The 285,681-nt window shown below is 45.4% G+C and overlaps 4 protein-coding genes across 33 annotated transcripts; 2 read left to right on the forward strand and 2 right to left on the reverse strand.

Moving 5' to 3' along the window:
* Nucleotides 1-5,971: 5,971 nt before the first annotated feature.
* SLC1A7 (solute carrier family 1 member 7) lies at nt 5,972-84,202 on the forward strand. Of its 5 annotated transcripts, none has more exons than XM_044770814.2 (11): nt 5,972-6,195; nt 44,090-44,169; nt 62,474-62,689; nt 71,631-71,673; nt 73,910-74,132; nt 77,933-78,032; nt 78,773-79,006; nt 80,829-81,023; nt 81,776-81,910; nt 82,337-82,439; nt 83,065-84,202. In XM_044770814.2, the coding sequence occupies exons 1-11, from the start codon at nt 6,193-6,195 to the stop codon at nt 83,281-83,283; spliced, it is 1,551 nt and encodes a 516-aa protein (XP_044626749.2). In that variant the 5' UTR covers nt 5,972-6,192; the 3' UTR covers nt 83,284-84,202. The 5 variants fall into 5 exon arrangements, with proteins under 5 accessions (XP_044626749.2, XP_044626748.2, XP_070365994.1 ...); XM_044770813.2 differs by lacking the exon at nt 5,972-6,195 and adding an exon at nt 37,202-37,519; XM_070509892.1 differs by lacking the exon at nt 5,972-6,195 and adding an exon at nt 37,885-37,903.
* A 1,623-nt stretch (nt 84,203-85,825) lies between these two features.
* On the reverse strand, nt 85,826-108,093 carry PODN (podocan). 5 transcript variants are annotated; one of them, XR_011503388.1, is made up of 12 exons: nt 107,622-107,760; nt 100,921-101,278; nt 99,558-99,651; nt 98,245-98,309; nt 96,526-96,635; nt 95,223-95,379; nt 94,814-94,929; nt 93,604-94,261; nt 90,373-90,521; nt 89,192-89,411; nt 86,644-86,689; nt 85,826-86,105 (listed from the first exon to the last, which is right to left on the reverse strand). XR_011503388.1 is itself a non-coding variant. In XM_070509896.1 (11 exons), the coding sequence occupies exons 2-10, from the start codon at nt 101,230-101,232 to the stop codon at nt 89,219-89,221; spliced, it is 1,854 nt and encodes a 617-aa protein (XP_070365997.1). In that variant the 5' UTR covers nt 101,233-101,278; nt 108,069-108,093; the 3' UTR covers nt 85,826-86,689; nt 89,192-89,218. The 5 variants fall into 5 exon arrangements, 4 of the variants coding, with proteins under 4 accessions (XP_070365997.1, XP_014699802.1, XP_044626743.1 ...); XM_070509896.1 differs by lacking the exon at nt 107,622-107,760 and adding an exon at nt 108,069-108,093 and having other exon boundaries at nt 85,826-86,689; XM_014844316.3 differs by lacking the exon at nt 86,644-86,689.
* Nucleotides 108,094-116,985: 8,892 nt separating this feature from the next.
* On the reverse strand, nt 116,986-241,684 carry SCP2 (sterol carrier protein 2). 2 transcript variants are annotated; one of them, XM_014844313.3, is made up of 16 exons: nt 241,438-241,684; nt 235,403-235,460; nt 231,594-231,665; nt 229,525-229,656; nt 227,712-227,776; nt 203,749-203,875; nt 186,957-187,020; nt 175,444-175,530; nt 174,123-174,273; nt 172,833-172,980; nt 165,393-165,500; nt 146,713-146,866; nt 137,090-137,192; nt 129,179-129,308; nt 121,009-121,088; nt 116,986-118,013 (listed from the first exon to the last, which is right to left on the reverse strand). In XM_014844313.3, the coding sequence occupies exons 1-16, from the start codon at nt 241,504-241,506 to the stop codon at nt 117,918-117,920; spliced, it is 1,644 nt and encodes a 547-aa protein (XP_014699799.3). In that variant the 5' UTR covers nt 241,507-241,684; the 3' UTR covers nt 116,986-117,917. The 2 variants fall into 2 exon arrangements, with proteins under 2 accessions (XP_014699799.3, XP_070365998.1); XM_070509897.1 differs by lacking the exons at nt 165,393-165,500; nt 172,833-172,980; nt 174,123-174,273; ... (6 more) ...; nt 235,403-235,460; nt 241,438-241,684 and adding an exon at nt 156,289-156,378.
* Nucleotides 241,685-260,004: 18,320 nt separating this feature from the next.
* On the forward strand, nt 260,005-284,090 carry ECHDC2 (enoyl-CoA hydratase domain containing 2). Of its 21 annotated transcripts, none has more exons than XM_070509898.1 (11): nt 260,106-260,349; nt 268,246-268,328; nt 268,397-268,484; nt 271,400-271,486; nt 272,244-272,291; nt 272,557-272,649; nt 274,124-274,180; nt 274,396-274,583; nt 281,086-281,136; nt 282,569-282,616; nt 283,162-284,090. In XM_070509898.1, the coding sequence occupies exons 1-11, from the start codon at nt 260,217-260,219 to the stop codon at nt 283,231-283,233; spliced, it is 948 nt and encodes a 315-aa protein (XP_070365999.1). In that variant the 5' UTR covers nt 260,106-260,216; the 3' UTR covers nt 283,234-284,090. The 21 variants fall into 21 exon arrangements, with proteins under 21 accessions (XP_014699794.1, XP_014699793.1, XP_070366010.1 ...); XM_070509900.1 differs by having other exon boundaries at nt 260,108-260,349; nt 283,033-284,090; XM_070509899.1 differs by having other exon boundaries at nt 260,110-260,349; nt 268,261-268,328.
* Nucleotides 284,091-285,681: the final 1,591 nt, after the last annotated feature.

Raw genomic sequence — 285,681 nt, forward strand, 5'->3', positions numbered from 1 at the left:
TCTTTTTACATTGACAAATCTAGGAGATTTGAAAGCTTTCTCCACACACATTTCTCTCTCAGTCCCTAGATTTGGGAAGTTCTCTGGTATTATGTCATTGAGCACACTTTCTGCTACATTTTCCTCTTCCACGGCCTCAGGAATTCCAATAATTCTTAAGTTGCATTTTCTCATTGAGCCAGATATTTCTTGGAGATTTCTTCAGTTTTTTTAATTCTTAGTTCTCTTTCTTCCTCTGTCTGGAGCCTTTCAGCCTGTCTATCTTCAGTTATGCTAATTTGCTCCTCTGTGGTGTCTACACGGGCATTCAGGGAATGCATATTCTGTTTTATCTGATCCATTGTATTTTTCATCTCTAGCATTTCTGATTGATTCTTCTTTATAGTTTCAATCTCTTTTGTGAAGTAACTCCAGAACTCATTGACTTGTTTCTCTATATTTCCCTTTACCTCATTGAGTTTTTTGATGATAGCTACTCTGAATTCATTGTCACTTAGTTTACCTATTTCCAAGTCCTCAGGACATAATTGTGTGTTTTTATTGTTTTCCTTTTGGACTGGAGCTTTTATAAATTGCTGGGGGAGGAGCAGTTTTTGTGCATGATGCTATTATTCAGTTGCAGTTACAGCCTGTCACCACTAGATGGGGGTCGAGAGCCACACGTTCTGAGCCATCCACCTTCAGCTGCGATGGTGGCACTCAGCGGGGGTTGGGGGAGGAGGGGCACTTTCTCTTGTAGGCTGACCTGGATTCCGTTCAGCTCTTGCTCTCTGGTCTCCCGGGGCCCTAGCTTGCTGGGGTCCCCCCACGGGAAAGCTTTCCCTTGTTAGAGGGTTTCCACTGCACCGTCTGTGGGAGTCCTGGACGATCCCTGGACATGCAGCCCTCCCCCGCTCCTTCCCGCACCTGTGGCAGCGGTCCCAGTCTCTAGGGGAGGGAGAGAAGCTCTCTCCTACCCTGTTCCAGCTCCTCCAAGGGCGGCTCCAGCCTCTCTGCCGTCCATCGTTTGGCTGCTGTGGGTCTCTGATGATTTCTGTTATTAGGTTTTTTTTTTTGGTTGGAAAGTAGTTGGTCCTTTTGGTTGTAGTTTGGATGGGAGAGCGTCCCGGGTGAGTTCACTCTGCCAGGTCGCTGGTGTCACCCCTCAATGGAACAGAATTGAGACCCCAGAAATAAAACCACACATCTATGGACAGCTGATCTTTGGCAAAGGAGCCAAGAACATATAATGAAGAAAGGAATATCTCTTCAATAAATGGTGTTGGGAAAACTGGACAGCCACCTATGAAAGAATGAAAGTAGATCATTATCTTACACCATACACAAAAGTTAACTCAAAATGGATTAAAGACTTGAATCTAAGACCTTAAATCATGAAAGGGGTAGCATGCTCTTTGACATTAGTCTTAGCAGTATCATTTTGAATACACATCTCCTCAGGCAAGGGAAACAAAAGAAAAAATAAACAAATGGGACTACATCAAACTAAAAAGCTTCTGCAAGCCAAAGGAAACCAGGAACAAAACGAAAAGACAACCCACCAACTGGGAGAAAATATTTGCAAATCATGTATCCCACAAGGGATTAATTTCCGAAATATATGAAGAACTCATACAACTCAACAACAACAACAACAAAAACAACCCAATTAAAAAATGGGCAAATGATATGAATAGACATTTTTCCAAAGAAGATGTACAGATGGCCAACAGGCACATGAAAAGATGTTCAACTTCATTAATTATTAGGGAAATGCAAATCAAAACTATAAAGAGATTTCACCTTATACCCATCAGAATGGCTGTAACTAACAAGAAAAGAAATAAATGTTGGATAGAATGTGGAGGAAAGGGAACCCTCGTACACTGCTGGTGGGAATGCAAACTGATGCAGCCGCTACAGAAAACAGTATGGAGAGTTCCCAAAGAATTAAAAATAGACATACCATATGATCCAGCTGTCCTACTACTGGGTATTTATCCAAAGAACATTAAATCAACAATTCAAAGAGATTTATGCACCCTTATGTTCATTGCAGCATTATTCACAATAGCCAAGACATCGAAGCAATCCAAGTGCCCATCAGTGGATGAAAGGATAAAAAAGATGTGGTATACATATACAACGGAATATAACTCAGCCATAAAAAAGACAAAAATCGTGTCATTTGCAATAACATAGATGGAACTTCAGGGTATTATGCTAAGTGAAATAAGCCAGACAGAGAGAGAGAGAAACACCATATGATTTCACTCATATGTGGAAGATAAACAAACATATGGACGAAGAGAACAGAACAGTGGTTACCAGTGGGGAAGGGCAGGGGGAGAGCAAAAGGGGTAAAGAGGCATATATGTATGGTAACAGATGAAAACTAGACTGTTGGTGGAGTACACGATGCAGTCGACACAGAAACTGCTATATAATAATGTACCCCTGAAATTTACACAATGTTATAAGCCAATATGACCTCAATAAAATAATTTTTTTAAAAAACTTTAAAAGCTGTAAAGAAAAACCTTCTGACCTCGAACCAATGAAACTTTCTTTGCACCTAAGGAGCAAATCCAAGGCAGTAATTCAAATAAATGTAGAAAGGTTAATCTAATCTGTTCTAAACCACAAATGTGGCAAAATAATAATATTAGTAATGATAATAATGAGGGCTAACATGTACTGTGTTTGCTAGCTGCCAGCACTTTGAGTCTTCTTAAAACCCCAGATTTGGGAATGAAGGTCAAGCTCCTCAGCCTGGCACCCCTTTATAATCTTGTTCCTAATTTCTTCTCTAATCTAGTTATTATCCATCCCATGAGTGAACTCAAGTCTTTCCCAACACGTTATGTTGTTATACCTCTTCCTGTGTTCTGACTTAGTCCTATTCATTCTTTAAACTTGATCCTAACTTCACCTCCCAGGGAGACACCTTCCTTGCCCTTGATGGAACAATCTGGCTGAAGCCCCACACTTCCCGTCCCGGGCTCCCATGGAATGCACCCCACGCCCAGCATTTCCATATGCTTTGTCACTGTTGATTCTTTTTTTGTCCTCCTCACCAGGTTCAATGCCTGGCACAGAGTAGAAGCTTGACAACTATCAGCTTGCGTGAATGAATCAGAGTTAGCTGGAAAGCAGATTTAGGAAGAATCCTAGGCCCTGGGCCGGTGGTTCTCAGCCCTGACTGAGCCCAGAATCACCTGGGTTGCTTATTAAAAATATAAGTGCTTGAAGGGGCTGGCCCGGTGGCGCCGCGGTTAAATTGGCACATTCCACTTCGGTGGCCTGGGGGTCGCCAGTTCGGATCCCAGGTGCGGACATCGCACCGCTTGGCAAGCCATGCTGTGGTAGGCGTCCCACATATAAAGTAGAGGAAGACGGGCACAGATGTTAGCTCAGACCAATCTTCCTCAGCAAAAAGAGGAGGATTGGCAGCAGTTAGCTCAGGGCTAATCTTCCTCAAAAAGAAAAATACATATATATGTATATATATATAAATGCCTGAGCCCTCTTTTGGAAATTCTGATTCAATAGATCTTCTGTGGGGGCTGACAGTCTATACTTCACAAGCCCTACTAAGGAATTCTCATGTATAATCTGGTTCAGATCACTGTTCTACACCTTTGCTATTCAAAGTGTAGTCGGGAGAGCAGAATGACCTGAGAGCTTGTTAGAAACACAGACTCTCAGGCACCAGCCTAGATCTGCTGAAACACAGTCTGCATTGTAACAAGATCCCCGGTGAATCACAGGTACATTGAGAAACCCTGGTCTCTTCCGCTGGACCAGTACCACCTACCTCACACTAACAACAGTCACCTGTCAATGATATGTGTGCGTTTGTCACTTTCTAATTTACAAAGCACATTTCAAAGGGTAAAAGGAAAAGCAACCAAAAATTATTGACTGCAGCTTCTGCTGTGTGCCGTCCGTGTGTTATCTCCTTTAACCCTCACAACAATCCTTGAGATAGGCAGGGGTCACAGGAGGTTTTCCCAAACTCCTAGAGTTTGACCAGTGAAATCTATCTGGGATGGGTTCTCAAATCAGGTATATGTAAAGACACCCTACGAGGCCGGAGCAAGCTTGTGACTGTCACTAAATTCACATGGTTAACATGTACCTTCCTGAAGGGTCATCACCTTGTTCACATTCCTTTTGGCCCAGAGATCCCAAGATTCTTTGGTTCGATGTCAGAATGCCACTTAGAGCCAATCTGTTACCGTATTTTTGAGGACTCGCCAGATGGGGTGCAACCAAGACCTCTCTGTGACCCACCTAATGCCAGGTAATCAGAATTTCTATCTCCCTCAGGGCTTTAATCAGCTGAACTGAGGGGCAGTCCTGAACCGTGATCTAGAGGTCACCCACATTGTACTCCAGAGGCTCCCCCATAATCTGAAATAATGCAATATGAGATACTAATAAAGCCTGACTTTATGTGTACAACTGTAAAATAATGTGACTCTCCCGAATTTTAAGACATTAGTCAGGATACACAATTTCCAAGCTGGCTATCCGGGCAAACTGTGGACGGTGTTCACATTCTCGCCGCACGGTGGCGCCACGATAGCCGGTTAACAGAAGTCCTTGCCGGGTCGTGTTAGTCCTGTCTGAACCGGGCTGTGGTTTACAGCGCCAGGGTTTCTTCTAGTAATTGTGATGGCTTTTATTTCGTTTTTGTGTTTTAAAATCTCTTTAAGTGCCTTATAATAATGTCATCCAAACACTCCCTAAGCGGTGGCGCTACTGAGAGTGCAGAAAACACTGCGGAGCATCAGTGACGATGGGAGGAGGTGAGACGCGATGGACCCGTGATGGGCTCCGCGGTTCAGGGAGCAGAGAGCGCTCCGTGAAATACTGAGAATACTGGGAATACAGAAGGGAAAAGTATGCGCAGAGGCTATGGATTGAGGTCTCCCTAGAATGCATTCCCTGAGAAACAGTCCCAAGGGAACGGGAGCACTGAATGATGGGCACTTTGATTCCTGCCCTGGGCGGAAAGGGTTTGTTTATCCTGCTTCTCAGCCCCATGCTGGGAGATCTCTCATGACCAGACTGCGGCTTAGCTGCTGTTTTGTTTTGCAGTTAGGCCCATGGATCATGGAGTGAGACAATCTGGATTTGAATCCTGCTCCCACCACTTCCCAGTAGTGTGATGTTGGGCAAGTCATTAACTCTCTGCATCTTATTTCCTTTTCTATAAAACAGGCACATAATGGTGCCCAGCTTGTAGGGTTGTTGTGTGAGAGCTAAATGGAGACAATCTATTAGGGGCTTAGCACAGTGCCTGGGACAGAGTAAGTGCTCGTTAAACGTTAGCAGTGGGGGCTAGCCCAGTGTCGCAGCAGTTAAGTTCGCACATTCCACTTCGGGGGCCTGCGGTTCGAGGGTTCGGATCCCAGGTGTGGACATGGCATTGCTTGGCAAACCATGCTGTGGTAGGTGTCCCACATAGAAAGTAGAGGAAGATGGGCACGGATATTAGCTCAGGGCCAGTCTTCCTCAGCAAAGAAAAGAGGAAGATTGGCAGCAGATGTTAGCTCAGGGCTAATCTTCCTCAAAAACAATAAAAAACAAAAAACGTTAGCCCTCATTCTCCTCAGCATCACCGTTTTCCCAGCTCAGGGCTGTGCAGGACCCCCAGGAGACGGAGAGTTTCCATCACCGAGAGAATTCTTTCTCCTTCGTCTCTCTAAATATCTGACATGTAACTGACTGTGCTCATCCCAGAAAATCAGTATATTATTCGATTCTTTGCCAATCTCATTTTGAAATCCTTGGGAAAACTTCTGGGTTTTCCTGAAATCATGGGAAAGTCTATTATAGGTCTGTGAATCAAGGCTGGCAAGATGTGGGCAGAGTCTTCAAGGATCTGTCTCTCCCATTTGCCCTGTCTACCCCTCCTTTTCTGGGCTTCTTTCACCGCCTCCTCACATCCCTGGAGCCTTCACAAGGACCTGCTGCCCGAGACACAGACAGAACGTGACACAGCACCCCGTGAGCCAGGCCCAGAGTTCTCCCCACACGCCCATCGAATCTCGGAGAGCCGGCCCCGTCAGAGACTGCTTCACTCCCCCTCCTCTGGAGGACCTCTTGTAGTCTTTGGGGAATGAGTAGGGATGAGTAAAAGGATGATAAAGGCCAGAAGGGGATTCCAGGGACATTTCTCCCTCTCCTCGGAGTGACATTTAAATGGTAAGATTGAGGGGGGCCGATTCTGAGGGCAGGGGGTGGAGGTTGGTTCTGAAGGGGACGCTCTGGCCTGGGGTGGCTGGGCAGGCCCAGGAGAGGGAGTGGGGGTGGCTCCTTAGAGCTTCATCTCTCCGGGGATCAGAGCCTTTTCCCCTCTCCCCATAGATCTCCTGCAAGGTGTTAGCTACCAAATTGCATTTTTTAAACAATCCATTAATTCACTTCTCCATTAAACACACGTGCGCGCGCACACACACACACACACACACACACACACACACACACACACGGAGGGGCATATAAACAAGGGAGGGGCCTGAGGGAGAACTGCTGGGGTGAAAGGAGGCACAGGCGATGTAAGCCGTCCAGGGCTCTGGGATTCAGAGGTACTGGCGTGGATCATGCTCTGGAAAGGGCCCTGGAGACCTGGGCAGTTGCCCTTAACTCAGTAACTAACTTGCTGTGTGACCTTGAGCAAGTCACTTCTTTCAGCCTCAGTTTGGAAAGTGAGGGGATCTGACAGCAGGATCTTTCCGATCCCCGGAGGTCGGGGCTTGTTTTTTTCAATCTTTTGATGCAGGAAATTGAGTGGAAGCTAACTCTTGGTTAATAGCTCGTTACTGTCATTCGTCTTACAATGCTCTTTTCTGGTTTTGTTTCCCTCCCTCATCACTGATCCCCACGCCTCTTCACTCCTCTCATGGGCATTCATTCTAATGCCTCTGATGTGGGTCTGTCAATAGGCATGTCTCCTTATGAAATATGTTCTCTTGTTTGGTGCATGCTTGTGTTTTTCTTCTGTCCACAGTATTGTGACACGTGCTCTCTGCCTCTTATGTTTTTGCCCGGCACCGTTTTGAAGACTCATGCATGTTGCTGTGGGTGCATGCCGTCCATCCTGGCTGCCGTCGGAGTTCTGTGGTCGTATCTGTCACAGTTTACTTATCCAGTCTTCTGGTAGTAGACGCTTTCAGCACCTCCGCTCTCTGATACCACAGACAGCACCACGATGGGCAGCCTCCTGCACCCCTCCTGATACACCTGTAAGAGAACTCCTCTGGGGTATAACCCAAGAACAGGATTGCTGGGGCAGAGGGTGCAAGCAAAGTCGAGATCATAGTCCGAATTTTAGAGCTGAAAAAACAACGCTTAGATTACATGAATAGAAATTGGGGATCTAGGATTCTTTTCCAGAATTTCTGCCTCCAGATTCTGGGCTGGCTCCAAGGTGCCTCTATAAATAACTAAATCTGGTCCATTCAGAGCAACAACTAGTTTCCCTGTTATGTGGTCTCAGTAGTGAACTCAGATAAACTGACTGGTTGTCTAGACACCATGGCATTAGCTATTAAGGGCGTCCTCGCCACGCTGGGTGTGTCGCCCTGAGCCTGCGGCTGAGGAACCCTTGCTTCTTGAATTACCACAACCTCTCGCATGTTACAGCAGAAAGCAATTAATAGCTCCCACGTGTTTTGTCTTAATTCTCCTAACAACGCTGTCAGGCAGGGGCAAATATCATTTCCATTTCAAGTGAAGGAAACTGAGGTTCGGCGTCGTTTAGCTGTAAGGTGACAGGTCTGAGACCCAAACCCGGCCTCTGAGCCCAAGTCTAGTGTGATCTCCACTCCGCAGAGCTGGAAGCCTAAAACAAGCCTGCCCACACGGCCAGACATTTGGATGAGATCGTGAAAGCTCAGAACTTTGAGCCAGTTGTTTACAAGATCTGTCTGCAGATGTTTGGCATTTAGCTCCAACCAGGAGAGACCCCAGCTGACACACAGAAGGGACAGGGACATGGCACTAGGGAGAGCTTCTCGCACGGGCGATTGCAGAGCTGCAGGTTTCCAGGCTGTGTCAGCTGGTGGCAGCAAGGTGCTGTAACCTGTACCAAGAAGGGGACAATCTGGTTTCCTCTCCTAGTCCTCTCCCCAGACAGTGAGAAATGTCAGTCATGGCAAAAGAGAAACAAATGTCCTCTGCTTTTGAAGCTTTCCCTGACAAATTTATTGTATTCCATTTCATTCGGCTTGCAAAGCCATGCACTTTGAAAAATGTAGTTCCATGTGACGAACATTTACTATCTGCTCTGTGCCGGGCACGGTGCCCAGCTCCGGGGTTTTAAATGATTAAGTTCATGAGCCACGTGGTGCTGAGCAAGGTACCCCTGTGAGCCAATGGCGATATGATAGTACCTGCTGCATGAGGCGGTTGTAGGCTGTCACACGCTCAGCACAGGGTAAACACACGACGAGTGGTATTGGTGGTATTACTCAACGTGCTAAACGAGGAAGGTGTAAATATGCCATGTTAGGGAGCCCTGCAGAGGGAACAGCGAGCGGTCTCTGGAGAGAGCAGTGGGGGCTGGAGTAAGCTCTACTGAGTGGAGAGAGGATATTTAGCTGGTCTGAGATGACACTGAGCTGTGGGATAAGTTCACTGGGGAGGAGCATGTGTGAAATGATGCTGTTCCTGCCCTCTGTGAATTGTCCTTACCATGTGCTTCTTTCCCCCCTCCATTGCGTGTATGGATCTTTCTCCAGGCACTGCCAACCTGGGCACGTGCTTATCTGCTTCCAACACGGTCTTTCCCCCAGACTCTGAGCTCCCAAGGCCGGAGCCATGTGGTCAGCCCTTAGTACAGGGTCATACAGAAGGTCAGTCCTCATTAGAGATTTGTTAGGTGAATGAAAACCACAGAGGCATAAGACAGCCTGGACTGTGCTAGTAGTGGTGAGGAGTTCTGCACAGCTGGCATGTTGAGGGATCACAGCTGGGAGTCAGCAGGGGTTAGGCTGTCAGGGCCCTGTGTGATGGGCTGGGGATTTATTTCTCTGGATGGCTCAGACTAAGGTGGCCGCAGTAAGAGAGATGAAATGCAGGAGTAGAAGTCACTAGGTGGATTAATGGGGGTGACGAGTTAGGGAAGAAGTCGGGGATGGCACTCTGCTGTATCCTGGACTGCTTACTGCTCTTGGATAATTTGCCATGTCTGCCAAGAGGCAACAAATATTCATTCAAACAGGGCCCCCGACATGCTGCTGTGGTTCATTGGTTCCCATCTTGACTCCCTGGCATGGAAGGTACTTATATTAGTCAAGGTTCTCCAGAAAAACAGAACCAACGGGTGTGTGTGTGTGTGTGTGTGTGTGTGTGTGTGTGGAGAGAGAGAGAGAGAGATTTGTTTTACAGAATTGGCTCACGTGATTATGGAAGTGCAGGTCCAAAATCTGCAGGGGCGGCCAGTAGGCTAGAGACCCAGGCAGGAGGGGCAGTCCAAGTCCCAAGGCCGTCTGCTGGTAGAATTCCTTCTTGTTCAGGGGGAGGTTGGTCTTTGTTCTGATCAGGCCTTCAACTTATTAGGTGAAGCCCACTCACATTGTGGAGGGCAATCTGCTTTACTCAAAGTCCACCGGTTTGAATGCTAATCTCATCCAAAAACATCCTCACAAAAACATTCAGAATAATGTTTGACCCAATATCTGGGCCCAGCCAAGTTGATGGTTAATTAAATTAACCATCCTGGTACTCTCAGAATTCAGCCGCGTTCCTGACTTGGGCAGTCCGTCCACCGTGGACTTCCCCTCTACCCTCTCGCTGTCTCCCTTTCTCTTAGTTACTTTCATGCTCCAACAGGGTCACTTTGGGGAAAATTTCGGGCGACTGGCTCTGGCCCTGTTTTGCCCACATAGTGGCCATGACATATCTATAAGGAAGCAATTTCCATTGTCCTGCCTTCAAGTTTGATGATCTTTTCTTTTGCCTGCTCAAATCTGCCTTTGAATTCCCTCTAGTGAATTTTTTGTTTCATTTATTGTACTTTTTAGCTCCAGAATTTCCTTTGAGGTTTTCTCTCTCTTCATTGATATTTCCATTTCATATATCATTTTCTTGACTTTCTCCACATCTTCCTTTAGTTCTTTGAGCATCTTTAAGACAGTTGTCTAGAAGTCTTTGTCCAGGGCCAGCCCCGGTGGCCTAGTGGTTAAATTCGGCGTGCTCGGCTTCAGTGGCCGGGGTTCAGATCCTGGGCACAGACCTGCTCCACTCATCTGTCAGTGGCCATGCTGTGGCAGCAGCTCACACAGAAAAAGAGGAAGACTGGCAGTGGATGTTAGTTCAGGGCAAATCTTCCTCAGCAAAACAAAAAAAGTCTTTGTCTAGTCTATTCATAGTGAGATCTTTTTCAGGAACAGTTTCTGTTGATTTTTCTCCCTTTTGAATGGGCCATACTCTCCTGTTTCTTTGTACACCTTGTGATTTTTGTTTGCAAACTAAACATTTGAATCTAATAATGTGGTAACTCTGGAAATCAGATGCTCCCCCATCCCCGGGGTTTGTTGTTCTTTGTTACTGTTTTTGGTTTGGGGATTGTTGTAGACTGTCTTCGTGCTAAAGATCAGCCTGAGGTGTAAATTAAAAGTCTTAGGTCACTTTCTAATTTTTCCCAAATACGCAGTTGTTTTTGAACGTCTTAGTCTTTAATGACTGTCTCCCAAAAAAGAAAATAGAGAATAATGAAGGGAGGGAGAAGGGCAGCAGCCTTTTACATCCCTTGGAAATCACTTCCCTGTCCTGCATGGGTGGGGCTGGCAACCGTGGGAGGAGGCACAGCGACAGTGGCGGCCACCTCTTCGTCTGCACCTCTGTGATCAGAAGCAGCAATCAGCAATCAGAGCACAGATCCCTGATCTCTGGAGGGTGGGATCCTTTCTGCACACCCTGGCTCCTGCCAGCTCTGTGTAAGCGGCTCCAGGAACACATACATGCACAGCTGTCTGCCATATGTCTGGGGATGGGGGATGGGCAGCTGCTACTGTGCTACAAGCTGAAATTTGCGTCAAAATAAACTGCAATTTACTATCCAAGCCTTCCCTTGGAAGTTGCAAGCCTTGAACAGACTCCAGAGTTCCAAACAGTTCCGTCGGACAGATTCTGCCGGCGCTTTGTCTAGGTGGGGAGACAGATTCCTGGAGCTTCCTACGGCACTGTCTTCCCAGAGCCCCCTCTTGTGTTTAGTCTTAAAGGATTGTTTGGTTTGCTAGGTAGACTGAGAAGAGAGGGCATCCAGGTGGTGGGAATAGCATGTGCAAAGACTCAGGCAAGAAAGGGTATGAGTGTGCTAGGGAAATGACAAGAATTTCAGTATGGATGGGGCAGGAGAAAGAGGAAGAAAGGGAGGGAAAATAAAGAGAGACGGAGACGAGGAGAACAGTCTTTGGCTTTTGTGGTGAATAAATTCTCATGGCAGAATTCTTGCTGATGTGCAAATTCAAAATTTTATTCAAAGCATAGAATAAGCAGCGATCAACCAAGGGCCTGCATCTGAAGTGTTCAGTAAATCTCATTTGTCTGGCTTGTCTAAACACAGCTATAAAAAGAGCGAAACAGCTTGAAAAGGATGTTTTGAATTTTTTTTTTTTTTTTTTAAAGGGCAAAGTCAGGAGAATCTTTTGCTGTTTTCAGGGAAATTCTCTTCTTCATGCTTTGGTGCCTGCCACCTTGCAGAGTTAATGGGAGCGGAGGCTCCTGTGGTCCCAGCATCTCCCGGGGACAACAGCCTCTTGGAGCCTCGTCTGCGGCTTCTTCCTGCTGGCCACTGTGTCCAGAGCTTTCTCCCCAGGAGCCACCCAACCGCCTGTTCATCCACAATCTACACAACCAGGAGAATCAAGGAATCCCACAGGGGTGGGAAGTACAAGAGCAGTGTGCATTCAATTTTATGAGCAATAAATAATAAGGAAACAAGCTCCTATTGGACATTTAGTTCAACAACACCCCAGGATGGGTGTAGCCCCACAGCCGGCACCATCCAACTTCTGCCCATTTTGTGTAGCACTCAAGACTCTTCACAACAATGTTTGTGAGATTATAACAAGCCATCTGCGTGTTTAAGGAGCAGTAAGGTCTGTTCGGTGAGGGAGATATTTGAGGGCATTCAGACTTGCTGACTGAGTCAATCAGGAGGTTCAATTAACTATAAAACTCCATTCTCCAAAGAATTCAGAATACCCAAGAGTTCATTGGAATCTTCCTAAGAGTAAGTCTTCTGGACTTACTCCTCTGAACTTAATCTAAGAACTCGGAGCTGCAGCAACACACATCACCTTGACCTGGAGAGCTATTAATTCCCTTGACCATAATTTATTTAGCATCTATTATGCACCATGCATTTCAGTGGTTGTAGTGGTTCAGCTTCACAGCAGTGGTCATAACCAAGGGGTAGGAGACCCCATGCACTCAGGTGAGCAGAATGGAGAGACCACTGTACGACTAAAGAAAGACCACCCAAATGAGAACAAACAGGGGCCACTGATTCAGAGCTTGCTACAGCAAGGGAGTCAGCCACCAACATTTGCGTTTGGTAGAGATTCAAAGGCAGGCAAGGGAGCAGGAAAGCTTTATAGTGGAAAAAAAAGGGAGAGTTCGGCGGTGTGCTCTGACTAAAGGCTCTTGGTAAAGGGAAGCTGGAAACAGCTGACTAGACGCAGGGCATCTTTATGTGATTGGTTTGGGGAGCATATTCGGCTTTCTCTGGCTGGTCCTGAGTTGGACGTGGGAGCAAAGAATAGGAAAGCTTACCGTCGTTGAGCAAGTCTGAGCATTCTGGGCTGATTACCGCAGATATTGTGGTTTTGCCTCCCAAGCTGGTTGCTGCAGAGGCTGTGGGTCAGAGGTCAATTGTTGCATATGGTCTGGCCATTGTCCATTTGTATATTCAGTCTCTAAGTACACACACTTCTTTGATTTTCATTTTTGTTCAGACTATCTAAGACAATAATCAAACAGCACACAAGCTGGAGGCAAAACTGGGTTAGGAAGTGAAGAGGGGAGTTCAGCATAGTGATGGGCAGACAGCAGACATTGGGCGAGTCATGGTTCTAATACTGAGGCTGGGAGACAAGTCTAGGACTTCAGACTTCTAGTATAGCTCATCCGCAGTTCACTTCAGTTCCTTCCATTCATTCAACAAATATTTCTATTTGTTACTGTTGCATTAAAGTAGTCTCCTGTTTCTTCAATTAGATCTTTCCCCAATAACCATCATCTGTTCTGACGTTTCAGCTTAGTCTCCCTCCCCCGCCCCATTGCTGAATCCTCTTAAATGGGTTGTGATGGACTGAATGGTGGCCCCTCCAAAAGATATGTCCACACCCTAATGCCTGGGATCTGTAAATGTGGCTTTATTTGGTCAAAGGCTCTTCACAGATGTAATTAAGTTAAGGATCTTGAGACGAGGGGATCATCCTTGATTATCTGGGTGGGCCCTAAATCCAATGACAAGTGACCTTATAAGAGTGGGTCAGAGGGAGACCACACAGACACAGAGGAGAAAGCCATGTGAAGGTGGAGGCAGAGATTCCAGTGATGCAGCCACAAACCAAGGAATGCCAAGGATTGCGGGCCGTTACCAGGAGCTTGGAGAGAGGCAGAGAGTGCATTCTCTCCTAGAGCCTCTGGAGGAAGCGTGGCCCTGCTGACACTTTGCTTTAGGACTTCTGGCCTCCAGGATTGTGAGAGAAGAAGTTTATGGGGGGTTTTTTGTTTTTGCTGAGGAAGATTAGCCCTGAGCTAACATCTGTGCCAGTCTTCCTCTATTTTGTATGTGGGATGCCACCACAGGATGGCTGACGAGTGGAGTAGGTGTGCGCTCACGATGCGAACCGGCAAACCCGGGCCACCGAAGCAGAGTGCACTGAACATAACCCCTCCACCACGGGGCCGGCCTAAATTTCTGTGGTTTTACTCCACCAAGTTTGTGGTAATTTATTACGACAGCCGCAGGAAACGAATACCATCACCCATAGGAAGAAATTACTTTTGTTCAGGTCAAATAATTGTGTGATTTTGAATACACTGTTTCTATAAACATTGTTAAAACCACCTAAAATTTTTTTCAAAAGAAACAAAAAAAATACCCATGATCCTCACCAGGCATATTGATTATTTCTATTTCTTCACATTCTCTTCCAGTCATTATCCTTATGAGTATTGCAAAACTAGTATTTGCAATTCTCCATTTTCATTCAACTTTAGAATGGCGACATCGTCCCATGTGGCTTCATTATCTTCACCATTGTATTTGTGGTAGTATTTCATAGAGGAGGACTGCGAGCATTAATTCCTCCATCATTCTTCTGTTGTTGGGGATCCAGGCTATTTTGTTACAGATAATGTTGCAATGAAAAATAATAGCGACAATAACCACCGTTTGTAGTGGGCCTATGGTGCCCCAAGCTGAGACACTTCAGCTTGTATGGTTTTGTCTAAGCCTCTCAATCAATAATTCTTAAAAGCAAGAAAGAGTTTGTTGGAGGGGGAGATGGGCAATACAGATGAAGAAAATGGGGCTTGGAGAGGGGACTCAGCATGCCCCAACAGCTCATAAAGCTAGGAAGCAGGGCAGCCTATCTGACTCCAAAACCCACACTTTGTCATCAAGTCATACTGCGTCCCAAAAGTTAACGCAGATACAACTTTTAGTTTGTATCATATCTTCAAACTACATTCCCAGGAGTGAGATGACAAAGTCAGGGGTTAAATGCTTACCATGTCCTGAAAACATACTGTCATACCACCTGGGCTGGTTATTTTCCATTGCACCAGCCAACTGCGTCCGCTTTCCGTCCTTCTCTGTCCTGCTCTGTGACCCAAGAGGCCAAACCTTGTGGATGGATCACCCAAGTGCCTTGTCCTCTGGCTTCCGGTTGGGCAGGGGGGAGAGTGGGTGGGACTTCTTACTCTGCCTGGCCTGCAGTTTGGACAGTGACTGTGAGCCACCTCCTCTGACCCATAGCTGATGGCTTCAGTCTTCTCAGGTTCCAGTGGTGGTTCTTTCCTGCCCCTCCCCCTTCAGGCCTATGGGTAGGACTGGCTGCCCTGGTCCCAGAGAGCTTCACCATCCCAGGGTGACTCCCTTAACTCCACCCACTGCTCCCTAAACACCCTCGTTCTCTCCCTTGAGTTAACCTTCTGAGCACACCATCTCCTTTATGCCTGCAGAACGGTTGTACTATTCTCAAGTTTTCACAGCAGTGAAGGATCCCGTCAAGGCCTGAGATCTGGAAGTACAAGACAGAGTTGCCAGGCAGGTGTGAGATCCCTACAGAAGTAGACCTTTCTGGAGTTTCCTGTCCGGTCCTCCAGCCATGACTTCTGCATGTGGAGTAGGCTTGGCTTCCACGTGACTCTGTCATCCTTCCACAGGTGGACACCTCATCTAGGTAGGGCAACAGTCTCCCGGGAATTTGGAATTGGGACCCAGAGATGGCCATTCCTCTTGATGGGGCTGAAGCCAAGAGGTCAGATACCGCTGGGTCTGGGACAATGGCCCACCGTGGCCTGTTGGAGGAAAATGATCTGGTCTTTTCAGAAAGAGAGAGAGAAGAGTGAAGGAGATGCAGAGAGAGAAACTGGCATGAGAGAGGAGATGGCTCTGGAGGGATGGAGAAGTAATCTGCACGCCTGACTTTTCAGTTCTTGGTTCTAGACTTTTGCGAAGCCCAAGTGGCCTTGACTCCAGGTTCTCTGAGGGACCTCCATTTCCTTCTCATAAATGCCCCCCTTTGTTTAACCTAGTTTGAAAGTATTTCCATATAACCAAATTTTTTCTGGTGGAGGCCCCTTCACCACATGGCACAGCAGCTCCACTTTGCCTCCTGGGGAAAGCCCCATCCAAGGACCCCATGACAGGTGAGCGGGTGTGGGGCCAGATCAGCTCCTGTTCCAGGAGCCCTGTGGTGCTCACAGCTAGAAGGTTCAGGGACGCCGGGACATCACGGTGCTGTCTGGTCCTGAGCAGCTGGTGCCTGTGCAGCAGCTTACTGTCTGGGGTGTGGAGGGAGGGGGAGGCCGCTTGTAATAAGGGCCCAGCAGAGGGTACCAAAGGCCTAACCACCGTGCGCACTCTTTGTCTGAAGCTCATAACCAGTCAGGCATGCAAAGATGTTATTCCCAAGGGTATTTATTCCAGCATTGTACATAATGGCAAAAAATTAGAAACATACCAAATTTCCAACTATGAGGGCTTAATCAACTAAATTGTGGAACAATTATGGAACAATCACAGAACAGCCACATAATGTACTATAAAACAGCCACTAAAAAAGACCTGGGGGAAAACTTGGTTATTCATATGAAAAATGTTCAAAGTATATTAAATTAATAAGTAATGTGTACAATAGTTAAAAGATGGGAGCAACCCAAGTGTCCATTGACAGATGAATAGATGTGCAAAATGTGATATATACATACAATGGAATATTATTCAGCCTTAAAAAAGGGAAGATATTCTGACACATGCTACGACACAGATGAACCTTGAGGATATTATGCTGAGTGAAATTTAAACAAAAGGACAAATATTATATGCTTTCCCTTACATGAGGTATCTAGAGTAGCCAAATTCACAGAGATGGAAGGTAAAATGGTGGTCGCCAGGTGCTAGGGGAGGGGAAGCGGAGAGTTAGCGTTTGATGAGCACAGAGTTTCAGTCAGGAATGATGGAGGAGCTCTGAAGGTGGATGGTGGGGGTCGTCACACAACAATGTGCTTGTACTTAATGCCACGGAACTGTATGTTTGATGATGGTTTAAACGGTAAATTTTACGTCACACATATTTTAGCACAAGGGAAAAAAAGGAAAAAGCAATATGTGTGCTTTTGCAAAAAAATATTTAGACATAGAAAAGTGCTTGGGAGTCTGAACTAAAAAGCTCTTCCTGGGTTTGGACTACGGAATATTTTTGTTTTTCTTACTTTTCAGCAGTGAATGTGTACTACTTGCAGCAGTTTCTTTTTGAGTTGAAAAAAGGAGACAAGCAGGATGGGCACAAGCTGACGTGGCCTGTCCACGGTGGGGGGGAGGGGCGCAGGGCGGGGTGCACTCCCACCTGCGTGGGTCACGGGGTCGTGTTTGTTATGGGGCAGACATTGATTACCCCTGGTCGGCTCCCCACCCTCTGGCCATAGCACCCAGACCCAGCCTTCCACCCTTTACACGTGTGGACCTTCAGGCAGACCCAAGTCCATGGAGAACCACAGACGCTGTGAAAAGAGTTTCCAGATCACTCACGAATCTCATCACTACTTACACTTTTCTATCCTTTGGCTCATGTGGTACCCTGTCTCTCCCTTCTTCACCAGGACAGCATCTATTCATCAATAAGACTTAGCTCAGCTGACACCTCCTCCAGGAAGCCTTCCCTGACCCACCAGGCTGTGCCTGCAGCTCCTTCTCACCCTGCAGTCTCCAGAGTCCCCTCTGTGTGCCACATGCCACACATACCATGAGCTCCTTGAGGCAGTGTCACGCCTCTGCAGCTCTGCCCCCTCTGTGCCAAGCCTGGTGCCCAGCCCAGGTAGGGGCTTGGATTAGTTGAGCTGAGCAGGGCCCATCTGTCCCCAGAGGTGAAGCTGGTTTCCTGACAGAGGTCATCTGGTGCTAGCCGCTGGGTGCACAGCTCAAGTTCCAACTCCATTTTGAAAAGGATGGCAAATAATTTCTATTTTCCTAAAACAAAAGGGCACGATAAATCATAAATCTAGGTGGGGTTTCTTGGGGTCTTATTTCTTTATTTGAGCATGATAATGCTAGAGCAGAAAGGTCCTGATGGAGGCTGTGCTCCCGCAAGGAAATAAAGTTGTGGATGGAGGAGGCACACGAGCATGGGAGTCAGAAGGCCTGTGGGGTGAGGGGCAGGGATGGGGGGTAATCCTAAGGGCGTGACTTCGCTTCTCTGTGACTCAAGTTCCTCATTAAATTGCGGTGATAATCCCTGTAGCCTTTGACCAACATCTCCCCACTTCTCCCACTCCTTAACCCCTGGCAACCACCATTCTACTCTCTGTTTCTGAGTTCAACGTTTTTAGGTCCCACATATAAGTGAGATCATACAGTATGTGTCATTCTCAGTCTGACTGACTTCACTTAGCAGAACGCCCTCAAGGTCTGTCCATGTTGTCGCAAGTGGCAGGATTTCATCCTTTTGTGGCTGAGTAGTATCCCACTGTGTATAAATACACCTTCTTTCTCCACTCATCCATCGATGGGCGCCGAGGTCGCGTCCATGTCTCAGCTGTTGTGAACACGCTGCAGTGAACACAGGCTGCAGATATCTCTTCAAGACAGAGACTGCACCTTCTTCGGGTGTATTTAAGTTTTTAAAGCTCTCTGGGATATTTAAATTGTGTTGGCTCTATTTTTCCCGCCTGCCTCTGCAAGGCTGCAGGCCTTATTTGGACTCTCCAGAAACCCTGGTGAGGGAAAGAGGGAAAAGTTAGTTTGATCAAACGTGTTCAACTTCGGGATCTCTGCTGGATCCCATGAGCCTAGCCTAGCAACATGGGAATACTTTAAAATTGGGAATTCTTTCAAATTGCATTTTGTGTTGGGTTTTCATCACAAAACTTTTCCAGACTCCAGGTCTTTGTATCTCATGGACTCAGTTTCACCATTTAAAATCTAAATTCAATAAGATAATTATCATTCTGAACTGGCTCGATTCCATTTTCAGCCTTTATTGAAAATATCCCAAGTGGATCATTGATCCTTTCTAAGAGGAAAAGTAACTTTGTTAGCAAGTGACTTATGCCCACGTGTATCCTGTATTTGAATTTTATTTGTCAGTGTTTCCCACCTGGACTTGGGCTCAAGAGTGGGAAACCCGTCATACAGCCACACAGCAAGTTATCTTGTAATTAATTAACCCATTGACTTACTTACAGACCCTGGTGATACCGAAAGCTGATGATAATGGATAATGCCTCTATTGCTATAGTCTTTCAATGTTTCTTATGCTTATGCCACATGCAGGCATCGTTCTAGATGCTGGAGATACAGCAGGGAACAAATATTACAAAATGTAACCCCACTGGCTCCTCACTAAAAAAACTTTACAAAATCTTTCCAGAAGTTGGGGCCCGTAGATTCTCCTACTTGAAAAAACAGAAGGGGAGGAAGGAAGGAAAGGTAGTGCCAGAGTACAGTGGAATAAGTGCGGAGTAAGACTTGGAAGGCTTTGGATTTATTTTGAGCTTCCTAGCTGTGTGACCTTGGGGAAGTCACTTGACGTCTCTCTGCCTCCATTTCCTCATCTGTAAAATAGGGATAATGAAGATATTTAATAGAATTGTTGTGAGGATTAAATTAATTAAGACATGGGAAATGCTTAGAATAATGCCTGGCGCATGTTGAATATCAAAGAAATATTAGCTATTTATTGTGGTTGCAGATATTATCAGCCCTGAGTAGGTCACTTAACCTCTCAGCTTCTGTTTTTTTCCCCTGTAAAACAGGGGCTAACGTTCTATCTCCTCGTGGATAAGGTTGAAGTGAGATGAAGTAGGTGAAAGCACTTTGTAAACTGGGGTTTCAACGTGGACTCACAGCCGTCAGCTGTTGAGGAGCCCAGGGAGAGGAGGGTCACGAGGCGGAAGTGGGCAGAGAGTCACGAGGACTGCGAGCGGGGCCAGAGGCAACACTTGGTGCCAGCGATTGTGGTCACGCAGATGTTTCCAATGAAGCCACAAATCCAGGTTTTTATGTAAGATCTCTAGTTTTCAACTGTTGGCAATTAAGTCAGATTTTTGTAAAACACTTTGAGAGCCAATCAAAACAAGGTGCAGGCCGCGATTTGTGACCTGTTATAAACTCTTACAACTGTTACTTCATAAACCAAGAAGGGGGAAACTGTGAAGACAGCTGATGCAACGACTAAACTGAAGAGCCAAGAAACAACTAACGTTAATTGGGTGCCATGTGTTGTGCACCTTGTAGCATTTGATTCTCCCAGCAGCCCCAAGAGACAGGCATTAGCATCCCCAGTCTGCCGATGAGGAAACCGAGGCCCAGAGACGCCTAAGGACCCAGAACTGGTGAGCAGCTGATGGGGTTGGATGCCATGTCTCTGCGACTTCCAAACCCAATCTTTTCACTCTGATGATGTGGCAAGATTTACAGCACGGTATCAGCTGAGCCCACAGGCCCCTCGACTTCACTGCAAACTAAAATGCCAAGCGCTGGGCAGAGGCAGTGGGCACAGCCTTCAGACTTGTTGCCCTGCCCTGCTCCGCTTCACCATAGGGGAAACCTAAACGAAGACCACTACAGTTAACTGTGTTTCATCATTCGGCGCCAGAATTCGTCCTTGCCTAAAAGAGGGTCTTGGGCCTTAGGGTATCATTCAGTGAGGCTTCTGGATCTGGACTAAGCAGCCTGAAGAGAAAGGAGAGGATGTCAGTCTCCAGATCAAAAAGGGTCCTGGAACCAGTCCCAAAAGCAAGGTACAAAAATGCAGCAAGGTCTATACACTAACAGGCTTTACGTTAATAATCCAAAGCATAAGTCTCTACGTTGCTGTGGTTTAGACCAGTGGCTCCTGTCACCCTCAACCCAATGCCGGGTCCCACCTCCAAATGATTACATCAAAACCCGGGGATTTGATGGGGCTTCGGTAAGTTTTAAAAGCTCCCTGGCAACTGACTAAGCGTTGGTGATCTAGTGTGTTCTAAGGGAACCCAGGAGATACTTTGTTCATTCAACAGCTATTTCTTGAGCATCTACTATATGCCAGACACAACATTAGTGCTGGAAACAGAGTGGGCAATAGAAAGGCAATGTCCTTACCTTAGTCTAGTGGCCGGAGAAAGAAAAGCAGACACAATAAATAACATCATTTTAGGTATAATAATAATTGTTATAAAGAAAAATAAAACAGGTTAAAGGCATAGAGAGTGATCAAGGAACAGGTTATTTTACTGAGGACTTATTTATTTTTTTAAGTTAAGATTTATCTTTGAGTAGGTAATACATTCACATGTTTTTAAGAAGTCAAAACGATAAAAATAGATACCCTGAGAAGACCTGCTCCAGCCTCTGACCCTGTCTATTCCATTTCTGGCCCAGTCAGTCTCAGAATATGACCTCCTCATTGGCAATCTGGGAACTTGATAGAAATGCACAGTTCTGGGCTCCAACCCAGACCCTTCAGTCGGAAGCTCTGGGAGCGAGAGCCGCATCCGTGTTTGAACCAGCCCTCTGGGTGGTGCCGGTCCACGCTGAAGTTTGAGAACTGCTGCTCTAGTTTCGTAAACCAACATCTCTCTCTGTTTGTTCTGTATCCTTCCAGTGTCTCTTCTGTAAATACTGGTAGCACAAATATTCATCCTTGTTTTGTCCCTTCACACACAATTACTATTCTGCACCTCAGTTTTATTACTTAATATATGTTAGAGATCTTTCCGTTTAAGTACAAAGTTCATTATTTTCTGTACATTCCTATTAGTTGTCTGGATGTACCATAGAGTGTTTAACCAACTCACACCTAATGATTGGAGGTTATTTCTGTATTTTGTCATCACTATTTGCTGTTACCCAATTGATAACCTTACAAGTCATTTCACATTTGTGCAAGTCAGAGGATGAATTCCTAGAAAATGGGGTGTAGGATCAAAAGTGAATGAATTGGGAAATTTCATAGATGGTGTTTGCTGTTCATACAGGATTTTTGCCAATTTTTTTAAGTAAAAAATTGTAGCCTAGTGTAGTTTCAATCTATATTTCTCTTATTTCTAATGAAATTGACCATCTTTGAATATGTTTAAGGGCTGTCTAACTGTGAACTGCCCATTTGTGTCTTTTGACCATTTTTTTTCTATAAGATTGATGGTCTTTTCCTCATCTGCTTCCAGAAGCTTTTGATACGTTCAGGGGATTAATCCTTTGTGATATGAGTTGCAAATAATTTTTCCCAGCTTGTCACTTACCTTTTGACTTTGCTTATGGAACGTTTTACTTTAATTTTTAAATGTGTTTTCTACCTAAAATTTAGTTCTTGAAAATCTGAATTTAGTAACTTATCCAAAATTGATTACAAGGTTCACCAGGGCCTATTGGAAGCAAATGACCAAGCTTGGATGCAGACAACTGATACAAAACAAAAAGTTAGGTTTTTGTCCACGATATTTGTGTACAAACATTTCTGTAGTATCTACTCTGTGTCAGGGACAAATAAAGTGGTTTGCTTTTTCAAGCTGTATTTTTTTCCTACAATTTTTCATTGCAAATATATATCACTATATATACTTATATATAATGGATTAAATATTTTCCCACGGATGGGGCCAGGGATGCGTTTTTATCCCCACAAAGAACAAATTATTGTGAGAACCAAGCACTGAGCTGCAAGTGAAATTCTGGAATGCAGCCCATTTGTAGGCTCATAAGTGGCCTGGTACTCTTTGCGTCTGCAGTCGTCGCTGAGCTCTGTGATGGCAGGGACCGGGTCCCCTACGGCGCTCACCAAATACTTCTAAGAACAACTTACTAATTGATCAGTTGTGGAGAAGGTGGCCTGAGTGCAACACGTCTTTAAGTGTCCACACCTGTGCACATGCTGCTCTCAGTCTGGAGTCCTTCTAAGTACCTATTCTCAGAAGTCCGAGCCTTAGCCAGCTGCCCGGGGCAGGGCCCCTAGCTGGGGGCCTTGTGACTTCTGGGCCACAGCCCCTCTGCACTGTGGTCCTGGAAGGGATCATCTCAGCAGGTGAAAAGTGCACACTTGCCAGCTACGGCCGGAGCCCAGGCATGGGCCTTGAGTCCAGAGTCCATCCCTGTCTGAGCCAGCTCAGTGCCTTTGGCTGGGAAGCCCCCAGGACCATGAAACCCACTATGAGCTCAAGATAATCTTTCTCTCTTTGAAGTTTCTAAAAGGAGACAAAGGAAGAAAGAAAATAAACTAATATTTACATTTTACATATTTGTTCTTTAAAATCACCCCAGTGAGGTTGGGGTTGCCATGAATCCCCATTGGCAACCTGAGAAACTGAGGCCCAGAAAGAAGAGGGACTTGTTTATGGTCACATAATTAATAGGGAGCTGGTCTAGAATAATAACAATAACAGTAACAGCAATAGCTAACGATTATCGAAAGCTTACTCCAGGCCAGAAATTGCCAAGCTGCACTAAGGATGTACACGTTGGATGCGGTGTGGTAAAGTCTGTGTGGCCACAGGAGGGAAAGAGAACAAGTTTTGAACGGGAGAAATTTATTATGCTCACAGATCCTGGAGGAGGTCATGCATGCCAAGGGCAGGGCCACGGGGAAAGCACCTGGGTCAGGCAGGAGACAGAACAGAGCGAGGGAAGGTCTGCGCCAGAGCCTTTACTGGGGTTTCTGCAGGAAAGACAAGCCAGGGCAGGGTAAACAGTTTGGATAATTCTGGTGGGTTTGGGGCTATAGAGGTGGCTCTAGGTGTCTGGTACCTGGCCCTGGGATGACTTAGGGCAGGGGAAAAATTGGCTTGGTGTGTGAGAGTTAGATAAGGAGGTGATTGATAGGGTAGAGACTGGGGATTGGCTAGTTTGCATATGAAAGGCGTCCTCATGGGCAGGTTGTTATTATCTTTAGGGATTAGCCAGCCCTGGGAGGGGCAGTCTCTTCCTGGGTCTGTAAAGCCCCCAAATTGTAGAGCATCAAGAATATAAGAAAATAGGGCTGGCCCGGTGGCGCAGCGGTTAATGCTTCAGCGGCCCGGGGTTCACCAGTTCGGATCCCAGGTGCGGACATGGCACCGCTTGGCAAGCCATGCTGTGATAGGCGTCCCACATATAAAGTAGAGGAAGATAGGCATGGATGTTAGCTCAGGACCAGTCTTCCTCAGCAAAAAGAGGAGGATTGGCAGCAGATGTCAGCTCAGGGCTAATCTTCCTCAAAAAAAGCCCCACAAAAAACCAAAACCAAAACAAAACGAAAAAAAGAATACAAGAAAATATAGTTAATGTAATTGGTCCTGTGATGAATGAATGCCAAATAGACAAATACAAAATCTAAGAAAACACGATTAGAACATGTGCATTTTGTGTGTAGTGCTATTTAATACTCACGCTTGCCCTCTAAACAGGAAACTGTTATTAGCCCCACTAGTTACTGATGAGGAAACTGGGTTCTTGAGAAGTTAAGTGACTTGCCCACTGTCACCCAGCTGGTAGGAAGGTGGAGCAGGATTTACACCTACGTTCCTGTCACTTCTGGGCCCACTGTGCCACCTTGATGTCCCCCTGCACCAAGTACCAGGGCTCAGAAGGGAGTGGAAGGAAAGATGGCCACACCTGCCTCCCCCTGCCGGTGCCTGCTCTCCTGGCCGCTCCACATGGATCAAAAACTCTTCTCTAAAGAAGCCAGGTTCTCTGGTTTCTCCTTCAGACAGGAAGATGAGAAGGACTGGGGTCCAAATCCTGGCTCTGCTACTTACCAGCTGAGTGTCCACTGAAAAGTCCATTTATTTAGGCCTGAGTGTTCTCATTTGTAAAATAATGCTGACGGGTTTGTTGTATGGACTGGATAAAATCATGTATGCCAAGGACTCAGCACGGAACTCGTGCTGAATAAGGGTGTTGGTGAATTGGCTGAGACCAAGGCCTGCATCCACGCTGGGGGAGGTTATTTCTCTCAGGGTGCAGATGTCTCCTCTCCTAGCCCAAGAAAGTTATTCAGCATCTACCGGTGAGGAGGAGGAGGCACTCTCGCCCTAGGTGTGTGCGGGATGATGTCTGGGTAGGGAGGTCTCACTCCGCTTTGCCCGACCAGTCCAGCTGCTTCAGAGTCTGTTAAAATATGGCTGCACATGCATTTCCGTTGTATCCAGGGTGGACTGCAGGAGAAGCTGGCAGTGGCTTCGGCTTCCGTGCTTTCCCGTCCACATGTGTGGAGATAGTGTGCCTTAGAAAAGAATCCAGAACCCAAACGTTTCACGTTCCTCCAGGACCTACACCTGCTTCCATCTGCACTCTCAGGTCTCCTAGGGCTGTGTGGCTTCAGAAGTCAGAACCTTCTTTCTCTGTTCTTTGCTTCCTTATACCAAACAACAGATGATTTGAATAACCTGTTAAAAATTGTTCGTGTTCCCTGGCATCCCCAGGGAAAGATGCTGCCCACTCAGTTAGGATGTCCTTAGACGCTGCCCACTCAGTTAGGACGTCCCTAGATGAACATAAGGATGGGAGCCTGGCCAGCAGGCAGGGGGCTGTGCAAAGAGGCTAACCGTGTTTGTAGGTACATTTATTACCTCACCAGAGCAAATCTTCCAAGTGTGCAGTCCCTGGACTTTCTCCCTGAAAGCTGTCAATGTCAGACAAATAGAATTTAAGGCAAAAAATATTGCTAGAGATGAGGAGGGTCAGTACAAAACGATAATATGATCAAACCACAAGGAAAACTTGTATGAAATTTAGCAACACAGACTTAAAATATATATATTAGAAATCAAAAGGAGGACAAGGAGAAAAAGACAAATCCACTGTCACAGTGGTAGGGCCTCAACTAGCAACTGATAGATGAAATAGATGCAAAAATAAGTACAGATAGAGGAGATTCGAACTAATGCATTCTCAAGTTTGATTTCATGGATATACATATAACACTGCACACATAATCTGCAGAATATGCATTCTTTCAAAGCACGTCTGGAACATTTATGAAAATTGAACATTTACCAGGTCATAAAGCAAATCTCTGCAAACCTCAAAGGATTACTATCATATGTCCTCATTCTCCGCCCACAGTAGGGTTATTAGACGTCAATAACAAGTTTTTTCAACAAATGGTGCTGGAACAATTGTATATCCACACACAAAAAGATGAATTTAGACCCTTAATTCACACCACACACAAAAATTAATTCAAAATGGATCATAGACCATAATTTAAGAGCTAAAACTATAACACTTTTAGAAGAAGACGTAGGAGAAAATATTCTTGACCTTGGATTAGGGAAGGAGTTCTTAAATGTGACACTAAAAGCATGATCCATAAAAGAAAAAAGTGATGAATCAGACAATAAAAAAATTTTTGTACTTTAAAAGTCGCTATTAAGAAAATGAAAAGATAAGCCACAGTCTGGGAGAAAATATTTGCAAATCATAATTCTGGTAAAGGTCTTGTATCCAGAATACATAAAACTTTTACAACTCAAGAAGACAGACAACGTAATTTTTTAAACAGACAAAAGATTTGAATAGACATTTCACCAAAGAAGATCTATGAATAACTGACAAGCACATTAAACGATGCTCAACATCGTCATTGGGAAAATGCAAATTAAAACCACAAGGAGACATCGCTTCATGCCCATTAGGATGGCTGTAATCAAAAAGACAGACAGTAAAAACTATGGGAAAGCATGTGAAGAAACTGGAACCCTCATACTTTGCTGACAGGAACGTAAAATGGTGCATTCACTTCGGAAAACAGCCTGGCAGTCTCTTAAAAAGTTGAGCATAAATTTATGTTTAACAACCTAGTAATCCAGCTCATAGATATCTGCTCGAGATAAGCAAAAACATGCGTGCACAGAAAGACTTGTAAGTGAAAGTTCACAGCAACAGTACTCAAAAAAGCCAAAAAGTGGAAACAAAACAAACGTCCATCAACTGGTGAGTGGGAAAAACAAAAAGTGCTGTATCCACACGACGGAACACCGTCCATCAATAAGAGGAATGAACTACTGATGTGTGCTATGGACATGGAGGAACGTCAAAAATATTGAGCTAAGTGAAAGAAGTCAAATAACAAAAAAAGACCATATGGCATATGATCCATTTCTATAAAATGTCCAGAAAAGGCAAGTCTGTGGAGATGGGAAGCAGATTGGTGTTCGCCTGAGCATGGAGGTGGGAGCGGGGATTGACTAAAAATGGGCATGAGGGGTCTTTTGGGGATGAGGGAAATGTTCCAAAATAGGATTGTGGTGATGATTGCACAACTCGGTAAATTTACTAAAAACATTGAACTGTATGCCTAAAATGGGTGAATCATGTGGTACATAATTTATACCTAAATAAAGCTTTTTTAAAAAATAACAAAAAGTTAAGTAGGTGGGCCGGCCTGGTGGTGCAGTGGTTAAGTGCGCATGTTCTGCTTCGGTGGCCTGGGGTTCGCCAGTTCGGATCCCAGGTGTGGACCTACCCACTGCTTGTCAAGCCATGCTGTGGCAGGCGTCCCACATATAAAGTGGAGGAAGATGGGCACAGATGTTAGCTCAGGGCAGTCTTCCTCAGCAAAAAGAGGAGGATTGGTGGCAGATGTTAGCTCAGGGCTAATCTTCCTCAAAAAAACACCAAAATTTAATTTCAGTCATTAGGGAAATGCAAATATACACCCAAATGTAATACTATTTCACACCCACCATATTGGCAGGAGTTAAAAATCAATACCAAATGTTGGGGAGCACGTGGAGCAATGGGAACGTTCATACGTTGTGGATGAGTGTATCAACTGATAAAAGTAACTTGCAAAACAAGACTGAGTAAAGTCGAACATCTGCATGACCTATGACCTAGTAATTCCATTGCTATGTGTGTGACCTAGGGAGAGTGGCACATGTGCGCTTGTAGTCAAGAATGTTTATAGCAGCATTGCTCATAATAGTCAACAACTGGAAAAAGCACAAATGTCCACCAACAATACATGATAAGTCAATAATATTCATTCATACCAAGGAATGCTGCATAGCAGAAAAAAACAAACTACGGCTACACTGAATGACATTGAATCTCAAGAGCATGACATTGAGCGAAAAAAAATGAAACGCGGTTCAATGTACATAAGTTCAAAAATAGGCAAGTCTAAATAATATATTCAAACCTATGAAGGAAAGCAATGGAATGAAAAAACATAAAATTTGGGAGAGAGGTCACTTTTGGGAGACGAGAAAAGAAATAAAATGAAAACTCCTCTTTTAAACAATCAGCACACGAGATGGCTAAGACCTATGTTCCTAGTTGCGGCATCCTTAGATTTTAGTGACCATAGCTTGGGGCCAAAGGAAACACACCAGCTCTCTGCTAGAGTGAAATTGCCCTGACCCGTACCCCCTCCTAAGAGTTTGGATGCTGTCAGGAGCCAGGGAGCCAAGCCAGCCCTACTGACCCCAACAGGACCTCAACCCTGACCTTGACCTCTTGACTCTTGAGTTAATAGCTAAAGGTTCTGAGCACCATTACCCATATTGTTGTCCTCAAGTGCCACATTCACCATCAACCAATCAATCAATTAACAAGCCCTGGACTTAACAATGAGAAAAGATGAGATGTAATTGCAGATCAGAGCCAGCTCACTTCTGCCCTCAGGTAAGTCCCTTTCCCTTGCTGTCATCTCCTCCCTCCTCTGTAAACATCACTGGGTCTGGATCAGAGTTCCTTGACCCTTTTGAACACATACTCTCTTCGGAGGAACAGAAATGTTCACACTCCCCAGAGACTCGGGCGTGGACCTTACAGGGAAACGTTCTCCTCTCCCCCAACCCTGGGAATTCTCTTGGCTGCTGGGGTTATAAGTAGAAACAGCACCTCTAGCCAAGAAGGTTTTGTTGAGCTTTACTCTGTGGTTCATAGAGTAAAAGAAGAGGGGATTTCTGTTTATTTTCCAAAAATAAAATGATGATATTGAGTGTGCTTTTTAAAGCAGGACCTCCCTCAGAGCCTCTGCCATGCCCCTCAAGGGGTGGCACTGCTCGTCCCGCTCCCAGAGCCGAGAATCACTTAATCCACTGACCAGCCTGTGGCTGTGCCCAGCTCTGGTGCCTGCCCTGGGTGTCTGAGAAGGCCCAGCAGGGGAGGTTAGAGAGCTGCTCCCCTGAGCTCCTCCTCTGCCCCTGTGGAGGCTCATTCCCGGCCGAGATTCTTGGGGATCACTGCCGCTCCTTCCTTAGCTGGGCTCGGAGTAGCCAGCGGTCTGCACCGTTTCTTCTTGTGGGACAAGCCCCCCCCCCCCCGCAGTTCTACGGAGGGGAAATCATCCAAACACAGGCATGCGTGATGACGTGGAGGGACCTGTTGGTCATGGGCTGTCCTGACAGCCAGTTCTCAGCAGGATTTTCCTCAGTGTTACCCAGATGAGAGTTTTGAGGGGTCACCGCCTCATCCCCAGATCTGGGGGTCGGTGGGCACTATGAGAGAGAGGGTCTGGAAAAGACCGTTGAGGGCCTAGAGCCCAGGGCTCTCCTCCCCTCAGCCCCCTCCCATCCGTTGCTTGGCTCCTTTCTGCTCCAGGCCCCCAAGACGTTGCCTAGCTTTCGTTTGTTTTTCCCTGGGCACAAGGAGTTTACTGCCTCCAGAGGCAGCCATTCCATCTTTAAATATTTACAGTTGTCAGATTCCAAAATGCTGAGGAGTTAGGCACTAGAAATAGTAATGCGATGGGAAGGAGGAAGGTCGAAGAGCTTTTGAATAAATTGCCCTGTTTGCTTTCTTAATTGGGGTCTCTATATCTTGCAACCATTTGTTGAGCAGTTAGCACATGCCAACATCTGTATTAATTACTTTTCATGTAAGATGCTATTTAAACTTCCACAAACCCTATGAATTAGGAATAATTAATATCCTCATATCATAAATAGAGATTCAGAGCAGGGAGGCAACACGCCTAAAAGCCCCTGGTTAGTGGTGGGCCTGGAATTTAAATCCGGGTCTGTCCGACACCAGGGCCCGTGCTCCCCCCACCCAGGCTTGCCTATCTCGCTGCCTTATCATAGGCTCCAGAGGTAAGGAGTCATCTCTGAGGTGAGAAAGCTAAGGCTCAGGGAGTCAAATGACTTCCCCGAGAGCATTCTGCAGCGTCGGAACAAGAACCTAAATCTTGGCCCTTCTCCTGACTTGTTCACTTCTGCCCAGAGCCTCAAGGGCCTCGGCCCACTCTCATCTCGGCTTTTTCCAGAAACCAAGGCTGAGTCCATTCCCTGTTCAATTCCTTAATCTGATTCCCTAACATCTGTGGTCCCAACTGCCCAAGTCAGTCTTTCCCCAGTCACTGGCACTGCGGCTCTGCAGACAGCTATCCTGCATCCCCTGTCTGGCATCCCGCAGGCAGCAACCACTGACCTCAGCACCTTCCCAAAGGAAACGAGCGCCTGGCAGCCAGAGGCAGCAGGGAGCGAGAGCGCAGACACAGGTGGTACAAGAAGTGGTAATGGCGGTGGGGGGGGGGGGGGCGGTTGCTCCAGAAAAGGGTCCACACAGTTACTGCCGTGCAGGTTAGGGGATAGGAGCAAATTCTGCACATAAAGGAGACAGGCTACGAAATAACAACCAGTGGCAGAATGACCCTTTGAGGAGTGTTTCTGGGTTTAGGGAGGGCTGAGTAGGGAGGGGAAGGCCCCTGACTTGGCACCCGGTTTCCAGGTGGCCTTGCCCAGGCTTCTTTCCCTCTCAGGCCCTCAGACAGTGGACCAGAATGTCTCCAGGGCTCCCTGTGGATTCTCACCTTGCCAAGAGTCAAGTGACCAGGATAATGTACTAAATATTCTGCTGTGTCTGTCCAGTGTACCCACTTTTCTAACTGCTACTACACACAGCTACAGGGTTACCACAGAAGCAGCAATTGTAAACAATGTGACCTTGCCCTCTGCCCCTCCTGGTCACAGGTGATTGGTCCAAGATGGGCCACTCAGAAGCTTCCCTGGGATTTTGGACTTGGAGTGAAACAGAGCTGCTGGTAACCATGTTTCCTCTGCGTCGACCAGGAGCAGTAGCAGAAATACTCCAGTTCTCCACTGGAGAAAGAAGAATGTGGCACAGATGTCACCACCAAACTGTGAGCTCCATGAGAGCAGAGACTGTTGTCTCTTCCTGTTTATTGCTGTGTCTCTAGAATATGCCTGGCATGTAGTAATAATGGTAATATGGGAATGTGTATATAGTGCTTACTACCATCAGACAACTGGCCCAAGTGCTTCACACGTGTAATTCATTTAATCCACAAAAGAACCCTATTAGAACATTATTGTCCCCATATTCCATATGAGAAAACTGAGACACAGAGTAACTTGCCTAAAGTCACACCAAGTGTTGGTCTAGGAGCCAGGATTCAAACACAAGCCTGGTTCAGTCTGTGCCCCCAGTTGCTATCCTCCACCACCTCTTAGCAAACACACGTTGAATGGAGACTGCATGAGCGGATCAGGCACGCAGAAAGGAGAGCTGGCGAGAGGGAGAATTCTGTTAACAGTCAAGCACCTCGCTCAGCGGTCTTTGCAGCTCAAGCCTACTCTTGTCCTTGATTCTGTGAAAGCCTCACCATCCAGGCTCATGAACAGGACTGGTTTCACGGGCATCAGAAGAGTGCCATGCTTGGTTTAACGCTCTGCTGTCACTACCTCTAAATTCTTAATAATTTTACCTTTGAGCTTGTGTTTTGTAAGCAAAGTCCGAGAGGACAACGGAGTATGCATGTGAGCAGAGAAGAAATATAAGGGTCCACGTGTTGCTTTTCACTCCATCCGCAGACAGTGTGTAGGATGCCCCATGGGCTCAGCACTCTGGTAAACTGGCGATGCACGGGAATTCAGCAAGACTCAGAGCGAGTGCAAGGAGAGCATGTTATGCCTACAACTGTGTAAGCAGAGGCGCTGACAGCCCTGGGAAACCATGCTTTCCTCGAACCAGAACCTGCTTCCAACACACAAAGGAGACAATGGCATTCTAAGAAACAGGCATGACCACTGACCCTCATATCCTTTCTTATTGATGTAACTTCCCTGCAGTAGCCAACTCCTTATACTGAACACGATAGAGAAGAAAAACGAAAGTCAGGTCCGCCCAGGGTTCCTTTTCTTTCCAGTCCTTCCTTGCTCCTAGTAAGCCAAAGGGAGAGAACGCACTGGTAGAAAGTGAATGTGTCTAGAAGTGAAATAGAGACGGTTGAATTAGTTCCGTACAGCATTTCCTCTGTTCTGGTTAAGAACAAAATCCATATACACATAGGAGCTACTAAATGCAAATTGTGTCATTTTGGTGATTCTGCATACAAGTTAAATGCTCTTCTATTTGCATTTAAAACTGGCATTGCAGGGGCCAGCTGGTGGCCGAGTGGTTAAGCTCGCATGCTCTGCTTCGGTGGCCTGGGGTTTCGCTGGTTCGGATCCTGGGCGTGCACATGGCACCGCTCATCAGGCCATGCTGAGGCAGCGTCCCACGTGCCACAACTAGAAGGACCCACAACTAAAAATACACAACTATGTACCGGGGGGCTTTAGGGAGAAAAAGGAAAAATAAAGTCTTTAAAAAAAACCAAACTGGCATTGCAAATATAAAGACGAATGGGAAAATTCATGCTAATAATTTAAATTTTTAATGTTTATTTACTTAAGAATGACATTAAGGAGCAAATAAAAAACACCATGATAAGATGAGAAAGAGACTGTGGAAGAAAGAAAAAAGCTTCAGATGTTAGTACCTTTAATGCACTTTTTTTCCTGCTTTTTGAACAAAAAGCCCCACATGTTCATTTTGCAGTAAGCCCCACACATTATTGTAGTCAGCTTTGCTTATAAATTCCCTTTTTACCTAAGCCAGCTTGATTTAATTTTCTGTTATTTGCTAACAAGAGTCCTAACTAACTTGGAAACGTAATTTGAACTTGCTGGGGGTTTTAACTTTATACTTTGCTCTAACTACTATATTCCAATAGGTGGAAGTGTGATGCACGTAAAGAACACAGGCTTTTATAGATGCAGAAACGAGGGTCAGAGAGGTTCACTAATTTGGGCAAAGTCACACAGCTTCCAAGGGAACGATCTGAAATTTGAATTCGGCTCATTGTGACTCTAGAAAGTCCAATAGAACTTTCTGTGATCACAGAAATGTTCTGTCACTGCGCTGTTCAATATGGTAGCCACTAGCCACGTGTGGCTACTGAGCTTTTGAAATGTGGCTAGGGCAACTAAAGAACTGAACTTTAAACTCTATTAATTTTCATTTAGTGTGCCTAGTGCCCCCGTACTGGACTGCACAGATCCAGAACTTGAGCCCCTACCCTGTCCCCGGGACGTTTGACTGATTCAGTGAGTGCTGAGGGAGGGGGCTGAGTTGCTCCCTGGCTCCCTCTGCTGGGTGGCTCTTTGACGGAGCCCAGCGCATAGTAGGTGCTCAACCAATAACAGCTACGTGGTTTCCTGGGTGATCAGGCCCAATTTCTGCTTATGAAAAATCCAGACAGGAGGGGCTGGAAGGGGAAGGAGGAAAGCGACATGAGAGGCCCTGCCTCCTGAGTCGCTTGGCCCCATCCTCCGAGCAAAGCCGGGCAGGCCCAGCCTGGGCGGGGTCAGCACGGCCCCTCAGGCAGCCCGCAGGAATCCCCAGCGCGTGGGCTAGCCGTCCACGTGCACAGAGAGCCTTCGGGGGGGAGGGCCCCGTCGGGAGGAGATGAAGGCGCCTCTGGTGTGTCTCTGGAAAGCAGCCAGCAAACCCGGAGCCGTTGTCACCATGAGGCCCGCTGGGAGCTCAGACAGCTTAACCTACACTCATTCGGTACAGGGTGGAGGGCCAGGCCCCAGGCCAGCCGCCACCCCCGCCCCCGATCCGCGGTGGTTCCCGGATCCAGCTCGCACCCTCCAGCCAGGGCTCCTCCTTCTTTCGGCACAGGCCTCCTCTTATCTCTCCCTCGACCAGCACCCCCTGCCCTGGGTTAACTCCAGGCCTAGTCAGGTCTCTGACTAAGTGACGCCTCCTCCAGGAAGCCTTCCTACCCACTTCCCCCGGCTGAGTGGGGTCCTTTGCGGTCCTGGAGAAGCACGGATCCTCAGCAGGCAAACCGCCCCCGCTGCGCGCAGGTCCAGCCCCCAGCCGCCGCGTGAGAGACAAGCGGGCGCCGCCCGCCCGTGCGCTTTGTGACTCGGGGCTGCTTTCACGACGCCGCTTCTCTTCTCTGCCCATAGCATCTTAGTCTGGGCGGCTCAAGTCTCTCAAGAAGCATCTCCGGGGCTTTCTGCTGCCCATCCGTTTCAGCTGCTCTGGAGGGAAACTCCTTGCTCCTTGGGGTCCCAGTAGGTCCCCCAGTATATTCTCCAGCTTTGAGGATGATCCCCCAAGGTGTTTTCGAATGACATGGTAACAGAGACTTAATCTTAGTCGCATAGATTTTTTTATTTCCTTGTCAGAGCCACTTAAAAGGGGCCTGGGGTTAATCCCAGGTGTTGACGGAGGAAGGGCCTGAGTTAGCGGGAGGAGAATGGGGGCTGCTGTGTCTGGGGCAGTCAGGGAAGATGCGCGTTTGCCTGTGACTTCAGAGACAGAGGGAAGGACATTCTAGGCAGAGGAAATAGCATGGGCACAGCACGGAGGCCGGATGCAGGGCACAGCGCCAAGGAAGCTCAAGGTGTGATGAGCAGAGGCAGAGAGCTGGAGGGGTGCGCCGAGGAGCTGGAGAGCTGGGGAGTGAACAAACCTCAGACACTCCCCTAAGGAGAAGGGACTTCATCCTGGAGGCTGGAGTCTTCCAAAGTATGTTCCCCAAATACAGAGCGATGGGCTGGGGTTCTGTACCCCTACCTGGAGACTTCCTCCAACACACGTTAGTACTGTAAAGGCTCTGCTAAGGCTGATGGTAACCACTGCGAGTGTCAGCAAGGCACCAGACAACGCGAGAAGCACCTGGCATGCATCACCATATTTGAGCCACATCACAACCCATGACCTAGGGTCTGTTGCATTATTCCTATTTTACAGAGAGGTTAAGAAATTTGCCCAAAGTGACACAGCTAGTAAATGGTAGAACTAAGATCTGAACTTGAGCAGTCTGACTTCGAGGTGTCCTGGAGTAAAGAACCTGCTTGACTTTGTTTCATCCAGCATTTCCCAACTCGTTTTTAATTTAAAAAATCTTTTTGCATATCTGGTAACATTTTAAGCCAATTGATTCCATAGGCAAAGGGGAGCTATGAAAGGGTTCTTATCCAGGAGCCTTTCTATTTAATTTGCAAATATCCTTAGTAAGTTCATTATCAGTCACTTAATCCTTTAGTGTGAATCAGCCCTTTCTTAGAGCCCCTCAATTTCCTTATAAGCTCGCTGGGGGCAAGTACTATGTCACCCCATTGCTGTGTCCCCAGTACTCAGGAGGGGTGACATGAGATGGTGCTCTAAGCACATTTGCTTGTGAATGAGTTGTAACTTCCCCTGTTGAAGACAGTGGGAGCAATGGAAAGAAAGGTCTAGAGTCTGGGAGGCAGGTGGTGGTGGTGTCGGGTGGGAGGGTAGAGGCAGGAACCATGTGGGGAATCAGAGTCTTGGGGGTGAAGTGGAAAGGAAGACTCATCCACTTCACAGCTGAAGGCCAGGCCTGGGCATCGATGGAACCCCAAATCCAGATGTCCACCCAGAATGTTTTCTCTTCCAGACAGTAACTGAACCACACGGTTAATCGGAAAACGAGGCGCTTGTTGGGGTTGAAAGTGTATCAGGAAATTCTCACTTTTAAGAGTTGGAGCTGGAGGGAGGGAAAAGAACCCTCAGACTTGTACCCACATATCCACCTCCCCGTCACCCCCACAGCTGCTGGCAGAGAGTGGGGGCTGCAGAAGTTTGGCCTGTTAAACCGAGCGGTCCTTACAAAGCATCCAGCCTGCTCCTCTGGTTCTGAGGAGGCCGAGACCAGGCCGGGGGAGGGCAAGGTCACGGAGCTGGTAAAGTTGGGACTGGAATCCAAGGGTCCCCGGCACCCCAGCCCCCTCTGCCTGGACCCCGAGCAGTTCCCTGGCTCCGTCTTCTCCATCCTCAGCCCCGTCCCCTGTGTCAGGGAAGGCAGCCCAGTGCACACTTCACCCCCACTCCCACCACAGACCCGGCTCCCTGCTGCCGCCTGACTGTAGTGAGAATACAGGCTCCCGGTGAAACAGAAGAGTTAATTCCCTCTGGCTTTAAAGGGCACAAGGAACAGCAAAAAGAAATCCTTTCTCTAAAAACACCAGATGTAGATGATGACCCTAACAGCCCTCTCCCCGTTCAGCCTGCTACAGTTCACTGCCATTTTCCCAGATGCTCTCTGGATGGCGTGTTGCACCAGCCCTGATGAAGTAGATGCTAGTACTATGTCTGTTTTATGGATGAGGAAACTGAGGTACAGTGCACTTAAATGGCTTTTCCCAGGGTCACACAGCTATTAAGTGGCAGAGCAGGGACTTGAATGTAGGTCTCCTGGGCTCTGTCATCTTTAAAAATAATAGGCTTGGGGCCAGCCCCGTGGCCAAGTTGTTAAGTTCATGCGCTCCCCTGCGGTGGTCCAGGATTTTGCCGGTTCGCATCTTGGGCGCGGACATGGCACCGCTCATCAGGCCACGCTGAGGTGGCGTCCACATGCCACAACCAGAAGGACCTGCAACTAAGAATATACAACTATGTACCAGGGGGGATTTGGGGAGATAAAGCAGGAAAAAAAAAAAAAAAAAGATTGGCAACAGTTGTTAGTTCAGGTGCAATCTTTAAAAAAAATTTTTTAAAAAATAATAGGCTTGAGATCCTACGGGGTCACCAGTGTCAGGCTTAAAGCAGCCATGAATGACGCATGTCACTGTCGGGGCAGAGCCCGAGTTTGAACTTAGGCCCACTGGACTCAAATCCTACCTTCCCCACAACACTGCTGGGCACCTCTGAACCCCTCCACCTGTTCCTGTGGGGGACACCAAACCCACGCAGGCTGAATGCCACTCTGCTACTTGCTGGCTCTGTGACCACGGCCAGGGCACTTGCCTCCTGGGGTCTCAGTCTCCCTTTCAGGAAAATGAAGGTGGAATCCTAGGGTTGTTGGGGTGCTTCCCTATGTTCGCAGAGGCAAAGCAATGAGAGCAGGCCTGGCACTCAGCACAAGCTCGTTACTCAACCTCTCTTTGCCTCAGTTTCGTCATCTGTAAAATGGTACATACAGCACTTACTTCTTGGGACTGGTGTTAGGATTAAATGTGCTAGTACAAGTAATGTGCCTCTAGACCAGCACCTGGTGCATGTAAATGCTGAATTAATGTTAGCAATTGCTGGTGTCTTCTTGCCTTGCCTTCAATTCTTTCTGGAATGAAGTGGGGGTAAAAATCAAGCGAATGTCCCTCTTGTGCCTCCCACCGGTCCTTTGTCCCCTCCCGTGTTTAAGAGGAGCACTTGGCTTTGAGGTCTGAACCCCGAGACCACGTGGCCTGCTCTAATTTCCCAGGCCCTAATCTGCTCCCGGCTCCTAATGATGTGGTTGGTAATAGGATTGCGGCTTCCCTCTGGGGCAGCCACACAGGCCGTTGCTGTGGGGCTAGCGACTGGGCTTAGCAACCCTGACCACCTGCCCGCTGAGGAGCCGGAGCCCCCAGCCGGGACCCCGTGCCCCTGGCTGGCCCCTCGTGCATGGAATGGTGCCGTGCCCTGTGCCAGCGGGCTGGGCTCATCATGGTGCCGGGGGCCATCCTGGCCCGAGGGCGAGACGTGTGCAAGCGGAACGGACTGCTCATCTTGTCTGTGTTATCTGTCACCGTGGGCTGCCTCCTCGGCTTCTTCCTGAGGACCCGGCGCCTCTCACCACAGGTCAGCCACCCGGGGCATCACGGGGCCCCATCCAGGAGGGGTGTGTGGTCTGAGAGACCTGGAAGTCACGTTCCCACTCCATGGCTCCCTGATGACATGACAGCGGGGGAGTCACTGCCTCTCTGGGTCCCAGTTTCTCATCTGTAATATGGGTGTGACAGATACGTTGAGGGACTAGAGTGAGGTCCAATAAAATGGCTGGGAAGTGGTTACAAATCCGCATCACCAGGTGAAGGAGAGGCAAGGATGCCTCGTTAGAATAACCACAGGGCTCAGAGCTGGGGGAGGGAAGAACGAGTCCCGGAAGAATGCGAAGCAGGCGTTGAGGACACCTTCTAAAGCAGATCATGTGAATTGAGACCAGAACGGGTATTCTAGGCGGAGGTAACAGCGAGAGCGAGGCGCCGGGGCATGAAAGATTCGGGGGGGTGGGGAGCAAGCTATTCACGGCAGCTGGAATGTACACTGTGAGGCAGGGTCTAGAGATCATGGGCCGTCAGGCCTCTAGGTCCCATCACCATGCATGGACTTGGGGCGCCCACGAGAAAGGGAGGGATACAGTCAGATCTGAGGTTGGAGAGATCCCGCTGGTGCTGCGTGGAGGATGAACCAGTGAGGGGGCCCAGGGAGGGAGCTGCAGGCGCAAGACATGACAGGGGCACGTACAAGGCAGATAGGAGAATTGTTTCCCAAAGAGGGACCTTCAGGACGTGGTGTCTGATTGGATGTGGCCTTGGGGGACAGGGAGGCAAGGCAGGCCCTAGGGTTCAGGCCTGTGTAACTGCTGGGCGCAGGTGCCTCGCCAGGGGAGGGGTCCCTTTCCCTCTCAGCACCCGCCTCCCACAGGAGACGGGGGGACACTCACATGGTGCTAAAGGAAAATTATTCTGACACGTGCTGACACGGTAAGGAAGACTTTTTTCAGGATTGTTGTGACGGGTGTCAAGACTATGGCCACAGGGGAGAGAGATCAGGCTCAACTCCGAATACGACAGAGGCAGCTGGGGATTTACAGCCAATGAGCATGGCCGGGGGCGAAGGGATAGGAAATTACTAGGAGGAGACCTCAAGGGGAGGATTCTTCCTAAACCCACCTACCAGGATTCTCACTAAACTGACTTAGCAGGATTTTTGCTACAACTGGGCTGGGCAGGCCAGAGACAAGGCCCAAGGATGAGGCCTAGTGAAAAAGCGGGCTCTGAGTAGCCTGTCTAAAGTTTGGTCAAGGAGGGAGTCTCGTCAACAGGCTCCTGGAAGATCCTCGATTTCACGAAATTCCTCTTGGTGCAGTTCACTGATATCTAACATCTCCACAGCTGGCACTCAAGGCCTCAGCTTTTGTCTTCCATTAACAGGAGAACACCTCTCCCGAGCCCAGAGCCCCTCTCAGTTATTGAGGGACAGGCTCAGGCTGTGAAAGCGGAGGAAGCCTGAACTGTGGCTCTACCAGTAAATGGCTGTGTGGCCCTAGGCAAAATCCTATCTGGCTTCTGGCCTTAGTTTCCTTACCTGTAAAATGGAGTGAGGACACCATACGTCTGAGGACACCATACATCTGCTAGAATTCTCATGAGGAGTAAGCAAGGATTCACCAGCACCAGGTGTGCAGTGGGAGCTTCCTGAACGTGACTTCCCTCCTCCCTCCCTTAGCCTCCTGTCCAAGTCCCATCTACCTCACCAACCGTCTCGTGTTCCATATCTTAGGAACATTCTGCCAGACCTGCCCACATCTGAGATAATCCTCGCTCCTGCATGTACCCCATGCCCAGCCCTCGGCTGTCCTGCTTCAGAGCTGTCTGTGAGGGTGTCCGTTCCTCCCCTCAGACTTTGACTTGCTGAAGATCATCCGCACTTTCTTGAACCCAAATGTGAGCCCAGCCCAGTGCCTGTCAAGAGAGAACCCTCACTACTTGCTGAATTAAACTGACGATGGCACAAACAATCTGCAATCTACTTTCTCTAATTTTCCTCAGCAAAAAAAAATATTTTTTCTGCAGGAAGATGATTTTGCGAAAACAAATTGGAATGCCTATTATCAAAAGCCAAACTCATCTGGGGCCTCCTTTGCCAAAGCTGCCTTCCCATCTGTTTGGAAATGCAAGTATGTTCCGGTCTGGATTAACCTGCCAGATAAACTGAAGGAAGGATGTGAGTCTCAGACCAATTATTTGGCAGGAATTGGCTTTCTTGGCATCTTACTTTGAAATCCAGGAGTTGTTTGTTTGATCTCTGCCTGTGACTCAGAAACCGAACCCTTCTTATTTTGTAAGCTTATGCAACTGGCAAAAATCATAAACAATTTGCAAAATGGGACAATGTCCCATTTGTGACAAAAATTTACAAAATCACAAGATTTTATCCTTGGAAATGAGTTTCTCATGTAAAAATAGAGGTCACTTTGCGAGCTCCCGTTAAACCATAGTGAATTTACAATTGCATCCCTCCTCCTTTCCTTCCTGGAATTCCACTAAAGTTACAGTAAGGGAATTTTTAAAGATGTGAACTCCCAAGAACAAAGAGACTTATCAAAGGAGGCGGTTGAGAAAAGGAAGTTGAGGGACGACAAACAACTAGGCAGGATGGGAAGTGGATAGAGTTGAATGATCTCACTTAGCAGAGCGCAGAACGCTTAAACCTTGTGTCTGTGGAAGTAGATGCCCTGTCGGCTTGTCTTGGAGAATTCCAGAAGGGCTCTGGGTCTGGAATGCAGGTGCTGCAGGCAGGGGGGCTGGGGGCTGACGTCAGGGGCACTGGCTGGAATTCTGTAACAGGAGCAGTTAGACCCCTCGGTCCCTCTCGGTCCTTGTGATCAGGGAGCTCCTCGTCCACCTTCTCTCCCCACTGCCCGGCCCAGGGAACCAGAGGAGGTGACTCAGGGATATTAGGCTCACCTGTGTGTGTCAGGGCGGGAGGTGGTGAGGCGTCAAATGAATTCTGGCATCCGCGTTCTGATTGTGGGGTCCCCATAAGACTGCTGTCAGCTGGGAATAGGCCCAGCCCCGCCCCCAGTCAGAGGTAGGGAGAGACCCCTCTCAGGGAAGCCTCGAGGATCCCAACTTCTGCAAAGGAGACTCCCCCCCATCCCACCCTACCCCTGTGAGAGCCAGATCACCATCCTTCCTCCAGGAGCCATTGGTCGACAAGTTCCGCTCACACACGTGGAAGTTTAGCACCTCACATTTGACGTGAGCAGAAAGCCGAAGTCAAAGCTTCCTACGTGAAGGACAGAGACGAAACAAACAGAAAAGAGGGTCTCCAGCGAAGCGGAGACAGTGCAGAGAGGAGACGAAAACTTCCAATGTTTTTTTTCTTTTTTTTAAAGATTGGCACCTGAGCTAACATCTGTTGCCAATCTTCTTTTTTTTTCTTTTTTTCCTTCTTTTCTCCAAAGTCCCCCGGTACATAGTTGTATATTTTAGTTGCGGGTCCTTCCAGTTGTGGCATGTGGGATGCCACCTCAGCATGGCCTGACGAGCGGTGCCACGTCTGCCCCCAGGATCCAAACCGGTGAAACCCTGGGCCGCCGAAGCAGAGCGCACAAACTTAATCACTCAGCCACAGGGCCAGCCCCACAATCTTCTTTAAGTTCTTTGGAGAGATGAGAGAAGAGAGAGTGACCACAAGACAGAGTGGGATGCAAAAAGAAGGAACAATCTGAGAACAAGAAAGAGCTTCTGGAAATTAAAAATAAATGAGCCGAGATAAAAATGTCAATAGCTAGGGTCAAGTTGCAAAAATCTCTCAAAAACTGAAACGAAAAGAGATGAAAGGAGAAAAAGAAAATATAAGAAAATTAGAATGCCCCAAATCCAACTTTCTGGTTAGAGTTTTAGAGAGAGCTAACAGAAAAAATGGAGAGAAAAATTTCACAGAGAATACAAGAAAGTTTCTCAGAAGTGAAAGGTATGCACAGCATGATTAATTTTAAAAAAGAAAGAAGAATATCTCATACCATGGTACACCACCATGAAAATCACAGAAAACTGGAGGTAAACAGATGATCCTTAAATGGTTCTGAGGGAATAAAACAGGTCTTATGTAAAGAATAGGAAGTAAGAATGGCTCCAAACATCTTAAACAACACTGGCATCTAGAAGACAAAGAGGAAATACCTTTGAAATTTGGAAGGAAAATTCTTCTACACAAACAATCTTATATATGGCCAGACTATTATCACACATAAGGGTAGAATAAAGGCATTTTTACTCATGTAAAGACTCATTTTTACCCATTCACCCTTACTGAGGAAGCTGCTAAAGGAGATGTTCCAGCAAAACAAGGAAGTAAACTAAGAAGAGAGGGGATCCAGGAAAGAGGGGATCCCATACAGGAGAAAGTTCCAGAATGACAGTGAAGAAGAAACCCATGACAACCAATCTGTCCAAACTGGAACAGGAAGATGGAGAGCTCTTGGACTGAGGTCCCAGGAGCGTAAAAAGGGACTGATGGGGACCAGCCCCGTGGCATAGTGGTTAAGTTCAAGCTCCGCTTCAGTGGCCTGGGTTCACAGGGTCAGATCCCAGATGCAGACCTACACCACTTGTCAGCCATGCTGTGGCAGCCACCCATGTATAAAATGGAGGAAGACTGGCACAGATATTAACTCAGGGTGAATATTCCTCAGCAAAAAAAACCCACAAACTAATGTGCTTAAGTATATAGAAAATACTGTTAGGCATTTAAAAATAGATAACACATTTGGAAGAAATTAATGAGTTCACAGAAAACAGGGCAAATGATTAACTATTAATTTCAGGAAAAAAAAATGAAAGTTGTACAAGAAAGGAGACATGGTTGTAGCATATTACTTGGCTCGATAGTCAACAATATTTTATGATCAAAATATTGTAAACCTTGACTATTAATTTAACCAAAAATTGAGAAAATGATGAAATGGTAGGAGGAAAAGGCAGTAGGAACTAAGTCCTCATCTGTCGTGTCAGGGAAGTAAACAGACGTCAAAAAGATACATCTAGAAATAGTATTTTAACCATATTATTTAGAAATAACAACGCAAAGGGAAACAGCTAGAGGAGGTCACTGTTGGGAAGTGGGAGCTGGGAGAGACGGGAGAGGAAGGGCCGCGTTTTTATCATTACGGTGCCATTCAAATTACAGAACAGACACGTGGATTAAAATTAATTGAAAACACGTAGCCACGATGAGTATATTTTTTAAAGCAGATTTTCTAGTGCGTGGAAACGGTGGTAGAGGGGACCAGGAGGCCTGGCTCCGTCCCTCACTGTTGCGCATCCTGTGCAGGTCACCTCCCTCGCCGGCTCACCTTCCTCAGCTATAAAATGAGTTGGCTGGACTAGCAGATCTTTAAAACCCCCTTCTCAGCACCAAAATTCTATGATTTGTGGCTTTTCAAAGCATTAGACCATTAATCAAGTATTATGTTTAGCTTTGGTTTAAAAAAAAAAGATAGTTGCAAGTCCAAAACTTGAAATTGGACAGCGTTCAGAAGTCCGGGTACCAGCCTCACCCACAGCCTCGCTCTGAGGAAAGTCGCCTCAGGCCAGGGTTGCCAGACATAGCAAAATTGAATCAAACTGAATTTGAAAATTCTAAAACAGCACACCCAGTTAAATTCGAATTTCAGATAAACAAAGGCTTTTTAGTATAAGTAAAGAACAGATATTTGTTCTTTATCTGAAGTACAGATTTAGGTAGTCTTAGTGGTCCCTTCCGTTCGGCTGTCAGGTTCCGGGCATGGGAGCGTCACCCTGGAGGTAGCTGGTTGGTGAAGGAATTGACCCCTAATCCAGGGCCCCGTGGATAGGTGGGGCCGGCAGCCTATGAGGAAGCCGACTTAAGAACTCTGCCCACTAGGGGCTCTTTACCCTGAGCACTGTCTCGTCACCCCAATCCCGTCCTCTCTCCTCGTTTTAAACGTGAGACCTGCGCGGGATGGGTGGTGGTAAGGACCTGAGAAGGTGCGCAGGGAGGGGCGCTAGAGCCTGGACCCGATGCCGAAGGGACCTGACTCAGGATGCCATGGGCTGTTTCTGAGTCGTCTCCTCCTTAGCTAGGCTGAACCCGGTGCAGGCACCGTGCCTCGTTCAACTTTGGGTACCAGTATGGTGCCCAGCACAGCATTGGTTGGATGAATGTGTGAATATCACGCCACCCCGCCCTCCCTCCACCCACCGTCCGCTACAGGAGAGAGGTTCATACCAGGGATAGGCGGCTAAATAGTGCAGAGGCAGGGGAGCTGTGTTTACCCTGATTACTGAACACTTATTCAGGTGCTCTGCCATCTGCTTTACGGGTATCCTTTCATTTAAGCCTCCCACGACCCTGTGAAGTGCTTATTACCCTCGTGTTACAGATGACGAAAACTCAGAGACGTTGAGTAACTTGGTTAAGGCCACACAGCTGGTTATAGGGGGGCAAGATAAGGACTCAAGTCTATTTGGCTCCAAAGGCAGAGCTTTCTCCACGGCCTCTGCTGCCCATGTGCTAGACAGGAGAGTGGGGATGAAACAGTGCTTGAAGATGGTAAAGAAGTAGGCGACTATGATGTCTGCACCGCTGCTGTAACCCCAGCTCTCGCTGTGTTTTCAGGAAATTAGTTACTTCCAGTTTCCTGGAGAGCTCTTGATGAGGATGTTGAAGATGCTGATCCTACCGCTGGTGGTCTCCAGGTGAGGAGCAGGGTGTGTGTGGGGGGAGGTCTGGGGCGGGGAGCAGGCAGCAGATCCCAGAGGTGCCCTGCTCCCGCTGCGGGTGGCTGCACCGCAGCTGCAGGCCCTGGGAGCAGTGTGATTGTGGGGCCTTCATGGTAGGCTGTGGCCCAGGCTGCTGGAGGCTGGGTCATTCAGTGGCACCAGTTATTTCAATGGACTTGAACTCGTGATTTGGAGTCATAGGACGTGACCGGAATCTCAGGTAGCTCGGAGCCAGGGAGTTCTGGGGTCGCTTCCCAGATGAGGGGCTCTTTATGGTGAATGCAGCACGGCACAGGGCGAAGATGACTACGGAGACACCCATGAGATGATGTCCTAGCTCAGCTGTGTGCTGCACTTGCTGTGTAGCGTTGCACAGGTCATCAAACTCCTGTGAGCCTCAGTTTCCTCATGTGCAAAATGAGAATAATAACACCTACTCCAAAAGGTTGTTGGGAGGACTATATGAGGCTATCTGTTTGCACTTGCTAAACGTTCAGAGGGGGGCCAGCCCAGTGGAATAGTGGTTAAGTTCTCACGCTTTGCTTCAGTGGCCTGGGGATCGTGTGTTCAGATCCTGGGCACAGACCTACATACCGCTCACCAAGCTGTGCTGTGGTGGCATCCCACACACAAAATAGAGGAAGATTGGCACAGATGTTAGCTCAGCAACAATCTTCCTCAAGCAAAAAGAGGAAGATTGGCAACAGATGTTAGCTCAAGGCCACTCTTCCTCACCAAAAAAAAAAAAAAAAAAAAAATCGAGAAATTCTTAAAAAAACACATTCAGAGGGCTGGATCACAGGGTGTGAGGAAGGATGGTGGGAGATGAATTTGGGGGGGGTGGGTTCTTGCTCAATCATGAAAGACCTTAAATGCCAGACTAAAGAATTCGGATTTTACCCACCAAGGTGAGGGCCATGGGAAATCATTGGAGACCCCTGGTCCCTACCACGGGAGTGCTGGGTGACCTTGGGCAAGCCCCTGCCCCTCTCCTGGGCTCCGGTTTTCTGATGTGCAGTGAGCTGGCTGCCCCGGCTGGTGTAGAAGAGACTTTGCTCTGAGGCCAGGGTTGGAATCCTCACCTCCAGGACTTCTCTGCAGGGGGAAGTGGACAAGCCTCAGTCCTGGGCTGGGAGGGCTCTGTCCCCTGGGGCAGGGTCAGCAGCCTGCCGGCCTCCCTGCTGCTGGGGAGCGAGCAAGCGGAGACAGGGGGAGGGTGAGTCCCTGCCCGCAGGAGACCGTCAAGCAGTTCAGCTTCTCTCAGGATGTAGGTCTCTCAGGACCGCGCCTTCAGGGCTCTGCTGAATGCCCCTCTCCCCCCGAGCTTTCCCTGACTCCCCAGCCCACTCCCATGTGCTGTTGTCTCCTCTTTATGCCTCTTTTGAGTCATTCCCCCAGTCGGTGACCTGGCCAAGGTCACCAGGAGCCTCCATGTTGCTGATTCCAAAGGGCTCTCTCGGGTCTTGCCCGCGTTACCTCTCCACGGTGGGCCCTCTGTCCCCCTGGAAATACTCGTCCCTGTGGCCTCACACTCCCCTGGCTTTGGCCTGCTCTCTGCCCCTCCACCCCCGTTTCTCTCCCCCGTCAACCTCCAGGAGTGGCAGTTCCTCGGGCGTTTCTCCTCTGTGCTCATGGCTTCAGTGTCCTGCCATGAGCCCCGCGCTCCCATGCACAGATCTCCCTGCCAGCCCTCTCCTCTGAGCGCCACGCTGCAACCACCTATTTGACATCGTCTCCTCTTGACGTCTCACAAGCTTTTCAAATTCAGCGTAACTGACTTGAGATTTCACCCAGCACAGCGGTCTCCTCTCCCGTCTGCTGCTCGTCAGCAAACGGCAGCTCAGTCTACCCGGTCCTTCAAGCCTCCTCGCTTGTTCCCTTCTGCCCATAGCCAGTCCACCGGCAACTCCAGCTGATTCTTCTCCTAATAGAACCCAGCTTCATCCCCACCACACAGGTCCAGACTCCACGTTATCCTCACCGGCCTCCTGGCTTCGGTTCGTCTTCCCCTCCCAGCCATTCTCCAGAATGATCTTGTGAAAAGCTGACTGGGCCATGCCATTCGTGTACCTAAAACCCTTCAGTGGCTTCCGTGGCATTTAGAATAAACCCTCGCTTCCTCAGCTGATCTAGGAGGCCTTGCATGATGGCCCGCTGCCTGCGCCCACCTCCTCTCATGCCTCACTCACTCCAGTCCCACTGGACTCTTAGTTTCCTAAGCAGATCAAAGCCTCCCCAACCTCAGGGTCTCCACGCATGCTGTTCCTTCTGCCTGGAAGGCCCTTCTCCAGCACTTTACACCTCTCCCTCCTTGTCTTCCTTTAGATCTCAACTTCCTTATTGCCTCCTTGGAAAGGCCCTCCCCGCCCGTCCCCTTCACCCCTTCACTCTCCCTCACTGTGCCCTGTTCCTTTTCCCACCCAGCACTCGCTGTACATTGTTATCCACCATGTATTCAATTGTCGACCTGATGCTTTCCCTTCCTCTGGGCCGGAAACTCTAAAGGCAGAGACAGTCTGGACCTAGCCAAGCGCCTGGCACACAGCAGGTACTCACTAATACTCGGCAAGTGGATCGATGAATGAGTTCAGCAACCACGCACTGTGCTTTCTGGGTGCTTGGCCTGTGCTGGGCACTGCAGATACAGAGATGGATGAGGTTCTGCCCCCGAGGAGCTCGGAGGCCGTGAGGGAGACTGACGAGAAAACAGACAATTACACGACACTAAGTCAATGTGTTGATGGAGGAAGTACAGGACTCTTCTTTTTCCGTTTTTTGCAGATTTATCGCGATATAAAGCATAGGACGGGTGTTAGGCAGCTTGATCATCCTTTACAGTTGACCATCCTTCCTGCCTGAGCGTCACCTCTTACTCAGAACAGAAACACTTCAAAGGCCCTTGTGTGGACCCTAGAGTCAGACGGACCTGGGTTCCCATCCTGGCCCGTTGCCTGGCTGTGTGACCTCGGGCACGTCATTTAACGTAAAAAAAGTCCTGGAGTCAGAGAGTCAGGGGCTCAGATCCAAACCTGCTTCCACCACAAATTATCATGTGATCATGGGCAGGGCGCCCTCCCCCTGGGCCTCGGTTTAGCCGGCTTGCCTGGGGATTGGGGGACCCGTCCAGCTCTCCAAGTCCTGGCTCTCAAAGGCCTGGTCTGTCTCCACCGGACTAAAGTGCTTTCTCTCGGCAGGAGACGGAATGTGGTGTCAACTTGAGAAAAGCCAGCGTGTGCTCACGCATCTCCTTTGTTTATTGTATGGTTTGGGCTGGCGCAGAGCAACCGTGTCACTGAAAAGTGGAAGTGCTTTAAAATTTTCCTGCCAAGGGAGAATCAAACCTTCTTTGGGGGAAATGACACACTGTGAGCCCCAAACCCCTCTGCCCCTGACCCCTCCTTCCTTTCACTTCAGCTGGTCTATAAGCCACCCATCCATCCATCGACCACAGTGCCCTGAGCTCTTGCTCCTGGCCAGCCCAGGGCTGGGCGTCGCCTTCCTCAAGGAGCAACCACTCTGGTGTGCGGGTCGTCGCACAGGGCAGAGCAAAATCACCAATGCTGCTTTGAAAATTCAGATGTCAGACCTCGCCTGGGCTGACCGGCCCTGAACTGCCAAGGGGTCCAAGCAGGGGTTTGTTTTAAAAGCTCCACAAGTGTTCTAATGGTTTAAAAACCCCTGATGTCTCAGGATCAGGCCTTCTTGGGGGACAGCTAACGAGCCCGGCATGAGGGCTGCTGCTCTTCAGGCCCAGGGGTTCCACAAGGTAACCCCAGGAGACGGGGGTTCTGCAGCGTCATTGCTCCAGGCGCTGGGGGGATGCACATTAAGGCGTATTTGTTTCCAGTTCCAATAACCTGCACGTCTGGGCCCCAAAGCCCAGCACCCCTGGCTCTAAGTGCTGCCACCTCTTTTCCAGGAGAACCTGCCACCCCTTCCCTATGCTACACCCCGGGAATCAGGCTGGTCACCTCATTAGTCCCTGAGCATGCCACGTACTTTTCTGCCTGCACGCCTTTGCTCGTGCTGTTTCCCCTTCCGCGAATGCCCTTAAGAGCTTCTGTCTGCGAAATCCTCCCAGCTCTTCATTGGGCGATGGCTGTTGATGATGACCTGTCTCCTGATGCTGTTTGTCAGCATTGCAAGTTAAATGAATTCGCTCTCACAGCTGGCATACCACATTATGGGGTACAGACACCTTTTTTATACAGTGATGATGTAGAAAGAAATTAGCATTCCTATCTGGACTAGCCACTCATGTCACTGAACAAGAAGTGCCCCTGCTGAGGGGTGGGACCAGTAGTCCCGACCCCTCCATGGAGAAGGGCCGTGTGCATCCCTGTGTTTTATGTGAGATACTGGGAGGGGTCAGGTTCATTTTCCCCCTTGTTGTTCACACTAACCTCTTCCTGGTGGTCGGCGTAACAGATGTTTACAGGAGACGGAAATCCAGTAGACAAATAAAGAGAGATGATGAGATGGAAAGAGGTGTGGGTGGTGATGAGGCGGGGGGTTGACACAAGGGACGAAGAGATGTGTGCCTGCCTTGGAGGGTCTCACCGTCTGGCAGGGAGACAGTCACAGGGACACTTTGTGCCAGAGAAAGGAGGCCCAGTGGGGGGGAGGTAGGGCCAGCTGGCCTGGTTTGGAGCCCAGCTCAGTCGCTCTTCCCACAACCTGGCATCTTCCAGCTTTTGGGCCTCTTTTCTCTAGAATCCAGTCCAAACCAGCACCTCACCTGAGCCCCTCCTGAGACAGGCACGCTACAGTCCGGTGGTGGCTTCATAAGTCACAAGGAGGGAGATGCACAGGCAGCACAGGTGGCCGTGGCTGAGAATCTGCAAGGGGCTCCAGCAGAGGAACAGAGACTTTGGAATCACTAGCTGTGCAAATTTAACCTCATCTCTTAGCACCTGAGCCTCAGTGACCTTATCTGTAAAGTGGGGAGAACAGCCACCTCCCTTGCAGGGTTATTCTGGGACTGAAATAAGAGAATGCACTTGCAGCCCCAGCGAGCTCCGGACACAGCATGGATGCCACCTGTTTCTCTAAGCTCTTGAAGCTTCACCAGGCTTCTCCAAGGCCCAGGTGAGACGTCCCGTGAAACCTCCATTCTGTTTCTGCTCTCGGCAGGCAGCCCCTTCAGGTGGCCTCTTCCTTCTTCATGCTGTTCCTTAGCACCTGCAGCTTACTTGTCACTTCCTCCAGAAGGTCTCCCTGGACTCAGGCACACTTGAGCGCCCCTTCGACACTGGGACACAGCTGCGTGTAGCTCCTCCGCCTGAGTCCTCAACATCTGTTCACGGCGGCCTTCGCGGGGCAGGGTGTCTCTGCAGAACACCTGTCACCTGTGCCCAGAGCCTTCCCCTGCCGTGACTGTCAGAGCCCCCTGGTTTTCCAGGAATTCCTGGTGCTTACTGCCTCTCGCTTTCCTCGGCCCCCACGTTCCTACAGTCAGTCACGAGGCGCAGCCTTGGCCAGTTTCCTTTCACGCACACAGCCCTTGCTTCAAGTGACTTCACTGACAGTTGGGAGCGAGAGCTCAGGTGAAGAGCTCAGGTGGGGATGGCCCTGAGATGTGTAAGCCCTCAGCCAGCTCTGGTCCTCTCTCTCTCTGTGTTAGTTATCTATCGCTGTGTAACAGATTACCACAAACTTAGTGACAACACAACACCCATTTATCACCCACCAGTTTCTGTCGGTCAGGGGCCCAGGCGTGGCGTAATTGGATCCTCTGCTCGGGGTCACTCGAGGCTGCAATCGAAGTGTCAGCTGGGCCTTGTCCTCATCTGAAGATGTGGCCAGGGAAGAATCCACGTCCAAGCTCCTTCCGCTTGTTGGCAGAAGCTGTTTCCTGTGGCTGTTGGTCTGAGGGCCCAGCTTCTTGATGGCTATTAGACATTAGGACCCTCAGGTCCTCGAGGCCACCTGCAGTTCCCTGCCTTCTGGCCCTCTCCACAGGCGGTTCCCAGCATGGCTCTTTGCTTCGTGAAGGCCAGGAGGAGGCTCCCTCACTCTACAGTCTTTTGAGACAAATTCTTATGTACCATAATCATGGGAGTGACAGCCGATTGCCTTTGCCATATTCTGTCAGGAGCAAGTCACAGGTCCCACCACCACCCAGGGAAGGGGATTACACAAGGGTGTGGATAATTGGGGTCACCTCAGGGTGTGTCCCCTCTTTCTCTCTGTCTGCCCACCTTCCTTCTCTCTCCTACTCCAAGACCAGCCGGAAATCCCATCCTCCTTCTCTTGCCCGATCACCTCCGCTCATGCCCTGCTCCTGGAGTGGGGCGGCATGGATGTGCTTCTCCACTTCTGGTCCCAGTGGCTTAGCAAGGAGTTTCTTCTGAAACTGAGTTTCTTCCCTTACCGTACAAAGAATGCTGAAGAATATGAATTTCCCTCTCTCTTCCACAGGGTCTGGTACTTAGTAGGTGCCTAATAAATGCTTATTAAATGAATAAAGAGAAGTGGAAGGACAGCTGAAGCAAAATTCAGGGAGATTTCATGACCAGCATTTGAACTGACCCTTGGAGGATGGTTAGGAGTTGTCTTTTAAAGATGTTTTTTTACTTTAAAAAATTACATGAGCAAATGGCAAATGTTTTGGATAACAGAAAAAAAATCCTCCTATCGTCCCACCCCTCTAATCCTGCCACTGTTATCTTTTTTCCTGTAAATGTTTGTCCTTTTCATTCTTGGTAGTGAGTTCACCAGGCCCCGGGTGTGGTCCTTGACTGATTCAGAAACTCAACCTCGTCTGAGCCCTGAGCTGTCAGGCCTGTCCTCTGATGCTGGCAGGAGGTGACCAAGTAAACCCAGTGCCAATTTATTCCTTCTCAGAGAGGAATACAGTTGCCAAGGAGGACAGAAGCACACCGCCTCTGGCCAGAGCATTTCTCCCGTAGGCTCACCACTTGGGGAACCCACTGATTAAACCTGTCTGCTTGCAGGACGTCTAATTATTTAATTGTATAACCAGTGTGACTCCAGGTTTGCCATTTTCAGTTAATTTCTGGGGCCCCACCTGGTGGAGTCCCAGCATATGTGTACGTAAGTGAATTCAATTACAAATGCTGTGAAAAAGAGAGAAAAACAATTCAAAGGAGGCAAGAGTTTCCCCCATTCAAAGAGCTGTGCCCAAGTGAACATGCCGCAGGAGAGGTGGTCCTACTTTGCATAAGCCGGGCTCGGTGCCCCCTCTAGAAGCAGGAGCATCCCTGTGGCAACTGTGATTCCAGGCCATGAAGACAAACTGTGGGTTCTTTCCATCACGGCCTTTAAGTGTATGCCCACTGCCTCAGCTGGTGTTCCCCTAAAGAAGCAGCAGCCCATCCCAACTGTCTGGAGTGGGCTTACGTGAAACTGTACCTCCTGAACTTTATGGGCAGCTTAAGGGGTCTTCAAGGGCAAATTTAATTATACTTGGTTTTTGCTTTATGCGCTGACCTGAGAACTGAATATGCTCAGTATGGTCCTACTCCTCTGTACAAGCAGGAAGCCAGTGTCCTCCTCTCGAGGGCTGCACCCCGTGGGCTGACGTCAGCTTATTTCATTCAGTGGAAGCTTCTGGTCACTTCGAGAAAGAGAACTGAAACGTCTGATCTTACCACTAGCCCTGCCACCCTGGTTCCATCCACATGGCGTCGCTGTTGAGCACAGGTCCTGCGTGGTCTGGTTCAGCCTGCACCCAGCCCCTTGCAGGTGCATCTCCCTGCTCTAGCCGCAGGGCTGCCCCGCCCGGGCTCCTAGATCCCAGCGCATCAGGATCCTGCTCCCTCGTTGCTCCTCCAAGCACCGCAGTCATGCCCTGAGCTTGGCTCCTGGGGTGGAGCCCTGAGTCCCTTTTCTCTCTTGGTGTCTTAGCTCTGGGGGCCTTTAATGCTAACACCTTGGTCATGGGCACCCGGGTACACCTGAGCCTAACTTCAAATCTCAGGGAGCCAGGGGTTGGGGTCTTAGTCTCTTTTCTCTCATAAGAGCCCCTGAGCCCCTCATGCACGTTGATGTGCCTTTCCATAATCTGCAGTCTTAAGGCCTCAGGGAGGGGCTCTTCCCTCAAACCACAAAGTCCCTCCCTCCCCCTGGACAGCGATGCCTTCTTACCTTACAGTTGCCATTCGAAAAATTCTTCTAAAAACAAAATCAGCTGCGAGGAGAATTACTCTCTCTGCTTATGAACATAGACGGCTCAGACAAAATTTAGAAAATTCTGCCTCACGTTTACACTGGTGTAGGAGTTAATAGTCTGCTGGTTAGGACCTGTTGCAGCGTTGTCACGTCCTGGAACCAGGGCCCACTCCCGTGGGGGGTGCTGTGATGGCTGCTGAGTGGTCCGCACTCTCGGCTTGCTTCTCTGTGCTCCACTGCTGACTGATGCTCGTTACACCTTCTTTCATTAGAAAAGTCAGGCCTTTGGGGCCCGGAGCCTTCCTTTCCCATTTTTTCCCAGTAACACCACTTGTTGCTACTCTGATCCCTTTTAATTTATGGTTTAACCCAAAGAGTATTGGCAGCTTTCTGTTCCTTTAAGTTCCTGGAAGATCCCTTACTGTCACTTCCTCAAAAATAAGTGTCTGCTTCTCTTCTGTTTTCCATGCACCGTGATGTCATAAGACTTGTCCACGCTGCGCCCTCATCTTCCCCATCCTGTTCCACTTTTCCACTCGGGCAGGCGCTGAGCTTGCAGAACGCTTTTCCTGTCCTAGACACTTGGGATGCTCTGGCACCCTGTTGGGGCGTCACTGTGTCCCAGGACTCTGGATTGAGCTCAAGTTCTGTTGTTTACCACACTCTCAGCCTCAGCCATAAGACGGACACAGCGCCATCTGCAAACGTGCAAAACAGTTCCCAGCAGATGCTTTTTTTTTGGTGGCCCGTTATGGCCCCACTGAGGCAGGAGTTTGCTTCTAACCTGAGGAAGTCATCTGAGCCTTGTTTTCACACACCCTAGAAGAGAGTGACACTAGGAACCAGGGCTGGGTCAAGCCAGCATCTGGATCTAGCTCGTCCTCCAATTCTCCACTCGCTTTTTGCCAAACCCTCCTCTCCCCTCATTCTTCAACTTCATAAACCAGGCATCGTTCAAGGAAAACTGAATCCATGTGTTTGTGATTCACTGATGCTGAACATGGCAGAATGTTCTGTAAGTTCCACCGCACAGCAGAGAAACCCGTGTGTGTGTGGGTTTGTGTGTGAATGCGTGGTATGTCTTTACATGTGTGTCTGGTATGTGTGTGTGTGCATGCATATGTGGGCTTATGTATGTACTGTGTTCCTTTCTATTTCTTGTAAGAATTTTAAACTGACTTTTCTTAGAATCAGGAAATCACGTTTGGCCAAAGAAACCCAACACTCCCTTCTCCCCCTTCCTGAGGAACTCTAGTTTGGCAGAAAACTCCCAAACACCCACGTCCTAACTTATTGGAGATGGTCCTGGGCCAGGCAGCCATCCGAGTCTGGTTTGGGGGCAAGTGTGCAGGGCAGCTGCCCGGGCTGCCCAGGGCAGACAGCACGGGAGGGAGGCAGGAGGTGCACAGCCTGTGCTGAGGGACTCTGCCCCTCAAGCCGGGGTGCACCCGTTCTTTGCAGAGCTCCGTTGGCCTCTCTCATGGGGGCCCTGGGATCTGACTTTGGCCCTCTTGCCCAGTCAGCTGACCGCCTTACTCATCAAGAGGGAAAACATGGCCCAGCTGTGGGGTGCGGGTGGGGTCAGACCGTCAGCCTGGGGACTCGGAATAATGGCCCCGTTTTATCACCCATCACAGACTCCTTGCTCTTTCCCCCTTCCAGTTAGAGAATTCCTACTCCTCCCTCAAGGATCCCTTCAGCTGTCACCTCCTCTGGAAAGCTCCCCCTGATCTCAGGCTGGGCCAGACCCTGCTCTGGCCTCTCCCGATCCCAGCCGTGACCCAGGGTTTTGCGGGTCAGGCTGTAGGTCCCTCCACCCACTAGGTGGAGCTTCTCGAGGACCAGAAACCCACCTCATTCATGTCTGGGACCCAGAGCAAGTGTTCACCATGGGGCAGGCTGGGAACATATCTGCATCTGGGGACATGGGTGAGGTTTTGAAAAATCACCTGCTGCCTTTCCCTGTGGAGACCACAGCACTGGAGAGGAGCTCATTCGGCCCAGGAGAGCCTCCCCAGGCAGGCCCCGCCTGGTCCTTGGGGGGCAGGAGCCAGGCGCCCTGCTGTGGAGGGCAGGGAGGCAGGACACCTGTGCCCCGTCGACTCTGTGCAGGCCTTGCCTTCCTGCTGGAGCAGGGCTCCTAACCATGGCCTGGTGGGACTGTCGTAACCAGCCACAACAGGCATCCCGAAGACGGCAGTCCTGAGGTAGAGGCGACAGACCACACCTGCAGAGCAGAGTGACAGTCATCCATGGGGACACTCTGGCTCCCTCACACCTGACATTCTTTGCCTCGTGGGAAGGAAAGAGGTAGGAGTTCAGCTCACGTGGAGTCTGGAGCTGGACTGGACTCCTATACAACGGGATCGCAGCCTTTGCGGTGGAACGCGCTCAGACCGTGAGCTCTCTGGGGGCTGCAGCTGCGGCTGCTTCAGCGTTTGCTTTCGAGTCAGGTCTAGCTTGTTATTTGCAAGTCCCAGTGAAGCGCGGTCCCAGTGCCCAGGGTCTGGGAAGGAGGGGCCATCAGAGGGCAGTTGGGGAGGCCAGGGCAGCAGTTCCCGCCAGGCCCACACCTGTCTCCATGCCGAACTCCCCTCCCACCCTGCCTCCTGCACTGTGAGCCTGCACTCTCTCCCCACCTCCCCCCATGGAATCTAAAGTGGAACCAAAGAGGTTTGGTCTGTGTAGCTCCAGAGGGCAGGTCTGGCCCAGTGTGGGGACCGCTCTTCCCTTGGGGTGGATTTCATTCTGGCACCAGGAAGGACTTTCTAATAAGCATAGCTAGCCCACGACGGAGGGGCTGACTCAGAAGGTAGTGAGTTCTCTGTCCTCTGAGGTGTGCAAGCAGAAGCAGTAGAGGAATTTCTGCCCTTGGGAGGGGATGCTGGGACCAGATGACCCATACTTTATCAAGTGGGAGTCTGGGCATCCTGCCTCAGGTCTTAGAAGGAGTTGGCTCGAGGATGGGGGTGTGGCAGAGCCATGTGGGAACTGTAATTCAGTGCTAACGTGGCACTTGCTGTCAGCTGCTTGGCCTGTCGTCCGCTTAGGAGAAAGAAGAAAGCCATGATGCTTGGAAGGGCTGAGGGGACTGCCGTGGTCCCCAGATACCGCCTTCCAGCTGCCTGTTGGGTGGACTCCGTGCAGCTGCATCCTGGGGTCAGCCTGGGAGAGCCTCCCCGGCTGGGAGAGCCTCGCCTCCTTGGCGAGGTTAGCCAAGGCCAGAGCCCAGGGACTTGGCCATGGGGCTCGGGGCTCCTTCCTGTCTCTAGCATCCCAGTGCCAGGATGTTGTGGCCATGGATGTGGTCATGCTGGTAGAGCAGGGTTCCAGTCACTTGTGCACGTGTGACTTTAGCAGGTTGCTCACTCACCTCCAGTGGTGGGAGTTCACTGCTTCTCAAGGTGCTCCCTTCCAGGGCGGGGCAGCGCTGTTTGCTGGATAGTCGTTCCTGGGGCGGAGCTGAGATCTGCTTCCCTAAGGCTTTCCCATCAGCCCCAGCGTTCCCCAGGTCTGCTCTGCTCCTGGCTCCACAGCCCGGGGCCTGCATCTCTGTCGCCTGCCGCCTGCCCCAGCTGCCCTCTGTGGGACATGTACCGCCCTCCCCTGTCCCTTTCCCAGTGGGTCTCAGCGTCAGGGCAGGTCCTTGGCCCCCTTGACAAGTTCTCCAGGCTTCCGGCCCACAGCTGAGGGCCCCTCAGCCCTTAGGCAGCCGCATTCCCCAGGTGACTCACGGAGCTGGCCGCAAGCGAACCCCAGAGGCCCCTTCCCATGTGCTGCCGCCACGGCTCAGCCATCCACCCAAACCCCCCCGCCCAGAGTTTGTGTTTTCTGAGCTGTTGATGCCAAGTATGGCCCAACACGTGTCCATGTTCAGTTACATCTTGTCAGAATTGGCCCGTGGTCCCAGCCTGCTGAGTCCCAGCTCCCTCATCCAGCCCATTAGCTGTTCCTCCCAGCTTCCTGTCCTCCACAAACCTGACCCACATGCTGTCAGTGGCCTTGGCCAAGCCATTGATGAAAATGACCAGAAAGGAGAGACTGAAAGCAGAGCCCTGAGGTCCACCTCCAGAGACCCTCTCAGCTTCTCTTCACTCAGAAGAGGGCACTGTCCGCAATAGTCACTCCCAAAAGTTCCCAGCTGTTCCCAAGAGTTCTGGTGCCAACTGCCTCAATGTCACACAGACACACAGTGCTCATATCATTCCCCTAAACCTGACGAGGGGACCAAAGCTGGTCCTGGTGACTTGTTCTCAGGGAACCCACGGTGGGTGCTCATGGTCATCAGAGCTCACAAGACATCCTTTTAGCAATCTAGAATTCCACCACACACACAGCAGCAAACCTGCACCCAGGCTAGGCCAGGCTCTGGGCTCTGAGGACCCAGAACTGAGCCAGATTCAGCCCGTTCCTGGAGGAGCTCACAGTCTGCCGGGGCAGGCGGTCACAGACTGGGGCACCACCAGATGATGCCGTCACAGAGCAAATGCTAACAGTTGGAATGTATTGGATACTTGTTATGTGCCAAGCACTGTTCTAAACTGACTTAACCCTCACAATAAACCATCATTATCCCCATTTTATCCTGCAGTGGAAACTGAGGCACACAGAGGCTCAGGAGCTTGCCTGAGGGCTCCCAGCAAGGGATGGCTGCACACAGGAGCGAATGGGAGCTGCCTAGCCTGCCTGGAGGCTCAGGGAGGCCCTCTAGAGGGAGGTGGTGCCACGTGGAGACTTGAGAAATGAGCAGCAGCAGGAGGAGAGGGCAGCAGGGAGGGTGGGGGCAGGGGCTGGGTTCCTGCGGTATTCACTGTTCCCCAGGCCCTTGTTCCTGCCAGGGTGCGTGTGCCAGAACAGGGCTGGGCCTGGGGATTTAGGAGCGAGTTATGGGCAGATGCCCTGTAACAGGCCGGGAAGCACAGCGAGCCCTGGGGAGGTGGGCGAGGTGGCTGGTCAGGGAAGGCTTCCCGGAGGAAGTGATGTCTAAGCTGACTGTGGAAATGTGTCAGGTTGGGGAGGTGTGTGGGGGGTGGGGGGACAGAGAGTTTCAGGCTGAAGGAACAGCCAGTGCATGGTGGCTCAAGGAGCAGCAGGGAGAGCAGGTGGCTGGAGCCACGCAGGTGAGGAGGAGGGGTGGGACCGAAGGCCGTGATGCGTGTGGACAGTTCCTGAGGGTGATGGGATCCGCCAAGGACTTCAGACAGTTTGAGAAGCCTGTCCACCCTGCACGGTGAGGTGTGCAGGCAGCAGGGGGCTCCTCCCAAGGTTAGATGGGGTCACGAGCACCACCTCAGGCCCAGGGGTTGGTGTGAGGACCAGGTGAGGGTCAGCAAGTGCCGTTTTCTCCCTCCGTGAGGAGCTGGCAGCTGCTGCCTCCCTTCCCCCACCCCTGCAAGGGGAGCAATTACCAGATTGAAGGGAACTGGGCCCTGGAGCCCAGCCAACTTCCAATCCCCGAAATCTCTCGAACCACAATCCCTGGGCTGTGGGGGGTGGCCAGATGGCTTGGGAGGGAGTCCCAGACCTCTGGGCTTCCTGAGACTCGTCCCCAGGGCTCTCGAGGATTTCGGGGGCTCCTAGGAACACCCAGCCATGCTGGGAGTCGGGGAGGCCAGGTTGCCTATTTCCCCCTCACCGTAAATCAGTCAGAAGGGACCTCTGACATCATCCTCATGGAACCTCCCACTCAATCTGGAAGCCTTGATCCAGCATTGCAACAGGTGGCCATCCAGGCTCCACTTGGATACCTCTAGAGACAGGGAGCTCACCACCACAAATCTGAAGGCTGTAACCATGGGGCAGGTCATGAACTCTAAGAGCTGGACTAAAGAGGCATTACATGGGCTGAATCACATTGCAATCACAGCCAAAACCGGAAGACCTTTTTCTCCTACAGGGGTTAACCCAGGTCTGTACCACGGAGAGGCACTGTGGGAGACGGGGAAACCCCCGGGGTTTTGGATCAGAAACCCACCGTTCCAGTCTTGACTCTACAACTTACTGGTTGGGGGCTCGGTCTATCGTCTCCACCCCTGAGCTTTATTTTCCTTATCTGTACCTCCACTGCGCAGCCAGTAAGGTCGTCACTGGTCATGTGACTGAAGGTGACTGTTGAACCCTTAAAAGGTGCCTAGTGCAACTGAGGGACTGAACCTTTTTAAAAAATTAATTTAACTTAAAATTTTAAAACCTGAAGCAGTTTTTATAAACATTTGTATATTGATTACACATTGAAATAATATTTCAGATATACTAGGTTAAATAATTATCAAAACTAATTTCACCAAAAATGGATTTCACCTGTTTCTTTTGACTTGGTTTACTGTGACTCCTAGAAAATTTACAGTGACGGATGTGGCCCACATTACAACTCCAGGTCAGCAGCGTTGACTCAGAACGTTAAGGCTCAAACGAGGTGGATGTTCGGGCATTTGGGACAGTTAAGCTCCAGACAATTACGGTTTCCGTGGCTGCTGGGTACACAAGAGGTTGTATTTTCCATCATACAAGCAGGACATGCTCATTCTAGAAATAATAGAGGATGTGGAAAAACATTAAAAACAAAACGAGAATTACCCATAACCCATCACCCAAAGACAGCTACTGTGAGACTTTGTAGAGTTTTTCTCTGCACGTCCACATGACCTAATACTCCCCACAAACTGCTCTGCCTGGGCTTAGAGGTTTTCAGAGAGGTCACGTGAACAGCGTGGCCCGAAATTCTCAACCTTGAGGAGCCGCCACCAGCTACATAGCAGGACCTCGAACCCTGCTTCCTGTTGCTGTGCGTTTGCCGGCGGGGGACCTTGTCTCACGTGGAATCTGGGCCCCCACATGCTCAGCTCCCATCCTGCTTGGCCTCTGCCTTCGCCGCGGTCACCCTGGCACTGCGGGCGGCAGCCTGGAGAGGAGGGTCTGCTCTGGGCTGTTGCCAGCAGTTCCCTCCCCGCCTGCTCCCGCCTGCGCTGCTCGCCTCTCTTCAGCGTAGGAAACCCTTCCATCTGCGAGGGGAGCAGCTTCCAGAGCAGAACTGCTTGGGTCGCAGGCGAAGGAATTCTTCCTGCTTTATCCATCACTCTCTCCCTCCCAGAGCCCCTAGGGCAGGGGCCCCCTCTTGTCATATCTGGAACATGCGCTCCCTCCCTCCAACATCCTGTCTGCCCCTGAGGTGGCACCACCCCCATGTTAGGCTTCTTCTTGCTCAGGGTGGCCTTCTGAGGGGCCCTTTGCCCCCTTCTGATCTGATTTTCATCTGCACCCCTCTCCTGCACAGTTGCCCAAGCACATCTGTGTATGTCTGGACCGCAGGCCCGGAGAGGGGTCTCTTCACAGGAGCTCCAGGGCCCCTGCAGAGCCTCAACTATCTGGTACCTTGCTTCTCCATGTAGCATTAAATAGGAACATCTCTCCAGTGACACCGTCACTTCTAACTCCATTGCGTGGATGTGCCGTAATTTTTTTTTTTTGAGGAAGAGTCTCCCTGAGCTAACATCTGTTGCCAATCTCCCTCTTTTTGCTTGAGAAGATTCGCCCTGAGCTAACATCTGTGCCAAGCTTCCTCTATTTTGTATGTGTGTTGCCACCACAGCATGGCCGCCAAGTGGTTCAGGTCTGCACCCAGGAACCAAACCTGGGCCCCCGAAGCAGAATGCACCAAACTTAACCACTAGACCACAGGGCCAGCCCCAGGATGTGCTGTAACTTTTCATCTAATCTGCATTGATGATTTCTTAAATCGGTCCCAGGTTTTTGCTCTTAAAAAAATGATCCTCCTTTTTACTTTGGTATTCTCAAATCTTAGTTCTTCCTTCTCAGACATCCAGCAAATTCTGCTGGATGAGCTGTGCTGGACCCCTCTCTCCCCTGTGTCCCGCTTGGCCTGGCACTCATGGCCTCCCTCACTGCTGAGTTCTGTCTGCCTTTTCTGCCTCACATATCGCTGTGCCTCAAATATGACCTAAGCCCTGGCCACATTAAACAAGTGTCCCCACACTTTCCAGCCTCTCAGCCTCCCTGTTGGCTTCTGCTCTCCCACTGCCTGGCACACCTGCCACATCTCCAAATCCTCCTCAATCTCCAAGGACCAACTCCAAGGACCCCCTCCTCCAGGAAGCCCTTCCTGACTCTCCTAGCCACTAACGATCCCTCCCTCCTCTGAATAAAGGCAGCATGTCCTTATCCCCTCTCTTATGCTACTGATGCATCCACCTTGTCCACTGGCTACTTGAGTCCACTTGTCTCAAGTGTCCATGTCTGTCTCCTCCCCGCTGGCCCACCAGACCAGAAGCTACTTGAGGCTGGGGACTGATTCTGATTTCCTTCTGTGGGCACAGGGCATGGCACAGAGTGGGAGTGCCCTGAAGGTTTGAATAGCTACAGGCATGAAAGAGGACAGGCCTGGAGTTGGGGCCTGAGTTCTGGTCCAGGTGGCCACCAGCTTTCTGTGTGACCTCAGGCAGGTCCTCCTCTCCGGGCCATGGCCTCCCTGTGGCCTGAGGTAGTTGGACTTGGCCCTGGGGGAGTCTGGGGTGGTCAGAGGACTGTTCAGTCCCAGGCTGACGTGCTGGCCCTGGTCTGGGGATGATCCCTCTCGGGGACAGTGACTGCAGGGCGCCCCCATTTCCCTTGGCCGCACAATCTCATTATGAGCCCTTCAGGATTGGTGTCTGAGACCCACTCTAAGCCCGTCACTAACATATGGCGTCCTGGCAGACAAGGATGAATGGAGTTTGTAAGCACTGACTCATTCATTCATTCATTCACTCCTTCATTCAGCAAACTGCTACCAAGCTGACCTCAGCAGGGCCCTGCGCCTGGCTCAGCAGACCCAGCACTGAATCAGACCCAGGCCCAGCCCTGGAGACGCTTCTAGTAAACAATCAGCAGCTCAGTGTGGTGGGGCCGAGACAGTGGGCAGCACGGGGGTTATGGGAGCCCAGAGACGGGGCTTCACCCTGCCTGATGGTCAGGGAAGTCTTCCTAGAGGAGAGGCCCCTTAAACTGTGACTTAACAGAAGAGCGAGCCTTCGCTACAGCCAGCAGGAAAGAGCTGCTCGCGGGCAGCCGTTCCAGCCTGTGTGAGGGTGGGGGAGGCTCCGGAGCTCGGCTCTGATGCTGAGGTGGCCTGTCTGCACCCTGACGATAAGAGGAACGGGACCAGACGGGAGGATTATCCGCTCTTGTTTACATGATTAAAACCAGACAAATACTTCCATTATCTGAAAGAATGAAAGAGCTTTGGGGAAAAATCCTTTTGGCAGCAAAGCACAAGCATCTCCTTAACTAGTCTCCCACTCCCCTCCCCCCACCCCACCCTCTACCCCACGAGGAGAGGAGCTCCAAGCTGACCTGCACAGGTGGGCAGGGGGGAGAGGACCCAAGAGGAGAGAGACCCACAAGCCCCCTCAACACAACCTCCCTCGAAGGGGAGTCTGGGCCCAGGTACTAACCCATGATGGCCACAGGGTGGCACCTCTCGGGGAAAAGCTAACCATGGCCCCATTTTATAGATGGGGCTCCTGAGGCCCAAAGGTGGGGGAGGTCACATAGCCAGTGAGCAGAGCTAGGACTAGGAGCCAGGTCACCAGCTCCCAGCCCAGGATGCCAGCTCACTCACTCTCCCTCATGGGTTCAGTCAGCAAGCCTGCAGGAGCCAGCTGCTTGGTGGCAGCACCAAGAGTTCACACTGGGCACTGGGGACCCACAGAGAAGTCAGAACTGCCCCTCTTCCCACATGTCCTCAATCTGATGAGAGAGACAGACAGGTAAACAGACAGTGACAACCAGGGTCATGACAGAGGACGCTGGGGGCTGTGGGAGCCCCAGAAGGGGCTCCTAACTCGGGGAGAGGCAGGTAGTCCACACAGATTTCACCAAAGAAGTGACACTAAGTCTAACCTAGTAGGTAGGAGTTAGGACACCAAACAGGAAACAGCACATGGAAAGGTCTAGAGGCGTGAAAGCCTTGGCTAGTGACCCTGGGCATGGGGGAGAGAGCAGAGCAGAAAGAGGGTGGGCGGAGTTGCAAGGCCTGGATTACTGGGGGGATCCCATGCCTGCACATTCCCCAGAGCACTGTGAGGGTGCTGGGCAGAGCCGGAGCAGGGCCTGCCCCACCCACAGACCCTGACCCACTTCGTTCTCCCAGCTTGATGTCCGGCCTCGCCTCCCTGGATGCCAAGACCTCCAGCCGCCTGGGCATCCTCACCGTGGCATACTACCTGTGGACCACCTTCGTGGCAGTCATTGTGGGCATCATCATGGTCTCCGTCATCCACCCGGGCGGGGCGGCCCAGAAGGAGATTACAGAGCAGACTGGGAAGCCCATCATGAGCTCAGCTGATGCCCTGCTGGACCTCATCCGGTAACCCTCGCCACTGACACCCTGCTGGGGAACACTGTGCCCGGGCTGGGGCCACCGCTCCCAGGCCCAGCCCCGCAATGCGACCAGAGGCAGGATAGGCAAGGGGGTGGGGCACTCCACGTCTGCTCTCCATCACTCGTGGTAACAAGGGGGGCCGCCACCGAGGCCCTGCAAAGGTTGTCTCTGCTCCCTCAGCCATGTGCTCCCCGCTGGGCCCACATCCACCATCTGCCACGGTCAGGCTGGGGGCACGTGGAGGGCAGGACAGGGTCAGCTCCTCTGGGAGCCCAGCACCAGCACGCACGCGGCCTGGCCCGGAGCAGGTGTCAGTGAGCGCCAGTCACAGACTGAACTTGCTCCCGCGCAGCAGCCCCTGGGGTGGAAGGCCAGCAGTCACTGGTTCCCCCACTGCCTTTCCTTATTGGTCCCCTTTTTACAGACGAGGGAATAAGGCTCAAAAAGAGGATGTGACGCAGGTCGTAGAGCCAGGATTCAACCCGGGCCTGTCTGACTCCGTGGGCTGTGCTGTTCACCTTGTGATGCCCCTGCCTGCGCCATGCGGGCTCTGCTACCCCCCAGGAAAGTGCCGCAGGCCCGGTGATGCACCCACATCTGACTCCCCTCCCCTGACTCCCTACAGGCCCCTCTCCTCTTGTCCCTCATTCACCGCTTCACCAACGCCAGCCCTGTGCCGGCACCCAAGGCTGGCCCTGGTCCTGAAGGAGAGAAAGAGTTGAGAGTGACAATGTGGCGGTGGGCCTGCAATGGAGCAGGCAGGGGCTGTGGGTTGGGGCGATGGATAGGGTCAGAGGAGGCAAAGCTGCCATAGTTAGAGGATGGAATGAGTGGGAGGGCAGGGGAGGTTGGGAGGGCCTTCCTGGTGAAGGGAACAGCTATGCAAAGGCCCTGAGCTGAGAGGGAGCAGTGTGGGGAGAAATTACAGTCCATCAGTGTGACTGGGGCATGAGGTGTGGGGGGCAGTGGACAGTCGTTGCTGGAGAAATTGGACCATGAAGAGCATTGTGACCCAGGGCAAACATTGTGTTTTATCCCAAAGGCCACAGGAAATGGGTTGTAAACACAGCCATGGCATGATCCCATTCAGAAGGCTCTCTCTGGCTGCCGGAGCGGTGGTGGGTTGGGACGGGGGTGTGGTAGGAGGGGAAGACAGGCAGGGGCTGGGCCAGGGTGGTGGCCGTGGGCATGGGGCAGTGGGTACGCTGCAGGGCTGCTCAGGAGGTGGAATCAGCAGGGGACGGGCAAGGTGGAAGGGCGGGTGGAGGAGGTGGTGGTGCTGGTTGTGACAGCACGAAGGTTTCTGGCCTGAGCACCCGAGTGGATGGTGGTGTGGTCACTGAGCCAGAGGACGGTGCTGGAGTGAGTGCAGACATCCCGGGGGAGGTGTCAGCTGGTGATTGGCTAGTGCATCTGAATCTTGTGGGAGAGTCTGAGCTAGAGATCAGCGGGTAGGGACGTTAGGTCATCCCTGGTGGCCGAGGGGTCTCCCGGGACAGTGGGGGGAGAGCAGGGCTGGACAGAGCCCAGGGAAGCAGCATGTTGGAAAGGGTTCATTGGGCTCAAAGGGATACCCCATTAAACTTGCTCTGTGAACTCCTTCTAGTCCCTCCCATTTTCTGGCCAATTTCAGGTCTAAGAAATTTAGTCCGGTCTAATATTAAGACTCCAGACAGATCCAATTTAAAACAAATCCTGTCCTAGTCTTTTGCATCCGATTCAAACTTGGAAACCTGAGTGGCAAGCAAACCATAGGTGGCTTTCTCCTTCTGGCTGTGCCTGTGCCCCTGTTGCTGGCACTGGGTTGGAGCAGTGGAGAGAGCAGAGCAAGTGGCTGGAAAGTCTCCTTTCACTGGTGGTGGAGGGAGCGGGTTAGGCACTCCTGGGTCGTATGTCTTTGGGGGTGCTTTTGTGGGTTCTTTGGGGCCCCTCCTGTCACTGGGGTCTCTCACCTGTTTACTCTCTTGACTCGGGAGATCCCTGCTCCATCTGGCTGCTTACAACACCCTCCTCGGGCCGGAGTTCTGGTCGGCTCCTCGGCTGGAGTCACCTCACCCCCCTGGGTGACTCTCTTAGGCAGGGTCCCTTCTGCAAGGGCCACATCCGGCCTGTGGGAAGCATACAGGTCCCTGGTGGAAGTGCAGGCGTTTTCCAGGGTCTGTGGGCACGAGTTAGGCACCAGCTCCTACACCCCTCAAATGCTAGGGGGCCCAGCTGAGATCACCAAATAGTTCTCTTGGCTTAGAGTTGGGGAGAAGCACCCCCGTCCTCCCCTGTGGGAATGGGTGCCCAGCACAGTCTCTCTCTCTTTCTCTCAAGAAACTCTCACCTTCTGGATCAGTTAGTTATTGCTGTGTAACAAACCAACCCAAGACTTAGTAGCTTAAAACTACATCTGTGCGTCAATAGGTCAGCTGGAAGCTTCTGCTGATTGGGACTGAGCTCAGCTGAGCTCGCTCGTGTGCCTGTGGGTCGCTGGTCGCTCAGCTGGGGAACAGGATGATCTTGGCTGAGATCGTTCAGCTGTGCTACTTGTGGTCTTGTCCTCCAGCAGGCCAGTCTGGATATTTCACGGTAGTGACAGGATTCCAAGAGGGAGCTAGCCTGGTCAGGTTCTTACAATGAAGGTATCGGAGCGAGAGAGGAAATAGAAACATACGAGTGTTTTTTCAAGTCTCTGCTTTTGTCAAGTCAGCTAACATCCTGTTGGCCGAAGCCAGTCAGGTGGCCAAGCCCAGACTCGGAGTGGAAGGGGACGATGGCATCACAAGGCAAAGAGTGTCCGTTAATTGGGACCGTCAATGCAATCAATCCACGGCTCCCTCCATTTTCCCGGTTCTCTTTTATCCTTTGAGATGTGTGATGAACTAAGGATGCAAGAACACTTGCAACTCTGTTCCTCTTGCATGGTTCTCACCCACAGGGTCTAGAGCGAGAAAGAGAGGTCCGGGCAGGGCCTGTTGTACCCACACTTACTCGCCTAGTGATAGCCAATACCGTGATGTTGAGTATTTTCTGCACACTGACTCTCTCCAATTTTGTTTCCAGCCTGGAACCCTCTTACCTGCACTCCAGATTCTGACGTTCCATTGTGTAAAGGCATCTTGAAAGTGACATGTCCAAAGCTAAGCTCTTGGTTTGTCCCACAGATCTGCCCCTCCCTCAGTCCTGCCCGCCTGGGTTCCATGTCTCTCCTTCTCTCATATCCTGATCCAATTCGTCAGCAAATTCTGTCAGCTCTTCCATCAAAATAATATCCCAAACCTCGTTCCTTCCGTCCCCCTCTGCCACTCCCGTCATGGCCTAGCCCAGCATTGCCTCTTCCTCGTGGTCACGCTGCTTCCTCTCGGCTTCCCTGCAGTCTCTTCTCCCACGGCAGCCACAGGGATCCTGTCAAAACCCTGTTCACGGCCCATCACTGCTGACAAAATCCACAGCGTTTGCTAGAGCTACCGCCCTTCACCATCCCCCCGGCACACACATCCGCTTCTGCCCTCCGCTCCAGCTCTCCCTCCTCCCGCTCCAGTCACTCTGGCCTCCGCGCCACTCCTCCACATGTCCTTAGGGTCCCGTCTTGGTGCCCTGCCCCCATCGCTGCCTCTGTCTGGATGGCCCTTCCTGCAGAACGCACGTGGCTCCTTCCCGTTCTCCATTCACACCTCGGCTCTGTGCCCCCAGCCTCTGTCACTCTCTCCTCATAGCCTTACCACTACCTGCCATTACCACGTCCACGTCCGTCTTTGTTTCTTATTGTGACTTCCTCACCGGGATCAAATATGCTCCAGGAAGGCTGGTCCTTTAAAAATCTGTTCCCTGCTGTCTCCTGGAGGCTAGAACAGCACCCGGCACAGAGGAGGGGCTCAGTGTTTGCTGAACACAGACGTGGGACACGGGGTCATCAGTGGAGTGGGGTCTGAAGCCATGAGAGGTGGACAGGCAGAGGTGCAGTGCAGGGCCCGGGGAAGCCTTGGCCCACAGCCACACGGCAGGGCTGCGTGGAGCGTTGGAGCAGGGGCAAGCCAGGGGCCAGGAGGAGAACCAGGAGGGCACATGTCCTGGGAGCCAAGGAAAGAGGAATTTCGAGAAGCTTCCTTTCTAAGGTCCATTATTTCTCAGATTTGGTGACTATGATTCATCATTTCTCGGATTCTGTGATTCAGAACAGCCTTCGCCTGTGGTGAGAGGAGTCAGTGCTCGGGGAGCGGGGAGCCCCCACCCTCCCCACCATGGGCTCCCCTGCTGAGGGGCTGAGGGCTCTGGATCAGCCACACGTGTCCGAGTCAAATGTTCCAGGAGCCGTTCCTGCTCTCGGTTGCTTTTCACGTGGTGAAAGTCGATCCTTTTGGTTTGAGGCTTTTCCCTGGCGGCTCTCACCCCGAGGCGAGCTGTTTTGCACAGCTGGGTGGCTGGACACCACTGTCCCCGTTTCTTAGTCAGGGAGTGGGGCTGCAGACAGAGATCACATGCTTCCTGGGACAGGGAGCCAGAACATTGGAGATGTGAGGTCTCGTCACAGCTCTGCCACTAAGTCACTGGGTGGCCCTGGGCAGCCCGCCCCCTTCTCCAGGCCTCAGTTTCCCCAGTGGCTTTTGAGATCCCTTCCAGCTTAGAGGTTCTGAAACACAAAGGCCCACAAACCAGTAAGGAGGCTGCAGGGCATGAGCAGAAGTTTCTGGAAGGGGGGTCTGGGAGATGAGGTTGGGAGGACCGTGCAGAGCCCGGCCTTGAAGACCTGGAATCCAGCCTGGGAAGGTGGCTGCTGTGCTTTAGGAACAGGAAGTCTGTGAGTTTGGGAAGGATGGACTGGAGTAGGGTGGGGTGGACAGGGTGTGACTGGAGGCAAGGGGATGCCCTGGGAGGGGGTACGGGCACTTCCGTTCCATTCAGCCCACTTTTATTAAGCACTTGCTCTGGGCAGAGGCCCCGTGCTGGGACCTGGTGGGGGGAGGCAAATCTAAGTCCCTGCACGAGGCTGTCCCCCATCTTAGGACAGACAGACGGGAAGAGTACCCTGGACAGCCCCTCTCTGAGCCCCCTTCTAGCTCAGACTTCTGAGAGACCGTGCAGAAGAAAGTGAGGACACCAGGGGCCCTGCTCTGGCCCAGAGTGGGCGCCTACCAAGTGCTGATACTGAACCAGAACAAGGAGGGCAGGGAATGAGGCACTGGGGCGGGGGGGCAAATGAAAAGTCAGAAAGATGTGGGGCCAACGGGTGGGGGAAAGAGGCCCACAGCACGCCTCAGGGGTGGGAACATGACAGGCGTCCATTTCTCAAAGGTGATTCCAGGGGAACACAACAGGCCACGTCCCTGGACGACTCGCCAAGACATGGGTTCATTTCCCAGGGCTCCACTGGGGTTCCACAAAACTGGCGTCTGCTCAGAGTGCAGCCTCACAGGAAAAGCCCAAGCCAGAGCTGGCCCCTCCCTTGTTTCCAATCTTATTAAAACACCAGAGCGATTAGGCAATGACTTGGCTCTATTTATAGATCCCAGTTACCCTCCCGGGGATTGCATGAAGCTCTGGGGAGCTGTGCTCGGAAAGGAACAATTCCCACCTTTGAGACCTGGGTTGGGGACATGGGGTTAGGGTGAGTTTGGAAGTCACAGTGGGCTCTTACGAATACTAAGTGAGGAGAGGAGCCGGTGAGTGGTGGTCTTGCCCTGAGAAGTGCAGGGAGGCCCAGGGCAGAGTGCACTGGTACTTGATGGGTGTGCTGTTAATGTCTCCCAGGCTTGTTATGTCTGCATTTTATGTAACTGCCATCAGGAGCACAGGTCTCATGGGGCAAAGAGGAAGGCTTCCCATGGGTGTTCAAAGCCCAAAGAAGATGTTGTACATTTTCCCATTTAATAATCAAAAGTATAATTCCTGGGGCCAGCTCCATGGCCGAATGGTTAAGTTTGGTGCACTCCACTTTGGCGGCCCAGGTTCAGTTCCCCGGCTTGGACCTACACCACTGGTCCATGGCCATGCTGTGGTGGTGCCCCACATACAAAATAGAGGAAGATTGGCACAGATGTTAGCTCAGGGAAAATCTTCCTCAGGAAAAAAAAAAAAAAAAAGAGTGTAATTCTTTGTTAAAATCTATAGGATAAGTTCATTATTATTAGTATGAGCCCAGGTATTAGTCAGGAATTTCTTTTGGCTGCCAGTTAAGAGAAACTGGAAGCAGCAGAGGCTTAAATAGGTAAGGCTTGCATTTTCTCCCAAACAGACCGTTCAGAGGTGGGCAGCTCGTGGTTAGCAGGATCCTCTACTCCCTCTACCATGCTTAGCACTTGGCTTTTATCATCAGTCTGTCTCATGGTTCAACAAAGTTGCTGAAGCTCTTGTTACTACATCTGTGTTCCAGCAGAAAAAAGAAAGTTGGAGGAAAGCACTAAAGGGTCCTGGCTGAGTGGGCACCTTTTCAAGAGTTTTCCAGGAGCTCCTGGCAGCTCTCACTCACATGTCATCAGCCACCCCTTTGGCAAAAGAGGCTGGGAAGTGGGGGTTGATTGTGGGGCCTTGATGGTCCCCGTAACATCCCAGGTCTTCTGTTAGAAAGGATGGAGAAGAGAATGAGGACGTTCCATTCAACTGCCGTCCTTGCCACAGCACACATTTTAAAGTATTCTAATTTTAAAGGAAGTTGTAAAGAAGTATACATACTGGGTGTAAGTTCCATTCGGTTACGACCTTTTGAATGTTCTTAGTTTCTGCTCAGGATGAAGCAGCCTTCCCTGTATGTTTCATTAGAAAACTGCCTTGTAAGCCCCTCCACCCTCCTGGGGCTGTGCCCAGAGAAGATTTCTAAGCTCTTAGCCATTGGTGCCGTGTGGGCCTCCTCCCTTGTGGTCCTGAGCACCCGAGGCCGCTAGAGCGTTGTGTTCTGGCGGGCTGTGCGCGGCGCACCCCCAGCGCTAACTTTGGCTTTGGGGCTGTGGGTCTGCAGGATGTCAAAAGCCTTTGCAGGCAGCTACTGTTCTGGTGGCAGAACTCTGCTTATAGCTCGTTGAAAAAAAGCCTCATTTGAGCTTCTGGGACCTCAGCTTCTGACTCCTGCTGCTTCTGTCCCTTGTGACAAAGCTGAAATTAGGAGGAAAAGCCATGACCATTCTTTCCCAGTCTTCTGGCTCATTTTCCTCCTGCCACACACTTACACTGACCCTGTATTTTAGTAGCAGCGAAAAAATTACAGATTCTGCTTTCCAACAGCGGCTACTGGGGTATAAATTTGAGAAGTAACGTGCACTCATATTCACATATATAACTCCATGGTGTGTGAGCTGAGTCTTGAAAGAGGAGAAGAGATTTGCCAAGAACAAGAGTAGGTGGGAAGCATGGTCCAGACACAGGAGGCAGCGTGAGAGTGGGCACGTGGCCTGTTCCAGGAAGTACAAGCACGGCATGAAACCTTTATTAGCATCTGTGATTTAGGACAGATTCCTAGAAGTGGATCCTAGAGACAAAGATATAACGCCTTTAAGACCCTCCATATGAATTGAAAATTACTTTTCAGAATGTTGCTGCCAGATCCATGTGAGGGTGCCCATGTCACCAAACCTCCTCAGGATCATGTATTGTTATTTACAAAAATTTTTACCAGTTTGATAGATGAAAATGTCTCTAATTTATTGATGAAGTTGAACTTTTTTGAAAAGCTTTTTTGGCTAGTTACATTTCCTCTTTCGCAAAGTGAAGTGCCCAGTCCTGACTGTCAGTCATTTTCTGTTGGGGTATTAACGTTTTTGCGGTCCATTTATTTATGCAGCAAATATTTACTGAGGGCCTTTTATGTGCCAGGCGCTCTTCCAGGTACAAGGACTCAGCAGAGAACAAAGCGGAGATCGGTGCCCTCCAGGGAGCCGATCTGATGAGGGGCACAGACAGTGAGCACGGCGACAAGGACAAGATTTGTAAAAGCTCTTCGGAGATTTAGGATGATAACACTTTGTCATATGGCTTCCCCAGTTTGTCATTTGTTTTATAATTTTATTTGTATTTTAGTCTGTCTTAGAGAGCCTCTCAATTTTTTTAGCTTTTTGTTTTGGCATGATTTTAGGTTCACAGCGAAGTTGCAGAGATGGTACAGGCAGTTCCCATGCACCGTTCGCCCAGCCTTCCCCGACATTAGCAGCTTACATAACTGCGGCACGTTTGTCAACTAAGAAATTAAATTAGTACAGCACTATTAACTAAATGACAGACTTTATTTGGATTTTACCAATTTTTCGACTAATGTCCTTTTTTTCTGTCCTAGAATCCAATCCAGGATACCACGTTGCGCTTAGAAAACTAATCTGAATGTAGCAAAATCTGTGATTCTTTATTGCCCATTTGGTTCTTAGAGAGTCCTTCCATATCCTGAGAGCTGATAAAACATTAACCCATCCTTCCTTCTAGCTTTTTACAGTTTCATTTTTAAAGTTATTTATTTCTCTAAACCATCTGGAATTTATTTTGGTGCAAAGGGTAAATAAGGATCCAACTTCTATGAAAGGCCGAGTCCCGTCTTCAGGGAGGCCAGTCTGGGGGAGGCAGATGCGTGACCAGTGACGCACTGCAGCGTGCTGGAGTTGGGTGACCCACAGGGGTGGGCCAAGGCGTCGGCCTGGAGCAGACAGAGAAGACTTGGCCTCTGATTGATTGGAGTAGGAGCTAGCCAGAGGAGCAGGAAGGGCATTCCAGGCAGAAGGAACAGTGTGGATGAAGGCCTGGATGCTGGAAAAGTATGCATCGCTTTTAGGGAACCGTATGCAATTAGTGTTGGAGCTTTACATCTGGGGAGTGGGGGTGGCCAGAGGTGGGAAGAGGTGAGATGGAAGAGGGAGGGGGAGCTGAGCCATGGAAGGCCTCGACTGCCAAGGGAGGATTTAAGATGACCCCAAGGGCCCTCCTGGCCTGGGCTCTGGAATTCTTCAATTCCTGACTCTCTTCCCAGGAACATGTTCCCAGCCAACCTGGTGGAAGCCACATTCAAACAGGTGAGTGGGTCCCTGGGCGATGGAGGGGAGGGCAGCCGGGGGGGGGGGGGGGGGCCTGGGCCCAGCTGAGAAGTGACAGGCTTCCCCAGCAAGTCTCCCTGTCTCCTGGGGGCGGGATGCTAGAGGGCGGAGAGGCACGGGGACTTAGATCCTTAGAGCCTCCCATGGCCACACCCCTGCCCTGGGCTCCAGCTTTTCACAAGAAAAACATGAGGGTGGAGGGAAGCCTCTGCTCTAGGGTTAGCCGTGCTCACGCACAGGCCTCACTCAGCCCTCGATAACCTGCCCTCAGGGAGGGTCAGAAGGATTAAAGGGTTTACCCAAGGTTAGACCACTAGTAAATGTTAGTGCAAGCAGGTAAACCCAGGCCTGTCTGCTTCTAACCCTATTTTCTCTTCCTTGTTAAAATAGTCCTTTTTTCCCCTAGTAGTAATAATAATAACTTTCACTATAAAATATTAGGAAAATACTAAAAACTATAAGGCAGAAAATAAAAATCCTCTCTCGTTCTGGCACCTATCAGTAGACGTAGGAGTCGGTATGCTTCTAGTATTTTTTTTCCTCTGCATAAATATGTTTTCAAAAATAAAAGTAGGATCATAGTGCATATACAGTGTGCATTCTGCGCTTTTCTTCTCTCCTGTTATATCATGAGCATTCTCCCCAGTTATTAAGTGTTTCTTAAAAATACAATATTTGTGGTGCCATAATAGCCTGTTGTAAGGCTGGGCTGTAATTTACTTACACATTTCCCCTTTTGGTGGTCCTTTAGGTTGTTTTCAAAGTTTTGTCCTTTTAGAAATTACAGTACACATCCTTGTGTACCAATGTTTGTCTGCACTTCTAATAATTTCTAATTCTCTTCCCCTTCTAAAATGTCGGCTGGTTGGTTGACTCAATCCGGCAAGCATTTCCTGAACCCCTTCCCTGTGCTGGGCCCTGCATTGGGTCTAGGGACACAAAGGAGATGGCTGAGGATTGGAGAGGGGGCTCCAAAATAAGGAGCAGTGAAACCTTGAGCTAATCAGTATATCTTTCCTAACCTCCTGGGTCTTCATCTGTGAAATGAGGCAGATGGTGAAGGGCCCTCAATGCTAAACGAGGGAGTTTGAATTGTGTTCCAACAGTGATGGAAATTATTGAAGGTGTGAGAGAAAGAGAGAACATCGCTCTACCTCATACCTACCTGGAATGCCCTTTTTCTTTTGGCAAACTCCTACCCATCCTTCAAGACCCAAATCAAATGTCCCCTTCTTTGTGAAGCTGTCTGACTCTCAGACAGAGTAAGTCACTTCCTCCCTAAGACTCTAAGAGCAGAAATCATGTCTGGTTCATTTTTCTATCCCTGACACTCAGCACAGAGTGTTCAACACTGGAATGATGAGGATGGTGGCGGCGGTGGTGGCGGTGGTGATAACAGCAATAATGGTTACGTGAGGCTGACTGTATGCCAGGCCCTGTTGTAAGCCCTTTACATACATTGTTCTCATTTCCTCTAATGAGCTAGGTACTATTATGACCCTCATTTGACAGGTAAGGAAACTGAAGCACAGAAACTTTAGGTCCCATATATTTCTTTAGTGGTCTCCCCCACCCCCACCCCGACCCACCCAAGGCTTATCTTTTTGGGTAATAAGTGGTGTTGGGAGGATAGGGGAGTCCCTTGTTTGGGCTCCTAGTACCTGTGGAATGAGAGAGAAAGACCCAGGAATGCCCTGGGGGCAGAGGAGGAAAGGTAAGCTGCTCAGTGGCTCAATTCTTCCCAACTGGGGCCTCATCTCACCAAGAAGGCTTGGGGCAAGCTGAGCTTTTTAAATAGAAGGTTCAAGGTTCCATGAGCGAAAGGCAGGCCTGGCTGGCTTTTCAGTGGATGGATAAGGGATGGTTGGAAGGGAAAGATGGGTGAATGGAAAATTACCCGGGCGGGTGAGGAGATGGACAGACGGCTAGAGAGGGACCCAGCTGGGTGTAATGATGCGTAGAAGGAAGAAGAGGGAAGAAGGGATGGAGTGAGGCGTGGCTGGGTAGTGTGTAGAGGGATGAAGGAATCTCAGTTTTCTTTTTAGTAAAATATTGATAATAATCTCTGTCCTGCCTACCTCACAGGGGTGTTGTCAATCAAATATTTCATGAGAGGATACAAATGCGCTTCCAAGATGTTTTAATTGTTGTTGTTGTTGATATTAATAACAACACTTGGCCCTGACTCATTCCCGGTTGGGGTGTCGCCCACCAGTACCGCACCAAGACCACCGCCGTTATCAAGTCCCCCAAGATGGCATCGGAGGAGGCCCCTGCTCGGCGGATCCTCATCTATGGGGTCCAGGAAGAGAATGGCTCTCATGTGCAGAACTTCGCCCTGGACCTGACCCCGCCGCCCGAGGTCGTTTACAAGTCAGAGCCTGGCACCAGCGATGGCATGAACGTGCTGGGCATCGTCATCTTCTCAGCCACCATGGGTACGTGCTGCCCACCCCTCGAGCGGTGCCCTGGAGCCACTCCCTCCCTGCAACCCCGCATCCAGTATCCGCATAACCTGGGACCCTCCCGTCTTGCAGGCGTTCCTTCCTTTCCTCTCCAACAGAGTGGCTCAAGGCCCATTCCACTGCTGACGTGTCTCCAGCCCTCCCCCAAGCTGGTGCTGGAATTCCCCATCCCTGGGTGCTAGTTTGCCTCCAGGAGTGTCTGCCCTCCCTTAAGGGAGACCCTGCCTCCGCCTTCTCCGGTATCTCCCAGCAGCCTGCTCCTGAACTTTTTCCTGAGGTCTGGGGATACCGGTGGGCAGGACGGGGGAGGATGAGGAAGGGGAAAGATCTAAGAACTATCAGCTGTCACTATTTATTTCGACCCTTGCTCCTCCATCCCCAGTCACAGGGGCCGCACGTGGTCCCTCTCTCCTCAGACCTGTCTGTGCTGTCTCTGGGCCACAGTTGCTCCCTGACCACTCCCTTCTCTTTGCTGCTCTTCTCTGGGTCCCCCAGGCCCCAGCCACTGACTCTTCGCCGTGAAGCTGGTGAAGTTCAACTTGCACAGGCCCCTTCTGAGGCCTGTATCTTTTTTTAATTTCGTATTCTTTTTCCTAAAGAGGGCCCCAAACTGTCTAAGCTTCAGATCCCACAAAACCTCTGGATATGCCTCTGCTTGCAGTGTCCCCACCAACGCCAACACACATGCAATATCATTTTCCTTCTTGGGGACAACCCCTAACCCATCCAGAACAATCTAGCTTGTCAGGCTCAATCTTGTCCTTCTAGGCCATGCCAGGGATCATTATGAGTCTTCTTCCAAAATTGGCATCCATCTTCCCTATCGCCCCAGCCGAGGGCCTGGGAGGTCTTCTTCCGCTCCCTGACTTCTCCACAGGGTTCTCTTCCAAGGGAGAAGCCTCACCATCCTCCGGGTTGCTCGTGCACGAAATCCAGGGGTGGCTTTCTCCCTGCGCCCCCTGCCTCAGCCCGCCTCCAGGTCCCATCAGGTCTGCCTCTGAAATGCCCCTCCAGTCCCTGCGCCTCCCTCAGCCCACTGCCAACAGCGTGGCCTAAGGCTGCGGTCATCTCTTGCCTGGTTTCTGCAAAAGTTGCCTAAGGAGTCCCCTGTCCTGGAGTGTCCACCTTGCAGGGTCACGACGTTGCTGCATAAAGTGTCCAGAGGCTCCACACTGCACTGAGAAGGGGCCCAAACAGCGCACACGGCCTGCAGGCCTCTGCGCCACCGGGTCCCACTCACTCCCCCAGCCATGCCGCCACTGCGAGGGCCTCGCTGAGGACCCTCCCTCTTCCCACAGCCTGGTGGCTCCTGCCCCTTCCTCTCCCCTGCACCTTTCTCATCCTTGGGGGAGTCTCTGTGTAAGCAGCACACCTTCAGGAGAGGCTTCCCAAGGCCCTAGACTGGTCAGGTGCCCTGTGTTGCTCCTTAAACATTTGACCCTATTGCAGTTGCATGATTGTGTAATTGTTGAATGTCTGCGTGGCAGCTGGTATAAGCTCCGTGCAGGCAGAGACGGGCCTGGCTTGTCCTCCACTCCTCCCTGCAGCCCACCAGCGACTGGCGAGAGCAGGCTCTGAGTGGAATCTGTTGGAGAAACGGGTGGATGGATGCAGGGGCGGTGATGGATAATGGAGCTCTTATCATCTTGGCCAAAAGGGCAGGTGTTCAGGGGCCAGGACCTCAGTGACTGAGTGTGTGACAAGCCAGTGTTGGGAAGCGCCCTCAGCACATCTGACAGTCCCCAATTCTGGACACTCTTCCTCCTCCCCAGCCATGGCCTCTCTCTTAGGGGTGGGAACATATGGAAAGGGTGTCTCTTGGCAGAGCAAACGAAACCCTGGAGACCCTTCGACTACATTCACCAAGTGTTTGCTGAACACGTGTAACTGTCCGTTTATCAGTGTTTAGTTGTGTATGTGAACCCAGGTCAGTGGGCGCCCACATCTGGTTGTGCCTGGCTTGTGTGTGTCCCATTCTTTCTGTACCTGCATCTGTGCGAACCCACATCAGGGTGTGCCCACATCTGTAGTGCCTGTGTCGGTGTGTGCCCATGTCTGAGTTTGAGCAAGCACAGTTGCACAGCTCCTCCAAATGGGGCTTTCTTTGGTCCTCTCAACCTAGCCTCCTTTCCCATCTCCTCCCTGATGTTGGGCTGGGGCTGATGCTAAGGCCTTCTTGGCCTTGCCTGTTGGAGGAAGGCCACTGCCCCACCCTGAGTCCCATGCACACTAGTGCCCAGCAAGCCAGAGCCCTTTTGTGCTGCCAGGGAAATCTAAGTGGAGCCTGATGAGGAATAGCCTGGGGAGGGACAGAGCTGGCAGGGACCCGGGTGTGAGCTCAGCCAGGCTTCCACAGGCCAGCTGGGCTGGGCTAGGCCCTGTGTCACCTCCAACTCAGGCCTGTCCTGCCAACCCCAGCAGGGCCCCCACCTCATCCCGTCACTGTGTGGTAACTGTTGCATGGACGGGGTGGGCTCAGGGCTTCTGGGGCAGGAGAAGCCCCTCTCTGGAGTCCCACAGGCCAGGGGCCAAGCCTTGGCTTACCCTCCCTGGCTGGGTCAGCAGACAACCTCTGAGTGCAGTTACAGGAAGCTGCACGAGGGCAGCTACAGCCTGTGGGTTGGGTTTTTTTCTTTTTTCTTTTTTCTTTTTTTTGCTGAGGAAGATTCTCTCTGAGCTAACATCTGTGCCCATCCTTCCTCTATTTTTTGTATGTGGGTCACCACCACAGCATGGCTTGACAAGTGGTATAGGTCCACACCCAAAATCCGAATCTGCGAACTCAGGCCACCAGAGTAGAGCACATCAGACTCAACCACTGTGCCACGGGGCCGGCCTCACAGTGTGTGTTTTACTCTCCACTTTTGGGTCGTCAGAAGGGAGAGCAGTCACTCGTCACTGTTTCAGGAGTGGTCTGGCGTGCCCACTTGTCTGGAGCTCACCCGTGGGACAGTAGTACATACGTGAACGCCTCCCACGTGGGGGTCCCAGAGCCCCAATGGGAGAATAACAGGGCTTCGGGAAAGGCTTTGTCACTCACTCATTTGTTCATTCATTCATTCAATGATCACTGTTGAGCCCCTACCAGGTGCCACCTAAGGTCACTCCAGCCCTCATGGAGCTGACCTTCTATCAGAGGAGACAGAAAAAACAGCTGGAAAATAAAAGTTACAAGTTGTAATAAGTGATATTAAGGGATCAGAGAGGAGACAGAGAAGAATAAACGGGGAGTTTGCCAAGGGGAGTGGGGCTGGGCCTCCAGGCCACGTGGAGAGCTGGGCAGCAATGTTTGAGGCATTGGGACTACATGGGCAAAGCCCCTGAGGCTGTGAGGAGCTTGACTATTGCAGAAACAGGATGAAGGCCATGACGCTGGGGCATAGTGAGGAAGGGAAGAGCAGGGCCGGAGGGAGGTGGGAGGTGTAGACGGGTCAGATCCAGCAAGGCCTGAAGCAGTGGGGAGCTCGGTGACAGTCCAGGTGTTTGGGTAGCTAGTGTTTGTCTTAAGAAGATGACACTTGCTGCTGTGGAGAAGGGAGAAGAGGAAGAGATGGGGGTCCTGTTGTGCTCACTGCCCTGGTCCCATGGTGGAGGTGAGGAGAGGACAGGAGAGAGTGGAGGGGAGGCAGCGGTGCATCAAAGGCTGCTATCCGTGTGCCTGCAGGGCTGTCCCTGCCTTGCCACCAGCGTGTGTCGGCACGTGTGGGCACTGAGGATGCCTGAGCCTCGGTCTGCGGCATCTATGACATGCTCATATGTCCCTGCCCCCACAGGCATCATGCTGGGCCGCATGGGTGACAGTGGGGCCCCCCTGGTCAGCTTCTGCCAGTGCCTCAATGAGTCCGTCATGAAGATTGTGGCGGTGGCTGTGTGGTAAGCCTTGTGGGCCGTGGGGGTGTCCTCTTTTACCCCACCCTACCCCTTTCCAGCCCTGCCCTGGGCAGATAGAGGGACACCATGGTCCCAGCCTCTGCCCTCCTAGGAGTGAACAGAAAGTTACACAGGAGGCTCAGACCTGCCCTGGGGCCCTCAGAGCTGCCCGTGGTCCCCTGGGTCCCCCGGCCCTAACCAGGCCTAGTGTCAGCCTGGGCCTGCCACTTCTCGCCTGGTCAGGCCCTCTGGAGGAGCTACGAGCAAAGCCTGGCTCTGCCCTCCTGGCCCAGTTTCCCCATCACATGGAGCCTTATCGGCTCAGCTTTTGGAGGAAAAAGAACACTGCAAGTGAGAATCAGCTGCCGCTCCTTGGTTCAGAGTTCAGACCCTAGGAATCTTCTAGTCCGACCTTGCACAGTTCAGATGGGGAAATGCAGAGGCCTGCCCAAGGTCATGCACAGAGGCTGTGGCATTGCTGGGCTGAAACGTGGGTCTATGGAGGGTGGGGGCACTCCTCCAAGGCCTGGATGGGAAGGCAGAGGAGCAGAGGCTGTGCAGAGTTGGGCTGGGGGACGGTAGTGGTATTCCTGCTGCCATGCGCGGGGCACCTTGGTACACAGTCTCTTTCTGTCCGCACGGGAGCTCTGGGAGGCTCAGGGATCAGGCCAGGCAGTGAGGCAGTCGGTGCCCGGCTGCCTGGGACCCTTGCCTGCCTGGCACTGAGCCGGCTGCCCCCCCAGGTACTTCCCCTTTGGCATTGTATTCCTCATCGCTGGCAAGATCCTGGAGATGGACGACCCCACGGCTGTCAGAAAGAAGCTGGGCTTCTATGCGGTCACCGTGGTGTGCGGCCTGGTGGTCCACGGCCTCTTCATCCTGCCCACGCTCTACTTCTTGATCACCAAAAAGAACCCCATCGTCTTCATCCGGGGCATCCTCCAGGCCCTGCTCATCGCACTGGCCACCTCCTCCAGGTAGCCATGGGCAACGGGCAGGACAGGGGAGGTGGCAGCGGCTGACCTCTGTCAATCTGTCCAGCCATCATTTGTCCGTAGCCATAGAAGCACAGAGTGTCAGTCCCTGCCTCACAAACGGGGCAGCGATGGTAACGAGACCAATATTTGAAATGTAATGCTTGAGGCCCCACCTGCCCGGATGGCAGAAAGCCTTTGTTGAGGCCTTCCCTTCCCCGACTGCCCATCCCGACAGTACGCTCGATCCACGTGGGGGTCGGCTCCCACACGTCAGGGCCAGGGACAGCTGAAGAGTGATGACCCTCAACTGCTGTCACCTTTCGCTGCCACTTCCATTGGAGTCAGGGCTGCACTGTTTAGGGTCTTTGCCTGTCTACTGTCGCTGGGACGTCCTGGCTGGATGCCCCGTCACAACCTGGGCATTGTCGCGAGCCCGTGGGGATTTGAACCTTGGTTCCATCGCCCACTAGCTGTGTGACTAGCAAGCCACTTGAGCTCCCTGGACATAAATTTCCTCATATACAGACTGGGGACCACTGTGGCCTCTGCCTCAGAGGGCTGCTGTGGCGGAAGGCCAGTCTGGGCTGAACAAAGTGGTACCTGCCTCAGGATCCCTGAACCGAGTGCCAACGAGCCCATGAGTTCGAGTCGTGCAACCCAGGCTGTCGATGGGCCGAGAGAGGATGTGGTCACTTCCTCTCGGAGCATCGAGCCTGTGAGGAAAGGGTGGCCCTCCCCACAGTGAGTGTCTCAGCTCCACATGGAGGAAGTCGCCCAAGCTCTCCAGTGCCAAAGCCTGGCTCTTCCCTCCAACCCTCTGCCTTCTCTTCCCTGGGCCTCAGCTTCCCAATCTGTAAGATGGGCGTGGGGCCCCCACAGACCTCCTTCCCTGGCAGCCAGCGACCCCACCCTGACAGCAGAAGCCCCTCGTGCAGGACTCAAGAGGAGCGGAGCCCCAGGGAGGAAAAGCCCTGGAGCCAGGAACCTCCGCCAGGGTGGGGGCCAGGAGCTGGAGAGGAAAGAGGGAGTCCCACGTGACTGCCCCCGGCCACAGGCTGAGCAGGAGCCATGGCCTCGGGCCCAGCAAGTCTAGGCGCCTCGGAGGCCCCGGCATGTGGGGGGCGCACCCCAGGCAGCAACCTGAGGGAGACGAAGGGCTCGGGAGCCACAGCAACCTGAGCCTTCATCCCCGCACTGCCTCCAGGCACTCCAGGAGACAACACAGTGACCAAACGGTAGCAGCTCAGTGACAGAGGGCTTGCGACTTGCAGACGCTTTAGCGCTTACCCCGTTGGGTTCTCCGACAGCCCTGTGGTCTAGGCGCTGTTGGGGCGAGGAAACTGAGGCGCACACAGGGGAGGAAGCTGGCAGGGCTGCCTGGTGAGCGGGAGGCTGGAATGGGAACTGCGAGCCAGCCCCGGAGCCTGCCGGTAGCCCCTTCATCCACCCCGGCCAGCGCGGTGTGACCGGGCAGCCCCTCTGGCCCTCTGGGCTTTTGTTTCTTCGTCTGTAAAATGGACTCAAACCCTCCCGCACGGGAAGCTGTGGGGATCAGATGAGAGCGTGACACAGAGCCCAGCACAGTGCGTGGGAACTCGCTTCCAGCCTCTGTGCTGGGCTCTGCGGGCCTGGGTGGGGCTGGCTTGGCCACTGATCCCGCACCCCCGGAGGGTGCCACTCACGACCATTATCAAAGCCCCTTTGGCCTGTTCTCCTTGTGATGGGCCAGCTGCCCAGGGCCGGGGCGAGCTTCCTGTCCAGCCCAGAGGCCCTGGCCATCGGGATGAGGGTGGCGGGCAGACACTGGCCCCTCTGCCCACAGCTCAGCCACACTGCCCATCACCTTCAAGTGCCTGCTGGAGAACAACCACATCGACCGGCGCATTGCCCGCTTTGTGCTGCCCGTGGGCGCCACCATCAACATGGATGGCACCGCACTCTACGAGGCTGTGGCGGCCATCTTCATTGCCCAGGTCAACAACTATGAGCTTGACTTTGGCCAGATCATCACCATCAGGTGCTCTCCTGACACCCCACGCCCAATATGGATTGTGGGGGGCGGGTGCTGGAAGAACCTTCAGGATTCTCGAGCTCCCAAATCTGATGGGGTCTTTGAGGCCCAGAGAGGGTGAGGGGCTCATTCTAGGCCACACAGCAAGTCGGTGCAGGGGCTGGGACGTGTCCTGACCCCAGTGACTCAGGGCATGGGACTCCTTCCCCAGCGCTGCCCTGCTGAGAGGGGGCTCCAAGCAGGCTGGGAAGCTGAAGCCCCAAGGAGGGCCTGCATTCCAGACACACAGGGCCGGGAGGGCGCTGTACGTGGGCACAGGGGAGCAGAGGACAGGGGCAGGATGAGGGACAGCCGAGGAGCCGCTGATGTGGCTGGAGCTGAGGAAAGGGTGCCGGGGTGAGAGGCAGAGGCCGGCTGAGGGCATGAGTCTGACCCTGGGGACCAGGCCCCAGAGGGAGTATGGGCAGAGGTGTGCCAGTGACGATCAGAATCTCTGGGCGTGGCAGCAGGTGTGGACACAGGGTTTTCCACACACTTCTCAGGAGGTTCTGCTGAGGCCAGGGTTGGGGGCCCATGGCACCACAGGACCTTGAGCAGGGACGTGCCCCACCACCCTGAGAACTCCCTGGGGTGGCATTCCTAACAACCACTGCTCCATGCGGCAGTCCCCAGAGGCCTGGCGTTCTGGCCTCCTTGGATCCGGGGCAACGAGCCCTGCCCCTCGTGCTCCTCCTTTCCTCTTCCTGCCCCTCCTGCAGCATCACAGCCACCGCGGCCAGCATCGGGGCAGCTGGCATCCCCCAGGCTGGGCTGGTCACCATGGTCATCGTGCTCACCTCCGTGGGACTCCCCACCGACGACATCAACCTCATCATCGCTGTCGACTGGGCTCTGTGAGTGGGGTTCGCCCCCACCTCCACCCCGCAGGCGGCAGGCACTGGGGGCAGGCAGGGGAGCAGCAGTGGTTGGCACAGTGGGGGTGCTCACTCGTCAATACCAGCCTGGTAGCATAATTTGTGGGGCCTAGTTTTCAAAAGTGAAAGTGGAGGATCCCTTGCTCAAAAATTGTCAGGAATTTCAGGAGGGTGAGAGCAGAGCATTAGAGCCAGCCCGGGCCTCCTAAGCACAGGCCCTGTGCCACTGCGGTCACACACCCACGAAGCCCGCCTGCATCAACTGCTTCAGCAGCGCCAAGCGGGGTGGGCTTGAGCAGACCCAGCAGGTGCCCTGCATGGGCTCCACCTGGCAGCTGTCCCACGCTGTCCCTTCCAGCCCCCCTTAGTCCGGCGCCCACGCTCACCAACCCCTCGGCTCCCTAGGGACCGCTTCCGCACCATGATTAACGTGCTGGGTGACGCGCTGGCCGCGGGGATCATGGCCCACATCTGCCGGAAGGACTTTGCTCAGGACGCGGGCACTGAGGTGAGAGCAGTGCCTCCCTCCCAGCCCGGCACCCCAAGGGCCTGGCAGGGTGGAGCAGGGTCGGGGGGCAGGGCACCAGATCTGCAGGGATGGCCCAGCGGGGCAGCTCTCAGCCCGTGCCTCTGTGCCTCGGGGCCTTGGTCTCCTGGTCAGGTCCAGGGTGACTGATTCCCCTGCCAGCCGGTTGTGGCTGGCCCAGGCACAGGAGGCGCAGTGAGGAACAAAGCAAGAGAAGCGAGCCTGCACCTGCCGTGGGTACTGTCGGTGCTGCTGGCAACAATGTGCATATCTGGACGTCGGCCCAGGCCGCACGGTCCTCAGGGCTGCTTCAGGAAACACGGCGAGCAGGCTGCCCCACCCCATGAGGACGCTGAGGCCAGGCAGGGGAGCCACCAAGTCCTTCACTGGACCCTGTGGGTCAGGTCCCTTTCTCTACTAGGATAGTCTTGAGGGAGGCAGGACAGCTTGGAACTGGAGCCCAGAGAGGCCCTGTCACCTATCAAGGTCCCACAACATGTCTGTAGGAAAACCAATCACGTGCTTCCCAGCCCTTTGCTCATTCAGTCCTCCCTGGTGTCTAACCACAGTCCCTCCTGCTGCTACCAAGGCCTGTTTCCCTCCCCAGAAACTGCCGCCCTGTGAGACCCAGCCGGTGAGCCTCCAGGAGATCGTGGCGGCACAGCAGAACGGCTGTGTGAAGAGTGTGGCTGAGGCCTCGGAGCTGACCCTGGGCCCCGCCTGTCCCCACCACGTCCCCGTCCAGGTGGAACAGGATGAGGAGCCAGCTGCCACCAGTCTGGACCACTGCACCATCGAGATCAGTGAGCTCGAGACGAACGTCTGAGCCTGCAGAGCTGGTGGGGCCAACGCGGCTCCAGGGTTAAGGGCCGAGGGCGGGACCTCAAGTCACTACTTTCCTGAGCAGTGACAGGGGCCAGGCACACATGTCCTTCCCACCCTGGGGAGGCAAGAGTCAGCCCCACTGGAAGGAAAATGGAGTCAGAGCAGGGAAACGGATGTGGGAGCCCCAGCCGGAGAGTGATGGGCCCGCATGGTCCAGGCCCGGCTGTGCCGTGTCCTCTGGTTGGCTTGTGAGGACGGCACGCAGGGGTTACGGTCCGCGCTTGCTGCATCGCAGAGTGGAGGCTCTGAGAGCTACAAACACTCGCCCCAGGTCTCAGGGCAAGTATTGTCAGGGCCAGAACTCTAACCCAAGTCTTTTGAGCCTGGCCACTCCCTCCTGGAGGACAGGGGGCCTGCAGGGCCAGATGCTGAAAGACTGCCCCTCTCCAGGAGGCCTGCAGTCACTGCTTTCCGTTTCTGAAGACATAACATCCTGATTCTTCCCCAGCTGTGTCCTGGCCCGGGCCGGCCCCCACCCTGCCCTGCAACACGTGGCCTCAGACCAACAGCTCTCCCCAAGGACAGGTCCAGCCCTAAGGCAGGACCCGCTGCCTTCCACGTGCCACAGCTGGCCAGCCTCCCCTCCCACCAGTTCTCTCGACAGCCCATCGCTGTGGAGGCAGGGGTGTCTTCATCGGAGCTGCAGGGCCCTTAGAAACATCGGGGCCAGCCTCCCATGGGATGGTGGGTCAGCCGGGACCCAGGAGGCAGGCTCGCCTGGGACACTGTGGTCAAGCTGCCCATGTGGCCCTGGGGTCAGCACTCCCCAAAAGCCTGTGGGATGAAGTGGAGTTAGATATCTGTTCCTTCCTGTGTTTGCAAATTCAGTGATAACTAAATAAAGGTATTTTGTTTTTTAAGACTTGTGGGCTTAGTGACCATACTCTGGCCAGCATTTCTTTACTGGGCTAAGAAAGGCTGTTACAGGGCAGACTGGCCTTCTGGGCAGCCAGAGTATGCATAGGCCTGTCCAGGTGGCCAGAATATAAACAAGATCGCTCGTGTAACAAGAATGTAAACAGGTCTGTCTGGGCTGAAAGTGTGGGGACAGGCCTGTCTGAGCTGTCACTTGCAAGAGGCAGAGAGCAAACGGGCCTGCCAAGGGGCCTGTCTCAACAGCCACGGTGGGGACAGACTGCTCTGCCCTAGCCTGGGCCCCGTTCTGCAGGTAGGGCCCTGAGGTCAGTCCCCTGAAAAGGAACTTCCTCAGCCAGTCTGCTCTCTTTGGTGAATGCTTTGCGTTAAGAAGGGGACATTTCCAGACTGTCCCCCTCTTTCTCTTCAGCCCCAGGCTGCCTCCAGGAGTCTCGCAGGGGACCTGGAAAGGCCACACAGCTCGTGCTATATGCACTTTGGGGAGGAGAGATGCACCATGGGTTTGTACCATGGAGCCTGTGAAGACATTAAAGACAGGGGAGAGGATGGACCTCCCCAGGTCGCTCAGAAAATCGGGAGGGCCTCTGCCTCCCAGCCCCTACTCCTCAACTACTGCCCATCCTCCTCCCAGGGCTGTAGTCTGAGGAGTCCAGGAAGGGCCCTGACCCCAGGATCTCCCTCCCACCGCAGAGCCAGGGGCTGAGGCTCCACCATGGGAGCATCCTTCCTTCTTAAGACCTAATCAGCCAGGACAGGTCAGATGAAAAGCTATCAGTCACTCCCACCATCAGGTAAGGGCTTACTCGCCCCTTTCCTGTGTCACGTCCCTGAGGCCTTTGAGCATGGAGTCTGCCCCACCACAAGGCAGGAATCTGCTCTACTAGGCTTGACAGGAGCATGCCCACAAGCCTCCAGCAGCAGGGGCGCCACGACTTCCTGGCCATCCCATCCACTGTGGGGCAGCCCTGCCTGCCAGAGGCTCTCCTTTGCTCTGAGCTGGGTGCTGGCCCCTGGTCCCAGCTCTGGCCCTGTTGGGGTGGTAGGCACACTGGGCACGTCTGTCTTCTCTTTCTAGGACAGGCCTGCAGACACCTGGGCCCCCAAGTCGGCTCTGCTCCAGCTCCCAGGCTTGCCTCTCGTGCCCTTCCCACCCTGGCTGTCCTCTATGGGACAGACTCCATGGGTAATGCCCACTCAGTGCACAGGTGCCCCTACAGGTGAGCCCTGAGCAGCCTGAAGCTGGCAGCCCCTTTGCTTGGATGTTCAGCCTCTGGGAGTGCAGGATGAGCTCACAGGCCCGGGCTGGCAGTCCCAGCCTGACCTGCTGACCCCCACCTAGTGGATGGGCCACACACGTCTCCAGGCCTGCATAGCTGCAAATAAACCCGTGTCACTGGGCCTCTGCCCGTGGGACTGCTTTGTGGGCCCCGAGAACTGAACTTTGCGCCGACTCCTGCTGGTCTGGACAGGCACGAGGTGCCTGTATCCCGCCCACCCCAGCCGGGCACCCGCCTGGCGCCTGGCAGGAAGCACACACAGACGCGGCCACGGGCTGCCAGACGGGGTAATGCTTTTATATTAGCTTTTCTGTAACAAGAAAAATCAGCTTTGAAGTTTTTATCATTTTATTTTTCTTAAAAAAGAATAAAAAAACAAAGGCACCCAGAAGTTCCCGCAGGCCCAGAGAGTGGAAGAGGCATCCCCTGGTGCGGCTGGGCCTTCCTCCTTGCCCAGCCAGCCCCGCCTCACTCATACCACCCAAAGCCCACAGCCGCCCCGGAGACTCTGCGGCGGCCTCAGGGGGGCTTGCCCGGGGCATGGCAGGGAGTGGCTGGCTCAGAAGCTGGGGGTAGGGCGGACGGGCCAGGGCAGCAGTCCAGAAGGTTCCTGTCCCGAAAGAGAGAGAAAGGAACAAAAGCCACCTTTTGTGAGTTCCAGGGGGCGCAGGCACCTGGCCACAGAAAGCCCAGAGATAACTCTGTGTCTTCTCCGGGGGATGGACGGACAGCCAGACAGACAGACAGGCAGATAGCTAGCTGTTCTGGTCAGTTCTGGCTGGGGCAAGAGCTGTCGGTGGCATAGGCCTTGTAGGGCTCTTTGCATGTGACTTGTGTGTGTGTGCGTGTGTATATGTGTGTGCTCGAGCACCCGCGTACATGTGTGTCCACAGGGGAGGAGCAGGTGCCCATGTGTGCCAGGGTGGGGTCCGACCCTTCTCGTGTCTGTGTGACTCAGAGGGCATGATGGCAGTGGTGGGCTTGGGGCGACGTGCAGCTGCTGTGTGTGTTGTGGTGTCTGCGTGTGTCTGGCTGTGGAACGCGCTGCAGGGAGGGCTGAGGATGGGAGGCTGTGGATTCAGCTGTATCGGGGGCCCTGTGGGTGCAGTGCTGGGTGTGTCTGTGAGCATGGCACAGTGGGCGCTCACAGGGCACAGGCACGTGCTGCAGAACGGGGTCCAGCGGTCCATCATCCTGTAGAACACATGGGAGAGTCAGGGGAGGCCAGGGCCGACCCCAACCCGCCGACCAGCCTGGGGGAAGTGGATTAGAGCTGGGGGGCCCACCTGAGGGGACTCTGGAAGGACCAGGTGATGGCAGGCAGAAAGGGGAGTTGCCCCTGGGAGCCCAGAGCCAGTGGGCTGCCCTCTGGGAGGTGCTTGTGGAAATGTGGCCAGGCCAGGTGTGAACTGGAGGGCCTCTCCTGGGGCCTCGCTCAACTGACCTGACCGTGGCCAATGTCCTCCAGAGGGGACAGACTCTCTCCCAACCCAGGACTCTACAGCTCTCCTCGTGAGGGCCACAGCATCCTCACTGAACAGCCAGTCACTCGTGACACTGACCCCTGGCTCTGCCTGAGACAACGCCTCGAAAGAAGGGGCTCTACCATCTTACCCCAGGCCCCCAGAGTAGAGGAGGGTGACCCTGAGCGTGGCCTCTGGGCTGCCCTCCACACTCGGCTAGCTGTCCCCATGCACATTCTTCTCTATCATCAGCTGGACCCCTCTCCCCAACTCCCTCTCCACCTACCCACCCCATCCTCAACCCCCTTCAGGATCCTCTCTGCCCCAGGCCCTACTTCAATTCAACATCCTAACATTGGCCCCTCCCACGGCCACCAGCTCTGTGACCTGGCTCTGTAACCCCAGCTCGGTCAGCTTACTCGGACATCCCCTCTTCCCACACCTCTCCTCCTGGCTACTTGCCACCACCGTGCCCACTCTCCAACGTCCCCTTCCAGTGGTCCTGCCCACCGACTCCTTCTGTCTGCACCTCCTTCCCTTCCAAGCCGGACCCCCGGGATCCACCACTGCAGCCATTCTCTTGCCAATACACTCAATTTCCTTGTTCCTTGCTCTCCTGTCCCACACACCTGGCCAAAAGCCCAGCCATGGATAGATCCAATTGTCCATCTTCTCCACACCCACCCTGGTCTGCTGAGCACCCCTGCTGCACTGAGGAAACAGAAGGCTGAAGGTATCGGGCTTACATGACTTCATGTCCAGCCACCAAGCCACTAACCTGCCTGTGACTGCAGCCACTCTGTCCTCCGTCCCTCCTGCCACAGTGGAGGGAGCACTCACCCTCCTGCCAAAGCCAGTCCCTCCTACTGTTTCCACCGGGATCCTACACGCGGCTCTCCTCTCTTACACCTTAGCTCCTCCCTCCACACTGGCCCCTCCCCATCGGCGTCCACACCAGGATGCCTTAAAAAGGGCATGACGTGAACCAAGCCCTGTCTGAACTTCACGCCCCCTTCCTGCTCTTACCCTCTCTCATCTCTCCACAGCCAAACTTCTTGACAGAGTTGTCTATGCTCCCTAGATCCACTCGCCCCTGAGGCTGCTCCCAGGAGGTCACAGATGACCTCTGTGTGGATAAATCCAGTCAGCCCTTGGCAGTGCTCAGCTCTACCCACCTCTCAGCAGCATTGAAACAGCTGGTTCTCCCCCTTCCGGGGAAGCCTGTGCATGGATGTGTACCCCTGTGTGCACGGGGCCTCTGTGCATGGGGATGTGTGCATGTATGTACTCGCATGCACACAAGTGTGCACATGCTCTGCATCTGTGAATGCAGCACGGAGTGTGTGCACATGTGCAGTGGTTTCTGTGAGTGCATGCTTTGTGTGCGCATGGTTAGGCATGTATGGGAGAGCACGGGTACATGTGTGTTGGTGCACTCATGTGCGTGTGCAGGTGCTTGTGGTGCATGTATGTGTAAACACCCTCTGTCCTCTGCTGTCGGCAGCTTTCCTCCCTCCCTCCTGACTGCTGCATCTCACCCCCTCTGCAGGCTCCCTGTGGCCCGGCCATGCCGGAGTACTCATTCCCCCTGGGAGGGCTCACCCAGCCTCCTGTGGCCTCAGGGGCTGTTTCAAGGCTGATAATGCCTGGATATCCATCTCCAGCCCAGACCTCACTCCTGACCTCTAGACCCATGCATCCAGCCCACCTCTGGCCAGTTCCCCAAGAAGCCTCCAGGCCCCTCAAACTCAACATTGCCCCACCGAAGCTGCTCCTCTTGGTATTATCATCCAGCTGGAACTCCAGGCTGGAGCTTGGCCTGTCTTCCCCTCACTCCATGTCCCACAGGGCTACTCAGACCCTCAAGTCTGCCCCGGAGCCCTCTCAGGCCCGTCTGTTCATCTGCACCCTCACTGTCGGCCCCTGTCACCTCTGGCCTAGATCACAGCAGCAGCCTCCCCCCGGCCCACACCCATCCCCCACTTCCACCATCCCAGCCATTGTGCATGTCCCGGCACAGCACTATCACCCTGGAGAGAGTCCCGGGGCATGGGCCAGCCTCCCGCAGGCTTGCTGTCACAGCCAACCTCTCACTAGGACCTGGCACATCCCAAGTGCTCCTAATAGGTTTGCAAAATGAACGATGCAACAGGGGACAGAGGGTGACCTAAACCAGGGTCAGGGACTGGAAACTGGTGAGGAGAGGTGAGTGCGCCCCACACAGACCACCTACCTATGTCAGATCCAGTTCACCCTGTCACTATCGCCTTTTTTCTTCCTCCTCATCCTTATCCTCCTCGTCCTCCTCATCCTCTTCCTCTTCCTCCTTCAACCGGCCCCGGTCCTTGGAAACGTCACCAAACTCAAAGTTGCCTTCTATGTCCAAGACCTGCAGGTGCTTCAGCCTCCGGAAGGCGCTCTCCACCACAGAGCCCACGGCCAGCTTGTTAAACCTGTGCGGCCACCCACGTGGGGTCAATGCCAGGAGCCCAGCCCTCAGAGTCCCCACATGTACCCACCCCAGAAGGTAAAGGGGAGGGAATGGGCATTCCAGGAAGATGGCACAGCAAGCGTCAAAGGCAGGGGCTGAGTGGCACAGCATCTCCTGGAGAGTCCGAGCCGTCCGGTGTGGCCGCAGCATGGGAGGCAAGGCTGACCCTGGGCCTCCCATCCACACAGGGAGGGGAAGGCCTCCCTCTGCATACCGTCTCACCACCATCTGGGAGTGGCGCACACGACTGCTCTGAGCCCGCCCTCTGGCATTAACCCTGAGGCCTGAGGCTCCTGGGCTGCCAGCCAGGAGTCACCTTGGTGCCTGGTGCAGAGTGGCAGGCAGGCAAGGCCAGGACCGAGCTGGGCCAGGGACACTCTTGGGTTGTGGGAAGGCAGAGGCCGGGCTCGGATCTCAGGCCCCCTCAACATTCTGTACCTCAGTCCCTTGCAGGAGCCGCGGCACAGCTCACACTCCATCCCAATGTTGCCCAACCCGGGCCTTCTAGGCCATGAAGCCCCAGGGAGCATGCATTCTGCCTCTCCCTGATCTGTCTCCTCTCTGATTTGAGCGGGCAGGAGGTGGGGATGTTGGAAAGAACCACCTGGAAGCTCCTCATCTCCTCAGGGAGCAAGAGACAAACCCCCAGAGCCCAGTGAGGGACTGAACATCTGCTGTCCTGGGTCTGAGTCCCAGGCCCAGTCCAGCCAGCTGTGGACACAGCAGTCACTTGTGCTCTCTGGGCCTCGGCCTTCCCAGCTGTAAACTGGGAAGATGCTCTGTGGGGTCCCTTCCTGCCATGGTAACTTCAATAATGCCCATGTGTGCCACTTGGCTTTGAACGCTGACCTCTACCAGCCAGCTGTTCCCCTGTGCCTCTCAGATCCCGCTAGAGCCGCGGTGGGCCCCAGGCGCCCTCCTACCTGAGAAAGACGCCCTTGAGGTTGGGTGTGGAGTCGAAGGCGTTGGCGGGCACGGAGCTGATCTTGTTGTTCTGCAGGTACAAGTACTCGAGCGACTCGGGGAGCCCCCCGGGGACGTCTGTGAGCTGATTCCCAGCGATGTCCAGCAGCTGCAGGGGTGAGCAGGGACGTCAAAGCACTTCACAGCTTACAAAGCCCCGGCCAAGCCCAGCCTATCTAAATCTCACGATAACCCTGGGAGGCGGGGTCTACAACTATCCCCATTTTCCAGATGGGGAAACAGAGGCTCAGAGGTCTGTCCAAGGCCACACAGCCTGCACAAGGCTGGAACTCGGTGTGCCTGACTCCAAACCCTTGTTCTAATTTGTGTATGTCCTACCCAGCTCCTTCTGCGTTCCTACAGAAATTCACAGCCAAGACGTCTGGGTGTCACAGTCCTTCCTCCACACCTGTCACCCCCATCAGATTAAAGGCCCCAGAAGGGCAGGGGCCCTTCGCCCCACTGGCCCTGAATGAGCAGAGGGGTGAGGAGCCGCATGGGTGGGGCTGCTCATTTGTGGACCTCAGGGGCCATGTGGGCAGGGGCCAGGAGCAAGGGTGCCAGGCCCACAGTGACCCTGGCATGGCAGCCGCCCCAGGCTGGTCAGTCTCAGGGTCATCACATGTCTAGAGTCCAGGAGGCAGGCAGCCAGAGAAATGGGGTTGGGATTCCCAGGGAGGAGAACAAACCTGCTGTGGGCAGGAGACCTGGACTCGCGTGGCCCTGCTCACTGCCCCTCAGGCCATCAGCACACCCTCACGCCAACATACACCTGTGCAGCCACAGTGGGACTCCGCCATCTCTAAGCTCCCTTCCTTACCCCAAAAGCTGGGGATCACCGTCAGGAAACTGGGGGACGTGAATCCAGAGAGCCAGGCAGGTGGCGTCAAGAATCAAGGGGAACACAAGCTTCACGCACCTTGGGGAGCCTCCCCATCACTTCCCCTAGACAGTGGGGCTCCCTGCTCCCCACTGTGTCCCCTCCACACAGCTCCAGCACATTCTCATTCATTCCAAACTTTCTCAGTGCCCACAGGTGGCAGGGACATGGAATCCACTGAGATGCTGCCTCCACCCTCAGGAAGCCAGGCTGGCAGGGGAGATGAACACCAGATCTGACAATGACAGCTGGTGGAATGGGGCTACGATGACGAAGCTCCGGCGGGGGAGGGGGCCAACCCAGCCTCAGGTCAGGGGAGCGGACAGCAGTCAGCACAGGTGGGGGCTCTAAAGCAGCAGGAGCCGCTGCCTGTAGAAAGATCCAGCAGTGAGAGGAAGAACTCCCTCCACCACCAGACACCCCATCCCTGACTGAACTCATGCAGGCCCAGGAAGATGTCTAAGCTGCCCATCACTGGTGGCTTCTCTGAGGAGGTAACACCATTGCTGAGTCCTAAGTAAAAGCCCCAGGATGGTGGTGAACCTCCTCCGCCTGTCTTATTCCCCACTTGGTCCTCAGTTCTAGAACTGTGTCTGGCACAGGGCGGGGGCTCAGTACAGGCTTGTGGAATGAATGAGTGGCAGGTGTCAACAGAGTGGAGAAGGTCCTGCCAGCAGAGGGGCTGGTATGAGCAAAGCCTGGTGCATCTGGGAAACAGAAGCCCAGCTGGGAGCAGGAGCAGAGCAGGCCTTGGAGGCCGTGGCAAGGATTCTGGTCTGGGTTCTAAGGGCAATGGGGAGCCACGGGAGGGTTCTGGGCAGGAGCGTAAGGTGAGCATGTGTTTTTCAAGACACCCTCCAACTGCATAAGGAGTACAGGAGTGGAGAGCGCCTAGGAAGCTGGGATCCAGGCAAGAAATAGGGGTGACTTGGCTTGGGGAGATGGACAGTCGGCATGGAGAGATGCAGACAGATTGAGAGATGCGATGGTAGAATGGGCAGGTTTAGGAACAACGGGCCTTGCGGGGTAGACAGCTCGAGAAAGGGATGTCAAGGGCAGTGTCCAGATGTCCTGAGGGCACCTGGGTGGATGTCGTCCCCTTCAGCAAGTTAGGAAACGCAGCAGGAGGAGCAGGTGTGGAGGAGAGGACAGTGGGGCTGGAGTCCCTGGAGCACAGGTCCCTGAGGTATACCCACGAGGGGTGGGCACGGGGCTTGGACCCTGGTGTCTGGCACCAGGCAGGGCTTCTGGGTGAGGAGAGACCCAGCTAACAGCTGACGGCTGCTCCTGCAGGGCCAGCTGCCTCCCGGATTCCCACAGGCTCCACCCTCAGTGCTCTGCCCGCATCCCCCACCCTCACCCTGCCCTGCTCTGGGCCTCTCCTCTGCACTCCACTCAGACATCCCATCCTGACAGCTGCCCCCACAAGCATGTACTGTGAGCCCACCATGCCAGGGCCCTGGGGCCAGCGGTGAACACAACTTTCCAAAATGCCTGCCCTCCTTCTATGGGAAGAGGGGGCTGCACACAAGCAGATGACCTAATGCCCCAGGGAGGAGAGTTATGAAGAAAAACCAAGCAGAGGCAGGTGACATCTGAGCAGAGCCCTGAGAAGGTGGGAGGAGCAAGCCCTGAGAATATCTGGGGAGACGGGCCTGGTAGGGAGCATCCCTGACCTCACAGCTCAGCCGTGGCCCCCAGGTTTCTCTATCAAAGTGCCCTTTCAGTCCCTCACTGAGTTGGGAGGTCTCACTTGTAAGCAAAGAGGCTAGATTCCTATGGCCAGGTATCCCACCTGACTCTGCCTGTGGCCGCATCAACCACACTCTGACCAGCCCCTAGATGCCTCCTCCACAGGCTGCTGAGGGTGGCTGCCTCCCCTCCCCTCCCCAAGCCCAGCCTTCTCCAGGCACCTACTCCTGTGCTTGCAGGTGGGTGAGCTCAACTCACTCATGCCACCTGAACTGCCCTTGAGCCCCAGTCCTCCTGAACCGTGGGCCCCACTACCTGCAGCCATGACCTCCCCGTATCCCCACAGCCCTCCTCAAGCCTGTACCTGCATGTGTGAGCTTGGCCTGGTCACACCAACTGTACTCTGCCCCTCACTCCTGTACCCTGGCACGCCAGCCATACCCTCTGCACGGCCCAGGCCCTCCTCCCCTAAGGCCCAGCCTCCCCAGCGGATACCTCCCTCAGGGTCCAACTCTCCTGCCCACCCCTCACCCGGGCCCAGTAGATGGGTGGGCTCAGGGTAGCCACACCAGCAGCGCGCCCCCACGGGCATGGCCCTGCCTCCGCCCCTCCCGCTTACCTGCAGCCCGGCCAGGTCAGCCCAGGCGCGGGGCCCCAGGGCCCGGCTGCGCAGCCGGTTGCCGGTGAGGTAGAGCTCCCGCAGCTGGGCCATGCCGGCCAGCGCCCCGCGCGCCAGGGCAGCCAGCTCATTGCGCTTGACCTTCAGCACGTGCACGTTGCGCGGCAGCCCCGGCGGCAGCGTGTGCAGCCGGTTGCCGGACAGGTCCAGCGAGCGCAGCAGACGCAGCTTGCGGAAGGCGTCGCGGTGCATCTGCGGGCTGGTGATGCGGTTGTAGCTGAGGTTGAGCTCCTCCAGGAAGTAGGTGGTGGCGAAGTCGTCGCGGCCGATGCCGGTGATCTGATTGTGCAGAATCATGAGGGTGCGCACGCGGCGGGGCAGGCCGCTGGGCACGCGCTCCAGCGCGTTGTTGTACAGGTGCACCGTGTGCAGCCGCTTGAGGCCCTGGAAGGCCCGCGGGTGGATACCGTGTGCGTGCAGCTGGTTGCTGTGCAGCAGCAGGTACTCCAGGCTGCGGATGGGGGTCAGTACGTCCGCGTCCACGCTCTGAATGGCGTTTTTCTCCAGGTGCAGCAGCACCAGGCTGCGCGGCAGCCCCGCTGGCACCCGCGACAGGTTGTTGCTGGACAGATCCAGGTACTCCAGGCTGGAGAGCTTCCTAGGGGGCGCGGGGGTTAAGGCCGTTGGCAGGAGCCCACCTGGCGCTCATTTCCACCATTATTCCCAAGGGAGGTGGCAGGGGCACTGCCTCTAATTCATCCCAGCTCTGCCACTAACTGACTGGGGGACCTCGACCCTCTCCAAGCCTCTAATTGGGTTGATTCAATGATATATTGGTGTAGGAAAGAGCTAGCATGGTTTCTGACACCTAGGGATTCATTTGAGACCAGTTGTTTAACTAAGGCCTTTTGAGGCTACTGTTGGTCCTAAAAAATGAAAATATATTTGCCTTCAACAAGAATGCTTAAATTTCTATTTTGTACCAAGAATTCTGTTTTGTACACTAGAAGTTTGGCAGACCTTCCCTATACATAGCACTTATTCTTGGGGACAGAAATGCCAGCAGAGACACAATCCTCCAAGTTCCTTCTCCAGAGAAGCTGACCAGGGCCAGGCTGGCGAGGGATATGTGCAAGGAGGCCTGCTGGGTGGGCCCTGAGGGGAGCATCCCAGGTGCCGTGCTCACCCTGCGGGCCAGGTGGGGGCTCACCAGAAGGTCTCGTTGTCCAGGCCCTCGTCTGTCAGATAGTTGTTCTGCAGGTACAGCTCACGCAGGCTGCTCAGCTCACTGAAGGCACCTGGTGGGATCTTCTCCAGCTTGTTGTTCTGGAAGGTGGGACGGTAGGGAGGGGAGCATGAGGGACAGCCAAGGGCAGGGGCAGAGCCTGGGGATGAGGTCTGGGGGAGCCTGGGGCAGGGGCCCAGGCCTGGAGCACTCTGGGTGTGGGTCTGATGGCCAGGTGCCCAGGCTTCTGCCTGCTTCTCCGCAGCAGACGCTGTGCCCTCCAGCATGTGCCCCAGGCCTCCCAGCCTCACCATGGTGCCCACGTGGGCCTGGGCTCTTCCCCCACTGAGGGTCCCTGCTGTTTGGGAGCCCCTTCTTGCTCTCTCCCTCCCACCTTGAGATGCAGCTTGTAGAGGGCAGGCGGCAGGTGCTTGGGCACATGGCGCAAGAAGTTGCTGGACAGAATAAGGATCTCGACGTTGCTGGAGCCGTTGAACATGTTGTCCGGCAGCCCGGCGTCCGCCAGCTTGTTGTTGTGCAGGTACACAGACCTGGGGAACGAGGTGCAGGTCTTCACCCACCCAAGCCACCTCCCACCCACCCCCGCACCAGCTCACCTGGTGAGTCTTTAAACCTTGCTCAGGTTGGGCCTGGGGCCCAGGAAGCCCTGGTCCCATTTGAAGAAACTCAGACCTGCCTAATCCAGTCCCTGATAGCAGCCGAGGGGACCAAGGACCCACCAGAGGTTGCCCCACAAGTCAGTGGCAGAAATAGAATTTCCTGACCCCCAGCCCGTGCTCCTCCATATCCTCCAAGGTCCCCAGTCATTCCCTGACTGTTGCAGCCTGTAGTCCCTGCCTGTCAACCCCACACAGCCGGCGCTGAGTTCTGTGGGACTTCCTGAAGATGGGGACTGTCCCTGCCGCCTCTTTGTCCCCGCTGCTCAGCACAGGGCATGGCTCAGAGGAGGTGACCCCTCATTCATTCAGCAAATATGTACTGAGTGCCCTCCATTCTAGGACTGCTCTAGCCTCTGAAGATATGGCGGTGGACACACCAACAAGGCCCTGCCCTCAGGGAGCTGACATCCTAGAGGAAGAGAAGACAGGAACGAGAGAAATCCATTGAAGATAGAGCTCATTCTTGCTGTATGGCCTCTCTTGGGCCTTAGCCTTCTCATCTGTGGGATGGGACCATGCACAGTGACCCTGGCTCCCCAGGGAGGGTGGAGAGAATTGAGAGAGGTGACAGATTCAGGGACAGAAGTGGCGCCAGAGCCCCCCGCACCACCCTGCCCCGCTCAGCCACCTGTGCTGTGGGGTGGCACTCCTCCCAGAGCGGCTCTCAGTGAGGGACTGGTCTGCCTGTTGGAAGATGCTTCCTTCCCCCAGGGGCTGGGGAGGGGGCAAACGCCCTCACCCAGCTCCCCACAGTTCCGCAGACATCGCCTTCTGTCCTTGCTCCCTGGACTGATTCTTCCTCATCTTTTAGGTCTCAGCCTTCAGATCCAGTGAGCCTGAAGCCCCTGGGTGTCCCTCACCACAGCTGTGAACAAGGGGCTTTGAGCCCGCACTACACAGCACGCCCCTCCTCCAGGGCACGTCTGGGTCCTCTCTGCCTTGCTCAGGGCCGGCAGTCTCTGCCTCAGCTCCTCCCCCTTCCCCAACCTGAGCCCAGGGCCCCCTCTGACCTCTGACCTCAAGTTTGGCTTCTGGCCAAAGGTGAGCCCATAGATCTTGGTGAGATAGTTGGCAGCGAAGTCCACACTGATCAGGGTGTTTGGCAGGAATCGGGGTGCCAAGGTCAGCTGGAAAGGGAAGAGTTGGGGCAGAAAGGCCCATGGAGGGGCAGAGGCCAGCTCAGGGCCCCCCTGCCTGCTGCTCACCTGGGCCCCTTCAACTTTTCTCCCCCTGGAGCCAGAGCCATCTGTCTAAAACGGAAACCCATCCACTGCCCTGGTTACACAGAAACAGAACCTCTACGGCTCCCCCACAACCCTGAGCATGGCATGCAAAGTCCTCTGGCCTGTCCCCTGCCCGGCCCGTCCTCCTGGTCTCTCCCCTCATTGCTCCCCCACACGGCCTCTGTCTGGCCACAGTGAGCACCACGCTTCTTCAGACACAGCCCACAGAGTCCACCCTTCATTCATTCAACGGGAGCCACTGAGTCTACAACATTCCAGGCACGGTTCCAGGAGCTCTCTGGGCATGTCCTGGGGAACGAGGCAGAGAAGTTCCTGCCCCCCAAAAGCTCACATCCTTGTGGAGAAGACAATGAACAAGGACAGTATCCGACAGTGATCACTGTGATGCAGGGGACTCAGACAGGCTGAGACAGAGAGTGACGGGTCAGGCGCTCAGGGAACAGGTGACACTGCAGGTCACCTGCAGTGACCTTCACAGATGATGGCCCCATAAATGCCATCTGAGGGGACAGCATCCTTGGCAGCAGGAACAGCGAGTGCAGGCCCTGTGCTGGGAGTGTGAGGGCCGGAGTGGAGTGGGAGCGAGCGAGTGGGGAGATGAGTTAAGAGAGGCAGGCACCCTAGACCATGGGCCTTGGGGGCCACAGAGAAGTGTGGCTCTCATTCTGGGTGGAAGGTGAAGGCGTGAGAGGGTTTTAAGTGGGCCGAAGGGATATAAGGGTAGAAGTGATTTTTAAAGGTCACCCTGGATGCTCCGAGGAGAAGGGGCAGCAAAGGAGGAGGCAGAGGCGTCCGGGTGGGGGACGGCGGACCTGCGCGGGGGAGCTGAGGCCTGCCGTGAGACTGGATGTGGTGAGTGAGGCACTCCCAGATCTGGGCGCAGACCAGTGGGGCTGCAGGTCGTTGGAGACCTTCCATCAGACATCCAGGGCAGACGTCGAGGAGGCAGCAGATCTTTGAGTCTCGAAGGGCTGGAGACTGCCCCTGGATGTGGCCGTGATGGCCTTGATGTGGATGGGCGTTAAAGCTTGGGGGGGGCGGTGTGGCCCTTGAGAGAGTTCAGCAAGAAGGGCTGGGACAGAGCCCTGGGGCACACCAGTATTTTGAGGTTGAACGCCTTGTGCCTTTTCTCACACTGTCCCTTCCACTGCAGTGCCCTCCCCCTCGGGGCCCCTGCCTGAAATCCTGCTACCCTTCATGGCCCTGCTCAAATGCCACCTCCTCCAGGAAGCCCTAAAGTGCCCCCTCCCTGTGGGGACGAGCTCTCTTTCTCTTATACTCCTGAAGGCCGTGGCCTCTGTCCTCATTATCTGACCACTCTGATGCCCTGGGTTCCAGTGAAGGGTCTGGGTCTGTCCTCCCAGGGCCATGTCTGAGTAGTAATGGGGACCCAGCAGCCAGCCCAGCAGAAGCCCTGGTGAAAGCTCCCTGAGCTCAGTCCCCGACATTGGGGGCTGGGGCAGCACAGCCCCACCCTGCCGTGGGCCCTCACCTTGTTATTGGCCAGGTACAGGTAATTGAGGTTGGTCAGATGCTCAAACGCCTCCTCTGGGAGCCCTTCAAAGGACAGGCATCGGTCAGAGCCCTGGATGAAGGAGACGCTACAGGGGAGCACACCAGCTCTGACCCCCATGCCGCCCCACTTGCCAGGACTGGGAGGGCACACCCTGTGACAAGAGCCACTCCGATCCCTTCCTAGCCAGTCCCCTCAGGCCTGCCTGGGCCCCCAGCCTTCCCCTTGCTCACAGGGGCCCAAGCTCAGAGGGGCAGCTGGGATGTGTTTGCTGAGAGATGACTGATCCTGCACCTGCTCAGGGCCGCCTGGGCAGGAATGGGTCCCCACAAGACAGCCATGGGGCAGAGGCCCCAGCCTGACCCTTCCCTGCCAGGAAGGAGTACTCACCTCAGGGGCAGCCCCAGAGGGCCAGAGACCCTCTTTATACCTGGCCCCCCGGCAGGACAGGCCTGTGGCCCCTGAGCCTCCCCACCACCTAGCCCACCCCTGCTCCATCTGGCAGATGTAGCGTCAGGACGTGACTGTCACTGGGAGCTGAGCCAGGCTGGCCCTTCTCCAGTCCTGAGGCTCCCAGACCCTCAGATGCTGGGACTTGCCCAAGTATCTAACGAGAGGGAACAGTTACGTAAACTGGGCAGTGTCCCTCCACGGGACACTCTGCCGCCACTGTGTGCAATGAGGGCCACCCAGAGTTCTCAGCAACAAGAGAAACGCTGCTGAGCGGTTAGAAACAAAGCACTTGCTATAGTGATAATATCCATATCCAATATCTAAGTTCAGCTACGAACCAGAAGACACAGAAGAAAAAGACTGGGTTGGGTGTGGTGGTGGCTGTCCAGTTGTATACACTTACTAGAACTCATCAAACTGGGCGAATCTTATGGTATACAAATTATACCTCAATGAAGCTGCTTTTCAAAAGAATGGAAAGAAATATACCCAAATGTCAGTAGGGATGAACTCCAAGTGGCAGAATTATGAGTGGGTTTTTTCTTCCCCATTTTATTTTCTATATTTCCAGATTTTCTATTATAATCATAAATTATTTTCATCATTAGAAAAAATAACTTTTTAAAATTTGAGGACTCTGATCCTAAAGGCCTTTGCGAGCTGAAGAGTCTGTGACAAGGTGTCTGAGCCCCTCCCCGCCCCGCCCCAGGCCTCAGGCCCCCCTGCCAGCCCAGCCCTCCTCTTTTCCGCATCCCAGGGTCTGCAGGGTGGGGCTCCCCCAGGGGCACCCGGGGCCCCGCCTAGCATCCCGTCCTGTCCTGGGCTCCGGGGCCCCTCACCTCGGGAAGTCAGACGGTTGTTCTGGAGGTTCAGCGTCTCCAGCCGGTGCAGCCGGGAGAGCTCCTCGGGGTAGATCTGCTCCAGCTGGTTGTTCTGTGGGGTGGGGAGGCGGCGTGGGGGAGGGGAGGTGCACAGGGCTCCTGCCCCACGAGAGCCCCACCCCACCCTCAGCCCCAGTCCCGGGAGCTGGTCCCTCTGTTGGGCACCACCCTTGGGATTCTCTCCCCTGGTGGGCAGAGCCTGGGTGCTGGCTCTGAGCCAGGTCTGGATCTGTGCGCTGGAGGCACAGCAGTGACCACAACAGACGTGAGGGTCCTGCCTTCTAGGAGCCCCCCACCACAGAAACACACCCACAGGCATCTGGGCAGTTAACCCGTGGAGGGCCATCTCCCCTCCAGACCTGTTCCCTGCGTGTTCCCACTTGGTGACAGGCGTCCCCACACCACCCTCCCCACTCCCCTTGGGATGCTTTAAAAACCTGCGTCAGGTGCCGCCTCCTCCAGAAGCCTTCCTGGATCGGGGGCTGGATTAGGAGGTGCTCCAGGCCTCATAGCACTAGTCCTCCTATCTCTATCTGTTCTCTCTACCAGGTTGTCTCTGCCTCCCCCACAGACTGTGAGGCCTCAAGGGCAGGGCATGTCTGAATCCTCCCACGTGCCTGGCACCCCACCCAGGCCAGGGGTTAGGGCAGGTACTCTGGAGATGCTTTATGAACAGCTGATGAGCAAATGAAACAAGTGCTGTCTTGAGCTTGTCCTTTTCCCTCATAGGCTCCCCCGGACTTGGGTTCCCACCACTGCCAGCCCAGACCCATAGGGCTGTGTGACCATGGGCGGGTCCCTTTCCTCCACTGGGCCTGACCTCCCCTGGAAATGGGTGTAGCAGCCCCTCCCCTCCCCCAGGGCTACTGGGCCTGGACAGCATGAGGGTGATGGCGGGTGCACCTGTGCTCCCAGAGCCCCCCATCTGGAAAGCCGTGTCTGCTTCCTGAGGTTCCCAAATCTAGCCTGTGCCTCAGCTGGGGAGAGCCCCCGAGCCCTGTATTGGGGTCACTTTGCTCCTCCTCTCCTGGCCTGTGATGGTGTCTGAGGCCCTGACTGTCCACTCGGAGGGTACACTGCTGGGCTGTGTCATTTTCAGACGGGACCTGACTCCACCCACGGCCTCGGCCCAGACGCCTCCGAGGGAAAGGGAGCGGGTGACAGGACCCGGGGCTCTGTGACGGACACCGGGGGTGCACCTGCCGGGGCCAGACCCCGCAGCTGACCTGCATTTGGGGTAAGCAGCCATGAGTACGGGGGCTCCTGGGCTGGGACCACGAGCGCACGGGCAGCCCCAGCGACCGTCGCGCAGCCGCCTCACCTGCAGGGACAGGTGGTTGGTGTGCTCCGGCAGGTCCCCGGGGAACTCGCGCAGGTCGATGCCGCCACAGTCCACAACACCCTCCTGGGAGCAGGCGCAGTCCCGGGGGCAGTCGATGGTGGCTGGGCCGGGCCCCGGCTCCTCGGGGCTCAGGACCAGCACCGGCTCCTCCTCCGCGAACTCGTTCTCTTCAGGGCTCCGGCTGTGGGCGTCACTTCGTCCAAACACGGGGGCCCTCACTGCCAGCCCAGGGCCCAGCTGCAGCTGCGGGGGCAGCAGCAGCAGGAGCAGCAGTGCCCTGCTCCGCGCCATGGTGCCTGAGGGCCGAGGCAGCCCGCCTTCGCGCCGGCGACCTCACCTGTCAGGCACAGTGAGACAAGGCTGGGGCTCACGAAAGCCAGAGTGGGCCCCTGGCACAAGGCAGAGCCCATTCTGACCCTGTCTTCAGCACTACCTGCTCTGCTGAGCCATCCTTCCCTTGCGCCACCCCGTCAGGGCTGCCCCCCCTGGAGCAGGGGTGGGGTAAGCTGAAGCCCTATCTGCAGGCAGGTCTGCGGAACCTCCCACAGCCCTTACCAGGCCCTGCCCCCAGGAATCTGTGCCCCACTTCACAGAAGGGAAAGCTGAGGCCCAGGAAGAACTGTGACTGGCAAGTCTTGGCCTGGACGTTGCTGAGCTCCCGCTGCCTGGAGACAGGCAGTGCTGTGAGCAGCCACAGGCCATGGCGGGCCAGCACCAGCAGGGTGCGTCCCAGCTCTTCAGCTCGTCATTCCAGGATCTTCAGCACTTGGCCTGCCTCTCTTCCAACTCCCCCAGCCCCCTGCCCCAGTTATATGGGTCTGTTTAGTGGTTTCTCACTCGAGGCCTTTGCACATGCTGTTCCTTCTCCCTGGAATGCCCTCCCTCTCTCTTGTGCAATCAGCAGCTTCTCTAACAACCAACTCCAGCGTTGCGTCCCCTGGGAAGACTCAGATGCCCCAGGGCCCTCCGTCACTATGTTCCCCCAGGGCTTGGCATGGGTTGGGTTGGGTTGGGAATACGTGAAGGTGTCGTTCTCCCACATGGGGCTGTGAGCCACTCTCTGTGTCTGGCATCAGTGAATGGAGCTGCTGCCACCCCAGGCCCTCCCAAGTCACCCTCCTGGTGTTCACACCCTCAGCTGCCCTCGCCAGGCCCTGCTGTGTTCACATGACCCCTGCCACCTGCAGGAGACCACTCCCTAGCATGGTCCCTGGGGCAGTAGAGACAGGAGTTATGGGGGTGGCCTCAGGCCATTGAGGAAGATGCTGGAGTTCCATCATCCCACAGCCCATGGGCCTAGCTTGGCTCAGGCTGGTCCCTGGAGTTCTCTTTACAGGGACTCACTTAGAAAATGTCTCTGTGGGCGATAACTTGTGACAGGCAATAGGTCAGGTGCACTGACTCTGGAGTCCCATAGACCCCTGTTTGAGTCCTCCTCCACCACTTAGTGGCTCTGACCTCGCTGAGCCTCAGTTTCCTCATCTTACAACACAGATAATATGTCTAAACTCAGCTTCTGTGAAGAGCCAGCAAGATGACAGATGCAAAGCACCTGGTGCCTGTTAGGTGATGAACTGCCACTGTCACTGCTGCCGCCATCAGGAACGCAGGTGCCCAGCCAGGGGCCAGGCCTGGCACACCCGCTCCTCAGTCTGAGCCTCTCCCTCCATTACATTGGGGACAAAACCTGCAGAGCCCTTAGCAGGGTCTCACAAGACGCGGGGCCTGGGAGGCTGGGTAAACCGGGAGCCCGACGATGGCACTGAGGTCTGGTTAGGCAGGCAGCTCTGGCTTCCAGCTGTGTGGCTTTGGGCAAGTTTTGTGACCTTCTAAACCTCAGCTTCCTCACCTGTCCCTGGGGTGGTAACAGAGCCGTCCTAACGGGGAGACTGAGAGTCGGTGGGATGAACGTACTGCACACAGTAAGTGCTCAATAAGTGTCAGCTCCTCCTAATCTCTGATTGGTGGGCATTGCTCATGTCCCAGCCACAGCCCTGCCCGCTCCAGACCCCCTGCTTCTTCCCCCGCCCTTGACTGGATCCTGCTGTGCTTTTCGCTCCAGCCCCAGGCTCGCCTCCTCCCAGGAGCTGTGTAGACTCCAGCCTCCTGTGGATGTCTGCTGTGGCATTTCACACCACTTTGCTTTGCTCCTTGGCTCAGCCAGCTCTCCGAGGTGAGGCCCCAACTGCCCCTGGCCCTGTGCTGGGCACAGGGGGATACCGGTGAGGTGGGTAAGATCCCTGCCGTCAGTCTGGAGGGGCCGGCAGACCCCAGTACAGTAAGCTCTGCCCCCAGACTGGGTGAGCCCTGTAAAAGGGGTCCCGAGGAGCACGGGGCCCCAAAGGGAAAGGGGAAAGCAGAGGGGAGAGAAGAGGGCCAGCAGTCAGGCTGGCTTGACCCTATAGGTCTGCAGGCCTAAGCAGCCTGGGGCCCCAGGCACCGGCCTGGCAGAGCACCAGGGAGCCCAGCACACAAACGGCTCTGGCTCCAGGGAGCCGTGAGCAGCAGTGGGTGATGGAGCCTGCAGCCTGGCCCTAAGCCCCCTACCCTGCCGCCCCCCATCCACTGACCAAGTGGGCAATAAACCCTCAGCCAGTCTATGGCACATTATGACCCCCCAGGCAGCTCAGCAGCCTGCAGCCCCTGGGGCCTCCAGCGTTAGACCAGAGTCCCTGCCCCACCTTCTGTCTGACCCCTCCCAGATCGGGACTCTGGGAGGCGGAGTGTAGGCCCAGGCCCAGGCCCAGGCCCCAAATTCAGGGCAGGAGGCCAGGGAGAAGGGTCCTCCCCGCATATCCTGTGCACTCACTGCCTGGCTGTTTTTTCTCCCTCACCTTCAGTTTTGTATCTGTAAAGATCTGTAAACTGTATCTGTAAAAATAATTTATATTAACATTATAAACCATATTGAAAATGTCATCATTGCCACTTTATAGATGAAGCAGCTGAGGCCCTCGTGGGCCTGGCCAATCCCTCTTAACAGCTGTGAAGCAGCAAAGCCGAGCTCCCGGCTCAGGCTTAACCACAATGCTGTGGGGCCCACCCCAGGGCCAAGCACAGCCGGACACTGAGGACCCAACAGACCACCAGGGCTCCTGCCCTTAAGAAGCTCACACCTGCACTGTCCAATGCGGTGGCCACACGTGGCTACTGAACACTTGCAATGTGGCTAGTCTAAACTGAGAGGTGCTGTAAGTGTAAACTGTAGTGTGCGTGGATTTTAAAGACTTTGTACCAAAAAGAATGTAAAATATCTTATTAATATTAATCTCATAAAACCTCATTTTTATATTGATTACATGATAATATTTTGAATATATTGAGTTAAATAAATTATTAACGTTAATTTTACCTGTTTTGTTATACATTTTTAATGTGGCTTCTAGAAAATTTTCCATTATATATGTGGCTTGCCTTTGTGGCTCACATTATATTTCTATTGGAGAGCGCTGGTCTATATATTATGTGTAAATTGAGTATTATAATCCCAGTGTCATCAGAGGTGTGATGGAGGGAAGCTAGTCCAGAGGGGCCCAGAGGAGGCCTAACCTTGCCTGGGGCCAAGAAGGCTTCCCAGAAGAAGTGATGCTTTATCTAGCCAGGAAGGATGAGGATCAGGCAAAAGAGAAAGAGTGATACAAGCAAGAGATTCTGCATGTGCAAAGGCCCTGGAGCAAGGGAGCCCATGTCGCGACCTCTACAAAGCTCACTAGAGTGTCTGGTGGGGGTTGGGGACTGAGAGTGATGCAAGTGGGTAGTGGCCGCAAGTCCAGGCCAAGAAGGGACTTGAAAACCAGGTTAGGGAGAGTGACCCTTACCTTAGGGGAGATGAGGAACTGTCGAAGAGCAGGAGTGTGGAATAGGCAGGTTTATGGATGGACCAGTGGGAGCTCTCAGAGGCTGTGCAATGGTGCGGGCAAGGGCTAAGAGGCCTGGTCGGGGCAGAGGAGGTGGTGCTGGGCTGCAGGGTTGGAGAGGAGGAGGTGGATCCAGGAAAGGGAGGAAGAACAGACAAGGCTTGGAGAGTGGTGGCCCCAGTGCCACGTCCCTCTTTTCCCAGCTTGCCCAGCCCCCTCAGGATCCTGGGCAGCTCCGGCTCCTCCATCTAGTTGCTGTGTGACCTTGGCCACATCACTGACCCATCTGAGTCTCAATTTATTTGTTCTTCTAAGAATGTTGAGCAAGATAAGCACCCGAGTCCCCTTCTCTGTGCCCAGCCATGTGTGTGGAAGAACGGAGGAGAGAGCAGACCCCTGGTCTCTGGAAGGCCCGAAAGTGAGGACAGCAAATGCTGGGCCAGAGGAGCAGCTCTGTGTGCAGTGAGCTCTTCCTCACGTGGAGAGCTTTAGTGAGGGAAGTACAACCCTGACTGCTGTGTGAGCCTGGACGAGTCACTTCACTGCTCTGAGCCTCTGTTCACTAGTCCAAGCAATGGAGATGGGAGCTCCTCACGATGATAAAGCGAAATGGCGTGCCTCACTGATGCTGCCAGCCAGCACATGTGACATACACGGGGTTACTGTTATTCAGGCAGTACCCGGGACCCACTGCCTCCTGGCCCCCACGCCAGGGAACCAAACCTCAAGGCCCTGAAGGGCTTTCGGCAGGACTAGAAGGAAGGAAGGGAGACTCAAATCAGGAGGCTGATCTTCAGCCCCCAGCACTTCCCTCCTCCTCCACTCAAATTCAGTAAAAATCTGCTAATCACCTGCTCCATGCTGCGCCCCGAACAGCTGCACGTTACTGACTCTAACAGAAATCTCAAGACGAGAGTCAGTCTCCCATTCTGCAGAGGAGGAAACTCAGGCGCGAAGGGGCTCCCACTGCTGCCCATCCCCGGCCAACTCCTCCCCAGACGCCTCTGCTCCTCGAGCTGCTGCTGCCCCTTGGCTGGGTTCGGGAGTTCCTTGTGCTCCCACAGCACCCCTGGCCCACTGCACCCTTCAAGGCGCAGCGGAGCCTTCCCTGACTCCCCAGGCAAGGACTGGGTGCTCAGGAAATGAAGGGATGAACTTGTGAACGGCAGAGTTGGAAAAGATCTGCAACATTATCTGGTCAGACTCCCTCAGTTTGCAGATTAGCATTGAAGGGTGAGGCCAGCACTAGAATTTGTGTCTTCTGACTCTTACCCAGAGCCTTGAGCTGGTCTTGAAGGCTGAGTAGGAGTTCTCCAGGTGGACCAAGGGGAGGAAAGGCACTCCAGGCAGAGAGAGGGCATGAGCAAAGGCACAGTGTGAGGATGAAGGAAGCAAGAGGTGTGTTTAAGGGAGGGCAACCAGGGGATGCAAGTCCAAGTCCCCAAGGGCATTAGCTACTACCCTAAGGAGTTGATGATAAGGAGCCATTGAGGGTTCCAGGCAGATCATGGTTAGAGCTCTTATATATGACTCTACCAGACTCTTATATATGACTCTCTAAAGGTGCCACAGTCAATCACGCCCTCCCCAAGATTCAGACAGAAGAGACAAAGTATGCTCCCACAAGATCTCATGAAAACACTCATGTGAATCTGACATTTCTTAACTTGCACTCTAGGCTAGAGTACTGGGCCCTGAGCCCTAAAAGGGGACAAGACCACCCAGGGGCTCTCCTGGTTCACACCAGCGGTGCCTCTTCTAGCCGGGTGGACCATAGCTTCCCTTTGCCTGGCCGGCCCGGAGTCCAAGGGCAGCACTCGGGGTGCGTGGGCCTGGATAGTGCCGTGATGCACTCCAGGAGCCGGGCGCGCATCCCTCTGCGCCTCCCGGACGGAACGGTCCGCGCCGCACGCACGCTGGTGCCTGCTCCTCTCCTGCAGTTCCAGCTGCACCTGCCTCCCACCCCCCGCCCCCTAGCCCCGGAGGCCGCCAGGAGCTTGCCGCCGCCGCCACCTCCTCTTCCACCTGACGGCGCATCAGGTATTCCGACGCCACGATCTGGTTCCCCGCCCCAGGCTGGGCTGGCGGTTCAGGGACCTGCACCCTGGGGCTTCCGCCGCATTAGCGGGAAGGCGACGACCTCGCAGCCCCCACTGCCGCCCCTTCCCCAGTTCAGCTGTCCCAGCGGGGAGGCAGCCGCGTAGACAGATAGACGGACACCTGGCCGCCAGCTGAGAGCTCTGGCCCAGTGTGCGCGGCGCTGGGCCGGGGAGCCGAGCCCCGAGCGGGTTGGGCGGTGGACGCGCGGGCCCCGCCTCACCTGTCCGCGCGCCCCGCGGCAAAGCTCTGCCTCTCTCTTGGCCACAGTTTCTCTGTCCGCAAAGAGGTCGAAGGGCGGACTAGCTGGGGAGAGCTGACGTGGAAAGACACGGGCATTCTCTGCGCCCGGGCTCCAAGTACAGGGATCCACGCGCCTCCCCAGTTCCACCTGCCCCCCACATTCCCTGTCGCCCGCCCGCGTCCTTCCACTCCCCCCTCCCATCCGCCCTCAGATTCTTTCCAGATGTGCGCAGCGGGAGGGGCCCGGGGGCTGGAACCAGCCTCCGGCCAGAGAGGAGAAAAGGCCCCTGCCGGTCCCGATCGCCTGGGGGCCGCACCCCCGAGGGAGAGCCCTGCGGCCGCGCCCCCGGGGCAGGGCTGCGACTGAGGGGGCGCCCGGCGGCGGCCCTGCCCCTGGCGGCTGCGGGGGACCCCGGCACCAGGCGGGGAGGTCCGAGTCCGCCGCCCAGCTCGCCCGGCCCCCCGGCCGCCCGCTCCCGGTACCTGCTGCGCCCCGTGCCGCGCCCGCCGGCCGCCCGCGCTCTCCCGAGTCTCGGCTGCGCTCCGCGGGCGCGGGCTCCTTCCATTCAAGTCGAGCCGTGCGCTCGGCGACGCAAGTTTTGTTGTGGGTTTTCTCCTCCCCGCCTCTCCCCCGCCCCCGCCCCGCGTGCATCGGCTGGACGGCGGCCTCCGGACACAGGCGGCGGGTCCCCAGGCGCGGGGCGGCGAGGGCCTGCCCCCTCCCCGCGTTGGACTTGGCCAGGCCCCACTTCCCGGGAGGCAGAGCCGCCGCACCGACCCTCTCCCCGTCTCCGCCCTGGCGGGCCCGCCGTACCACGCCTCCCCCCGCACCCCCACCCCAGGAGGCCGCGAAGGCGGGCGGTCTAGCCCGCAACGCTTCCTAGTTCCCAGCCTTCCGCTGTGGAACTGCACCCCTGGCGGCCCCAGCACCTGAGAGGAGGGCGCGGGAGACGGCCCCTTCGACCAAACGCCTCTGAGCTCAGCGTCTTCCTCATGACAGAGGGTTTTGCATCCGCTCCAGACACGAGTACCTTTCCGTTCACCCTCCCACCCTGGGGTCCCAGGCTGTGGCTAACAGGGCCGCCAGCCAGGACCCTGCGGGGCCCCTTCCCGGAAAAGTTCCCCGCCTTCCCCACTCCCCTATCCCCACGTAGGCTCTGGGCCCACAGCCTGGTGAGCCTTGAAGGGCAGTAAATTAGGCTGGGAATAGGGTGCATGCGGACCCCAGTCGCAGGGGGACAAGGGGGCTGAGCAGTGAGCCCTCGCTGCCCGCTATGGCTCCCAGGAGCTGAAACCGTTTCCAAGTAAAGGAGCATTAACTACCAGCAGCTGAAGCAACACTGGTTGGCGCCAGGGGCTTTGGCGGCCGGGCACAGTGGGGCTGGGTTTAGGTGGTACTTGGCACCTCCACTGCTGCACAAGGCTCTCCCCCATACCTGCTCAGCCACAGCCACCTCACCTGGCTGCCCTCCCGCTGGGGAGGGAGAAGGAGAAATAACTCAAACTTGGGACCACTTGCTCAACCTCAATTGCCAAGGCCCTGAATGAATGAATGGCTTATGTGAGGGCTGCAGGCCTTCACTCGCTTCTGCTGCCGCATCCTGATTGTACCACATGCCTTACTCCCTAATCTTCACAACCCTACAAGAGAACTGCTGCCCCATTCACAGGTGAGGAGACAGCCTGAGAAAGGACGGGTGGTCCAGCAACTGAGCAAAACGGCCACGCTGACCCTTCCCCACAGCCCAAGTCCTCTTCCTGGTGGAAAGAGGCAGGGGTGTGGAGCAGGCAAGTGCAGAGCCTGAATTTGAACCCAGGACTGTTTCCATTACATCAATAACTCAAGAACTTAGCAAGAATGGGAACGGGAAATATTTTGCCTTCTTTGGTCTCAGATTCCAGTTCTCTGTGAGCTCCAACTTATGAGAGTTGCTATGATTCACAGGACTGGACAGGGGCCAACACAGAGATGCATCCCTGTCTCCTCAACATGGAGCCCAGATTCGAGGGGAGCTAGAACAAGTCTACTGGCTTGAATACCCATGAGCTAAAGAAAATCTTCTAGAAGGACAATGAGAGCCATACTCAGCACATACTGAGTGCCTACTAAGTGCCAGGCACCATGTTAAATCCTTACACATCTTAATCGAGCCTGTGGGGAAGGTTCTCTGCTCCCTGTCACTGCTGGGGCCAGCCACAGGGCAATGCCTGTCCCCAGAGACACAGGCTGTTCTTCGGAATGCCACACCAGTGCCCACACGTGCTCTGCAGCTGCCCCGTGCTGCAGACACAAGCTCAAGTCACCTGTGTGAAGTACACTAAGGAGGAAGGTCTTGGAGCGTCACTGGTGGGAAATGGAGGCAATCCTGGTGCTCTAGAAGCAAATCCTCTAACTTTCAGAAGGGCTGCAAAAGCTGAGTTGAGTTTGAAATTGAGGTTTCCTGAATCTAGTTGGGCTGCTTCGGCTCCTTCCTGCTGCCCCTCAATTTTAGCTCCTGTTTAGTATTACTGTAGTGATGGTGTCAAGTACAAGCTCTGGACTGAGCCTTAGGGTCAAACAGAGAGAGAAATCGTACAAAGAACAATGACGGAAACGACGGAAAAACTACAGGCCAAGTCAGGCACAGAAAAAGTCTCCAGGCTCCTGCAACATCCCACACAAGCTCTTTATTGGTGGACTTTTCTGGCTGTATATTATGTTGTTCATCTCTTTCCCCCTCTGCATTGTAAACCCTCCAGGGCAAGCATCTCATCTCATCTTCTAGAAGGTCCCTTTCTAGCCCTAAAATACCATCATTGTAGTAGGCAGAAGGAACCCCCAAAGACACCCATCCCTAATCCTTAGAGCCTGTGAATATGTTAAATTACCTGGCAAGAGGGACTGTGCAGACATAATTAAGGCTGTGGACCTTAAAATAGGCAGAGTACCCTGACTTACCCAGGTGGGCCCAATCATCCGAGCTCTTAAAACTGAGAACGTTCTCTGCTGGAGGTAGGAAAGACGAGGCAGAATGGGAGGCAGGTTTGCAACGTGAGGACTCAACTAACTTTAAAGATGAAAGGAAGGCAGGCAGTCTCTAGAAGCTGAGAACAGCTTCTACTGTGGGATCGGTCCACCAGCAGCATGGGACTGACGCATCTTGAGTGAGCACGGAAGCAGGTTCTCCCCCAGGGCATCTGGAGAGGAGCCCAGGGCAGCCCACACCTTGACTCTGGCCTCATGAGACCTGGAGGAGAGGAGCCAGGTGAACCCACCCAGCCTTCCGAGCTAGAGAACTGTGAGAGAATACGTTTGTCGAGTTAAGCCACTAAGTTTGTGGTAATATGTTATGGCAGCGATAGAAGATGAATACAAACATTAATAACTATAACCAGTCCATGATACAACCGTTCCAACTCCCAGAGTCGTCTCCTACGCTGCAGCTACCATTCTGTGGATTTAAGCTGAATGAAAAATGGACTTAAAAAAGACAAAAATAAACGAAAAACTCAAGTTGCTTTCACACTATGAAAACTACAAACTTTTGAATACTCATTTCTTTCTGTTTCTTCCAAAGATATATAGTAAGTCATGGAACAAGTCAGGGTATAAACAAGTAATATAATAAAGATATCGTCTTCTTTTTGACACATAGGAGAAAAAAATTTTTGATAAATGGCAAAAGGAGAAATCTTCAAAAGAGTGGCTTTCCATGAAATATTTTGTGCCATTCAGCTGCTCTGAGCCACTGTTAAGGTCCATCTTCCTGGTGAAATGCCCAGTTTCATCAGCTTGGTTTAGGGACCCTGTGGTCGGAGCTTCCAGGCCACTCATGACCAATATTTATTGTCAGGAAGTTCAACTGTTTTTCAGCCTGAAATTTCCCTTTCTGTATTTCTTCCCATTACTTCTAATAACTAAGCCAAATAATCCCTCTTTTTGGTCTTTCCGTCTCTCAAATATTGGTGCACTCTTATCACACCCTATCCTTTGTATCATTTTGCCACACTGAAGGCTCCTTTCAGCCTGCCTAAATCAACCTTTGTCTTATACTGCTGTATGTTCATGTCTAAACTTCTTTTCCATATATTTCACATAATGAGGTGTCTAATCTTAAATAAAGTGTTCTGCGCACTAGAGAAAAGCCTCCTTATTCTAAAAGGTGAATTATACAATAACTTGCAAAGAAAAAGAAAATTTACCACTGTTTGGTAGTTGGTTAGAAAACTGTAGAACTTACTGCTTCTCTGCCTGCAATTTAAATAAACAGCAGACTACGATGTATTTCCCCCAATTTTACATAAAACTTCATGGCCACAAATTCAGTAACTAAAAGTTCAAGTGCCTACCATATGCTGCTGAAAACAGCACTATGAATATTTACAAATTATTTATATGACTGTTAATAGAACAAATAGTCTAAATGGCCATTATTTTTTGCAATGGGTTTTGGATATGATACATTAAAAAAAAATTTTCTCCAAGAATCTGGCTAAAATTCCATACCAGATTAAACTTCCTGCCAGATGGAATCAGACGCCACATTTCTTAAGGGCCAGAAATCTGGCCCAATATTCTCTGTTCTTACCAAGAACTAAAGAGCTGTTTGTTTGCAGCAGTCTCCAGAAAATATTAAAACTGAACCTTTCCAGTAGATTTTGTAACTCTATTGAGAAAAACTTTAAAATTTGGCCAGATGGGGCTGTGGTTTCTGATAGCACATAAATCTTTCAGGGCCCTCATTAGCTGTTTAGTACTATATCCTAAATTCCTTAATTCATATCAGTGTGGTCTCTAAACAAACTTGATCCCGCTGAGTAATTTATCCAGTAATTTACAATCTGGCTGATTACCTTTTTTTTCTAGTCAATAATATCAAGCAACTTCTGTGTTCAAAAACCAACTATGCCATAGAACTGTAATCTTTGGCTGAAATGCAAATCTTCTGAAAGTCAAACTAAATAATTCTATATCCATTCACTAAGATACAGATACTAATAAATTTTAAGGATTCGTGAGGAAAACGTAAGCAAGCAGACAGTCCATAAAAAATGCAAATTGTCCCCAATCCTTAAACTAGCAGATTATATGAACTCAAAGGATTGTCACAAAATACTTCAATAAATAAATTCCTTCATGCTAAAAGAAGTTTCTCAAGTAGCATTAGGCACCATCTATTGAGTCTAGTCTGTGGCTTGAGATTTTAAACTGCAGCTGCTGCTGATCCTCACAACCAGCAAGGCGGGCGGGCATTACTCTTCCCTTTTTACAACGAGAGCTCAAGGTCCCAAAGCTGTTTGAGCGCCAGAGCTAGGACTAAAACCCACATCTGATGGGCCCCAAGTTTTCCCACTACACCAGGCTGCTCTAAATGTCTTATTTTCTGAAACGGCTGAAGTTTCACAAGATAAACCTGTTAATTATAGGATTTAATTTCATTTTTTCCCCCTAAATATGTGAGGAAAACAGGAGTTATATGTGATTGAACCTTTTACAAGATATTTTACAACTTAAAAAGAATTTTAATGATCATTGTCTAATCCTCATTTGTTCGAGAAACCTTTACTGATGCTTATTCTGGTAGACATTGTATTAATACTAGAGACACAGAGATGAATAACAGAGTTTCTACCCTCAAGGTGTTCACAGTCTAATGAGGCTATCAAAAAAAATTAACAGTGTGCCCCTTTTACAGAAGAAGAAACTAAAGGCTGGCAAAGCTTAAATGCCTGACCCTAACTTAGTTTCCAGAAGGCAGAAAGGACATGATCCTAGAGTCTTCTGATTACACTTCAGCGACTCCCCCGCCCCCACCTCCACACTCAACTTCTAATCATGCTCCCCATTGTTGTTTATCTTCATATTCAATAACGATGTAGAAATCTGAGTTTGAATTCATCTGGACAAGTAAAGCAACAAGACTAATGATTTTAACGCACACAGAACCCACTAGGCCACTGTTTTTAAAAACATGTAATAAAACCACAAATAAACTGACTTTTCCCATTACTTTAGGCTGCTTCAATCTTAAATTGAAAGACTTCCGAGAAGCTGCAAATACTTTCAAAGAAAGAACAGGATAAGTCAGGTTAAAGGAGAAATTTTTTTTTTAAGATTTTATTAAAGAAAAAAAGATATTTTTTTATTTTTCCTTCTTCTGCCCAAAGCCCCCCCAGTACATAGCTGTATGTTCCAGCTGTGAGTGCCTCTGGTTGTGGCATGTGGGACGCCGCCTCAGCATGGCCTGATGAGCCGTGGTACATCCTGGCCCAGGATCTGAACTGGTGAAACCCTGGGCTGCCAAGCGGAGTGCACAAACTTAACCACTTGGCCATGGGGCCGGCCCCTAAAGGAGAATTTTTAATGTTCTCTTTCATCATCAGGGCAACAGAAGGTCATTGTAATAGAGAATGCATTTCTGTGACGAGGTTCGTATCCTCAGAAATGCCCCTGTGGATATAAAATTGTATTCAGCTTATCTCATTCATTCACTTAATGACAGTAAGCCAAGACTGTGCTGCAAGTCAAAATGTGTGTGTGAGAGGCAGTTCCTGCCCTTAAGGGGCTCTCTGTTGGTGGGAGAGGGAAACAAATTACTACAAAGGAATGATTAGCTCTATTTGTGGCAAACAGGGACAGCTTCCTGAAAGCTAAGGCATGAAGGATGAAAAAGAATTCGCCAAGTGGATGGGGGGCCGGGGGCAGGGGGGAATGGTGAAAGTGGGCACAGAGAACAGCATGTGCAAGATGACCTAACTCTGAACTAAAAGCATTAGCTAATGTGCTTGCTCTGTTAATCACTTGGAAACTGAACAAATCACTACCAAATGGAACTTTCCTGTTATTATTCATAGCTCTTTATGAAACCAATTCCATCTAGCTTTTGTCCCTACTACGCCACTGAAACCGATTTTGTAGTGATCACCAGTGACTTCCGTGTTGCCAAATTTAATCCAGTAGACACTTTCAGTCATCATCCTACTTGCCCTCACAGTCGCATAGGACACAGTTGACCATTCTCACTTTTTGGCTATATTCTCAAGAAACGTCTCTCCACCTCTCTAACCCCTCTTCCTCATCCCCTTTGTCAGCTACTCCTCCTCTACCTGATCTCTAAAACCTGAAGTTCCTCAAGGCTCACTCCAGCCCTCCCTCCTCCCTCCATTCCTGTAGCTTTAAATACCACCCACATGCCCATGACTTCTGAATGTGCATCTCCAAGCTAACCTCACCTCTGAGCTCCAAACTTGTAAATCCAACTGCCTCCTTGACAGCTCCACTTGCAAATCTCTCAGGCATTTCAAAATTAACAAGCTCGAAAGTGGAGGTTACTGGGGCCGGCCCAGTGGCAGAGTGGTCAGGTTCGTGCACTCCACTTTGGCAGCCCAGGGTTCACAGGTTCGGATCCCAGGCGCAGATGTACACACTGCTCATGAAGCCATGCTGTGGCAGCATCCCATATAGAAAATAGAGGAAGACTGGCACAGATGTTAGCTCAGCAAAATCTTCCTCAAGCAAAAAGAGGAAGACTGGCAACAGATGTTAGCCCAGGGACAATCTTCCTCAGCAAAAAAAAAGTAGAGCTTATTATTTCAACCACTCTCCCTAAAACCTGCTTGTCCCCTCTTCATTACAGTTATGACCCACCGTTCACCTGGAAGTCATTCTTGGCCCTACCTCCAGTCACCAAGTTCTGTCAGCTCTACTCTGCCTACTTTTCCACATCTACCTCTGCCACCAACACCCTAGTTCAGGACACCATCTTCTTGCACCCAGACATCCACTCTCCAGCCCACTCTACCCCCAGTACCTTCTCTACACAGCAGCTACAGCGATAGTGTAAATCATTTCATTCCCCTGCTTACAGCCCTTCTGTGATGGTCATCAGTTCTTTCACAATATTTCAACTCCATTCTCTCCTTCTGACCCAGGGTAAGATTCTGAAATTGGACAGGGCAGGTGACTTTCTTTGGACAATGAAATGGGCGAAAAAGTGATATGTATCACCTCCTGGATGCAAACTTTAAGACCCAATGTGTACTTCACCTTTTTCTCTTCCTCTGCCGTGATGATTACAATGCTCTAGACAGTAGCTGCTCCATTAGCCTGGGTTCTAAACCTAGGATATGATGGCCAAGTGGATATGCAGCATGAGTGAGAAATAAACATATGGAAAAGCTACACCTTCAACAGACCCCAAATGCCTTACCATAATGATTCCAATATCTGACTAGAGTGATTCCAAAATTCCAATAGAACTGGCTCCTGTGTATCTATCCAACCTCCTCTTGGGCCCCTTTCCAGATTTTCATGCAATGTTCTTTCCATGGTTCATACTTCAACCTTTAGATCTCAGCTTAAATATTACCTCCTCAGAGATGTCTCCCTTAACCACTTTCTCAAAGAAGGCCCCTCACTGTGATTCTCCATCACAGCACCCTGACCATTTCCTGCACGGCACATCACAGTCTGTCGTAATCACTCCTCTCTCTGATGGTCTCTCCTACTAGACAGTAAGCACCACGGATGGAAGGGCTCACCACTATCTCCAGTGCCTAGCATTATACCCTCAATATAGTACCCGATATATGGCAGGCACTCAATAAATACTCGTTAAATGAATGAACAAATGAGAAGAGACTCAAAAAATGGAACATAAGAAACCATTACAGACATCATATCACACATCACACAGGCAAGAGGTGGTGGCCGCAGTGGGGATAGTACTGAGTGATTATGATGTACCTACCACTTATTTAGGCACCTTAACTATAGTATCTCTCCCATATACCTATGGTATATTGGGTATAGATTCCCAATAACCCTAGGAGGTCGATATTAATATCACCACTTTATAGATGAGGCAACTGAGGCTCAGCCTGATCAAGTTACTGGCAAAAGCAGTAACAGCAGCAATTTTAACCCAGAACTTTTAAGCTCTTTCTCCAAACCATAACGCTTTCCCTAGAAATTAAACTGCTACTGTATTTCATCACTAAGTAATATTCTATTATACGTTTAAATTGCACTTATGTATGAGTACATTTCTACCCAAGAACCAGTTTCTGTTTTTCTTTTTTATTTGTTTTTGTTTTTTAGGCTCATCCTAAAGCCTATTTCAGGTATCTCTTGTTATCTGGGACAAGTGAAGGCAGAATGATGCAGCCAACCCAAACGACAGATAAATCAGACATTTTGCTGGAACTTTTTTCTTATAGTCTTTTTCTTCTCAGAGTAAGCAGCTACTATGATGAAGAAGTAGATCTGTGTTCTGATTTCATTTTATGGGATTTGAGATCAACTTATAGTGGCTTAATTTACTGTCTTGCCCCATCACCAGATGCTGTTCTGCTGGTCACAGAACATGAAAACCTGAATGGTCTAGGAGATCTGACCCACGGTCCTGATCTGATTAGCACAGGCTCCAAACATCGAAACACACGAATGAAGCCATCGAGCTTTTCCCCCTGACCACCTTAGGATGATGTATTATGTTAACGACAGAAAGCTGGCGCTGAGATAGCTCCCAAACAGCTCTGTGGGCTCTTAGCAGACTCACAGGATTATCAGAGCAGAAGGGACCTTAGAGACACCTACGTAAATCCCCTCTTTTAACAGGTTAGCAAACAGGCCCAGGTGGACAGTTATTTATTTGCCTAAGAGAAGCAAGACTCCTGGCTCCCAGTCAAGAGTGCTTCCCACTCTAACGCTCTGCAGCTCCCTAACCAAGAACTAGGGCTATGTCGGGGTCACCAGCAGACAACATCTAGATGACACAGAGTGTCTAGATAAATCCCCCAGTGTTTCTCCTACTCTCCAGCATTCAGAAAACCCCGACCAAAAAGAACACACACATAAAAACAAAAGCAATCTGGAAGAGCTATTTTAATTTTCTATTAAACATTCTTCCAAAAGCATTATTTTTACCCTATATCTTACTGGGTTATAAGAAACAACATTAGCATTAGAAAAACTAGGAAGAAAGATAAAATTAAATGTGGAAATCAAACTAAACTTACGTGAAAAAAGATGATTATAAGAAAGGATTGATAGCTTTATAAATTTAATTAAATTGAGATTATAATTTGAAAACTGTGCATCTCAAACTTCATTTGTTCAGTTATTTTTACCAACAGCATTTCATGACTCTAATACATTGATTTTTCAAGAAGGACAGTCATTTAAAAATATTTTTATTTTAAAAATAGGCCTGTGTTCAGCTATAGATTTTTTCCCCCAAGCTCTCATCATATTTCTTATTTTGATCTGAGCAGAAAATACCATTTTGATGGCATGAAATGAAAAATTTAAAAGCTTGTTTAAAAAAAAAAAATCCCGGTACAGAATTTTAAAAACTACTAATGGAGAATAGATTAAGGTCATTAAGTGTACAACACTAATTACTGGCCAGCTACTGGTATTCTATTTCTTCCGTAGTTATCCCAAGGAAAACTTAAATGGAATCTTCAGCAGAATAATCCTTAAATATACTTTATAAGCAAAACGAGAGCTTTGTTTACATAGTTTTTGGATTTTGCTGTTCTTAATTTTATTCTGAAACTTAATTTTACCCCAAACCATAATTACCATATTAACTTTGTAATGCACAGTTGTATGCAATTCAGCAATGCAGTAGTACACCATTAGGCTCTATTCACCTAGAGCTTAGGAAAAGTAGAATTGGTCACACCCATTTAAAAACAAATCTCACGCTATTTGCCAATGTGTAGTTTCAGTCTAAGTTCTGACAAGGAAATGTATGGATGTCTTGATTTTCAAAGGTAGGCAAAGGGAGTTCTTCACAGCTTAGCTTTGCCTGGCTGAAGCTGAAGATTTTGTAACTTCATAGCCAGACCCATGTTGCCAGTGATTTTCAATTTGCCTTGAAAGAAGGCCTGTGAGTAAGAAGAAAGAAAATTTATTATTTGGTGGTTTTTTTTTTTTTTTTTGAGATTGCTGATATTTCTAGACTATCCAGCCCTGAGATCATTTATTTATCCTGGTCTCTCAAACTTTCTTCAAAATATGAAACTTGGCTTTCCAGAACAGATTTAGAATCAGATTCCCCAAAAGGAGGAATTTGTAAAAACCCTGCTTTACAAAACAGAGCAATCAAAACGCACATCCTTCCCAAATGTCTTCTCTTAGAAAGCCTGCCTTTACCCACTTTCCTCAAAGGGGGTACATTTTCCAAATATTAGGCAAAGTGCGTTCATACTAGGTTGATTTTGTTTAAAAATCAATCCATGTGGATCAGGAATACAAACTGAAATTTTCAGCAGTCTGCTGGGAGAAAAAGCACACGCATAACACAGAAACTCTTGGGATTCTATGTCACCAGTTTTTTTAGGTCTACATGATTAAGGATTTGTCCCTGCAGAGGGAGGCAAGGAGGCCTGCTGAGACTGAGGTGCTTATGTTAATCTTTGGCCCAGTGAGAAGAATCAAGCCGATCCGAAGCACAGAGCCACAGTCTGTTCCGTTTACCAACTGCCTGGGATTAGATCACATGCTGCTTGCTAAATTTATCATGTAACAAAATCCTGGGAGAACTTCAGAGAGATGGTGAAACTGGGAACACAGCATGATTTCCCTGCTATAATCTAAGTCTTTTAACTCAATTCTTAAATTAAGGAAGGGCGAGATGAAAAAAGTTTCTGGCAGTCTTAGCTTTTTAAACAAAAATGTTAAGTTAGGAGCCCTCTGCCTCATCCACGGGAATGCTCGGAGCTAGGCTTTTTCTACACCTTCTCATAAGGGTGACTAATTCCTTTTTTTCCCCTCCTCTGTCTGGACAAACTAAATATTTCCTTTCTATATGGCACACAGCCTTCTGTCTGATGATTTAAAGGTCAGGTGTCTCAGAACACAATATATTTAACATATGTCCTTTAAAGATATGGACCAATAGCACCTAGAAGAGAAACTCACCGTCTTTCCCTTTTTTAAATTAAAAGAGAAAATGACTTTTTATTTACTAATTATTATAGCGAGAACATGAATCTTCATCCTTCAGAGAATCCAAACATGAGGATCATTAATCTGGTCCCTAGGTGTTCTTCATGTGTGCTTTACACTGGAGGGCGCAATGCTTTGTTTCAACTGTAGCCAAACACTGAAACGATAACTTCACCGCATTTAATGGTTCCCAGTCAAATCCTCTACTGAGCATCAGGGAAGGCCATTAGCACATTAACAGAAAGGTCTGCCATTTTTACCTTTAATTCCTTTGGGTGCTAACAGGTGTTCAAGAAAAATGAGCTGACACTTCACTCCGCCAAATGGGCAGTAGACAGATAAACTGAGAGAATGAGGGGAGCTGATGTGTGATGTCTGATCACCCTGCCAAGGAGGTGAATGGAGTGGACCGAGGAGCAGTGGGTGGGAAAGAGAAGGACAGCCAACTCCTACGCTGGTGGCCTCTGTTTGGTCCAGACTTTTGGAGCAGGCTCAGTAGGTGGAAATGTCAGTGCCAATGGTCTGTATTCAGTTGAAATGTCACAGATGCAAGTCTCTCACGTGTCAAAGTATCAACTGAAATATGCTTAGTTGCTTAGAAAAAGCATTTTAAAAAGGAATATGAGTGCAAGTCAGATTTAGTTGTTGTATCCAATCTTTCAAATTACCAGGGACCAGAGGAATAAGACCTGAAACAATTCAGGCTGAGGAAACATAAAAAATAAGGTTACAGGCGGCTGGCCCCATGACCGAGTGGTTAAAGTTCCGCGCACTCTGCTTCGGCAGCCTGGGTTTGCAGGTTCAGATCCTCAGTGTGCACCTTCTCCACTCATCAGCCATGCTGTGGAGGCATCCCACATATAAACTAAAGGAAGATTGGCACAGATATTAGCTCGGGGCTAATCTTCCTCAAGCAAAAAAAAAAAAGGAGAACTGGCAACAGATGTTAGCTCAGGGCAAATCTTCCTCAAAAAAAAAAAGTAAATAAGATTATAATGGAAAGAAGTACCTTAGTTTCTTGTTATCTCTAGGTAATGAAAGCTCAATATATCAAGTCTGTTCAACACTGTGCGACTAAAGAGTATAAGATGACCCTTGACAATTTGGGGACCAGGAAAGTCTATATAAGGCATAAATACATTTTAGACAAATACAGTTTAGTCCAGCAACTGCTTACTGAAAACCTAAAAATGTCAGGCATCATACTAAGTTCTGGAGACATGAAGACAAATAAGACATAGTTTGTTCCTTTGAGACACAATCTAATGGGGAAGAGAGAGGCAGATTATGACTAATACAATGTGACAAGTGCTAAGCTAGCAGTCCAGTAAGTGGCCCAGAAAAGGGACTGGTTACAGCTCCCAACAACTTGGAAGGAAGTCTTTGGAGGTAACATCTGAGCTAATTTCGAAAGACATGGAGTTTGTCAGGGAAGGACGGTTCAGGCAAAAAGCACCAGCAAAGACCTGGAATGTAAAAGGTCTTACCTTTGTTCACATGGCCCCTCCATCTGCCTGGCTCTGACTCTCCATCTGGGCACCGGTAACTCCTGGGCACCCTATGACTCAGCTCCAGGGCCGCTTCCTCTGACGACCCAGGAAGACCTGGCTGCTCCTTCCCCCACCCTCCCTGATCACAAGCCAGGTGTGGCACCTCAGACATTTGGCTGCACTTACTCTTTTACAGATCTCTGTTGTACCAAACTGTGGATGACCTGAGCATGGGAGCTATTTCTTATTCATCTGGGTATTTCCAGCACACAGAACAGTGGCGCACAGTTTGCTCCACAAATGTCTGTCATTTCTTAGGTGAACACTGAAGTTTTGTGGGTTTGACCACTTCGCACTTTATGGTATGAGGCTGAGGCAAGAGATGAAGTGGAAAAGCCAAAAGACCCACCTACTAGAAAGATACAAGTTCCATCATACTTACCGACTGAGGATTCATTTTACCCGTCATTAAAGCCAGTAAGTCCGAGTCGGCCATTGTGATTGTGCAGTCGGCCTTCTTATCTAGAACAGAGATACGGAGGAGAAGGAAGGAGCACAGGGGAGTGTTCAGTGTCATGTATACATTTGAGTCAAAAGCCACTGACTGTCAGAATCACACGTAGTGCTGGAGCAGTGTGGGGAAACGGGTGTGCACACACCCCTCCATGTGTGCAGCCTGGTAAAATGTGGTGTAACTCACAAGCAACCTTGATATTTCACAAGAGGGAATTGATTAAATTATAGTATTCATATAATGGGATACAATCCAGCCATTAGATGATGTGGATCTACATTTACTGACCTGAAAAAATGTTCATGTCATACTGTTCAGGATATTGTTATTTAAGTTCATGATACTGTCAGAAAACAAACTGTGAGCATGCTACCATTTTTGCTTAAAAACGGATATTCAATTATATATACAAAAAACACCTGCAAACTTAGACACCAATATATTAATAATAGTTATGTGGCACACAGACTCTAAGGTGGTGCCCATGACCCCTGCCTCCTGGTATTCGTGCCTTTGTATGATCCCCTTCCCTCGAGTGTAGGCAGGACCTGTGACTTGCTTCTAGCCAATAGAATGTGGCAAAGGAGATGGGCTGCCAGTCCTGTGGTTCTGCTACACTATATCAGGCTCTAGCTTGCTGGCAGACTCACTCTCACTCTCCTGTTGGCCTCGAATAAGCTAGCTGCTATGCTGTGACCTGCATATGGAAAGGCCACGTGGCAGGGTACCAGCCTTTAGGAGCTGAGCACAGACTATGGCCTACAGCCAATAAAAAACTAAAGCTATCATTCTTATAGCTGCAATGAAATGAATTCTGCCAGCAACCTGAGTAAACTTGGACACAGACCCTTCCCCAGTCAAGCTGCCAGATGAGAACCCAGCCTTGGCCAACACCTTAACTGGAGCCTGTGAGACCTTGTGCAGAGAACCCAGCTAAGCTGTCCTCAGCCAACTTACCATGGAAACTGTGAGGTAACAAATGTGTGCATTGTTTTAAGCCACTGACTTTGTGGTCATTTGTTATGCAGAAAAGAAAATGAATACAGTTCTCTAGATCAGGGGTTAACACACATTTACTGTAAAGGATCAGACACTAAATATTTCAGGCTTTGTGGGCCACTAGGTCTCCATTGCATCTAGTCAGCTTTGCCTCTGTAGTGCAAAAGCTGCCACAGATAATACATAAACAAATGAGTGCGGCTGTGTTCCAACAAAACTATTTTCAAAATAGGTAGTACAGAGGGAGAAGATATTTGCAATTCATATATCTGACAAAGAACTTGTATCCAGAATATATAAAAAACTCCTGGGGCCAGCCCCATGGCCGAGTAGGTAAGTTCGCGCACTCTGCTTCAGCAGCCCAGGGCTTTACCACTTCGAATCCTGGGTGCAGACATGGCACTGCTCATCAAGCCATGCTGAGGCGACGTCACACATGCCACAACTAGAAGGACCCACAACTAAAAAAATACAACTATGTACCGGGGAGCTTTGGGAGAAAAAGGAAAAAAAGTTTTAAAAATCTTAAAAAAAAAAACTCCTATTGCTCAATTAGAAAAGGTTAGATAATCCAATACAAAAATGGGCAAAGAAACAGGCGCTATACAAAAGAGGATCTCCAAAGGGCCAAAAAAAGCACATGAAACAGTATTCAACTTCATTAGTCATCAGGAAAATGCAAATTAAACGCACAGATGAGATACTACTACTACCCATTAGAATGAGTGGCTAGAAAAAAAGATACTTAGTGCTAGTTAGGATGAGGAGCAACTGAAAGGTCAGTACCTTGCTGGAGGAACTGTAAAATGGTACAGCCACTTTAGAAAACAGTCTGGAAATTTCTTATAAAGTTAAACATACATATGCCATATGACCTAGCAATGCCACTCTTAGGTGTTTACTCAAGAGAAATGAAAACACATGTCCACACAAAAACCTGTATGTCTATGTTGATAGTGGCTTTATTCAAACGCCAAAAGCTGGAAAAACTCAAATGCGCCTCAACTGGTAAATAGATAAACTACTCAGCAACAAAAAGAAACAAACTACTGATGATACATGCAACAACATGAATGAATCTCTGTGACCGAGGCAAGCTTACAAAGCTACATCTCGTCTGATTCCACGTAAATGACATTCTGGAAAGGTAAACTACAGGGACAGAAATCAGACTCGTGGCTGCAGAGCCTGAGGATGAGAGAAGAGGACACTTTTTTCGGGTGAAGGAAATATTCTATATCTTGATTTCTGGTGGTGGTTATACAACTATATGCATTTGTCTAAATTCACATAATTGTACATCTAAAAAGGGTAGATTTTATCGTGTGTAAATTATACCTCAATCAACCTGCCAAAAAAGAAAAACCTGACAGTTCCAAGTACTGTCAAAAATGTGAAGTGAATGAAACTCTCATGCAATGTGGAAGGGAATGTAAAATAGTATATCCACATCAAAAAACTGGCTATCCTGTACCTGACGACCAAGTATTTCTACTCCTGGTTATATGTGTAATGGAAATGAGTACCTATGTCCACTAAAAGACACATATGAGAATGGTGATAGAAGCTTTATTCATAAGGCCCCAAAATGGAAACACTGCAAAGATACATCAACCATAGAACGAAGAAATAAATTCTGTGGCATTCACATGGTAAAAATGAATTACTGCTACATGCAACAAAATTAATGAATCTTACAATGCTGAGCAAAAGAAGGCAGACTTACAAGAGTAAATATTGTATGGTTCCATTTATATGAATTTCCAAAATGAATAAAATCAGTCTATGGTGGTGGAATTCAGAACAGTGTTTCCTTTGGGAGTGGAGAGTGATGGGAGGGACATGCGGAAGGCTTCTAGAATGCTGGCAACATTCTGCATCTTGACCTGGGAGACATATTCATTTGTAAACACTGATCAAGCTGTACACTTCAGATTTTGCCCTTTATTACACACTAGACTTCAACAAAAACTTTCCACAAAACAAAATAACCAGGTGAGTTGAATTTGGCCCATGGGCGACAGTTTGTTGCCCGTGATGTAAGTGGTGGAGAGTAATTTTTTCATTTTGTTTCTCTATCTTTTCTAATTTTTTTTTACACTGAGTATATATTACCTATATAATACAAAGTTTTAAAATATTAATTTTAATATCATAAAAGTCTAATGAAAAAAGACTGTAGAACAAAGACTCCAATATCTCATTGCTAAATCAGCCATGTCCACCTTGGACAAATGAGAGGTTTAAAGTGCAAAAGGAAAAATTCACCAAGAAATTGAATTTTTCAGCAGTCAGTGTTTTAGGCAATCAGTATAACACAGTTCTCTAACAGTTGGCGCCTCTTCAAATTAAAGCTGGCCTCTCCCCGAAACCAAGTCACCCTCTATCTCACTATTCTCTTTTATTTCTCTTCATTGCAATTATCTGAAACTACCTTATTTGTATACATGTTTTCTGTCTGGATTTGTCCACTAGAATGAAAACTTCACAGGGGAGGGCCCTTGTCAGTTTTGTTCACTGTTAGATCCCAAAGTCCTTGAAAAGTGCTGGACACATAAAAGGCAATCATTAAGTGCCTAGTGAATAAATAAGTAGATTATACAGAGTTCAGAAGATTATCAAATTAAGACCCAATAGCTAATCAGATAATCTGTGCCTTAATAGAAGAGATATGGGTTGCTATGGCCTGAATGTCTGTGTCCCCCCAAAACTCATATGTTAAATCCTAATGACAGATGTGATGGTATTAGTAGGTGAGCCTTTGGGAGGTCCTAAGGATGGAGCCCTAATGAATGGGATTAGTGCCTTATAAAAGTAGCTCCAGAGAGAACTCTAGCCCCTTCCACCATGTGGGCCCACAGCAAGGAGGCACTGACTCTGAACCTGGAGGAGGGCCCTCATCGAAGGTGACCACGCTGGCACCTTGGCCTTGGACGCCAAGCCTCCAGAACTGTGGGAAATGAACTTCTGTTGTTTATAAGCTACTTGTTCTGCAGCACTTTGTTACAGCAATTTGAATGGACTAGTGGCTAAGTCGTTAAAGCATCATCAGCACCTGGTGAACCCCAGATCTTTCTCAATTTCCCAAGTCCTTTTGAGGAGTCTCACACAAGTCTAATGTGTTCTAGCAAAACTAATGTTTTATACATGGGTTAGGGAGAAAGCAAGGGTTTACTGAGCACTAACTATGCATAAGTGCTTTACATACCTTATCTTATTTACTCCCCACAACAGCTCCATGGATAGAAGTTCTTCTCACCACTGTCTAGATGAGACCCCTGGACTCAGGGAAGGTATACACCTAGTAAGCGACAGAGCCCAGGTCCTGAACCCAGCTTGGGTGTCTCCAAAGGCTATGCTCTTGGGGATGGGAGACTCTGAGGCTTTCTATATCATGTTCCCCACAAAGGGGCAGGGTTGAGAACTCAAGTAAGTGCCGAGAGGGCAGAATAAAGGACTGAAAGAATCATGTGTCATGTTAGATTAATCAAAGTTGGCTTCCTGGAGACATGATATGTGAGTCGTTTCAAAGGAGAGGAGGGAGTGGCAGAATTCATGGAGAAAGGCACCGAGGCAGGAGGAAAAGATGATGGAAAACACAAAATCTAAAAATCCTTAATATAGCCATCTACACAATCATTACCAAACTCTCAGAAAATAAGCACATGAAACACATTTAAGTAAATCTTACTTCCCTAACAGTAAGTAAACCTCTCAACGCTATGTACATGCCAAAAGAAGTAGCAATTCTCTTTAAGATGCCAGTTCAAACTAGGACAGGTTATTAATGCTTTAACATAGCTGATCTCTAACAAATGGTCATTTGTTGGCTGATGTAAAAGGAGCTGGCAATTTTCAGGGGTTGCTTTTACTGGGTAAGTCCATATTTCAGTGCCATTCCTGGCTGCCAACAAGTGTCAGTTTCAGCAGAAATTTCCCTGTCCCAGGCTAAAATCCCTTCAGGCCCGGGATGGGGCACCAACGTGGGGAGAACTCACGGCCAGAGTCCATATGCAGAGAACAAGGTTTTTCTGAAATTATGCAAGAACATTATCTTTCATGACAAACAAACACCAGTAACAAAACAGAAGAAATTTTTTTTTTTAAAAATCACCTTAACATCTGCCCAGGCATATAGGAATATAATTCTGAAGTAACTATTAACCTCAGTCACTAAAAAATTAGCACTATTTCCCAAAAGTTCTTTTTATTTCTAAAAGCTAAAATCGAGATGAAACATTTAGTTTTTCTTCCTACCCCACATTAGAGTGGCAGCTCACAGAATGCAAACATATAGTTATTTTTCTGCCCACTCATTTTGAGGGCAAAAAAAAAAAGACTATATAAAATTCAGGAACTTTCTCTAACAATGCCATGCTGCCTGCGCCAGATGTGCTTACTACCCCTCAGCCTTCCCTTCATTAATCTCTAGTTGATTCCTTATTCAACAGCATATAACACTGCTCTTAACATTTTCTCCTGTCTCCAAGCTCTAGACTCTATTCCAGGAGCTCTGCCAATCTCCTCCCTCCCTGAAAATGCCCCTGAATGTTTATCTACCCTCTCAGAGAAGGAAGCGTCACCCCTCCTTCCTCAGGCTCACCCTCCTTCCACCTGCGCTCCTATGTCACCCTCTTCTCCAGGACCTCCCTCCATAACGTATCAGGAATGAAACTCTACCATCTTTGACGGACTTCCTTCTCCTGCACAGCTTCCAGATCCCATCAAGTTCACCCCAAATACCCCTGGCAGCTATCATGTAGCAGCATCCTTTTTGCTCACTGCCAGCACTCAGGTTATCCTTTCTGCTCACTTAGACAGGAGCAGCATCCACCCCGCTACTGCCCTCTCTGCCTCTGATTTCTGCCTTCTAATTCATCGGGTCTGACGCACCAGCCTCATCCTCGAAAACACAGCTCTGACTTTCACTCTTCTACTTAAAAAGCTTTAACAGACTAATTATGTATCAGATCACTTTCAAAGTTCATAGCATGGTATTTTAAGCCGTCCAAAAAGCTAGTTCCCATCCATGATATTTCTCAATTGCACCAGTCTTTTCCCTACAAGAGAAATGTAACATACAATGTAGCTACCAGTTACTGAATGCTTACTAAGCATCATTCATTCATTCTGCTGTTCATTTTCCAATTATCTATTTTACTGAAGACCTGCCATGTATCAGGTATTAGAGTAGGCAGTGGGAATGCAGCAGAAAACCTAACAGGCAAAAAGCTCTGCCTTCATGCAGCTTACAGTTCAAGTGGGGGAGATGGACAATACGCAAATAAATAAAATTCATATGGCATATCAGATGGTGATAAGTGCTACAAATAAAAATAAGGCAGAAAACGACAATAGGAAACGGTAATGGGGGTGTGATTTGAAAAGTGGGGTTAGAGAAGGGCTAACTTAGAAGATGACACTTGAGCAAAGATCCAAAGGAAATGAGGGAACAAGCCACGAGGATATCTAAGTGAAGGCAATTTCAGGCAGGACAGAGTAGAAAGCCCCTGAACTGGGACTACCTCACATTTCAGCAATAGCAAAGAGGCCAGTATGACTGGAGCAAAGTGAGGGAGAGTGTGGTAAGACAGAGAAAACGGGGACCAGATCATGCTGTGCCATTGTAAGAACTCTGAGCTGAAAGCCACTAGATGGTTTTAAGCAGAGGAGTGTCACAATCTGACAAGTTTTAAAATGATCACTCCAGGGGCTGGCCTGGTGGCACAGCAGTTAAGTTCGCACGTTCTGCTTCAGTGGCCCAGGGTCTGCCGGTTCAGATCCCGGGTGCGGACACCGCACCGCTTGTCAAGCCATGCTGTGGTAGGCGTCCCACAGAGAAAGATGGGCACGGATGTTAGCTCAGGACCAGGCTTTCTCAGCAAAAAAGAGGAGAATTGACAGCAGATGTTAGCTCCGGGCTGCTCTTCCTCAAAAAAAAAAAAAAAAAAAAGATCACTCTAACTGGTGTGTGGAGAAGGACCTGTAGGGGGCAAGGATAGAAACAGGGAGAGCAGGCAAACAAATGACAGAGGCTTAGAACAAGATGGTAGTAGAAGAGGACAGAGTTTGCTGGTGGATTAGACTGTGGAGTGGAGAAAAAGAGGAGCCAATGATGACCTCAAGGGTTTGGGTCTGAGGAACTGGTAGGACAGAAGAGCGATCTACTGAGATGCAGAAGACAGTGGAGGAGGACGTAATTAAAGGGGAGTGGGAGGAAGATCAGGAGTTCAGTGTTCGCCATATAGCTTCGGGATACCTATTAGTATCCAAGTACACTTGTCAATTAAACAGCTGGATATGCACCTCAGAGTTCAGCGGCTAAGTCCATGCTGAAGATATCTGGGAGCCATCAGTGTAGAGATGGTGTTAAAAGCATGAGACTAGATGAGATCCCCAGGGAGTGAATGTAGATAGAGCTGAGCCCTGGAGCACTGCAATGTTTAGAAATTTGAAGATGAGGAGAAAACAGAAGAGATGCCAAGAAGGAACACCCAGAAGGTAAGGGGAAAGCCTGGAAGTGTAATATCTTTAAGGCGAGGAATTAACCATTGAATTTAGCAACACGATGATCAATAGTGACCTTGACAAGAATAGTTTTAGGACAGTAATGACGACAAAAGCTTCTGGAGTGGGTTCAAGAAAGACTGGGATGAGAGGGAGTGGAGATAGTGAATATAGACAGGTCTTTTGAGGGCATGTACTTACACACTGGACTATGTGCTCTACAGGTTAACTAAGAGATAATTCTCTTAATCCTTGCATCAACTCTATGAAACATGCACCATTTCTTATTCCCATTTACAGATGAGAAAACTGAGGCTCAAAGAAGTTAAATAATTTGTTCAAGGCCAGAATCTGTGAGTGGCAGGGCCAGGACCCCAACCCAAATTTGTCTAATTCCAAAGCCTAAGATTGGTGACTCTGCGATGAAGCCTCCTAACCTTTGGGAGGAGGCAGCTGTGAACTATTCCTGTTCCCAAGGAGTCACTAATTCTTTAACAAGGTCCTATACTTCTAAAGCCACCCCTCTTGGGGAACCCCACCCATTTTCCTCTGTGAGCTTGTCAGTGCTCCCATAAGGGAAGTCACTACTGACCTGAGTTAGGAAGCACTGATCCTTTGCCGTTCTTCACATCCACCACCCAGGTGGCTTCTTTACCCCCGGGGCCATCCTTCACCTTGAAGGCAAAAATACCACCGATTTTCTTCACAAATTGTTCCCCTTCCTGGAAAGAAAAATAACATTTGGAGCTATATTAAGTTCTTTTCTCTGGCTTTTTCCCCAAATTAAATGTTTAAATAGATACATGACGTGAGCAGCTGGGCCAGCAAGCAGTCCCCAAGCTCCCTTAGGATCTTTTACCCAGAAAAGTCTGAAAGGCAACCAGGCAACAACTCCCTCATCCGCCAAATTTTTTGTTAAAAATGGCTTTCTGGATACAACTGGTGGAAGGAAAGGGAGGTTGGAGGGTGGCACGGCAGCACTGTCTACTGAAATAGCCTGCATTTGTCTCAGTAATTTCTGAAAGATTCTCTCTGAATGTAGGAACCCCCACTCCCTCTTTATTTTTGCAGGTCAATTCCTTTAAATATATTTTTGTTTTGCTACAATCAGAACTTAAAGATAAGTGGTTCTGAGATCAAAATCTTTTTCTGATCAACCCATTTTCTGGATTAGTATAAAGAATTATATAAGAATATACCATCCACACCACTTACTTTTGGATGTTGGGAAATGAAGCTGGAAAGACCATCTCAGAGCCACATCTCAGTAGGCTGGTTTCCCTTCTCCCTCCCTCTCCCCCTCATTCCCACTCTGTTTCATCTTTCCTTACTGAAATATTTATTGATTGAAACAATAGTTCGCACCAGACATTGTTCTAGGCACTGAAATATGGAAGCAGGAGTTAGAAGAGTCAATGATAATACACTATGATCACCAGGACAACGCACTGGGAAAAGGGAAGCACAGGGGACTGGAGGAGCACAAACGAGCAGCTAAGCTAAGTCAGCTGGCAGGGTGAATAACGAAAGCATGACAACAAATTCACACACCTTTTTAAAAAATGTAAACCAAAAACAACATAATAATTTTATTGCAGTTATTTTTCTTTAGAGAAGAAACACATTTTACTGTGGGAAAAACAGAAAATATTGATAAGCAAAAAGAAGAAAACATCCATAATTTCACCACTCAAAGAAAGTAATATTTTGAGATAAATCCCCTCCGCCTTTTTTCTCTGTGTATATTTTTTAAATGAGGTCACATTGTATACACTGTTTTGTAGTCCACTTTTCTGTTTGATACAATTATTCTCATTACTGTGTTAAGTACACTTCTACATAATTTTAAATGACCACATATAGCCTTAGTTGTAGAAGTGTACTATACTTTATTTAACCAATATTCTGTTGCCTGATCTTTAGGTTAGTTCTAACTGCTGGTCTTCTAACAATGCTGTGAATAATAACATTCTTACATCTAACTACTTTTACATAGCCTCATTTATTTAAGGTTAAATCCCCAGAATTAAACTTCGCTAATAACACTGAATCGGCAACCAGCATAGGTTTGAATTCCTGTTCTGCCACGTACTTATACACCCCTGAGCAAGTTACCAAACCTCTCTGAATCTCAGTTTTCTTATGTGTGAAATGCAGACAATAACAGCAGCTACCCTCATAGAGTTGTACTGTATTTAAATACCCACAAAGCACAGACTAATTGCTCAATAAATGTTAGCGTTTCTTTGTTATTCCACTCGATCTGTCTGCTACTCCTATGCCAATATAACTTTATGTTGTACTTTACTCTTTGCTACAGTAAGTCCCCATCATAATTCCCCTCTTCCAAATATTCTCGGCTATTCTCAGATTTGTTTTGGACATTTTTTTCCTCTAGATCTCACATTATAATCATTTAGTTTTTTTCCCCAAAAATGCTGTTGAATTTATATGGGGTTACAAAAAATATGTGGATCCGTCTGGGACAGAAGTAATATGTTTACAATATTAAGTTCCCCCATTCATAAATATGGTATATCTTCCAAGTTTTCTTTGATGTCCCTTGGCAATATTTTGTCATTTTCTTCCCACGCAGGCTTTTGCACATTTCTGACCAAGTTTATTCTGAGATATTTTATATTTTATATTGCTCTTATTAATAATATATTTTTTCATTATATTTTACGACTGGATTATTGCAAATATGTAGAAAATATATTAATCTTTGTATATTTATTTGGGAACTGACTACCTTTTAAGTTCTCATAATTTCCTTTTTTTTTTTTTTTCCTGCTTTACTTCCCCAAACCCCCCCTGTACACAGTTGTATATCTTAGTTGGCAGTCCTTCTAGTTGTGGGATGTGGGACACCGCCTCAACATGGCCTAAGGAGCGGTGCCATGTCCGCGCCCAGGATCTGAACCCTGGGCCGCCACAGCGGAGCACGCGAACTTAACCACCCCGCCATGGAGCCAGCCCCCTCATAATTTCTAATAGTTTTTATTTCCTACCTTCTTTATTTCAGCCTTACATCCTCAATAATTTATATCCAAGATTCTTCTTCTTTTTGGTATCATAATATTCTTTTTTTTTTTTTTGAGGAAGATTAGCCATGAGCTAACTACCACCAATTCTCCTCTTTTTGCTGAGGAAGACTGGCCCTGAGCTAACATCCATGCCCACCTTCCTCTACTTTATATGTGGGACGTCTGCTACAGCATGGCTTGATAAGCAGTATGTAGGTCTACACCCGGAATCTGAACTGGCGAACCCAGGGCCACCAAAGTAGGATGTGCAAACTTCACCACTGCGCCACCGGGCTGGCCCCCATAATATTCATTTATTTTTAACAAAGATTTAAGTGTTTACTATGTCCAGGCACTGTGATAAGTACCTGAAATACCCAAATAATTATTATCCCCGAGGAACTTGCATAAACTGACATCAGATACTAACCTGTTTCTATGTATGCAGAGACCCTGGCCTAAGTTCTTTCTTCATTTTGTTTTGTTTTGTTTGTTTTATAACAGTTTTATTGAGATATTTACATGCCATAAAATTTATCCTTTTAAAATATATAATTCAGAGGTATTTTAGTACACTCAGAGTTACGCAACCAATACCACTAATTTTAGAACATTCTCATCACCCCAAAAAGAAATCCATAGCCATCAGCAGTCACCCTTCCCATTCTCTCCTCCTGCTAGTCCCTGGCAACCATTAATCTACTTTCTGTCTCCGTGGATCTGCTTATTCTGGACATTTCATATAAATGGAATCGTAAAATAGTTGGTCTTTTGTGACTGGCTTCTTTCATTTAACACAATGTTTTTAAGGTTCATCCATGTTGAAGCATGTGAGACTAATTCATTCCTTTTTATGGACAAATAATATTCCACGTATGGATGTAGCACATTTTGTTTAGCCATGTATCAGTTGACGGTTGTTTCCCCTTCTTAGCTATTATGAATAATACTGCCATAGACATTTGTGTACAAATTTTTATACGGTCACAGGCTCTAATTTCTCTTAGGTATATGTTTAGAAGTGAAATTCCTGGGCCATAAGGTGATGTTTAACTTTTTGAGGAACTACCAAACTGTTTTCTAAAGTGGCTGCACCACGTTACAATCCTAGCAGCAATGAATGAAGGTTCCAATTTCTCCACATCCTCACCAACACTTTTGTTTGTCTTTTTGAGTTTAGTCATCCTAGTGGGTGTGTCAATCTTTTTCTCATACATAGATAACATACCTGAACCTATCTAGAACCAACCATGGGTCTTAGGACTCCAAAGAAGCTATTCTAAAAATATTTACTCTAGGCCTACCTATCCCAACAGTCATGGAGGCATTTCTTACCTGGGGGTGTCCTGAAACCAACTACCAATATTTTCTAGTTAAATCAAGAAACCAAAATGATCGTCAGATTTTTAAAGTGAAAGAGAAATTACCTTATTTTGGCTTCCCTTAAAAGATCTCACTCAAACTATTTTAAGATAACTTTAGGAAAAATTCTTAAAAACAATCATAATCTTTTGAGGGCTATAAAGTTTTCAAGCGCTTTTATATATATTATTCCTTTAATCTTCATAAAATCTTGTAAGTAGTTGGACAGGTATTAATATTAGCTCACTGAGCAGGAAAAACAACTTCAGACTACTCTCTATCCTGCTGCTAAGCAGTTCATCCATCAGAATCCATCCAACACTAACATAATCCAGCTAACACTCTCTGATGTGAATTTCTTAAACAGCTCCTCAAAGCCTACCGGATGAAGTCTGTCTTTACATATCATTCAAGATTTTTCATGATCTCAAGTCTACTTATCTGTTCTTATCTTCAGCCACTTTTTCATCCACCTCAGGCTTCATGTACTAACAATATGATCCTTTTGAGTTCCATGAACATATACGTCTCCATGCCCTTGCTCATGCTATGTCCCGGATCACTCACCTCCTCCTATTCTCTATTCCCACCCCAACCTCATCAATTCAACTCACAGCTCACATGCTAATTCTTCTGGGAAGGCTTTTCTGTCTCTACTGGACACTGTGATGGCCCTTTGCACATGCACGCGTTTCTTGTTAAAGAAGTTATTTTTTTCTGATGAAATTTTTCCATGTCAATCTTTCCACTCAACTTCATGTTCCTTGAGGGGCAAGGACATATGGCTAGTAAGTAGTACAACAAGAACTCCGTCTCAGGTTGGTTAACTTCAAATCAATGCCCCTTCCATTTGACTACACCATACTGCACAGTAGGTTACATCACTACTTCCAGACTTGAGCCTCTGAAAGCAGTTTCTGCCACCATAAAAGAATTAAAAGAAAGCTCAAAGTCTTCTCCACTCCCTCAAGGTTCTGCGGAGACAAACTAGAAGACTGGGTTAATAATGCTGGTGTGCTGGGCCACCTAAGAGCCAGGATTCCTCCAGGGCCAGTGGCCCATGCATGACTCCTTCCAGGTGCCTCCAGGCCATCTGCTTGCACAGTGCCTCAGGAAAGGGGCTATGGCCGACACCAACAAGTTACAGCAGGAAAATATGAGCAAACATTTAGCAATTCTACCTGCATACTTGGAGAGAAAATCCTCCCGCCTCCTTAAGACAAACGTAGATTAATTCTGCACTTGCTGTTACTTTTGAGAACCAACTGATCCTCTTATAAAATCACATCCTTTTAAAATATTTTCAATTGAAGAGGGGTGAGAGAGGGTAAGGAAATGGACAAGGAGGAGAGAATTAAAAGGAGAAAGAAAATACACACTTGTTGCGAAACTGGAGATCATTAACACTAAGCAAGTTCTAAGTGCCTCCTTGCGTGAAGAAAAGTACTTCTTTCTGAATATGCAAGAGGTCAAGGAGTAGATGCTGTCGTACACTTAATAGGAACAAAAAATTAAGACAGAATTCAAAGAAGGGCAATGGGGTATTGCTAACAAAGACGAGGTGGAAATAAAATCTCTTGCTAGGTTTCCTTTGCTAATGCAGAAAATGCATGAATTGACAAAAGATTCCAAGACTTTCACTTTCTAGTCGTGCAAACTTTTGGGAAACTAACAATCGTGGCAAGAAGAAAAGAAATAAGGGAACAAGGTCCATGCAAGTGAGGTTACAGAGGAAGGAGAAAGAATTAAAATGGGAGCAAGAAGAATACATCTGTAAAGCTGAAAGACAACTGTGAAATACAAATAGCATTGCTTTGTTAATCCCGATAATGAAGCATTAAATGACGACATATAGCCATACCAGATACTCTCCAGACTGATTATTTTTATTTGATTTTTTTTAATAGAATGAAGTGGAGAAAAATGGGGCAACTTGGCAGAAGCGACTAGCCTATGAGTTGTTCTGCAAGCAAATGTTGGTGGCATCAAAAATAAAATAAAATTTTCAAGCTGACGTCTTATAGAGTCCAACTTCATTTTAGTGGACAGTTGTAATGAAAGAAATTTAAAAAACAATAATGAGATATTTTTTCCTACTAGATTGGCAAACAATTTTTTAAAACCAGCCAACATAGCACTGGAGAAGGTGTGATGAAAAAAGTCACTCAAGAATTGATGCTAAGTTTGTAAATTAGTACCCTCTTTTTGGTGGATAGTTTGGCAATAAATATCAAAATGCAAAACATACACATCCAACGACCCAACAATATCCTCTTTTAATTGCTTATGCCAAGGTGATCATGGCATAAAGTACTTAAAGATGAGTACAAAAGGAAATTTATTATACTTCTATTGTACTTGCCAAATTTAAATACAACCTGATGTTCATCATAGGAGGCTAGCTAAATAGGTTATGATACATACATTCAAATGTATACCATGTGGTCATTAAAACTTATGGTAAGGATTTACACTTATGAGCATGGAACATTCTGTCAAGAGAAAAAAGCAGGCTATAAAACAACAGGTAGTCCCACACAGGTGTAGCCCAAGATGGAGCAGGACAGGTATGCAGCTCCCGGGCCAGTGCCTGCCTGCCCGGAACTGTCGACCTTGGCCCTCTCTACCTCAAGAAGGTTGTTGACCATTATGAAAATCTTAGAAATGCAGGGTCCTTTGTCAAGAGACATCAGTCACGTTAGCTGTTTTCCCACGCACAGAGCAATCACCTTAGATGTTAAGCAGTCCTTTGTGCTACAACACGGGACTTACAAGACCTGCACAATGTCTGCCTTTCACACTGCGGCTCTAACACGACTGAAACGCACAGCTTAAATGTTCTGAATCCTTTCCCTTATTTCAGCCCTCTTTGATCAGCTTAATAGACGTGTGACCAGAACTGCGTGACAGTGGCTGTAACTGTGCCTTGTTGGTCTTCAAATTAAAATCAATAATGAAATCCCAAGATGCCTTTAGGTTTGAAACAATGAAGTAAATATTTAGTTTTGCCGACGAGAATAACTCTCTGTTTGGAGAAAGAGTTACTGTTACATTGCCTTAGTATGATTATTATCTATCAAGAACTAATTATTGTACATAAAAATAGATCTGCATATACATATAATTTTTAAAACTCAACATGTAATGTATGATCCTAGTTATGTAAAACTGTACATTCATATTACACAGAGAGATATCTGAAAGAATGTCAACCACTGTTAACAATTTAGTGAACTCTAAGTAATGGAATTTCAGGAGATTTATTTTGTTGTTGTTGTGTTTTGTTTTGTTTTTTGAGGAAGATTAGCCCTGAGCTAACTACTGCCAATCCTCCTCTTTTTGCTGAGGGAGACTGGCCCTGAGCTAACATCCATGCCCATCTTCCTCTACTTTATATGCGGGACGCCTGCCATAGCATGGCATTTGCCAAGCGGTGCCATGTCCGCACCCGGGATCCAAAATGGCGAACCCCGGGCTGCTGAGAAGGGAAACGTGCGAACTTAAGCCCTGTGCCACCGGGCAGGCCCCATTTTTTCTTTTTTTATATGTCTCTGTACAGTGTGAATTGTTTTTAAATTAGCATCGTTTTTACCACAAGAAAAAACAAATTAAAAACTACTTTGAAAAAAATCAAGCACAAAAGATTTCCTTTTAAAAGGAGTTTTGATATTAGGTAACTTTAAAGGCCCACTTTAAATATCATTCTTTCGAATGGTTCTAAGTAAGATCTTTTTAATTCAGAAGGAGACTGCACCAAAATAAATTAGAATCCCTTTACATAAATGAACTTTGTCCATAATTATCATCTCTTTGACAAAGAGAGTCAGAGAAAAGAGTGATAAGCGTTAATCTTTCCTCTGAAGTTACGATTTTAACAGCATTTTACTATAGTTCTTTATGTAACTCAAATCTGGAGATTTCTACATTTCTGAAATGCACTCTTACCAGACTTACAGGAAGCCGTAACAGACACGCAGAAATCTAAAATACACTTAATACCTGACAATACAATGTACATTTTCAACTTGTGCCACTTCATGGCAACATCTGAAATCTGTATCTGCTTCCTCTAGCCTAGGGTCCTCCTGGTAGCGTTTTACGTAAATACTACTTACCTCTTCAAGCTTCTTCTCAATCTCCTTAAAGACAAGATTGGCCTTAAATCCATCGACTGCAGAGCTGGTTGGTGCAGCCTCAATTTGATGAGTTCCAAAATAACTGGGGAAAGAAAAGAATTAACTACAATCCACGGAGTCATACAGGGACTAGGTTTTTCAACATTTATACAGCAGTAATTTTCAAAAGCCCTAACAACAGAGACATTGTGACTTGTACCCAAAGGAAATTGTTATTAACCCATAAAACAATTAAGCTTTTCTTCTCATTTTTCAACAAATATCCAATGCTCACCAGGTGCTGGGCATTGTCCTTGAAAATATGGTAAACCAAAGAACCTACCCTCACGAAGCTACTCCAGGGTGGGGGGAATGCACAAGAAAAGAAATAAAGAAGATAGTTACTATGAAGAAAATAAGGCAGGTTAAGGGGATATAGAGAAAGTATATTTATGTGTGTTGGGTGTTCTATGTTAGAAAGCCTGGCAAGATAGCCCTCTCTGAGGAGGTGATATTTAAATTAGGTCTTGAATTATGCAAATGAGCCAGACCTGTAAAGATTTAGGTGGGGAAGCCAGTTCTGTGCTTCCAGTATAAAGAACTTGAGGTAGAAAGAGCTTAAGGAGACCAGTACGGCTGGAGCAGGGCAGAGGAGAAGGTTCTAAGGTCACAGAAACACGCAGGGCAAGATAATGAGGGGCTTATAGGTCACGGTTAGGAGTCTGGGTTTCATTTTAAGTACAAGAAGAACCGTAGGGTATAAGCTGGAAAGTAGCATGGTTCAATTTACTTGTTTTGGAAAATAAATCTGCCTGCCAGCTGGGAAATGGGCTGTGAGGAGGCAAGTGGGGAGGCAGGGAGACCAGTGAAGAGGCTCCTGCAGGAGTCCAGGCAGGAGATGATGGTGATTAGAACAGAGTTATAAGAAGTAGGGAGTAAGCAGAGGTTGGACTTGAGATTTATTTTTTACCTATGATATAAGATATGAATTTAACAATGATCTGCCTATTGGTTGATTGACACTTAGGGAACAACCATACATAAATGGCCTAATGTAGCAGAAGGAACACAGTCTTCACAGTCACAAAGGCCTGGTTTGGAATCCCAAGGGCTTCCTCCACTCGCTAGCTACATGATTCTGAGCAAGCTACTTCACCTCTGCACACCTCTGGTGGGGAGGCAGGGAAGAAGGTAAAGAGTGGCAATGACTTTGCATAATTACGTGGAATTCTGTGTGTAAGGCACTTAGCAGAGACCCTGGTCCATGGTAAAAAATGACAACCATGACTGCTAAGCGCTCCAGAGCCTTAAGTATTAGATACAGACAGAAACTCGAGGGGCCTGAGGAAGATGAGAGCACCTTAGCATGTTAAGTAATTCCTCTGACATACCACAAGCATGCTGGTGATGGCTGGGACCAAGAGTGGAGCAACAGCGGAAGAATATATCTGAAGGAGTCGAGCACACAGCAGCTGCTCAGTGAGCATTTCTTTCTTTTTTCCTTCCCCTTCCCCCTTCTCTTCTTTCTTTCCCTATCCTCTCTCCTTCCTTCTGTGTCTTTTTTTCTTTCTCCCTTCCTGTCCCATTTCTCCTTTCCCTTTTTTCTATCATTTCATAAACACTTAATAAGTGCTTGCTGCATAACCAGCATTGTTGGAGGAACTGAGAGTATGACGGTAAACAAGTCAGACCCAGTCCCTGTCCTCATCGAGTTTACATTCTTCCAGTGGAGGAGGAGAAGAAGGAAACAGACAAAATCACTGTACGTATTAGAAAGCAAACAGAAAGAGGAAGGTACTTTAGGTAGGGCAGTCAAGGGATGATGTCTCTGAGCAGGTAAATTTAAGCTAAGACCCAGTTAAAGGAAGAAAAGGAGATGGTCATTCAAAGAGAAAATTGCAAAGATCCTGAGAAAAGAGCCTGGTATGTTAAAAGAAAGTAAAACAAAACCAGCGTCAATAGAGTACAATAAGTTGGGGGACAGTGACAAGAAATGAAACCGGAGAACTGTGCAGGGACCAGATCCTGCAGGCCAAAGTAGGGAATCTGGGAAGCCACAGAAGTGATTAAATAGGGAGGGGAAGTAGTTTGATTTGTGATAATTCTTACAACAGTGTGCAGAATGAAGTGGGGGCAGGCAGTGCAAGAATGGAGCGGAGGCGCTCCTGAGGAGGCTGCCGAGCAGTCCAGGTAAGAAGCGATGATGGTCGGGACTAGTCTGCCTGTGGAGAGGGAGGAAAGGAAGTGGATTCAAAACACATTTTGGAGATAGAATCCATCGGCCTTACTGCTGGGAATGCGGGAGATCTAAGGGGAGGTGAAAGGGCAAGGATGAGTCAGGCATTTGGCCCGAATAACTGAGGGAATGGTAGTGCCATTTATTGATAAAAGGAAGAACCTAGTTGGAGCAGAGAGGACCAAAGCTCCGTTTTAGGGACATTAAGGATGAGATGTTTGTGAGACAAGAATGCAGTTGGATATGAGCGTCTGGAGCTCAGAGAGGTTTGGGCTGGAGATAAAATGGGGGTAATCATCAGCATAATCAAAGTATTTGAATCCATGAGAACTGACAAGCTCACCTTGAGGGGACGAAAGAGAAAGAAAAGAGCCTAGGACAACACCCTATGGAACTCCTTATTTAGAGGTCTGCGAGAGAAGGGGAAGCAGCAGCCAGTGATGCAAGAGGAAAATCAGTAGAGAATGATGTTACAGAAACTGAGAAGGAGAAAGAAGCCAGGAAAGAGGAGTAAATTACATCAAATGCTGCCAAAGGTCAAGTACCTGCTGGGTTTGGAAACATGGTAAGTAAGGTGACTTTGACAAAAGCAATTATACGGAAGTGCTGGAAAGTAGAAGTCAGACAACAGTGAATTAGGGAGTGAAAAGGAGAAGAAAATAGAGACAAGAGTCGCTCTTCTGAGACACTGCTTTTACGGGAACAGTGAAATGGAGTGGTCTCTGGAGGGGAGTGTGATATCAAGGAAAGTTTGTTTTTGTTTTAAGATAAACACATAGGAGCATGCTTGCCTGATGATGGTGATGAACTGGGGAAAGGAGAGAGGAGAGAAGTCATGAGAAGGCGACAACAGGAGATGAGACGAGATCTAGCGGCCTGTGATAGGAAGAGGAGGAGACTGAAGGAAAGAAAGAGGATCAGATGGGTACAATTCTAGATAGGTCTATAGGTCTCAGCATGGAAAATGAGGGAGTTTAAATCTAATGGCTTCTATTTTTTCAACAACGTATAAGGCAAAGTGATCGGCTGAGACTGAGGGTAAAAGGGTGGGTATGAAAGTCTAAAAAGTCGAAAAGTGAGCCTACCAGAAGAATCATATTAATATCACAAACAAGGAACGGAACCTAAGCTTTCGCCATGCTGAAATCTGCGCAGTTCTCGGAGCACGGCATGCTCCTTCACGCTTCCATGCCTTTACCATTGCTGCTCCCTGTGTTTGGAGACCTCTGTCTCAGCAAACTCCACTTTACCCTTCAAGATCCAGGCCAGGAAATTCCTTCTCTGTGAAACCCTATGAAATGCCAGATTCTCAAGAACAGATACCATATCTTTTTTAAAAAAATAATCTGTATATCCCCAATTCTTGGCACACAATAGGTATTCAGAAAATAGTGATTGAATGGAACTGAAATTACATTGAATTCTCCCTTACCCAAGTCTTAATTTTTTCCTGTTCTATTTAGAGCTGAATTATCCATGGTATACCATACCATCTTCTCAGAAAAAAGTCTGCATAAGTGACCTAAAATCAAGTGGCCACAACTAGCCCTCCACAAGCCAATTTCATCTAATTAACGGTCCAGCTTTTCAGCTTTTAATCATCACTGGGCCCTTCTCCAAGCTTGCTACTTCTTAATCACTTATGATAAAACAATAACTGATACTAGCAGCACTTTTCAGTGTACAAAGTCCTCGATATTTTATGGGCAGAGTTCAGACAAGTTCCCACAGGTCACAGATATCTATCTTGCTTGTTTTGAAAAGCTCATCAAGATAATGATTACCCAACTTTTCATCTAGATTAGAAAAAAGTTAATACAGTGGTCCCTCCTCATCTGAAGTTTGTTACCTGCGGTCAACCCCTGTCTGAAAATATTAAATGGATAATTCTAAAAAGAAACAATTCGTAAATTTTAAATTGCTGCACCATTCTGACTAGTGTGATGAAATCTCACACCAGCCCTCTACCCCAGCTGGGACATGAATCATCCCTTTGTCCAGTGTATCCATGCTGTATACACTACCCGCCCTTAGTCACTTAGCAGCCATCTTGGTTATCAGGTCGATTGTTACAGTATTGCAGTGCTTATCCTCAAGTAAGCCTTATTTTACTTTTCTTTCTTTTTTTTTTGAGGAAGATTAGCCCTGAGCTAACATCTGCTGCCAATCCTCCTCTTTTTGCTGAGGAAGACTGGCCCGGAGCTAACATCCGTGCCCATCTTCCTTTATTTTATATGTGGGACGCCTACCACAGAATGGCTTGCCAAGCAGTGGCATGTCCGCACCTGGGATCTGAACCGGTGAAACCCTGGGCCGCCAAAGTGGAACGTGTGCACTTAACCGCTGCGCCACCGGGCTGGCCTCTGATATATTTATTGATGTTTATTTATTTAGATATATATCTATTAATAGATAAATAGGTAGATAGATATGGATATATTTAAAAATGGGGGAGAAGAGGAACTCTTACAGCAGAATGCCACTTAAATATAAGGAATGATGAAGTTAGAAAAAAATCGTTGATGGATGCTAAAATGAATGGATAATGGGTAAAACTCTGATGAAGAACAGGATATTTACATAATCTCAAAGCATTTCACACAAATTACTTATAACTACAAAGAAAAAACAGTAACTTTTCAGAGGAAAATACGGCAGCTATCACTTTCATCAGATGATCAAAGCTAAGCATCACCAACATGGGACAACCAACGTGTGCCTCCAGACACGATGCACTACGACACAACATCACTTCAGTGGTATTCCTGCAAAAAAAGTATAACCTGAATCTAATTATGAGGAAACAACAATGCAAACTGAGGGACATTCCACTCTTAAAGAATGTACTTGTACTCTTCAAAAAAGTCAAGCCAGGGCCGTCAGGTGGCACAGTAGTTAAGGTCGTGCGCTCCACTTTGGCAGCCCAGGGTTCGCCAGTTTGGATCCTAGGAATAGACCTGCACATCATCTATCAAGCCGTGATGTGGCAACACCCTACGTAGAACTAGAATGACTTACAACTAGGATACACAACTATGTAGTGGCATTTTGGGGACAAAGAAAAAAAAAAGAGAAAGATTGGCAACAGATGTTAGCTCAGGGCCAATCTTCCTCACCAAAAAAGCATACCTTTAAAAAAAAAAAGTCAAAGTAAAGAAATACAAAGAAAGGCTGAGTGACTATTTCAGATTAAAGGAAACTAAAGAGCCATTAACAGCTACATGCATTCAGGATCCTGGATTGGATTCTGGACAAGGAGAAAAAACAAAGCTTATAGTATCTTTACAAAGATTTTTTTGGGACAATTGTCATACTGTGAATATGTCCTTTGGTTAGGTAATAGTATCGTATAAGAGTTAAATTTTCTTACTTTGATAACTATACTGTGGTTAAGTAAGAGAATGTCCTTGTTTTTAGAAAGCACACTGAAATACTCAGGGATAAAGGAACATTAATGTCTCTAACTTTCTCTCAAATATTTCAGAAAAAAAAATATATATATATATACACGCAGAGAAAAAATGATAAAGCAAATGGAGCAAAATGTAAACAACTGGTAAATCTGAGTACAAGGTATATAGGAGTTCCTTGTACTATTCTTGTACTTTTTTCCTGTATGTTTGAAATTATGTCAAAAAAAGGATTTTAATTAAAATAGAAATCTAGAAAATGAAAAAGCTAATCACCTACAATCCCAACACTCCAGAAAGCTTCCTATGTTCATTTTTCCATATTGCTTTTTCTAGTCCTCATTTATGAGCAGGCACACAGTTGTAATCATTACATGGATAGAATTTTTACTTTTAACTTTTAATTTCTTATATCACTCAGGGTTTTCACCTGTTGAGTTAAAATTTTAAGCTAACTTAAATAATTTTCCATTAAAAAACAAACTGGAACAATCCAAATACGCCTCAACCAAGGAATGCATAAACAAACTGTGGTACATCCATACAATGGAATACCTCTCAGCAGTAAAATGAAACAAACCACTGATACACACAGTAACACAGATGAATCTCAAATGCATTATGCTACGTGAAAGAAGCCAAACTCAAAGGCTTTTTTATTCTATTTACATGATATTGTGGAAAGACAAAACTACAGGGCAGAAAACAGATCGGTGGTTGCCAGGGGCTGGAGGGTATGGGAAAGGGTTGACGACAGAGGTGAACAAGGAAATGTGGGGGTGACGGAACTGTTCTGTATCTTGATTATGGTGGTAGTCATATGACTGCATATGTTTGCCAAAACTTGTAGAACTACGCACTGAAAGGGTGACTTTTACTGTATGTAAATGACACCTTAATTAAAAAATGGAAAAAACAAAACAAGTTGGGTTTTAAAGATAGGTTTCATTTAACGGATTATAGAATGCAAATCTATCGTCAGTCTATCATAAAAGCTCTTCATTTACATAAAATGAATAGGATGTTATAATACAAAGTCAATACTCACATTCAAAACTAGTCTAAATTAAAGAAAAGTTTAACTGTAAACTAAATGCAACTGGTCGCAGCTCTTAAATATGACTGCTCCTCTTCCTTTTCACTGGCCCTGTTGCAGCACTTAACATTTCTTATCCACACTACTCTCTGCTGCCCAGGGATTCCTGGCCTCTGGTCTCTCCACCATTCAACTAGAAAATATACCAGACTGATCTATCCAAAGTGCAATATAACCACATGATCTTTTGCTAAAATTCATATTCTGTAGGATAGCTCCAAACTCCTGAGCACAGCTTTTCAAAACCATGATCCAATCTCCTGTTACAGCTGCATCTCCTGACCCCGACACACTACTGACTCTGCCTCTCTCCCCAGGCACACGCAAAATAACCCACCTCCACCCACACAGCACAACCACTCATCAAACCTCCATGTATTTTCAACTCTCTGTACCCAGGTACAGGCCTAGAATGCCCCTCCCTCTACTCTTTTGCCGGGCAATTCTAGCCATCCTAGTTCAAATTTACCTTCTTCATTATAATATCTTCCCGTAGACTTCCACAGCATTTTGAAAAAACTATGTCTGCCTTCCCCACATACTCAGAGGACCATACTTGGGGGCCTAAGCATCAAGCACTTGCTCCATGAAAGTCAGCTAAACGAGAAACTTAGCAAATCAGATCATGTGCAATGTGTACCTTAAAATTACTTTGTTTAAAACCAAACCACAACCTCATTTTAAACTATATTTGTACCATCAGAGTTAGAATTACTTTCTCAATTTTGGCCTTTGGAGTGAGTTATGTTCTATCACTAAAACTATCAATAATATCTTTAATATTTCAAGCCAATTTCTTTTCAGTCATTAATATATCATCTGGATTTTTTCATGCCTCTGTCTTCCCAGAAATATCAACCGTAGCTATTGTGAACATTCTATCAATTATTCAGTCTCTTGAAAATAAAACAACTATGAGAATTCCTTGTTTAAAAGACAATTTATTGCCCAAAGTTCATAACCTTCTCTTCTGAGAAAACGAGACAGCTACACTAATATGCTGACTCTGGTAGCGCTCTACAGTTTGGCTTTACTGAGAGTTTTCAACTCCAAATACAAACTGGTGCAACTCCAGAGGACAGCCCAGAACCAATGCATCAGATTTAGGAGAAAACTTAAAATTCAACATCTTTTTATTTGATTCGATTCAATAAACATTTACTACGAGAGAAATCTTCAGAGAGGCGGGGGTAAGTAAGTCATAGCCTTAGGCCTCAACGATTTCATATAGTAAACAGAATAAAAAACAAGCTGGACAACAGCACGGAGGACCTTGAGGTTATCATGAAAGAAGTCAGACAGATAAAGCCAAATACCACCTGTATGATCTCACTCATGTGGAAGATAAAGACAGCAACAACAAACAAACACATAGATGCAGAGACTAGATCGGTGGTTGCCACAGAGGAAGGGAGGACTGAGGTGGGTGAAAGGAGTAAAAGGGCACATGTGTATGGTGACAGACAGTAATTAGTCCTTGGGTGGTGAATGTGAGGTAGTCTACACAGAAATCAAAATATAATGAAGTACATCTGAAATTTATATAATGTTATAAACTTATGTTACCTCAAGTGAAAAAAAATAAAATAAAGAGAATAAAAAACAAGCTAGATACACTACAAGTAAACCAAACTTGGATAGGGACCCAAAAGGTACAAAGTGCTGTTGATATTTAAAGGGAGATGGTGCCTGAGCTGGGCCTTAAAAGAAAGATAGAATTTTCACAACAGAAATGATATTCCAGGCAGAAAAAGAAGAGTGAAAATAAGAGACTCAAGAGCTTGTGACACATAAGAATATAGTAAATTCTGTAAAAGAAATGTGTTGCATACCCTTTGTGGAAACAAAGTGTGAATAAATAATTACCAAACATTTCAGGAGAAAAAAGGGAGCCAATCAGTGTTGAAAGGTGCAGCGGAGGTTCAAGAGAATAAGGACGGAAAACAAAGACGAGGACACTCCATAACTTCATAATCAGGTTACCGCCGGCCCGACCTGACCTCAGTGGTGAGGTCAGAAACTAGACTGTAAGTATGTCAGCACGGAAAAACAAAGGTGGCTCAACATAAAAGGCTCATCACGAAAGAATAATTAAGGTGAGAAGAAAAATAGATTTGTTAGAATACGGAAGACTGGAATATGTTTGGAAGGGAGGCAACGTAAGGCAAGCATGGAAAGATTGAAAAGGGAATATACATAATATTGGGAACAAAGTTACAGAATGGGGCGGGGGCACAAAAAGCATGCAAAGAGGAAGGCCAAGCCTGGGAAAGGAAGGACTTTCCCTCTAGGAAGGAGGAGCACTTCTCTGAGATGAGCTAGGAAGTCGAGGGATCCTGAAATTTTGGGAAAAGAAGGTGCTCAGAGATTTGAGGAGCACAGGCATGTGACAGGCACAGGGAGGAAAGCAGCAAGACGAACACGAAGGATCCTAGCAGCGGGGAGGGCTGAGATGGATTCAGAGACATACATGTGCAGAAATCCAATCAGCATATCTGATGACTTTCTCCAAACAACCTCAGAGGCCTGGCAGGCTACGGGGAGAAAGCAAATTGCGGGAAGGGAAACCAAAAAGCAACTTGCCTAAATGACAATTACTCAGGCTGGCAGGGCTGAGACAAGGACCCAGCCAGCTTGGACTTCCAGTTCAGCAAGCTCTTTTGACTACGCTGCCTCCTTATTGAACAAAATGTTCCTAAGGCTGGTTAAGTTTAAAAGCTAATGGGCAGTTTTAAAGTTTTAAAGGCATGCTATTAAAGCAATGTAAGGAGATACCTATTCTTTGAGTACAACAAAATTAGTACTTTTTACACGTACAACGTCATCAGCTGTGAAAAGTCAGGAGGATTCATTGCCAGACAAACCCCAGAACGCCACTTACCTGGCAGCTTCAGGAAAACCCATCCTGTAGAGCGTGACAACTGCAGCTCCTCCAATGCCTAAATTATGCTGCAGAGCAACCTTTGCACCAGGAACTTGCCTTTTTCCGGCTTCCCCTCTCAGCTGCCAGCAGAGTTCAGCGCACTGAGCCAGACCTAACAAATCGAACACAGAGCAGTCAGATTCTGCTGGCTGGAGAAAGCCCCAGCCAGCTTCTCCAGGCAGCAAAGGGCTAATGTTTAATGGTGACTTTTAATTAAGCTGAGACAACATTTGCCTAAATAATAATTTCTCTTAAAAGCACTGACGGTTTTTACTGCTAGTTTTCCCCCCCAAAGTAATCTTTGTATTTAGACAGTATCCAGGCTTAAGAAATTCCCCGCACTCTTTAAATCTATCCACCCTGTCATTTTCTGGCCATGTTGCAAGAGAAAACAGTGAATAGACAGTTCTCTGCCCCAGGCAAAATGGCATAAAAAGAACTAATTTTACCATGTTTAATGTATCAAAAGAATCTAAGAGTTGGGAGTTTTCTTGCCCTAAAAAATTTAGCTGGTATGGAGAATTTTCCTATTCTTTTCTCTAAATAGTTCCCAACAAGAATGAATTGTTTTCCAGAGCTATTCACAAGAATAGCTCTGGATTCACAAGCGTATCAATTTGACCCCTGGATAAGAAAATCAAAGATTCTTAGAGCTGGAAAGAACTTTATGATGTAAACGCCGAGAAACTATAACATTAAGTCATTTGTGAAGGGTCACAAAGCAGGCTAATTCCAGAGCTGAGATTAGAACCCATGCCTCCTGATCTGCATTTGCGTGCTTTCCACCAGACCGGCTATTCAAGTACAGCTGAGTCAACAATGCTGCATCAGGAGAGACTGGTTTCACGTCCTGGAGGTAGAGCCCCACAGGGCTGCCTACAATGCTTGTTCTCCCGACCACACTCCCAATTCCAACTTCCCATTCCTCAGCACCTGTGGCATTTTCCTGTCTAAACCCCAAACTCCTCAAGAAATTTAACTGCCACTTCCTATTTCCAAGCAGTGTCTATATATTTACAGAATATAGATCTTAAACACTGTTTCAAAATAGGTAATGATTTTTTGATTTGTGAGCATTTTGAATATTAAGGAGGAATCTCGAAGTGAATGATTCCACTAATATATCCAAACTCTGGGGCAATCAATTTTACTAGAAACCTGCCATATAAAAAGCTTAAACAGGGGCCAGCCTGGCGGTGTAGTGGTTAAGTTCACGCACTCTGCTTTGGCGGCCCAGAGTTCGCCAGTTTGGAATCTGGTTTGGATCCCAGGTGTGGACCCAAACACCACTCAAGCCATGCTATGGCAGCGTCCCGCATACAAAATAGAGGAAGATTGACAACAGATGTTAGCTCAGGGCCAATCTTCCTCACCAAGAAAAAAAAGCTTAAACATTCAGTGAATATGTAAGACCAAAACAAAGTATTCCAACTGGTCTTTATATACACATGGGTGTGGAAATACTGCTACTTTTCTTCACAAAAGAATAAATATACATAGTTTACGAATATTTGAGAAAATATTCAACATCACCTTGATCAAATCAAACAGAAAGGTATCATTTTTAACCAATGAAATTGGTAAAGATATTTAAAAATGGGACTAATCAAAGCTGGGGAGGGGCTGGCCCGGTGGGACAGTGGTTAAGTTCGCGCATTCCACTTCTCAGTGGCCCGGGGTTCGCCGGTTCGGATCCTGGGTGCGGACACAGCACCGCTTGGCATGCCATGCTGTGGTAGGTGTCCCACATATAAAGTGGAGGAAGATGGGCATGGATGTTAGGTCAGGGCCAGTCTTCCTCAGCAAAAAGAGGAGGACTGGCAGTAGTTAGCTCAGGGCTAATCTTCCTCAAAAAAAAGAAAAAAAAAAGCGGGGGAGACTATGGAGAGACAGCCACCTCAACATAGTACTGGTGAAAGTTCAAACTGGTACAACCTTTTCTGGAAGGCAATGTATAAAATCATAAAGAGCCTTTAAAATGCCTTAAAAACCATTCTGCAGAAATAATCAAGCAAAGGCAAAGTTTTACACACAAGACTATCTGTTCATCACATTGTTATAAGAGTGAAAAACTAGACAATCTAGAAGTAAAATAACTGAGGAATGTTTATATAAATTATGAGCTATCCATATGACAAAGTACTTTGTTCCTATTTAAAATGATGTTTATAAAGTTCTCAACAATTTAGGAAAATGCTTATGATATAATCTTAGTAAAAAATGCAAGGAAGCAATTAGATATTCATCTACCCATCCATCCAACAAATATTTACTGAATGCCTGTTATGTGCCAGACACTGTGCAAGGCTCAGAAGATCCATCAATAAAAAAGACAGGCATGGTCTCTTCCCTTGTAAAGCTGACAGTCTGAGATATAAAGATACAGGCATTCACAATACGGTCTGATAATGCTATCAAAGGATTAGCACAAGTGCTACAAGCACACAGAGGACTATCTAGGACAGCTTGGCAGGTCAAGGAATGATTCCCAGATGAATGGAGATCTCAGTTGAGGTCCTATGAATAAAGAGGAGCTAGCCAAGCAAAAAAGAGGAATTCTAAGAATGCTTCAAGAACTGAGATGAGCATGTGCAAAGAAGGAACATGGCCTACTTAAGGAATAGAAAGTGAAGTGAGCGAGGCTAGAGAGTGCTCAAGACAGCCAATATGAGAGTGGGAGTGGGGCGGGTAGGGAGAGACGGGGAGAGAACATGAAGGAATACTGGAAGCACTTCCGGATTCTGCAGTCATTTCGATCACACCACACGACTGACACTGCAGAAGATGTGGTACGCTGCAGTAATCTCTACCCTAACTCATACGTGGCAAAAAAGGAAGAAGAGAGGGAGGGAATAAAGATCCATATTATCAACTTATTTTCTTGACATTTATTTGCTTTTGACAGAAGATGGGTGTCAGTGGGAAAACATACTGATTATTTGAGCTTTCTGGCTGTCTACTTTTGAAATAAACTGGTGTTTTTTGTATTTCTAGAATTTAGATCTGTGGAGAATGAAAGTCAAAAGTTGGCCTCAGAAATCCACTTGGCAAAGAAGTTTCATAACAGCAGACAGTCAATGAAAGCATAAACTACTTGAGCAAATTTTTTTACAAAACTTCCCTTTCTTGGATAACTTCTGGCACTGAATTGAAAACCATATTTTTCCTATGCTTGGAAAAAAATAAACTATCAAACATGAATATCATATACTTATAAATTGTAGATGGACATAGGAATGGGCATCCTGTCAATGAGTATATTCAAACAGTAATGCCCTTTTATAGTCTCTTATGAAGGGAAAAAAATTTTTTAACCTGATTACTTCATTTTACTGATATCTTGCTGCAAAAATTGCCTAACAAGATAGTCCATCTTTTTATATAAGAATCATTAGCCTAGCACTCAGCTACATAGGTACATAGTCTGGTTGCTACTAAAAATAAACCATTCGAACATGGACCAAACACTCCACTAAGAACTAATGATACAAAGAATTCACAGTGTAATATAAAGTGCTAATAAAGATAAATATTAAGTGGTATGGAAAACCACAGAATGGAAAAACTACAGAGGATAATATTTTGAGATATTACCCGCGGTCTTTTCTTCCTCTGCTTCCTTGAACCTGTAACTCTTCCTATACCATTGAGACAGCCAAGTGCAAAAAAGTCATAATTTAGCTTTAGTTTCAAATTACTAAAGGCCTTAGTATAAACAACACAAAAAAAGCATGGTTTTCTATTATTGGAGGCTGGCTTTTTGAGAAAGAAAAAGTTTGCAGAGTTTCAAAGGGCAAAAAGGTTTAATGGATTCAGCATATACTGAAGGATACATATTTACATAAGAGTAGTTTTTCCCTCTAAAAGCTATAAAGTTATCAACCTAGAATGCTACCAAATGTAAAATATCTTTCGAAAACAAAAGTAACACAAAGACATTTTCAGACATACAAAGCTGAAAAAATTCATCTCCACACGGCAACACCCGCACCCTAAGAAATGCTGAAGTCCTTTAGGCAGAAGGACAAGGATAGCACATGGAAACACAGATTTACACAAAGGAATGAAGAGTACTGGAAGTGGTAATTACCTGCGTTAATAAGGTTTCTTCCTTATTTTTTTAAATCTCTTTAGAAGAACACCAATTATTTAAGCAAAAAATAATAATTTCCTGTGGGGTTTATAACATATGTAAAAGAAAAATTCACAACAGCATTATAAGGCCTGGACAGGAGAAATGTAAGTATACTATTGTAAGGTTCTTTTACTATTAGTGAAAGGGTGTAATATCATTTGAAGATAGACTATGATAAGATAAAGATAAAATGATCCATACTTTGTGCTATATACAAAAATTAACTCAAAATGGATCACAGATCTAAATGGAAAACTTAAGGTATAAAACATCTAGGAGAAAAAACAGAAAAAGATCTTTGTGACCCTGAGTTAGACAAAGATTTCTTAGATATAATACCAGTACCATGCTGTTTTGGTTACTACGGCTTTGTAGTATATTTTGAAATCAGGGAGTGTGATACCTCCAGCTTTGTTCCTTTTTCTCAGGAATCCTTTGGCTGTTCGGGGTCTTTTGTTGTTCTATATAAATTTTAGGTTTCTTTGTTCTATTTCTGTGAAAAATATTGTTGGAACTTGGTTAGGGATTGCGTTGAATCTATAGATTGCTTTAGGAAGTATGGACATTTTAATATGCTTATTAAATTAATTGCTTTAGGAAGTATGGACATTATAATAATTATTATATTATTATAATATAATAATAATTATATATTATTATTATATAACGTCTTTATATAGACGTTCATATAAAGATTTATATATTATAAATTATACACAATAACCAAGACTTGGAAGCAACCTCGGTGCCCATCAAGGGACAAATGGATAAAGAAGATGTGGTATTTATACACGATGGACTACTACTCAGCCATAAGAAATGATGAAATCCGGCCATTTGTGACAACATGGATGGACCTTAGGGTATTATGCTAAGTGAAATAAGTCAGAGGGAGAAAGTCAAATACCATATGATCTCACTCAAGTAGAAGATAAAAACAACGACGAACAAACACATAGCATTGGAGATTGGACTGGCGGTTACCACAGGGGAAGAGGTAGGAGGGAAGGCAAAAGGGGTGATTAGGCTCACATATGAGTGGATGGACTATGATTAGTTTTCGGGTGGTGAACATGATGTAATCTACACAGAATTCGAAATGTATTATGATATACATCTGAAAGTAAACAAATAAATGAAAAAAATGGACTTTGATCCATACTTTGTGCTATATACAAAAATTAACTCAAAATGGATCACAGATCTAAATGGAAAACTTAAGGTATAAAACATCTAGGAGAAAAAACAGAAAAAGATCTTTGTGACCCTGAGTTAGACAAAGATTTCTTAGATATAATACCAGGAGTAAACCCATAAAAGAACAAACTGATAAATGAGACAAAATAAAAAACTCTGCTCTTCAAAAGACACTACTAAGGAATGCAAAGTCACAGACTGGGAGAAAATCTTTGCAAAACTATGTATATGATAAAGAACTCATATACGGAATATATAAAGAACTCTCAAAAGTCAACAAAATGAAAAACCCAATCTTGCCCCCCAAATGGACAAAAGATCTGAATGGACACTTCTCGGAAGAAGATATACAGATGCAAGTAAGCACATGAAATGATGCAAACATCAATAGCCATTAGGAAAACGCAAATTAAAACCACAGGGAGATGCCACTGCACACTGATTAGCACAGCTCAAATTTAAAACACTGACCATACTAAGCGCTGAGGAGGATGCAAGAGAACTAGGACCCTCAGGTGCTGCTGGTGGGAATGCAAAACGGTACAAGCACTTTGGAAATCAGTTTGACAGTTTCTTAAAAGCTAAAAACACACCTAGCACATGATCTAGTCACTCCACTCTTCGGTATTTACTCAAGAGCAAACATAATAGACGTTCATATAAAGATTTATATATGAATGTTCACAATAGCTTTATTTGTAAAAGCCAAAAACTGGCATCAACCCAAATGTCCATCAACAATAAACTGTGATACATCCATACAATGGAATACTACTAAGCAATAAAAAGGAATGAACCCTCGATACATGCAATAACATGGATGAATCTCAAGCAGCCAAAAAGAAAGAGTATATACTGTAAGATTCTATTTATATAAAATTCTAGAAAATGCAAACCAATCTATAGTGACAGAAAGCAGATCAGTGATTGCTTTGGGATGAGGGGAGGGGAGTAGGGGAAGGGAGGGATTACAAAGAACCACATACGAAGACACTTTTTGGGTTGATGGATATATTCACTGTCTTGACTATGGTGATGGTTTCACAGGTGTATATATATGTCAAAACATTAAAGTGTACATTTTAAATATGTGCAGTTGATTATATGTTAATTTTACCTTAATAAAACTGTTAAAATAATAAAATAAAATGTGGGGTATACACACATGATCTTCCTTCTCTCTATTCTTTCCACTTGGCAAGAGCAATAAAAGCCAGTGCCTGCTCCTCGCTATCTCTACCTGGCAACAGTATGAAGAGTAAACACCCTCTCATGGGCTCCATTTCTCCTGCTACTGGAGAGTGTTCATTAAAGTCTAATGATAAGTCATACCTCTCCTCACATCACAGTGGTAAAAATGCAAAATTCTGGGCAATGGGAATGAGGACGGGTGGTCTGTAGGATATGACGAGAAGTGAAATAGATGCTTTAATAAAAAGCTATTGAGCCCTTACTGACTTTTTCAGAGTCAATATTGGATTGAGATCTCGCCAGTCAACGTCTTAGGTTGTATTTCTTTTGGTGACCCTTTTAGAGTAGAAGAGCCAAGCCATGATTTGAGTATACTAGGTCCTCTGGTTAACATCCCATTTACTCTCATTTCTTTTTCATCCAAATCCTTAAACCCTAAGTTTAAAAAACATAAACAAAAATCACATGATAGAATAATACATGTACCATTAAAAACATAAAGAACTATGAATCACTATGTTGTACACCTGAAACTAATACAATATTGTATGTCAACTATACTTCAATAAAAAGAAAATCAAGAACTATATGAGGGGCCAGCCCAGTGGCGCAGCGGTTAAGTTTGCACGTTCCGCTTCTCGGTGGCCCGGGGTTTGCCAGTTCAGATCCCAGGTGTGGACATGGCACCGCTGGGCAAGCCATGCTGTGGTAGGCGTCCCACATATAAAGTAGAGAAAGATGGGCATGGATGTTAGCTCAGGGCCAGCCTTCCTCAGCAAAAAGAGGAGGATTGGCAGTAGTTAGCTCAGGGCTAATCTTCCTCAAAAAAAAACAAAAACAAAACTATATGAATTCAGGAAAAATAATTACATCCCATTGGGGGCTCAGAGCTTCTTAGAATTAGGAAGGATCCCTAGGCCCTCACAGACGGGCAGTTCCCTGACAACGTTCCCATCAGGTTGCTCCTTGTATTTCTTGTGCGTGGTCTGTGACAGGGGAGGCATGCTCTCAGGAGGCAACCTATGCCATCTTGAGAAGCCCTGTTAGAAAGTTCTTTTCTGTATCAGCCCCAAATCTACTTCCCATAAATTCTTCCCAATGATCCTAATTCTTACCACACTAAACAAGTTTATTCCCTCTGCCCCATATCACCTTTCAGATTTTAAAGGAGCACTTAATTCATTCAACTATGCCCTTTATATGTGCAAAGTCTTGGGCTGGGCACTGTTTAGGGTACAGAGAGAGACGAAATATGGATCCTGCCCTCACAGGCTCTTAGTCAAATAGGGGAGATTTTTAAAAGGCCATAAATAATTATAATACATACTACAAAGCATAAATGTCAAAAGAGAAGTACTGACAAAGTATAGCAAGAGTTCAGAAAACGGAAATACTAATTTAATCCATGAAAGGATCAAGAAATCAGGCTCTATCTAAAATAGGTAACACTTGAGAGGGATTTTGAAGATGGGCATTTCTACTGAGGAAAGGGCTTTGAAATAGAATGTAGTGGTTAAGAGCTTGAACTCTAGAAATAGACTGCCTGGGTTTGAATCGTAGCTTTGCTACTCTCTAGCTTGGTGGCAAGTCACTTTGTACCTCTATTTTCCTCTTTTATAAAATATAAAAATAGAGATGAGAATTAAATGCATTTACGCCTGAAGAATACGTATAACAGTACCCAGCACTTAGTGCTGTATAAGTATCTGCTGCTGTTATTGAGAAAACAGCAAAGACAAGAGTTTGTAGAGGTGAGAAGGCATTAAACACATCTGCTAAACAAATAGTCCAGTTTAGTTTAAACATGCTTCCTATTTCTGTATCTCCTCCTCCAAAACCCAACTAGATGTAAGTGCCGGCACAGAAGCTGGGATGTGGTGGGTATTCACTCAATCTTCAGCTGTCATTCCCCCTTCCCCTTTTCTTCCCTTCATAGTTCTGGTGTGTGCTTTGCCTAAGGCACTTAAATCTGCCTTGCATTATAATTATTTGTGTTATTACAGTATCTTCCTCGTGCATGCTTCCAGAGGGCAATGGTTATCTTGTGTATCCTAGTCCCAAACCTGGCTGTGCATGAGAGCTCTTAGGGGAACTTTAGAAAATATATAAACTGTTAGGATCAACCAGACCGAGGAATCAGAATTTCCAAGGGCAGGGCAGGAATACTTAAATGAAAAGCTACAGCAGATTCTGAACCAGTCCATTAGTAGACTCCACACTGAGAAATCAGTTACCTACAGCACCTAATGATAAGGTGAGCACACAGCAAGCATTTGTTGAACTTTCATGGACTGAAAAATGAAAGATCAGGATCTAAAACTACGTTGAAGCCATACTGGAAGGGCACTAAATGAAGGCTGAATTGGTACAAAAGGCAAAACTAAATAACCAACTTTCAACTTCAAAGTAACAATCCCTTGTCAGGAGCTTTATCTCAAAGGCACTTTCATGCCCTTTCAGCCTATCACAGACATTAATATGCATTTTCAAAAATCAGAGATAGCTAAGAATAAGCTAAAGTCAAATTTACTTCTTCATTTTAAACAAGTGTTCAGTAAGTGTTGCACAATATATGTGAAAGCACTTTAAAAATGGGAATAAAATATTATATTATTATTTGGACATTAATTTGTTTTTGTCATATGACCATTGCAAAGTAAACAACAACAAAAACCTCAGGTTTAATGTGATTTTTCTAATTAGAAAATCCAAAAGGAATTCATGTTTTTAAACTGACAGTAAACAAAAGAATATTCGATTCAAATGCTTAAGTTTATCTTTTCCTTCTATTACAGGTACTGTCATGGCAGCTAAAAGCTTTTTTTCACTCAGATCTGAAAAAGTTAAAATCAGAAACCAATATCATAGAACTTTAATTTTAAAGCAAATTCTCCAATACTGAGTTCCCACCAAAGTAGCACTATCTCACAATTAAACTAACACCATTTATAAAAGAGAAGCTTAAATCCTCCCCACCCCATGTTAATTCAGTATGTTTTGGAAGCACTTACTTGATCATTTTCTGATTCTCTTAGACTCCCACTGCAGTTTGTTATCCAAGTTACCAGGGCAAAAATATTTAAACTACTCAGAGCTGTCATTCTGATATATTTTCCAGGAGCTGGAATTCTTTCTTGGGCTATGGCTAATAGTCATGTGTCAGATTTACTTGAAGTATATCCAAATCCTCAACATGTAGCAAGTAAACACTTACTCTTCAATAATTCCTCATCCTTATTCAGACTACCAATCAGGCCATCAAGATTTTTAAGTCTTTCCCCCCAAATGCTATACCACCACTAAATACTATCCTTCAAAGACTGAAGATAAGAGGAGAATTTTACCAACAGTGTAGACTCAAATATTGGAAAGGGTTTTCAAAGGATACCGCAGAAGGTGTGAGTCTCTCCTCGAAGTATTTGAAAACTGGGTAAATTCTACCCTCCTGATGGGTTTTAGATTAGCTTTTTAGTCCACAAAGGAAAGAAGTGGATGACCTGCTAAGACTAGCAAAATTGTTTACACTTGATAAAAAAAAAAAAAATTCAATGTTGACAAGATTGTAGAAAAAGAAGCACTCTCATATTCTGTTGTTGGGAATACACATTGATATAATCATTTTTGAAGAAAAGTTGGCAAAATCCACCAATTTAACATACTTACTATCCTTTAAATACACTATATCCTAGTGATATTGTGAGTTCACTGTTTGGAATTTATCCTACGAGTATACTTGAAAAAGTATGCAACGACACAAGGATGCTTACTGTAGCACTGTATGTAACAAACTGGACACCTATATGTCTATAAATTTCTTACAATGGGAATACTACGCAGGCATTAAAAAGGATAAATAACATCTACAAGTGACAATATAGAAAGATTTTTTAAGATATAAGTTAAAAAAGCAGTCTACAATGGGATAAATATACACATATACACATATACATACAGAAAGATTGAATAAACACACATATACATATTTTTGGCCTATTTTGCATAGGCATAACAATTTTTGGAAAAATCCAAAAGAAATATTAAAAGGAGTTGACTCTGAGAAATAGAACTAAAGGTAAAGAGGAAGAGAAAGACTTGTTAAATGTTAAAATTTGTCATCCAGTTCTAATATTAAAAAGCATATAGTAACTCTTTAGAGAACTATTTCGCAGTTTCTTATAAAGTTAAACATACAGCTGCCCTATGACCTAGCAATTTCACTGTGAGTTATTAACCCAAGAGAAAAGCAAAAAGTATGTCCACAAACAAACTTGTACAAAAATGTTTACAGTATCCTTATTATTATAATACCTGCAAAGAGGAAAAAATTCAAATGTCTATCAACAGGAAAATGGATAAATAAACTGGTATATGTAAACAAACAGTATTCCTACTATTTAGCAATAAAAAAAGAATGAACTACTGATACAAAAAAATTAGATGAATCTTACATTCTACTGAGTGAAAGAAACCAGACACAAAAGTGTACATATACACACTGTATGACTCCATTTATATGAAGTTCGAGGATCAGAAAAACTGATCCACAATGTAGAAGTCAAAAAGTCTTATCCTAGTTGAGGGGGCTAGAGAGCAGGAGAGAGGGGCTTGAGGGGAGTCCAGGGATTTTCCGGAAACGGACCAACGGAACTTTCTGGGGTAATGGGAATGTTCTGTATCTTGCTTTAGCTAGAAGTTACATGATGTATACAATTATCAAAACCAATCATCCATTTAAAGCTTACAATTCAATGGTTTTTAGTATATTCACAGATAAGTGCAACCATCACCACAACCAACTTTAGAACATATTCATTACCTCAAAAAGAAATCCCATATTCTTTAGCCATCACTCTTCTATCTCACCCAGTTCCAAACTACTAGTAATCGACTTTGTTTCTACAGATTTGTCTATTCTGAACATTCCATATAAATGGAATCATATAATACGTGGTCTTTTGTGACGGCCTTATTTCACTTGGCAAAATGTTTTCAAAGTTCATCTATGTTCCACCACGTGTCAGTACCTCATTTCTTTATGGTCGAAGAATATGCCACTGTATGAATATACCACGTTTTGTTTATCCATTCAACAGCTGATGACAGACAGCTGGGTTGTTTCCACCTTTTGGCTATTACGAATAGTGCTGCTAAAAACAACTGTGTTTTTGTGAGAACAGTGCATTTTATTGCATGCAAATTATACTTCAATTTTCAGAAAGACTATGGATATGAAAAAATCATATAGTTCCTACAAAGCATGTTTTCTGAGTGTTTCAGTGGATGGCAGAACAAAAATATTTCAGAATGGCAAACAAGTCAATTATAGTAAAAACATGTTCTTTCAGAGAAGAAAAAAGTTATGTGTCAATAAAAACAACTAACTGAAATTACATATGCATCTGATGCAACAGAAGCTTCCTATACGAGAGCAACAAAGCTGTCTAAAAGAATTTAAATCACTGTCTCAAGCGCAAACTGTAACCCTTTAAGCCTTCAAGGACCATACCACAGAAAAGTTTATCATCACCCCAACTCCTCCGTGGCCCGTTAGCAACACAATCAACATTGAAGTATGACCTAACTCTTTTGAGGGATAAAGGAAACAGTTTAGTCTATTTACCAAAGGCAGAAAAATAGTTTAAAAATAATGTCTGGGTAGCACTGGGCACAATATTTACTACAGATATTGATGCCTTGAGGCTGTCATACTAGAAGGAAAATTATTTTCTTTACAAATTAAAGAATATTCTTCTGAAATGGTTATAAATTGTTTTTCATGCTGTGATACAAACAAGGGCTTTATTACTAGCAACTAGCTCCATTGCGGCTTCCTTTTGTAGTAATAGTGAAAGGAGAATACTAGCAATTATTGTTTTCCTACTCTGTTTTGGGGACTCTGCTCTGTGCTTTACGTAAACATATTTCTCATTTAATCCACGGAACAGCCCTACAAGGTGGCTACCATGTTTTATTCCCATTTTACAGACTGAAAAACTAGGATCAACAAAACTATATATTGCAAAGAGTGACCAGGCTAAGATCAAATCTAAGACTTCATTCAAACAGAACACACACCTGCAGTTGAGGTACAGCCCCTCCATATTCCTTTCCATTCACAGCCACTATTCCTAAAAGCTTATCAACACTATTGTTGCCACTTTCTCAGTTCTAATTCTTCCGAAATTCCCATGTACTTCCATGCAAAACATTTCACTAAAATTGCTCCAAGACTGCCAATGACTTGATAATAGCCAAATTGAAAGGACGCTTTCCACTCTTTATCGATCTAACTTTTCTGCCCCAATCTCTTACTTTTGAAACACTCTCCTTCCTTGGATAACTGACCATTTCCTCTCAATATTTTTATATGTCTCTTCTTCTCCACCTCCACCTTTAATTTTTATATGTCCTAGGGTTTTACCCTTGATCTTTGTGCTAGATTTGCTAGCATGGTATTCCACATAGTATTTCTCTGATTAAGCAGCTTATTTAACAGCCTCAATGAATAAAACACAGGAATGGACTCCTGCTTACAGCATTCATTGGACTTACCATGTATGTATTCTATCACCGTGAAGCAGTTGGTCTGATAGAATAATGTAAAGGTCTTTTGAAGACTCTATAATGGTGCTAGCAATACTTTGCTGGGCTGGGGAAATATTCTCCAAAGTGTGGAACACACTCTCAATCAATGATGCTGTTTTTCAATAGCCAGGATACACAAATCTCCTGGGAATCAAGGATAAAAAAGAGAGTGGTTCCTCTCACCATTATCCATAATAATCCACTAGCAAAATTTTTACTTGCCAATCTAGAAGTCATAGATACAACAATGGTTCCACTGAACTGGAAGCAAGCAGAGACTGCCACCTGGCCACTTTGGGCTCCACATGACACTGAACGAACACGTTAAGAAGGGTTTTAAGTGACTGAGGTGATTGACTTGATTATCATGAGAATATTGGGTTGTTACTACATAATGAGGACAAAAAGGATTAGCCTGGAACTCAAAAGATGCTATGGGGTTCATCTTAGTACTCCCATGTCTTATAGTAACTTTAGTAAAAGTCTTTGCTAACTTTTACTACAACAACTGAAAGCAGCAGGACTGCTAAGGGCATAGACTATTCAGGAATGAAGGTTGAGTCACACCACCAGGTAAGAAACTATGAATGAGGTGCTTACTAAGGGCAAAAGGAATATGGAATGGGTAGTGGACAAAAGAAATTATAAATACCAGCTATAAACTACCTAAAAGGTACAGAAATAAGGACTTCAATTGTGAGTGAATATAACAGAAAAAGGACTGAATAGTTTAATAGGACTATCTTCCTTGCTTTGACATTAATATATTTGTATATATTAAACAAGTTATTTTTGTTTTCCTCTCTCCCATTACCTAACATCTAACATAAACTTACATTAATAGAGATTAACTTTTTTCTAAATTTACACTATTTTTTAGAGCAGTTTTAGGTTCACAGCCAAATATAGCGGAAAGTACAAAGATTTCCCATATACTCCCTGCCCCACACATACGCATAGCTTCCCCCACTATCAATGTCATGTCCCGGAGTGGTACATTTGTTAGAAATGATGAACCTACACTGACATATCATTATTATCCAAAGTTCATAGTTTACATTAGAGTTTGCTCTTGGAGTTGTATACATTTGACAAATGTGTATGACATGTAGCCACCATTACAGTATGACCCAGAACAGTTTCACTGCCTTAAAAATCCTCTGTGCTCTACCTATTTACCCCTCCTTCTCCCCTAATCTCTGATCTTTTCACTGTTTCCATAGTTTTCCCTTTTCCAGAATGTCATACGTTGGAATTATACATTATGTAGCCTTTCCAGATTGGCTCCTTTCACTAAGTAATATGAATTTAAGTTTCCCCCATGTCTTTGCATCACTTGACAGCTAGGGAGGTTGTTTTGCGCTGAAAAGTATTTCGTTGTCTGGATGTACCACCATTTATTTATCCATCCACCTACATGAAAGACATTTTGGTTGCCTCTGACTTTTGGCAATTATAAAGAAAGTTGCTATAAACATCCAGGTGCAGGTTTTTGTGCGGATATAAGTCTTCAAGTCACTTGGGTAAATGCCAAGAAGTACAGCTGCCAGATTGTATGGTAGGAGGATGTTTCATTCTATAAGAAACCGACAACATTTGACATTTGGTTGGTCCAGTGCAATCATTCTGGATTTTGGACATTCTAATAGGTAGGTAGTGGTATTTCATTGTTGTTTTAGTTTACAATTACCTAATGACAAATAATGTTGAGGATCTTTCCACATGCTTATTTGTCATCTGTACATTTTCTTTGGTGAGGTGTCTGTTTGGGTCTTTTGCCATTTTTTAATCAGGTTGTTCATTTTTTTTATTGTTTACTTTTAAGAGTTCTTTGTACATTTTAGATAACAGTCCTTTAGTAGATGTGTCTTTCACAAATATTTTCTCCCAGTCTGTGGCTTGTCTTCTCATTCTCTTGAACTTTTGTCTTTTTTATCCCTCTATCTCTCCATTACATATTTCCTTCTTTTGTGTTAAATAGGTATTTTCTAGTGTACCATTTTAATTCTTTGTCATTTCTTTTCCTATGTATTTTCTAGTTATTTTCTTAGTGGTTGCTCTAGGAATTAGAATTAACACCTTAACTTATAGCAATCTAGTTTGGAATAATACTGACAATTTCAATAGTATGCAAAAAAATTTCCTCCTATAAATGTGTTCCCCCCCCTTCCTTTCTGTTTTTATTGTCATACAAATTATATCCGTATGCACTGCATGCCCATCAACTCAGATTATTGCTTTAGGCAGGTGTATTTTAAATCAGATAGGAGAGGGGAAAACTAACAAAAAATATACTGTCTTTTATATTTATCAATGTAGTTATATTTACCAGCACTATTAATTTCTTCATATGCTCTTTATTGCACTGTCTAGTGCTCTTTTATTTCAGTCTGAATGACTCTCTGTATAGAATTTCTTGTAGGGGAGGTCTGCTAGCGATAAATCGTCTCAGCTTTTATCTGGGAATGTCTTAATTTCTCCTTCATTTTTTAAGGATAGTTTTGCTGCATACAGAATTCCTGGTTGGCAGTTTCTTTCTTCACACGAACGACCTCAATGGTTTCTGAAGAGCAATCAGCTGGTAAGTCTTACTGAGGATCCCTTGTACACGAGGAGTCGCTTCTTCGTTGTTGCTCTCAGTATTCTCTTTGTCTTTTCTTCCAACAGTTTGCTTATGACGTGTCTAGGTGTAGATCTCTTTGAGGTATTCCTCCTTAAAGTTTGTTGTACTTCTTGAATATGTATTTTTATGTTCTTTCCTCAAGTTTAAGGAGTTATCAGCCATTATTTCTTCAAAGATGCCCCTTTCTCTCCTCTCCTTCTGGGACTATCATTATGTATATATTGTTACTCTTGCTGGTGTCCCACAGGTCTCTGAGGCTCTGTTCATTTTTCTTCATTTTTTTTTTTTGCTCTAACTCAGACTGGATAATCTCAATTGACTTATCATAAAGTTCACTGATTTTTTTCTTCTGCCTGTTCAAATCTGGTGTTGAGCCCCTCTAGTGAATTATTCGTTTCAGCTACGATTCTTCTCAACTCCAGAACGTATTTGGTTCTTTTCTCTAATTTCCATCTAGTAATTGATATTCCCTATTTGGTGAAACATTGTTATACTTTCCTTTAAGTCTTCATATTTGGCTTCCTTCAGTTCTTTGAACATACTTAAATAGCTGATTTAAAGTCTTTGTCTAGTAAATCCAATGTTTGGGCTACTTCAGTTTCTACTGACTGCTTTTTTTCCTGTGTGGGCCATACCTTCTTGTTTCCTTGAATGTCTCCTAGTTTTTTGTTGAAAACTGGACATTTTCAATGATATAATGTGGCAACTCTAGAAATCAGTTTCTCCCCCTTTCCCGGACTTGTTTTTTGTTGTTGTTGTTGTCGATCTAGTGACTTTTCCAAACTAATTCTTTGTCACAATTGGCCACTGAGTTTTCTTCTCAGTTAGCTTAGTGGTCAGCTAATCACTAGACAGAGATTTCCTTAAATGCCTGGAACTAATAAACCTCCCAGTCTTTGCTGAGGTTCTGTGTGTGCGCTGGGGCACTCAGCCAGGCCGTTTACAACTCCACTGTAGCCTTTACTTTCTGCTTGTGCACAGCCCCAAGGTTAGGCAGACTAAGAGCTTAGGAACTTCTCGGTCTTTCTTGAGCATGCACACGGCCTTGGGCATGTGCACAGCCTTATGTATGTACTTGGTGTTCTAGATTTCCAGGAATATGTCAGATCTTTTCAAAGCCCCCAGTGAACACCTCATTCCTCAGCTCTTTCTTTTAAGTTTTTTGGCAGCTATGTTGTTGAACAGTTGTTGCTGACTGTTCTTGACAAAAGACTCTGAGGAAAATACTGTTTACACTGGGAAAGTTCTCAGTTAGGTTATGTAAAGACAAGTCTTTTGAGTAAAGTTTACCAGGGAACAACCAGACAGGTCAAATAATGACTATTTTCTGAGAAAGGGGCTTTGAAAGAGCTCCAACTCCATTCTGACTCCTCCATTGCCAGCAAGGCTGCTAGTTTTCACCATGATTGCTGGCTGTTGGTTTTCAAGACTACCATGGAGCTGGAGAAAACAGGGTGGTGTTAGAGCAAGCCAAAATGCCACAAAGCCTGCTGTACTTAGAGAGACTCAGCTGTTTGTTTATTGTTTTTAATAAATATTCTCCCAGACTACTGTAAACCTTTGGTTAATTTCCAAAGTTCTGAAAAAAGTTGATCTTGACAATTTTTGCAAATGTTTTTGGTACTTCTATAGAGAAGAACATCTTCAGATGTTGTTATTCTTGCCACTCCCAAGGACACCACTCTCATTCCCCTCATTTTTAGATTCCTTTGAAAGATATTAGATTTGTTTAAAGCAATAATAATAATAGTATATTGTGGGGTTTATAAAACATTTATAAGTACACATATTACAATAATAGCACAAAGGATAGAAGAAGGTACATGGAAATATGCTGTTGTAAAAATCTCTGTTTGAAGGTAGTTTGTGGTGAATTAAAGATGCATGTTGTAAATCCTACAGCAAAGACTAAAAAATAAGAAAAAGAAATAATTCAATAGAAGAGAGAAAATAAAATACTAAAAAATACCCAATTAATGAAATGATAGCATGAAGAAAAGAACCAAAGAACAGACAAGATAGAAAACAAATAACAAGGTGGCACATTATACTGCAATTATCTGTGTGTGTGTATCTGTCTACCTATCTCTCTCTCTCTGTCTATCTATGTACGTCTATTTTCTCTACTAGATTATGATCTTACTAAATTTGAGTGATAAATGGAAATAAACCAAAGCTAATTCCTGTAATGAATACACTATTAATTCTAACTTCTCTATTTTGGAATTTGTGCGAATTTATAAATTTTAAAATTTATAAAATTTAAATTTTATACATATTTAATTTAAATATAAATTTTACCAAATTAATACATAATATGGAAAAAATACAAAACTCTCCTATCTACATAAAAATAAATCCCAGAATTTCAGTGCTAAGTTATTTTAGAAACTGCTTTGTACAATTTCTTCATTTTACAATTAAGGAAACTTTGAGTCAAAGTGATTAATTGGCTAATTGATAATTAATTAAAATAGTCACATGGCTAGTCAGAAGCAGAGTAAAATTTGTATTTCATAACTTCTACTCCACTTCTCTCAAGAGAAAAAAATTCCATGCAACACCAACCACATATAAAACCATATATAAATAATGTGTTCATTTCAAATGATTCTTATCTAGCTGGTCTAGCAAGATCTCTATTTGGAAACACCTTGTTAGTTGAGTTATATACCTATCTGAAAATAACCAAACTTTTAAAAATATATATTGTTGAATTTAGAGTTTCAACTAATTCAAATTCTCATCAATGAATCAAGATTATTTAAGTGTACTATACTTAAAGGAAAATCAAAATGGCGCTGACTACCAAGTTCAGAGAATACAATCTTTCCTTCAAATCAATGACTATTATCATTCATGCTTTTTATGTAACAAAACATTTATGAAATTTGCGTTTAACATTACCTGTAGCTCCTAGTGGGTGTCCCTTGGAAATCAACCCACCGCTAGGATTTATGACCCACTTTCCTCCATAAGTATTATCGCCTCTATCAACCAGTTTTCCACCTTGTCCTACAGAAGGAAAAATAATATCACAAATCTTAAAAATAACGTTTTTCTCTATCTTCCATATAGCCAAGAATTTCTTGGCGCAAACAGTTCTTAACAGCTCAAACTAAATTGATACAAACTGCCACAAATCAAATTGATACAAGCACTTCTAAAAGACAGGCAATAAATACTGAGTAATAAAGACTCATATTTGCAGAACATTTCCTGCATGAAACAAAGATCCTATTAGTTCCAAAGAGCTCTCTGGCTTCTAAAATTGCTACAAATATAATAGAGATCAGAGAACCAGAAGAAAAGAACTGAAAGGGATACAATAACTAAAATAATTATATCAGCTTTAAAAATTTGTAATTTTGCCAAAATGTATTCATTTCCATTTTCAACTGTACTGTTATACGCTATATAAATACTCTTAATAAATGGTGGGGGGGGGGAGGATGGAAGAAGGACAGGTGGGAAAAAAAAGCACTTTCATAAAATGAAGGGAAGTGGCTGAAAATACTGTTGAGCCATAAATGTAAGCTTAAAAGAAAATAAGTGTGGGGCCAGCCCTGGGGCCGAGTGGTTAAGTTCGTGCACTCTGCTTCAGCGGCCGAGGGTTTCGCCAGGTCAGATCCTGGGAGCGGACATGGCATGACTCATCAAGCCATGCTGAGGCAGCATCCCACATAGCAGAACTAGAAGGACCTACAACTAGAATATACAACTGTGTACTGGGGGGCTTTGGGGAGAAGAAGAAGAAAAAGAAAGAAAGAAAAAAGAAGAAGATTGGCAACACATTAGCTCAGGTGCCAATCTTAAAAAAAAAGAAGAAAAAAAGTGCATCACACGCTTGGCAGCTTCAACATTCCTCTCAATTCCCTGGTTATTCCTCCAGGTGGTTAAGATGTAAATAAAAATACATGCTTTGTATATTCTTTCAGGCGATATTTCTGATAATGAGAGAGAGAATCTCCAAATAATGGCAATAATGTTGGTGATGCCGTCAGAGGCAGCTAACAGCTTTTAAGCACTCACTCTGTGTCAGGCCTTGTTCTAATTATTTTACGTATATTTACATAATTTAATCCTCAACCCTATGAAGTAGGTACTATCATTCTCAATTTACACATGGGGAAGCAGACATATAGATGTTAAATAACTAGCCCAAGGTAACAGCAGAGGCTCTAAAATTAATACTCATACATTTTACTGCCTTTGAAACCAAAGAGTTTCTCTTTTGGTAAAATGAAACACACCAATCACAGAATTTTAGATGACTAACACTTCTAATTTGACTTTAAATCTAGGTTGTAGATTAAAAACCATCCATTGAGGCTATTAACAAGACAAGAAATAAGAAGTGTTGGAGAGGATGTGGAGAAAAGGGAACCCTCATACACTACTGGTGGGAATGCAAACTGGTGCAGTCACTGTGGAAAACATTATGGAGATTTCTCAAAAAATTAAAAATAGAAATACCATATGATCCAGTTATTCCACTACTGGGTATTTATCCAAAGAATATGAAGTCAACAATTCAAAAAGATTTATGCACCCCTATGTTCACCGCAGCCTTATTCACAATAGCCAAGACATGGAAGCGACCCAAGTGCACATCAATGGATAAATGGATAAAGAAGAGGTGGTTTATATATACAATGGAACACTACTCAGCCATAAAAAAGACAAAATTGTGCTATTTGAGAGAACATGGATAGACCTTGAGGGTATTATGTTAAGCAAAGTAAGTAAGTCAGACAGAGAAAGACAAATACCATATCATTTCACTCATATATGGAAGATAAACAAACATAGATAAGGAGAACAGATTCGTGATTACTAGAGGAAAAGGGGGTGGCGGAGGGTGAAAGGGGTAAAGTGGCACATGCATACGGTGACGGATAATAACTAGACTATTCGTCTAGTAATAATGCAGTCTACACAGAAACTGAAATATAGTAATGTACACCCGAAATTTACACAATGTTAAAAGCCAATAAGACCTCAATAAAATTTAAAAAATAAAGTAGAAAAAAAAAAACTTCCATTGAGGCATTTTTTTAAATTTTTTGGTGTGTTTCTGACATAGCCCCTGACACGAGGTTCTCACCATAACAGTACTCTACCTGCTATTACTGCTCTCAAAACTGCTAAAATTGTTACTGTACCAAGTAATAGACTGAACACAAACCAACGCCAAGAAGTAAACAGCTTACTGCACGATTTTCTCCATAATATATACAATCCTATAAAATATCAAAAGATTCCACAGTGGGGCTGGCCCAGTGGCATAGTGGTTAAGTTTGCGTGCTCTACTTTGGAGGCCCAGGGCTCATGGGTTAGGATCCTGGGCGTGGACCTACACACTGCTCATCTAGCCATGCTATGGTGGCATCCTACATACAAAATAGAGGAAGACTGGCATAGATGTTAGCTCAGGGACAATCTTCCTCAAGCATAAAGAGGAAGACTGGCAACAGATGTTAGCTCAGGGACAATCTTCCTCACCAAAAAAAAAAAGATTCCCCAGGGATGTTATCTTAAACTCATCAACTAAAGATGATCCAGAGATAAAAGTACTGTAAATGACCATTCTCAAATACCACAGATACAAAAATAAATGTGAACACTTTTAGAAAGTAATTATTATGCGTATTGTTTGCCCAAAACTGCCCCGGGAAACAGGGGGCACCACAGTGAATGAAACACAAATATCCCTGGTTCTCATGGAGTTTAATTTATTGGGGAGAGAAGCGTGAGGAAGAGACAGACAATAAGTAAGATAAGTAAAATATATAATATGTGATGAGTGGTGATAAGTGCCATGGAAAAAAGAAAGCAGGAAAGAGGAGATAGGAAGTGCTGGGACAAGGAAGACAGAGGTGAGGAGTTTTTTTTTAAACAAAGTAACTGGAGAAGGCTTCCACTGAGAAGGTGACACTTGGTCAAAGACCTGAAGGGAGTGAGGGAGTGAATCACATGGATATTTGGAACAAAGACCCTGAGCCAGGAGCAAGGCAAGAGTGTTTGAAGAAGGAGGCCAATGTGGTTGCAGGGAAGTAAAAGAGGCAGAGAGAAGAAGGAGAAGGGAGAGGCAGGAGAGTGGGGAGTAAAGAGGACAGATCACATCTCGCTTTTAATGCAACTGAGGTGAACAGAGGAATGACACTGATCTGCTGTATGCTTTCAACAAGACCATTAAAACTTCAGTATAGAGAACAGACTATAAGGAGAAGGCAGAAGCAGGGGGACCAGTTATGAGACTACTACAATAACGTAAGTGAGAACTGATGTGGATCAAGGCTGCCCCAGGGAGAGAAGCCCAAGGCATCCTGGCCTACATGCTGATCTACATGACCTGATACATATCTAAAGTTATACGACCACACAATAACCAGACCCACCTGCACTGATACCATTTTAATGACTTTTTACATCATCTTCCTTTGTCTAGTAAAAATAAGTCACATACCCATGCCTTACAAATTTAGCCCTAACCCTCAACACATTGCAGCTCTTCACTGCCCATGGGTCCTGTCCCCATGCTGCAGGCCTTCACTGCCCAGGGGTCCTGTCCCCATGCTATTCTCTGAATAAAACAGCACTACTGCCAGACCCTGTGAGTCCAAGAAGTCTTTCTTTTGACTCCTCGGCTCACTGAGCCCACATCAAGAATGATTATGGTCTGGACTAGGCTGGTAGTAACAAAAAATGGTAAGATGTGGTCATATTCTGGATCTATTTTGAAGGTAGAGTCCACAGCCAACAGGACTTACAGATGGATTCAATGGGGCCTGTGAGAAAAAGAGAGGAATCAGGAATAATCATACAGCTTCCAGTTTGAGTAAGTAGAGAATGGGGAAGGTTGAGGAAGGGGGAAGTTTGGGAAATATCAGGAGTTCAATTTGGACTTAGATTGGAGATGATAACGAGACATCCAAAAATAAACAAACAAACTGGAAAGTAGGGCAGGGCAGCTGGATATATGAATCTAGAGATGAGGGAAGCAATTTAAGCTAAGGATATAAATCTGAAGTTAATCACCATATACGTGATATTTAAAACCTTGAGAATGGGTTCCAGTTCTGCTAAGGCAGTATACATTCAATACAGCTCCTCTTTCCAACTGAAAACACTGGATAAAACACAAAAAACAACTACCCGAGGACTCTGAAAAGTAAACACAAGCAGGGGGACTATGGAGGGATCTAAAGCTTAAAGAAGTCACTGCACAAAGCTGTACTTTGAACAACTTCAGCCAACAAATTTGACAAATGAAATGGACAAATCCTTTGGAAAAGATAACTTACCAAAATTGATACACACAGGACGAAACAAAATCTGAACAGCCCTATATCTATTAGCAAATTTTAATTTATCAAAAACTTTCCCCAGGGACTGGCCACATGGCCAAGTGTTTAAGTTAAGTGTGCTCCGCCTTGGCAGCCCGGGGTTTCGCCGGTTCAGATCCAGGGCATGGACATGGCACCGCTCGTCGGGCCATGTTGAGGTAGCATCCCACATGCCACAACTAGAAGGACCCACAACTAAAATATACAACTATGTACTGGGGGGGATTTGGGGAGAAAAAGAGCAATAAAAAAAGAAAAAAGAAGATTGACAACAGTTGTTAGCTCAGGTGCCAATCTTTAAAAAAAAATTAAAAAAAAAAACTTTCCCCAAAAGAAAATTTAAAGCCACTTGGTTACACTGGTAAATTTTATGAAACAGTCAAGGAAGAACTAACACTAATCTTACACAAACTTTTTCAGAAAATAGAGAATGAATGACCACTGCCCAATTTGTTTTATGAGACCAGTATAACTCTAATGCCAAAACCAGGAAAAGAAAACTACAGATAAATATCTGTCATGAATATATAAGCAAAAATCATTAACAAAATGTTAGCAAACTGAAGCTAGCAATATATTAAAAGGATAATATATCATGACCAAGTAGGGTTAATCCCAGAAATACAGGTTGGTTTAATATTCAAAAGCAATCAATGTAATTCACCATGTCAACAGAATAAAGGAAAAAATCCATATGATCATTTTAATACATGTAGAAGAATTTTTAAAAATTCAACCCTCCTTGATAACAACAACAACAAAAAAACCTCTCAGCAAACTAGAAATACTAGGGAACTTTCTCAACATGATAAATGGCATCAACAAAAAACCTGCAGCTAATGTTATACTTCATTAAATTTTTATTTAATTAGGGGATTAAACTGCATCCCCTGAGATCAGGAACAAGGTAATGATGCCCACTTTCACTGCTTCTATTCATTATGGTGCTAGAGCTCACAGTCAATGCAATAAGGCAAAAAATAATAAAGAACAAGAAATCAGAAAGAAAGAGGTAAAAGTGTCATTGGCAGATGATATGACTTTATACAGAAAATCTCTAATACTCTGCAAAACTACTACTAGAATTACTAAATGAATTTAGCAAAGCCACAGGATACAATCTTTTTAATCAGCTGTATTCTTATATACTATCAGCAAGAAATTGCAAAATGAAGGTAAAAAAAATTTATGCCAAAAAACACAAAATATCTAGGAACAAACCTAACAAAAGACACCTAAGACTTATACTGAAAACTACAAAATTCTGAAAGAAGTTAAAGGAGAGCTAAATAAATGGAAACAAATACTATCTAATGAAACAGAAGACTGAATATTGTTAAGATGACAATTCTCTCTAAATGGATCTATAGATTCAATGAAATCCCAATGAAAATTCCAGCATATGTTTTTAATTGACAAACTAATTTTAATATGTATATGAAGATGCAAAAAAATCTAAAATAACCAAAATGGTTGTTAAAAAGAACAAAGTTAGAGAACTTATCCTATCCGATTTCAAGGCTTTCTATACACCATAGTACAGTATAGTGTAATACAGTATAAGTACAGTAGCCAAGATAATTTGGTATTGGTGAAAAGAGAAACATGCAGATCAATGGAACAGAACAGAGTACAATGGACCCTCACATATATGGACAACTGATTTTTGAGAAAGGTGCCAAGGCAATTCAATGGGGAGAGAAAAGTCTTTTCAACAAATGGTACTGGATATGCGTATGGAAAAAAAAGATTAGTATCAATCTTTATCTTACACCATACACAAAACTGACTCAAAATGGATCACATACTTACATGTAAAACCTAAAATTATAAATCTCCTAGAATAAAAATAGAAGTAAATCTTTATGACATTGGGGTAGGCAGAAGTTTCTTAGAATACAAAAAGCATGAACTATAAAAAATTGATAATTTCTACTTCATCAAAATTTTAAAAGTTTGTTTTTCAAATGACACTATTAATAAAACAAAAAGGCAAGCCACAGACTGGGAGAAAATGTTCACAGTATACACATATAAGACAAATTACAAAGTACCCAGAAAATACATATATAAATTTTTACAACATAATAAAGGAGACAAGTGACCCAATAATCAAAGGGCAAAAGATCTGAACAGACACTTCACAAAAGAAGATATATGAATGACCAATAAGCACATGAAAAGATGCTCAACGTCATTAGTCATAAGGGATGTACAAATTAAAACTAAAATAAGACACCACTATACACTCTTTTGAATGGCTGAAATTTTAAAACCTGTCTATATCAAATGTTGGTGAGGACGTGAAGCAACTAAAATCTCATACACTGCTGGTTGTAACGGAAAATGGGACTTCAGAAATGGAAAAAAAGTCCTCCAGGTCCCACTGGCTTTTTTTTTTTTAAAGATTGGTACCTGAGCTAACATTCGTTGCCAATCTTTTTTTTCCCTTCTCTTTCTCCCCAAAGCCCCCAGTACATAGCTGTATATTCTAGTTGGAGGTCCTTCTGGTTGTGCTGTGTGGGACACCACTTCAGCGTGGCCTGATGAGTGGTGCCATGTCTGTGCCCAGCATCCAAACCAGTGAAACCCCAGGCTGCCAAATCTGAGCGTGCAAACTTAACGACTCAGCCATGGGGTGGCCCCCCATCAACTAGTTTTTACATTTTCCTTTCTGCAAGTCTTTATCAAACACAACTTAAAACAGTTAGAATTACATACGTAATTTTTTATCACTTTTTTTCACTTAACAGTATAAGTACCCCTGATTTACATAGTATGAATTATTTGTATACTCTGTTATCTCAGTATTAGTACTGCTCAAGACCACATGTTCTAAAATGTCCAGTATCAAGATACCTTGTATAGTCACTTTGCACAGCATGGCAGAGCCAACACAGAGGGAAAGGCAATTAGTGAATTCTTTTGTTTAATGGTGAAAATGAAATTTTCTCAGTGAAATTTAGTAAATTAATCTGCATCTCATCAAAAATATTACCTTCTGGACAGAGTCCCAGTGCTTCATAAGTAATGAGTTCATTGGTAGAAAAGCAATCGTGAAGTTCTATTACATCAATATCACTTGGTCTCAGGCCAGATTTCTCATAGCACTTTCTGGCAGCTTCTTTACTCATATCAAAGCCAACCTAAAACCAAAACCGCAAATAAATAAATTAAGGGCATCAAAACTGGGATTTTCATATAGAGGTTATAAGAGTTTAATATGTATAACCTTAACAGCTGAGAATTGACCACACATATTGAAAACTCAGTTGATTCCATATTACACAGAAAGTTCAAATAAAAAATATTCAGGAGAATGTACGTATTAAATTTTGTACTATGAAGGACAGAATTTTAAATAAGACACATAAAAAGGATTTACAATTCCTAAGGCCATATCTTATGCTAAGTCACTAAAACTTTATCAAACCACAATGTTTAGTTGTGGTAAACAGGCTGAAGAGATTTATCAACAGATCATTATGATTCAGATACACTGAAAAATATGGGGGAATTTCTACATGAAAATAGATCTTCTTTTAGAAGACCATATAGGAGTCAAACCATTTTTCCAAAATCCATGTTCTTAATACCCCTTTGGTCTCAGATAATAACACGCAAACTCAACTTTTCTCCGAAGAATAAAACTGTGGTGTAATGCAAAATGTACTATAATCAGAAAACCTGAGTATAAGTTCCACCTCTACCACACCCTCGCTTTGTGATCTTGGGCACGTTATAGGGGCATTTTCAAATTCAAAGCATCGTTGTAAAATCATTTTGTAAACTGTAATTTACCATATGCTTGTTTATATATGTGTGTATATGTATATATACATATTTTTATATATATGCATGTTATCTTCAAATATTCAACTAACTCTAAGTCTGAATTCTCATATTTTTTACTTCCTCCATTTTGTACTCAATCTTCAATCAAGATTTTTAAAGTGCTACGGGTCAAGAAAGTTCTCTGACAACATCCTTGTTTTTCCCTTAACTCTGTAAGACTGAGGTTCTGGGCTTATTTGGTTAATTCAAAATAATTTTTTAAAAATAGCATGTCTAGTTAGTTAAAAGTGCACGCATGGCTCTAGGCTAAGAAGCATTATATTCCCATCAGTTATTTTCTCTTAACAGATTCTTAAGGAGGGGTTATAACATTAAATTTTCTAGACCAATATTTTTAAAGCAAATAACTTCCAGAGCTGATGACAATATGTCATCTTGAAATTTTTAAACAGAAATCCCTCAACTGATTAATAAAACAGAAACTCAGACACACCGTTTTAATAATGCTTTTTTCTTCAAATGAGCTTGGCAAATCAGTCACCATCTCTTGCGCCAGAATTTCCACAGCTTTGGATTGCAGGCCGTACTTCTGCACAAACGCTTCACTAGCCAAAACTGCCGCTGCAGCACCGTTGGAAGAGGGACTAAGAGGAGGGAAAAAGAATCATTTACACCGGGTCCACCTCAATCCAAGGACTTCAGACGAGGAGTTCTTTCTATGTGGGAAGAAAGGCTGAGTATGCTTGCTGGTCATTGGACTGTCTTCTCTGTGATATCTACAGTTAAAAATTATACATGCTTCCCACCTGAGGACTGACCTTCTATCAAGAACTTAAGCACTGTCAGTCACTGCTCGGTCTTTAGGAGTCTCTCCAAAAAAGTCCTTATTACAACGAATCCCACATTTGCCTCTGCATAAAGGCAGATGCATAAAACATCTTCTAGTGACTTCTGAAGAGCCCACAAGGTTATTCTATCCAGTACAATAAAGACTCTGCTATAGGCCTAAACTGGCTCCAACTTTGCTATCTCCCAAATAATCAGTCTTGGCATCCTTTTGGAAGCTGAGAAAGGATGGAACAGGAGATATCAGAAAGTCCGTGGTTTGGTTAAGACTCTTGAGATCTCCTCAAAATAGATCTTTTCCTTAGGGCAAGCTGTGACGGAAGGTGGTAAACACAAGAAGCCTTCCATGAGTTCAGCTGGACTTTTATTAATGGGAAGACCCTCATATTGCAACAGATAAAAGTTGACCCTACTTATTCAACTGCATCCCAGCCAGCATCTCCAGGGCACAGCCAGGTGATCACTAGGCACAGGCAGGGGCTATGCAGTACTAACTCAGTTTTCTAGGAGACAGATATTGTCAAGCAATTTTCAAGATGCAACTATCATCATTATTAGAGCTATAATTTTTTTCTTCTTGTACATTTACTCTTAGCTACTATGAGTAAAATTTCCTACAGTAGAAGTACACAGCAGAGAAAACAAAACGCTTAAGGAAAAAACCTTTGGACTCCACTGGCCTCCTAAGCCACATTTAAATGAATAAACACAATTAAAACAAAATAGGTAGAAGTCATGAGAGAAGGAAATATAATATAATTTTCTAGAGAAATTAGAGACAGTCTGTCTCTAAGCAGGAATAGGAAATAGAGTATTCATCCAGAGTGCGGACTACACTGGTAGAAGTTCTATAAAAGCAGATACAGATACAGATATACCCAGATACAGAGCCTACAGTTACCCAAAGAGGGTCAGGGAGAGGGAGCAGCTACTTCTCTCTAGTAGATATTAAAATGTGTTGTTCTTACCAACACTGTAAGATCGTCAAAAAATCAAAAACTTTTCGAGATGTCATCACATCGTCTAAACTGTATTCCTCTTGGAACTGGGAATACCTAAATACAAAATAAGTAGTTACAGAATGTGAGGTAGCAGTTACAATTTTTGTTGAAGATGTTCTGGTCAAGAAGTTAAAGGGAGAATAATATGTAAATTTTTTTCACAACCAAAAGACTTTTATGAACAGTTTCAATCTTTAATAAATAAGTCATTTGAATTGAATTTTTTTTAAAATCCTAACTCCAAAATACCATATGTTGTATAATAAAAAATTTGTCTGATCTTTGTCCTAGGTTCCTGGCATGGAGCTTCTAAAACCCTTGGAATTTCCTGAGTGACAGAAGTGTCTTTGTTATGCTAACAAGGTGACTCACGATGGGCCCTTTGTTGTGTGTGTGTGTGTGTGTTGGGGGGGGTGGGGGGGGCGGGTAAGGGAGAAGAGGTAGGGGGCTGGTCACCAGAAAGACCAACCACATGAATACAGGGTTGGGACTTTTGAGCCAGTCTGACCCCTCGGGAGAAGAGGGGGGCTGAAGACTGAGTTCAGTCATGTGGCCAATGACCTAACTGAGTATTCCTGCATGACGAAACCCCAGTAAAAACTGTGGACACTGAAACTTGGTGCAGCTTCCTGGCTGGTGAGCACCTCCATATGCCAGGAGGGTGATGTGCTCTGACTCCATGGGGAAAGGGCATGGAAGCTCTGCATTAGGAACCCTCCCAGACCTCGCCCTATGTCCTCTTCATTTGGCTGTTCCTCAATTGTTATCCTTTATAATAACACTGTAATCATAAATATAGCCGTTCCTGAGTTCTGTGAGTCATTCTAATGAATTATCAAACTGGAAAGAGTCATGGGAACTTTTGAATTTATAGCCAGTTAGTCAGAAGTGCAGGTGACCTGGGGAGCCTACTTGCAGCTAGCATCGGAAGTGAGAGCAGCCTTGTGGAGGACTAAGTCCTTAATTTGGGGATCTGTATTAACTCCAGGTGGATAGTGCCAGAATTGAATTTCAGTACATCCAGTTGGTGTCAGACTAGTTGGAGGTTAAACTAGAATATCTCTTTTTCCCCCTGGAAAATTATAAAATACTAGTTCCTTAAAAGCAAAATTAAATGAATTGCAATTTAGGCAACTTTTGTGGTGAGGATATTATGCAACTACATTTAATGAAGGCTAATGGAGTTCTTAAATAAATGTACAAAACCTGCAATAAATTATCTATATTCTTCAAAAGACATTTCCTTGCTGACCAATGCAAAGAAGAGACTTATTTTTATGCCCCTTTGGCTCCTCTAACAATATAATCAGATGGTTTCAGAAATTGCTCTGGAGAAAATAGCAACTAACAATAGACACCACAAGGGAGTGTCTAGAAGGAAACTTCAAGTGGTGTGGAAATTAGTAAGCAATTCAAATGTTTGGAAATAAAGCCCACGTAACTTATATCTGCACACTAGCATCTGCACCTTTGCTTCTAAAGTTAACTTTGACCATCACCAAGTTTCAAAACACACTTTATTTGTGCCAGATCCTGTGCTAGGCACTGGGGACATGGACCCAGTCTTCAAGGAATTCTTCAAGGAATTTTGTCTGAATCCATGGCAAACAAATACACCATTCTAATACAATATGGTAAATGCCATGATAGAAATGTTATACAGGGTGTCATGGGAGCACACAGGATGCACATCAAACCCAGATACCAGAGGGAGCTTCCTCTCTGAGGTTACACAAATAAGAGTAAGTAGGAGATAGATAATTCTGGCAAAAGGATCAGCATATGCAAAGCCTCTTGAAGTGAAATAGTTCATTTAAGCTAGGGCATGAAGTTTGGGAGGGAATATGGAGGCAAGGTGAAGAAAATGGAGCAGGAGAAATGAATAAGGATCAGATCATGAAAGGCAAGTATATGGTGTTTACATTTTATACTGAAAACAAACAGGAACCACAAAAGGATAGTAAGCTGGAGAGTGGCATGATCAGATTTGTATTTCAGGAAGAAGGCTGTGGTATGGAAAAGGGATGATAAAAAAGCATTACCAAAAGCAAATAAACCAACTAAGAGATTAGGGCAATAATTAAGGCAAGAAATGACAAGAGCCTAAAGTAGTGAATTGGAAGTGAAAGATGCAGAGAAGGGATGAATTCAAAAGATAGTAAGGAGATACAATCACTAGGATTCTGTTCATCCCCAACTTGTTCACAACTCTATGGGACACTGAGGAAGAAGGCAGAGTCAAGAAGGACTTCGAGCTTCCTATCTTGGATAATTAGGTATATGTTGATGTCATTCACAAGATGGAGAATGCTGAAGGAAAAACAAGGTTCAGGGGAAATGATAAATTCTGTATAGACATGTTGACTCTGAGGCATCTGGTGGGATATCTAAGTGGAAACAACTAGAAGAAAGTTATAGATACAGGTCTGAAGGCTCAAGTGGCATGAGCTACCCCTAATCCTATACTACTTATCACAGATTCTCACTACTTTGAATTCTTATAATTTGTGGGGATACAGTTGAGAATAGTTTCTTAATTCCACCTTCTTAGAAATATGTAACAGGGTCTCTCTAATGACTGGTCAGCAAACACATAATTCTCTTTCTTCACTAAACAAGCAAAACGTAGTGCAAGAAGTTAGCATCTAAAATCTATGAGCCAACTTAGAAGGCTATTCTTGGCTGTTTCAAAAAGTTTTAAGTGATGAAGCTGACATCCAGAAATAACATTTGCCCACTCAACATAATTGAGAACTAATAATATGTAATGGAAGATACATAGGGGCAAGAAACTTATCTGTCTTATTCACTGCTGTATCACTAGCAGCTAAAGCAGTGTCTTGCACATAATAGGCTACTGAATACATATTTATTGAATGAACGCAGTATCTTTAGAAGAATGTTTAATGAGTGGATAAATGAATGCCTGGTTAGGTATGGAGTTAAGTAAGAGAAAAACTTGGAAGCTTCAATACTTTGGGGAAAGTCAAGAGCTGCTCTTTGGTGGCAGGCCCAGTGGCTTAGCAGTTAAATCTGCGCGCTCTGCTTTGGTGGCCTGGGATTCACAGGTTTGGATCCTGGGCAGGGACCCACATGCCGTTTATCAAGCCATGCTGTGGCAGGTGTCACACATATAAAATAGAGGAAGATGGGCACAGATGTTAACTCTGGGTCACTGTTCCTCAGCAAAAAGAGGAGCACTGGTGGCCGATGTTAGCACACATCTAATCTTCCTCAAAAAACAGAAACAAGAGTGACATTAGCAACATGGTAGCATGAGCTCATGCGGGAATCTCTCTCTCTTCCAAATTACAACCAAAAAGAGCAACTGCTTTCCAACCAAAAAAAAAAAATCCTAATAAGAGACATCGTCAAAGACCCACAGCAGCCAAATGACAGAGGGCAGAGAGGCGGGAGCCACCCTTGCAGGAGCTGGAATGGGGTGAGAGAGAAATTCGCTTCCTCCCCTAGAGACTGGGATCGCTACCGCGGGTGAGGGAAGGAGCGGGGAAGGGGCCGTGCGTCCGGGGATTGTCCAGGACTCCCACAGACCTGTGCAGTGGAAACCCTCTAATGGGGGAAAGCTTTCACATGGGGGACCCCATGAAGCCAGGGCCCCGGGAGACGAGAGAGCAAGAGCTGACCCAAATCCAGGTCGGCGTGAAAGAGAAAGTGTCCCTCCTCGCCCAACCCGTGCTGCGCACCGCCATCATGGCTGAAGGTGGAGGGCTCAGACCATGCAGCTCTTGACCCCCATCTAGTGGCGACAGGCTGTAACTGCAAACAAATAATAGCATCATGCGCAAAAACCGCTCATCTACCATCTAGCAATTTATAAAAGCTCCAGACCACAAGGAAAACAACAAAAACACAGAAGTATGTCCTGAGGACTTGGAAATAGGTAAACTAAGTGAAAATGAGTTGAAAATAGCTAGCATCAAAATACTCAATGAGGTAAAGGGAAATATACAGATTCAAGTCAACGAGTTCTGGAGTTACTTCACAAAAGAGATTGAAACTATAAAGAAGAATCAATCAGAAATACTAGAGATGAAAAATACAATGGATCATATAAAACAGAATACACATTCCCTGAATGCCTGTGTAGACACCATAGAGTAGCAAATTAGCATAATCAAAGATACACAGGCTGAATGGCTCCAGACAGAGGAAGAAAGAGAAATAAGAATTTAAAAAACCGAAGAAAATCTCTGAGAAATAGCTGATTCAATGAGAAAAGGCAACTTAAGAATAATCGGAATTCCTGAGGGCGCGGAAAAGGAAAATGGAGCAGAAAGTGTACTCAATGAAATAATAGAAGAGAACTTCCCAAATCTAGGGATTGAGAGAGAAATGTGTGTGGAGGAAGCTTTCAGATCTCCTAGATTTGTCAATGTAAAAAGACCTACTGCAAAGCATCTACTAGTAAAAATGGCAAAAATGAATGACAAAGAAAGAATACTCAGGACAGCAAGGCAGAAGAAAATAACCTACAAAGGAACCCCATCAGACTTTCAGCGGATTTCTCTACAGAAACCTTAGAAGCTAGAAGAGATTGGAGGGACATATTCAAAACTTTAAAGTATAAAAATCTGCAGCCAAGAATACTCTATCCAGCAAAAATATCCTTCAGATATGAGGGAGAAATTAAATCTTTTCCAGACAAACAAAAACTAAGGGATTTCGTAGCCACAAGACCTCCAGTGCAAGAAATCCTCAAGCCTTTCGTGAAAAAAGAAAAAACGGGAAAAAGGGGTTGCAAAACACACAGTAGGAAGAGAAATACATAGAATCGGAATAGGATAGCAAATATTCAACTATAGCATTAGGATAAAGGGAAGGAAATCACCAAAGCAAAGACAATCTTATCACTCTAACCACAAATCACAACACAAGTTGGAATAAGAGATGAAAATAATAATTTAGGAGGGGAGGAGGAAAGGGACTGAATCAGTCTAGGCTAAGTAAGTAAGAGACCACCAGAAAATGGACCATGTTATACACAAGATTCTGAATACAAACTTCAGGGTAGCCACTAAACTAAAAAACAGAGCAGAGACACAAGACATAAATAAGGAAAAAATCTAAGAAACCCAGCATAAGAAATTACAGAAGTCAATGGGTAGGCTAAAACACGCAGGACGAGAAACAAAGGAAACAAAGGAAAACTGGAAAACGAGCAACAGAATGACAGCATTAAGCCCTCATGCATCAATCCTCACCCTCAACGTAAACGGATTGAACTCTCCAATAAAAAGACACCGAGTGCCAAAATGGATTAAAGAACAAGATCCAACAATTTGTTGCCTCCAGGAAACACACTTCAGCTCCAAGGACAAACACAGGCTCAGAGTGAAGGGGTAGAAGACAATACTCCAAGCTAATAGCAAACAAAAGAAAGCAGGTGTCACAATACTTATATAAGACAAAACAGACTTCAAGATAAGGCAGGTAAAGAGAGACATAGAGGGCCAATATATAATGATCAAAGGGACGCTTCATCAAGAAGAAATAACACTTATAAATATCTATGCACCCAACACAGGAGCACCAAAGTTCATAAAGCAACTATTAACAGACCTAAAAGAAGATATCAAAAATAACACAATAATAGTGGGGGACCTCAACACCCCACTCACATCAAGGGACAGATCATCCAGACAGAAAATCAACAAGGAAACAGTGGAGCTAAACGAAAAGCTAAAACAGTTGGACTTAATAGACATATATAGAACACTCCATCCAAAAACAGCAGAATACACATTCTTCCCAAGCGCTCATGGAACATTCTCAGGGATAGACCATATGTTGGGAAACAAGGCAAGCCTCTATAAATTTAAAAAAATTGAAATAATAACAAGCATCTTCTCCGACCATAATGGTATAAAGCTAGAAATTAATTACAAGAAAAAAGCTGAGGGGCCGGCCCGGTGGCGCAGTGGTTAAGTGTGCACGTTCCGCTTCTCAGCGGACAGCCCAGGGTTCGCCGGTTCGGATCCCGGGTGCAGACATGGCACTGTTTGGCAAAAGCCATGCTGTCGCAGGCGTCCCACATATAAAGTAGAGGAAGATGGGCATGGATGTTAGCTCAGGGCCACTCTTCCTCAGCAAAAAGAGGAAGATTGGAAGCAGATGTTAGCACAGGGCTAATCTTCCTCAAAAAGATTGAAAAACAAAACACCCAAGAAACAGACATTGCTTGTTCCTATCACCTTCACGTACAACATGTCAATTAAGAAGACTTAACAAAAAAAGAAAAGAAAAAAAAAAAAGCTGAGAAAGGCACAAGGATGTGGAGACTAAACAATATGCTATTGAACAAGCAATGGATCATTGAAGAAATTAAAGAAGAGATCAAAAAATACCTGGAAACCAATGAAAATGATAACATGCCATACCAACTCATATGGGATACAGCAAAAGCTGTATTAAGAGGAAAATTCATCGCAATACAGGCATATCTTAACAAACAAGAAAAATCCCAAATAAGCAATCTTAAACTACACCTAACTGAAGAGAAAGAAGAACAAACAAAGCCCAAAGTCAGCAGAAGGAGAGAAATAATAAAAATCAGAGCAGAAATAAATGCTATTGAAACGAAAAAGGCGGTAGAAAGGATCAATGAAACAAAGAGCTGGTTCTTTGAGAAGATAAATAAAATTGACAAACCCCTAGCCAGACTTACAAAGAAAAAAAGGGAGAAAGCTCAAATAAACAAAATCAGAAATGAAAGAGGAGAAATAACAACAGACTCCGCAGAAATACAGCAGATTATAAGAGAATACTACGAAAAACTATATGCCAGCAAATGGATAACCTAGAGGAAATGGATAAATTCTTGGACTCCTACAATCTCCCAAAGCTCACTCAAGAAGAAGCAGACAATTTGAACAGACCAATCACAAGGAAACAGATTGAAACAGCCATCAAAAGCATCCCAAAGAATAAAACCCCAGGACCAGATGGCTTTCTTGGGGAATTCTACCAAACTTTCAGAGAGGATTTAATACCTATCCTTTTCAAGCTATTCCAAAAAGTTAGGGAGGATGGAACACTTCCTAACACATTCTATGAGGCCAACATCACACTGATACCAAAGCCTGACAAGGACACCACGAAAAAAGAGAACTACAGGCCACTATCACTGATGAACATAGATGCAAAAATTCTCAACAAAATTTTGGCAACCCAAATACAGCAATTCATCAAAAGGATCATACATCATGATCAAGTGGGATTCATACCAGGGACACAGGGATAGCTCAACATCCACAAATCAATCAACGTGATACACCACATCAACAAACTGAGGAATTAAAACCACATGATCAGCTCAATAGATGCAGAGAAAGCATTTGACAAGATCCAACAGCCATTTATGATAAAACTCTGAACAAAATGGGCATAGAAGGGAACTACCTCAACATAATAAAGGCCATATATGACTAACCCACAGCCAACAACATACTCAATGGGCAAAAACTGAGCGCCATCCACCTGAAAACAGGAATGAGACAAGGATGCCCTCTATCACCACTCTTATTTAAGATACTACTGGAGGTTTTGGCCAGAGCAATTAGGCAAGTAAAAGAAATAAAAGGAATCCAAATAGAGAGGGAAGAAGTGAAACTCTCGCTGTTTGCAGATGACATGATCTTATATATAGAAAACCCCAAAGAATCGATTGGAAAACTTTTAGGAGTAATCAGCAACTACAGCAAAGTTGCAGGGTATAAAATCAATTTACATAAATCAGTAGCATTTCTATACTCTAATAACGAACTAACAGAAAAAGAACTCAAGAACACAATACCATTCACAATCCACTACAAAAAGAATAAAATACCTTGGGGTGAATTTAACTAAGGAAGTGAAAGACTTATACAACAAAAATTACAAGGCTTTTTTGAAAGAAATGGATGACGACATAAAGAGATGGAAAGACATTCCATGTACATGGATTGGAAGAATAAACATAGTTAAAATGTCCGTTCTACCTAAAGCAATCTACAGATTCAATGCCATCCCAATCAGAATCCCAATGACATTCTTTACAGAATTAGAACAAAGAATCCTAAAATTCATATGGGGCAACAAAAGACCCCAAATTTCTAAAGCAATCCTGAGAAAAAAGAACAAAATGGGAGGCATCACAATCCCTGACTTCAAAACATACTACAAAGCTACAGTAATCAAAACAGCATGGTACTGGTACAAAAACAGGTGCACAGATCAATGGAACAGAATTGAAAGCCCAGAAATAAAACCACACATCTATGGACAGCTTATCTTCAACAAAGGAGCTGAGGGCATGCAATGGAGAAAAGAAAGTCTTTTCAACAAATGGTGCTGGGAAAACTGGAAAGCCATATGTAAAAGAATGAAAATTGACCATTCTTTCTCATCATTCACCAAAATAAACTCAAAATGGATCAAAGACCTAAAGCTGAGACCTGAAACCATAAGGCTTCTAGAAGAAAATGTAGGCAGTATACTCTTTGACATCATTATTAAAAGGATCTTTTTGGACACAATGTCTTCTCAGAGAAGGGAAACAATGGAAAGAATAAACAAATGGGACTTCATCAGACTAAAGAGCTTCTTCAAGGCAAATGAAAACAGGATTGAAACAAAAAAACAACCCACTAACTGGGAAAAAATATTTGCAAGTCATATATCTGACAAAGGCTTAATATCCATAATATATAAAGAACTCACACAACTCAAGAACAAAAGATCAAACAACCTGATCAAAAAATGGGCTGGAGACACAAACAGACATTTCTCCAAAGAAGATATACAGATGGCCAATAGGCACATGAAAAGATGTTCATCATCACTGTGCATCAGGGAAATGCAAATCAAAACTACACTAAGATATCACCCTACACCCATTAGAATGACAAAAATAACTAAAACAAATAGTAACAAATCATGGAGAGGTTGTGGAGAAAAAAGGAACCCTCATACACTGCTGGTGGGAATGCAAACTGGTGCAGCCACTATGGGAAACAGTACGGAGATTCTTCAAAAAATTAAAAATAGAACTACCATACGATCCAGCCATCCCACTACTGGGTATCTATCCAAAGAGCTGGAAGTCAGCAATTCCAAAAGTCCCATGCACCCCAAGGTTCATCGCAGCATTATTTACAATAGCCAAGACATGGAAGCAACCTAAGTGCCCATCAACAGACGAATGGATAAAGAAGATGTGGTATATACATACAATGGAATACTACTCAGCCATAACAAAGAACAAAATCGTCCCATTTGCAACAACATGGATGGACCCTGAGGGAATTATGTTAAGTGAAATAAGCCAGATAGAGAAGGACAATCTCTGTATGACTGCACTCATATGAGGAATTTAAACAGATGGACAAAGAGAACAGATTAGTGGCTACCAGGGGAAAGGAGGGGTGGGGGATGAGCACAAAGGGTTAAGGGGTGCACCTACAACACGACTGACAGACAATAATGTACAACTGAAATTTCACAAGATTGCAACCTATCATTAACTCAATAAAAAAATTTTAAAAAAAGAAGAAAAAAGAGCTGTTTTTTGGAGCCTCAGTGCTAGGAAACCTCAATGCTGTCAATTCCTCATTATGTTGGTACAGTTGTTTACTAGTTTCAGGAAATCACAAGGATTTTTAATGGTTCTCCAAGTTCTACGGACAAAGAAATCAGCTCTAGACCATCTTTATGGGCTTAAGCTGCTCATCCTAACTCTACTACTCAGTAACAGCAAAGTTTTATTGAACATATACCATGTTCCAATACTCTGATAAATATACAAAGATAAGACATAATCTCTGCTCAAGGATCATCATCATCAGAGGAGAAACACACAAATAACTATCATACAGTGTGATGTGTTATAATAGAGATATATAGACAGTGTAATGAAGCTCATGAGAAAAAATAATTATGCCCAGGTAGTGTCAAGAAGGTATTAAGAGAAGCAATGATATTTGGGTTAAGTAGATATTCACCAAACAAAAGAAAGGCAGAAGTACATTCCAGGGAGAGCTAACGGCATAAGTAACAACACAGAAGCAAGTACTGTATAGTACATTTGGGAAAAACCAAGTAATCTCCTTCGGCCAGAGATTGAGAATAGCCAGGGAAGTGGTACAAAATAAGGCTGGAAAAGTAGAATGGGGCCAAATTATAGCAGGTCTATTATCTCATATGAGGAATTTCTATTTTATCTTATAAGCAACAGGAATTCACCAAAGCTTTCACAATACCCTTAGATCTTTCACAAAATATCCTTAAATCTAGGGCATGGGATTAAATATTATTTGTTAACTAGGTATGCCCTGAACTCAAATATCAATTTAAAATTAGGAGAATGAGGAGAACTAGCAGTAGCATGATGGATTAGCAATAGGTGGTAATGATCCACTTACGGTAAAAAATGTTTCTTGTCACGGTTTTATATTTATTAAATGTGGTGAAATTCGTTGAGTAGTTCAGAAACAATTTACTGAACACCTATTATGTTCTAGGCTCTGTGCTAAGCATTACGAATAGAAAGATAAGAGATGGCTCTTGCCCTCAAGGAGTTTATAATCTAATAGGAGGAAAAATATAAACATTATTTGCCATTACTTAGAATGATCCTGAGCAAGTTGCCTAATTTCTGTAAGTTTCATTTTCCTCATCCATAAAAGAAGAATAAAAATATTTACCTTATAGGACCCTTGAGAAGATTAAGTGAAAATGTACATAAAAGTACCTAGCACAGTGACACAGAATTGTCATTTAATAAAGCTAGCTATTATTCTTTTATTGCCTGGTGGTACTCCTTTTGTAGAGATTCTAGTTATGCGGCACTGATTCAACTCCCAGTGAACCAATTTCATTTGGCAACCATTAAGTATATGCCATGAGCCAGGCATCCTAGGCACTAGGGAATCAAAGATTAATGACCTATAATGCACATGATGTCATTTTACTTTATACTTACATATAAATAACCATATTATTCTACCAGAATAAGAGTTAATGACACTAACAAAATTAAAACACATTATTAAGGTAAAACAATTTTATATAAAGTAATTAAAATGGCTACTAATATTCATTTTACAAATTGATCAAAACAAACAGAGAAAAGTTTAAAGGAATGGCTTAAAACGGTGACTGGTTATCGCCCACCAAAGTAATTACAATAAATTTCACTTAACTGGAGTTGCAATGTATGACCAATTACATCTTTTAACACCAGCCATTCACATTCTTTCTTAAAAGAGTGATTAGTTTAAATGGTATTCTAAATATAAATGGACCAAAAACTAAAACTGAAAAGTAGTCAAAAGTTTACTTGGGCACAAGTCTTCTATAAGAAAAAAGTTAATCATTCTAGTTAACATCTTTGAGGTCTTGCATTTGCTTTCCAAGTATAAAGCTGCATATTACACAGCAGGTTAACCCAGATTTTTACTATGTCATATCTCAGAAATACTTACGGGTTATTAACTGAATGCTTATGATTTTTCCATCCAATTTTTGCAAAGTGTTCAACTTTTGTTCCTGTAGAAAAAGCAAACATCTTTTAATGGGTTAATGTTTTTCTGCTGTTTATTTTATTTTATTTTTTAAAGATTGGCACCTAAGCTAACAACTGTTGCCAATCTTCTTTTTTTTCCTGCGTTTTCTCCCCAAATCCCCGCAGTACATAGTTGTATATTTTAGTTGTGGGTCCTTCTAGTTGTGGCATGTGGGATGCCGCCTCAGCATGACCTAATAAGCAGTGCCATGTCCGCACCCAGGATCCGAACCAGCGAAACCATGGGCCACCGAAGCGGAGCCCACGAACTCAACCACTTGGCCATGGGGTCGGCTCCTCTGCTGTTTGTTAACAAATGCTGCCATGGTACTCAGTGTCCTAAATATTTCCACATTTTTCCTTGCATAGATATCAGTATTGAAGACTTCAACTGATCCCTCACATAAATATTTCTTTATAATTAAACTTGGGTATATTTAATGAATTGAATCAACTAATAAGCATATGATATAAAAACAGTTTGAACTGACCTATTCTACCTAGTATAACTAGGGTCCAGTTTCAAAAACCAGAAAATATAGCCTGGGACCACGAGGATATAAGGCAGGAAAGCACTGCCAGCAATTCTTCAAGAAGTCTGCCAAACATCCCAACGCCCCTGGACTAAGCGAATTTTATAACTCACACCCTCCAGGGCCTAATCTTCTTCTCTTTCCTTATGATAAGGCAGAAGGGTCTTTAGAAGAGTTATAGCCTAATAAGAAATACATATGCTTTTTAAATTCCTTAACAGAAAGTTTAAAAAATAATGTCAGGAAAACAGAAGCAAGCACATTAATGAAGAAAAATTTTCAAAAATCTTAAGTGGAGCGTACCCATTTTGTATACTGTTTTCTCTCTATCTTCTCTGTCAAGAAGGATGATCGTCAGAGCAGAAATGACATTCATATAAGTGAGCAAAGCTTATCTCAATTCAAATAAAAAGGGAAGAAAGTAGAATCCACATGGTGATCTCATATCAGGAAGAGTGGTGATCAAGAGGCAGCCAAAATGGGTTGAGTAGGAACAAGCCACATCAGATTAGTATCTTTTCTTGATTGAATTGACTAATAAAGCAAATGAAACATAGTATTTAGATATCAGCAAGATAATTAACTACATTTTTCAGGACTTCTTTTGGGATAACATAAGGAAATACTGTAGTGTGAGTTTTGTTTTTTCTTTTGTTGTTCGGGGGTTTTTCAATGTTACTAAAAAAAATGAGGTTTCTTTTGTCAAGTAAGTTTAGATAATACTGGGTTAAACAAATTTAAACACTTCTTTACAGCAAGACATTCAGAGCCTTTACTCTTGCAAGTGTATTATGACTATCCAAAAAGGGGTTAAAGTATGAAGCCATTTCCCAATTTATCTGACCCATGTCATGAACCATCTTATGAGCTTAATGTTCTGCAGAACACACACTGGGAAACGAAAGGCATTTATTAATGCATTAACCTAGAGAAAACTCTCTAGAGTTAACCGCTAACCTCAGCCATGCTCTGGTTAATATTTCCACAAAAACTGGATTAAAAAATTACCAAACCTGAAGCTGGGAGGAACTACTAAATGTCGGATCCCAACAGACTTCAACAAAGTTTATTAATGGGATGGATCAGAACATCATTAATGCCCAGTTCTATTCTTGGACCCCCAAAACAACCTGGGAAAAAGGGCAGTAACTATGAGAAAAGTTCTGAGGTTCTGTTCAACTGCAAGCTCAACACGATTTAGCAGTGTGACGTGACTACCAGAAAAGCTTAATGTGCGATCACAGTATAGCAATTACACTGGGATGATGGGTCATGAAACAAGTCTAGTGAGAAACAATTAAAGAGAAGAAGGCAAATTAAGGACAATGTCAGGCTGGCTCCAGATATTTGAAGGGCTACAACGTGAAAGAGGCTTGTTCTGTGAGTTTCAGAAGAAAGAAACAAGACCACGGATGGAAACTATAGGGAGAGAGTTCAACGTGAAAAAGAGCACTCTAACAATCGGAATCACCCAAAATGTGGAGTGAGTGGCCTTAGTTGGCAGCAAGTTCCTTGTCACGGAAAGTACAAATGCTTTACCGTCACTTATCAGAAGATTTACAAGCAATTCATGCATGGATTGGTAGGAAGAGAGACAGGTAAACTATACAAAAGTACAGGACATAGTGTCTGACATAAGAGAGAGTCAATGTGTTGACGTCTTTTCTTTTTTCCTTATGATGGGATCCAATTAATCTATAGAAAATAGCAACCCTTTGAAAAATATTCTGCCAGGGACTTACTATACATTTTTTAAGCCTGGGAACTGATGAAGGGCTTGTTGATACTGATTCTGAACTGCCAATTCAGATTTTTGCCTGTTCAAAGGATATGCCTAGTATCCTAGATTTCAATCTCTTTGAATCAAACTTTGAAGCCACAAAAATCTGCTGATTCTACAGGAGGATGTAAGCTACTACAAACATTCTTAGGCATTCATTTCCAGTGCACACTCACAAAAAGCAATTTCAAACGACAACTCAAAATCCTATGAAATTCTACAACTCAAAAATCTATTGGGTGAAGAATAACATTTCAACTAAAATACCGTACATTTAGGGGCTGGCCCCATGGCCAAGTGGTTAAGTTCGCGCGCTCCGCTGCAGGCGGCCCAGTGTTTCGTTGGTTCGAATCCTGGGCGCGGACATGGCACTGCTCATCAGGCCACGCTGAGGCAGTGTCCCACATGCCACAACCAGAAGGACCCAAAGCAAAGAATATACAACTATGTACTGGGGGGCTTTGGGGAGAATAAGGAAAAAAATAAAATCTTTAAAAAAAAAAAAACCGTACATTTATACTTAAGATTTTACACCAGAAAACTGGGCCACTATTCTGAATAATGTAAAACTTGAGAAAAGATATAAGCTTAAAAACAGACCAGACACAGGATTTCCAGGTAGCTGAGGACAATGGAGGCTGCCTAAATCTGTCTCTCTCCACGTCCTCTAAAAACAATCTAAAATAACAAGAGGAACAAATAAAACTGCACAAAACCATACTCTCAGCACAACTAGACAACAGAGAACCCAAAACTTCAAATTATCTGTGAGAAAAAGGAGAAAAGGGAAAAATGACCAAATCCCAGCCAGCAATAGCTCATGCTCCCACCGCAAGCCTTTGGGAGAACGAGGGCCACCTGAAACACTGCAGAGGAGAGAAGAAGGGAGTGGCGCAGGCCTAGAGCTGCTCAAAAACTACCGCTAGGAGGAGAAAGACCCCCTTCCCCCCAACAAAGTGTGAAAATATTTTTTTTTTGCAAGAAATGTAAATTTATATTTCTAGAACTCAACAGAATTTCTGAGTCAAAACCCCGTTTTTTAAGAAGTAGCAGAAACATAAACTCAATAAAGTCAGGTCTCACGGCCCCCTCTTCTCCCAGAATTGCTCCTAGGGCTCACATAGTGCTGTGCGGGGCCATCTGTTTCTTGGTGTCATCTGTCCATGTAAACTGTTGCCAAGGCACCTCTCATTCCTGGCCTTCTGGACCCTTCAGTCCAGGTGTTTGTATTCCTTAACTTTTCCACTCAGGCACAGGCATCTTCCTGCAGCTTCTAGCCCATGATAAGGCTCCAAACCCTTCCTGAAGCCCTTTAAGGCCCTGCCTGTCTTGTTTTTGTTTGTTTGTTTGGTTGGTTGGTTTTCTTGGGGGGGTGGGTTTTTTGTTTTTTTTTAATTGAGTTAATGATAGGTTACAATCTTGTGTGATTTCAGTTGTACATTAATGTTTGTCATTCGTGTTGTAGGTGCACCATTTCACCCTTTGTGCCCACCCCCCACCCCACCTTTCCACTGGTAGCCACTAATCTGTTCTCTTTGTCCACATTTTTAAATTCCTCATATGAGTGGAGTCATACACAGATTATCCTTCTCTATCTGGATTATTTCACTTAACATAATTCCCTCAAGGTCCATCCATATTGTTGCAAATGGAATGATTTTGTTCTGTTTTGCAGCTGAGTAGTATTCCATTGTATATATATACCACATCTTCTTTATCCATTCGTCTGTTGATGGGCACTTAGGTTGCTTCCACATCTTGGCTATTGTAAATAATGCTGCAATAAACATTGGGGTGCACAGGACTTTTGGAATTGCTGACTTCAAGCTCTTTGGATAGATACCCAGTAGTGGAATGGCTGGATCGTATGGTAGTTCTATTTTTAATTTTTTGAAGAACCTCCATACTGTTTCCCATAGTGGCTGCACTAGTTTGCATTCCCACCAGCAGTGTATGAGGGTTCCATTCTCTCCACAACCTCTCCAACATTTGTTACTATTAGATTTAGATATTTTTGTCATTCTAATGGGTGTAAGGTGATATCTTAGTGTAGTTTTGATTTGCATTTCCCTGATGCACAGCGATGATGAGCATCTTTTCATGTGCCTATTGGCCATCTGTATATCTTCTTTGGAGAAATGTCTGTTTGTGTCTCCAGCCCATTTTTTGATCAGGTTGTTTGATCTTTTGTTCTTGAGTTGTGTGAGTTCTTTATATATTATGGATATTAAGCCTTTGTCAGATATATGACTTGCAAATATTTTTTCCCAGTTAGTGGGTTGTTTTTTTGTTTCAATCCTGTTTTCATTTGCCTTGAAGAAGCTCTTTAGTCTGATGAAGTCCCATTTGTTTATTCTTTCCATTGTTTCCCTTCTCTGAGAAGACATTGTGTCCAAAAAGATCCTTTTAATAATGATGTCAAAGAGTATACTGCCTACATTTTCTTCTAGAAGCCTTATGGTTTCAGGTCTCAGCTTTAGGTCTTTGATCCATTTTGAGTTTATTTTGGTGAATGATGAGAAAGAATGGTCAATTTTCATTCTTTTACATATGGCTTTCCAGTTTTCCCAGCACCATTTGTTGAAAAGACTTTCTTTTCTCCATTGCATGCCCTCAGCTCCTTTGTTGAAGATAAGCTGTCCATAGATGTGTGGTTTTATTTCTGGGCTTTCAATTCTGTTCCATTGATCTGTGCACCTGTTTTTGTACCAGTACCATGCTGTTTTGATTACTGTAGCTTTGTAGTATGTTTTGAAGTCAGGGATTGTGATGCCTCCCGTTTTGTTCTTTTTTCTCAGGATTGTTTTAGCAATTCTGGGTCTTTTGTTGCCCCATATGAATTTTAGGATTCTTTGTTCTAATTCTGTAAAGAATGTCATTGGGATTCTGATTGGGATGGCATTGAATCTGTAGATTGCTTTAGGTAGAACGGACATTTTAACTATGTTTATTCTTCCAATCAATGTACATGGAATGTCTTTCCATCTCCTTATGTTGTCATCCAATTCTCTCAGAAAGCCCTTGTAACTTTCATTATATAGGTCCTTCACTTCCTTAGTTAAATTTACCCCGAGGTATTTTATTCTTTTTGTTGCAATTGTGAATGATATTGTGTTCTTGAGTTCTTTTTCTGTTAGTTCGTTATTAGAATATAGAAATCCTACTGATTTATGCAAATTGATTTTATACCCTGCAACTTTGCTGTAGTTGTTGATTACTCCTAAAGTTTTCCAATCGATTCTTTGGGGTTTACTATATATAAGATCATGTCGTCTGCAAACAGCGAGAGTTTCACTTCTTCCCTCCCTATTTGGATTCCTTTTATTCCTTTTTCTTGCCAGATTGCTCTGGCCAGGACCTCCAGTACTATGTTAAATAGGAGTGGTGATAGAGGGCATCCTTGTCTCGTTCCTGTTTTCAGGTGGATGGCACTCAGTTTTTGCCCATTGAGTATGATGTCGGCTGTGGATTTGTCATATATGGCCTTTATTATGTTGAGGTAGTTCCCTTCTATGCCCATTTTGTTCAGAGTTTTTATCATAAATGGCTGTTGGATCTTGTCAGATGCTTTCTCTGCATCTATTGAGCTGATCCTGTGGTTTTTATTCCTCAGTTTGTTGATGTGGTGTATCACGTTGATTGATTTGCAGATGTTGAACCATCCCTGTGTCCCTGGTATGAATCCCACTTGATCATGATGTATGATCCTTTTGATGAATTACTGAATTCTGGTGGCCAAAATTTTGTTGATGATTTTTGCATCTATGTTCATCAGCGATGTTGGCCTGTAGTTCTCTTTTTTCGTGGTGTCCTTGTCAGGCTTTGGTATCAGTGTGATGTTGGCCTCATAGAATGTGTTAGGAAGTGTTCCATCCTCCCTAACTTTTTGGAATAGCTTGAAAAGGATAGGTATTAAATCCTCTCTGAAAGTTTGGTAGAATTCCCCAGGAAAGCCATCTGGTCCTGGGGTTTTATTCTTTGGGATGCTTTTGATGGCTGTTTCAATCTGTTTCCTTGTGATTGGTCTGTTCAAATTGTCTGCTTCTTCTTGAGTGAGCTTTGGGAGATTGTAGGAGTCCAAGAATTTATCCATTTCCTCTAGGTTATCCATTTGCTGGCATATAGTTTTTCGTAGTATTCTCTTATAATCTGCTGTATTTCTGCGGAGTCTGTTGTTATTTCTCCTCTTTCATTTCTGATTTTGTTTATTTGAGCTTTCTCCCTTTTTTTCTTTGTAAGTCTGGCTAGGGGTTTGTCAATTTTATTTATCTTCTCAAAGAACCAGCTCTTTGTTTCATTGATCCTTTCTACTGCCTTTTTTGTTTCAATAGAATTTATTTCTGCTCTGATTCTTATTATATTTCTCTCCTTCTGCTGACTTTGGGCTTTGTTTGTTCTTCTTTCTCTTCAGTTAGGTGTAGTTTAAGATTGCTTATTTGGGATTTTTCTTGTTTGTTAAGATGTGCCTGTATTGCGATGAATTTTCCTCTTAATACAGCTTTTCCTGTATCCCATATGAGTTGGTATGGCATGTTATCATTTTCATTAGTTTCCAGGTATTTTTTGATTTCTTCTTTAATTTCTTCAATGATCCATTGCTTGTTCAGTAGTGTATTGTTTAGTCTCCACATCTTTGTGCCTTTCTCAGCTTTTTTCTTGTAATTAATTTCTAGCCTTATAGCATATGATCAGAGAAGATGCTTGTTATTATTTCAATTTTTTTAAATTTGTAGAGGCTTGCCTTGTTTCCCAACATATGGTCTATCCTTGAGAATGTTCCATGTGCACTTGAGAAGAATGTGTATTCTGCTTTTTTAGGATGAAATGATCTATATATGTCTATTAAGTCCAATTCTTTTCGTTTTTTGTTTAGCTCCACTATTTCCTTGTTGATTTTCTGTCTGGATGATCTGTCCATTGATGTGAGTGGGGTGTTGAGGTCCCCTACTATTATTGTGTTGTTTTTAACATCTTCCTTTAGGCCTGTTAATAGTTGCTTTATGACCTTTGGTGCTTCTATGTTGGGTGCATAGATATTTATAAGCTTTATTTCTTCTTGATGAAGTGTCCCTTTGATCATTATATATTGTCCCTGTGTGTCTCTCTTTACCTGTCTTATTTTGAAATCCACTTTGATATAAGAATTGCAACACCTGCTTTTTTTTCCTTGCTATTAGCTTCAAAGTATTGTCCTCCACCCCTTCGCTCTGAGCCTGTGTTTGTCCTTGGGGCTGAGGTGTGTTTCCTGGAGGCAACAAATTGTTGGATCTTGTTCTTTAATCCATTTTGCCAATCTGTGTCTTTTTATTGGAGAGTTCAATCCGTTTATATTAACAGTGATTATTGATGCATGTGGACTTAAAGCTGTCAATCTGTTGCTCATTATCTGGCTTTCCTGCTTTTCTCTTCCTGTGTGCTTTATCCTATCCATTTGATACTGCAATTTCTTATGCTGGGTTTCTTAGATTTTTGCTTATTTATGTTTTGTGTCTCTGTTCTGTTTTTTAGTTTAGTGGCAACCCTGAAGTTTGTATTTAGAATCTCGTGTATAATATAGTCTCTTCTCTGGTGGTCTCTTACTTACTTGGCCTAGACTAATTTAGTCCCTTTGCTCTTCCCCTCCTAAATTATTATTTTCACTTCTTGTTCCAACTTGTGTTATGAGTTTGTAGTTAGAGTGATAAGATCGTCTTTGCTTTGGTAGTTTCCTTACCTTTATCCTAATGCTATAGTTGGATATTTGCTATCCTATTCTGGTTCTATTTATCTGTCTCCCTACTCTGTGGTTTGTGGCCCCTTTCTCCCTTTTTCCTTTTTTCAGGTATGAGAGCCTTCTTGAGGATTTCTTGTAGTGGAGGAGTTTTGGTTACAAATTCCCTTAACTTTTGTTTGTCTGGAAAAGATTTAATTTCTCCCTCATATCTGAAGGATATTCTTGCTGGATAGAGTATTCTTGGCTGAAGATTTTTATATCTTTTAAAGCTTTGAATATGTCACTCCATTCTCTCCTAGCTTGTAAGGTTTCTGCAGAGAAATCCGCTGAAAGTCTGATAGGAGCTCCTTTGTAGGTAATTCTCTTTTGTCTTGCAGCCCTGAGTATTCCTTCTTTGTCATTCATTTTTGCCATTTGTACTACTATATGCCTTGCAGTAGGTCTTTTTACATTGACAAATCTAGGAGATCTGAAAGCTTCTTCTACACACATTTCTCCCTCAATCCCTAGATTTGGGAACTTCTCTTCTATAATTTCATTAAGCACACTTTCTGCTCCATTTTCCTTTTCCACGTTCTCGGGAATTCCTATGATCCTTAAATTCTTTCTCCTCATTGAATCTGCTCTCTCTCTAATACTTTCCTCATTCCTTTTAATCCTTAGTTCTCTTTCTTCCTCTGTCTGGAGCCATTCAGCCTGTCCATCTTCGATTATGCTAATTTTCTCTTCTATGAAGTCTACCCGGGCACTCAGGGAATCTGTATTCTGTTTATCTGGTCCATTGTGTTTTTCATCTCTAGTAATTTTGTTTGATTCTTCTTTATAATTTCAATCTCTTTTGTGACATAACTCCAGAACTCGGCTTGTTTCTCTATCTTTCTCTCTACCTCATTGAGTTTTTTTATTATAGCTGCCCTGAACTCATTTTCATTCAGTTTACCTAATTCCAAGTCCTCAGGACTTAATTCTATGTTTTTATTGTTTTCCTTCTGGTCTGGGGCTTTTATAAATTGCTGGATGGTAGAAGAGCGGTTTTTTTGCATGGTGGTAGAATTCAGTTGCAGTTACAGTCTGTCGCCACTGGATGGGGGTCGAGTGCCACACATTCTGAGCTCTCCGCCTTTGGGCAAGATGGCAGCACCCAGTGCGCTTTGCTGGGACGGGGGCGGGGGCAGTTTCTCTCGCGCACTGATCTCGATTTGATCAGTTCTGTTCTCTGGTCTCCCAGGGCCCTGGGTTTATGGGGTCCCCGAGCACGGAAGCTTTCCCCTGTCAGCGGGTTTCCACTGTACTGGCGGCGGGAGTCCTAGACGATCCCCTGGTTGCGTGGCCCCTCCCCCGCTCCTTCCAGGGCCCGCGTGGCGATCCCGGTTTCTAGGGGATGGAGCGATGTTCTCTCCTACCCTGTTCTAGCTCACCTGAGGCGGGCAGCAGGGGCTCCCTCCTCTGTCTTTTGAAACTGTAGGTCTCTGAGTGCTGGCATTAGGTTCATTAGCTGAAATTCAGGGGTTTTTTCCAGTCCTTTGTTGTACTTTGGAGGGGAGAGAGTCCTGGGTCAGCTCACCCCACCATTTTGCTCCACCTCCTTAGAAAATATTTTTAAAAAATATTTCTAGAGATCAAAGCACGACTACAGGGAAGGGTCTGAAAAGTTCAAGAGGTTCAAGGTGGTAATCTTTTAAAGGCATAGCTTCTAGGAGAAAAAAACAAGGCAAAAAGAAAGCGAAAGGTGCCCTTTGGCAACTGAAGATTGAAAAAGAAAAGAAGCAAAAGGGGAAGTTTTAGGATCCTGCAAGACCAAAAAAAGGAAACAAAAAATCAGAGGACACAGAATCCTCTTTCAAAAAATTCACTATCAAATAAGGACTTTACTACACTGACATTAGACGGCAGAATAGGACTCGGAATCCCCGCAAATCTAAAAACAACACTCTCAAATCACAATACAATGAAACTAGAAATTATTAATAAAATGAAAAATAAAAAGTCTACCCAGAAAGTAAAAAAAATATTTCCATGAAACAATTCTTGAGTAAGAAAAGGAAATACAAATGGAAATTATAAAATTTCTGAGAAAATTATACAGAAAACATTATATATCAGAATCAGTGTGATATGTTTACAGCAGTAATCAGAAAAATACATAGCACTAAACACAAGAAAGAATGATAAAATGAAACATTATTCAGCAATAAAAAGGAATGAAGTCCTGATACATGCTACGACCTGAACGAACTATGTAAACATTATGCTAAGTAAAAGACACCAGTCACAAAAGGCCACATACTGTATGATTCCACTTAAGTGACATGTTCAGAATAGGCAAATCCATAAAAACAGAAAGCAGATTAGTGGTTGCCAGGTGCCTGAGAGGAGAGGGTAAGGGGGAGGACGGCTAATAGATATGGGGTTTCCTTTTGGGATGATGAAAATGTTCTGAAATCAGACAGTGGTGATGGCTGAACAAATCTGTGAATATATTAGAAATCACTGAAGTGTACACTTAATAAGGGTGAATTTTATGGTCTGTGAATTATATCTCAATAACGCTGCTATTAAAAGGAAAGAAAATGAATTAAATTCGCAACTCAAAAAACTAGAAAAACAACAACAAAGTAAACCCCCAAAAAGCACAAGGAAGATAAAAGGAGAAATTAACGGGGTAAAGAATAGAAAGAGTAGACATAATTAATCAATCAAAATTCCGATATACTAAAAAATTTAAGACAACAAATTACTAGCCTAAGTTAATGAAGAAAAAAGGGAGAAAGCATAAACACACAAAAATAAGAAATAATAAGAGGAAAGTACCATTTAAATAGAAACAAATTTTAAAATGGTGAGACTACGTCTCAGATTTCTATACAAATAAATGTGAAAATCTAAATGAAATGGATAATTTTATAGAAAAATAGAGACTACCAAAATTGAGCCCACTGGAGATAGAATATCTAAACATAAATAAATAGATACTTGCCAAGCAACTCCCTTCCCCCGCAAAGAAAAAACTAGGCCCAGATGGTTTCACAGGTAATTCTACCAAACCTACAAAGATCAGGTAGTCCCAGTGCTCCATGAATTGTTCCAGAGCATCAAAAGTAAAGAAAGCCTTCCTATTTCTTTTTATAAAGCAAATATAAAATTAACACCTAAATTTGATAAAGATGTAAGAAAAAACGAAAATTATAAGCCAATATCACTTATAAATATTGATTTGAAAGTACTAAATAATAGTGGCAGAATCTAACTCCACATTAAAAAAATCAATACATCATAACCAAGTGCCATTTGTTCCAGATACGCAAAGTTAGTTCAATATCAAGAATCCATTAATAAAGAATTCTTTATTAACAGATCTAAGTGGGGGATACAACGCAATTAACTCCACAGATGGTAGAGAAGCCTTTGAGAAAATTCAATACCTATTCCCAAAAGAAAAAAATATATATATATTAAGAGGCCAGCTTCACGATCCTTTATATATATATATATATATATATATATATATATATAGCCCCTGAAGCCAGCATCTTACTTAATGGGATAATAATGCTTCCCATAATGGATTGTTGTAAGAATTGAATGAGGTAACATATGTAAGAAAATTCATTCATTCATTCATCAAATGTTTATTGAGTATTTAAATATGCTGGGGACTGTGAAAGAGAATAAAAAAAACTCTTTCTTCTGGCTAGATTACATACCAAGTACTGTGCTAGGCTGGATATATCAAAGGTAAACAAAATAGGCATGGTTCCCGCTTTCATGGAATTTATAGACTCATAAGGAAGACAAAAATTAAATAAGTAAAAGTGTGATAATATATACATATGAAGATATAAATATAAATAACACTAAGTGCTATGAAGGAAAGAAATAGGGAGAAATAGGGAGCTATCTATGAAAGAGAATAACAGGAGAAATCTACTTCAATTTGAATGGTCAAGGATGATCTTTCTTTGAAGATCAATTAATTAATTACAGTATACCTGCTTTGTGCCAGGCAGTGTCCCAGGTAACAGTCAATGAGCAGGGAGTAAAACAAATAAAAATCAGTGCTCCTGCAGAACTTACATTCTGGTTGGAGAAGACAGTTAATAAATAAGAAAAAATAAATATGCCAGATTTTTATAAGTTCTATGTAAAATAATAAAGCAGGAGACAGAGGACAGAGAGTTCTGGGAAGGAGGGTGATGAAAGAAAGCAGATGAGATTTAAGCAAAGACCTGATAGAAGTAAGGGAGCTAGCACTGAAGATATCTTAGGGTAGAGCATTCCAGAAGTGGAAATAGCAAAGCTGAGGCTCTGCCTGAAGCAGAATGTGTTTACTGTGTTTGAGGAACAGAAAGGATAGTATGGCTGGAGCAGAGTGGTGAAAGAAGAAACAGTAAAAGATAAGGTCAGAAAGCTAATGCGGGTTTGGGATCAGATCATGTAGAAGTTTGTAGGCCATAATAAGATCCACAGGTTTCAAAGTGAGAGTAATGAAAACACATGGAGAGTTCTGAGCAGAGGAGTGAAATGAGCTGGCTTATATTTGAAAAGCATTGCTCTGGCTATGAAGAACAGACTGTAGAGGTACACAAGCAGAAGCAGAAAAACCAGTTAGGAGATGCCTATAATCCAGTTGAGAAATTACAGTGGTTTACCCTGCAGCAGAGGTGGTGGAAATGGTGAGAAGTGGATATTCTGAGAAATGAGTGAAAAAGTTTGCTGATATATTAAATGTTGACTGAGAGTAGAATCAAGAACGGCTGCAAGGTTTTTGGCCAAAGGTCCTAGAAAGATGGAGTTATCATTTCCTGAATGGGGGAAAACTTCAAGAACAGATGGGGAAGGGGGAAGTTCAAGGAAAGAATTAGGACTTCAGCTTTAGACCTGTTAAATTTGAGATGTCCTTTAGCCATCCAAGTGGAGACACTTTTGTAAAGTGTTGGAGATATGAGACAAGGTTTTTTTAAGACCTAAGGGAGGAGCAGAGCTGACTTGGAAAGAATGGAGGAAAGAACACTGTAGCCAAAGGGAATAGGAGAGCCTAAGGCAGGAAAGCTTGGCTTATTAAAGACACTGAAAGAAGGCCAGTGAGCTTACACACAGGGAAACTAGACAACGAGAATGAAAGCAACAAGAAATGATTTCTAAAAAGAGAGTCTCACTGTTACACAGTAACAGATAATGAATACATATTTTGGTATCTGAGTGCAACGGACTGAATCGTGTCCCCCAAAATTCAAAATAAATCTGTTGAAGCCCTAAACGCCAATGTGATGGTATTTGGAAATGGGGCTTTGGGGAGGTGATTAGGATAGATGAGACCATGAAAGTAAGGCCCTCATGATGGGTTAGTGTCCTTGTAAGAACTCTTATAAGAAGAGGAAGAAAAAGATGTTTCTTTCTCTCTTTCTCTCTGTGCCCACAAAAGAAGAGATCATGTGAGTACACAGTGAGATGGCATCTGTCTACAAGCTAAGAGAAGAGACCTCGGAATAAAACCTATCTTGCAACTTCATCTTGGATTTCCTAGCCTCTAGAAACACGAAAAATAAATTTCTATCATTTAAGCTACCCAGTCTATGATATTTTGTTATGGCGGCCCGAGCAAACTAATAAACTGGAAGTGGAGTTACACTTAACAAAAAAATGTAAAATATGTGAACAGCTTTGGAACCAGGAGGTGGCTTTTAAGAAAATTACTAGCAAAAGCCTAAAGTGCCTTGAAGAAATTATTAGAGGAAGCCTTGCGGTCCTCTAAAGACACCTGAAAGGTGACGGTTTGCAAAAAGATAAAACTTCACTGAGGGCTAGAGAAAAGGAGATCATTGTTACAACAGTAGTAGAAATTTTAGTAACACTATTACTTGTAGTTATGTGGAAATCAGATAAGCAAAATATTGAAGTTGCCACTTGGCTTCTTCTTGCTGTTTATAGGAAGATTCTATATTGCTATATCAAGGAAATAACTGTTTAACAAAAAGAATTCGGGACTTCGTGGTGTTGAAAATTCTCAGCCTCTCAAGGTAGGAAATGATGCTAAAATTAAGAAACGGCCTTTGAGTAAAGATTAAATCTAGGGCACTACGAGGAAAACATGGTGCAAAGATGAAGCTCAGGGTGTGACAAATCTTTCTGTAAGATCTCAGAAAGATCAAAAGTGATGCCTCAGAATATAGCTCAAACAGAAGAAAATCCTCCAAAGAGAAAAAGACTATGCCTCACAAATTCTCTCAATCAAACAAAGGCCTGGTAGGAAGCTTAAAAATGCCATCCCTCAGCCATCTCAGAAGGGATCCAAGGTATAAGAGGGCTCATCTCAAAAAGATTTGTAGGTGTAGCTTTTTGTCTAATGGAATGACCCAAGAAGATCATAGGAGACGCACAAAGTTCTTCAGATAAAAATAATCTACAGAGAGGATTCTTGGGTGTTAGCATTCTATTTTTCACCTGGGAGGTGGTTTAGCTCACAGTTATGAGCTTTGTGAGAGTTCACTAAGTTGTCTATTTATGTTTTGTGCACTTCCCTGTATTCAGTTATAATATACAATAACGACAAATTTTAGATTTTAGAAAAATGCTGGGTTCAACCTATGAACTTAATTCCATAATTTCCTAGCAGGTCACGACCCACAGTTTGAAAAATTCTTGTCTAGGGTAAGAGCTGTAGTAATGAAAGGAAATGGAAGGAAGAAACATAGTTTGGAGTTTGCAGGTGGAATTAATAGGACATAATGAGGGACTGGAATGGGGGAAAGGGAGAAAGAAGTATCAAAGATGACTCATGTTTCTGCTTTGAACATCTGAACGGATGGAAGCGCCACTTATTGAGATGAGGAAAACTAGGGAAGGAGCAAGTTTAAGACAATGACAGAATGGAATTAAGAGTTGGCATTTGAACATGTTAAATTTGAGATGCCCGTTAAATATACAAGCAGAGATGTAAGATGCCAACTAGATATACAAGTATAGAGGCCATCACTGACTATCCTAAGTTTGCCCACCTCTCCCTACATTACTTTGTTTTATTTTCTTCATAGGACTAATAATTACCTGAAATTACCTTAGTTTTTTTCAAGTGTTACTGTCTCTCCCTTATTAGAAATTTAAGCAAAACCTCACATCTCATCTGCTGACTTATTGCTTGTGAATGAATGCATTAATGTCCCAAATTCTTTTGCCCTCTTGAATGTCCTTTGTGGTCTGACTTTGCAGTTTCCTACCACAAAAGAAGTGGAGCATATTTCTCTATCCCTTGATTCTAAGTTTGCCACATGACTTGCTCTGGGTCAACAGCTTAAGTCTCAAAAGGTCTTGCATGTTGCAGGTTACTCTCTTGTGCTTCTGCTAGGACCATGAAAATGACATGCCAGGGCTGGCCTTCCAGTCCCACGAGGAGGACAAGAGCTATGACTCAGTCAAACAAGACTAGAACAGGGTCTCCAATCAACCTATAGTCATGATTAACCAAGGTAAGAAGAGCTGAGCTCAGCTTAGACAAGCTGACTCCCAATCTACAAACTTGTAAACTATAATAATAAATAATCATTGTTTAAAATCGCTGAGTTTTGGTGTGGTTTATCACTCAGCAATAGCTAACTGATATACTGCTACATTCCAGTGCTTAGAATGATGCCTGGAATATAAAGAGAGCTACTTTAAGGTGAATTATTTAATTGAAAAGGAAATGGACAAGGAATAGCCAAAGAGGTTACAGAAGGAGGTATCGTGGAGGCCAAGAGAAGAGAATGTTTCAAGAAGGAAGTAGAAAAGGGACTAATAGTGCTGAGGTCTATTAAACCAGGATTGAAAAGTATGTACTGGATATAGCAACATGGTGATCAATGGTAGCCCTGAGTAAGGAGGGAAACCAGATTGAAACGGACTGAGTTAAAAAGGGTAAGAAAATAGCTACAAGAAAGAAAATTCCTATGGCTCAAAACCAGCAGTGCTTCTCTATACGATCCCACCACTCTTCCTTGAAGATTTTTTTCCTTTCTAATTACTTGATCTTGGCTAGCAAACCTGGGATATTTTCCCTGCAAAGAACAGGAATGATGAACTTTCAAGCATGATTATTTTCTTTGTTATCTCACAGTACACAACAAGGTACTGGTTCAGGGTCATACAACAACAAAAAAAAATTCTATCTGCAGTTACCCATGATTTAACTAACTGGCAAAGGGAAGCCAATCATTGACCATCCGTCAAAAAACTAGGATGTTTATCTACAAAATAAAAATCAACTATGAAATATAAATCTCATAAAACACCATGGAATGACAGATGATGATGCACTCCTGATGGACTCAAGTACTAAGAATAAAATTTGGTTATATAAATCTGTTATCAAAAGCAAGCTTTAAATCTCATTATAATATTCAGAACTGATGAACCTCAATTTATAGTCCATGATTAAAGGAGACAAGATTTATGCTATTTTTCCTATTTCAATTTCTTGTTTTGGAGCATTCTAGGTACTTCCTATAGGAATATATTCCTATATATTTCTAATTCCTATATATAAATATTTTCTCTACAACTAAACTCTGTACAGACTACTTCTTCGATTTAATTCAAAAACCACTTTACGTCTTATATATCTTGGCATCCTCCACAGTTCCTTAATCAATACCTGCTGTTTCTCATCACATGTATATAACTACCAATAAGCCTTCAAGTTTTTTTAACATACCATATTTTTCCATGTGCTCTTTTCCAGCACACCCAAACATCTGAGGAGTAACTGGTTGTGCAGACAATCCATACTTATTGGCCAGGACCTCAAGATGTTTATCGATTGGATTGGTCCTATCTGCAAACTAAGAGAGAGGAAAAAACAAAATTTAGTATCTACTCGACATAAGTGTCTCTTTTAACTATTACAGTGTTACTAAGACATTTGCTTATTCTAAGTGCAGAGTAAACCAAAAATGGACATTGTGAATAAAATCACTCAGGAAATGCTTTGCAGGGAAACATGGAAAGGAAAAATAATCAAGCGACCACACAGGTATAAATTTTTTCAAGAAATATTTATCAAGAATCCTGTATGTGTCAGTTACTACTCAAGGTGATAAAATAGTGAACAAAACAGATAGAGTCCCTGCTCATCTGGCATTTACATTTGAGAGGGGGAGGAGACAAAAGGTGATGAGGAAGAAAATAAATAAAAACGTAAATGATAATGCTATAAAGAATAAACCCAAGTAAGGGGATAAAGATTGTAGATGGAAGTGCCATTTTATAGACAACGGTCAAGGGAGGTCTCACTGATAAAATGATATTTGAGGATGTGAAGGAGTATGAGTAAGCCATTTGGAAAACCTTGGCAGGGCGACATTCTAGGCAGAGGGAACAGCAAGAACAAAGACCCTAAAGCAGGAGCACGCTTGAGTGTTTGAGAAAAGGAGTGGATTAGGGTAAAGTGATACTCAGAGAAAGTAATCATTTCCATTTCCATGGTTCTAGAATAGAAGAACATCGTTCCCACTGCAAATATTCCACAGAGGGAGAGCTAACTATTTTTTGTCAGTTTACCTACCAGACTATGAACTCCCCGAGGGTAGGAACTCTTTTTCATGTACCTTTGTGTGTATACACAATGCCTAGTATATGGCCTTCCACATAATAAACATTCCATGAATAATGGTTGAATGAATAAATGAAGATTATTTTTTTGGTCTACAAAGGGGTTCTAGAAGGAATGTTCACCTATTCTCTTTGATTAAGGAAAAACAGGCTTAAAGGAAGAAAATCATTTAGAGATTATAAACAACTTGACAATCCAAAGAATAAAGACAAATGAGCTGATAAACGGGTCTTGTGGAATCTCTAAACACAAAAATCTTTTTTTTTTTAAAGATTTTATTTTTCCTCCTTCTCCCCAAAGCCCCCCGGTACATAGTTGTAATTTTAGTTGTAGGTCCTCCTGGTTGTGCTGTGTGGGACACCGCCTCAACATGGCTTGATAAGCAGTGCCATGTCCACGCCCAGGATCTGAACCGGCGAAACCGTGGGCCGCCAAAGCAGAGCGTGTAAGCTTAACACCTGGGCCATGGGGCCGGCCCCCATCTAAACACAAAAATCTTAAAAATAAGTATGCATAATTATGTTTGGATGACATAGGTGAAAGTTTTTTTCTGTCAAGAGAAATTTTTTAAAACATACAGAAAATGTTCATATCTAAGCTAAAAAGAAATGCTAATTAAAACAATAATATACAACTTTCTGCTTCTAGTATAATGAATTATAGAAGCCAGATTTACCTTTCTATCTTAAACAACTAAAATCCTTGCCAGGAGCCAGCCCCACAGCCAAGTGGTTAAGTGTGCACGCTCCACTTCCGCGGCCCAGGGTTTCACCAGTTCGGAACCTGGTCGCGGACATGGCACTGCTCATCAGATCATGCTGAGGCAGCATCCCATATAGCACAACCAGTGGCGCTCACAACTAGAATACACAACTATGTACTGGGAGGCTTTGGGGACAAGAAGGAAAAAAAGAAGACTGGCAACAGATGTTAGCTCAGGTGCCAATCTTTTTTTTTTTTTTTTTTTTAAAGAAAAGAAAATCCTGGACAAAATACACAAAGCAACTGTTTTCAGACAATGGACAACATAAAGCACAGTACAGTGATCTCTGAGAGAAGGAAAATAATGTGAGCAACATGACTGTCCCCAGATTACTACCTGGAAAGAGCAGGGAGGAGTAACAGAGTCCAGCAGTCTCCCTTGGAGTTCAGAGAGACCAAGGCATCTAGAATGCACACAGAAGAGTACTGGAGAGGGGAGAGAGAGAGACAGAGAGAAAGCTCTCTGGAGATCTGAAGAGGGTTCCCCTTGGGTCTTAAGTGAGTCTGATCAACACATGAGCATGAGGAAACTACTGAGACCACAGAACAAATCACTAGGAAGAGGCAGGACAGTTCCCAATGCTCCCACAAGGCCAGGAATAGTTCTTATTCCCAAAAATCACAGTGGAAAGATCTCCCAGCACATGGGGCATCAAGAGAATCCTGAGGTTACTAGGGCCAGTTTAGCCTTAGAATAAAGGCTGTTCTGATTCTACCTAACAGAATTTAAAAGCAAATCTCAGAAGGATCAACTATTTTTTTAAAAAATTGCTCCAGGATAAAAACCCCAATAGTTAAAGTAATACAAAAATTCAACACTCAACAAAGTAAAATTTACGATGTCTAGCATTCAATCACAAACTATAAAGCAATCAAACAGAAAAGTATACCTCTAAGGAGTGGATTAATCTAGCAATAGACCTAGAAATGACAGAGATGATAGAATTAGCAGATAAGAACATTGAGGCAGTTACTATACTCCATTTGTTCAAGAAGGTAGAAGAAAGCATGAGCATGACAAAGAAAAATACAGAAGATATAAAAAAAAGACCTACATGAAACTTTTAGATAAAAAAATACAATGTCTAAAGTGAAAAGTACACTAAGTGGAATTAACAGCAGATTAGACAATGCATCAGAGATTAGTAAACAGGGAGACATAGCAAAACAAAACATAAACAGGAAAAAAGGACTAGGTAAAATGAACAAAGCGTTAGTGAAATGCAGAACAACAATAAAGAAGTTTAATAGACATGTAACTGTAGCCCCAGAAAGAGAAGATGAAAGGAGAGACAAGTCAGAAAAAAATATTTTAAGACATAACAGCTGAAATTTTTCCAAATCTGATGAAAACTATAAACCACATATCTAAGAACTTCAACAAATCTCAAGCACAAGAAACATGATAAAACTACACGAAGGTACATCATAATAAAATTGTTCAAAACCAGAGAAAAATACACATTAAGTATAGAGAAACAAAAAGATAAGAATGACAGCAGACTTCAAATAGGAAACAACAAAAGCCAAGACAGTGAACCAACATCCTTAAAGCACTAAAATAAGAAAAAAAACTAAAGCTAAACTAGAATTCTATACCGGTAAATATATCTTTCAAAAAATAAGATACTTCTTAAAACATACAAAAGCTGAGATAATTCATCACCAGCAGACCAGCACTATGCAAAAGAAAGAGAAATTCTTTGGGCAGAAGGAAAATGATCCTAGAGGGAAATCTGAATCAATATAAAGGAATAAAGAGCATTGAAAAGGATAAATATGTGGAGAAATATAAGGCTTTTTCTGCTTCAAAAATACATTTTAAAAATAAGTGACTATTTAAAGCAAAATCAATAACTGCTGTGGAGTTTATAACATATAGAAGTAAAATGTGCTTTTGAGAAGAGGCAAACAAAAAAATACTTTGTAAGGTTCTTATAATACCATAGCGAACAGTCATAATATTACTTAAAGATGGTCTGCAAATAAGTTAAAGCAACCACCAAAAGGAAAACAACACCAGAGAGAGTTAATGAGGTTATAAAGCACATAAAATGGAATTACAAAAAATCCTCAATTAACAGAAAAAAAGACAAAGAGGAGAAAAGGAACCAAGAAGATACTAAACAAAAAGAAAACAAGTAGCAAGACAGTAGATTTAAATCAGTGGTACCCCAGTGAATGCTTAATAACAGGCTCACAGGGGATGGGGAAGGCCTAACTGGTAGCATTTGTCCCTTTCTGTGGTGTAAATACTCCCACCACGGCCAACTGGAATCTACTAACACCAAGTCACTGAAAGAGATGCTCACAATCAGATCTGGGAGGCTGGTATAAGCCAGCAGGCCTCAGTCTCAGCTCACCACTAACATAAGCCCGACCATATCAATAATCACATGAAGTAGAAAGGATATCAAAAGCCCAATTAAAAGGCAGAGATTATTATATTGTTAAAAAGCAAGACCCAACTATACACTGCCTACAAAAACCCAATTCCATTATAAAGATAGAAATAGGTAAAAGAATGAAAAATAATAATTCTAATTGTACTCAAAAGAAAGCTAAAATGGCTGTTAGTATTAGACAGAGTAGAGTAACAAGGAACACTATAAGGGATAAATTCTTACAGCCAGCTAAATCCTTCAAAAGGCAGGGTCTGACAAAAGGAGCACCTGGCTGGGATCCATAAAAACGTTCACGAACTTATTTTCAGTTTCGTGATATAACACATCTCACATCTTCTCACAATGACGGAGTCCATTTATCGAGGACATAACAATCCTAAGTGTTTATATATCCCTAACATCAGAGCTTCAAAATACATGAAGCAAAAACTGATAGCACTGAAATAGATAAATTCAGATTTAGCAGGAGATCTCAATATCTCCCTCTCAATAACTGATAGAACAAGTAGACAGAAAAATCAGTAAGGATACAGAAGACTTATCAATATTATCAACCAACTAGACTTAGCATTTATAGAACACTCCACTCAATAACAGCAGAGTACATATTCTTTTCAGGTACATATCGTATTTAACAAAACAGACCATATCTTGAGCCAAAAAATAAATCTGAATAAATTTAAAAGTATCCATATCATAGAAATTATATTCTCTGACCACATAGAATATAGAAACAAATAACAGAAAGACATATGGAAAATATTTGGAAATTATGCAACATACTTCTAACACATGGGTCAGAGACGAAATCACAATGGAAATCACAAAATAAATTGGACTCAATGAAAACGGAAGTACAACATAAAAAAACGTGTAGTATGTTGCTTAAGTAGTGTTTTTAAAACAAATCTATACCATTAAATGCCTATATTTGAAAAGAAGAAAGACAAATTCAATGACCTAAGTTTCCAGCTTAATAAACTATAAAATTAAAGAGTAAATTAAACCCAATGTAAGAAGAAACAAAATATTAAGGATTACAGTAGATTGAAATAAAAAATGAGAAGAATGAAAGAGAACGAATAGAAAAGAAAAAAATAGAGAAAACCAATGAAAACAAAATCTGGTCCTCTGACAAAATCAATAAAATTGGTAAATACCTTTTGTTATACTGATTATGGAGAAAAGAGAGAAGACAAAGATCACCAACATCAGAAGAAGAAAGAGGACACATCTAAAGATCCTACTTTAAAAGAGTATGAAGGGAATAATATGAACAGCTTTTTGTCAATAAATTCAACAATTTAGATCAAATGGACAAATTCCTTAAGGGGCACAAACTATCAAACCTCACTTAGAAAAAACAGATAACCTGAATAGTAATATATTTACTAAAGAAATTGAACTTAAAAGGTTAAAACTTTCCCATAAAGAAACTCCAGACCTAGAAGTGCACTGCTGAATTCTACCAAAAATTTAAGGAAAAAATATACCAATTACATAAATAAACTTTTCAAAAAACACAAGAGAAGGAAACAATTCCAAACATTCTATGAGGCTAGCATTATCCTAAATAACAAAAGTAAATAAACATGAAAACAAAAAGAAAACAAACCAACACTGTCATGAACACAGACACAAAGATCCTTAACAAAATTCTAACAAATTGAGTCCAACAATATAGAAAAAGGATAATACATCATGACCAAGCATTTACGCCAGGAACACAAGATGGTTTAATATTCAAATGTCAACCAATGTAATTCACCCTATTAACCAACTAAATAAGAATAACAAACAAAGTAAGAGTATCTCATACATACAGAAAAAATGTGACAAAATTCAACATACACTCATGATGGAAAATCTCAGCAAACTACGTATAGAAGGAAACTTCTGGGGCTGGCCCCATGGCTGAGTGGTTAAGTTAACGTGCTCCGCTTCAGAGGCCCAGGGTTTCACCGGTTCAGATCCTGGGCGCAGACATGGCACCACTCATCAGGCCATGCTGAGGCAGCGTCCCACATAGCACAACCAGACGCACTCACAACTAGGACATACAACTATGTACTGGGGGGCTTTGGGAAGAAGAAAAATAAAAAGAAGATTGGCAACAGAGGTTAGCTCAGGTGGCAATCTTTAAAAAAAAAAACAGAAGGAAACTTCCTCAACCTGATGAAGAACATCTATGGAAAACCTACAGCTAACATATTTAATGGGGAAATCTGAATGTTTTCCCCCTATGATCAAAAACAAAGCCAAGATGAATGCTTTCATAACTTCCATTTCAACTATTATGAAAATCACTAGCCAGTGGAATAATAAGGCAAAAAAAATAATAAAAGACATATGGATTTAAAAGGAAGAAGTAAAACTGTCTTTGTACATAGATGATATGATTGTTTATGCAGAAAATCCTACATAATCTTTAAAAAGCCATTTGGATAGTAAGAGAGCTTAGCTGGGTCACAAAATACAATTGGAAACTGGTATTAAAATAAGTGCTATTTAGGGGGCCCAGCCCACTGTCATAGCAGTTAAGTTCATGTGCTCCACTTCAGTGGCCCAGGGTTCACGGGTTTGGACCCCAGGCACAGACCTACAAGCTGCTCATCAAGCCATGTTGTGGCGGTGTCCCACATAAAAAAATAGAAGAAAGACTAGCACAGATGTTAGCTCAGGACCAATGTTCCTCACCAAAAAAAAAAAAAAAACATGAAATACCTAGTGAAATTTTTCATAAAATATGTGAAAGAGTTACACTGAAAACTAAATAACATTACTGAAAGGAATCAAAGACCTAAATAAAGAGAGATAAACAATGTTTACGGATTGCAAGACTCAATATTGTTAAAAATGTCGGATCTCCACATAGTAATCTATAGATCCACTACAGCCCAGGAAGCATTTTTGCAGAAATTGACAAGCTAATTCTTGAAGTGTATACGGAAATGCAAAGTACTAGAATGGCCAAATCAATTTTGAAAAAGAAGAACAAAGTTAGAGAATATGCATTCCAATTTGATTTCAAGGCTTATTATAAAGTTACAGTAATCAAGAAAGTAAAGTATAAATAAAAGAAAAGATAGATCATAAAGATAGATCAAAGAAAAGAGTCCAGAAAAAGACCCACACTGCATGGTCAACTGATTATTGGCAAAGGTGTTAAGGCAATTCAATAGGGAAAAAATAATCTTTTCAACAAATGGGGCTGAAAATATGGGATACGCATTTTTTAAAACTGTGATCTTTACTTCACACCACTTACAAAAATTAACTTAAAATGGATCTTAAACCTAAATTTAAGAGCTAACACTATAGGGGCCGGCCCAGTGGCACAGTGGTTAAATTCACATGTTCCGCTTCTCAGCAGCCCAGGGTTCACCAGTTTGGATCCTGGGTGCAGACATGGCACCGCTTGGCACACCATGCTGTAGTAGGCGTCCCATATATGAAGTAGAGGAAGATGGGCACGGATGTTAGCTCAGGGCCAGGCTTCCCCAGCAAAAGGAGGAGGATTGGCAGCAGTTAGCTCAGGGCTAATCTTCCTCAAAAAAAAGAAACAAAAAGAGCTAATGCTATAAAATTTCTTGAGGAAAGCATAAGATTAAATCTTAGTGTCTCTGGTGAGGCAAAATTGTCTTAAATAGGACACAAAAAGCACAAACTACAGAAGAAAACTCATAAACTTGACTTCATCAAAATTTAAAACTTTTGCTCTTCAAAAGATATCATTTACAAAATGAAAGGGCAGTTCCAGAGAGTTGGAGAAAATATTTGTAAAACATATCTAACAAGAGCTTGTATCTATCTAGAATATATAAAGAACTCCTACAATACAATAAAAAGAAAATTACCAAATAATAATTGGGCAAAAGCTTTGAACAGTCATTGAATTCACCAAAGAAGATATAACAATGACAAATAAAAACATGAAAACATGTTGAACACCACAAATTAAATTCATAACAAGATACCACTATACACCCATTAGTGTGAAGGAAATTAAAAAGAATGACAATCACAAGAAAACTGTACACCTCTATCTCTTATGAATGGAGATGAAAATATTCTCAACAAAATACTAGCAAACTGAATGCAGCAACATATAAGAAGAATTACACACGTGAGCAAGTAGGATTTATCCTAGGAATGCAAGGTTAGTTTAATATCTTAAAATCAATTAATGTAATACACCATATCAATAGAATAAAGGACAAACAACACACAATCATCTCAATAGACACAGAAAAAGCATGTGACAAAATCCAAAACACTTTCATGATAGAAGGAAAAAACCCACAAAACTAGGAAAAGAAGAGAACTTCCTCAACCTGATAAAAGGCATCTACCAAAAACCCACAGGTAACATCATACTTAATGGTTAAAGACTGGATGCTTCCCCCATAAAATCAGAAACAAGATGAAGATGTCTGCTCTCACCACTTCTACTCAACATTGTACTGGAAGTTCTAGCCAGGGCAATTAGGTGAGAAGATAAATGAAAGGCAACCAGATTGAAAAGAAAGAAGTTAAAACTATCGCTATTTACAGATGAGATGACCGCATAAAGAAAATTCTAAGGAATCCACTAAAAACTACTAGAATAAACAATTCCATCAAGATTAAGGATACAAGATCAATACATAAAAACTGAATATATTTCCTTTTTTTCCTTCAAGTAACTGACAAAACAAAACTTTAATGCCACATTGAAAAATATTGCCATCTTGGTTTGGAAAATGTTTACACAGTTCTGATATTTTTCATGTTTCATGTTATGCAGGGAATCTTCAAGGCAAGAAGAACATTTCTCCCTGAAAGAATGAGATGACACGATATCCTAAAAAACTACATAACGAACATGCAAACCATGCACGTGAAAGCATGTGACCCAGTATCTGGCACACAACATGAATCAAAACTTTAGCTCTGTGACATGGTAAGAGCTAGGATTTCATCCTGTTACTAGCTTGAGTTTCAATGACCGATGTCCACCATCCTGCTTCTAGGAGGCAGTTTGACGACACTAAGAACACAGCTTTGATTCTACATCTTACCAGAAAATCTATGCTCTCGGAAATATGTGCACTGCCATAACGTCTACTCTTAATTCCTCACACACTGACTTTCAGGATAATTATACTTTATATCTCAATGACACAACATTGGTTGTCCGGTTTGTGGATTTTCCAGGTCTTCCATCAGACTTAATCTCCTTAATTTTTGGCTCTTTCCCTTTAGCAATCCTACACGGGAAAGCAGTGAGGAAGAGAGAGGCAGCAGAAACCGCAATAAGTTACTTTTGCAATATTTCAAGATTATATATCAAAGGTTTCATTAGTTAGGAGTAAAACATTATAAACTGTTCTAGTTATCTATTGCAAACCACCCCAAAAATTGTGGCCAAAACTACAATGATCGTGTGTATTGCTCATGAATTTGAAATATGGGCAGGGCTTGGTAGAGACAGTTTGCCTTTGTTCCAGTCATCATCTTCTGGGACAGCCTGACTGGGAGGATCCACTTCCAAGATGGTTCACTCACACGACTGGCAATTTGGGCTTTGTCTCACCGAATGGCAGCTGGGTTCTGAGAGGGAATTTTCCTGGTGGGCTCTGGGGGCATCTTGGTGAGAGGAGGGACCTCTCTGGAGACTGAGACATTGGTGGGGGTCATTGTTCTGACCTGGTCCAGGTGTGCTGACACAGACCCTGGTGGGTGCCATTCTTTTTTTTTTTTTTTAAATCATTCTTTATTGCTTTTTTTTTCTTTTCTCAACCCCCCCCCCTTTTTTTCTTTTGAGGAAGATTAGCCCTGAGCTAACTACTGCCAATCCTCCTCTTTTTTCTGAGGAAGACTGGCCCTGAGCTAACATCCTTGCCCATCTTCCTCTACTTTATACGTGGGACGCCTACCACAGCATGGCATTTGCCAAGCAGTGCCATGTCTGCACCCAGGATCTGAACCAGCAGACCCCAGGCCACCAAGAAGTAGAACATGCGAACTTAACCGCTGCACCACCAGGCTGGCCCCCAAAATTGAATATATTTCTATACACTTGCCAACAGCAACTAAAATGAAATTAAGAAAATAATTCCAATTACAAAAGCATCAAAAAGAATAAAATACTGAGGAATAAATTTAACGAAAGTGTAAAACTTAAAGCCAGAAAACTAAAAACATAGCTGAAAGAAATGAAAGAAGGTCTATTTTAAATAAATAGAAAGACATTCCATGCTCATGAATGGAAGATTTTAGACTGTTAAAATGGCAATACTCCCCAAACTGATAAACAGATTCAACACAATCCCTATCAGAATCCCAACTGGTTTCTTTGCTAATATTGATAAGCTGATCCTAGAATTCATATGGAAACTTAAGGGACACAGTATAGCCAAAACAATCTGGAAAAAGAAGAATTCAGAGCACTCATTTCCTGATTTCAAAACTTACTGAAAAATAATAGTAACCCAAACAGTGTGGTATTGGCATAAGGATATACAGATCAATGGAACAGAACAGAGAGTACAGAAATAAACTCTCACAATTACAGTCAATTTATTTCTGAAAAGGGTGCCAAGAGAAATCAATGGGGTGAAGGATAGTCTTTTCAATAAATGGTGCTGGGACAACAGGGCACTCACACACAAAAGAATGAAGCTGGCCCCTACCTCATACCACGTGAAAAAATTAACTCAAAATGGAACAAAGACCTATATCTAACAGCTAAAACTACAAAATTCTTACAAGAAAACATAAAAGTAAATTTTCATGACCTTGAATTTGGCAATGGTTTCTTAGATATGACACCAAAAGCATAAGCAACAACAACAAAAATAAATAAATAAATTGAACTTCATCCAAATTTAAAACTTCTGTGCCTCAAAAGACATTAACAAAGTGAAAAGACACGCCACTGAACAGCAGAAAATATTTGCAAATTGTCTGATAAGGGACTTGTATGTAGAACATATAAAGAATTCTTACGCCTAATAATAAGAAGACAACCTAATTTAAAAATGGGCAAAGGATCTGAATAGACATTTCTCTAAAAAAGATACACAAATAGCCATTAAACACATGAAAAGATAACATCATCAGCCATCATGAAATGTAAATCAAAACCATAGTGAGATACTACTTCACACCCACTACGATAGCTATAACAAAAAATAATAAGTGTTAGCAAAATAAGGTAAAAATGCAACTCTCATTGCTATGGACTGAATTGCGTCCCCCCACAAATTCATACGTTGACTCCCTAACTCCCAGTGTAACTGCATTAGGAAACAGGGCTTTTAGGAGGTAATTAAGGTTAAACAAGATTATAAGGGTAGGATCCTAATCCTTAGCATTGATGGCCCTATAGGGAGAGAGTCCTGGGTCAGCTCACCTTGCTATTTCACTGACGTCACTCCCATAAACTTTTTTAATTAAAAAAAATGAAAAACAGGGGGCTGGCCCAGTGGTGCAGTGGTTAAGTTCGCACATTCTGCTTCTCGGCGGCCCAGGGTTTGCCAGTTTGGATCCCGGGTGCAGACATGGCACCGCTTGGCAAAAGCCATGCTGTGGTAGGCGTCCCATGTATAAAGTAGAGGAAGGTGGGCATGGATGTTAGCTCAGGGCCAGTCTTCCTCAGCAAAAAAGAGGAGGATTGGCAGTAGTTAGCTCAGGGCTAATCTTCCTCAAAAACAAACAAAAATACTACTAATAAATGACAAAATCCAACCAAACAAGGGAGAGTCAAAATTAAGAATTCAAGGAGCAATGTCAGCAACATGGCAGAGTGAGCTGTTCCCTTTATCTCTCCCCCTTCAAACTACAGCTAAATGGACATTCACTGATCAACGGAGGATACTCACACAGCACAACAGGAGGCATGAGAGACCCACGCAGCTATACATCTGAAGGTGGATGTAGTACCCCCAGGGAGACGGTGGATATAGGTGGCTCTCCGGCACCCCAGCAGCCCTCTGCATGCATGTGACCACTCTCCCAGCTGCCGTGAGCACACATAGTACCCCTGTGGCCCCAAAGATGGGAGCATGTCTTGATGCTACTGTGGGAGCAGGCGGCAGCAGCCCTGAGCCACCATGTGATCACTTTCCCATCCAGTGGGAGAGCCCACAGTGCTGCTGCAGTCCCAAGGAGTGGCCCAGGCTCAGTCCCTGTGGCAAATCCCCACTCACCAACCACAGCGGCCGGTGCCACCGTAAGAAGAGGCTGCATTAGGTCTATGCACCAAGACGAATGATTTCCCAGCTGCCACAAATGCGTAGAGTATCGCTGTGGCCCCGAAGGTGGAAGCACACCTTGACACGACTGTGGGAGCAGGCGGTGGCAGCCCTGAGCCCCCACGTGATCGCTTTCCCATCCAGTGGGAGAGCTCACAGTGCCACTGTGGTCCCAAGGAGTGGCCCAGGCTCGGACCCTGTGAAGAAGCCCCGCCCACCAAGCACAGTGGCCAGCACAACCTTAAGAAGAGGCTGCAGCAGATCTACACACCCAGGTGAACACTCTCCTGGCTGCACGAGCTCCCATAAAACCCAACAACTTCCAGCTGGCGGGGTGGGATCAGAAACACAGCTCCTGCTTCCCCCCAGCAGCAGTAGGTGGAATCTGTGAGCTGATAAATGCCCCGGCAAAAGATTAGTTCATCAAACACCAAGAGAAACTACAGCAACAATTCAGAGCAGAAGGAGAACAACTATTCTACAGAAATTAACCCTGAAGTCACAGAAATTTACAATCTAAATTACAGAGAATTCAAAATAGCTCTCATAAAGAAACTCAATGAGTTACAAGAAGACTCAGAAAGACAGTTCAACGAGCTCAGGAATAAAATTAAGAAGAAGAAGAATACCTCACAAAAAGAGATTGAAACTAAAAAAGAAAAAAAGCAGAAATTCTGGATATGAAAAAGAGAATTAATGAAATAAAAAATAATCTAGAATCCCTAAAAAAAATAGAGCTGATGCTATGGAGGAAAGAATTACTGATTTAGAGGATAGAAACATAGAATTTCTTCAAGTGGAGAGAGAACTTAGATTTTAAAACAATGAAGGAGTTATTCGAGAAAAATCTGACTCAGTTAGGAAAAGCAACATAAGGATTATAGGTATTCCAGAGGGAGAAGAGAGGGAGAAAGGAGCAGAGAGCTTGTTCAAAGAAATAATAGCTGAACATTTCCCAAACCTGGGGAAGGTACCAGACTTACAAATACACAAACAATAGAACTCCTAATTTCATCAATGCTAAAACACCTTCTCCAAGGCATATATTAGTAAAACTGGCAAAAATCAACAACAAAGAAAAAATATTAAGGGCAGCAAGGCCGAAGAAAATAACCTACAAAGGAACCCCTTCCAGGCTTTCAGCTGATTTCTTGGCAGAAACCTTACAGGCTAGGAGAGAATGGAATCATATATTCAAAATACTGAAAGACAAAAACTTCCAGCCAAGAATATTCTGTCCAGCGAAACTGTTCTTCGGATACAACAGAGAAATAAAAGCTTTCCCAGATAAACAAAAGTTGAGGGAGTTCATTGCCACTAGACCTCCTCCACAGGAAACAATCAAGAATGCCCTCATACCTGATACAAAAAGGCAAAGGGCTACAAAGCTTTGAGCAAGAAGATAGACAGACAGACAAAAGAAGAAAACTGTAGCTCTCTTTCAGAAAAGGGAAGTAAACACTTAATTACAACTTAAAAGCTAAAGGAAAGCATCAAAGTAACTATAAACACTTCAACTTAGTCACAAACTCACAACACAAAAGAATAATTTGTAACAGTAACAATTCAGACGGGGAAGAGGAGAGGGACTGAACTTGTTTAGGCTAACGGAGATAAGAGGCTATCAGAAAACGGACTACCTCATCTAAGAGATCTGTTACACAAACTTCAAGGTAACCACTAAACAAAAAAATCATGGCAGAGGGGCTGGCTCCGTGGCCGAGTGGTTAAGTTCGCACGCTCCGCTGCAGTGGCCCAGGGTTCACATCCTGGGCGTGGACATGGCACCACTTGTCAGGCCACAGTGAGGTGGCGTCCCACATCCCACAACTAGAAAGGCCTGCAACTAAGATATACAACTATGTACAGGGGGTTGGGAAGGTAAAGCAGGAAAAAAAAAAAAAAAGAAGAAGATTGGCAACAGTTGTTAGCTCAGGTGCCAATCTTTAAAAAAAAAATCACAGCAGAACTACAATTCATAAGAAAAGAGAAAACTGAGAAAACCTCCAAAATGAAAAGGCAGTCAGAAATACAAAGGAAGATAAACAATGGAAACACAGAACAACCAGTAAACAAGAGATAAAATGGCAGCATTAAGCCCTCATATATCAATAATCACTCTAAATGTAAATGGATTGAATTTTCCAAACAAAAGACACAGAATGGCTGGATGGACTAAAAAACAAGGCCCAACAATATGCTGCCACCAAGAATCATATCTCAGCTCTAAAGACAAACAAAGGCACAGAGTGAAGGGATGGAACACAATACTCCAAGAAAATGGTAAGCAAAAGAAAGCAGGTGTTGTCATACGTATATCAGACAAAGCAGACTTTAAGATAAAAAAGACAATAAGAGACAAGGGGCAGTATATAACAATAAAAGAGATATTCCACCAAGAGGACATAACACTTATGAGTATATATGCACCTACCACAGGAGTACCAAAGTATATAAAACAACTATTAACAGACCTAACAGGAGAAATTAAGAGTAACACAATAACAGCAGGAGACTTCAACACCCCATTAACATCAAAAGATAGATCATCCAGATAGAAGTCAACAAGGTTATAGTGGATTTAAATGATATGCTTGAGGGGCTGGCCCAGTAGCAAGGCAGTTAAGTGCCCATGTTCCACTTCGGCAGCCCAGGATTTGCCGGTTTGGATCCCAGGTGTAGACATGGCACCACTTGGCAAAGCCATGCTGTGGTAGGTGTCCCACATATAAAGTAGAGGAAGATGGGCAAGGATGTTAGCTCAGGGCCAGTCTTCCTCAGCAAAAAGAGGAGGATTGGCAGCAGTTAGCTCAGGGCTAATCTTCCCCCCCCCCAAAAAATGATACACTTGATCAGATGAACTTAACAGATATAGAGAGAACATACCATCCAAAGAACAGCAGAATATACATTCTTTTCAAGTGCACATGGAACACTCTCCAAGATAGACCATAAGCTGGGAAACAAGGCAAGCCTCAATAAATTTAAGAAGATTGAAATCATATCAAGCATCTTTTCTGACCACAATGCTATAAAACTAGAAATCAACTACAAGAAAAAAGCTAGGAAAGTCACAAATTTATGGAGATTAAACAACATGCTACTGAACAATCATTGGATCAATGAAGAAATCAAAGGAGAAATTTAAAAATACCTGGAGACAAATGAAAATGAAAATACAACATATCAACTCTTCGGGATGCAGCAAAAGCGGTTCTAAGAAGGAAATTCATAGCAATACAGGCCCACCTCAACAAACAAGAAGAATCTCAAATAAGTAATCGTAAACTACACCTAACAGAATTAGAAAAAGAAGAAACAAAGCCCAAAGTCAGCAGAAGGTGGGAAATAATAAAAATTAGAGCAGAAATAAATGAAACAGAGACTAAAAAACAGCAGAAAGGATCAATGAAACTAACAGCTAGTTCTTTGAGAAGACAAACCAAACTGACAAACCCTTAGTCAGACTCACCGAGAAAAAAAAGAAAGAGAACTCAAATAAATAAAATTACAAATGAAAGAGGAGAAATTACAACAGATACCACAGAAATACAAAGGATTATAAGAGAATATTATGATCAACTATATGCCAAGAAATTGGATAACCTAGAAGAAAGAGATAAACGCTTAGACTCATACAACCTCCCAAAACAGAACCAAGAAGAAATAGAGAATCTGAACAGACCATCACAAGTAAAGAGATTGAAACAGTAATCTGGCCGACCCCGTGGCCAAGTGGTTAGGTTCGTGTGCACCGCTTGGGCGGCCCAGGGTTTCACCAGTTCATATCCTGGGCACGGACATGGCACCACTCATCAGGCCATGCTGAGGTGGCGTCCCACATACCACAACTAGAAGGACCCACAACTAAAAATACACAACTATGTACTGGCGGGCTTTGGGGAGAAAAAGGAAAAATTTTAAAAATCTTAAAAAAAAAAAAAAAGAAAGAAACAGTAATCAAAAACCTCACAAAAAACAAAAGTTCAGGACCAGATGGCTTCTCTGGAGAACTCTACCAAACATTCAAAGAAGATTTAATAGCTATCCTTCTCAAACTATTCTGAAAAACTGAAGAAGATGGAATGCTTCCTAACTCATTCTATGAGGCCAATATTACCCTGATTATCAAAAGCAGACAAGGACAACACAAAGAAGGAAAATTACAGGCCAATATCGCTGATGAACATAGATGCAAAAATCCTCAATAAAATATGGGCAAACCAAACACAGCAATACATTAAAAGGCTCATACACCATGACCAAAAGGGCTTTATGCTAGGGATGCAGGGCTGGTTCAACACCTGCTAATCAATCAATGTGATATACAACATTAACAAAATGAGGAATAAAAATCACATGATCGTCTTAATTGATACAGAGAAAGCATCTGACAAGATCCAACATCCATTTATGATAAAAACTCTAAATAAAATGAGTATAGAAGGAAAATACCTCAAGATAATAAAGGCCATATATGACAAACCCACAGCCAACATCATATTTAACAGTGGGAAACTAAAAGCCATCTCTCTGAGAACAGGAACAAGCAGGGTACCCACTCTTACCACTCCTATTCAACACAGTAATGAAGGTCTTGGCCAAAGTAATTAGGCAAGAAAAAGAAGTAAAAGGAATCCAAATTGGAAAGGAAGAAATGAAACTCTTGCTGTTTGCAGATGACATGAATCTATATATAGAAAACCCTAAAGAATCCATCAGAAAACTATTAGAAATAATCAACAACTACAGCAAAGTTGCAGGGTACAAAATCAACTTACAAAAATCAGTTGCATTACTATACACTAATAACAAACCAGCAGAAAGCGAAGTCAAGAATATAATGCCATTTACAACTGCAACAAAATAATAAAATATCTAGGAATAAATTTAACCAGAGAAGTGAAAGACCTACACACTGAAAATTATAAGACATCGAAAGAAACTGAAGAAGATATAAAGAATGGAAAGATATTCCATGCTCATGGATTGGAAGAATAAACATAGTTAAAATGTCCATATTACCTAAAGCAATCTACAGATTCAATGCAATCCCTATCAGAATCCCAATTCTTCAAAATAGAACAAACAATCCTAAAATTTATATGGAACAAGAAAAGATCTCGAATAGGGGGCTGGCCTGGTGGTATAGTGATTAAGTTCACGTGCTCCACTTCGGTGGCCTGGGGTTCGCCAGTTCAGATCCTGGGCACGGACCTACACATCACTCATCAAGCGATCCCGTGGTGGCATCCCACACAGAAGAACTGGAAGGACTTGCAACTTGGATATGCAACTATGTGCCGGGGCTTTGGGGAGGAAAAAGAAGAAAGGATGAAGATCGGCAAGAGATATAAGCTCAGGGCCAATCTTCCTCACAAAAAAAAAGAAAGAAAAAGACAAAAGAACCCATTAGCTTTAAAAAAACAAAATTATTTAGAAAAAAAAAAAAGACCTCAAATAGCCAAAGCAATCTGAGGAAAAAGAAAAAAGCTAGAGGCATCACAATCCCTGAATTCAATATATACTGCAAAGCTATAGTAATCAAAATAGCATGGTACTGGCACAAAAACGGACACACAGATCAACGGATCTGAACTGAAAGTCCAGAAATAAAACCATACATCTATGGACAGCTAATCTTCAACAAAGGAGCCAAGAACATAAAATGGAGAAAGGAAAGTCTCTTCAATAAATGGTGTTGGGTGCCAGCCTGTTGGCATAGCGGTTAAGTTTGTGTGCTCCACTTCGGCAGCCCAGGATTTGCAGGTTCGGATCCCAAGCACAGGTCTACATACCGCTCATTAAGCCATGCTGTGGCAACCGGCGTCCCATGTACAAAATAGAGGAAGATTGACACAGATGTTAGCTCAGCCACAATCTTTGTCAAGCAAAAAGAGGAAGACTGGCAACAGATGGTAGCTCAGGGCCAATCTTCCTCTAATTAATTAATTAACTAAATAGATAGATAGATAAATGAATGAATGAATGGTGATGGGAAAACTGGACAGCCATAGGCAAAGAATGAAAGTAGACCATTATCTTGCACTATACACTAAAATTAACTCAAAATGGATTAAAGACTTGAATACAAGACCTGAAACCATAAAACTCCAAGAAGAAAATATAGGCAGTACACTCTTTGACATCAGTCTCAGAAGCATCTTTTCAAATACCATGTCTACTAAGGCAAGGGAAACGAAACAAAAAATTAATAAATGGGACTACATCAGACTAAAAAGCTTCTGCAAGGCAAAGGAAACCATGAACAAAACAAAAAGACAACCCACCAACTGGGAGAAGATATTAACAAATCATATATCTACCAAGGGGTTAATCTCCAAACTATATCAAGAATTCATGCAACTCAACAAAAACAACAAAAACAATCTGATCAAAAAATGGGCAGAGGACATGAACAGACATTTTCCCAAAGATATACAGGTGGCCAACAGACACACAAAAAGATGTTTAACATCATTACTTACTGGGAAATGCAAATCAAAAGTATAATGAGACATATTACACCAGTCAGAATGGTCATAATTAACAAGACAAAAAATAACAAATGTTAGCAAGGATGTGGAGAAAGGGGGAACCCTCATACACTGCTGGTGGGAATGTAAACTGATGCAGCCACTATGGAAAACAGTGTGGAGATTTCTTAAAAAATTAAAAATAGAAATACCATACAATCCAGCTGTCCCACTACTGGGTATTTATTCAAATAAGCTGAAATCAACAATCCAAAGAGATTTATGCATCCCTATGTTCACTGTAGCATTACTTAGGATAGCCAAGACATGGAAGCAACTCAAGCGTGCCCATCAACTGACGAATGTATAAAAGAGATGGTGTATATATATATATATATATATACATATATATACAATGGACTACTCCTCCCCTATAAAAAGAGAGAAAGTCGTCTCATTTGCAACAACACGGATGGACCTTGAGGGTATTATGTTAAGCAAAGTAAGCCAGACAAAGACAAACACCACAGGTTCTCACTCATGTGGAAGATAAACAAACACATGGACAAAGAGAGCAGATTAGTGGTTACCAGAGGGGAAGGGGGGCGGGGCGGGGTGGGCAAAAGGGGTAAAGGGGCACATGTATATGATAACAGACAAAAATTAGACTATTGGTGGTGAGCACAATGCAGTATATACAGAAACTGATAAATAATGCACGCCTGAAATTTCACAATGTTATAAATCATTATGACCTCAAAGTTACAGAAGAATGTAAATGTTATAAACTTTGTCAAGGTAAAGATAGATAGCTAACAAAAATCAGGACTTGAGGAAGGGGTAGAAGGATGTTAAAGTATGCTAATTTCCTCTTTCTTCAGAGCAGAGAATCAAGACAAACCATCTAAAGTTGAAATGTGCAGTCGTAAAAATTAGTTCAACTTCAAATTTTTCCTAATATTTTTTTCCTAGCTATAGAGGGATCTTTGCAGAAATAATATCTTTTAGGGCTAAGGAACATTTATATTTACAGAAATTTATAGCAATTCTTTCAATTCTACTTTAGTTTCACTTTCCTTGGTTAAATTTGAGAAAAAATAAACACTTTTGTTTAAAATAGCATTTAAAGTATGATTCCCTTTAAAATTATGTCTATCGATTCTTTCACCTGTAAGTACACACAGAAAAATGCATAACATGTTATCTAGATGTTAATGATAGAAATTTCTATTTATATCACTAGGTGTTAAGGATAGAGAAATTTGGGAAAACTTTTTTCTCCTTAGGATTTTACTGTATTACTTGAAGTTCTTTATAATTAAATTAGCATGAATCCTTTTTTGCAAATAATAAAGACATTATTCTTTAAAAGAAAAAGTTCATATCTTTTACTAAATAATATCACTTTCGAATCTATAGTAAGAAAATAATTCAGTACCAAAAATATTATTGAAATTATATTCATTGTAGCATAGTTTATAATAATAATAATAAAGAAATAATCTACACATCCAATAATAGGAGCAATGCTAAGTAAATTATCACATAGCCATGTGATAAATTATAATGCAGTCATTAAAAATTTGCTTACAAATAATTTTTAACATGAAATAATACTCAAATTATGTCAAGTGAAGAATAAAGCGCATAATAGAGATACAGCACAATCAACTCTTTTTGGCTAAATTAGCAAATCACTAATGATGATTGTAATTATAGGTGATTATTTCTCCTTTATTTTTTCTGTATTCTTCCATTTTCTATGACTTTTACAAAAAGGAAAATAAAAATTTTAAGATAAGCAGCTCCCTTAAGAGTGGGCCATGAAAACATATGGAGTAGCTATAGGATCCTGCAAATCTTTTCAAACATACATACAAACTCTCATCAAAGTTTGGCATCTGTCGTTCTAAATATCTGGGGGTGAAATACCTTTTGCCCTTTGCCCTATGTCTTAGTCAGTTTGGGCTGTAGTAACAGAATACCACAGACCAGGTGGATTAAACAACAAACATTTATTTCTCTCAATTCTGGAGGCTGGGAAGTCTAAGATCAAGGTGTCAGCAGATCCGGTGTCTGGTGAGAGCCCATTTCCTGGTGTGCAGACAGCTGTCTTCTCAATGAATCCTCAAGTGGCAGAGAGAGAAAACTAACTCTCTCAAGTCTTTGTAATGGCACTAGTCCCATCATGAGGACCCTTCCACCTTCATAACCTAATTCTCCCAAAGACCTCATCTCCCAATACAATCACACTGGGAATTAGAATGTTAACATATGAATTTTAGGGGGGATATAAACATTCAGTCCACCTTAGGAAGTTACAAACAGAGCAACAGGCCAGGTTCTCAGCCTAAAGAGAGAATGAGGAGATGTCTTGGCAAAAAATAAAGAACAAGAATACATCATTCTTCCACATGATCTCCTTCTTCAGTAAATTTAACTCCTGATTTTCTCCTATGTTTGTTTCAGATATGAACAGGCCTTCAACAGCAACCAATCCCAGACGTTCTCTGGTGCCTTACGTCCAACCAAGAGCTGACTTAACCACTCCCTCCTCGCTTGCTGCTGACCTGGGGACCGACTGAATCATATACTTAGATGGACCAAAAACGAGTGGTCGGAGGCCATTTTGAATGGCAACATTCCAGCTCTGAAGAAGTTATTACACTAACCAAAATAAATCAACTGGTAGGAAGAGCCGACATCCACATCACTTCACAAGAGCAGCAGGCTCTTAAGTCCTTTTCTGGGCTACACTCAGCTCTGTACAGAAAGAAGTAATGTGCAAGCCATATACGTAATTATAAATTTTCAAGCAGCCATATTAAAAAAGAAACAGGTGAAACTAATTTTAATATATTCACTTAATTCAATATATTCTAAACAGTATAATTTCAACATAAAGAAATATAAAAATTGAGACATTTTACATTTTTTTCATACTAAATCTTCAAAATCCAGTGTGTATTGTATTTTATGCTTACAACACATCTCAACTTGGACACTAAATTTTCATTGGAAATATTTTGTGTGTGTAGATTTCATGAAATCTGCAGTTGTGAGAGTAGATTCACATGTCCAAATTATGCCAAATATACTTAAAAAGTTTTCCAATAATGAATTGAATATCAGTTTAACTTTCCTTTAAATTAATTAAAATAAAATAAAAATTCAGTTCCTCAGTTTTACTAACCATATTTTAAGAGCTCAATAGCCACATGTGCCTAGTGGCTCCCTGCCATGTATATTTGTTTGTTATGAATAGCATTCCCAGTAGAACAAGTATTCTTTTTAGGTCAAAGTAATAATTCTCCCTTACATAAGAAAGAATTATTCCTTTGTTTGCAGCATTCCCATAAAAAGGGGAAAGTGCAGACACATGATCTGAAGGGAAATACACAGGACAAACATAGAAACCGAAACTTGACAGCAAAGCAGGAGCGGGAAGCTACAGCCTCTGCTGTAGAGACCCATCTAGGGGCCAAAAACAGAAACAGCAAGTTATTTTTTGCTATATTCAAATAGATTGTTCAATCATCCGATTTTTAAATTTAGGATTAAAAATACAAAGTCAATAAATTCAGTTACAAATTGCTCTAAGTTAAGAAATGAATAAAGAAAGAAAAGAAGAAAAAGAGCAAGAAAAAAATATGGGAGAAATGCAGATGCAGATGGGAGTAGGGGGATAGTAAAATGCCAAAAAAAGGAAGTCATGCTAGATACAGGGCAAAAAGGAGGAGAAGACGAAGTATAAAAGAGAAAATGGGAGAGGAGAAACTCACAGTGGAAAAGAAGGGAGAAAATGATAGGTTCTCTGGGTATAGCAAAAAGTTTGGGGGCCAGTCCCGTGGCCGAGTGGTTAAGTTCACGTGATCTGCTTCAGCAGCCCAGGGTTTCACTGGTTCAGATCCTGGGTGCGGACCTAGCATCGCTCATCAAGCCACGCTGAGGCGGCGTCCCACATGCCACAACTAGAGGGACTCACAACTGAAAAATATACAGCTATGTACTAGGAGGCTTTGGAGAGAAGAAGGAAAAATTGTTTAAATTTTAAAAGTTTAAAACAAGTTTGTATTTGGATTAAAAGATCTAGCCCTGGTTGTATTACTAACTACTAACAGGATACTACGTCACTGGGTAATTGCTTCACCCTGGGCTTCATAGATTCACTTTACCATCTTTGGGGCCACCTCTAGCTAAAACATTGTCTAAACTGCCTATCTGCCCTAGGAATCTATCCTACAGAAATGGTAGCTTGAGTAAGATGTATGTACAAGAACATTGACTGCCGCACTGTAATAGCAAAAAACAAAACACTAAAATTAAACAACCTAATTGGAGGGAGTGGGTGAAAACCCTACAGCCATGCAATGAGATACTAAGGAGCTGTTAAAAATAAGGAAACATATCAATATGTTCTAACCAGGACTGTCGACTTGTTAATTGAAAAACTAACATGTATAAAATCATTAATCTTCTTTACGAACATATCAGTGTTTTGAACATATATATGTGTGTGTATACATACGAATGCTTAGTTAGACATGTCTGTATAAACTTGGCAAAAAAGAAGGGCATGTAGATACCTAATTATTAACAACGGTTACCTCTGAGGGACAAGATTCAACAGGCAGAAGACTTCTAATTTACATAAATTGTTTTAAATTGTGGGATTATGAATTAATTTTACTATTTTGTAGTTTTTAATAATTCTCAAACACAAGTTATCATAGTACCTCCCATTCACTACTGAAGAAAAACATCTATTTTTCATGTGTCATAAATGTCAGGCACTCCCATTAGCACTCACCTAACAATCTTATTTCACACTCGTCCCCAGTTGCCACCCTCCAATCTAGTCAAACTGTCCCCTGAACACATTAGATTCACTCCAATATCCATGACTTGGTTTATGGTGTTTTCTCCCACACCCAGAAAGATCTGCTCTTCCCCTATCTTGAGTTATCTGTATTATTATAATTATCCTTATTTATTATATAATAATTTTATATAATTATTATCCCTTAATTATCTTTAAGACCTGACCTAACTTCCATCACTTCCCTAAAATGTTCTCTAAGGAAAAAAGGGAAATAGCTTACTAACAGCCGCTACTTACAGTAGTCAAATGGGCAAAGTTTTCTCAGTGTTATAACAATTCTGAAATAACAGTAAATGAGACTCACTTTTGTTCCAAGGGATCCCTTCTCCATCTTCTCAAACCCAAGAGCCAAGACACAATCTGCCATACCTTGAAAGAAAATGTAATTATATTGGAAAATTAAATTTCCAGACATCCAACAAAACACCATTAAATACTTCAATTTAAATAAGTACATCAATTTATATAAAATGGAAAAACACACTACAGTCCTATGAAATTTTTAATAAATAAAAATTTCAGGGAAAATTCTTATATGCTTCTAGATAATAGGAAAAATCAAGAAAGCATTTAATTTTTCCTTTCTCAATGTTAATAAAATTTTTTCTTTTTTTTAAAGATTTTATTTTTCCTTTTTTTCCCCAAAGCCCAAAGTACATAGTTGTGTATTTTTAGTTGTGACTCCTTCTAGTTGTGGCACATGGGATGCCACCCTCAGCGTGGCTTGATGAGTGGTGCCATGTCCACAGCCAGGATTCAAACTGGCGAAACCCTGTGCCACTGAAGCGGAGCGCACGAATTTAACCACTTAGCCATGGGGCTGGCCCCTAATAAAACTTTTGATTAATGTAGAAATGTGTTTCAGTGAAGAACAAATATAAATAGCAATTTTGAATTTTAAAACATTAAATAAAAAATTTTTTAAAAAGGATCCTGGGGCCGGCCTGGTGGCACAGCAGTTAAGTGCACATGTTCTGCTTTGGTGGTCCAGGGTTCGTCGGTTTGGATCCCAGGTGCAGACATGGCACCACTTGGCAAGCCATGCTTGGTAGGTATCTCACATATAAAGTAGAGGAAGATGGGCATGGATGTTAGCTCAGGGCCAATCTTCCTCAGCAAAAAGAGGAGGATTGGCCGCAGATGTTAGCTCAGGGCTCATCTGCCTCAAAAATAAATAAATAATAAATAAAAATAAATAAAAAGGATCCTGATCAAAATCTCAACAGAATTATTTTTGGATGATGTTAAAGTTCAACTAAACAGCAAAACAAGACAGAATTGCCAAAATTTCTTTAAAAAAAAAACAAGGAAGAAAAATACAAGGTCAGGCAGGACAGGAGACAATAGCATTATCAAACAGTGAGACAGTATACAGCTCCAACAAAACACTGACTAGTGAAGCTATAATCAACAATCAATCAACAGAACAGAAGAAACGGCCTAATAAAAAACCCTAGGATATTTGGAAATATAGAATATAATATACACCCAAGAGAACTGAAAACATATAGCCACAAAAAAAAATTTTACACAAATATTTATAAGAGCATTACTCATAACAGCCAAAAAATGAAAACAACCCAATGTCCATCAACTAATAAATGGATAAACAAAATGTGGTATATTCATACAATGGAATATTATTTGGCCATAAAAATGAAGTACTGATACATGCTACAACATGGATGAACTGTGAAAACACGATGCTAAGCAAAAGAAGCCACAAAAGGCCATATACTATATGATTCCATTTATATAATGTTCAGAATAGGTAAATCCATAGAGACAGAAAGTAGATGAGTGGTTGCCAGGGGCTGAGGGGAGGGGGAAATGGGGAGTGACTGCTAAGGGTTACAGGGTTTCTTTGGGGGGTGATAAAAATGTTCTAAAATTAGATAGTGGTGATGGTTGCATAAGTCTGTTAACATACTAAAAAACACTGAATTTTACACTTTAAAGGAGTGAACTTTATGGTATATAAATTACATTTCAATAAAGTTTTTTTTTTAAATAAATACATTATAAAGCAATCCCTCTGACGGGCGTGTGGAGAAATGATGACGGGGGACACTAACCCCACATCTATCTAGGTGCACTAGACAAAAAGCATTCCTCACCACCCTGAATCAGCTGCCGGGCCAGAAACAAAGCAGTAGAACCAGTAGAACAGTTGTTGTTGACATTGACTATAGGAATTCCAGTCAGTCCCAAACTGTGATAGATAGCCCTCTGCCCACAGGTAGAGTCACCTGTACAGAAAAAAACAAAAAAATGTAATAAATGCAACATGGAAATTAAGGAGCTATAATGCAACATGATACTACACTATGGTTTTTTCAGTATTATGCCTTTGCTTAGCATACAACACGGGCAGGACAATAAATACACTATCAGCATCTTACTCAGAAATAGTTTTAGCATTGAGCATCATTTACTCTGCAAATATAAAAAATTCTAAAAACACAGAATATATGTGCACTTTCTTCACACAATACAGAAGTAGGAAAGCAGAGAAATGACTAACTAATAGCACACAATTCAATCCGGCTAGGGCTTCATGATAAAGGAAGCAATATTTCATTCATACTATCAGATATAAATCTTTAAAACTATACCAACTGATTAAATGTCATCTCTTTCTCTTCATATAAAGGTTTCACAACTTCAAAAAGTTTAAAAGATGCTGTATGCCAGGGCATTCCAGAAAAATAGTGATCCAAGGTGAATACACATTTGACTCCCTTTCCCAACTAACATGGCCATCAAGGCAGACATGCTGGAGCAGTACGATGGGAACATCTGAAGGTACAGACTCTCTAGGAGTCTTCAAGGAAAGCAGCAAGGTTCTGGACCTCCTTTTCAATAAATATATGGTGCGTATCTTTGACCTAGTACATTTCCCTTCAAGAATTCTCGACATACTGAAATCTCAAGAAAATAATCACAAATATGCACAAAGATTCATCTACAGTCATGCTTACTATAGCCTTTTATAATAGCTAGAAAAAGAAATAATTTTAAAAGTCCAAGAACAGGATATCATTACTACTACTGAATAAACTGCAGTAAATCTCCAAGACTAGAATATATGCAATTAAAACGGCTGTAAAAAGACTGGGAAATTCTAAATATCCATTAAAAAGGGGTAGATTAAGTAAATTATGATATTTCTACCATAAAAAAAGACCAAGGAAGCTCTTTATGATACAATTTGGAATAGCTGCCAAGAACTACCAAGTTGAAAAAAGGCATCATACAAAATAGTGTGCATGTTTCCACGTGTGTAACAAGAGAAAGGGGAAGGGGAACTTACACGCTCATACATACCTGTTTGTACATGCATAAATTGCCTCTGGAAAGATACACTAGAAATTAGTGAAACGGGTTGTCTAGGGAAAGGGGATCATGAGGCAGGCAGACAGGAATAAGAGTAAGACTTTCCACAATAGAACCATCCACTTTTTGTATTTTTGAACCATGTAAATATTTAACCTACTCCAGAAAAGAAAAACAAGTGAAAAATGATGATGGTGGTGTAAAAGAAGACTTATTGACATGGGAAATATTGAATTTAGTAAAAGGAGAAAAGCAGCTTACCAAAAAGTCTGTATCCTAGGACCTTATTTTCCTTAAAAGAAAATTGTATGTGCATGAGCATCCACACACGTTCACACTCACTAAAGGAAACACACTAAAAAATTAATGGTAATAATCTCTTGATAATGGGATTACAAGTGACCTTTTTTTTTTCTTGTGCTTTTCTGTGTTTTCTTTTTCTTTTTTTTTACAATTAGTATATATTATTTTTATAATCAGAAAAAATCTTGATGAAAAACTGTTATTAGATGCAAAAAGTCAATAAATACAAATGTTAAGATACAGAACAAAAATTTATCTCCTGAATAGTAATTATCTTTACATGCTAGAACTATGGGTAATTTTTCTTTTTTAAAGGTATAAATGTTTTTTTTAATTTATCTCTTGTTTCGACAACACAATAATGGCAAAGAAAAAATGTAATCTAGGCTAACGCAAAAGGGGAATCCAGGGATGATGAGAATAAGACTGAATTCTGAGTTTTGAGGGTTAAAATTTCACAATGCCCCTGCATTGTTTATGTAGTTGCTGCTAGATTTGGGTGAACAATTTTTCCAATAACTTTTAGAATATATAATTTACCACATACCAAAAACGTAGCCAACACATGCCTGTTCCACTGCTGAATAAGGGATCTGTGCATCAGCTAAAGCCTTCCGGCCTATGAAAACAAAAAGGTTATCAAATAGTGCTTTCAGTATTCGCTTTAGGTGAGAAGAATTAACTTCAGAGTTTTCCCAGAGTAAATCTATTCCTATATAGTCTCTGATCAGTTCAAATGACAAATTCTTCAACAAATCATCTCGGATCTCTCCTTTCAGAAGCAATCATTTCTTCATCCACTACTGCATCACTTTTTCACCCCTCTTTTTTGACACTTAACGTTTTTTGTCCTAACTGTGCACTAAACTGTAATTATACTGAACCCCGAGAGTCTTAAAGCTGCTGAATGGCAAGGTCCTTGTCTCATTCATCTCTGCAGCTCCACCACCCATTTAGAGGGCAAAACTGGATAGAATGTCATTAGTGGTGGGGGGAGCACTCGTGTGGTCATCTTACAAAGCCAGGATCTAGAGATGATTCTAAGGAACAAGAAACGGAGCTTTAAGGATGCTATCCAAAGTTGAGGAAATGACCAGTGCAGGAACTGAGAAAAATTAGGAAAATAAATTGGGAAGAGGAGGGGAGAGGTTGGAGAGAAAGTGTGACCTAAATTTTCATCTACCACAGTGAAAAGCAAACAGATGTCTAAAACTGATAAATAGAAAACTGGGATAAGCATGGCGGAATAACATTTAGATACAGGAGATAACCGCCAGAAGACATAAAGCCAAAACAGTTAGAAGAAGCCTCCCTGGGGAAAAGCCCTGGGAATTAAGCCAGCCTGAGCTTTTTTTTTTTTTTTAACCATATGAGTGTATTACTTTGAATTTTTTTTAACTTAAGAAGATATATAATTGATTATGGGATTGCTTTACTCAGACCAGTTATTTTTTCCTGCTTAGCATAGGAACAAAAAAAAATTAATGTTTTACTCATAATAATCTTAGTGAGATTATGTTAACAGCATTCTCATCCTACTAGTGAGACTCTAATAATGTAAATAGTCCAAAAAATAATTTGGCAAGAGTTTTAAAAATGTTCATATTCACTGTTCCAATGAGTCTACTTCTAGGCTCTGTCCTCAAAAATAACTAGGGATGAAGGTGAATATTTATTTAGCAAGATGTTCATTATGATTATTCTAAAATATCACAAAATTGCGGACCTAAATGTCCAACAAAAGTTATGGCATGAACGTATAATGAAATTCACAAAAAATTACATTTTTGTTTCAAACAATTTTAAGCGACAGGAAAAATGCTCACAATAAAATAAGTTTTAAAAATCAGGATGCAAAATTACCTATAGAATATGATCCCATATAGCCAGAGGAAAAAAAAATACTAAAATAGAATATACCAAGATGTTAATAGTGGCTAGGCTTGGGTCTCAAAATTTTGTTTTCATTACTATATAATTCTTGTTCCAATAAAACCCATGTATCGCTCTTGTAATCAAGGGAAAGAATGAGTTACAAAAAGGTATAAGGTTCAGCCTGTGCTCTGTCCCTCCTCTAAATGCCAACAGCGTGTTATACTCCACACAGTCTACTCCCCGTCTATGTAAATCTGCCTTCTTTGCCCTTCTAGATAGTAAGAGCTTTGAGATCTGTATACACCTCTTTGAATCCTTCCCAGTGCCCAGGATGCACTCACCAATTTTTGTTGGATATTTTCTCCTAACATCAGGTTTCCTGTGTATACTCTCAGATTTAAATAATTATTAAATAAAAATATTAAAGGGATGGGAAAACAAAGGAAGCAAAGAAGTTAACTATCTGAAACAGTCTCAGAAAGTTACATGGCCTTGCTACATCACTCAAAAGAGTGTCATCTGCAGGTAGGTGCAAAGGGATCTCCGACCTTTCTCTGAGGGAAAAGAGGAGGAATGTGTGAAGAGTAAAAGTCTCTAAAGAAGGGAAGTGACAGGACACAATTCTGCTGGTCATGCTTCCCTCCATTCTATGCATTCAGGAAATGATAGGAAAGAAAATGGTAACAGAACCCCCTTCTAAAACCAGTTTGGAGAATGAGGGGAAGACTTCTGGATCTACTATTCCATGAAACCAACCCCCTTGCCTCAGCACCATAGTCTACAAATAAGTCCAGAGAGAGCAGAGTGCAAAATCATTACAGAATCTCAGAGTTTTTTCCCTGCAAGTTGTACCTGAATATATGTTCAACTAAATGTGACTAATGTAGTCTGAAGGTATGCATATCTCCCCCAAGACTGCCAGATATATGAGGGGAGTCATCCTTTTGCACTTCTCATTTCCCTACATAATTACAACCAAGAGGTATTTTTAAGAGCAAAGCTAAGTTTTGAAAGTTCATTCTACATAAAAGATCCTTTATTAAAGTTATTTTCCTAATGATGCCTGCAAAAGAAGCGAATTTTAATCAGTGGGCAGAGTCAAACAGGCTGAATTTGTTACTTGTCAATTCCCACAGTTAGTTTCAAACTTCCTAACTTCACCTCAACATTATTATTTTATAATCAAAATACCATATTCACATATTAATAAAGCAACCTCAAAGCTTTTAACTAAATAAAAGAAATGGAACAAAAAATATATAGAAAGAACTGATTAAAGCATCTCCCAGTTCAGAGAAAGGCAGAAGCTGTTTGGAGACATCAGGCAAGAGGAGAATGTTTAACAACACAAAAGATAAACATTAAATGAACATGCCCACCCAGAGAAACAACATCAGTTAATCCAATCTCAGGAACTTTCCTTTTGCGGGGCAGAGGTGCTCTGAGTCCCTGTATAGTAACATCCAAATACTGATTTGAATAATAAGAGTTGAAACAAAATCTAAATATACGGGCACTGGGTGACTAGGTACTTGTGAAGACAAGGAGGAATAGCCACAGTAACTCTCTTTGGGTGGCCCAGCAACAAGCTAGCAGGACCAGCAAGGGGGGTAACAAGCCGATGGGACCCAGGAGCTCCCAAAGTCTCCCTGTTCTGTGAAGCTCGTATTTCCACCACTCCCTTGAACAACTGACATCTAAGCTTAGGCTTAGCCCTGAGTCTGAAACATTTATTTCCACCATGCAAAGAAGCTTTCATGCTAGTCATCTTTTTTTTTTTTTAAAGAGAACAACAGAAGAGGATCTTTCTGATGGAACACAGGTCCGTAGTTCAGCCAGGTGCAGGCTGGCCCGAGGATGTGTCTCTGAAGAATGCCTAGAGAACAAGGACTCACATACCTGTGGACCCTTCTCTCTTTGAATTCCAGCTCACTAGTAATCACGTAAGTCCTCTGATTAACAGTATTAACACTCACTAGAATAAACAATAACAAACTGCGTTATCTCATTTAGTCATATGCTACCCTTTCTATCATTCAACCTAGTGACAGAAACAGAATTCTCTATCTTGGTTCAGTGAAGTGAAGAGAGGAAAACCACCATGCAGGTATTTAATACATTTTGAATGTGATTATCCCATTTCTAGGAAAGGAAAACAATAATTTTGTCATAACTCCTAAGGTAAACACACACTAGAATCAAGTTATGTCTCTTAATGACTCTACCTTTCTCTCCCACAGAACTCTTTGCTGTTCCAACAAACAGTTGGATAGCACATAAAATCACAGGCCATTGTCTGCTCTGGCTATCTTGCTAAGAATGCCCAAGCTCTTTCCCCGTTCTCCTTTCTAGTGAGCCACTAGGCAAGCGTGTGTATGGGTTCCTCTCCCTTGACCGGGCTTCCTTTCATGGTTGCAAGGCTGCTCCACAATCAAGACACAATAAACTAAGCTGTTCAAAGATCAAAATGTTCTATATTACCTGCTTCTTCTGCCAAGTCAGGATAGTCTCTTGAATTCTCATCTCCAGGCTTCATGAACTAAAAATACAGGAGAGAATAGAAACAGGTATAGTTGGATTTTCTCACAACACAGCATCACAGAAATTCATTCATCTATTCATTTAAATAAAAACATACTGAGCACCTATCGTGTTCCTGGACTCTGATAATAAATAAAATACTACAGTCCTTGCACTCAGGGAGCTGCCTGTTTAATGGAAAACAGGCAATTACACTATAGTGTCATAAGTACAGAATAATTTGGGAGTGACAACTACTCAGCCTTGGAGGGAGGACTAGAAAGCTTCCCAGAGGAAATGACATAAATTAAGTCTTTAAGGATGAGTAGGAGTTAGCCAAGTAAAAGAAAAGGAAATTCTGGAGCAAAGGCCTGGAAGTGAGAGACTATGGCTCAATCCAACAACAAACAAGATGGAAAGTGACAAGTGACAGGGAGAGTAAAGTAACGTAGGACCAAATGATGATAACATGTATTGGGCACTTACTGTTTCGTGCACTGTACTAATAAGCACTTCACATGTATTAAATGTGTTAACTCATTTAATCCTCACAACAACCCTAAGTAGTAGTTACTATTATTATCACCATTTTACAGTAAGAAAACTAGGGCACAGGGAGATTAAGTAACTTGTCCAAGGACACACAGCTAATAAGTAGTGGAGCTGAAACTTCAGAAAGCTCTACAGCCAACTCACAAGGGACCTTACATGCCTTCCTATGATGTCTAGGCTTTATCCTGAAGACAAGGGGTTTTTTTTAAAAAGAGACTGGAATAAAACAAGGAGCTTCACTCACTATACACTTATTAGAAGAGCCAAATTCCAGACACTGACAACACCAAATGCTGACAAGGATGTGGAGCAACAGGAGCTCTCAATCATGGCTGTGGGAATGCAAAACGGCACAGCCACTTTGGAAGACGGTTTGGCAGTTTCCTACAAAACTAAACAATATGCAACCACATGATCCAGCAACTGTGCTCCGTGGTATCTACCAAATGAGTTAAAAACATGTCCACGCAAAAACCCACACACAGATGCTTAACAGTAGCTTTATTCATGATTGCCAAAACTTGGAAGCAACCAAGATGTCTTCAGCAGGTGAATGGACAAACTGTGGTACATCCAGACCACGGAGTATTATTCAGCACTAAAAAGATACAAGCTATCAAGTCATGAAAAGACATGGAGGAACTTTAAATGCATATTACTAAGTGTAGAAGCCAATCTGAAAAAGCTACATACTGTATGATTCCAACTATATGACATTCTGGAAAAGGCAAAACTATGGAGACAGTAAAAAGATAAGTGGTTGTCAAGGGCTGAGGGGAGGGAGGGATGAACAGGCAGAAAACAGGATTTTTAGCAGAAGGAAATTATTCCAACGTGATACTATAATGGATACACGTCATTACACATTTGTTCAAACCCAGAGAATGTACTACCAAGAGCGAACTCGAACGTAAACTATGGATTTTGAGTGATAATGAGGTGTCAGTACAGGTTCAGCAATCGTAACAAATGTACTATTCTGGTGCGGATTACTGATAGTAGGTGAGGCTGTGCACGTGTGGGGTTAGGAAGCATATGGGAATTCGGTACTTTCTGCTCAATTTTGCTGTGAACATAAAACTGCTTTGAAAAATAAAGCCCTATTTCAAAAAGAGAGAGAAACTGGGATGAGAAGACTTGCATTTTAGATCATTCTAGATGCGATGTGGAGAAATGAATGAAGGGAGCAAGGCTGGAGGCAGTGAGGCCAAATGGCACAATTCTGAAATAGCCCAAGTGAGAGCTGACTAAGGCAGCAGCAAAAAGAATGGAAAAAGCAGACAGACTTAAGAAACAGAAAGGAAGTAAAACCTACCAAACTCGGTGACTGATTAGATAAGGTAGAGTGGTTTGCTGGTCACTGTGTGTGCTACAGAGAAATGGTTTTCAAAAATTTTTAACTGCAGGGACCGGCCCCATGGCCAAGTGGTTAAGTTCACGCGCTCTGCTTCAGTGGACCAGGGTTTCGCCGGTTTGGATCCTCGGCGCGGACATGGCACCACTCATCAAGCCATGCTGAGGCGGCATCCCACATGCCACAACTAGAAGGACCCACAACTAAAATATACAACTATGTACTGGAGCGATTGGGGGTGAAAAAGCAGGAAAAAAAAAAAGAAGACTGGCAACAGTTGGTAGCTCAGGTGCCAATCTTCTAAAAGAAAAAAAAATTGGCTGCAAACCACAATAAGATGCATACTCAACACGACCTAGTAAACCATATATACATGCATAATTGAAGCAAAAAAGTCATGAAATTCTTATCCCTGTTATATTGATACAATATTTTCTATTCTATTTCCATTTTTTTTTTAATGCTAGAGGTAACCTTCAAAATTGATTTCACAACTCCCCAAAGGGTCACAAAACCCAGTTTGAAACACTGGATAGATACTTCAACTTAAATGTCACACTTCATTGCACAGTACCAAAATACATGTTGAACAGAACCAAGACAAAACATTGAACATTTGTTCCTCTCTCTGACCCAGGCCATTTCTTCATAATTCCTGAAGTAAAGAATCTTTCATAATTCCCTAATTCTAAAAGTTGCCAGTTCTCCCCCTACTTACTCTTCAGTTCACTAGTTACAATCAGAGCATTTATAAAGAGAGTACTGTGCTAGGCTCCAACAAGTACTACCAGTTAATGATTAAATTATCATCCATGTAATGACGTAACTGGGCTTTCCCATTTCTTACTGAAATCAAGGCAATTTTTAAAAGGTTAGTCAAACAAATGAACACATACAACATGACTCCTTCAAAATTAAAAGCACATTTAGGTGGAAACTACCAAACGTCCATTAACACTATGGATATTGCGGGACCGTGGATTGGATAACTTGTGATATGTTCACACAATGGACTATGTCCCATCAATGAACAATCTATACTTACACATAAAATTAAGGATGAATCCCACAAACATAATGTTGAACAAAAAACCCAGAACTAATCTACGGTGTTGAAGGTCAGAAGTCGGGATAATGGTAACCCTTTGCAAGGAGTCAGTGACTGGAAGAGGACACAAGTGGGATTTCTGAGGTGCCAGTAATGTTCTGCTTATGTTTGTTTTTTAGTTTTTATTTTTTTAACCAAAGAAATTTTTTTTAAAGTTTCACAAAGTTTATAATAAAAACAGCAATCCTGTTTCACTAGTCCCCATCCACTAGTCTTACTTGTTTCCAAAACATCTGCTTTCAATTCTTTTGGATATTTCTTCTTTTATAAACTGCCATGTTTATAAATATTCTTATACTATTATTCTTTATCAATTTAAGAAATTATAATCTCTAATAAGAGCCACTGAGGATTAGGTCTCTTGGGCCACTTCACATAAACGGTTACACTTCCCTCATCCTCCTTATATAGTTGAATCACAATGTTTTTATTAAATCAGTACTCAGTTCACCTTAGTTAAGTAAGTATTTCTTACTACTGGGCTAAGTTGTGTACTATGATTACATTTCCTTTATTGTAGTATATTTGGGGTTTTCTTCTGAAGTTATTTACTGCCTCATTTTTTAAGTTTTAACATTTTTCTTTTTTTTTTGAGGAAGATTAGCCCTTAGCTAACTGCTCCCAATCCTCCTCTTTTTGCTGAGGAAGACTGGCCCTGAGCTAACATGTGTGCCCATGCCCATCTTCCTCTACTTTCTATGTGGGACGCCTACCACAGCATGGCTTGCCAAGCGGTGCCATGTCTGTGCCCCGGATCCAAACCGGGGAACCCCAGTCAGCCGATGCGGACCCTGTGCACTTAAGTGCTGCGCCACCAGGCCAGCCCCAGTTTTGACCTTTTTATTAAAAATAACCACACACACACATATCCTAAGGAATTATTTTAAGGCAAACACTCTTGCAACCACTGAAAGATTCTCTCCCTCACCAAACTCTAGTCAGGCTCCTCTGAGCCCTCTTCTCTACTAGGCCTCAACCTTGGCCTACAAACACTAATATAATTCTAACAGCTCCAGGCCACATCCCTAGGATGACCCTAGTCTCACTCAAAGTGCCTGCCTGAGAAAACTCCAGGCTGCCAAAAGAACTGACTCCTTGTTCCAGCCAACGCCTGAAGATGGGGCCCATCTGCAGTCTCTGTGGGAGGGTAAGAGCCTAAGGTTGGAGAAGCACCAGTCAGCAAACCCAGACGGGTTTCACGTGGACTAACCCCCTGCTTCCTGCTTTTTGTAGGTTTTCACTTCCCTGACTCCATACAGTCCCCGCTCACCCCCTCCCTATCCCCTCATTCTCCCTTTATGACACCCAGTCAGCTCTTTATAAAGCAAAGTTGAGTTCAGTTCACACTGGACTGTTTTCCCTTTTGCAACAGGTTGTTACTGATTAAAGTCTGTCCTTTTACCTAGTGTCTGCCTTTCTTTGACACCAACACCCAGATCAAAAAACTGAACTTTGCCTGCCATTCCAGAAACTCCTCTAAGCACTCTATCCCAATCTCAATCCCACCCCAAACCCCAAGGACTTACAGTCAGCGCTCCTTATCCCCAGGTTCTACATCCTCCGATCCAACCAACCGCAGACTGAAAGGCCTACAATGGCTGCGTCTGTACTGAACACGCAGACTTTTTTTCTTGTCATGATTCCCTAAACACAGTATAACAACTATTTACACAGAGTTTACATTGTATTAGGTATTGTAAGTAATCTAAGATGATTCAAAGTATACAAGAGGAAGCGCACAGGTTATATGCAAATACTACACCTTTTCATACAAGTGACTTGAGCATTCATGATTTTGGTATCTTCAGTGGGTCCTGGAATGAATCCCCCGGAGATACCAAGGGACCACAGTACGATCCTGATTCTTACAATCGTCACTCTCTCAGCCCACTGGTAAGATGATAAAAATTTTAAGGCTGTTTTCTCAGAAAGAGAACTTCTCCTAGGAACTCTTTCTCTTTCACTTAATACCGTTCAGCCAACGCTCACTCAGGGTCTTCAGGCACCAGGCACTCTGAGGGTGCTATGGGGACAGCAATGACCCTAGACCCGGTACTCACCCTGGAGAAGCTTACATGCTAAGGAAGACTATCGACATGACAACGGAGAATTTCACCATAAGCCAGTAAGTACTGAGACAGGTAAGCACAGGGCTTTGCGGGAAAGTCAGGAGGGTCAGAGGCTTCTCAGAGAAGCTAAGGTATGAACTGATCTCTCAAAAATGCAAAGAAGTTAACCAAGTGAAGACAAATGGTACAAGCAGTAAGCACAACAGAAGCAAGGCAACAGGAGCATAAAACAGTTTGGGGCGAAACAAAAAGCAGCTGGCATTACTAGAGCGTGGGGGCGGAGACAGAGGCAAGAAATGAGACTGTAGGAGCTTCTTCCTCCTGAGTACCAAGCAGAGTACCACTCCAGGAACAGAAAGGAGGTCAGAGGACCCAGAAAACCTGCCCCTCGCGCGGAGACGCTGGGCATCACCAAGGTTTCTCCTCCTTCCCGGTACTTGATGCTGTCCCAGAGAAGGGACCCTACAAGGAACGCTCCTGGGCGTGCATAACCGGTGACATTCTCGGCCTGCTTTCGTTTCGGGTGTGGGGAGGACGTGGCCTCGTCGGAGGGCCACGCACCTTGGGATTCCGCTCAGAATCAAAGAAGGTGCGCACTTTGGTCCTCTCGGGGTGTCCTTCACGAACTCTGACTCCGGGAGAACAGGGAAGGAGGAGGGGAAAGAAGCGCCGAAGGAACAGCGCTGAGACACTCCCGCAACCCACATCACCACCCACCCGAGTCCCCACTCTGAGCCCCAAGAGCAAGAAGCCGGAGCTGGGCGGAGGGACGCGACGGCGCCCTCCCGGGAGGCAGGACGGACTGCGCCCGGCCCTGACCCGCGCCCCGGGGCCCGGGCACCGCGGGCTCCTCCCGCCTCACGCGAACAGAGCGGAGCAAGGAGCCCACCTCCGGGGGCGCGCTGCTGTTTACCTTGGTCATCCCCACCCCCACCACGAACACGCGGCGCAGAGGCCGGCACTGTGAGGCGGCGGGAGACATGGCTCGGACCGTGCGGGTTGCGGCGGGCGACGTGGCTCGGACCGTGCGGGTTGCTGCAGGCTCAGGGACACGAGGGCAGCACGAGCGGGCGCAGACGGCCTGAAACTGCAGCGGAGGCGGGGCTCGTCCTGGACCTGGGCGCTGGGCGCTGGGCGCTGGGCGCGGGGCGGGGCGGGGCGGGGCGGGGCGGGGCGGGGCGCGGCGCTGGGTTGGAGGGGGCGAGCCAGCGGGGCCTGCACATGCGCGGAAGCGCCAGTAGCGCGCTGTCCTTTCGGGACGGCAGAGCTTGGCTGGCTTTTGTTGACGAAGCCCTCGGCCGAGGTTTACAAATCGGTCCGGGACCGAGTCCACCTAAGCTGTCGAAAAAAAGCTTTGTGACGCGGTACCGGCCGTTCGGGTTTGGGTTCTCTAGGATGAGAAGGAGTGTGGCCTGGAGTAGGGCCTGAGACTGCGAGCAGAGGCCGACCAGACACCGGACGCAGGGAAGGGGAGCCTGAGGCGAGTGTGGAGTGTTGGGATTGTTGTGTATCCCGTTAGTGGCGGTAGTTAGAGGAGCAAACGCAGGGGTTAGAACTCACAGGACTGTACCCAGTCAAGGCGGGCGAATTTACTACATGTACGTGTAAACAGAAAACCAAGATGCAGTCCAAAAACTAAGATTCACTCGGCTAGCTGTGACCTTTTCTAGCCTCTCTGACATGCGTTCTCGTGTTTTGTGAGGATTAAATGAGGTGACGAACAAAGCCCGGGGGCCGCCGCGTGGCCGTGGCCCAGGGGGTGGGTTCCCACGCTCCGCTGCGGCGGCGGCCCTGGGTTTGCGGCTCGTCAGGCCCCGCGGGCCCCCCAGGCCCGGCAGAGGCCCCCACAGCCGGGATACACGAGCGGGTACTGGGGGTGGGGAGGAGGAGGAGGAAGAAGGAAGAAAGCCTTCAGCGCTTAGTAGGACTATGTAGATATAGTTGATGCTTATTATTTGTTGATTCTGAATTTGCGAATTTGCCCGCTCGCAAAAATTTATCTGTGCCCCAAAGTCAAACCCCGAAGAGCTCTTCAGGTGGAAAAGGTTTTAAGTTGAGCCACCGCCTGTTTCCGGCGGAGGTCTAACAAGACGGTGCTCTGCCTTCTTGCTGCAGCTCTAGTGCTGTAAGCCAGGGCCCTTCTCATGATCTGTTTAGTGCCACGTTTTTGACATTTTTGTTGGTGATTTTGCTGTTTAAAAATGGCCCCAAGGGGCCGGCCCGTGGCTGAGTGGTTAAGTTTGCGCCCTCGGCTTCCGCTGCCCCAGGGTTTCACTGGTTCGGATCCTGGGCGCGGACATGGCACCGCTCATCAAGCCACGCTGAGGCGGCGTCCCACATGCCACAACTAGAGGGACCCACAACTAAAATATGCAACTACGTACTAGGGGGGCTTTGGGAGAAAAAGGAAAAGTAAAATCTTTTAAAAAATAATGGCCCCCAAAGCCTAGAGTGCTGTCTAGAATACCTAAGTGCTAGAAGGGTGTGACGTGCCTTATAAAGAAACTACGTGTGTTAAGTAAGCTTCGTTCAGACATGAGTTAAAGTCCTGTTGGCCTTGTGTTCAATGTTAATTAATAATATATATTAAGGCGTCTTTAAACAGAAACGCACAAGATAAGGAAAGTTTTCTATTGATCAGTTGACAAAAATGTTGTGATCAGAGGCTTGCAGGAGCCTAACCCTGTATTTCTCCTAGGAGCAGTGGTTCAGTGTTCTCTAATTTAGTGTTTGTAGTGACTTCTAGAACATAACTATGATGAGAAACAAGAATTGACTGTGTATGTGTGTGTGTAAAACTTCTGAGGACCCTGCCAGCTCTGAGGGTCTGTGATAAGACCCCCTTGTAGACCTCCGTGGCATAAAGCATCAAACAGCCGGAAGGCCTCTCGCTCTGGGAAACCTCCTGTAATTGTTCCTAAGACGTCCAGAGTTTAAGGCCAGGTGTTCACTTCGCAGAAACTCCGCTTGACTTCCTGAAGAGCCATTGGGAGGAGGGGGAATGGGGTAGCTACAAGGAAAGACCAAAGGAAGAGTTTGGGGCAAGTGGAGGTGTTCTGAGGTTGAACATGATGCCGCTGTGGGGACTGAGTCCCCTGTCTCTGAGGGAAGGGACATGTCCAGATTGAGGCTGACCAGCCTCAGGGATACTGCAGGAGATAGCCTTACTTCTGGGAGGGAAAGTGAACCAAATGGACCTACGGTTCGCAGGAGCTTTTCATTATTTCAGAAGGCCTTAAAGAAATTGTACCTTTATACCCACCATGCCAACCCCAGTAAAAATCACCGAAGGTTCTCAGCCATAAAAAAAGATGAAATTGTGCAATTGGCGAGAACATGGATGGACCTTGAGGGTATTATGCTAGGCAAAATAAGCCAGATAAAGAAAGACATTACTGTATGACTTCACTCATATGTGGAAGATAAACAAACACATAGATATAGAAAACAGATTGGTGGTTACCGGAGGGAAAGGGGGTAGGGGAAGGATGAAAGGGATAAACGGGCACGTATGTATGGTGACAGACGGCAACTAGACTTTTGATGGTGAAAATGATGCAGTCTATACAGAAGTCAAAATATAATGATGTACGCTTGAAATTTACATAATGTTATAAACCAATGTGACCTCAATAAAATAAATAAAAAATAATAATTTTGTTGAATGTGTTGTTCTAATAACAAAATAACCAATTATAAAAGAAAAAAAAGTCACCATAGGTTCAAAATATCCATATCCAGACTTCGCTTTACTGAATCACAGCCTCTAAGAGTAGAGCCCAGGCATCAATATTTAGAAAGGTTCCAAGGTGATTCTGAGGAGCCCCACTGGGCAAGGTAAAGAATTCCTCAGCTAGGACTAGGTCAACTTAGTAAAATCTCCAGCTGATCAGGAAAGAAGCCAAGAATCTTTCCTTTTCCTGCCCATGCCTAGGGCCTACCATGGCACAGAGCACTGAAGAGGCTTTTACTAAGTGTAGGGTTGTTTCCTGAAACTCTGGCTGATAAAGACAGCAATGTGATTGGTGGATAAGACAAGCTTGCCAACCCAATAGAACAAGAAGTCACAGTTTCCAGATTATTATGTAACAAATGCTGGCTGTCCACTGGACATTGGTTTCAAATAGGAGTCCATAGAGATGGAGAGGGGATAATAAGATAATAAAAGTTGCTGTTAATGCTGAAAAGATTGGGAAAGGACACTTCCCTTTCCAATCTAAAGGACTAGATAATCCAAAAATTCTCCTGTCACAAAACACCTGGAAATGCTGGATAAAATATAACAAACATTCTTTTAAATGCCTCCAATATGGAGTGTCAACTTAAAAAGCAAGTTCACCAGTTATTTTACTCTCAAAACAAGTTTATTTGGGAGTAGCCAAAAGAATTGCAATTTGGAATGTGCAAGCTCTGGTGAACCATTGGCAAATCCAAGGAGACAAAGGAAGGGACTGACTTTTATAGAGCAAAAGGGGGAGTAGGGAGAGGCTGTTCTAAATGAAAGTTCATTGAAGGAAAGTAATATTTCAGGGTGGCAACAGCTTCTCATTGGCTGAGCTGTTGCTGGGCAGGGAAAGAAATCTTCCTTCAGTAGTACAGTAGTTGTACTTTCTGCAGGAGATGCAAGTGTAAGTCTCTTCCTTTTGGGGGTAATTGATGACGTATGATAGGATGTGAGAGTTTCCCCTGCAGGCCTTCACGACTCCAATTTAGCTGAGGTTTCTCTTATTCATTTCACATTTCCCCCTTTTTTTTTAAAGATTTTATTTTTCCTTTTTCTCCCCAAAGACCCCCGGTACATAGTTGTGTATTTTTAGTTGTGGGTCTTTCTAGTTGTGGCATGTGGGACGCCGCCTCAGCATCGCCTGATGAGCAGTGCCATGTCCGCGCCCAGGATTCGAACCGGCAAAACCCTGCGCCACCAAAGCAGAGCTCATGAACTTAACCACTAGGCCACAGGGCCGGCCCCACATTTCCTCTTCTTGATCAAGATCTTTCTCTGAAAGCATTGCTGATCAAGAGTCAGGTACTCTGCACATAGTGGTTTTGTCCCTTGGTGCAAGGAAGGACCTTCCACTGGTTGTTGTGTCCCACATTGGAGGCAAAATGCATAGTGGTGAAAAATCATTTAGGCCACATTTGAGTAACAAGGAAGGTTAGGAGGGAGAACCCTCAGACATTTCCCCTCTAAAGTCTGTATTTCTCCAAGGCCATAGGCATTGGAGATCATCTCAAAGCACTGAGTTAATATCACCTTATTGAGCATGTCATTTTTATAGAGGTTTGACAGGCAATCGGTACAGAATTTCACACGTATATCGAGTAACATTAAGAGAAATACTATAAATGCAGTTTACAGAACGGTTCTAAACCAGGAGCCCAGACATGAAGATATCCCGCTGAACAGATGAAGACAGTGGGTTGTTAGGTGAAATGTATTTGCTCTCTAATCTTATCTAATCGGGTTTCTACTCCCCAGAAGCATTTATCCATGTGCAACAGGAGGTATCCACCACTGCACAGACACTTCCTTGCTCAGCAAGTAGATAATCAAAGGTTATATGATTATCCAAAACTACCTTAGCCAATGAGTTAAACAACTGTTGCTGAGCTGGAATTGCTTTGGCTGTGGAGTTAGCCAACTTTTCTAGTGTCAGGAAGATTCCTGATCATTTGTTCACTGACATTCACTCTAATCCAAGGAAGAAAGCTCTTCCCAAGGAGGCAAACCCAGAATCACACACGCCCCCTGGAAGTGTTACCGAAACCAAAGTGGGTCCTTCCTGGCGAGTTAAATCAGACTCTGCACCAAAAGTAGTCATGTCACAAAGTAAAGTATATTTGCAGCAAAAGGAGACCATGTGGAACCATTTCCAAACTCATAGCCTCCCCTAACAAAGGGAAGCAGGAAACCTGTATTTCAGATGGGGAATGAATATTCAAAAGGGAGAGGCAGGTATTTGCTTGCACAGGCTCAGTTGGAAAACATGCTTGCACATACTCTGCAGGGTGCGGTAATAAGGCCTAAGCTCCTCCTGGGGAGATCAAGTAGCATTAAAAATAAGGCAAAGGTGGGGCCGGCCCCGTGGCCATGGCCGAGTGGTTAAGTTTGCGCACTCCACTGCAGGCGGCCCAGTGTTTCATTGGTTCAAATCCTGGGCGTGGACATGGCACCACTCATCAAGCCATGCTGAGGCGGCATCCCACATGCCACAACTAGAAGGACCCACAACTAAGAATATACAACTATGTACTGGGGGGCTTTGGGGAGAAAAAGGAAAAAAAAATAAAATCTTTAAAAAAAAAAAAATAAGGCAAAGGTCATAGGCCTAGCTCTTGTGGTGAGGCTGGGTCTGGTTCAAGGGTGGTTGATGATTGCATCTCCTTAACATAACAAAAGGAAAAAAAACAATTTGGAAAAACAGTTAAATGCTTCCAAACCCACTCTTGAGTTCCTCAGGGCAACAGTGGGTGACAGAAGTTCTTGTTTAAAGCTGTCATGGTGGTTTAATAGAACTGACCAGTGAGAGGCCTCTGTTTGGTTATGTAGAGAGAATAGGACACTGAATATAGCAAAGACATATTCTCCAGCTGTCCAGACAAGGGGTTGCCCAAGCATAAAGGCCGTTATCAAAACTTCCACATATGAAGGTGTAACCAGGGGGTGCACACAGGGCTCCCATATATGTAGAGGTGTCTGTGGACTCATTCATTGGCATAGAGGCATGAACACCTAACCAAGGCTCAGACATAATGTTGTTACATACCGAGAAGTTGCCTACATATATGGATATATCAAGAAATTTATAGATAGCCCGGGTTACATTGGGGGCCTCACAGAATTTTCCATACAAATATTCAAAAGATCTCATTCTTCTCTCCCAAGGTTGGGTTAAATTGAAACAAGGTACCAGTTTAGGCGGACTTCACACCCTGACACTATAAAATGGGCCCAAGGAACAATTCAGACATTGGCGTTCAGAATCCCAGTGAACTTGCTCATAGGGTGAACTAAGGGGTCATTACTGTCTTAGACAGACCGAGGTTTCTGATGGAAAACCCAGCAATCAGAGAGGTTTCCCCCTTTGGCAGGGGATTGGGAAATGTGGACAAAAGCACTGTCCTTCCAAGAAAGAGAGGGAGAAAATAAGATAAGAAACAACAGGGAAGAGGGTGTAGAGGCCTGGCCCAGTCATCTAGGGGAAGCTGTCTGCCTCGATGTCAGCTGCTTCAAATCCTGGTGAGTTTTTTCTTCAGACTACCTGGTGGGATGCAGGTCCACTCAGGGTTTGGTGCCTTCCTGAGGTGTGACACATGGATGCAGGTGTCCATTCCCTGGAGTTTGGCGGCACAAAGATTAGTTGACAGTCCTGGGTAGGGGCCCTTTCAGCAAGGCTGGAGAGAGTCCTTTTGGAGGTGTCTTTTCCAGTAAATAAAGTCCCAGCTTGTAGAGTGTGGTGTTTAAGGTCTCCCTCTCCCAGGAATGCGCTGTGAAACGATTGCTCTCTCAAAGCCTGGTTATTTTTAGCAGAAGCAGTTAGGCCTTTACAATACTGAAGTATGTCTCCCCTTAGCAACTGAGGGTCAAAAGGAGCAGGAGCCAAGTGCATTGGGTGGCCTGTGATTGTCTCAGAGGGTGAGAGTTTATGAGTTCCAAAAGGGGTAGACCTGAGATTTAGGAGGACTAATGGCAGCACTTTTGGTCAGAGTATCTGGAGAATTTCTACACACTTCACCAACTGAGTCTTAATAATGCCATTAGTTTGTCCAACCAGCCCAGAGGTCTAATGATGAGAAGCACAATGAAAGTGCTGCACAACCAGCCAAACAGCACAGACCTGCCAAAGCACTTAAGCTGTGAAATGAGTTCCCCAGTCACTATGAAGTTCAAAGAGGGTCCCCCAGGTGGGGATAATCTTTTCTAACAGAACGTTAGCCACAGAAGCCGCAGTGGCCTGTCTACAAGGGAAAGCTTCAGTCCGGTGAGAAAACATACAGACCATGACCAAGACATATTTATATCCATGAGACTGTGGAAAAGCTGTATAAAATCCATTTGCCAAACCTCAAATGGCCCATTGGGCAACTTGAAGTGTTCAGGAGCAGTGTGGACGGGTTTTCCTGAATTGTAGTTTAGGCAGGAAGGGCAAGAAAAATAGGTGCTTTTTGTGGCCTTGATATTTCCCCACCTGTATTGGTGCATAAAGTTTACCATTTTGTCTGTGGACCAATGATTCAGGGCGTGTACGGTGATTAGTAGTGGGAATTTTAGAGTCTCTGGTAGGGCTGGCTTGTTATTTGGCCCCGAACCAGAGCTTTCTTTTTGTCAAACCAATAATTGTTGAATTTCCAATCTTATTTTTTCTTTTCTTTTTTTTTTTTTTTTTTTTGCTTTGGTATGCATTGTGTTTTATTAATCACAGTAATATCTGCATATAGTTTCAGGAAAGAGCAGTGTTGATGTGTGACACACGTGCCTTGGTCAGCCTACAGAGTGCTGGAGGCACAGGTGGGATCAGAGGCCCCTGTCAGACAGTGGCGCTTGGCCGTCGTCCTGCGTGCCTCCCAAGAATGGCAGAGTCCCTCGGCCTGCAGTCTGATCCTGGGTTTTCAGCCACTACAGGCAAAACAATTCCTTGGAGCAGATCACAGCTTTTGGTGTGCCTAGAGAAGGGGAAACTTGGAGAGGGAGCCAAAGCTTTGAACAGCTTCATGGGTGCCCCTTCCCCAGGCTCCCCTTGGGTCAGTCCATGCTGCTTGTCCAGGGTTCACCTTTTTTTTTTTTTTTAATTAATGTTATGATAGATTACAACCTCGTGAGATTTCAGTTGTACATTTTTGTTAGTCATGTTGTGGGTACACCACTTCCCCCTCTGTGCCCTTCCCCCACCCCCCCTTTTCCCTGGTAACCACCGATCAGATCTCCTTTTCAATATACTAATTTCCACCTATGAGTGGAGTCATATAGAGTTCGTCTTTCTCTGACTGGCTTATTTTGCTTAACATAATACCCTCGAGGTCCATCCACGTTGTTGTGAATGGGCCAATTTTGTCTTTTTTTATGGCTGAGTAGTATTCCATTGTGTATATATACCACATCTTCTTTATCCAATCATCAGTTTCTGGGCATGTAGGCTGGTTCCACGTCTTGGCTATTGTAAATAATGCTGCGATGAACATAGGGGTGCAACGGACTCTTGAGATTTCTGATATCAGGTTCTTAGGATAGATACCCAGTAATGGGATGGCTGGGTCATAGGGTATTTCTATTTTTAACTTTTTGAGAAATCTCCATACTGTTTTCCATAGTGGCTGTACCAGTTTGCATTCCCACCAACAGTGTATGAGGGTTCCTTTTTCTCCACAACCTCTCCAACATTTGTCACTCTTGGTTTTGGATGTTTTTGCCAATCTAACGGGTGTAAGGTGATATCTTAGTGTAGTTTTGATTTGCATTTCCCTGATGATTAGCGATGATGAACATCTTTTCATGTGTCTATTGGCCATATTCATATCTTCTTTTGAGAAATGTCTGTTCATGTCCTCTGCCCATTTTTTGATCGGGTTGTTTGTTTTTTTGTTGTTAAGCCGTGTGAGTTCTTTGTATATTATGGAGATTAACCCTTTGTCGGATAAGTGGCTTGTAAATATTTTTTCCCAATTAGTGAGCTGTTTTTTTGTTTCAATCCTGTTTTCCCTTGCCTTGAAGAAGCTCTTTAGTCTGATGAAGTCCCATTTGTTTATTCTTTCTATTGTTTCCCTCAACTGAGGAGTTACAGTGTCCGAAAAGATTCTTTTGAAACTGATGTCAAAGAGTGTACTGCCTATATTCTCTTCCAAAAGACTTATTGTCTCAGGCCTAATCTTTAGGTCTTTGATCCATTTTGAGTTTATTTTGGTGTGTGGTGAAAAAGACTGGTCAATTTTCAATCTTTTGCATGTGGCTGTCCAGTTTTCCCAGCACCATTTGTTGAAGAGACTTTCTTTTCTCCATTGTAGGCCCTCTGCTCCTTTGTCGAAGATTAGCTGTCCATAGATGTGTGGTTTTATCTCTGGGCTTTCAGTTCTGTTCCATTGATCTGTGGACCTGTTTTTGTACCAGTACCATGCTGTTTTGATCACTGTAGCTTTGTAGTATGTTTTGAAATCGGGGATTGTGATTCTGCCGGCTTTGTTTTTCTTGCTCAGGATTGCTTTAGCAATTCGTGGTCTTTTGTTGCCCCATATGAATTTTAGGATTGTTTGTTCAATTTCTGTGAAGAATGTTCTTGGGATTCTGATTGGGATAGCATTGAATCTGTATATTGCTTTAGGTAGTATGGACATTTTAACTATGTTTATTCTTCCAATCCATGTGCAAGGAATGTCTTTCCATCTCTTTATGTCATCGTCAATTTCTTTCAAGAAAGTCTTGTAGTTTTATTATTTTTTCTTTTCTAAGGCTAATTGTTGGGCTTCTCTAGCCAGTTTTTGCAGCTGTCGTTCACAGAAGCATCCCTTTGGACCATGAGAGAGCTTTGGCTACTGTTTGCTCCTTTAACAGCAGCATTCTTCCTGGAAGTGTCAGCAAGATGCTTTCCCTTAGCCTCCAGAGAGTCAAGTTTAGAATGCCCTGGAATCTTAATAATAGCTAAATCAGCAGATAAGAGTATCGCATCCAATAGTTCCTGAACATAAGGACCCTTTTTAATTTTATCTCCGCTGGAAGTAAGGAAACCACATTGCTTCTGCAACATCCCAGAGTCATGGACCACTCCCAAAGCACACCTGTTATCAGTATAAACACTGGTGGTCTTGCCCTTGGCTGGGGTACAGACCCCTGTAAATGCATACAATTCAGCTTGTTGGGCCATAATAGCCAAGGGCAAAGGTGCCTCTTTGATTACAATAAAAGGCATTGATATCACATATCCAGCACAATATTTACCATTGTCACCCTTTAAATAAGGCTCATCAGTAAACCAGGAGACTCAGTTACTCAGAGGAGTTTCTTGTAGATGGTCACATGGGTGGGGAAGTGGTCTGTCTGCATGAAACAGTCACGGGGAACTTCGGTTACTCAGAGGAGTTTCTTGTAGATGGTCACAAGGGGTCAGGAAGTGGTCTGTCACCGTTAAACAGTCATGGGCAACTTCCGCAGTAGTGGAGGGGAGAAGGATAGCAGGGTTAAGATTCTTGCAGCAAGAAAGATTTATGTGAGGAGCAGTTAGTAAGAGGATCTCAGAAGAGGTGAGGCGGCCAGCTGAAAGATGTGTGTGGTGAGAATTTAGGAGGGCTTCTACTGCATGGGGTACAAAAACAGTTCGAGGGGATCCCACAACTGTTTCCTAGCGGCCTTAACTAAAAGAGCAGTGGCAAGTACAGCTCTAAGGCAGGGAGGGTCATCTTATGCTACAGGGCCCAGCTGCTGGCTACAACATCCTGTGGGTCGATGGTGGCCCTTGTGTTTTGCACCCCGAGGGCACCCCCTTCCTTCTCATACACAAAAAGGGAAAAGGGAAGCTGATAATTTAGATGTCCAAGAGCAGGGACGTTTATCAGGCCCCTCTTTAAGTCTTTAAAGGTTATGTTGCCCCTTTCTCCCCAAAAGGTCGGGTCAAGGTTACTGTCTTTTAGTAAGACATACAAGGGTTTGGCCATAAGAGAAAAAATTGGGATCCAGTTTCAGCAATAGCCAGCCGGCCCGAGAAAACCTCTTAGCTACTTCTTCGTTTTGGGTTTTGGGAGGCTCAGGACATCACAAAGACTGTTTGAATCTAGGTGTTGCCATTGTTCTGATATTGGGTGCCTCAAATACCAAACCTGGTTTTGAACAAACTTCAGTTTCTCCTTGGAGACCTTGTGTCCCTTTGGGCTAAAGCCTTGCTACGGGGATGCTGTCTTCCTGTGAGGAGGCCTGAGAGGGAGAACAAAGAAGCAAATTGTCTACATACTGCAACAAAGTAGAACCTCTAGGAAACTGTACATCTCCAAATCAGCCTTCAAAACTTGTAATAAGAAGGACTTTCAGTAAAGCCCTGAGTCATCACTGTCCAGGTGAGTTGTTTTCCTTCCTAAGTGAAAGCCAAGAAGTACTGACCGTCCTTATCAACTGGGACACTGAAGAACGTGCTGCACAGATCAATCACAGTAAAGAATTTGCTTTCAGTTGGGATAGATGCCAGTAGCGTATGAGGGTTAGGAACAACGAGGTGCCTAGGGAAGGCAATGTGATTCATCGCTCAGAGGTCCTGGCGGAATCACCATCTTCGACCATTGGGTTTTCTTACAGGTAAAATAGGAGTATTACAGGGACTTGGGCCTTTTAATCTTCTATTATTGGCCCAAGGCCTTGAAGGCTTCTTTATTTATAGAGTATTGATTAATTCTAGAGAGAGGCTTTGAAGGATCTATTTGAATTTTAATAGGAAGTGCATGATGGATTCTGCCAATGTGAGTTGTGGACTTTACCCATAAGGAGGGTAGCAGCTGATCTAATAGAGATAAATAACTAGTGTCCTTAAAATTACTTTTAACATTATCAGTAATAGAATAAATAAAACATGTTTTAGGGTCATTTTATTTGTCCACTTGGCTATTTTGATTACTGCTATCAGTGCTGCTATCAAATTCTGGAATAATTTGCCTTTCAGGAGAAAGAAATACCAGCACGGTATTTCTCCAGGAAATCTCCACCTAACCAGTGAATGGGAGCAGAGGAACCAAGGAGAAAAGAGTGTCTCTCAGAGGGCTCAAACAAAAGGGGATGGGTTTAGAGACAGGAACCTGTCAAGGATGGTTTGAGATCCCACTATCTGAACGGTATTAGTACTCCAAGGCAGCGGCTGTTTAATTAGAGTGGAGGTGAGCAGAGAGAGCGTGGCACCAGTGTCCTTAGGGATGGGGAAACACTCATTCCCAATCTGGAAGGTGGTCTCTCCAAGTTCATTGGGGAAAGGATAAGAAAAGCCCTGCGTTTCCTCAGAGCCCCATCACTGGGGATTGGGAAGGCATTACAAGGATCGGCTGGGGAGCTGAAAATCCCTGGAGTTTTTTAGCTTGCACAGTCCTTTTTCCAGTGCCCTAGCTTTTTACAAAAGTGATAGAGACTGAGAAGTTTCTGGTTCAGTCCAGAGGCCTCCATTTGTTGGAGATGAAAATTTAGGATTTTTTTTTTTTTTTTTAAGATTGGCCCTGAGCTAACATCTGTTGCCAAGCTTTTTTTTTTCTTTTCTTTTCTTCTTCTCCCCAAAGCCTCCCAGTACGTAGTTGTGTATTCTAGTTGTGAGTGCCTCCAGTTCTAGTATGTGGGACGCCGCCTCAGCATGGCTTGATGAGCAGTGCTAGGTCCGCACCCAGGATGTGAACCTGCAAAACCCTGGGCCACCAAAGTGGAGTGCGCGAACTTAACCACTCAGCCACAGGGCCGGCCCCCAAAACTCAGGATTTTTGTGGTCTTTTTTCAGGTTAAATCCTCTAGGTTGTGAGCAGGGTCATTTGTCAAACTGACCCAAACTGGAGCAGACATGGTCTCCCACTCCATCAGGTCCCCTTCCCCAGGAGGGAAAGATCTTCATTCAGCCCATTAACAAACACACAATTAAAAGCTGCCCGAGTGGAGTTAGCTTCCACGGGGAGGCCAGAGTTTCCTAGAAAGCTATCTGAAGTTGATTAAAATAGTCATGAACAGGTTCGTCAGGTTTTAACATGCAAGTCTGAATTTTGTTCCAATAAACAAGCTTGGGAAAGGCTACTGGGATTGGTTGCTGGAGTTTTCCAGCAAGTGTTCTAGCCTATTGCTAAAAATTAGGGGTTTGTTTCTCTAAATCCCTTTCAGGATGTCCCCATTGGGCAACTTCCATTAAATGTTGGGCCAGGTCTTCCCCAACAAGCATATGAACTCGCTGATATAAGTTTGAAAACCCCAGCTGGTAGGTCTGAACAACTATATTAAATTCATCAGCAAATTTATGGAGGTCTTCAGTTGCTTTTGGAAAATCCTTAACAACAGCTCACAATTCAGCTTTAGTCCAGGGAACAGAAGAGATCTGAGGTTTGTTTGGATCCTCAGAGGGTTTAACTTTTGAAAGGCAGGCTCTGATAGGTTCAGAAGAAGGGTGAAGGTAGGTTAGGAGGAGAAAGGAAGTTCAGCAAGAGGATTAGAGTAGGGAAGCTGAGAATACAGAAAAGTTGGGGGTGGTGCAGATGGCAAATAAGATGGGATCGGGGCACAGGCTGAACACAAAATGGCTGCTGGGGTGGAGTCTGAGACAAAGGAGTCTGGGAAGACAAACAAGATGGTGCCTGGGTCAAAGAAGAAGGGCGAGTGGGACACAATACTTCAGAAGCCACTTTCTTCTCCCTCAGTTTTGTAGTTGTTTCAGTTAATTTAGACATGGTATCTTGTAGTGAGGCAATTTCAGAGTTTTGTGCACGTTTAGAAACGTCCATGTGCCAATTAAGCATACCACTCATTTTGCTTAATTTTAAAGCTGCAGTCTTCCAACTTGGATTTAAGAAAAATGAGCTTGGGGAGATTGAAAGTTCCCCATAAGGGCCACTGTAACTCCAGACTACTCTTGGTCAGTTTGACCTCTTTAGTTAAAAATCCATGTAGGGGGCCCACAGTTCTTAAACATAAACCCAGGTGTGGTCCCTGAAGGAGGGTTTCCCTTAGAACACTTAGATGTGTAGGGAAGGAAGACATTTCCTCTACCCTCTCTGGGTTCTTCTGGCTGGAGAACGAATTAAATTCACATGAGACAGAATAACAGGAGAAAATTAAACAAAGCTTTATAACATGTATACATGGGAGAGGCCCAGGCAAGCTGAGCAACTCACCAAAAATAGCTGAAGCCACCACCTTAAATATCATCTTCAGCTAATAACAAAGGAGGATGTTGGGGGTGGAGGGGAAGTTGATCAGAGGAGATTACCACACAAGTACAGTAAACAAATGCAGATTTAAGTCCTTGCCTTTGGCATTAAGAGTTTCTAGAGATAAGGTCATCTGCCCCAATTCTTCCTGGTACAGAGAGGGAGACACCTTTACAGATGGAGATTTCCTTTGCAATGTAAATGTCTCTTAACAAAGGGTAAGTAAATTCTACTCCTCAGAGCCTCCTTTCCTGTCTGCAGTTTATTAAAAGTAACCAGCCTAAAATAATCCTCATGCCAAAGAGACATATCTTGGGGTGGCCAATTCCCATCCCTCACAGATGACTGGGATCCTATTTTGAAATTTCCCCTGAAAACCCAAGAAAGTTGCTAGAGTCCTAGCCCTGATCCCCAAAGAAATCTAAAAACAAAAGAAAGTTGCTGAATTCCCAGCCCAGATTCCAAAAGGAATCTGAAAACCAAAGAAAAACTCCTAGATTTTCAGTAAGCCCAAGCTTCAAAAGGAACTGTACTACTGCTTAGAAAATAACTGAGTACTCCCCAAGGATGAAGCCTTGAAACCAAGGACAGAGCCCTGAACTGGGAAGGACAAAGTCCCTCCTCTAAGAAGACAAAGCCTCTCCCAATCCCGAATAAAGTCAGAAAGCTCAAAACGCAAGGAGAACGGAGCTTGGAATCTGACAGGAGGCTTACCAAATGGAAAGCAGGCAGCAACTCACAGTCGCAGCGAGCACAAGGGCTCAGGGCAGGCATCTCACTTGACTGCAGGGGTCACAGTCTCTCAGGGGGTCACCTCCTTCAGATCCCACTTCTGACACCATATATGTCAACTTAAAAAGCAAATTTGCCAGTTACTTTGCCCTCAAAACAAATTTATTTGGGAATAGCCAAAAGAATTGCAATCAAGGTGTGCATGCTATGGCAAACCATAACCAAATTCGGGAAGACAAAGGAAGGGTCTGGCCTTCATAGGGCAAAAGAGGGAGTAGGGAGGGGTTGTTCTAAATGAAAGTCCATTGGAGTAAAATAGCAGTTCAGGGTGGTAATGACTTCTCATTGGCTGAGCTGCGGTGTTTCTCATTGGCTGGGCTGTTGCCAGGTGGGGAGAGAAATCTTCCTTCAGTAGTAAAATAGTTGTACCTCCTGTGGGAAATGAAAAGTGTAGGTATCTTCCTGTCCATAGTAATTGATGGTGTATGTTAGGGTATGAGAGCTTTCTCTGTAGGCCTTCCTGACTAGAATGTAGTTGAGATTTGGCTTATTCATTTCACAGGAGGAGGGAAGTTTTTAATTTTATACCCCTCTGTGCTGTTTGAATGTTTTGACCTCATGTATGTATTACTTTTATTTTTAGTTTTACCATATCATGTCTTTAATTTTTATCATTGTGTTTTTATTTTAATTATTTACTTCTGTTTTTCTTCTTCTTCTCCCCAAAGCCCCCTAACACATAGTTGTATATTCTAGTTGTAGGTCCTTCTGGCTCTGCTATGTCGGATGCCACCTCAGCACAGCTTGATGAGCGGTACAAGGTCAGTGCCGGTGGACCTAGGCTGCTGAAGCAGAGTGTGCAAACTTCCCCACTTGGCCACGGAGCGAGCCCCAATTATTTACTTTTTCAGTAGATAATATTCAACACATGAATCAAGATTTGAAAAGTACAAAAAGTCAAAGTGTAAAAATTCCTCCTCCTAGTCCTATCCGAGCTTCCCCCAGTTCCTCTCCCCTATCCTTCCAGAAATATTTTATGTAAATACAACCAAATTCATACATGCATACCTAAGTAATGGTATCCCCCTTTATAACACAAATTTTAGTTTTCTTTACATATTATCCTGCATCTTGAGTTTTCCATGTTACAGTAGATTGTGCAGATCATATCAGTGCACAAAGAGCTGCCTATGCTTTTTTCGTGGATGCATAGTATTCAGTTTATGGAGGTACCATCATTTATTTAACCAGTCTCCTATTGACGGACGTTAAGACTGTTTCCAGTCTTTTGCTATTATAAGCAATGCTGCAATGAAAACCTTGTACATATGTCATTTCACATGTGTGTGTGTGTATCCGTAGGTTAAATTCCTAAAATCGGAACTTTTGGGTCAAAAAGGAAGTGATTATAGTTCTGACATATATTGCCAACTGCTCTCCATTAAAAACATTCCCATCAGCAATGTGAGAGTGCTTTACATTTATTGCTTTTATAACTAAAACAATAGTTTTTAGAATTCGTATTGCAGTTCAGAGGAGATTACTGAGGAATTATTTCTGCTTAAAACCAGCACGATTGGGGCCAGCCCCGTGGCTGACTGGTTGGGTTCGCATGCTCCACTTCGGCAGCCCAGGGTTTCGCTGGTTCGGATCCTGGGCACGGACATGGCACCGCTCATCAGGCCATGCTGAGGTGGCATCCCACATGCCACAACTAGAAGGACCCACAACTAAAAATACACAACTATGTACCAGGGGGCTTTGGGGAGAAAAAGGAAAATAAAATCTTTAAAAAAAAAATTAACAAAACCAAAAAAAACCCCGGCAGGATTAAAAAGATGTTATTACCCATGGCCATATTGTTACTACTTCTTGTGTCTTACCTCCCTTGCCCTTTTGCTAAGCTTCCTTGGAGTCCTAGGAACAATAACAATAGAGAGAAGAGAAGGGGCACCTTGTTATTTTAAGAATTAGGCACCAGATTTCCTCTTAGGAAAAGAACTTTCTTTATTTGGTGGATTAGTTTGCTTCGGCTGCCATAACAAAGTATCACAGACTAGCTGGCTTAACGAATAGAAATTTAGGGGCTGGCCCCGTGGCCGAGTGAAGTTCGCGCGCTGCGCTGCAGGCGGCCCAGCGCTTCATTGGTTCGAATCCTGGGTGCGGACATGGCACTGCTCATCAAACCACGCTGAGGCAGCGTCCCACATGCCACAACTAGAAGGACCCACAACGAAGAATATACAACTATGTACTGGGGGGCTTTGGGGAGAAAAAGGAAAAAGAAAAAGAATAAAAATTTATTTTTTCACAGTTCTGGTGGCTAGAAGTCCCAGATCAAGGTATCAGTAGGGCTGGTTTTGTCTGAGGCCTCTCCTTGGCTTGTAGATGGCCATTTTCTCCGTTTCTCTTCATATGGTCTATCCTCTACAGTCACCTGAGTCCAAATTTCCTCTTCTTATGTAGACATCAGTCTTATTGGGTTAGGGCCCACCCTAATGGCTTCATTTTAACTTAATTACCTCTTTAAAGACCCTATCTCCAAATACAGTCCATTGCGAGGTCCTGGGAGGTAGGACTTCAACACGTGAAGTTTGGAGAGACATAGTTCGGTCCGTAACAGTTAGCATTAACCTCTCTAACTATGAGAGGTGAAGTCCCACAGTTGCTCCCCAACCTTCTGACAAATCTTTCTCCTACAGTCTTGTCTCTGTGATTCTTTAAGGAGAGAAGGAATTGGAGTTGTATCCAGTAATATATAGAAAAGGGACATGGAGGGATGGCCAGATGATCCATAACCTGAATTAATTCATTGGAAGCAAGAGTGAGGGGTCAGAAATGACCAGGACTGATATAAATCTCAATTAATCTTGATGGGCACAGAGAGGAACTTAGAGTTTCCCACCGGACCCAGGAAGGAAGTTAGAGCCCATTTTTTTTTCCAAACCTTATTGGACATAGCGATGACCCCAGCAAGCACCAACGACTTTCAAAAGAGAGAATTTTATTTCTAGATTGCCTAACACTGCAGCTATTGGTTGTAGGCCAGGATTGTTAGTGGCCTTGGGGTCTACAGCAAGTGGAAGGTGGGGGAGGAGATTGTGTTCACTGAACACTCTTTATTGATCGGCCCAGAACAAACTAAAGAGGGCCACCTATGACCTCCACAAAAGCAGTCTGGGTGGACAGTGGGGCGGAAGCTAGGGGTTCACACTCACAAACATTTTTGCGATCCAATTAGTGAGCAGAAAATTGGGATGAGTTGAGGAGCGAATGGGAGGTGAGGCAGTGAAGTCTGTGAACGCAGACAATGCTAGAATGAATGAAATGACATTTTAAAAATGAGATAACATTTATTGGGTATATGTGTCAGCAAGGTTCACACACTCCATTCAATACCACCATGACATAGTAACAAAGATTCTCTCCTTCACCAAACTCTAGCCAGGCCCCTCCGAGCCGTCTTCTCTACTAGGCCTCAACCTTGGCTTAAACACGAACATAATTCTAACAGCTCAAGGCCACATCCTTACGATGACCCTAGTCCCAATTAAAGTGCCCACCTGAGAAAACTCCAGGATGCCAAAAGAATTGACTGTTTGTTCCAGCCAACCCCTGGCTGAGACCTCCTAATCTCTCTGGGAGCCTAAGGTTGGAGAAGCACCAATCAGCAAACCCAGATGGGTTTCACGCGGACTAACCCCCACCCCGCCCCGCTTCCCACTTTTTGGAAGTTTTCACTTCCTCGACTCTACAGTTCCTGCTCATCCACCTCTCTATCCCCTCATTCTCCCTTTAAAACCCCCAGTCACCTGTGTACAAATCCGAGCTGAGTTCAGGTCCGGCTTTCGTTATCTTTGACAGTAGCCACTACTATTAGCCCCGCTTTACAGATTAAAACACTGACGCTCAGAGAGGTTGACACAAACAACACAGCAGAGCTGGGCTTTCCTCTACCCAGATCTCCCGGTCTCCAGGAGGCGCAGAGAGCGGCGTGGGCCTCTCGGCCCATAGGTGGAGCAGTTTGCGAAGGCCTCGCGGCCGAGCTGCGAACTTTCAGACGGAGGGAAGTGGCCGAGCGGCCTCTTTCCAGCCTGCGCCCCGATGCTGCGCCCCCTGACCAGCGCCCTGCGCCTCCTACGCCCTTGGAAGCCCCTTCAGACCCGCGGCTGCGCCTCCGATGAGGCGGCCAGGGGCCGGGAGATCCAAGTGCGCGCCCTGGAGGGTCCGGACCAAGGTAAGTGCGCCCAGGAAGCGCTGGGACGAGCGCGGGCGCGCTGAGCAGGGCCCGCCGGGCGCCGCTGCCGGGCCGGAGAGGTGGCCAGCGCGCCCACTGCCCGCGGGAAGACTGAGACCAGCAGGGGGAAGGCGGGTCGCTCAGTGCGCTTGAGGATTTGATCCCAGATCTCCTGCATCCCAGTCTAGGCTCTCCAAGCCTCCCTAAGGCCCGAAAGGTGGGTGACCACCTACTGACCGCCCCGACCCTAGTTGGGGTGAGACTGTCAATATTGGTCTCGTCAGTTCCCCACTCGGTGGCCTGGGGCTGTGAGGAAGGGGAGAAGAGTCGCTCAGGGGTAGGAGTAGATACTAGCGCCCCCCATCCCCCAGCAGGAGCTCTAAAAACCCGATTTCTCTCCTGGGCCAAGGGTCCGGGCAGGCTTCCAGGGGGGCCGAGGCGGCGGAGCCAATCCGACTCGCTGTGCAGGGCCGCGGAGGAGGGGGGGGGGGCGGGGCGCTCCACCGTGAGCGCCGGCCCTGCGGCTGCTGACTTTTGCCTCCCGCTGACTCAAAGGGGAAAGTTCGCAGGGGTCACACGCAGAAAACACTTTCGATTGCGCATCGTGGTGGTGGTGGATTTTTTTTGGACAAGTGCATTTGATGGGGTTGCACACGCTCCTCAGTCCGCTGCACGTTGCCATTAGGGCAAAGTCCTTCTCTCGCCTTTCTTTTCTCCCCAGTCCCAACCCCTCCTCCCTGCGCTTGATGTAGCTTTGTTTGTGTAGAAGTTTTAATTGTCACAGCCGGCAGTGTACTATACAGCTCCTATTTCTTCCTTTTCCCTGCTTGATACTAAGTTTTGAAGAGCAGCTTTGCCATATAAATCTAGTTCCTTGCTCCCTGCTATTGCATACTAGGCTCTAGTGTGCATCCCCACTTTTTTGGGGGGGGGGGGAAGACTAGCCCTGAGCTAACTGCTGCCAATCCTCCTCTTTTTGCTGAGAAAGACTGGCCCTGAGCTAACATCCATGACCATCTTCCTCTACTTTATACGTGGGACGCCTACCACAGCATAGTGAGCCAAGGGGTGCCATGTCCGCACCCGGGATCCGAACTGGCCAACCCGGGCTGCCGAAGCAGAACGTGCGAGCTTAACCGCAGCGCCACCGGGCGGCCCCTGCCTCCCCACTTTTGATGGACACATAGGGGCTGCCAGCGTCCAGCTACATCACTTGAGAATTTCTCTGGCCATGTGTGATTGCTGGGTCTTAGAGAATACCTCTTAATCTCATGCTTAGTTCATTGCCAAACTGGCAACAGCACTTGCCTTGAGACAGTTATTCGCCCCGCTTTATAGATTAACAAACAGGCACAGTGAAGTTATGCAATCTGAACCAAGGTCTGATTTCAAAACCTGTGTTCTCAGACATCATGTCATCACTGCCTCTTCTGTGATTCATTTACTCAAAACACAGACTTGTACATCAGTGAGAAAAAGCATCACGGGTCATAGACCTTAGGGCTCAGTTGCAAACAGCAGAATGTTTTATCCAGAAATAACAAGGATCAACAGGTTAAGCCTCTGTCCCTGCCAGAGGGCATACAGAAGGCAGGAGAAAGTCATCGAGAGAAGGAAATGAGGAAACCAAGCAGAAGCAGGGAGGAGACTCAGGCAGGAGATGCCTCCCCCACCCCCCCAAAATGATTCGGGGTCATTTGATGTTCATGTTAGAAGCCACAGGTTCTGCCTTCCACTTGGGCTGATGGCACCAGAGCAATGTCACATGTTACCTGTTTTCCTTGAAAATGGGATTGGCTTGTTAACCACTCTGCACTCTTCTTTATGGCTCGACTCCACTCCTTGGCAGGGTGTTCGAGGTTCTCCACCACAACCTGAACTTTCCATTTTATTTCTTCTACCAACGGGTTCTTTTAAGCTGTCCCAGCTGTGTGTTTTTTTCTAGCCATGCCCTGACTTGGGTCGTCTCCTTTCCTCTCTCCCTATGGAAATCCTGCTGGAATTACCATCCCCTCCTGTCCCTTTACTTTCCACATGTCTGGACTTGTCTCCCTCATGGGTTGTTAGGTCTTTGAGAGTGAGGATTGCTAGCTGGGATCAGCTGTTGACTTGGGTAAATTCTCTTCTCTTCTGGGCTTCAGTTTCCCTTCCATGTAGTAAGAGCTTGTTAAACGCACATCACCTAGCCCGTGATCCAGGCCATCCAGACGGAACTCACCCTAGGTCAGCTGCTAAGGAAAGCATCAGCCAGTGGCATGGTGGGTTTGGTAAGAGTGGGGAGGTTGCAGTGCAGACCCAGCCCCACTGCTGGGGCGCAGAAAGGGCGATGTTCTGAGAATCAAGGCTCAACTAAAAAGTCAGGGCCCATGGCTGAGACCTTCTGTTTCTCCAGGGCCCGACATGTGGTAGTGCAAATTGAATGTTGTCAGAAGAATGAATGAAAGCCAAAGACGCCCTGCCCGGCTCCTCAGGGCTTCCAGCGTGGAGTTCATACCTAGACTTTCCCCAGCATCTGCGCATTTTCCCTGCTCGCTGTACCTACAAACTCTGGCTAAGCACTTATGTGTATTATCTCTTTTAATCCTCAGAACAACTTTCTTATTATTTCTATTTACTGACTAGGAAATTGAAGGGCAGAAGGGTAAAGTAATTTGCCAAGGCCATGGAGCTGGTGTGTAACTGAGCTGTAGTTTGAGCCAAGCACCTTAAGATTTGGCAGCTAGTATTCTGAGAGAGGGAGATAAAGATTAAAGATGGGAGAGAGTAAGTCAGAAAGGAAAGACAGAAGAGGAAAGCAAAGAGGAGAGGAAAGTTTCTGTCAATCCCAGGACGTCATGACTGTATTAGTTTTCTATTGCCACATAGCAAATTACCACAAACTTTGTTGTTTAAAATAACACACAGATTATCTGAGTTTCTGTAGGTCAGAAGTCCAGGCCCAACCTAGCTGGGTTCTCTGCTTCAGGGTCTTACCAGGCTGCAATTGAGGAGTTGGCTGGGGCTGTGGTCTCATCACAGGCCTGACTGGGGAGAGATCTTCCAAGCTCTTCACCTTATTGACAGAATTCACCTCCTGTGTTTGTAGGACTGAAGTCCTCTTTTCTTGCTGACCATTGGCCAGAAGGCCACTCAACTCCTAGGGGCTGCCCAGTTTCTTGCCACATGACCTTCTCCATAGGTCCACTAGTTTCTCTAGTGTGCACTAGCAAGACAGTCTTTATATGGTAACCTAATCACTGAGGTAACACGTCATCACGCCGTAGAATTGAACCTAATCTTGGAAGTGACATTTTACAACCTTAGCTGTATTCTGATGGTAAGAAGCAATTCACAGGTCCTGCCCACTCAAGGGAAGGGGATTATCCAGGATTGAACCTGGGGGCCGCTCTAGGGTCTGCTGCCACAGTGACCTTGGACCGGGACCGTTTCCATAAACCCCTGCTGTGGTTTCTCTGTATCTGCCAGGTTCTCCTCCCCAGAGTTGCAGCATTGTCTCTTCTGGAGCACCAGAGCTGGAAGAGACCTTGGGGACAGTTCCTCTGTGGGACCTCTAGGCCTGCTGGGCTCAAAGAGCTCTGTGAAGGTTTCTGGGGAGGCCAAGGAAGCCCACACAGCCTGACTGTTACAGTTCTCTGTCCTGGACCAGAGTTCTGATTCCTGGCTGAAAACTCGTCCCTTCAGAGCCCTGAAATTTCGTTCGCCCTTCTCTGTGTCTCAGATCAACTCACACTGAGAATGCCATCTTAATAAATACTGCTTGTTCCACAGACAAAGCTGAGGACTCTGGGAGAAAACAGTGAGGGGCCTTTGAAGGCAAAAGGACTGATAAATACTATTCTAGTCCACCCCCGACATTTTAGAGGAGGAGAAACGGCTGAGAAAGGATAGAAGTATTTGAGCCCCTGCCCAGAACTGGTGTCTCTTCCCCAGGACCTGGCCCAGATTAGGGGAGTGAGTTGAGGCCAGAGCGGGGCACAAGGGCCAGATTGTGGAGGCCCTTGTGGGTGGTGTTAAGGATTGGCCTTTATTTTGATGAAAAGGAGAGAGGAGAGACCTGGTCACATTTGGGCTAGAAAGATGACTCTGAAAGTGGAGGGAGGAGGGGGAGCGTGACTGCGTCCAAGAGGGCCAGTCGGGTGACCCACGTAATAGAGGAAAGAGCCAGCACCAGGTTAGTGGCTGCACGGAGGGATATGAGCTGAAAGATCTGAGATCTATTTCAGAGGTTGACTTGGCAGGCCTCAGGGGGTGAGGAAGTGGGAGGCAATAGGACAGACTTCTGGGGTGACAGGTCATTCCCTCGCCAAGGGAGCAGGAGAGACTGGTCATGTCTGGACACGCTGTTGAGAAGTCAAGTGCACGGCTGGACATTCAGGCTTGGAGCGCAGAGAATTCTGGGCTGGCCAGGTAGGCAGGGCAGTTGTAGGTACACAGGAGGCAAACAGCGCATGGGAGGAGCGGCAGGGGCAGACGAGCAGTGCAGGCCCTCCTGACTCTGCTCCACCTCATGCGGCTCTCCCTTTGCTCTGAACTCCAGTTCCAGAAGGCACTGAAAGGTGGCAGAATATATGGCCACCTCAGAATATACCACTTTGGTGTAAGGATTATTTTGAGCTAAGGCACTTGAAAACACAGCAGATGAACGACCTGCATTCTAATCTCCCCTTTTATTCCTGAAAACGAGATAAAAACTCCCATGTGAAAGATACCCTCCTGGTACCAGGACAAAGGAAACATTCTTCGATAGGAAATCGAAGCCAAGAGAACCCTGTACAGACGTTGTTAGAATAATCCTTGTCTTCCTTCAGCCTCCCCTGCAGTTTACTGAGTTTCCACAGTTGCCTCTCGTGATCAACCCATTATAAAAGCATGTAGGTTCCACCATTTCTGGGGCGTTTTCATCCCCTTATGAGGGCTGCCGTGTCACGTAAAACTTACATGAATTCGTATGCTTTTCTCCTGTTAGTCTGTTTTATATCAGTTTAATTCTCAGGTCCATCCGAAAAACCCTAAGTGGCCCCGCTCTACAAATCTTGTAGAGCCGTCCTACGGTTCCCCGCCCGGTCACACTCAGGGCCCTCATCGGTGCTGCTCCCTCTGCCTGGGGCGGGCTTGCCCTCCCCAACACACACTCATACACACACACAAACTTTTGCCTAGCTGACTCCTACTCACCTGAACTCTCAGCTTACAGATCACTTCCCCCTCCAGAAGTCGCTGACCTTCTATATCAGGGGACACCCTTTGCCCATCTATAGCTCCCACCTTCTTGTCCTTTTTTTCTGTGCTCTCATCACAGACAGTGATTATTTGTTAAATATCCGTCTTCTCTGCTAGACTGTAGGTTCTGAGAGGACAGGGACCGCGTCTGCCCTGGTCTCTGGCTCAGTGTCTAGTACAGAGGCCAGCATGTGTCAAATACATGATTGTACAAATAACTGAATAAAGAGATACTGGATTGAGCTTTCAGGAACTTTGACATTAAAAAATTGCGTGGTCCCTTACCTGTAGTATTTTTCCCACCATACCTCACTCCTCCAATGAAAATTTTCACCTAATTCTCACCTTGCTCAAATGTCTCGGTCCGTGAGCTGCCATCTGTAATCGTGTGGTACTTCACATACTTACCTCACCCATGGCCTTGTATTATAATTTAATCGTATTCGGCTGTAAGCACCGAGGGCCGCACTGTTACATAACTCATAACGCTCACAATTTATTATATATTAGAGCTGTTCGATAGATATGTAGAGTTTTTATTTTTTTCACCACCAACACTTTTTTTTTTTTAAGATTTTATTTATTTTTTTCCTTTTTCTCCCCAAAGCTCCCCAGTACATAATTGTATATTCTTTGTTGTGGGTCCTTCTAGTTGCGGCATGTGGGACACTGCCTCAGCGTGGTTTGATGAGCAGTGCCATGTCCGCGCCCAGGATTTGAACCAATGAAACACTGGGCTGCCTGCAGCGGAGCGCGCGAACTTAACCACTCGGCCACGGGGCCAGCCCCACCAACACTTGGTTTTTATTTTCGGGGATTTTAGTCATTGTACTGAGTGTGTGGTCTTACCTCATTACGCTTTTTTAAAACTCTCATTTGATACTAAAATCAAACATCTTTTTATGTGCTTATTGGCCATTTGTATATCTTTTTGTGTTATCTTACTTTTGCAAGAGTTGGGTTTTTTAATTGAGGTATAAATGACATATAACATTATATTAGTTTCAGGTATACAACATGATTCAATATTTGTATCTGTTGCAAAACGATCAGCACAATGTCTAGTTAATACCATCACCACACAAAGTTACAAATTTTTTTCCTCGTGATGAGGACTTCTAAGATCTACTCTCTTAGCAACTTTCAAATACACAATCCAGTATCATTAACTAAAGTACCAGGCTGTACATTACATCCCCAGGACTTATTATAGATATAGGTTGAATAAATGAATTAAGAATTTTTAAAAATGGGTATAAGAAAACCTAAAAAAGAAATGCAGAGGTATCAGCTGAGACGTAGGAGGAAGGCCAGGAGGACATGGGGCCACAAGACAGATACGTGTTATTAGTCATTGTCAAAACTCGTCGAATGTACAACACTGAGAGTGAACCCATGTAAACTATGGATGTTGGGCGATAATGACACATCTGTGTAGGTTTATCTATCATAACAATGTACGACTCTGGTGCCGGATGTCGATACTGGGGGAGGCTATGCATGGGGGCGGGCAGGGAATATATGGGAATTCTCTGTACTTTCTTATCAGTTTTGCTGTGAACCTAAAATTGCTCTAAAAAATTTGTCTATTTAAAAAAAAAAGCCAAGGCAGAGAGTGTCCAAGGAGGAGCATGTGTGCGGTCAGCAGAGTTGACTGTTTCCGAAGCTAGGACCTGGATGGAAGCATGCTCCTTGGTCAGTGATGTGGTTGCCTTGGTCACTTTGGCGAGAACCGTTTCCACTGAGTGATGGGGGTGGGAGCTAGACTGCAGCAGGTTTCAGTGAATGGAAGGCAAGACAGTGATTAAATGAGCACAGAAAACCCCTTCAAGAAGGCTGGCGACTGCTGGTGAGAGGACATCACGCAGGGCAGGCAGGCATTATCCTCTTGCCAAAGGGGACAGAACACGAGTGTGCTCAAGCCTCTGGATTTAGTGGCTAAATTCCCGGACAGAGGAACCTGGCTGACTTGCCCCATGAGTGTGCAATTAGCAAAATCCAGGCCACAGGAAGCCCTACAGGTCAAATGCCCAGGTTCCTTAATAAGTAACTTTTGAGGGAAAGACACCGCTAGAGGCGGAACCTGGGGATTTTAATGAGCTTTTAAAAGGCACATCAAATTTTTTAAAATTAGCAAGTGTAAACTATATCTAGGGGTAATATTTGGGTGATAAATTGTAAATAAATGTATGGAAGTGCTTACCATACAAGTCAGGAGCTGTTACTCTGGGGGAAAGGGGAGCTATGGTTGAGTGCGAGCACGCGCGATTTCCAGGTGGTGGCCAGCAGGGCGTTTGCCTTGTTCTCGAACTCATTGAACTTGTTATATAACTCATCCAGAGGAATAAGCCTGGCTGTGAAGTGAATAATGGAGGGAGCCATGAAACTGAAGGTGTGGATGTCCAACAGTGGCAGAAGCAGGCAGGAACCACTGCGGTGGTCATTCTTGTCCCTCTGCCCATGTTACTCCACAGTTCATAAGCCCTTCCACTTCTTCTGAGACAGAGAGGGTAAAGGTTACTCTCTCCATTTTATGGTTGGGAAAACTAAGCCCTGGGCGTGTGTGACTTGCCCCAAGTCACACTGCTCAAGGGTAGAGGCTGTCCAGAACTCAGGCCTCCTGTCTCCAGGCCCCCAGCCCAGGGGTGAGCAGGCCAGCTGGCTCACCCAAGGTAGCCTTGTCCCCTGCAGGAATCACGGAGATTCTGATGAACAGACCGCGCGCCCGCAATGCCCTGGGGAACGTCTTCGTCAGCGAGGTGAGAAAGGGCAGGCACCCGGTGGGATGGGCTGGGCTGGGCTCCATCTGACTGGGTCTCCTCTGCAGCTGCTGGAAGCTCTGGCCCAGCTGCGGGAGGACCGGCAAGTGCGTGTCCTGCTCTTCAGAAGTGCAGTGAAGGGTGTGTTCTGTGCAGGTGGGTGTCCTCCCCTGGCCGCCCAGGGCCCAGCAGGGCTCCCAGCAGCCTGCAGGCATTGGGGGAGAACTTAGGGCAGCTTTAGTTTGGGACTCATTCTTCCCATTTTACAGATGTGAACCCAAAGACTCAGAGGTAAAATTCCTTACCTAGGCTTACACAGCTCGTAAGAAGTAGAATAGAATGCTATTTGAACTTGGCCTCTCTGACCCCCAAATCTTTGTTCTTTCTGCTACACCATGCTCTATACTGACCCTTCACTGAGGAAATGAAGAAACTGAGTCCAAAGATGTTCACAAGGTCAGCGGCCAAAATGGAGGTCTGTGCCCCTTTGCCCCCCCGACAAGATCTCCGTCCCTGTCACCAAAGCTCTCCACTGCCCTGCACCATTTGTCCTCCCAACAGGATAAGCGCCATGAATTTCCACTTCAAAGATGAGCAATGCCACATCCCAGGCCCACAAAGAGAAGCCAGTCAACGAGAGCTGGGCTGAGCTAAGAACCAGCTCTGGGGCGGCTGGGGAGGGGCAGCAGGGTCACTGGGGAGGCAGGAGGAGCGTGGAGGGTAGGCGAGGAGCATGGTTTTGAGGCGTTCTCAAGGGGCTGTGGCTCGGTCTCTAGGTCTGAGCTGTTGGGATCACGGAGGCCGGCTTGAGGCCTGCCCGACCCAGCTGCCCAGGCTGACAATGCGCCCTGCCCTGGCCTCTTCCTTTGGCTCCATTTCTGTCCGACCTCCTCTATCAAGGTCACTTCAAGCCATGTTAGCTCCACTCCTCATTATCCCAGCCAAGCACGGGGAAGTAGGGGGGCTACAGGAGGTCTGGGTCTGCCTTTGACTTGCTCTGGAATCCTGGGCTACTCCCAGCCTCTCTCTGGGCCTCAGTTTCCTTATCTGTCACTGAGGGGCTGCAACTAATCAGACTTCCAAAAGCTCTCCCAGCTTTGCCTTCCTATAGTCTAGGACTTGAAGGGACTATATTCACCCCCTAGTCCCTACTCAGGCCCCTGCTGCCTGCCCTTTGATGATCCCACCATGGTCACTACTTTCACCAAGGTCCTTGCCCACCTCCATGCAACTGTATCCTGTGCTTGCTTCTCAGTTCTCATCTTATTTGCCCTCTCAGCCTCCTTGCACCCCAGTGACCCCACCTTTTAAAAAATAATCAATTATACAGTGATGTACATCAATTATTTCTCAATAAAACTGGAAAAAAATGTTATTTTATTTTTATCTTATTTATTTTTGGAGGAAGATTAGCCCTGAGCTAACATCCACCCCCAATCCTCCTCTTTTTGCTGAGGAAGATTGGCCCTCAGCTAACATCCGTGCCCATCTTCCTCCACTTTATATATGGGACACCTGCCACAGCATGGCTTGACAAGTGGTCCCATGTCCGCACCCGGGATCTGAACCCGCGCGCGGGCCACCAAAGCAGAACGTTTAAGCGCTGCACCTCTGCGCTGGCCCCTTATTTTAAATACTCTAAACACTGGGGGGCTGGTCTGGTGAAGTAGTGGTTACGTTTGTGCACTCTGCTTTGGTGGCCTTGGGCTTCACGGGTTCAGATCCCAGGTGTGGACCTACACCTTGCTCACCAAGCCATGCTGTGGCAGCGTCCCACGTACGAAATACAGGAAGACTGGCACAGATGTTAGCTCAGGGACAATCTTCCTCAAGCGAAAGGAGGAAGACTGGCAACAGATGTTAGCTTAGGGTCAATCTTCCTCACCCAAAAAAACCTGTGGTAAATATACACATTTCAAAAAATTCACATTTTAACCCTTTTTAAGTATAAAATTAAGTGGTATTAAATATATTCAGAAGGCTGTGCAACTATCACTACTGTCCATTTCCAGAAATTTCTCATCATCCTGAACAAACTCTGTATCCATTAAGCAACACCCCACTGCCCCCTCAGGCCCTGGTAACCCCTGTTCTGCTTCCTGTCTCCATGAATTTGCCCATTCTAGGTACCTCATACAATTGGAATCATAAATTTGCTCTTTTGTGTCTGGCTTATTTCACATAGCGTATCCTCAAGGTTCATCCATAGTGTAGCATATATCAGAACTTCCTTCCTTTTGATGGCTGAACAATATTCCATTGTACTTTGTTTATCCAACCATCTGCTGATGGACACTGGTTGTTTACATCTTTTGCTTCTGTGAATACTACTACTAGAAACATTGGTGTGGAGTATCTGTTTGAATCCTTGCTTTCAGTTCTTTTGGGTATATACTTAGGAGTGGAATTGCTGGATCATATACTAATTGTTTAACTTTTTGAGGAACTGCCAAAATGGTTTCCACAGAGGCTGCATCATTTTACATTCCCACCAGCAGCGTACCAGGGTTCTCGACCACCATGCCAACACTTGTTTTCTATTGTTTGTGGATAGCCATCCTATTGGGTGTGATGTGGTATCTCATTGCTGTTTTGATTTGCATTTCCCTAATGACTAATGCTGATGGCCATCTTTTCATGTGCTTATTGGCCATCTGTGCATCTTTTTTGGAGAAGTGTCTATTCAAGTCCTTTGTTCTCGGTGGGTTTTTCTTTTGAGTCATAGGTCTTTATAAATCCTAAATATTAATCCCTTATCAGGTATGTGATTTGCCAATATTCTCTTCCATTCTGTGGGCTGTCCTTTCACTCTCTTGATAGTGTCCTTTGATGCACCAAAGTCTTTAATTTTTATGATGTCCCATTTATCTTTTTGTCGTGGTTGCATCTCCCGTTTTTTTGACCCCTCACCTTCCCTTTTCCTCCCTGGCTTCCTTGACCGAGCTTTCCTGGTATTTCTTCTTCCTCTCTGGCTGCTTCTCAAGTCTCCCTTGCTGTGGATCCTTTAACAGCCTGGGATTCAGGACTGGGTCATTCCCCAAGGGCTATCACCAACCCCTCCCCATCTGCAGGCGCGGATCTGAAGGAGCGGGAGCAGATGAGTGAGGCGGAGGTGGAGGTCTTTGTCCAGCGACTCCGAGGCATGATGACTGAGATTGGTAAGGGCCCTGGAGCGGGGCAGAGGGCATTCAGGGGCACTGCTGACCCCAGCCCCACTGCACCCACCATCCTCTACTCTAGGAGAGGACAGTTTCTGTTGTGAGCTCTGAGAGAGACAGATGACTCTCCCAAGAGGGATGGGCACAAGGGTTCTACAAGGAGGAGGGTGACAAGAGAGTTCAGAGAGCATTTCTCCAACAGGGAGTTCTGGCTCTTCAGTCTTTGTACCCTTCTAGTTCTAACCCCCCACGCCTGTGCCCTCAAGGTTCAAACCTGGCTATCCCAGAGGAGTCAAGTTTCACCAAGCGTGCTTTCAGGCTTTGACAACTGCTGTTCCTTTTGCCTAGAATATTCTTCTTGACCACTTGAACTTTTTAAATTTTTCTTTCCTTGTTCTCTCCAAAGACCCCCAGTACATAGTTGTATATTTTAGTTGTGGGTCCTTCTAGTTGTGACATGTGGGCCACCGCCTCAGCATGGCCTGATGAGCGGTGCCATGTCCGTGCCCAGGATCCAAACCGGCGAAACCCTGGGCCCCGCCGAAGCAGAGCGCGCAAACTTAACCACTCAGCCACGGGCCAGCCCCCTACTTGAACTTTTTACTCATCCTTTAAGACCACCAGTGCCGCCTCCTCCAGGAAACCTTCCCTGACCCATCACCCTAGCTTCCAGTATCAGAGCACTGATCACCATGGGTCATCACTGCCTGTTTACGTGTCTGCCTTCCCCATGTCTGATTCAATTCTGTGTTCCCAGCACCCAGCACACGGCTTGGCACACAGAACAAGAAGGGAGAACAGAAAGGTCAGTCCCAGGGAGGAGAGCAGGAAAGTTGGCATGAGCAGGGATCATTCAGCCCATCTCCCCACTACAGTTCCCCAGCTGACCCCAAACTTTCCCAGATAGGAAAAGTGACTTCTAAGATAACCTGGCAGAGGTACCACATGAGGTCCCCAAACCTGGAACCAATGAGGCCCTCTGTCCCAACCAGCTAGCCCCTCCCCAACCTTGAGCCCCTGTCCTGGTCCTGCCAGGGCCTTGCAGGCTGAGCCATTCTTCATCTCCACAGCAGCCTTCCCTGCACCCACAATTGCAGCTCTGGATGGGTTTGCCTTGGGCGGAGGCCTGGAGCTTGCCCTTGCCTGTGACCTCCGAGTGGCAGGTACTGGGCAGGGAGAGAGGGGGGATACAGCGGGGAGGGAAGGGTGAGTAAAACAGGGTTAAGTCTGGGGATTCTGCAAAACGTCAGCCACTGCCCTTGGCTTTCTTGGTTTAGCTCAACAGCAGAACTAAAGGCAAGGTGGGGTACACAGAGGGAGTTCAGGCGGATGCTGGTTCCCCTCCTGGCCCAGCCATCCACGGCTGTAGTACCCATCACCTCTCAGAACGGTTTCCCTCATCTCAGGGAGGCTCCTACCAACCCCAGAGAAAGTGCTGACAGGACAGAAAAGAGAGCACAGAGGGGGAAGGCTGAGGAGGGCAAAGGTTAACTGTGCAAGCTCTGGTTCTGTCCAAGCCAGCTTCACATATTATGTTTTGAACAAAGGTGAGCCATGTGGGCCATCAGTCACCAGCCCAGCCCAGCACAAACACGCCCAGGCAGGAACATTGTCCTCTGGGTCACTGGCACCAGCCAAGGTTTGCGTTACTTGTTCAGAGCAATTGAGCTTTGAAGAGTGGAGGGAGAGGATGGAGATAATTGACCACTGTTGAACCTTACCGACTTGGTGGTTAGGTGCACCCTTCCCGGAGGCAGTTACAAAAAGTCTGAGTGCCATCATGGTGCTACTCTGTTCCCTTCACTGCTTTCTCCTGCCATCCCAGGAAGAATATTCAAAAAGGTATAAATCCAAGCATGGAGGGAGCTTCTATCTACACGATACACGTCAGAGAGAAACTATCAAAATACCAGGGCAGGGCAGGCCATAGCTGCAACTCTGCTTCTCACTGCCCATGTTTAGGGCAACTAACTTGCAGGGTTTGGTGGAGGAGAGAGTGACTGTAAACCCCTCAGCCGCAGGAGTAATGGCCGTTCACTCCCGCCCACAATGCACAGCTCAGATGGCCTGTGCTGAGGAAATTCAGGAGAGAAGCCTGTGGGGTGGGAACTCAGAGGAAGCAGAACTCGGAAGGAGGATGCAGAATGGAACACAGGGAAATTTCAGGCTGATGAAAAGCTGGGAGGAATAACTGTGATGGGCGCAGGCGTCACTGACACTCTTGGCCAGGCCAGAGCTAGGGGTGCATGAGACAGAGAATACATTAACCGACAAAGGTATTGGGAACCTTCCAGAAAGAAACCCCTTCCTTGTTCCAAGAACCATTGCTTCATGTAATCCTTAGCAGCCCTCCAAAGCAGGCAGAAGGGTAATCATTTTTTCCACCTGTGAGGCTCAGAGCCTTTCCTGGGGACACACCCCCCCACCAGTAGGGGAGGCAGGGTGAGGGCCTGGGCCTCCTGACTTGCAGGCTAAGGCTCTTCCAAAAGCAGAGTCTGGACAGGGCTGGCTGTGGCCAGACCACAAGGGAAGGAGTTGGCTGGAGGGGTAAGCAGAGCCCAGAGGCGAGTGTCTCTTCTCCGCGGGGACTGGCGCTGGAGGACAGGGGCAGGGCTTCACTCTGTTCTGTTTAAGCAGCTTCCACGGCTGTCATGGGGCTGATCGAGACCACCCGAGGGCTTCTCCCAGGAGCAGGTAACCTCATGCATAGCACCCATCCTTCGCTACTTGCTCAGTTCCACTCTAGGGTACATCCCTGCTCTCCTCTTTTGCCGTTGTGTTCTGGGCTATGCCTCTCCGTCCTAACTCAGGATCTGCTCCCGTGAGAAGTCTTGGCTGACTCCCAGGCTGGGCCTTCTCTGGGTTCCCATTTCCTGCATGGATTCACCATCCCGACTCCATCCTGGCAGGAGGGACTCAGAGGCTGCCTCGATGCCTGGGGGTGGCCCTGGCAAAGGAGCTCATCTTCACAGGCCGAAGACTGAGTGGGACACAGGCCCAGGTCCTGGGGCTGGTGAATCATGCTGTGGCCCAGAATGAAGAGGGCAACGCCGCCTACCACAGGGCACGAGCACTGGCCCAGGAGATCCTGCCCCAGGTACGGTGGTAGCCCAGCCCCAGAGGGAGGGCCTGTGCCAGGAGGGATGCGTGTCTGGGGAGCCCGGGGGGCAGGGGTCCTGTGGGGCTGGATGAGATCCATTTACCCAGACTTATAAAATTAACCCTCTCTGGAGTTTTTGCATCTATTCAGCCATCCTGTACCCAAAATTAATTCAAATTTTAAGTTAAAGTGAAAATTGAATTCTGAGGGACTGAACTCAAATGGGCTTGCAAGTCCTCAGAACAGCACTGTCCAATAGAACTCTGAGATGATGGAAACGTTCTATACCTGTGCTGTCCATGCCACTAGCTACATGTAGTTATTTACATTTAAAAATTTCGATTCTCAGGGCCAGCCCGGTGGTGTAGTGGTGGCAGGCTCCCCTTCGGCAGCCTGCGGTTCACGGGTTCAGATCCCGGGAGTGGACCTACACATGGTTTGTCAGGCCATGCTGTGGCAGTGTCCCACAGACAAAGTCGAGGCAGACGGCACAAATGTTAACTCAGGGACAGTCTTCCTCACACACACACAAAATTTAGTTTCTCCGTTACACTCCCCACATTTCAAACGCTAACAGCCACAGAGGGCTAGTGGCTACTGTACTGGATGGTACTGCATTAAAATGTCCCCAAAACACACAAAGCAAGATTCAAAAGCAGATCAAGAACTACCAGCCCATCTTTCCAACCATACTGCACGGTGAAGAAATGCTCGAAATACATCATGCAGCTCATGTGTTAAGACCCATTACTTCTGTTCATTCGTTTGTTTTTTAGAAGACTGGCCCTAGCTAACATCTGTTGCCAATCATCTTCCTTTTTTTTTCTTTTCTCCCCAAAGCCTCCCAGTACATAGTTGTATATTCTAGTTGTGGGTCCTCCTAGTTCTGCTCTGTGGGGCGCCACCTCGGCATGGCCTGATGAGCAGTGCTAGGTCTGCGCCCAGGGTCCGAACCGGCGAAACCCTGGGCTGCTGAAGCAGAGCGCGGGAACTTAACCACTCAGTCCCAGGACCCATTATTTATTAAAAATCTCCAACAGCCTCTGCGTATAGTCTCCCAAAAGGTTTACAGACCCAGGGAGTGGGTTTAGGCTCTGCTTAGGTGTAATTCCACCAGCTGCCAGCCCAAAGCTTTCAGCAGGACACCCAGGATCTGGGCTGAGGGGGTCTCCAAGGCTCTGCCGGCCTCTCACTACCTTAAGAGGACCAGAGGGAAGTCCTGAATTCCCAGAAAGATATGAGAGCAGAGCCAGCCCTGATGACATAGCTGTTAAAGTGCAGCACGCTCCACGCTGGCAGCACGGGTTCAGTTCCCAGGCTCGGAACCACACCACTCAACTGTCAGTAGCCACGTTGTGGCAGCAGCTCACATAGAAGAACCAGAAGAACTCACAATTACACACAACTATGTACTGGGGCTTCTGGGGGAAAAAGGAAGAAGACTGGCAACAGATGTTAGCTTAGGGTGAATCTTCCCCTGCAAAAAGAAGATATGAAAGCAGCTGAAATGGCACTAGATTTTACTAATTTATAATAAATACTGACTGACTTAGCCCATATGGAGCACTGCCCATCCACGAGACACAATCCTAGGTACTTTACTAGCGTCTCAACTACTAGAACAATCCAGTAGAGTTGATTATCCCTGTTATATTTGTGAAATAAGAGACCCAAAAAGGTTAAGTGACTTGCTTATCAAGGTCACAAAAAGTGACTGCAATAATACAGAATACAAATAAGAACTGGTACTTTATTATAAAGAGTGCAGAATATGTACAAAATTTTAAAAACGGTAAAACTCAATATTTAATGTATTTCAAATATAAAAATTTACAAACATGTTACAAAACAAAGTTAAAACATAAGTCTATAAAAATGTTAACCATGTATTATCATTTTAATATTATTAACAGATAAAACTACTTGAATTAATCATAAAAATAAGTATTTTACTTTGGAAAAAATTTCTGTCTCCCTTAAATTTAAATAATCCTACCTCTTTTTATAACTTTGAGGTCTTTGAGAGCAGGGACTGTAACTTTTAAAACCTGATAGTTTGGTTTAAAAGAAAGTATTTGTTGTGTCTTCCTGGTTTTTTGATTTCATCACATAGAAATGGAGAGTACGATGCTGCTACCTGGACGGCCTCCTGCTGTCAGGTTTCTACTACACTTGCTCAGAAAGCCTCTGAAGTGACATACAGCTGAGTGACTCAGGCAGTGGCTGATGGCACTTCCACAGAGGTGGCCTACCTAGCAAGACTTGTAGACTGGAGGGTTTGTCTTTTTGCAGAAACTTAACAACTGGGTCTTTGAGCTTGATCTCAAGATGACTCAGATTTCAGATTTTTTAATATACTGCAATAACTGTATTCCACTAATGTAATTAGTAGTATTACAGTACTTAAATGTAGCTTAGCACACCAAAACCTAGTACTACCATCACTAATCCCGATGGTGGGACATTCTGATGCAACCTGAAAAACAAACCTTCAATTCCAGCCGAGTCACTAGGTGCCCAGGATGAGAAGGTTCCCAGATGGGGTGAGTGCCAGGGATGGTGTGGTAGATGGCTGCCCCCTAGTGACAAACCACCAAGACTAGGAAAGCAAACGGGTCCAGAGATTAGAACCCCAAAAAGATTGTCAATAAACGCAAGGTCTGCAACTTGACACTCAAATTTCCCCCTTAAATAGTAAATATCCATTATCCTTTGAATATGGATTTGGCTATGTTTTCTACTTGAACAAGAAAGGGAGGGAACATACTGTTCTCATTTCCAAATAACATGAAATTATCAATCATATTCCTAATAATTCTCATATATATATCCATACAAATATGTACGTTTTCAACAACAGAAAACATATCTATATAGTTTTTAATCTTCTTTGGTGAGAAATCAGTTTATTAGGTAGTTATCTAAATACTAGTACTACTTATTCATGACAAGGAAATCAAAGAGCATAGAAGACTAAGAACATAAGGTGGGGGCCGGCCCCGCGGCTCAATGGTTACAGTTCCTCACACTCCACTTCAGCGGCCTGGGTTCGCGGGTCTGGATCCTGAGCGCAGACCAACTCCACTCATCAGTCACACTGTGGAGGCGTCCCACATACAAAATAGAGGAAGAGTGGCACAGATGTTGCCTCAGGGTGAATCTTCCTCACCAAAATAAATAAATAAAGTGTTTGGTATTAAAAAAAAAAAATATATATATATATATATAAGGCAAACATCAAAAGCAACATAACCCAAGTGACCCTATTTACCTGCGGCTGTCCCAGTTAGAAGTGAAGTACTATGTCCTGATAGGCCTTCATCAGTGGCAAACTGGGACTGCTGGTCACCCAATACCTCTCAATTCCCCAATCCCTCTCCCCAGAGATGACCACTGTTAACAGTTTGCATACTCTTCCAGAAATTTTCATTGCATATATAAGAATACAAATTATGTACATATACAGGTTTTCTCCACTATCCAAAAGTAGAGCATTCCTATGAAACCTTTCATAAACTGAAATGGCGTAAAGCAAAGAAGCAATGACCATTAATTTATGTGGGAAAAATTTCCGAGTGTTCCCATACCCAGAAAATAACCTACCAAATCATGCCAAATAACACATAATACCTAAAATTACGCTAACATGTGGTGAAAGCCGGAATGATGACAAATATACGGCCTGTCTAAAGTAGAAATAACGCATGTATGTAGTGTAGTTTCTCTTACCAGAGTCGGGAAGACGGTACACACTGGAGGCCTGGGAGGAGGTGGTAGTGGTGATGCTGGGTTACACTGACTCGTCTGAGGTCGGGGTGGTGGTAGGTACAGGAGACTGGGATGGGGGTGAGACAGGAAGGGGGCATCTAGTAACATCTCAATCCATCGGCACAGGCAGGGCATTAACGGCCACACCTTCTGTGTCTGCTGGCCTTGGTCGAGGTTTGTCATCTGCTGGGCTGACGCGGAGGCTTGAAATAGCACAGTGTGCTCGACTGCTTAGCGTCTGCAGCAGCTCGCTGCAAGATAAACGCTGAACACTACTCTCGTTTTTCACCTTTTATCAGAAAAGCTAAAATCCTCTTCAGATTCCTTTCAGTTAGTGAAAACAGGTACTAATGTAGGTCTGGTAAAAGTGAAGTGGCATAAAGCGAACTTTCAGATAGTGGGGTCCCCTTGTACTCACGTATCTAAGTAACTCAATTCCTTTTAAGGACGGTTTAGGGGACGAGGAACACTGTAGAGTCTAATCCAGTTCTAAGACATTTAAAAAACACGACATTAAAATATGCATGGGGAATTCAAACAGTATGGGAAAATAGAAAACAAGTAAAGTTCTCATTTTCCTGACCCTTCTCCCCAAAGGTGTGTCATACTAACACCTTTCACACAATGGAATGATAATATACAGACTAGTATGCATCTCGCTTTTTCACCTACTACTTGGAGAGTGCCCCATTTCAGCACACACTTATCGACCTCGCTCTATTAAACAACCACACACTTCTCCATTTGTGGCGCGCACGTGCCGTCATTACTAACCAGCACTCTAACGACAAACACTTACGTTGCTTACATCTTTTTGCTACTGCAAAATAGCTGGAGTGAAAAACTCGGTACATCTTAGCATACTTCTAGACGTATACCTGTAGGGTAGATTCCTACATGGAGTTGCAACATCAAAGGGCAAACACATTGGGGCCGGCCTGGTAGTGCAGCAGTTAAGTTCGCATGTTCTGCTTTGGCGGCCTGGGGCTCGCCGGTTCGGATCCCGGGTGCAGACACGGCACCGCTTGACAGGCCATGCTGTGGCAGCCGTCCCACATATAAAGTAGAGGAAGATGGGCACGCATGTTAGCTCAGGGCCAGTCTTCCTCAGCAAAAAGCGGGGGATTAGCAGCAGATCTTAGCTCAGGGTTAATCGTCCTCAGAAAAAAAAAAAAAGAGCAAACACATCTAAATCTAACATTTGCCAGTTCTTGCCAAATTACGTTCCCGAAGCACTGTACCAATTTACTCTATCAATAATGTAGGCAAATACAGTCCTGCGTCACTTCGCCATGGGGGTATGTTCTGAGAAGTGTGTCATCAGGAAATTCTGTTGTGGTTGTGTGTAAACATCAGTGCACTCACACAAAGCTAGATGGTACAGCCTACGACACACCTAGGCTGTGTGGTACTAATCTTATGGGACCACCGTCATATATGTGGTGCATCGTTGACCAAAATGTCCTCATGTGGCACATGATTGGACCTGTTTCCTGAATCTCAGCAACACTGGGCATTACCAACATTTTACTGTTTACCATCTGAGGTAAAAAGGGGCCCCTCACTGTTTTGATTTGCATTTCTTTAAGAGTAAAGCTGAACACCCCTTGTGTTTCTTTTTCTGTGAATCATCTTTTCACACCTTTGTGAATTTTTGTTAAAAAATTATACCAGTTTTCTGTAAATCAAGGAAATTCACCTGTCTTAAGTATCACAAATATATTTTCCCAGCTTTTTTTTTTTTTACCTTCTCCCCCAAGCCCCCAGTACGTAGTTGTATAGTCTAGCTGTAGGTCCGTCTGGCTCTGCTATGTGGGACGCCACCTCAGCATCCTGGGCACGGACCTAGCACTGCTCATCAGGCCACGCTGAGGCTGCGTCCCACACAGCAGAGCCAGACGGACCCACAACTAGAACATACAACTACGTACTGGGGGGCTTTGGGGAGAAAAAGAAAAAAAATTATCTTTCTGATAAAGCCTTACTTAGAAAAACTTCAAATAATACCACATAAATAGTGTAGGAACTAAACACATTCCTTGCCTGGAAGTGGGGCTGGGGCGCCAGGTCTGCTGTGGTGCGAGTGAACTGGAAGTCAGCCCAGTGAAGTAAAGAGAGCCACTTTGATTCCCTTGCTTCCAAGTGGTCGTGCAAAATGCCCCCTTGGGATTTCAGCCCAGGCCTGTCAGACTGCAAAGCCCAAGTTCCTAATCTTGACCTTTCATTCCTCTGCGTGGGTGAAACCTGCTTGCAGGGGAGGCTGGCAATTGCTGAGATGAAAGGGGCACAGGAATGGAAAAGCAGTGCGAAAAGTGACTGCAAATCACATCCAAGCTTCACCACTGACTCACTGGATCAATGTGGCCTTCACCTCCCTGAGGTTCAGTTAAAGATGGCACCATCCTGGAAGGGTGGGTAGCACCATCAGACAAACCTGTGAGTGGGAAATACTTCGCCAACTGCAGTATGTTGTGCATGTTGGAGGGATGGATTAACTGCCAAGAACCCCAGAGAGTCAGGTTTCCTTGGTTAGAGAAAACGAACATCAACTGAGAAGCAGTAGGTACTAATGCTAATGCAACACAACACTTGTCAGCAGAACAGCTGGAACTCAACCCAGACCTCTGCCTCCCTGTCCAGATTCTCCCCCACCAAGGAGCTATGTGCCTCTGTATTTCAAAGCCCTATCAGCATTGATCCCCTCCTCAACCAAGCTTTTCCTTTTTCCTAGGCCCCCATCGCTGTGCGGCTGAGCAAAGTAGCCATTGACCGAGGAATGGAGGTGAGAGGGCTCTGGGTCAAGACTGGAGTCCACTAAAGTCAGTGGGGTGGCCGAGGCAGTGCTTCCACAGCTCAGACTGACAGCACAGCTGGAAAGCACTCAGGAACTGGACTCCAACAGACTTTGAGTCTGACTTCTCTTTTTGTACCTTAGTTTACCTATCTACAAAATGTAAAGTTTGACCAGGTGACATCCCGAATTACATTTTATCCTCATCTCTCTGTCTCGGAGAGAGAAGGAAACTGAGGTTCAGAATCCAGGGTCACAGAGCCAGTGAGTAATAAGAACTCAGGTCTGACTGGCTCTTGCATTTGTGCTTGTGGTCAGTAATGTGGCCTCAAGGACAGGGCTCAGGGTGCCTTGGGTGCAACAAATCTACCCCTAGACATCAACTCACTCATCGATTCATTCACCGCACACTGAATCTAAACCTGAGCCGTGAACTGGGACACAGAGATGAGTCAAATATGGTCACGGCTCCCAAGGTGGGGAGGGGGGCAGGTACAGACACAAATCACTAATAAAAGGTTAAGGGTACCAAGCAGACACCCTGAAGAGGTTGGAGCTGCACTGTATGTATGGCTATGGTATTACTGGGCAGTGCTGGGTCAGAGAATGTATTCTAGAGTTGGGCCTTGAAAAGAATGAGAATTCCAAAACAAAGGGAAAAGTAAGAGCAATAGCACAGAGGTATATAAATAAGCCACTCAAGTGAATGGGATAAAGAGGTGACTGAGACAACGTGACATGGAGGTTAGGGGCATGGGCTCTGGTGCTGACCTGTCTGGGTTCAAAGACCTGCTTTTCCACATGCTCCTGTGACCTTAGACAAATCATTTCACCTTCCTTTCTACGCCTCAGATTTCTCAGCTGTATAGTAGAGATAATAACCCTTGTTGTGCAAAGTGAGTGAGTTTGACACACACGGTACTTCTCTTGGAACAGTGCTTACAAGTGGTAGTAATAGTAAGCACTGGGCAGTAGAGGCTGGCATGCTGCCAGGGGCCAGGTCATAAAAGGCCCAGGATCTTATTCCTGAGGGTAAGGGAAGCCTGCGAACTTCACTAACAGGGGTGACAGGAGGCACACTGAGGCAGCCAGATGGGGAGGTGGGAACCCAGGCTGTGCAAGCACAGCTCATGCCCGCTCTCCTTGGCTCTACAGGCTGTGTGCAACCCTCCCCATTGTTCTCACAGCCCCATTCGTGCCAGCGCTATTTCATCGCTGCTTCGAATGGTGTTCCCTCTCCAGGTAGAGACTCCTTATCATATTCATCTCAGTTCGTGCGGACTGGCATACAGTAAACTTCCGTAACTCTTTGCTGGAGGAATCCATGAACACTAAAGAAAGGTGTAGGCAGTAGGGCGGGCTGCTTCCCAGTGCAAATGGACTTGGACAAGGTCAGGCTGATCCAGGCACCTCTTTCTTGCAGGTGGACATTGCATCAGGGATGGCCATTGAAGGGATATGCTATGCCCAGGTACGTGGCTGCTCCAGTCCCTGCCTGCTTGTAAGCAGAGGCTGGGTCAGAGTGGGGGATCTTGAGCAATATGTGACCAATTTAGTAGGTTCCTCCCAACCTTAAGAGTCAGACTCTATGCCACCTCCTCCTCACAATTAGCCTGAGGCGATCCCAAGGGAACCACATTGCTTCTCTCTGGGACTGTTTCCTCAGCCATCTAATGGTGGTGCATCCTGGCCCACTTAGTGCCCAGAGAATCACATTTGATAGAGAGGAAGAATGGCTTCTGCTGTCTCTGTACCAGTGGCCGCTGGAGAGGCCAGGCTGGAGTTGGGATGTCAAGGCCTTGGTTATAGCCTGCAGGCTGTGTGTGTTCGATGGTGGGGCAGTAAACCTGGGGCTGACCTCACTGAGTCAAAAATATTGATCTCCAGGTTAACAAATATCCAAAATACTCCTGAACGGGGGTCTGGGACTTGCAGGATCTAGTGTGAACTAGCAACACACAAGAATTCAGGGCCACATCTCACTGCAAAGCCCAATCTTTCTTCTCTACTGAGCAGCTTCATATCAGACTGCTGCAAGAGACTGCAAGCTCTCTGGAGGAATGTAAACAGTATGCAAGTAGAGGCTAACGTGACAGGCCACAGATGACAGAGAGGTGGCCTGCCTTCCCCTGGAGACCAAGGAGCCAGTGAGGCCCAAACCTTTGCATGGCCCAACACAAGTCCAGAAACAATGGAAAGACTCGGAGTCTGCCCTTGCCATGGGCTGGACAAGCTTAAGGAAGTCTTTATTGGTCTCTGGTCCTTCTCCCCTGAAACTAATACGCTGCATGTTGTTTCAGAACATCCCCACCCAGGACCGGCTAGAGGGCATGGCAGCCTTCAGGGAGAAGCGGCCTCCCAAATTTGTTGGCAAGTGACTCCCATTTAACCTTAAGCACGGGAGATGCACGCTTTAAAGGGCAGGATCCAGAAGGAAAATTTGCACTGTGACTGCCTTCATCATTTTGCCTCTTTGGGATTCAGTTTCCACACAAGGACAATGATGGATATAAAGTAATTGGCATGGGCCTGGTATTAATGTGCTGACCATGCCACCTACTGTTCATTATTCCTCACCCTGTCTAGATAGTCACTGCGGTCGGGTTTGCTTGGAGCACACCTGCCTCTCCCTACTCAAACGATAAACTAAGGATTAAAATAGACCCCTCTGGGCTTTTGTCCTGTTGGCTTTTCGGCCCGACCTCTGCCTCTCAGTTATCAGGTGCTCACCAGAGATGGCAAGAGGTTGTAAGGACCCCCCTAGTTCCTCCCTCTGTAACAGAGCTAACAAGGGAACCCTGGTGGTGGCTGGGCAGGTGTCAGGAATCAGACTGCAGATCCCGGCTCTCTGCCAGTTACTCACGGTGTGCCTCAGCTTCCTCATCTGCAAAATGAACTGTTGTGAAGATTAAAAGAAAATAAATAAAACACCTTATGTTCAATAAGCATTATTATTAATGTAGTATTCTTCTCATAATTAAACAAAATCATCGCTGTGAAAACCTTTTATAAACTAGAGGGTAAATCTTTGACAGTCACATTAAGTACCCTTCAGGAGCACTAAGAAGGGAGCATTAACCAATGGAGAGAGTGGAAGGTCAGGAATTGGGCAGGTAACATTAGAGCTGAAACCTAAAGGATTAATAGGCATTTGAGGCAAAGAAGAGGAAGGTCGAGGGCAACAGCATGAGCAAAAGTGAGCAAGAGGATGACATACTGAGAAACCAAGCAGGGCTGATATGCACATGCGCACACTAGTCTCAGTAGCCCTGCTCCTGTACCAAGGCAGCAGAAGAGAAGGCTACATCTGAAGCTGTAGCCTTGCGGTCATTCTTTAACTGATCTGAGCTCTGCCTGAGTTTGCTGAGCCTACACCTGGCCTAGAGTCACTAAGCCATGGGGATGGATACATAACAACAACATTGCTGATTTGCTGCTAAATGGAAACGTGCCCCACGGTTGTGCTCACTTCCTGGAAGGGAGAGTAACACAGAAGAGCCCAGGCTCTAGAATCAGCACCAGCTGCACGAGCTATCACTATCACTATCCAGGAAAGTACCTTACTGAACCTCCTTTTCCTTATCTGTTAAATGGGGAGAATCAAACTTACCTACCCCAGAGGACTGCTGGGAACGACACAAAGCTTGGAGAGGTGCCTAGCGTACACCTGGACCTTAACAGGCACTAGTTCCCACCACATCCTCACATTAGCAAAGGCTAGTATCTGCTAACAGAATGTTCCAAAGTACCAGAGCCCAGGGCAGGAAACTAAGACAGCCTTTCGGAATCATGAAGAAGAGTGAATGGGAGAAAACAGAGCAGAGTTTCAGGACTGTAGAAGGAGGCAGGTTACAAATTCCCCTTATTCAGTGGGACACTGGTGAGCAACAGTTTGGAATATGGTTTAGAATAAAAACAAGCCTCATTTGATTCCAAAAGATGGTACATAACACTCCAGTTAAGAGTCTGGCTAGCTAAAAGCACAGAAATCTACTCTTAGAATATGCTACTAATGTTCTTTGAAAAAGTTAAACAGGGGCCGGCCCCGTGGCCGAGTGGTTAAGTTCCTGTGCTCTGCTTCAGCGGCCCAGGGTTTCGCCAGTTTGAATCCTGGGCGTGGACTTGGCACTGCTCAGCAAGCCATGCTGACGCAGCATCCGACATGCCACAAGTAGAAGGACCCATAACTACAAATACACAACTGTGTACCAGGGGGCTTTCGGGAGAAAAAGGAAAAATGAAAAAAAATCTTTAAAAAACAAACAGATGAATGGCAAATGTTTTCATTAGTTGTCAAAAATAAGACAAGAAAGGAGTTCATACTCGATTCCACAGAGGAGGTTTGCAGAGGGCACAGACAAAAGCTTCTGATGGTCTACGTTGTGGTTGAGCCGGTTCTCAGAAGAGCTCATATTTTTCTTATCTCCATGCTAGATTAAGAGCACCTCTTTTTGTTTGTTTGTTTGTTTGTTTTTTTGCTGAGGAAGATTCACCCTGAGCTAACATCTGTGCCCATCTTCCTCTTTTGTAAGTGGG

This window comes from Equus asinus, chromosome 5 (genome assembly GCF_041296235.1).
Source record: "Equus asinus isolate D_3611 breed Donkey chromosome 5, EquAss-T2T_v2, whole genome shotgun sequence".
NCBI lineage: Eukaryota > Metazoa > Chordata > Mammalia > Perissodactyla > Equidae > Equus > Equus asinus.

Excerpts from the sequence above, each read along its gene's own strand:
- SLC1A7 (XM_044770813.2), top strand. The coding sequence starts at position 37,343 with ATGGAATGGTGCCGTGCCCTGTGCCAGCGGGCTGGGCTCATCATGGTG. Across the intron at positions 74,133-77,932 it reads CATCTTCTCAGCCACCATGG|GCATCATGCTGGGCCGCATG; the intron begins GTACGTGCTGCC and ends CTGCCCCCACAG. Across the intron at positions 82,440-83,064 it reads CTCAGGACGCGGGCACTGAG|AAACTGCCGCCCTGTGAGAC; the intron begins GTGAGAGCAGTG and ends TTCCCTCCCCAG.
- PODN (XM_070509896.1), bottom strand. The coding sequence starts at position 101,232 with ATGGCGCGGAGCAGGGCACTGCTGCTCCTGCTGCTGCTGCCCCCGCAG. Across the intron at positions 96,636-98,244 it reads TGTACCTGGCCAATAACAAG|CTGACCTTGGCACCCCGATT; the intron begins GTGAGGGCCCAC and ends TTCCCTTTCCAG. Across the intron at positions 90,522-93,603 it reads CTGACCTGGCCGGGCTGCAG|CTGCTGGACATCGCTGGGAA; the intron begins GTAAGCGGGAGG and ends TCACCCCTGCAG.
- SCP2 (XM_014844313.3), bottom strand. The coding sequence starts at position 241,506 with ATGTCTCCCGCCGCCTCACAGTGCCGGCCTCTGCGCCGCGTGTTCGTG. Across the intron at positions 175,531-186,956 it reads AAGCATTCAGTTAATAACCC|GTATTCCCAGTTCCAAGAGG; the intron begins GTAAGTATTTCT and ends TTTTGTATTTAG. Across the intron at positions 129,309-137,089 it reads TTGAGAAGAAGCTTGAAGAG|GAAGGGGAACAATTTGTGAA; the intron begins GTAAGTAGTATT and ends TTTTCTTTCCAG.
- ECHDC2 (XM_014844303.3), top strand. The coding sequence starts at position 260,217 with ATGCTGCGCCCCCTGACCAGCGCCCTGCGCCTCCTACGCCCTTGGAAG. Across the intron at positions 260,350-268,245 it reads CCTGGAGGGTCCGGACCAAG|CCTTGTCCCCTGCAGGAATC; the intron begins GTAAGTGCGCCC and ends CACCCAAGGTAG. Across the intron at positions 274,584-281,085 it reads CCCAGGAGATCCTGCCCCAG|GCCCCCATCGCTGTGCGGCT; the intron begins GTACGGTGGTAG and ends CCTTTTTCCTAG.